The sequence below is a fragment of the Apis cerana genome, linkage group LG15 (genome assembly GCF_029169275.1).
Source record: "Apis cerana isolate GH-2021 linkage group LG15, AcerK_1.0, whole genome shotgun sequence".
NCBI lineage: Eukaryota > Metazoa > Arthropoda > Insecta > Hymenoptera > Apidae > Apis > Apis cerana.
Genome location: NC_083866.1, coordinates 8,956,868 through 9,244,506, shown reverse-complemented (window position 1 = coordinate 9,244,506; position 287,639 = coordinate 8,956,868). Strand labels below are relative to the sequence as shown.

The following is a 287,639-nucleotide window of genomic DNA, read 5'->3' as shown; positions in this document are numbered from 1 at the left end:
TATTTATATGCAAAATATTGCATATATAATTTTATTAAATATTTATTTATTACACTTATATGTTAGTAAATAATATATTATATTATTTGTATAATATTTTATTTTTTTAATAATTTTCATAATTATTTATGAAACATAATAATTGATTTTTTAAAACAATATTAAAAATATTGAAATTTTATAATAAAAAAAAAGAAAAAGAAACAAATTCAGGTAGAACAAATGTTATTTTTGTATGTTGAATTTGTTTGTTAAATTTATGCACAAATTTTATGAAATATTTTTGGTAAATTTTTTTATGCTATATAATATAATATTACTTTTTAAAATTATATTAATTATATTTATACAAGCATTGCACAGTACTAATATTTATAATAATATTTTGAATTTATTATAATATTTAATATTATATTAATGATATCATTCTAAACAATAAATATAGCATTTCTTAATTAATTAAATGACATTAAATATAAGAGGATTGATAATTATTGAGAGGATTCAATTTTAAAGATAAATTGAAAACATTTTATAACTTAATTGTATATAAAAAAAACAAAAAGATAAAACAAATCAATCAAATTGAATCTTTATTAAAAATTTGTATTAAAAAAAATATAATGCATATAAATATTTATAATGTATGTATAAATAATTTGAATATTTGCACTTATTTTTATAAAATCTAATTCATTTTTATTTTCAAAATTAAACAATTTTAATCTGCGTATAATTTGTGTAAATATTTACACAATTAGAAATATGTTTAATTATATTACATGTATATAAAAGTATATATATGTACATATATTATTTAGTTATTAAGATAACTATTTCAATAATATAATTTTAAGTACAGTAATTTCAAGTACAAATTTTATTAATATTAATATGTAATACATTCCATAAAAATATTATTATAATTATTATACTGATATACACAGATTTTTATATATATGCATTTTATTATAATATTTATATTTGTAGCAATATATTTTGTTCATAAAAATATTATAAAATAATATATTTTTTTAAATGATATGCATATAAAAATTTTTTTTGTATGGACATCAGTTTATCTTATAAATTATCTTATATTATTATACATATTTTATATATATAAATTTTTATAAAACATTAGATTCAGTGACAATCATGTATATTAATTTTGATAGGTATAAATTTGTACTTATGTAATATACCTTGTACATAACAAACATAACCATATATTCATATCATAGATCAACATAATTATTAATTTATTTTAATATAAATATTTGATTTCTATGAGATGCTATCTGCTTTAAAAGTTTGTACCAAAAGTTTTAAAATAGAAAATATTAAAAATATGATTGTGTATGTGATTATAAAAAAATTATATGGTTTTATTTTTAACTTATTGGCTAATGTTTTTTAGCTTATTAATGTTTTATTATAAATATTTAAATATCTAAAATATAATTGGAGCAAAATACTCAAATTAAAAATAGAAAAAATATTAAAATTAATTTTGTTTTTTTTTTAATAAAATGGTTATTTTTACTTACCTTTTAATAGAGAATTTTAAGACAAATTTAATAATTTACAATTGAAGATTATACGATGCATCGTAATTTAAAATTAATTATAATAGAAAAAAACTTAAATATTTTAAAACCAATCGAATATTTCAATGATTTCCTTATTTAAATATTTACTAAATATTTTATTTTTTATATTTAAAAAGGTAAAGTATAAAGATATACTATAAATAGAAATTTTTCAATATATAAAAAAAAAATTTCTCTTATCATTTAACAAAATTGATTATAAATAAAAACCATAATTATTCCTTTTGTTTTTGCAAAATGCGTTTTAATAAGAAAATTATAGAATCATATTTTAGTTAAATATCTTAAATTAACTTTGATATTGTTTAGCAAATATGAAATATAAAATATAAATAAATATCATACATACATAATTACAAATATTTATAATTATTAAGAAGAATAGGCTAACAATCGGGAACACATAAAAATATTTAATTGATACCTTGAAATAATTTTATAATTAACCAATTTTAATTTTCAATTATATTTTCTCTACTAAGAAAAATATGCCATCAGAAAAAAATATCATTTTATATTTAATTTTGTGAATAAACAATATAAAAATATTAATTAATTATAAAATAATTATATATAAAAATATATAAAATATATATTTAAATAAATTTAAATAAATTTTCTTATAATATATAAATAATAAAATAACTTTAAAATTAATAAAATTTTTTAAAATAAAAAAAATAGATATATATGTTAATTTTTGTTCTTTTTAAATATTCAAATTACTTCAATAAATATTTTGTATAAAAACTAAATTATGTAAATTTTTTTTTAGTTATTATTTTTATTATTTTTCTTATAAAATTTTTCTAATAAAATATTTACATATTTATATTATATGTTTTATATTTAATAAATACAATTATATGTTATAATTATATATTATATATAATATGCTATAATATAACTTTTAATTAATTATTATATTAATTATTATATATATATAATTAAAATATAAACATTATTTAAAAATTTTATAAACTTCATTAATATTAGTGATGAAATTATACACCCAAAAAAAATAATAAACTTCATCAATTGCAAAAAATGTTTCTTAAAATAACTTATATTTTTTTTAATAGTGATATTAAAAAGATTAAAAATAAATAAATTCTAAATAAAATGTATATATCAAATTAATTTTTTAATTTGTTATATATTATATATTATATATTTATAAATATTTTTAAAGTAATATAAGTTTATTATAAGTTTAAATAAATTTTTATTTCCGAAATTATTAATTAAATTATTAATTACAATAATTAACATCATTATTATTCAGACATTATTCATTTAATTGATATAAATCTGTAAAATATAACATTTCTATATAATTAGAATAAATGTTAAAACTTTATATATTTAATATAGAAACATTGAATTAATTTCTATAATATATGAAATAAATAAACAATCTTTAATGTATAAATGTTGTAAAAAAATAAATTTTCCATTTAATGATTTTGGTAACAATATTTAAAATTATATGAAATTTAAATTATAAAATTTAATTTAATATAACATATATAAATATAAAACTTTTATGATTTTACTTTCCTAAAAATTTAAAATATATATATTTTATGTATTAATTTAATTATGAAATTTTTATATCCAAATAAAAGACCAATAAAGAATATTAAATATGATGAAAGCTACAGGAAATACAATTCTGCTACGTCTATCAATCCACTGAGCAATTTCTTGTGGTGTCATTGTTGTAAAATTATGTAATTGTGCAAGAGTTGCTCTTCGTGGAAAGGGTTTTGATGATGATGTACTGTTAACACTTGTAATGCTTTCAATAGAGCATTTTTGATCTTTATCTTCATCAATTTTAACAGAAGGAATGTTGAGAGTACTTGGAAAACTCTATAAAAAAGCATATTTGTTATGAAAAATAATTATAGAATGTTTTGTTTACATTCTTTAAAATTTTTCTTATGAGATAATATATGTATTTACATGTACAGTAAGATAGTTTTGACTTGAATAATCTTGATCATTTGTATTAGTATTATCAAGTGATGACCAAGATCGTGATCGTTCTAGCCCAGTAGTGTTTTTTTGAAATTGTTTTCGAGCCAGTTTTGGCGTTAACGTCGATTTTAATATATATTTACTATTTACTTTCTTCAAAGGAACAGTTTTTCTGAATATATTTAAAAAAATTAATAATAATTGAATAGAATAAAAAGTAATATTCATAAATGAATAATACATACTTCCGTCGGTAAATTGTATTAACAAAAGCAAATTCAACCATTGCTGCAAATAAAAATATAGTACAACCTAAAAACCATATTTCACTAGCTTTTATATAAGAAACTTTTGGTAGAGAATTTTCTACTTTTGATGCAAGAGTCATAAATGTTAAAATAGTATTTGTTCCTAAATATAACAATTTTAATTAGTTTTTTATTCTATAATATAATTAATTTTTATTGAGTAAATTAATATTTTTTTAAATTTATCACCTAAAACTATTCGCGGTGGACTTGCATCCATATGCAACCAAAAGGATACCCAAGAAATAACTACTATTAATATAGATGGTATATAATAATCCATCATAAAGAATCCCATCTCACGTGCTAATTTAAATGTTATGCTAATTGAACTGAAATTACCAGCTGTAAACATAAAGCATTATTAATTATATATATATATATATATATATAATTATTATATATATATATAATAAACGAAAGATAATTATAATATTTTTGAAATATTTTTTGCTATACGTAAAAAAATACATGCCAAAATGACCATAATGCTGTTGTGATGTAGTATAAAATACTTCTGATGTGTTAACCCATTTTTCAACAAGTTTATATTCAGTTAAATGTAATTCATTTGCAAGTATAATTGGCTCTTGGTCCCAATACAACACCATATCATGCACATTGTGTGTCCCTGTAGGTAAAAATTCCATTCATTCCAAGGAGCATAATAGAATAAAATAGCTGATATTGTAGTAGTACAATAACTATGACATCCTACAGCTCTCAAAAACAAGTGGACATTCTTGTACATCAAATGGAAATTTCTCCAAGCGAAGCCCACAGTTAAGAGTAGCTTGCAACCTATAATAATTTACATTTTACTTTCATTATATAGATAAATTGAGTTCTTAGATTATGTTCTGTTAATTTTTCTTAAATACAATTAAAAAAAATTATAAAAATTCCAATGTTTTAAAATATATATAATTTTTTTTAAATCTTAATATAAATTTTATTTGGAATAAAATATTTCAAATTTTTAATATTTGGGATATCTTTTTACATATTTTTATTAGTAATATATGATATAAATCTCTAATTTTTAATATTGAACATTATAATTCTCATTATATAAAACATATAATATTAATAATCTAATTTAATTGTTAAGTAAATTTAATATTAATTTAATGTTTGATTATTTATTATTTGTGAATTATAGATGTAATGATTAATTTTGTATATAATAAATACATAAAAAAATGTGCATTTATAAACATCAGTTTAATTATGAATTATGATTTTGAATAACTAAAAAAGAATTTTAAAAAAGGATTATATTGATATGATAATAAAAGAATATATAATAAATTAAATATTATACTATTTAAAATTATTTTTTACTATTTGTATTATATTATATTTTATATCATATTATATATATATTATTATATTATATTATATTTTATTAATATTCATTCCAAAAATATTCAATGAATATTATATTTAATAAAACAATATATTTTTGTTATTATAATATATATATATATATATATATATATATAATAAAAATATAAATTAATTAATTAATATAATCTAATGTTTTATTTACAAACCTAGTATTCAATCTAACCATGCCTGATGAATCTATCGAAACAAGTATATCTTTTACATTATTTCCTGAACTTATTGTTGAACTGGGCTCAGAAACATAAACAGTAGGTGTCCATATTAGATCACGTGCAAATTGTCCACCATTTATTTGACTTAAATATGGAGCAATATTCGAAAATTTTAACCTGGTATCCAAATATCTAAATTGTAATATCATATGTACATCAAATTGCTGTAAAAATATTTTTACATATATTTGTAAAGAATATAATATCATTATTTTAAAATATTTGTAAGAAACGATTAGTGAAATTTATATATTAATATATCATATATGAATGAATAAATCAAAATTCATACATATATAATAAATATAAAATATAATTATAATACAAGCTACCAGTGTTTTTGCCATGTTTGATTTAATTGTATAAATATAAGCCTTAGTATACACATTAATTGGATTTGTAGAATTAATTTCTCCTGGTGGTCTAGTCATCTTATTATAACGACAATCATTTGTTAATTCTTGTAAAAGTTCAGTTTGTGCCATAGAACTACTATTGCTTAACATTGGACAATTTTCTAGTCTGTAAGAAATATGTAATTTTATATATATATAAAAAAACTTTTTCAATTTTGTTCAAAATTTTATTAATATTATAATATACCTATAATAAAAATAATAAGAAAAATAAAAAGTAATAATATATAATAAGAATATTTTACAAAAAATTTATAAAAATTATAATAACAATGAAAGAAATAAGAAAATTGATGTATTTTAAAAATATCATTAGTAATATATTTTAATTAATATCATATTTATTGATATTTACTATTATATTAAATTATAAAAAATTATAAAAAAATTAAAAAAAAAAGATATAATTGTGTTAAAAGATAAAACTGTTTTGAAAAGAAGTCCTTGAATTAAAATTCCAGACATTACTAAATAGTAAGAATAGTTAATTATGTTGCTTTGTACCAGAACCAATGACATGATGCAATGCATGTGACTCTATATTATAAGAAGTCTTTTATTATTGGAAATTCAAATATTTCTTAAAAAATGTAAAAAAAGATATATTTATTATAATTAAATAATTTTCATAAAATTAATATAAAAATAGAACTGAAAAAAAGATATAATTTTATAAATTTAATTGTTAATATTTCATAGTTTATAAATATAGATAGAAAATCTACAAATTTAGAAAATTACTTTAATATTTATTGTATCATACTTTAAATATTTATTTTACAATAATTATATAATTTAATTTTGAACATAAAAATATTTGTTAATTTTTATTTGAAACAATAGAATTTTGGAACTCTAATCAGAACATTAATATCAATTTCAATAACAAGTCTTATCTACAATATGAGCATATTAATTTATAGCATCAAACATTTAACTGTTTATATAAGTTATCAATATTTTTCTTCATAAAACTACGTATCATAATTGAAAATAGAATCTTCTTTTCTTTTCTTTTTCTTTTTCCAATATTATATAATTTTCTTTTTAAAAATCATATTTTTATATATCTATATTCTTATAAAAGAGAATTCTTTCAAAATTGTTATATTATGAATTGATAAATATAACTTACAATTAAATTATGATAAATGAAGATTTTATTTATAATAATATTATGTATATTATAAAAAAAATTATTAAGAATAGTAAAATAATATATTATTAAAAATATAATCTTATATAATAAATATAATAGTTGAAAAATTGATACAATTATCTTTGAATGCTAATATTTTCACAATGTTTTAAATTTTAATTATTTACATATTATTTTATATAACATTATATTTCAGATATAAATATAAAATTATAATATATGAAAATGTAAGTATAAAATTCTTATTTTATAATTATAATATTTTATAATATATTTTACTAGAATGAAAATATATGATTTCAAACTATTATAAATCGATGATAATTTTATTTGTTTAAGATAGTAAAAAGTAAGATTAATAACAATAGATTAATAATAAATAAATAAATTCTTATTTATGAGTTCATATAATAATAAAAACATGCATATATGATATTTTTAGTTGTAAAACAAAATTTAGAAAAATTATTATTAAATCTAATAAAAATTTTTAAAAATTAATTTATTATAATTATATAACTTACATAGTAGATGTATTTAAATGTAACATTTGTAGTAGATAAATAAAAAATATGAAATCAAAAATTATTTTTAAAGTCATCTTTGTTTCCTAATGACTTATCTGCTTCACTAATAAACTTGGACTGATTCTTTCTTGCATATACATATATACTCTTGAGTAAATTTGTTAGAAACTAAACATTACCCAACCATTCCTCCCACTAACAGTATTCCTTTATTTAAAGCGAACATTTAGATGTTTATATATGATATTATATATGATATGATTGTAAATTACAATATAGAGTATTTTAAAACTGTGAAATAAATATATATGAAATAGTTGAATAAATATTATAAAAAAAAAATTATTAAAAAATCAAAAAATTTTTTGTTATTTTATTAAATTTTAATTTTTAAAATATAAATTATGATGCATACTTATATATATTAAATTAATGATATTAATTTTTATATTTATTTTTATGATTTTTTAAAATTTATGTAATTTTATTCACTTATCTTTTAATATATTTAAACATTAATATAAATTACTTATATATATATATATATATATAAATCGATATCATATTGATATTCATTATTATTAATATTTGTTTTATATTTTTATTTATATTTATTTATAAATATTATATATTTTACAATGTAAATATCATTATATTTAATTCACTTTTATATTTTTAAGATATTAGTTCACAATGTCTTAAAATTAAAATTAATTATTGATCCAAAATTAAATAAATTTTCATCTTTTAAAAAATTCTATATATATATATCATTGAAATTTATATTGAAAAAGTAAAAATATATTAAAAAATATGTAAAATCTTACAGAACTTTATACAATTCGTTTGTTACATATTTAGCTCATTTCTACAATTGTAATCTGTGGTTTCATACGATTGAGAGTATAATTAAATAAATGCAAATTTTCTAATAATTTTGTTATTCTTATATAATGACGTTTAGTATATGGTATTATAGATTCCAATGTGGAACTTAATTTTGTTTGAAATTCCAAATTTTCTATTTCCATCATTAATGTGTTTATAATTATCTGTTAATCATAAATATTATAATCATAAAAATTTAGAAAAAAAATATTATATATATGAAATTATAAATATAAAATTTTTTCAAAGAATAATATAGTTTGCTAAAAATTTACCTGAGCAACTTGACAATTTTTACTATTAAAATTCCATGTAACAGCACATTTCAGCAGTTCTTCTTTGTAAATTGGTTTTAATTCATGAATTGTTTTTTCAAGATGAAAATTATTTTTTTTTAACATAGCTAAAAAAATTAAAAATTGTAATAATAATAAAAAAATAATTAATTTTATTCAATTATTAATTTATAGGAGATTTATATTATTTATATAAGATGAAGATTAATATATTTTACAAATGCATTTTCTTTTTTGAGAAATGCTTTATATAATGTCATTAAGATAATAATTTTATATATATAATTAATATATAATATATAATATAATTTTATATATATATAATATATAAATTAATTAATAACATTTATTCCAATAAAATATCGTATTATTTAATAATTAAAGTATAATTTTAAGTATAATAAAAATTTTTATTAATACTTACTTTCTACAATTTTGAGAACTTGAAAAGGACGTTCTAATTTTAAAGCTAATTTTAATGCAGAAGTTAACTCATTTGCTTTAAATAAATTTGATAATTTTTGTTCTTCTAATGCAATTTGTTCTAATTCTTTTGCAGCTTTTATTTTTTTTTCCTCAGTTACATCTTTCCAAATTATTAACAATGAATCACTTCCACCGCTAATAATAGTTTTTTCATTTTTACTAACTATAATTAAAATATAAAATTATAATACACATAATACAATTAAAATTAATACAAAAAAAAATTATAATATATAATACAATATGTAAATAATATTATAATAATATTTACCTGCAAGTGACCATACACGGCTTTCATGCTGTTCTAAAATACATGTACATTCTGATGTTTTAATATTCCAAAGTTTCAAAAGACCATCTCCACTTGCTGTAATTATTTGCATTCCACGTGACAAAAATTCTGCTTTTAATACTGATGATTCATGACCTTCAAATGTCTAGCATATATTAATATTAAATAAAATTATTAAACATATTAATAATAATTATCTAATCCTAATAAACAGAATGGAATTATATTATATTATAATTTAGTGAATAAAGTTACTTTTAAACAATGAAGTTCTGTTAATGACCAAAGTTTTATTGTGCAATCTGCTGATGTTGTTAGAAGTACTTGATCTATGGGTGAAAATCGCACACACCAAACTCCTCTACGATGTCCACGAAATACACCAAGTAATTGTAAATCAGCAGACCATAACTATAACACAGTATAAATATATTTAAGAATAAATTATATAAAAAGAATATAAAAGAATATGTATTATATAAATTTATTTAATAAAAATACTATTTTAAATGGTACATCTAATAATTTTTATATAATAATATATAAAAGTTATATGCTTATTTGCTTATTAATCATAATATTTATTTCATAAATTACTTATTTTATTTTAATTCTTGTTATTGTTAAGAAAAAATTAAATACTTAAGAATATCAATAATTGATATTTACAGATAATAAAAATCAATAATCTATTAAGTATAAATGGATTATTTGAAAAAAAATAAATAATAAGTGAATTATAAAGTGAAGAATGTCATATATATTATTTTAAAAACTTAATGCATCATACCTTAGCTGTTTTATCTTGAGATCCAGTAGCAATTAATTTATCATTTGGTGAAATAGTTACACTGTTAATATCTTTTTGATGAGCCAATGTTGTATGAATAACATTTAAAGAGCCTATGATTATTGAATATATAATATCAATTATTAAAAATAATAATTCATAACAAAGAAACACTATATTTACCTTTAAATTCAATATCATTTTGTAAATTCCATAATTTGAGACATAAATCTTGACTAACAGAAACAAAAAACTTGAAAGATGTTTGAGAAATTGCAATAGAACCAATAGGAGCAGTATGTCTAATAGCAGATGCGATGCAAGATACTTTATTTGTTTGTTTATCCATAAGCCATACACGAATACTATTATCCTACAAATTAACAATTTATATATTATACAATTTTTAATTATTGTATCTTATTTCAATTTATAATTAATATTTATTGTGTTTCTATATTTATTTTATCTTATAATAAAAAAAAGTATAATTTTTTTTTCATTCTAGAAATATTATTTTGTAATTTTAATAATTTATTATTATTTTTCTTTTTATTGATTAAAAAACAATTGTATTATGATATATAACACATATAATAATATTATTTCTTAAATAAACCTACATACCTTTGCTGCAGATATAAGTAAATAGACATTAGCATGTGTTGTAGCAAGAGATAACACAATATCTATATGACCACGTAACAATTCACAGTTCATAGTTAAAGTATTGTATAATTTTATGTCACAACTATTAGTAGCAATTGCTATATGGCTCTCATTATCTCCAAGAAATACAATATCCAAAATTTCATCACTGTACCCTATTAACTATAAAAAATAATTATTTATCTATTAATTATTTTTTTATTTATATATTTATCTATTAAATTATAAATTTTATTTTTATTTTAAAAATCGAATTTACCTGTTTTATACACTCAAATGTTTCTAATGAATGAATAATTATATTATGATCAACTGTAACTACAGCAAAGTTGTTACTGATATCATTATAAAGTAAATGTGTAATCGAGAGAGTTTCTGTTTCTTTTGCAGCTGATACAATAGAATTTTTTTGTACATATACTTCTTTACCAGTTTTCATTTCCCAAATTTTTACAATTCCTTAAAAAGAATTTAAATTACAGAATAAATAAGAATAAAAAATTTTTAAATAATTGTATATAAAAACATATATTAAATTTTAAACAATTACAATAAAACATGAAGAACAAAAACAACATTCATTTATTCAAATATAAAGAATAAAACAAATTTGAAATAGAGTATCTTTTATAATATGTAATAAAAAAATTTATAATTAAACCTTTTTCTCCTGCAGTAGCAATATGAATAGCATTTTCATCTTTGTTATAAAAAGATAGTGATAAATTTTTAGGTATAATAAATGTATCTTCTATTTCTTCATAAACTGGTATAACTCGTATTGATGATCCAGAAGTTAGATCCCATAAAATGAGAACTCTATCTCTTCCTGAGCTATATAAGAAAATATTATGAATTATTCACATTAGAAATTTTTAAATCTAAATATATTACCTAATTAAATAATCCTTGTCCTTAATAAAAGATAAAGATGTAACTTTACTAAAATGTCCAGAAAGCGTAATTTCTTCTTCACCAGTTTTAATATTCCATCCATGAATTTTAATATCATCTCCAGCAGCAAAGATAAGTTCTTTATCAATATTTGGATGAAAAACTAAAATGCTATAATTATATTTTAATTTATGAATTTCATAAAAATTTCATAAAAATATTGTAAATAGTTTAATTTAAGATAATATAAATTTTATATAATTTTTTAAAGTTTTATTTTTAAAATATAGAATAAAAAAGTGTTAAGTAAATATTATATACTATAAATATTTAAATAAAAATTGATTTATATATTTGTATGTATGATTAAAAGATTTTTATGTGAATATTTATTTATAAATAGAATAACAGTTATATTTTTAAAATAAATACCTTATAACTCCTTGAACTCCTTTTAAATTATGAGTACAAGTATGATATTGTAAATTCCATAATCTGACAATGCCATCACTACCTCCAGAAGCCATCAAATTTCTTTCCATGGAATGAGCAATATGAACTACGGGACCTTTGTGAATAGACTTCCATAATTTAATTAATTTATTATCTGTAATAATAGTACTCATTACATTGAATAATAATTGCTTATAATTAAGTTAAATAATATTACCTTTCCAATTCCATAATTTGAAAAGACCACTTTTATGATGTGTGATAATATTTAAGTTATCATTACTTGCAATAAATGTATTAATTGTATCTTCTTCATTATTATTACTTTCTCCTAAGTAAGATATTACTATACCTTTCTTTACTGATAATATAGAAACTGTACCATATTTTTGACAAAATATATATTGTCCATCTGTACTCCACTATAAGAAAAATTAATTTAATTATCTAATAAAATAAAAAAAGAGTGAATAATATATATGCTTTAATAAATATACTTGAACTTTTCCTCCTGTATAAAAAGCACCATGTTTAGATTCAACTTCGAAACTGAAATTAAATATGATTAATAAAACATATACATATATATGAAGAATCAAATTTTAAAATTAAAATATAATCCATTACATAATTCAGATATATACTATTTATTTTATTTTATTTTATTTTTTGATATAAAATTTCAAGTATGATATAGAATTTTATTAATTATAGAATATAAAAGAAAAAAAATTAATTAATTACTACTTACGCTTCTTTCAAAACAATACTACTCATGTTTTGTAGATTATTATAAAAATTTTATGTTTTATAAATAATTTTAATAATTAGCACTTATTTATATATTATATTTATGTTAATCGATTATAAACATGTACTAGAAATAAAATAAAAATCTAAAATTAATTAAAAAACAATTATGAACAAATATAATACTTTTCTTCATGGATTATCTAATTTTATGTTTAATATTATTTTATGTATCTTTGCGATCTTGTGGCGACCTCATGAATCTATTTATCCATCACAACATGAAATTCGCGGTAAATACAAATTATACAGCAACATAAGTGAAATATAAAAAAGAAGCAAAAAATTTTCGAAAATAAAGTATTGATTATTTAAAAAATTATATTGATATCATTTATCGCTTATCAATTTATTTAAATTTATTGCTATAAAATTATATTATTGAGGCAAAATTTTTTTTTAATAATAATTTAAATATGTTTATATATATAAAAATTAGATTACAATATAATATTTAATTCATATTACATTAATTAAAAACATATTTAGTTTTATATAATACATATTAGTTTAATAATTATAAATTAAAATGTTATACATTATATATATATATATTACATATATGTGTGTGTGCGCGCGCGCGTGCGTGTGCGTAAATTCTATTAAATTTACTTTAAAATGTACATTAAAATTTTCATTTAAAAAAATTAGTATTATTCTTTTTAATAAATTATAATATGTAATGATTAATTTAAGTAATTACATTCATATACATTCATATATTTGAAAATTCTTTTTATTAACATTATACAAATAGTTTAATCGATAAGTATTTAAAAATATTGAAATTACAATAATAATTAAAACAAAGTAATCAATATTTTATGTATAATATTAAGTAAATTAAATATATTTATATACAAATTATTGACGAAAAGTTTGAAACAAATAAAATTGTTATATATATTATATGTATTATATGTAAGTAATATGAATGAACTTTTATTTTAAGTATCATGGCGTCGCCGATCTTTCCGGCAAGTAGATTTTGCCATCGTGTCCATGGATTCTCTCTCACGTTTTAACGTGTAACCTGTATTAAAAATACAGAATGACGGACGACGTGGTAGTCCTAGAAGATGCTGTTCAAAGAGAAGAAGAAATAGCTCATTTTCAAGCTCCTGCAATACAACATAATCCCGATGGATGGGGTCCTTGTGAATTACCTGATCAATTTAAGGACATACCTTATCAACCATTTTCAAAAGGCGATAGATTGGGAAAGGTTGGTGACAAATGTAGTTTCTGTATTCTTTATTTATAAATATATTTCATATTTTCATTATTTTCTGAAATAGATATCTGATTGGACTACACCGGCTTTTCAAGATAAAAAATTTCCCAGTAAGTATTATTTTTTAAATTTAATTTATATAAACTTTTATTTAATGTTATTTATTTATTTTTATATTATAGTTACAGAGTTTATTTTTAATTGTTTAATTAATATTAATTATATTTTCAATACTTATTAAATTATTATAATATAAATATTTAAAAATATAATATGTATTAAGAAACAAACTTAAAAAAATAAAATTGAAAATTTAATCTATTATTATTATTTTGTATATTTTTTAAATTTAATTTTTAATACAAAAAGAAAAATTTTATGATTATTTTAGTAATAAATATTAATAAGATTTTAAAATAATTATTACAAAATAATATAATTTAGAATTATTAGATTTTGAATTATATTGTTAAAAAAATTTATATAATTTTAATTATTTATATAATTTTTTATTTAAGTGATAATTGATAAAATGCAAATAATATAAATAAATTGTTATTTCTATCTTAAAATTCAATTTTTTTTCATAGTTTACACACAATTAAAATCATTTAAAAAAAAATAGAATTTTTTCCTTTAATTTAAGCGCTATTAAATAATTTATATCTCAATATAAATATATTCAATAATTGTAATAATAATTACAATTTAAAATAAAAGATTATTATTTTGCAAGATAAAAATTTTATTCATTAATTTAAGAAAATTTTTAAGAAAAAAATTTTTTAATTGTTTACAGATAAGTATACATCACAGTTTGGTTCAGGGAGTCAGTATGCATATTATCATGATGAAGATGAAACAACTTTTCATTTAGTTGATACAACTCGTGTACAAAAACCACCTTATCAACGTGGTGGTCGGTTCCGCCACAATCAAAGAAATTTACGTGGTCGAGGAAGTCAACGTGGTTCATTGAGTCAAATGCAACAACTTGGTAAATTAAAACTTCGTGAAAGAGATCGCAAAGGACAAGCAAAACGTTGGGGCAGACAACAAGGATTACGTAATCATAAAAATCAACCCCCAATTAAAATTCGCGATGCATCTGTTACTGTAAGGCCTGATTGGGTAACTATTGAAGAAATGGATTTTCCACGTTTAGCTAAATTGTCTTTACCTGGTGTAAAAGATGGAGAAGATATTTTATGTTGTGGTTCCCTTGAATATTATGATAAAACTTATGATAGGGTGAATGTTAAAAGTGAAAAACCACTACAAAGAATTGACAGAATCTTTCATACAGTTACTACTACTGATGATCCAATAATTCGTAAACTTTCAAAAACAGAAGGAAATGTTTATGCTACAGATGCAATTTTAGCAACAATAATGTGTTGTACTCGTAGCAATTATTCATGGGATATTGTAATTGAAAAAATTGGAGATAAGTTATTCTTTGATAAACGAGATAATACTGAATTTGATCTCCTAACTGTAAATGAAACCAGTGTTGAGCCTCCTCAAGATGATGGAAATTCTTTAAATTCTCCCAGAAATTTAGCTTTAGAAGCTACATTTATTAATCATAATTTTTCTCAACAAGTATTAAAATCAAATGAACCTAGATATAAATTTGAAGAAGGAAATCCATTTATTTCAGAAGAAGAAGAAGGTGATGTTGCCAGTGTTGCATATCGGTATAGAAAATGGGATTTAAATAATGGAATTGTTCTTGTCGCAAGATGTGAACATGATGCTGTGATGCAAGGTCCTAATAATGAAATTCAATTTTTAACAATTAAAGCTCTAAATGAATGGGATTCAAAATTAGCTAATGGAGTTGAATGGAGACAAAAATTAGATACACAGCGTGGTGCAGTATTGGCAAATGAATTGCGCAATAATGCTTGCAAGTTAGCCAAATGGACTGTTCAAGCATTGCTAGCTGGTTCAGATCAATTGAAATTCGGTTATGTCTCTAGAGCAATGGTTAGAGATTCTAGTAAACATGTTATTCTTGGTACACAGCAATATAAACCAAATGAATTTGCAACACAAATCAATCTTAATATGGATAATGCATGGGGTATTTTACGATGCATTATTGATATTTGCATGAAACAAAAAGATGGAAAATATTTAATTATGAAAGATCCAAATAAACCAATGATAAGATTATATGATATTCCAGATAACACATTTGAAAGTGAAGGTGAAGAAGATGAAGATGATGATGAACCTGTTAACGATGCTTTTCAAAGTTAACAGTTTTAAATTTTCTTAAACTTCTTTGAACTATCTTAAAAATCATTGATTTATCATAAACATGTATTTTAAAAAGAAAAAAAAGTGGCATAATAAATAAATCTTAAATCCATTTTTTTTATCATCCAATTCTAGAACCTCTATACACTAATTTTAATTTATACTGATATAAATAAATAACTATATTAATATTAAATAACTGTTTTATAAAAAATGAAAAAACAAGAAATTTAAACTTATATAAATTTTTTTTTTTTAATTATTTTTTTTTTTATTATTAATCATTCGAATATTTTTCTTTTTTCACATTTCTTTTTGTTAAATAATAGAATTTTTATAATTATTGACTTTTTTCATAGTTATAAAAAATTTTTTTATTTTAATATTCTAAATGAACTTTTTATTTTTTTTTTTTATCCAAATTACAGATTTATTATTATTTACTTATTTTCACTTGTTGAATTTTAATTAGAAATTATACATATTTATAAAAAAATGTATATTTTTTTATATTATTTTAAGAAGATTTTAATTCTAAAAAAATTAAATTTAATACTTAATTTAGAAAATTTATATGATATTTTCATCTCTATGATAATGAACATAAAAAAAATTATATATAATAATAATAATGTACCTTTGCCAATAAATAAAAACCTAATAAAAAATTAAGAATTCATATTCGTTACTATATATATTATACAATACTATAAAGTGTTAAAAGATCAATATGGCTTCTTCCATGGTTGCTGCAGCGACAGTTCGTGCTGTCAAAGGTAGAAAAATATTAGCTACGCGCGCTGCGCTTACTTTAGTAAGTAAATAATTAACATATGTATATATATATTTTTAATAGTTTTGAATTATTAATACATAATATTAGTTAATATTATTATGAATTTTCGTGCATTATAAGTATCGAAAAATTGAGGTTAAGTTTTTAATTCACGTTGAAATTTGACGTTCAATTTTTATTTTTAAAAGTAATTTTAATATATATAGTATTTCTTTAATCTTAATAGAAACGTATATTTTATATCTTTTCATGTATTTAATCAATTTTTTTGAGAGTAAATATGATTATATATTATCAAATAATATATTTTAAAATATCTCAAATTATTCTTTACTTATTAAATAATTAAATAATGTAACGATATAAGTTCTTTTTTAAATATACAGTACAGATATAATTATTAATAGCTATTTATAAATCTTAATTTTAATCATCATTGTAAATTAAATATAAAATTACAGAAAACTTTTAGCAATACAATTTTTATTAATACAATTAATAATTTTATAAATATGTATAAAATTAATTATAGAATATATATTAATAAAAAATTCTATTAATATTTATATAAGATTGTTGTTTTTTATTATTGTAAATAAAAATATTTTAGAATTTATGTTTTTATAAGAAATATTTTTTACATTATATTATTTTTATTTATTTATATTTGTAATTTGAATTTTATAATTACAGACACCAAGTGCAGTAAAAAAAATCAAGGAATTATTGAAAGATAAAAGTGAATTTGTAAGTAAATATATTTTAATTATCACTGAAATATTATTTGTTTTGCTATAAAATGATTTAAACATTGCATTTATTAAAAAAAAATATATTAGTTATTATATAGAATATTTTGTCATATCGATGTGTTTTTTCCCAATACCTTGATTTTTGGCTCTCTTTCTCTTGGCATAATTATTAAAGAATTAAATATATGCAATTGATTATAAAATCAAATAATTATTTTCTATTTTAGATTGGTCTAAGAGTAAGTGTGAAACAACGAGGATGTAATGGTCTTAGTTATACTCTTGATTATGCCAAAGAAAAGTCTAAACTTGATGAAGAAGTTGTTCAAGATGGTGTTTGTATTATGATCGACAAAAAGGCACAATTATCTTTATTAGGTACCGAAATGGATTATATAGAAACTAAATTAAGTTCTGAATTTATTTTTAATAATCCAAATATCAAAGGCACGTGTGGATGTGGAGAAAGCTTCTCCGTTTAGTTACTTTATAAAATTGTAGTTAATATAGATCATTTAATTGACAAATTTTAGTAAAATATAAGTTTAGCATATAACTTTATTAAATGACACTTTTTTAATTTTTTCTATAAATATTCACAAATTTGGATATTTAATCTTAAAATTTATAATAATTATAATATTAATGTAATGTAAAAGTAATAGAAAAATCACTATTGTTTATTAAAAGTTTCTTTTGTTATAAAAAAGGAAAAATTGATAATATGACAGATGTAACATTATACAATATTACATTCACACATACACATGCACATAATTATATGATGTTACAAGATATGAAAGAATGTATACAATTATCATAGATGAATTTTTTTGAAATTTGAATTGGTAAAAATTTAGAAAAAAAATTATTTATATATTCTTATAAAATATTTTTATATAAATAATAAATTTGTTAACAGATTCAAATCTAAATTTAAAATATAAATATGATATAGAATTAATTATGTAATATTGTATATTTATTTTGTAATTAAGTGTTACATATAAAATAATTATATATAGATGTATAATAGTTAGCAAAATATTTTGATTGTTACAATAAGTTTATTAAAAATTTATTTATCATTATTATGTACATAAAATTATATTTTGACAATTACTACAATAATATACTATATGTATTTATTAATGATATATATGTAATTGTGTATGTTGGCTATGATATTTTGTGTCATGTGTAATTACTATTTTCTTAAGACTAAATAAACGTGATATATTTTCGTAACATCTTTTTTTCGAAAATTGTATGAATATTTTTTAAAAAATAAATATTTTTTAAAAAATAAAAATAAATCATCCATACCAAAAAGTGTGTAATTTACTCTTTCTAGGTAACAGCTTTTCGTACATTCATAATAATCGTAAAGTATACAAAATTTAATCTTTTGAATAAAATGCGTGAAATTGTTCATGAATATTTATTATATATTTTAAACAAAACTTCAAATTATATATAAAATCAAACATATATTTTTGATGCATTTAAATGATGAATGATAGTAATTGAAATGAAATCACGAAAATTTATTATTTTGATAATAAATTAAACATATATAATACACTTAAATTTCCACTACGGGGAGCCACATAACAGTTGATAAATATTGAGAAGTATTGAAGTGGAAAAATAGATAATATCAACTTAATTTTTAAAAAGTGACTATAAAAAAAAATAATAAAAAAATTTCTAGAATAACACAGTATATTATAATAATTGAAAATGAATACTTCATGGAAAAATACTCGTCATGCTTTAAGAAGTTTTGTAAATGTGTTAAAATGTTACAAATGGTAAAAATTTTAAAATAATTAAGATATTATATAAAATATTATATAATAAATATAATTTTATATAATAAAAATAATTAATATAAAAAATATAAAAAATATAAAAATATAAAAAATAAATAAATAAAAATAATTAAAAAAATATATATTACATATTATTCTTTAAACTTCATATGTTATTTATTTATAATTTAATAATGTTATTTATATATAATTTATCAATTTGAGTTTTATTATTTATTTATCAATTTAAAATTAAAACCTCTTCATAATTTATAAAATATAAAATTCTTTCATTCAGTTTTTATAACAATTTCTTTTTGAAATAAACATAGTTTTTTCTTTTGAATTTTAGCGGAAATGAACCAATAAATGCAACAAGATATACTAATTGTTGTCATTTTTTTTGCAAACAATGCATTGAAAATGATTTAAAATGTGTAATATGTAACATACCTGTACGACCACTCGAAATATGTAATGATCATTTAATTAAAAGTCTTGTTTCTTATTGTAATAATATTGCAGAAATAATACAGGAAAGGTATTATAAATTTAAATCATAAATTTGTGTTTATATATTCATAACATTCATCTTTTATAATATATTTAAATTATTTAAAATATTTAATTAAGTGTAATAGTATATAAAGATTTAATATGATATAAAGATTTTTTTAACATTGAGATATATTTTTGACAATATTAAAATTTTAAAAATTTTATGTGAATTTTAGTTTATTAAAATTTTAATATAATTATATTATATATATAGTAATTATACTTTTTTAAAATTTTAATATAATATATTTTATATTTTATTAATATATAATTGATATAAATTTAATAGAGATTTATGGAATTCAACCACAAATTCAAATGCAATAGAATTGCCTGAAATAACAAACAATTCTATTTGTATAATAAATAATACAAAATGTACTATTCCAAAGAATATAAATAAACCAAATGCTAAAGGAGAAACATATTTACATATTGCATGTGTGAAGGTTAATTTTTATTGTTTATAACACTTGAAATAATTACAAAATATAATTAAACTTTAAACATCAAACAAAATTTAATAATTTTATCATATACTTGCAGAATCAAGAATCCCGTGTAAAAAATTTATTAGCTGCTGGTGCTAATCCAAATACAAAAGATTTCACTGGTTGGACACCTTTAGTAATTATATTGTCCTATAATAATTTTTTTAATTGTTTTTATGCTATTTATATATTATAAATTTTTTTTATAGCAAGAAGTTGTAAATTTTGGATATATAAATATATGCCAGTTATTATTAGAATGTGGAGCATTACCAAATACACCTGGTATATTAAATAGAAGAGCTTTACATGATGCTGCTATAAATAATAGATTGGCAGAAGCAAAAATACTACTAAAATATTCAGCTAATAAAAATGTATATGATGATTATGGTAAAAAACCCATGTATGTGTCAATTAATTATTTTATAATAAATAACTTATTAATATATTAAACATGTATTTTTAATAATAAAATTATTATAATATAATAAAATTTTTATAGAATTGTTGATATATATATATATATATATATATATATAAAATATATGAATATTATGTTATTATTTTATATTATTTTATATTATATTATTTTATATTATTATATTGTATTGTTATAGAGACTATTGTGAACCAAATAGTGAGATGTGGAATATTTTAAAAGATGAAACTGAATTCGATGATATAAGTAAAGAAATTGTAAATTATAATTGTAGTTTTAATAAGTCATTTTCTGCACAACAAACATTTGATACAATTGTTATATATCCATTAAACTTACGAGAAGAAAATAAAAAATATTTGAATGAAATAGCTTTAAAGCATAAAATTAAAATTATGTCTATTTTTCGGTATATTATTTTTTTCTTTTAATTTATATAATATTATATCATTAAATTATATCTTTAAATTCAAGGAATTTTAAATACTGCATGATATATTTTTTATGTTATAGACCATCTGTAACTCATATTATAGTGGAAGCTAATGATAAAAATATCATTCAATTATCATATGAAGTAATGATAGCACTTGTGCGTGGAATTTGGTTACTTAATAGTGAATGTATTTGTGATATATATATATATATATATAATATAAATAAATAATTTACATATAGTTTTAAAATTTAAAAATTAATTTTTATAATATTTTTTTTAAAGGGATTCAGTTAAACATGGATATAAGTGATATATTAAAAGGAGATTTAGAACTATTCGAAGTCAGTGGTGCACCGATTAAAGGTATTCCAAAAAAAGCTAGAGAAAGTGCACAAAATTGGGTAAAGTTAATATATATAATTCAATTATTTGTTATGTAAATAAACAATATTAATAAATATATATCTTTTTATTATGTTTTTAGAATCCAGGTCTTTTTAATCAATGTTATTTTTATTTTGCGTTTCAATCAAAAGATATTTATATAAATGATATACATTTAACAAAAGATGCTTTAATTACACTTGTGCAAGAAGGTGGAGGAATAATTTTGAAAAGAGAACCAAATCCAGAAGATATAAAGACCAAAGAACAATTTGTTCCTTTTCATATTGCTAATGAACCTAATCATTCTTTACATGAATGTACACATTATATCATCTATATACCAGAGAAAGATGAACCACGTATAAAATATAATATGCCACATATAAAAACATTACCACTTATATGGTTAATTGAATGTATAGAAAAATTTACATTAGTTGACCCATTACAATTAGGTTTACTTAAATTTTAATTAATATTTAATTACATATATTTTGTTCATATAATTTTTACATGTAATCTAATAATATTAACAAATATAATGTAATTTTTAATGGAATTATAGATTTCTTATTATATAATTACATATATATATATATATATATATATATATATTAAACTTATATATTTAAACAAAATATAATTTTTATTTTTATAATTTAGTAATGATAATTTAAATATTTAAATTAAATAATTAAATTTCAAAAATATATATTATAAAATATATTTCTTATGTTTAAATTCTTAAAAAGGGCAATATTTATATTAATGCAATATTATCATTATGAAGGATTGATCGTTGCGTAAAGAATGATAAATTCCAAAGGGAAATATCGTACGGTATCCCGTACATTTACGGGTAAAGTACCGCTAGTCGTGCACGTATACATATACATGTGGTAAAAAAGAGGGAACGAAAGAAAGTTAGAAGGGAGTGAGTGAGTGAATGAGAAAGAGAAAGAGAACGTAAAAAATAGGGAAAAAAAGAGATTCAAATATATATAGTATAATATCATATATATAAAATCAAATAAGATATGAAAGAAAAATCTAATATAGAAATAAAAATCAGTAAATTGAGAAAATTTGTAAGATTAAAATAACAAAGTATTTACTTATACTTTGAATATAATGAAACAAAAATGGATATAAATGGGTATTTTAGAGATAATATACATAATAATATTATAATGTGTCTTTTGTTAAGATATCATAACAATCTTAATAATAAAATTTGCAAGTAAATATTTGATTATTAATCATTTATAAATTGAATATTTCAATTGAGAATTATTATTTATTAAATTATCACAAAAATGTTGTAATATAAATAATATTTAACACATAATAACAATTTAATAACAAATAAATAAAATTTTATTGTTAATTTTTAAACTAATGTTAATATATGACTTTAAAGAAATTTAAACTTGTAATCAATTTTATAATTATTATTATCTAAATGATTAGAAATATCATTAATTAGTTATTATTAAATAAATTGTGAAATTTAGTTGTTTAATTTTTGTTAAAATTAATTTATTAAAATTAATTTTGTTAAAATTAATTGATTTATATTAATTTTCTTTTATTTATTATATTATTTTTTTTATCAAAAATTTTTTCATTAATTTATAATCATAATTAATCAAAATTAAAGCTTTTAACAATGATGAAAAGATGAATTTTCAAAAGTATCTGATATTAATGCAACAACCCTTCCCCCTCTTTTTAAGTAATTCTCAGTGAGGTCGTTGACGAATGTTCTCTTTACTTCTCTGCCTTCGTTCTTTTCTCTCCTTTTTCTGACTGGTGTAAAAGAGGGGACCCGCACCCTGACCCACAAGTGGGCCCGATACCTTCTCAGTCAGTCAGTCAGTCAGTCAGTCAAACAAGTCTAACAGGCAATGCGAGCCCGCATAATACCGTGGCTGCCGAACTCGCGGTAAAGCAGTTTGACACGCACGTGTTCGAACCGGGTAACGACACAGTGTGTCTTTCTTTAACTGTTTTTGCGGTTACTTTCTTAAATTGAAGAAAAAGAAGCGAAAAAGAAAGAGAAAGAGGGAGAAAAGAAAGAAAGACAGAGAGAAAATGAAGGAAGCAAAGATGATACTGAGAACATTCCCTGGGGGCATCGCCCTTTTCCTCCTACTTAGCGGATTGATCTCTGCTCAAGACGACGATTCTTTAGCTGGTAGTTTCTTATCAGGTAAACAAGTAAGATTATTTATTTTTATTCTTATTGCACTTTTAATTATTACTATATATTCAAATATTTTTCAAATAGTTTGTTTTTTTTGCCATTTACATATATTTTTCATTTTATTTCTTAATTTTTAATCCTTAATTTTTTATTTTAAACTTATATATTTAAACCACACTTGAAATAAAAAATCATTTAATCTAATAATAATTTATCTAATAATAATTTAAATGTAATATAATATGAAAGAAATCTGAAATATTATTTATATTTATTTATATAGATAATTGATAATATTATTAATATTGATAAAACGATAATACATTTTTAGTATTATAATTAGCATTTTAAATTATATTTAATCTATCTTTCTTGTTTAAATCTTTTTTAATCTATTTACTTTTTTAATTGATAGATATAACAATTTATGGATAATATCTCAAGAGAAGGAACGAGAAAATCAATTTTATAAGTAGTGAATAGAAATATAAAATTTCAAAAAAATTTAAAGAATTTATTGAAATACAATTAAAATTAAAAATTCAAATATTACTCATATTTTTTTTTTCTTGTTAATATTTTTATTAGATATAGAATAATTTTTGATTGAATTTTTATTTTTAATTTAAATCAGCAAATAGTTTATTAAAATATATATAATATAAATAATAGTCGTAAATAAAATTAGTTCATAACAGAAGAGGTTTCGAGAAATAGAAATTCGCGTGCGTGAATGTATGCTGTACACGCTTGTATAGGTAGTATCTGGAAGGATGCGATTGTCCCACTTAAGAGTCTTTCAACGCTATGCGGATAACACTCAATCCTCTGGTTGGTGAGGCCATTCACAAACTTGAAAAAGTATGCGATAATACATATACGTAATTAACAATCGATGTTGAAAATTAATAAAATTTTACAATAGAAAAGATATTATTAGTAAATTAGTAAATTTTGTATATTTAAATGTTTCTTTTTGGATAATATCTTTTGAACTGAGTCAATTCAATTTTTAATAATTATTTTCATAATTTTCATACAAAAAATTATATTGAAGATTTTAATATTTACATATATTTGAAATTATCTTAATTATTTAAATTAACACATAAAACGATCATTTTTATTAATTTTATTTTCATAAATTAAATGACAAAAAAATTAATAGAATAAATAAAATATAACTTTTAATGAAATAGTAATAAATAATTAATTAAACAATAATATAAAAATAAATGTATATTTTTACATGAAAAATAATTTATTTCATATCTTTTTTATAAGTATTCAACATGTTTTTACTAATCTTTAACATGTTAATGTAAAAATTATATTTATTATATTGTTTTAAATTAATTAAAACAATTGGAATTGTAATAATTTTTTTATATAATTTATCATAATTTAAACTATTTAAATTCAGAACATTATATTGAATATATATATATGTATTCTAATTTATTGGATATATTGGATATGTATTCTAATTTATACATAATATAATAGATGAAATAAATCTATAAAATCTACATTCGAATTTTAAATTGAATATATATTTAAACGTATATAATAATTTAGTTTTCGTATAACTTTTATTTAATTTAAATTTTATTACATAAATATAAATATATATTATTTAAGAATATAAATAATTCCGTATTTCATAGAATTTTTCATTTTTTATTTTTTAATTGTTTGTACATATATACAAAGTGTGTATATATAAAACATGTAACATGTAATGTTTAAAATTTCATTATTGAAATTTTTTGTTGATATTTCTTTTTTTATTTTCCAAATATGTTTCCAATTTCAATTCTGTTTGAACGATTATTTTATCCTTTTAATTGCTCATAAAATTAACTTTTCTGAAATGTATAGATACGATGTAATTGATATATATCTATAATATAATATAATATATATATATATATATATATATGTATATTAATATACATGTTAATTGAATATATGTATAAGATGAATTTATTATCAATCTAAGACAATTAAATGAGAAAAAAATGTACATATATATGATATCAAAAACGGTCATGCGATGAAGTCGAGTCGTTTAATTAACTACCGTTATGTTTATTTGGGCCGTTATGCCTGCTAAAGTGAAAACAGCTATGGCAGAAATTTATATTATGAACTATACGAATTTTTTCATTTTATTAAGATTATTTATTTAACTATTATAAAAATGTAATCATAAATTGAAAAATATTTATTATATAAATCAAAATTGTAAATTATATATTCATTCATAACGATATGTGACTCTAATTATACGATTGTATCAAAAGATTTAATACTCTATTAAAAAAATGAAAAAAATAAAAAAAAGAATAATTCCAAGAAGCGAACAAATTGCTCACTTTCAACAGAAGCAAAAAATTTCTATATAATTTTTAAATAATTAATATAATGTATAATTTTGGAAATATTAATTCTTCAATATTTATTAACCAATATTTATTAGGATCCTTATTTTTTCTTTTATTTTTCGTCAAATATTATCTATTCTTAAAATTATGAATCCTTTTATATTATTTGACAATATAAATAAAATAATATAATACACGCAAGATAATAAGTGATTTTGTAGGTGCTTTGTAGTGCTTTTATAAATAGCGTTTATATACAAAACTAGTTTAGATACAAAACTATAATCATCATATTAAGTGTTTTCTATATTTTCGAACCAATTTCGAACTAATATAGATAATAATAAATTTAATAATAAATTATTTAATTTCTTAATTTTCATTCCATTCAATAATATTTTTACAACTTTAATATAATTTACAATCATAATATGATAATGATTTAGGAAAACGGAAAATGGAAAAAACAATAGTTGCAATTTTATTATAAAAATGCGTTAACTTGGATGCTTTTACTTTTTCACAGGTCTATTGGATTCTATAACAAGTACAGCCAATAGTGCAGATTGTCCAGGAGTATGTGTGCACGCATTTGCAACATTAATATGTTACGAAGTTCTTGAACATGTACAATGCCCTACTAGTATGCGATGTTGTATTGAGGCACCTATAAATAGTACCGGAACTTCTGAAAATATTGCCAATGACAATGATTCTACTTCAACAGTTGTCACTACCGTTAAGACAACGATAACTACAAGCACACCAACAACATCTTCAACAGCGCTTACAACCGTGTCCTCGACAGTTTCCTCAAAAACTACTTCTGTATGTTCGTTAAAATAATATTATTATTTTTATTTTATTATATACAGGATGATAAAATATAGAATTCGTAAAATTTATAAGATAAATATACACAGTTTATATAGTATACGAGAAATAAAGAAAAAGATTCTAATAAATGGAAAAAATAAATAATCACTTTAATGAATACTAAAAATTTTTTATAATATATACACACACATATATATATATATATATATATATATATATATATACTTTGAAAATTTATTTATTTTTTTTCTATGAATGTTTATTAAAACTTCTTTTAAAACGTTATTTAATTTTATAAATTATAAATTGTTCTTTTATCATTTTAAATAAGTAAATAAGTAAATAGTACAATGATCGCTTTATTATAATATAGCCATTATCAAAAAATATATTACAACGATCAACAACAAAAAGATTATTATTTTTTCAATAATGATTCGATATATGTCACAACTATTATCGTTATATAATAAAATTATTTTTGTTGAAAAATTATTATAACATACAAAAAATATTTATTCGTTATTATTTCTATTATTTTTCGAATGAATGATATGAATTAGGAATATAAAATTTATTTATTTTTCAGGAAAGCCAAAAGGAGACAGCCAATAAAACGTTATGTATGTATTTTTAATTTTTAATTAAATATTATAAAAAAATGTATGATAAAAAATAAAAAAGAATATATTATATATTACATACGATATGTTTTATTAATATTAGATAAATTTCGTAAATATCAAATTTTAATATAATTAATATAGATTACGATTTCTTTCTTAATTTTTAGAATTTTATAGAACTATAAATTTTTTCTTTTTTTTGTAGATTTGACATTGATATCCAATTAAAACTTATAAAATCGACGATTGAACGGTGTTTATTATAACATTGTTTTTTCTAGCGAAAACGTGTTCAGGAATTTGCATGGCAGAGAGAATTGCTGATTACTGCGATGCGATTTTGGTAATAGACACTCTCTCTCTTTGCAAGCCAGGATACAAATGCTGTGTATCCAGAGACGCGTTCGGAGATTCACCACCACCGGAATTGTTAGTCATCGATCGAACAAATTCAAGTCGCTTCGAAGAGAAGACGGGTGTCAATACATCTTACAAAGGTTCTTCACCAACTGTAAGACCAAATATGGTTTCTCCTACGAGTATTTCTAGCACTACAGTACCAACAACGACCATTACAATGACAAAGCAACCAACAACAACAACGATAAAACCAAAGATCACGATGAGAAAACCGTGTAAAGGTGAATGCGTTAGTGGTTTTTTCGCTCTTCTATGCGATAAAGTGGATGGGGAAGCCGAATGTCCTGACGATGGATCTTGTTGTGTTATCGATGCTTTTTTAAAAACAGTAAGGGGATAAAAGTAACGATAAATTCTAATAAATAAAAATTAATATTTTTTTCAAAAATCAATATTATATTTATGTGATTATGATTATATATATATATATAATAATAATAATAATTAGGAAACAACAACAACAACAACAATGGCAACAACGACAATTGGATCAACTACGAAACCGACACAAGCAAAATTACAACCGTGTCCTGGATTTTGTTTATTAACCATTATGGCAGCCTTCTGTGAACGGCCAAATTTAATAATTGCGAAGACTGCGACCTGTCAATCAGGATATATTTGTTGTGATAACACGAAGAGTTCGCCGCAGGTGATTCTATTTCTTTTTTTCGGTAGAATCCTTTCAATTAAATTGAGGCAAGTAAGATATTAAATAAAAAACCCATAGAAAGAAGAAAATTGAAATTAAACGTTGACGTATAGACAGTAAACGTAGTGACACCGTCTTCTCCGTATCAGACATCAAGGCCAAGGCCAAGGCCCACATCAAGGCCATCGATCACTACAGTACCTCTACCACCAGATCTACGCCCAGAATGTCCTGGATCATGTATTGTTTCTTATTTATCGTTTACTTGTTTCAGTAAGTATTTTATAATTTTTATTTAAAAATTAAATTAAAAATTAATTGTGCGTATATTGAATGATATTCTATTTTCAAAATAATTTTATACATATTGATGATCAAAAAATGATTCTTAATATGACACTAACAATTGACATTGTCGTATTAATACGATTAGTATAAATATTAAAATCTTTTTCAACAAATTTATCATATTTTTTCAATTTTTCGATTTTTTTCGATTTCATGAATTATTCATGAATTATTAAAATATTTCTTTTTTATCTTTCTACTTTCTTCAAAGTTTGATTAGAAAACGCGATGAAATGATTTTCAAATAATTTTCAAATAAATTTATTATATTATATATAAATTTGTATGTAGATCTTTAAAATAAGGAGAAATATTATTCTTTGTTATAATGAACAAAATTTTTTATTGTTTTTTTTTTTCTAGGAAATGCTGAATTAACGAATTTGTTTAAGTGTAAAAAACAAGGGCATCAATGTTGCGCTCCAAAATCATTGATACGAGAATTTAATGGTGGAAATTCTAGTGAACCAATTTTAAGTAATAGAAATGATACCATGTATGTTACCTCAAGACCGTACACAACACCACTTACGACAATTTTATGTAAGTTAAAAAATATATTTCAATTTTTTATATATTATTTTTTATAAATATGAAAATATATATTTAATTTTATTATTGTTGAATTATTTCTATTATATACGGTAATTCCTTGTAATTAATACGATTAATTAATCTATATAAAATACAGTATTAAATGAAATACGTTAATCGAATACAAAAAAATACATATGAAATACAAAATATTACAATTCGTTTAATTATTTTATAAAATTTATTTGTGTGTGTGTGTGTATTATTAAAACTTGTTATATTATTTAGTTATTTTTATATTATATCATTCTATATTTTTAATAAAATATTATACATATGACATATTATTATAATATTTGTAGATGAAACAACAAGTACGACAACTATGAGAAGTCCTGTGTACAGTAAATATGTATGTGGTGTAAAAGGAACTTCCCGTGGACCAATTCAAGTACGTAGTTCTGAAAGAGAAGCACGCGTCGTCGGAGGAGAAGATGCAGATGCTAATGAATGGTGTTGGCACGTTGGTCTTATCAATGCCCACAATCAATATCTTTGCGGTGGTGCATTGATCGGCACGCAATGGGTATTGACAGCTGCACATTGTGTAACAAAGTAAATTTTATTTTTGATTTTCGTCTTATTTTGTTCTATACTATTTCTCTCTTGATCTTATTTAATAATTTCCGTAATAAAATATAAATACATAAATAATACGTTCTATCTTTTTTATTTATTTTCATTTACAGTATTGTAAGATCTGGCGATGCAATTTATGTAAGGGTAGGTGATTACGATTTAACGAGGAAATATGGAAGTCCTGGTGCTCAAACTTTGCGCGTAGCAACTACTTATATTCATCATAATCATAATAGTCAGACCCTTGATAACGACATAGCACTGTTAAAACTTCACGGGCAAGCAGAACTCAAAGATGGTGTTTGTCTAGTATGTTTACCAGCACGAGGAGTTAGTCATACAGCTGGTAAACGATGTACCGTTACTGGCTATGGATATATGGGAGAAGGTAATATTTTTATATTAATTTACTAATTTTCTTTCAAATATTGCATATGATATACAGCAGATTTCAATATAGTACCTCTCTCAATTTCAAACTGAAAATTGATTTGAGAATTGTATGTTATGTTCTCTTATGTTTGAAATTTTCCATATTTTTTCATATAAAAAAATTTATTTGTATCTAGATATTTTTATCGATTTTTAATTTCCATAATTAATAATAATTTTTAATAATTAAAAAGTAAAATTAAAAACGCAATATCTTTATTTTTGATTTTCGATTATTAGAATTCAGCTATTAGAAAAATCATTCCTTAAATTTTTCTTAAATATCTTATATATATTTATATTTGTAATAAAATTATATATATGTATGTATTTGTGTAGCTGGCCCAATTCCGCTTCGAGTACGCGAAGCTGAAATACCAGTTGTAAGTGATGCAGAATGTATACGAAAAGTAAATGCTGTAACTGAAAAAATTTTCATATTACCAGCGAGTAGTTTTTGCGCTGGTGGTGAACAAGGCAATGATGCATGCCAGGTAATAACAATATACAAATATGCTACGTGTCTATCGATAATGATATAGAGATTGAAATGTACATCTAAAGAATCATTTTTGTTATTTTATTTTTTATGAATTGTGCATTATTTTACAATTAATATATCATTCTCGTTTTTATTTTAATTTTTAATTCTGCCAAGGCTTGTAAATTTAAAGTTAGAAGAAAAAAATTGTTCAAAAATAAAATAAAATGTGTTATTATAAAATATTATATAATCAATGTAAATCATTATAATTTTATTTAAATAATTATATACAATAATTGGTAAATTTAAATTAATAAATTTTTTCTCTCTTAATATTTAGGGAGATGGAGGAGGTCCATTGGTATGCCAAGACGATGGATTCTATGAATTAGCTGGACTTGTTTCGTGGGGATTCGGTTGTGGGAGATTGGATGTTCCTGGGGTTTATGTTAAAGTTTCGGCATTCATCGGTTGGATCAACCAAATTATTTCAGTAAATAATGTTTAGCTTTTTCATATTTTATTTATAAAAATTAAAATATTTATTTATTAAAGAATTATTATAGTACCTTTACGCGCTTGATGATGTAACATTTCATGTTACGTATCTAGCAAAATGTTTACGAAAAAATATTAAAAAAAAATTATTTAATCATATAAATTATAATATCTAAAAGAAAAATTTTTTAATGCACAATGGAAATACAATAATATGTGCAAAAGAAATTTCAAGATATTATATAATAATATTTAAGATATTTAAAATACATATCGTAATAATTAATAATTAGTTATTTTTAATAATTGACAGTAACTAATCATTTGTCATTTATCATAGCAATACAAGTTTTTATAAATATAAATGATATAGTAAACTTTCGTTTATCCAATATTTTAAATTACTACTTTTTAATTATTTTTTAGATTTAATTCAGTTTATCATAATGTTATAAAAAAGTATTTATAATTTTTAATGAAGCTTAAATATTAAAAAACTTTGATATATAAATTTTATTCAAAAATTATAATAAAAAAGAGATTAATTAATTAAATATTTAATAAAATTAAATATTTATTTTTTAGTTATATAATTTTTATATTTTAATAAATCTTGCTCCTGTAGTTGCTCAAACATGATATATAATGATATATAATGATATAATATAGAAAAAATGAAAGTTTATTTCATCTTTATCAATTGTATAAAATATTTTAGAATTAAAATTTAAATATCATTGGTAAAATATATTGTGCCATCAAGTGCGTCAATTTTACGTGGAAAAATACTGTCGTATGTGACAATGATTTTTAATTAATAAGAAAAATTTTATGCGTTAAATTATAAAATTATTAGCGAAAATTTAATGAAGAAATATTAATTAAAAAATTGCAAAACAATATAATTTTAATTTTATAAAATATTAAATGCATTAATTATATTAATTAAATTAATAGGATATTAAGCATTAGCGATAAAATTATAAATAATAATTTTTTTAAACATATATGTGAAAAATTTTAACGAATCTTAACGAATCAGAATTTCATTGTTTGTTCCTTTATTTATTTTTTTGGATTGTTAGATTAAAGAAAAAAATAAAATATTGAGAAAAAATGTTTAGCTTTCTATTTTTTATGATAATATATGATATATAAATATACGATATATATTTTTTTATATTTTATTTGCTAATAATTTTATAATTTATTGTGTAATTATATATGTTACATGTCATTTATTTACATAAAATGATAAACTACAAAAGAAAGTCAATTTCATAGAAATTAAAACATTTTTATTAGGGTCAAAATATAGTGATATATAGTTAAATTGAAATTATTATCATAATTGAAAATATATATGTATATTTAAAATAATTTTATAATAATATAGAAAATTGCAATTTAATATATACATATATATACATACATAAGTATATATAGATATATGTACGTATATATGTATGTGTGTATGTATGTATGTATGTATGTATGTATGTATGTATGTATATGTATATGTATATGTATGTATATTTATTTTTATGATTATATATATATATATTTATCAAGTCTTGAAATTGGTTCTTTATTTTATGTGTACGTTGTTCAATAGATTCAGTATATTTGGGAATAATATTATATTATTGCTTTGTAAATTATTGCATCAGTTATGTATTTTTCAAGTTATAATTATAAAAATGTTTCATAGATTTAAAAGCAAATGAAAAATATTGAGTGTGAATATTAAAAAAATTAGTAACTAAGTATTTTAAATCTATAAAACATTATTGTAAAAAATATTTTATAATTCAATATAAATATTATATATCTTTAAAATAGATAAAATTATTTACATAAATATTATTTTATTATTATTATTATTATTATTGTTATTTAATATAAATTTTTTGTTAATAATTAATATAAAACTTGTTAATCAATAATATATATTGTTATGCCTGATATAATATCAGATGAAATCGCAGACGTTTTTTATTAGTTTTCTTTTTCAATAATAGAATTTTTCGAAATATATCCTCAATCTTTAAAATTCAAAAAATAATTATCTTTTCTTTTCTCACATCCCTACTTCTGATTCGATTATTATATTTTGAATAATCTTTTTTTTCCAATATTATTTACAATAATAAAGAACAATAGAACAATAATACAATAAAGAATAATACAATAATAACACAAAAAAAAAATTAGAAGTTTTTATATAGATTTTTATTTTACGACAATATGATTATTCCATAACTAAAAATTTCATATTTTTCCGATCGGCTAAATATTGTGCAGAAAACATAAGCATTGTCTTGCAAAAATTATTTCATAATAATAATTTTTTAACAGTAAGATAATTAGTTTTTTTTAAATTCATTTTTTATATTAATATATACATATAAATAATATTATTAAGAAATTTTTGAAATTATCATGATTTTATTTATGAAATAATAATCATATCATATAGAATTTAAATATACATGGTATTACTTATTTACATTTATAATCAATAATTTAAATTTCATTGTATTACATTTAATAATAAATTAAAACATTTGAAATAAATATTTTTTAATATTTAATATATAATAAATAAAATAATCAATTAAATTAATAATTTTTTTAAGTCTTTGGTAAAAATTTTAAAATATTTTTAATCATTTTATCATTTTATTAAAACAATATATATTAATATATACATATATATATATATATATATGTATATATTATATGTATATACACAAAAATAATTAATAAATAGTTAAATATTTTATTAATGTTTATAAAACCAATTTATATACTATTATTTATAAATTCTGTGTCTTTTTATAGAATTTAAATAGAAATTATATTTTAATAGAAAAACTAGCACCACAACTACAACCTTGTTCAGCTAAAGGATTATTAGTTATTCTAAATGCAGAACGTATCAGTTCTGTATGAAATTCTATTGTTGATCCTTTAATATATTCCAAAGATGTTGAATCTATAACAACTTTTGCACCATCCTTTTGAAACACTCTTATAATACAAAATGTTAAATTTAATATTAAATTTTTATCAATTATACAATTATATAAATATTTTAATTAATATTAATACTTACTTATCATTTTCATTTATATTCGTATCTAAATCAAATTTATATTGAAAACCAGAACAGCCTCCACCTTCTACTGTAACTCTTAAATAAGCATTATCATCTGTAATTTCCTTTAGACGTTTAACACAACTATCTGTAATGATGATATCGTTTTTGTCTTTCACTGTAGAATCTATTAACGTATTATTTAATAACGAGACTGTAGACGTATTATACCACTGAGAACTATAAACAAAAATTATTCTATAGTTTTTTAGAAGCAAAAAAATATTTCAAAGAAATATATAAAATATATTCAGACTTAATATCAAATTTTGGTTAATTTTATGTTTTATACTGAAATAGTTTTATATTAAAAAAAAAAAAATTAAATAAGTATAATATAGATAAATTAAAAATTTTAGCTTAGACTAGATTTATTACTTACGTTAATAAACGTGAAAAATATCGATTTGCAACAAAATTAGAAGAAACATCCCAAATCGCATGTTTCAATTTCGCCATGTTTTTAATGAATATATGATAGTCAAAACGTGTGTGTGTGTGTGTGTGTGTGCATGCGCGCGTATATATGTATATACATAATAAATAATACAAAACAAACATTAATATGATTAAAATGGTGAAATATCATACTAAATAAATAAATAATAATTATTGGTGATAAATTAAATATGATATAAAAAGAAAATATATGTAAAATATTTTATTTAAAAATAATATGAATTAAGATTAATAAATATTTTTTTAATTTTTTATAAACTATTATTATTTTACATATTTTCAAAACAATGTACACTGATCTTATGAAACTATAATATAATGCAATTCAAATTCTTTAATTAAATTAAATAACACATTTTTATAATTTCTAATTTGATGAATCAATTAGTAATCAATATAAATAAAGATATATACAATGATTAATTTATTTTCGCAGAATAAAGCTAAATTTGTAATTTCGAGTGTTATAAAATATTTTTTAAATATTAATTTGTTCAATATACGATATAATTATCTTTTACTAATATAAATGTAAATATTATAAAATAATATAAAAAATGTAAGAAAATATGTAATAAACAAAAAACTATAAACTTTAAATATTTTTTTATTTCGATACAAATTGTTGTATATTTTTTGTTGTAAATTCTTGGACATAGATGATTTATTTTCATCGATGTTTGAATAAACATTTCTATATTTCCATTCGGCCGTCCCATCGAAATAAGTACAACATATGTGCAACATAAATATCTACGTTGAAGTACATTTTCTGTGAAAAAAAAAATTAAAGGAAAAGGAGGGACGCAAGAGAAGGGCAGTAATACAGCAGTGGAATATTTTAGACTTTTTTTGTTAAAAAAAAGAAAAATAAATTTTTTCAGTTGATTTAATAATTTCATTTATTATATTATATTATATTATTAAAGAAGATTTTAATTTTATTATTTAAGATACAAAGAAAAGTTTTAATTTAAAGTATTCAACAAAAAAATTATCCAATTCATGTGTATATTAATAGTAAATTGATCGTGAATATATACATATAAATGATAATGTATATTATGATTTTACATGATATATAATTTTTGTAAATGTTTTATAATATAAGCGTAAATTATAGTAAATAATTTTATTTTTTTATTATAAATAAAATAATGAATCTGATTTAAAAAATTCCTTAATATATTAGTTAATATATATGATAAAAAATAATGATTATTTGAAAAGTGTAAATTTCATATATACACGAAATTAAAATTGTTAATGGTTCAGATTAAAGCATGTTACTGCTGGAATGTCAATAATTGTTAATTCATAACCTGACTTTTGTATCACTTTTGTTTTCCTTTTTTACTATTCTGAAAATTATTAAACCATATACTGAGTATTTAAAATAATAGTACTTATATTTAAAATAAATCATTACCTTATTTACAAGTTGAAATTTTAATTGTTGTATTTCTTCTGTTTGCGAAATAAGTTTTTCATTCATATTGGCAAGATGTTCACTCATAGTACTGAGTTGTGCTTTATAGTTTCCTTCTTGTATTTCTTTATCTTTCTGTAAAATATTAGAATTTAAGAGTGCCTCTGTAAGCGCAGATTCGCATTTTTCTCTCTTTGATTCACTTGTATCCAAATGAACTTGCAGAACTTCGTTCTAAAAAAATTCTAATTAAATATATAATAGAAAAATAATAAATTTTTAAAAAAAATTATGTAAATATATTTAATTACAGTTGCAGCCATAGCTAAATTTTTTACATGATAAATATGTTTCTCCATTATTAATTTATCAATTTCTTGTAGGAAATAATCTTGGATTTTTGCTTCTCGAGCCTCAATTTCTTCTGGTATTGCAAATGGTACTGTTAATCTCCCAATCTATGAAAAATATAATGTAATATAATTAGATTACCTTAAAGAAAAAAAAAAAAAAAAAAAATTATTTAAAATATATATTACCATATGATTTATTTCTGCAAGTTGTAAAGATTCATGTTCAATATTATTTGTATATTCTTTTTTCTGTATTTCATCATATTTTATTTTAAGTATGTGATATTGTGCCCTCCAATGATTAATTTCTTTTTCTAATACTTCACAAGATTTTGAAAAATCAAAATTATTACCCTCTTCTTGTATTTTATGAGATCGGCCTTCACTAATAGATTTTGATGATCTACGCGATGCAGATGGCGATGAGAGTGGAGATGGTTCTATTTGTGGAAGATTCGAATGTCCTATCCTATTATCAGATTCGTATCCATCCCGTTTACCTTCATTACTAGACCATGAAACGTTTTCTTCTTGTTTTTGTTTATCACTTAATTTTTTTTGTAAATCATTCCTTTCTCTTTCCAGTTTATCTACAATATTCTGATATTGACATTCTAATTCAATTTTAGATTTTTCACAATGATCTAATTTAGATTCTAATTGTTGTATTCTTTCATTTAAAGTTTCAATTTCACTATCTTTATCACTAATTTGTGATAATAACTGAGCATTCTCAACTATTTTTTTCTGGAATTCTTCATCTAAGATATGATTCGGCGATGCAAGTACTTGACTATTATTTTCCAACAATTTATTTTTCCCTTTCTTGGATTTATTTTGAGCTTTGTCAAGTTCTTCTTGCAACACAGTTATACGTTTAGTTAATTGTTGATTTCGAAATGATAAACTATCTAATTCTTGTTCAGCTCTCCTAAGTTCTACTTCTTTCTCTTTTAGTTGCTCTCGAATATCTGCATTACGTGCTTGCTCATCAATCACAGCTTTTTTTAACACATTTGCTTGGGCACGAATCTAAAAAATTATAAGATTTTGTCACAAATATTTAATTTATGCAAATATTTAATTACAAAAAACAAAAGTAAGAAATAAATTTTTAAAGCAGATAGAAGTTAATAGTAAGGGTAATTATTATTTAGAAAATAAATTTTATTACAAATAATATTGAAATATGAAATATTTCTCTTACTTTTGAGTATTCTGTAGCAATTTTTTGATATTTTATTTGCAGTTGTCCATTGACACTCTCCATAACGTTTTCCATTCTTTCGATCGTCAATCTGTTATTGTAACTTTCTATAGTAATCATTAAAAATTACTTATTGTTAGAATATCTATTGTAGTATAATATTTTCTAACAAGAAATATATACATATTGGCACTTTTATATAAATGTCAATGTCAACCAGAAAACATTGAAAATTTTTAACGAATTTGTAAAAAAATAAAATTAATTATTTGATAAAAAAATTTTACAAATGAAAAATAAATGAACTTAACGCCCCCAAATAATATACACTTTTATACCAGATTCTGTATGTATTTTTCGATGACTGTCAATTGTTAAGATATTCTACTAGAGAGAAGTTAGTCGTTAATCGAAATTTAAGTATGAAATTTTGTACCCATTATTTTATTATTTTACCAACTGATAATACAAATTTTACATTTATATTTATTATTTTTAGTATGTTTTCTATATTTTTAACACATGATAAATATCTCTTTGTTTAATTTTTATAAGATAAAATAAAATTATCGCTTGATATTATTATTTTATTTCGTAGCATGAAAGAAAAATGTTGGATTGAAATTGTTACAAAATTACATTTATTATTATTATATATTTAAATATATAAAAAAATATTTATACGATACATAAAAATATTATTGAATTAAATTTGTTGGAAATATTTTCAGTTGTTTTTAAATCTATCTATATGTAATCTAATATCTATCGTTTAAATTAGAATATACAAGAAAGTTTGGGAAAATATAATATATAATATATAACATAATATATAACATAATATATAAAACAAAATAATCACATATGAATCAACATATGACACGAACACAGTGATGTAAAATGAAAATAACAAATAATAAATATTAAAGTTAAGAGATTGTAATGTATTTTTTGTAATTTTTTTTTTTTTTTTTTAGTATTTAGCAGGTAGCGTCATCTCTTTGAAAAATCTTCAAACATATTGTATTTCTATGTATACAATTGATGTACGTTATTATATTATATTTTTATTTTTGCGGAGATTTGAAACAAGAAACTTCGACAATCAGAAAGTTGTTAAGATCTAGTTCCAGATGAATCAATGCGTATGAATGGTACGGAATAGAATCAATAATTGAATATCATGGTGACAGATAGCATTTCATCGGTTGAAGTACGTAATTATGTAAAATTTTTATTGAATATTAGTGTATTATGCTACTGTTATTAAGCTTATTTAGATTATTAAGGTTAATCATTATTAAGCCAGAATTGAATATTTCAAATTTTAATCGTTTTTTGTGCACATTTAATCGGGTCTTCGAAGACGGGATGACTTCGAAAATATATAGTAATATATTTTTTTATATATGTAATAATTGAGAGATTTAATTCGGCAACTTTTCGTATTTGCAAAATATAACAATTAAATAGAAATAGAGATAATCTGTTAAAATTTTTTATCAATTTAAGTTTAAAAGAAAAATGAGATAAATTTATTATATAAAAATCAACTGTCTTGAAAATCTTGTCTCTTGAACGTATATATTGTTATACGGAGCAAGTTAAGTAAAAGCATTTAACTTGTTTTTTTATGTACTTGTGTATATAAAAAATTAGGGGCGCCTAATAATAATAAGAGAAAGATAGAGATAGAAATTAATTAACCGCTATCGCCATCTTTCGAATACTAGAAACATCTTTTCAAAGATAGGAGAGTAAGAATCGAAGAATTAGCTCCATCTTTCGAGTAATTTATAAAAGATATCTTTGGTAATCGAAAGATGGTATTGATGATCACTTCTTTATCCTTATCTTTATTTTCATCCTTCTCCCATTATTTCCTCTTTTTGCGTATCGTGTTTTATTCGAGATATTCTGAAGATGGCGCTGATTCTCTAATTTGTATCATATTTCTATCCTTTTCTTATTATCTATTTATTCTCGTCTGTCATATCAGAGAAGGTCGAATATCTTCTTGAATATATACATGTACATATATATATATATATTTTTTACACATAAAAATCATCGCAACAAAAAAGAAAAAGGAATAATTTTTAATTTTATATATCGTATTTTTATATACATGCATACGTGTATAGTACATGTATATATATATATATATATATATATGTATATATATATATATATATACAATTTTTTTTTATTTCACTCATAAAAATTTAAAAGTTAAAAGATTAATTAATCGTTAAGATATTATTTTGTATGTTATTTTAACGAATAAAAATTAATTTTTAGAGAATTAATTCTTAGAAAATTACAAGAGAAGCATTTACAATTTTGGAGATTTTTGTTCGAAAATGAAGTTTGATTTACATGTAATATTAACATTATACGTAGCAAAAAGAACTCGACTATGTAACTCGTGTATATAAAAGTAAGGAAAATAAATAATTAATTTTAACAACAGAGAAATAAATGATGGATATTGGATGGATACCGAAACGCAAGAGTACATTTATATATATTTCATACGTTGAGATGCGCGAAAGGATTGTCGTTGGTCGGAATGGAGAAATATGGAGAAAAGTGAGATGGGTGTACCTGACTCCGCGTTGTTGCGCGTTATTCCTCGATGAACGGTTTGCGGTGAAACGGAAAGGGGAATAGAATCGAGAGGGCTTTTTCTTTCGAAGAAACGTGTCGTATTACGTCGGTGGGATACAAGGGGAGGAATCTCGTGGAGCTGGAGCTGCTCCCTTTTACTCGCTTTTTCTCTATCTATCCAGAGAAACGTATACGTATAACCCCGCATTAGTCACGCTCGTTGGAGCTTCTTTCTTAGCGAATCTCTCCATGGTAGACGCGACCGGCATTAACTAGGTCGGCTACGGCTTCAGGTAAGAAGAGACAGAAGGTTACGCCTCTTTTCGATCTCTCGCCTCTTTTCCACCTTCGGGGATCTCGTCGCCCGACCAACTTACTACTTCCTACCTTCCGCACGGGAAAATGAAAGCATCCAGATTTAACGAGCTCGGTCTCGGTCTCGGTCCCGGTACCGTCACTTACTACCGCCACCTTTTTTTAACGTAAATGTTCTTCCGGATCGAGCCATGCCGACCCACCCATTCTCCCTCTACTCTCGCGAAACGTTCTTCGATGTTGTTGAAACTCGCAACCAACGATTCATCATCGATCGTTCGATCGCGTTTCGATCAATCATAAGCGATTGTTCGATTCGTTTTTCGCTTTCGTTATCTCGTTTCATCGGGACGGGAACAAAAGAGATAAAAAACTTTCGGAAGAAGACCGAACGAGAATGTTAACGACGATGCGAAAAAGAAAGAAAAAAAATTACAAATACGCAACCGTATGAACGATGAAATTAAAGCAGAGGGATGTCGTATACGTATTGTGAATTAACCGGTGAATTTTAAAGCTGTTTGAACGCGCGTTATATAATGCGACGGGAATTGGAATAAATGAGAGTAGCAGATGGTTAGTTGGCGAGACTTTGGCGAAACAATCGCAACGTTTTGAAAGCCCCCATATAACCTTTTGCTTCTCGTGCAACAAGGGTGATCAAAGTTGAAAGTTACGCTTGTATTCGTTTAGTTCGCTAGCACGTACATACCATAATACGTACAATCTCGATCTAGGCCCAGATTCAGATTTCCACTATTTATCGTTCCGCCTGTTTTTCGATCCGTTTGCCGAAGTCGAAAACAGATCGATCTTCCTTTCCCTCCCTTTCCGTTGTTTTATACCTCGTTTTACCACGGCAAGTCTAAGAGTATCGAGTTGATAAACTTTCGTTAGCTCCCCCCTCCCCTCCCCTCCGAAGCGGTTCGAGCGCGGCGTTGATCACCGGCACCACCACCAGCAGCTGGAACGCGGCGTAAGAGAAACGGTCTACGCCCTAATCGGTCGGCCGCATCTCTCGAGTACTTGCGCCACTGTTCTCGAGCACTCGCTCGTTTCCCGCCCCCATTATTTTCGCAAGCACGAGCTTGTTTCTGACGTCCGCCACCTTCTCGCGCTAGACCGCTATTCGCATATATTATACGCGCGTATAAGTCATTAGTCTAGCCTTTTATTTGCAAATCCACATTGGCGATCCACGTTTCGAAATCTGTTTCACTTTTGCGAAAATGGATCTGTCTACGCGGTTCGTTCTTTTTAAAAATATCAAAAAAAAAAAGAAAAAAGAAACGATCGTCAAAACGGTAGAATTATTTTAATAAAACATCATGATTATCCGATTGAAGGATTAGCTTGATTAATTTGAAAGGTTTCTCTTTGAGAAAGGATAATCAATTTTTCTTCGAAATTAATCGATCCTTTCGAATTCCTTCCTTTTCTTTCTCTAAGACGTAAGAATTTTTTCCTTTCTACGTAGATTCGAGACGCAAGAAATACCATAGTTTCCGACAGATGGGTAAAACAAGTTTCTAATGCGACTATATATTGCGCGAATATATCGGATCGAATATCGAACGCGTTTCGTTCCCGTCGAAGCGAATATCGATCAAGAAAAATCTCGACTACGATTCAAAATTCGTAAATAAATTAAACGAATGGAAGGAAAATGCTTGGCAAAACTTCACTTCATTACAGAACGTACGCGTTACGTTTACGAGCAGGTTCTCTCTTCTTTTCTTTTTTTCTTATTTCCACGAGATGATACGTAATTACGATACTCTACGAAATCGCAGGAAAAATATATTCGAAAAATATTAACCACCTCGTATGAATTCAGATCGCATTGAATATGCGCGCGCGCGCTTATATGCGTGTAGATTACAAATAATACGAGCATTGCCGGAGAATATGTGATATAGAAGTTTGTAGTACTTCTATGTGTGTATACATATATATATAGAGACTAACGCATACAGGTAGATATCTTTCTACGATGCGCATATCTGATACTCGATTTCATGGTATGGTAGGTGGTATTTACCATATATGCTTGTGTATCGCGCGTGTGCTACGCGTGTGGTATGTAGTATGTCAATATCATGCTGCACTGCCGAAAATATGCACAGGATATGTGTGCACGTAGAATGTACGTGCATACATATACTGTGTAGCTAAACACAATAAGCGAGAGTATGCGATCCGTACCGTATTTTCGCCTATACGTACTATCTCTATCGTTTCTTTCTCGCCACCGCAAATTCATCGTTTATAACGTAACGTATTTCTCATCGATTTTTATCGTTAATAATGTATAATATATATATATACACATATGTAATAATAAATCTTGAAACGAATGTTACCGATTTTTTATCAGAATTTTACGCGTAGCTAACACGTATTGATAAACTATATTTCTAAATCCCTGGTAGTTGTTAATTTCAATTCGTCGTATCATAATTTCAATTCGACGATATCGGCTCATTTTCGTTATCCGTTTGTTCATCCGTTTGTTATACCCTTCCCTCCATTCTTTTTGTCTTTTATATCTCTTTTGGTTACCTACCATTACTACGTACCATCTACCATCTCCACTGTCCCACGAACGCACTGTTTGCTTCTCGTTACCGGAATATTTGTTTATGATTTGATACCGTGTTCCTAAGTCATGGCAAATAATATAGATGGTATTCGTGGCATGGGACCAGTCCTGCTTTTCCAACTATATGATCGAGGAAATGTTTTTTATTTCCCTGTTCGATATCGGGCATGTTCGTTTTTACAAAAAAGAAAAAAAAATATTTCTAATTCCAGGGGTAATTAAAATACTAAGATATCGGAAGGAAGAATGAGATGATCGGGAGACGCAGCATCAGAGGATCAAGACGATGAAACGAGGTATCGTCACCTTTGTCGATCTCTTTGAAGAGATCTCCTATCCTTCCATCCATCAATTTTCATTTCCATTTTCGTATTGTCCCACTGATTTTCATCTCTCGTTCAAATCGACTACGTACACGCGACACGACTCACCGTTACAATCGAATCGAAATTAAAATTTGCAGAAGGAAAAATATACTAGCAATCTTGTTCGAAACGAAAGTCGGAAATTAGACGAGGATAACACGTAATTATTAATCGCGTAATTAACGAAAGAAGGGAAAGAGGGAAAGAAGGAAAAAGAAGAAAGGTTCGTTCGAATTTTCTTCTCCGCGATGGCGTGGGAGAAGGGAAAACACGGGGAGAGATGGTTCGATTAAACTATCCAACCTCATTTCGCTCGAACGCACGAATGTCGTTAACGAAATTCGTTAACGACTCGTGCGATCCTGTCGTCTCTCGCGAGATTGCTTCCCGGCCCAGTTCCTCGATCTCCCGCCAAAATCAGGGAACCCGCTTCCTCCCCTGACCACCGATCCCGATACCTGCATTTTAAAACGCATTTCGATCGTATCGATTCCTCGATAGGCCACCACGACTCCGCATCGTAACTTTTCGAAAATCTCTCCGAAGCGAAACACCACCTCCTCGTATTAGAAATCGATCGAAGGGAAAAGGAGATAATTTCGCGCCTCGAATATTATTTCTAGGAATCCATCGGTCGCATTGTTGTACGTATCGCGCGTTTCGTATGCCGTGTGCAACAAACGCCCTTTTCCACTCACCGTGAGAAACTATCTTGGAAGAAAATTGCGTTCACCGGGGGGATTTTCAATGAATTTCAATCATATCTTAGCTATGGAAGAGCGAATAGGTGAATTTACATTTTTCTGCAATGCAAACATAAATTTATGCCGCATTACGAAAGACGGACTTATTTCATGAATAGTATCTACCAGAGCTCCCAACGTGTCGAAAATTTATACATATATTCATTGAACGAGAGATATTAATCCCATGTTCTATTTAAAACGCGCACCTTCCTTACTAATAATTTCCATCATTTTTTTATATCCTTCCGTACAAAGATAAATACAAGGATAAATTTTTCCGATGGAAATGCCCAACATCTGTAACCACGCGAACCGATGAGAATTAATCGTAACTGTAGATGCTAGAATCGAGAAACGAATTTTAAAACGAAGATTGGGAACTTACGAAACTTAGAGAAAGAGAGAGGAAAGGAAGAAAAAGGTTCCGATCCCGACAAATTTGCTCGACATGCACCCGTGTATATACCCGTATATATATATATAAATTTCGGTTAAAAATGAAAGTTGGGGAAGGGAAGAAGGGGAAGATTTTTGCGATCGACTGTACGTTCATTCACTCGTACGGATATAACGGATATTCGAGCGTGCGACGAAATTGTTATTCATGGATATTTACCCACCGTTTGACCGCGTATCGTGCGCGATAATTGATAATATTTTTTGCTTCGACGCGTATACACGCGGCCAACGTACTCGTTATTCCACGTATTTATGAGATTACGAGCGATAGCACGTGTGCTTTAATAAGGCAAGGACAGACAGCTGGCCGCTGACTCACTACCGAGACGTTGTCTCGTGCGTTATAAAGCTAGATACGAGTATACTCGAGGGTATACTCGAGCCGCCGATCGAGCCACTCCGCTCTCCTACGAGCCCTCTTATAGATCCATACGCATAATTAAACGCGACTCGCCAACTATAAACCAAGATTGCTCCCCCCTCTTGCGAAGCAAAAACTTTCGCTCGGATTAAACTCGAAATATTTTTATATATTACGCGTGGAGGAAGTTTGATAGCAGGGGGTTGAAGGGGATAATCGACGCAGAAAGGAAAATCTTTTGTCGAACTATTCGTCGATATTCGTTTCGACGAATCGAACGAACGAACGAACGCGTAACTCCTGTGTGTAACGAAGAACGCGAGGAGACGCGAATGAAATTTTCCATTTGCCGTCGAGGATGTTGCGCCACTGTTGGAAATCCAGAGACGAGACAGGAAACGAAGAGAACAAAGATGAAAAGGAGAGGGAGCAGGAACGGTCGATTCCAAGTATATAACTCTTGCGAATATATTCTCCAACTAGGTTCGAAAACTAGGGCGCAAAGTCCTTGGATTGCTAAAATTAAAAGATCTACCGTATACCGATTAACACGGGGATGAATATATATAATAAGGTAAAATAGAATGAAAAAGAGAAATACGAAATATGACTAGGAGGAGGAATCTGCGCGGTTAATCTACTAATAGCGAAGAAATACCCTTCACTTAACTTTTTTCGTCTTCTGATATCGAATGATTCCTTTGGAAAGATTAAAACGGAAGATCTTTTCCTTTCTCTTTCGACCACGATTAATAAAAAAAGAAACTACTCGAACAACAACGATCGCGTTTACGATACGAAAATTTTTCAAACGCGATAAAAAGGATTTATATTCGTTACACGTAATAACGTATAATTAAAAGGAAAAATCGAGAATTTTCTTAAATACGCGTGGTACGTAATTTGATAATAAATTTTTGTAAAAATAAATACGAAAATAGTGTAGCTCGATCGCACGAATGATCGCGAAACGCTCACGCGTTTTATCAGATTTCGACGAAGAGAAAAATAATTTTACTTAGCCCGAGAATGGGTGAATACTGAAGAGCATCGAGCGACATTTGCGCCCTTGCATGATCGGTCATGCCTACCCACGACAAAAGTTCAATTTCCGATCCACCGAACGAATCGTTTAATTTTTTATAATTTTTCCTTCGATCTTCATGCTCGAATGAAATCGGGACTGGATGATATCGTCCGACTCGATTCTTTGTTTTAAAAGATAATAAATATAGATAACGATCGAAAACACGATCGAGATTAGCTTTATCCGAGCAAATTTTGTAATATCTCGACGACATTGTATCCTTATCCTTGATCCTTGAACGAATAATCGATGAAACCGATTTTAAAAAATTTAAAAAAAAGATTTAAGAAAAGAATTACGCTCGATCGATCGCGACAGCTAGGCGCGGGAAAGTACAACGCAAGAAGAAAAGACGATAAAAGATGATAAGCCGAACGATCGAGCGAAGGTTGAGCACGAGGGATTTCTAAGCTTTGATCTTTATCCTTGGCATGACCGGTTTGTTTGACCCGTTGGATCCGAGCCAAATAGGAATTGGCTATTGACCAAACCAATGGTACCTAAATTACCAATGCGACCCGTTGTACGTGGTGGTGGATGCTTGGCCCTTGTTACGTGTCGTGTATTTGATTATCTACGTGCTGGTTTATTACGGTCTAATATCGCGACAGCCGCGCATCTCCCTCTACCGCTACGATAACTATCGTCCTGGAACATGTTCCCCCTCCTCAGTTCCCCTCCTCCTCGTATTTCGACAACCTACGATCTACGTCTCGTATCGATGATCGTTCAAAACGACCGATCAATTTTTTCATCGGTTATCGGTTGAGATCGGTTAAGATAAGTTTTAACGCGATTGTTACGTAACGCGTCGAGGAGATAGAATCAAGGAGGGCGGGGGAGGGGGAGGACAATGTGAAAATGGAGTAAAGTCGCAGGGACGGTGACAAATCTGGAGATAAAGGAACGAAGGTCGGTAAGAAGTAAGGACAAAGAAGGGAAGAACGTTTCCGCGAAGAAGAAAAATAGAGGCGATTTAGTACGGCGACGTGGACCAATTCACCTTCCATTCCGTATCTCCTTTGTATATTCCAAGGATTTCCACTAATGAAATAATTAAAATTACAAACTCCGTGTACCGAGGATGAAGCGGAGGAGAAGAAAGGAAAACGGTGGGGAAGATGGCTTCTCTCTCCCTCGACCCGTGAAACGTTCGTCGCTCTCCTCTTTCCTTTCCTTTCTTCCATCGTTCGTCGTCTCGTTCAACTTTCTTACGTATCTTGAAATCGATTGAAATTAAAACTAATACATCGTATCGTGTGGTGAACGAGATTTTAATCGGATGGAATCTTGTGATAATCTACTTTTATCATTATCGAACGAATGAACGAGAAATCGAAAATCGATTTTTTTCGTCGTTCGACGTTTTCAATGTTTTTTCCTTTTTTTTTACATTTCTTGGAAGTCGAAAACGCATAGGATATCTTACGAGAATACGTATCGATTTTTAAAAAGATTATTTCCCGTACAGATTTACAGATCGACGTCGGATTGCTCGCTCGCAAACATTTCTGATATCGCGTCCCGAACACGGATGCCGGTATGCGGTTTCAACTATGCGTCAATCGCGCGTACTTTACAGCGGAATAACAGCGACGTATCCTGCCTTCTTCGACTGCCGTCTCCGATATTCGACCGAAAACGCCTCTAAGATTTTTCGAGCGGAGGAACACTTGGCTGGTCGCGAGGATAAAAATATCTCTCGTCGTTTAACGAACCGACTCGAATAATCGCGTTACGAAACATTAGATGTTTGCGGTATAGATAGAGTTGACGATAATTTCGCGCGCTAGAAAGAGAAAAAAAGAAAGAAACGTGATATCGAAATATTTTTTGAAACTCGTATCATCTCGATCGACATGTCGCGTCCATTAAAAATCCATTCGCATCAACGAGAAACTTTTCAATTATCGAGTCGATGCTTCGACCGACAAGACAAATACAACTCCATTAAGCTTCTAAGCTCTGGACAATCTCTTCCACTTTACCTAATACCGAATGTTTTCATCCTTTTTTTATTTTCTTTTTTCACGCGTTAACAACGAGAACGAACAGTCTTCGAAATCGCGTCTCCTCCTTTTTTTCTTTCTTTACGTTAAGCCTAATGAATTCCGATGGGATACGAAAAAGTTTGGCTACTTTTTCCCTAATTATCTGCCTCGGTTAGATTTATCCCGTTGGATCGAGATGTCAAGAAGCGGAAAATGTATCGAAACCTGTTCGATCGACGAGGATTCTACAGCTTGCTTTTTGTCTACGCTTTCCAACGCTTTGTTTCCAATTATTCCATACTTTTTTTCTTGTTTTTCTTGTATCGTTCGTAAGCGCACGATGCATCGAGATAATTTCGAAAATCGTAGATGATCACGAACGGTGGTGGGAAACATAGTGGATAAGTGAAACGCGACGGCGAGGAAGAGATTAGATCGCATACGCGTCGTTATTATAGAAAATCGAGAGGAATTTGTGCGAAAGGAAAAACGGGTAATAAAAATATGGTATTTCTAGATGGATTGGGCGAGGGAGTGGAGTTATCGTCTCGACAAATGGACGTTACGTGTTGCTTGGAAACAGGAAGTATTCCGCAGGAAGAAGGTGGACGCGGCGCGATACAGGAAGAAGGAAAAAGCAATGCAGTAAGCGTTCAGACTGGAGAGACGTTTTTATGAGACGACTAAACAGCTGTAAGCTCCGCGTTTCCCCTCTTTTCTTTTTACAACCACTTTTCCGCTTCACACTTTTGTCATCCGTACGTAGGATTTAATTCTACCAACGTTTCGAATTTTCTTATCTCCGTCTCGAACAGCGCTCCGACATTATCGAACGTTCGACTATTATTAAAGATCGCTGTAACTAGAAGGAACGAAAGAATAAAAAAAGGAATAAGTCCTTCGTCTTTCTCCTTGTTCCTCCGTTTCGTTTTCATTTCGAGACAAACTCTTTACACGTCTAAAGATTTGTTCTATCCTAGGAAATCTAGGAAATTTATCGTCCAAGAATATAAACTCGGCTCTCTCTTTCTTTCATTTTTCATTTTTCATTCCGGAAAAAAAAAGAGAGAGGGAGAGAGAGAGATATCTCGCGCAAATCGAATATTTAACGCGCAACGCAATATCCACACCGCTCTCCGTTTTTAATTTATCCGTTTTAATCATAATCAAACTGTATATAATTGCTTTTTCGCGGCTTCGCTTCGCTTTATATACAGAATGCGTGACATTCGTGATTAACATTTTAACCAAAGTTGAAAATTTAGAAATTGAAAACGCTTCGCTGGGAATTTCGCTTATCGAAGAGTGTTGTTATGCAGATTATGCAACAGGTATTCCGTGTTCCCTGTTACTCTTCCTCCCTATATCGTTGATTAATCGTTGATAACGAACAACCGCGCAATTAAACTTCTTCTTCTTCTTCTTTCTCCTCCTCTTCTATACTTTCTCCCGAGCTCAAAGTTTTCCGTTGACGCCGTCGAATCGGTCTTATCCTCTTATCCTCTCCATCTTACCGCCGAATCAAACGACCGCTATTTCCACCGGTTAAACAGGAATGGAGAACGAAGCGCAAACAGTTGTTCGGAATTTTATCAATTCGTACATCGGCAATCTTGATTAAAGCGATCTCTTAGTCGTAATGCGGGGGATTGTCTCTCTTTCGAAAAGTTTCTCTTCCGCGCCAATTTCTTCCTATTCCCCGAGATTCGCTTACTCTCGAATCATGGAATGGAAGTTTGATAATTTGAATAAAAGTATTCATCGATGGAATACGTAATAATACACGTCTATTTCCTAATTTATCCCCCCTTTTATCCTTCCCTCCCGTCTCTCAATCTTTCTCCTTTCCTGTTCCTTCGTCGTTGTTCTTTTTCTTCTTTTTTTCCTTTTTCTTGAATTTTCGACGGAAAATTTTTCAACAATTTTTCAACGCGACGGATCGGTTGAGAAACACTGGTAACAAGGAGAGATATATGCGCGTGGCAAGAAAATATATTCGCGCCCCTATGTCCATTGGGAATGACGATGAATGATTCATCGTAATTATATTTAACCATATAGTAACTCGTATAACGTTTCGTGAAAATTTGTTGGAAAATTTTGTTGGTCCTTTGGGATCTTTGATATCGATCCTCATTCTTCTCCCCACGCGTTAGCGTCAAGTGCGTTAAAAAATAAATTATTGCTTTTCTCTTCTTCTTCTTCTTCTTCTTCTTCTTCTTCCTCTTCTTCTCCTCCCTCTTCTATCGTAAAATCGAATTCGGTGATTTTTTTTCTTTTTTATTAAAAAGAAGAAGAAGGAAAAAAGAGGGATAATTTTTGAGGATCAGTTGGACGGAGAGGAAGAAAGTTTGACAGAGATAGGACTTTCCGGTAACCGGAACGTACGCGCGTCACGATCCGTTTTCACGTCAGGTGGCTCGACATTGGTGGATTTTTATTGGAATACTGCCAAGGTTGGTCTGTCACTTCTCCTGTCCCGAAATCTATATAAGTTCGGAGGTTGAAGTACCTTAAGGTGGAACGACGTATTTATTTACAGGACCGTGGAGAGGTAGGAAGATGTTCGTAGCGCTATAACTCGCCATACAGCTGCGGTAATGGCGATTTTATGTTGCGATGCCGAGCCGTTCTCGAGTCACCACCCACCACCACCACCACCGTCACGAGTAGTACTCGACATCGGTATTACTATACCAGCGCCGACACCCACGCTTCGAACCGTATATACAATTTTATACAGGGTGAGTCATGGAAATACCACCAAATTCCATCCTAATTACCACGCCCACTTTTACCCGCGTGACCGTCCTAACGATCCGTCCTATAGTTATATATACGCGTTTCCACGATTATATCTTTCGATCGAAGAAAAAAGAAAAAACCTCCATTCGTTCATTTACCCCTAATTGTAACGTCGGGGAAATGTTTTATTTGAAAAATTTTTGCTAAAAGGAGGAGTCGAAGTGGCGCATCGATCGAAAAAAAAAAAAGAAAAAAGATATAAGCGAATGGAAATAAAAAGATACAAGGTATTCGTAACTATCGGATATATAGGGATAGAAACGAGAAACGTTTCCTTCCTTTCGACCAGGGAGCTCGGCGCTTCCCTCCGGACCGAACAGTGGCACAAATACGAGTTGTCCCAGTTCCGTGGCTCACCCTATATGCGCCACAATGCGGCCGCCTTTCCGTTTTCCACCACCCCTCCCCTCTCCCCGCGCTTTTTCCGGCCGCGTATTACGCACTGAAAAACTTTTAGAGCGGCAACTCAGCTCATCTGTCCCGTCGTCGCGTCGTTTCGTTTTATCTCCGCTGGGAAAGAGAAAGAACGCATCGTCCATCATGCCCTCTCTCGATTATCCCACGGGAGGCATGTGCTCGCGCGGCATTCAGCTTCCGCGCGGGAACAGCCTCGTCCCCTTTCTCCTCTCCTCTATCTTACTTTCCTTTTTTCCCCCCCCCTTTTTTTACCCCTCCCCCTTCGTTATCCGCCCTATTCGTTACTCGCGAATCAAACCGAACTATCCAAGGAGAGAGCAGGCTCCGTTTATTTATCGTCCAACGATCGCGAAATCCCTTCGACGTGTATCGCGTATATCGAGATTTCGTTCGAGATTTCCAACGCGTTTCTTCGTTTCTTCTTCTTTTCTTTTTTTTATCTATAACCGTTTCGGCCGAAGCGTTGTACGATCCGTAGTCTACGCGTACATTTACAGCGGAAATGCGCAATTATATCGGACGAAGAGACGATTATGAAACGTTGCTCGTCCACACGGTACAATTATTCGTCGTACTCGCTAGGAAAATTAGGTAAACGATCCCGACAATTATCGTTCGAACGTAAATGAACGTTTTGTCGGGAAATTTTATTCACATTTGTACGAATGATTCACACGTACGATGAAATTTTTTTTCTTTCAAAAGATTTGGATAGATAGATATTTTCGTTTCGTTTACAAATTTTATCCACGGACGGAGAAACAAGAATAACGATAAGAAAAGATATAAAAGTTAAAAGTGTCCTATATATTCTTCCCTTTCTCGCCATGTATCGTAATCAAACTCTATATATATATATATATAAAAGTAAAAACTTTGGATGTATGTATACGATACAAAGGTCTTACCCTTGAGTTATTCTTTGGACGTATCTCGCGATCAAGTTTGAGGATTTCTATTTCACCGAGAAATTTTGCAAAGAAGTTGGTTCACCCTTTGGAACTTTAAAATTCAATGCAACGAGCTATTCATTTCAAAAACTCGCGGACTCGTGGTTAAATTTAGTGCAAAGTTCTAAAGAGCGTATTGCGGATTGTCGAAATACAAAACCCGTTGGGGGAGATGATAAGTCGAAAAATTGTTCAACAATCGTTCAGGGGAAAAATTCAGGGACAAAACACCCTTGGACAAATTTTGTTTGTCCAGGGAGCGAACGATATTTATCTCGATCGTGTCTAGCGAAAGCGTAATTGCATAACGAATGCGGATAAAAAGAATTTTCTTTATTAATAAATTATTTCGTATCAAGAATAATCCCACGTTTTAATATCATCGCGAAATGATAAATTTTCCTCTTTGACGTTGCTTTAAATTTAAATTTAATCGAACAAAAGAAAAAAAAAAAGAAAATATATATATATATATAATAAACGGAAGACGATAATTATTTTTTTTTCCTTTTTTCTCAACTCCAAGAGAGTAGAGCAAAAATGATCAAAAGCAAAGCCTTTAACCGATCGAGTACAGTTTTTATGAAAAAGCCTTTGGGTTAGATTATGAAACGCAAAGCTGAAAAGTTACATCGATTTTTCGAGCAAAGATAGAGGGAGGAAATGATAAATTACGAACTTAAAGGCAGATATACAATTTTCACGACGATCTCAACGACGAACACGAATTGTGGTATAAAAGAATAACTCGATAAATAATTTATAGAACAGAAATGTCGAAAATACGTAAGTTTCGTTATTTCCAAAATTATCGACGATAATGTAAAAAGTTGATGATTGAATATTCAAAGAAGAGTATCGATACATCGATATGTACGTGTGTGTGTGTGTGTGTGTGTACGTGCATAAAGTGTCGCGAAGCTATAACACGGCTGTGACGGAAGATGACTCGGCTAAGCCTCGGCTCCGGTTTCCCGTGCGCGAGAGGTTTCGGTTATACGTATATCGATACGTAGCAGGCTTAGTCCATTCCACCCTTGATACTTATACCGTTATATTCAGCCCGCTCGAAGAAAGAGAATACCAAAAATTGGAAGAGAAAGCTGGTATGCATTGCACACAAAAAAAAAATTGGGGGAACAATAGACGGAGGAATTAAATCGGTTCCAAGAAGGGGGAAGAAAAAAACAATTTTTTCGTTCGAGATTCATCTTCGTATAAGATATAAATTGGAAAAACATGTTTATCATTTTTCTTGGATAAATACGCGATAAAATATTATATTGTACGTATTATTCGTTGCGTACGATAAATTTGCAACGTTGTTCCATCCCCCTTGGAATCGTATATTTTTTGGGAAAAAAAAAATCTCCTCGAGAGAATAACCATTTTTTCCCAACATTTATCAATTTTCGGATCTCCAGGTAAGAAAGATATAAAAGGAAGTATTTAAGGTATGGGCGAAGAAAAAGAGATAACGGTGATTTTATTCGTGTAATGACTCGTGGCCGGCCTGCAAAGGAGAGCCTGTAAATTCATATCGGAAGAAAGCAAACGAGATAATTCAATTTCGCGGAAAATAAATGGAAGCCAAGTTTTTCCTTATCGTTCTTCTAAATAACCTTTGATCGCGATCTCTCAGCTATTTATAATCGGCGAAGTGAACGGCGTCACGAATTTTTGTCAACCATTTTTGTTTTGCGATACTTCGCCACGGAGGGATCGTTGATTTTCGTTTCGGAATTCCGTGGCGCGATTAATGTCTGTTGTTAAGCGTCGCAGTTAAAACTTTTTATTTTCTCCCCCTCTCTGTTCAACGGAGATTTATACAACTGTTTATTTATTTCACCCCCCCCCCTCCCGAGAAAAACTAAAAGGGGAAATAAAACGTTAACGATAGTTTCGAAAAATCAGTGATAATTATACGATGGCGGATATTTTTGTTTCGATAATTACCGTACGATTGGTTTGATTGATTGGTTCTCTCGAAATTTATTTTATCCTAAACGGTTCATCGTTCGTGACGAAACGATTCGAATTTCGACTCGACGTTTTAAGATGGAACGTTGTTGCGAACCCAATAAAACGTTTATCTTTCGTTTCGTATTTAACAAGCGGAATGTATCGTTTTTAATTTTTAGCGAATTGAACGAGAAATTGGAATCAGAATGTTTCAGATATCGTATACATATATATATATATAATATCGACAATCTTTCCTTGCGTTCGTAACGAGACGTTCCTTCGTTATTAAACAATCTAATAAATTTCTAATACCCTTGGATATCCGTCCAAAAATTACATCGACACGGGATAGAACATTTCGCTGTGTGAGGAGAGAGAGAGAGAGAGAGATACCTAATGGCGCCTTTCAATTTACCGCATTAATGAATTTTTCAACGGAGCATACCTTCCCTCTGTCTCTCCGTCGATTCATCGAATAAACAGGCATGCTTCGCTCTTGTAATAACAAACCGTCGTTCGCCCGCTGCGTTAACCGGCGTTATAATAAACGTAAACTCGTGCCGGAACACAAATTGCAACCGCACCCACGTTCTCAAAGGTCGAACGTCGAGTTACCACCACGATGCTTCCTCGAGAAAGAGTTTCCTCCAACTCGGAGGAAAATTGTTCCTCTTTCATTCGGATGCTCGCTCTTTCATTGGCCAATACGAACGCGGCGGATCTTCTCCTCCCTTTTATATCGGTTTGCGGACAACGCGTTGGTTGAAATTTATAGGGGATAAACCGAACTATACCGCGGGGGAAAAAAAAGAAAGGAAGAAACTCCGTCATCTTTCTCGCGAATCTTCTTCTCGCCCGTCGATGGAACCATTCGATGGAATGATGATTTTAACGAAAAGAGGGGAAAAAACTGCTGACTTTCCGTTTTCATCGTTCTCGAAAACGTTACGTCGGTTGGAGGCGAGTTACGTAAGAAGACTTGGTTTTTCAATCTTCCAGTTGCTCGAACTTGGCTGCACGCGTACGTATGCAAAGCTGAGCGTCGAAAGTTGGCCGAATACGACGTACGAACGATCGTGCTCGGTCGAGAGTCTCCACCGCAATTAGAACTACGCTGGTTTCGCCGGAGAAAACTTTGAAACTCCAGTTATTTTTAATAAACGAAATGGTCATTGGTGTGACAACACCGCCACCACGCTCCATTGGGATTATAAGTTAACTCGTACAAGTAAGGAACTCGTTCGAAGAAATTCGCCTACGTACGAAAGAAAGAAAGAAAGAGAAATAAGTAAATAAAAATAGCGTATAAATAAATGAAAATCGCTATGTCTTTTCTTTCCGTTTTTCGATAATACACAAATTTTTGCTCGAGACGTCTCGAGCAAAGATGCGGTAGTTGGCTGGTTCGAAAGCGACACTTACGGCATCCGTATAAAGGTCGATTAACCTCGAAGGAATGTTTCCCTCGTACGAGTAGCGAGTAATTATCCGACAACGAGGTATGGAATTCGCTCACGATTCATCCGTTCGTAAGTAAAGTGATAGGGGCAGGGCGGGCGCGTACAACATTCGCAGTTTGCATGGAGAATTACGTAGATGGGGCCGTAACAGGTCTGGTGCGGTAACAGCCGACTGGCTGGTCAAAGGAACGATTTAACCCCTGTTGACCTCGTGGCTCCAACTTTACTTTCGTTCTTTCTTTCTCTCGGTTGTCAGGTTACGACACCTAAATACACACACTACGCACGTGGCACATGCACGTTTGTTCGTACGTGCGCGTACACGTGCACCGCCGCTAATAGAGAGGAGAGAAAACGGTGGTGGTGGTGGCGAGCGTGGGCCGAGGCGATGCCCGGCTATTAATACCGCGTGGTACTTTGGTCAAACGATAATTAGATGGACGTTACCCTTACGAGAATAATCGGGTAATTAGATTTAATTGACGCAAACGGAAATCCCCCGACTTTGCGTGCTCTCTCTTCTCCTCGTTACGATTACCTCTCATCTTGGTGGAAAGAGACGGAATTTGAATGAAGGAGAAGAAGATTGTCGCACGTTTGATAGTTTGGAAGAAGAAAAGGTTCGATATAGGAGATAGATCGGAGCGCGATATATAGATTGGAAGGAAGTAAGGAAGGCGCGGAAGATGGAAGTGGCGAGATTCTCGTTCGTTGTCCGAATATTGGATTTCAGCCGTGTGGCAAGAAACTACCGTCTCTCGCGGAATATCCCCTTTTTACTCCCTTTTTCGTCGCCTTCTTCCATTTCCGTATGTACGTACGTGTACGTGTATAAGCGTAAGCTCCCTCCCCGTTGGAAAGGAGGAAGAAGAAGAAGAAGAAGAAAACGGACGTATCGAGTAAAGGGAAAGATTCCGGTGGCCGAAGGTGAGGTAAGAACTATTTAAATTGAAATTGAAGCTTCCATTTTCTAACTCTCCGCTCTAACCTCTCTCCTCCCTCCTCGTATTCCGTCATGCCATTCGATCTCCTAAAAGGGAGAAACGTCTAAGTACCAGCAACGCCTCGCACTTTCGAAATTGGCTAGTAAATCGCGGATAGGTGGGAAGGGGAAGATGATTCTGATCCACCGAGTTCGTAAATTATCAGCCTCTAAGAATCCCCTTCCTTCCCGCCACTCCATCTTTCCTATCCGCCGTCTCCATTTTTTCCCCTTTTTCCCCTTTAAACAAATCTTATCATCGTTAGATAAGAAGAATTTCTCCTTCTCCATCTCTATCGATTTTTCCACCCCGCCCTCGCCTACGTTCGCCCGATATTTACACCTGTACATCCGCATCGTCATCCTTCCTCGATTTTTTCATATTTTTGAAATTTCTTCTTTCTCTCGTTCCGACTTCTTCGAATAAATTTAGCTGGAAATTCGAGATGATCGCGGTTGAGTAATAGACGCGTTACTGTGACGAGAGATAGCGAACGTGGCTATCAACGCAATGCCCTCGAGAGTGGCCGGGAGGGCGGTAAGTGAAATTCTGTCCACTTTGGAGGGAGGGAGGGAGAGAGAGAGAGATCCAATAAGCCAGGGATTGGGCCAGGCACGGTCTATTTAATTCACTAGGAAGGGGATTGATACATTTACCTGTATCCACCTCACGCATCCTCTCGGTTTTCCTTGCAACGCGGTGACTCCCAACGGGGAAACAGTCGATACCGCGTTACACGCGCATATACACGCCACTCCTCCAGTACGATTCGCGATATCTCTCTTAACGCTTTTTATCTCGGATTGAATGATACATCACCTCCCTCCCGCTAGGATGCGTCTCGAATATTTCACGCAACCCCTCCCCGAAATTTCGGACTCCGTCGAAATTTTCGATTATCCTCGTCACGTTCTTCGTTTCGATTCGATCGAGAATTAAAACAGCCGGGATATCGTTATATACGATCCCACTGCACGTTTATACGGGCAGGTATTTTTCCTAGCTATTTAAGTAGTTGGAAGCGAAAGAACATTCCGGTATTTTCCGATGGAATTTCGAATCTAGAATGCGTGAATCTAGAATGAATTCGAGGTATGGGACAAAGCGGGCGAGGTACGGCGAAGTGTTAATTTCTTCCCCCTCGGGGAGGAATCGGGATCGATCGAAATTTCTTACTCTTCGAAAATAAAATTTGTTTAATCTGGATCGACGAGTACGTACGGGTATATCGAGTTAGGGGAGAGGGGAGGGGGAGGACGAGGAGTTTCGAAATGGCGGACTTAAAGTCAATAAGGGAGGGAGGGCGAAGCAGAAGTGATGAGCCGAGGAAAAGACCTCTCGCAAAAGTTTGGAAAGAGTTTCGATAAGTCGCACTCTTGCTCGTCCACCGCTGGGAGAGACTCGGGTGTGCTTATGGGCAATTTCATCCGACCATTCCCAAGATCAAATCCGAGTAGTAAAGTTTTGCTTCTTAAGGAAACCGCGACAGATTGTACGCTCACCGATTTCTCTTTTTAGAACTTTGATACATTCACCGCTGTTTCATTTAGCGGTATTTTTCTTGCAAACTCGGAATACTCGGCTCGCAGCTGACGGCTCTCTCTCTCTTTTTCTCTCGTCAGTTACTTACCTCGAGTACATCGCGCGCTATCGATCCGGACTACATGCCACCTCCATGCATGAAAATTACTCTTTTTTTCTCTTACCTCGATACGCGTCCTATAATCTTACGTGGATAGATGGATCGTACGATTATATCCTTATTATTTCACCACGTGTTTTTCAACTTCAATAGCGCGAGGATCAAGTTAACGCGAAGGTAGAAGGGATCGAGGTTAATTTTTTCAATTAATCTCGAATATTCGCGCGATTTGGATACTTGGAGGGAAGGAAGAAATGGAGGGAGAAAATTTGATTCGGGGTAAAAATTATCCAAAGGGGGAAAAAATGGGTTGACGCGGTAGAAAAAGGAAGGAGAGGCGTGGAACCGCGACGGGAACGCGGCGTGAAAAAACAATGGCGAGTCCGAGTCCGGTGGATTATAAGTTATAGCTGCATGTAAATGATTGGCGCGATCGCCAAGCCGGGTTTTCAGGGAGCAAAAAGTTGTTCCTTCTCAACGAGGCAAAATGAGGCAAACTCGAGTGGGGAAAAGACGGGGTAGGAAGCAAGGGGAGCGATAATTGGAGAACGAGGGGACGGACGTGGGTGACGAGAGAGAGAGAGAGGGAGGGAGGGAAGGGTGGCTCGAGTGGAGAACGCGTAGCAATCGACGCCGCAAATTATCTGCAATTATCCCATCTATATTGCTCGTTGGTCTGGGTCCTCGACTCCAGACAGACAGACAGACCGAATGTCAGGTACCCACGTGCCACCCTTATTTCTCGTCCAAGGAAGACACCGTATCCCCTCGTATTATACCTCGCTCGTTATATCCTACCTACCTGCGAATAATTCCTTTTTTCTTCCTCTCTCTCTCTTTCCCTCTCCCCTTTTTTCCACTCTGGTCATCCGGTTTACGGATTTAACGCTCGTACGTGATGTCTCGTATCTCTCCTCGAGTAAGACATATTAAACTATTAAACGTTGGCGTGTAACTTTCCCTCACCATCTCGGGGGATGGTAGTTGAACCGAGTTGATATATCATGGTATAACAAAGTTAAACACCGGGCGGGGAACAATGCGAAACCGAATATTCCGGAATATCGAGTTACGCGATATCTCGATAAAAATACGATATATATCTAACGATTTTTCGAATAAAAATCTATATAAACTGACGCGATCGTTTACGTTTTACGTTATTCGTTGAAACGTTACGATAAGTCGAGCGATTATCACAGATCGATACGTCATAACGTGATTGATAGGTTAAACGTTCGAGCAACGTTCTCTCTTTTTCTTCTTCTTCTTCTTCCTCTCGCTTTGGTCGAAGCTGCTTTTTTTTCTTTCCTTCGAATCGATGTTTAAACTTCTTTTTTCCCCCTCTTCTCTTTTCTCTCTTTCCTCTTTTTAAATAACCGATATCATCGCGACAATTATTAACGGAATCGTTTCGTCGTTTCGGATCTCGCTAATCCGATTGTTCGTAAAATTTTTCATTTCGCAACATCTGCGACCAAACTGGCTCGCCGTGGTTACTCGCCGCAGGAAATAAGACTTTCCGTGAGCCGGGGCCAATTCCTTGGAACAACCGGCGTCATATCACCCAGATAACCTTTGTTCTTTCGTCGCGTTTGAATTCAAAGCCGATCCACCGCTTCAATTTTCGTTTCGGACGTATTTTTCAATCCCTCTCCCTGCCTCGTTTCTCTGCAACCGCTGTATTTTCTCTCCCCCCTCCTCCTCCCCCGATGCCTGTCTTTATCGTATTTCTTCACCGTTGAATTAATCAACCGTTCGGGCGAATTTAAAAACGTTCTCGCAATCTCGTTTCCCTTCTTTGGGGAAGCAAGCGATCAAAGGCGAAGAGGGATGATTTCGAGACGCGCGTATTTAATTATTACTCGGGTCGCAAAGTGGCGAGTAGTAAAGCAGGAAGGGACGAGTCGCGACGCGACGGAATCTCCGCGCGAATATACGATGAAAGTACGTTTACGAGATCTTTATCTATCTTTTTCTCCTCGAAAAAGAGAGAGAGAGAGGGAGGGAGAGAGAGACGAATTGCTGCGGGATCGATCGTTATTAATTATGGGGGATGTTTACGAGAGTTATCGGGAAAAGTAGGCGTTTGTCAGGAACGAAATAAATAATTCAGATTTACGCATAAGCGATGAACGTGTTCGAAAGATAATTTGGACTCATTCTCATCGGGTTAACCGCAACGATCCATTGGAAATAGTTGCACGGCGAGAATTTAATTCAGGGCCGTCTATTGGTAGAATTCCTCGTGTTACGTAACCACCGCTATTCGTAGTAAAACTAAAGATTACTCATTAGCGTCGAAATGAGAGAAACTATTTAATCGACGTTGTTCATACGCGTTGATCAGTGCTTTCCCAACCGTCCAATAATTATGATAGAATAATTCGCCAACGATCTCGTTTCGATCGAACGAAAATGAATGCGTTACGAACTCTTCTTCTTCTTCTTCTTCTTCTTTTTCAAATTTATCCAATGCAACGTATCGTTATTAACTTTGAACGAGATGTTCGATCTATTTCCGAGAAAATAGCGTTGTTGCGGGAAATTATATCGAACAGAAATATTCGAGACGAGCGTAATTCGAGGGCGAGCAAAGCGACGTTTTCGAGAATCGTTTGTTCGAGAAGCCTAAATTATAAATAGATAAAATCTCTCGTGACGAGTGGAACGATGTTTTCGAATCGTTATCGGGCAATTTTAAGTGGAAAAGTTTGGGAACAAAGTTGCTCGGTGACAAGTTTCAACCAGATATCTGTCTTCGAGAGAAATACCGTACAATCGAAACACTGACAAACGACTGTTTCAAAAATACCAGTTTTATACTTTGTCCTTAGCGAAAACGCAGCTGTGTGCTTATAACCACTTTTAGATATCCTCGAAATTACTTGTAACATTCGAAAAAGTTGGAATCTTTTCGGCAAGATGTTGCACGATATATATAACTTTATTATTAGATGACGGTATTGGAAAAAAATAATTCGATCGATTAAATCGCACAAGTTGAAAACTCTGCTCGATCGATAATACTTTTTTTTTTCCTTAGGTAACGCGATATTTTCGATGCTCGTTGAATTACAAAATTTAGTGGAGTCGGATCGAGCGGTGGTTGGTTTGGGGGAGAGATCGCATCGGTCGTTGAAAGATGAATCGTGGAAAAAGGTACAACTTTATATTATAAGAGAAAACAAATAGAGAGACGAGATAACGTTTATTAAAGCCGTGACGCGTAATCCCCCGCCTGGGATGTTATATTTACTTTTCGCGGTGTAAGTTCGAAGGATATCAGAGGTAAAGCAGGATAATAAAAATGAATGATAACGATGATGATAAACGAATATATGTGTCGTGAAAATGGATATAACGCGAGAGATACGAAACGTTGCGCAGCCAGCCAGCCTCGCGATGAAGTTAGAGTAGCTTTCGCGATATAACCGCGATCCTTAAATTAACCCGTAAAATAGCGCCATGATATTTATAAATATACGTATACCTTTCTTTTTTTTTTCCTTTTTCTTCTCTTTCAGGGGCTTTCTAAAGATTTAACGAGAACTAAGAACACCTCGCAAGAGAGGAAGAGCGGAGTAAATTTTTGCCGAAAGATGGATAGAGAAGGGAAACGCGTTCGTTAAAATCTTGATCCCGATATCGTTGTGTCACTTTTCGACGCGTTTTATTTCGCAAAGCCGGAATGCGGACGGGAGATCGGGCGTTGTATTAGTTTTTTTTCGGTTGATTAAAGGGAAGCAGACGGAGAGGAGAAGGAAAGGATGGTGGAAAATCAGAGACGGAGGAAGACGAAGCGGGGTGAAGCGTGGCGCGGAGAAGAGGCGACGATTACTCGAGAAAATTACCGTGCGGTTTCGCCATTTGGTAAACTTGCGACCCTGAGTTCGGAGCTGTGTACGCTCGTTAGACCGATCGTGGCTTAAACCCCTCGCGAATTTATATCACGTTTCGACCTCTTATCGCCGCGAGAAAGCCTCCGACCACCGACCATCCCTCCCGCAAAATTTAACTCGTCTCCCCTCTTCCTTCCCTTTCCATTTCCATTTCGTCCCACTTCGTTCCCTCCTCCCTTTTTTCTCTCACCTCCCAACCAACCAACTTTTCCTCGCTTTCCAAAACACCTTTCGACCAACTGACTCGAGATGCGATTTTTAAACGCTTCTCTTTTCCTTCCCCGCCCCAATTATTCGCATCAATTTCGATCCCAACGAAATTGATTCGGGATCCTTCCTATTCCGCGTTTCAAACGTTTCGAAAATGCCTCTGAATCCGATTCTGATTAATCGCGAAACAAGATTAAGATCGTGATTCGATCTCGATTGTTTCCATCTCTCTGCGATCTCTCCCTAACGACTTCTTTCCCTCCGTTTATTCGCACGCTTCGATTATCGAGATTTGTTGTTCGACCAGCGACTCGGAGGGAAAAAGAAGGGATTTCTATCTTTTCGCGAATCCGTGTGTCGAGCGGTCGATATCCAGAGGCGCTTCTCTCGGAGTCTCCTCCCTTGGAAAGTGCAGCTGCAACTAAACCGAACGGACTCTCCTCCTGCGGTCGTTTCTGCTGGTTGCTTTAATCGGAACAAATTACTCGGTGTACGTGAGTAGCGATCGAACGAGCTCGTCAGCTCGCAAATGACCGAATATCTTTGGATTAACCTGCCAACCTACCGACTCGAGACGTTTTTTCCCCTCCTCCTCCTCGCGTCGAATCACGTGATAATCGCAACTTTCGCTCCGGGGAATAGCTTCTCTCTCTCTCTCATCTTTTATAAATATCGCAATAAGTATCGTCGTTAAATATTATTCATCGAATAATTGGCAAAAATATTCCAATTTCCATTTTCGAGAAAAAGGAAAGAAGGAATATAGAAGAATCAAAGAATCGAAGGATTAATAAGTTTCCTTGTAAGAATTATCGCGATATAATAAGATAAATATTTGTTTAAGGAAATGCTACTTCCATTTTTATACGAGATTATACGAGATAAGTAAGATAAAGTAACTATATCCGAGCGAATAAGGTCGTAACGGGCGGGGAAAGTATTTATTCCATTTCATTGGTTCTATTTCATTTCTGTAAGAATACCTTCCGAAGAGTTCACCTCGCAAAGGAAACCGTCAAATGAAACCGTTTCCCTTTCTTAAACTGTATAGCGTGGAATAAAATAACGTAGTTTCGTTTATTTAACCTCGGTTTTATATTCGCTCGTTATCTTTCTGGAACTGTTTAGAAAAAATATAACCACGGTACGTGGTTACACCTGTGTATTTGTCTACTATTTTATGCCTTTGTCGCTTTTCGCTCAATTTTTTCCCCTTCCTCCTTTTATGAAAAAAATGTCGTTTCGCAAAAACATGGGCGTAATTTCAATCGATCGAAACCGATCGAATTTGATTAGCGAAATTTAGATTTAGATTTTCGTTACGCGCGAGAAGATAGATATCCTCCGCGTTAATTTGGAATATAAAAGCGGTTCGGATTTCGATAAGCAGCGAGAAGAACGATCGGTCGTATTCCGCGCGAAAGGCGAGACGAGACGAAAGAGATCTCTCGAGTCTTTTAGCGGAGTCAGTAGCGTCTATACTCGCTATATACCCCCTCCGTTATAAATCGATACGATTCTTAATATCCTAGCGGGAGTGGAGTCGGCGGTGCGTGCCACCACTGACTCGAAAGATCGATCATTTTTTACCAGAGGAACGCGAGACGGGTATATACGTGTATATATATATATATATATATCTGGTACCGCGACAAATCCACCGCTGCTTTTCCTTTCCTTTTCCCCTTCCTCTTCCACACCTTCCCCCTCCTCTTCCTCTTTCTGTTCGAGCGAGCTTCTGATCCGCAAAAGACCCCATAACTCCTATCCCGCCGCTGATCTTCTCGACGTGACCATCGATATTATCCCGGATATTTGGAGAAAGGTGATATTATACGGGACCCGATCCTCGTGTCCTTTATTTTCATCGAGTCTCACGATCGGGACGCGCACACTTTTCACCTCCGAACTCGATGAATTTCGCATTTCGTTGACTCGACGCGGTCAACGAGCGATAAAAAAAAAAGAATGTCTCGCTCCCTCCCCTTCGTTGCCCAACTTTGTAAACCAGACGGAAAAATTAACAATGGAAAATCGATGACCCACTTGTGAACTTGCGCGCGAAATTAGACCCCTCCCCGATCCATCTCTATCGGGGATAATTCCGTGTAATTTCGAATAGGATTGTTTCGTAAAAGATTCCTATTGATTAACCGTGCAAACTAATCTTCCCTAATTGCTTATCGCGAAATTGCTGTCATAATGATAGCAATAATAATAATAATAATAATAATAATGATGATAATAATTAAACGACAATTGGAGACAGGTAATATGGCGAAGGGAGGGAGGGGAAAGAAAAGGAAATTTGCACGGATATTATTAATTAATCGGCTCGGTAAACGAACGGTAAACGTAAAGGTTGAAGCGCGAAAGTGAACGATTCAATTTTGGGAATTTGAACGGTAAAAGCCGACCGTGACATCGGTAAAAGCCTTGAACTACGCTGTACACACCTCCATCGAGTGGCGCGGTTGAATCCTGAACGCGAAATTCAATTTCCAAAGAGAATCCTCGCGGAATTGGAACGGTTCATCCATGCGAATTGGCGAAGCGCCGACGAATACCATTCCCTCTTCCCTTCTCCGTACGTTTCAACAAAGTTGAACACGCACATAATGAACACCTAGTCTCCCTCGCCGTATTATCGTCCTTCTCCTCTAACACTCCTCTAACTTCGTCTTTCTTTTAACGCGCCGTCCCGAAATACACGTGTATATATATATATAGAGCGTTGGATGAGCAAAATAATTCCGTGGATCGTCGTGGCGAGATCGAATTTGGAAGGTGTATCAAAGGGGAGGAGGGGTCGTTGGCGAATGAAAACGAGAAATAAAATAAATTCTTGGGCGAAACGTTGGAATTCATTATCGTAAATTCGTGGAAACGAGAAGGAATGCGCGAATTCCGGGTTTCGAGCACGTTGAAACTGAAACGGTTAATGGGCTACTGCTGATTGGTTCGCTCGATTCACGAGTTAGCTGCTTCACGAATACACACATCTCACCTTGTTACGCATTGATGGTGTAACGATCGTTGAACACGAAACCAAAACAAACGTTGGCAAATTATTGTGGCTAGATTGCCGCCCGTTTACCTTGTTACCCGCGGATAATACGATGCATTGAAAAATTTGTAACGAATAGCGGGACATTGAGGGAAACGCGTGTCCGTGTCTCGTCCGTTCGAAACCGAACACGCGAATCTGTTCGTATCGCCGTTTCGCTCTTTCTCGGGTAAAAGTCCAAAAAAAATAAAAAAATACCCATCGATTATCGATAACCGATCATTTTGAAAGATGGTTCGAGTCGAACGTTCGCGACATCTTTATCAATTATTGCAACTTCTCATCTGAAATTCTATCAGCCAATGCGTGGCAATTTACAATACGCTTTACAATCGAATAATTCTCTCCAGCGTCTAATCTTCAAAATTATTAAAAATTATCACTTGTTCGATCTTTACTTTCCACCCTTTTGCATTCTTTCCCCCTCCCTCTCGTGAGATCGATCATTTCACTTTTCATCTGTTTACAAAAGTCGTGTTGCGCGCGATTAACGTGTTCCTCTAGATTACTTCTCTCACGACGAAGGAAACGTAATACAAAGCTGGTGGATATAAAACTGGCGGAGATAGTGTTAGCCCAGAACTGGATGGCGACCGGAATTTTATTCCGGAATAAAACCAAAGTTACCTTCATTTTGCCTTGGTCGTGGAGAAAATCAACGCGTTACTCGAATCCTCCACGGCGTCGTGGATCTCGCAAGAGTTTCGAGAGCGCTGTAATCGCTCGAAAAAACAAGAGACGTCGTTGTTTCGTTTCAAAGTGTTTAAAAAAGGGAGAAATATCTCTACGTAACGAATCGATGGAACGCAACGCGCGAATATTTTAACGAATTGAATCGAGGGGAACGATGTATAATTAAAGTAAACTCGTCTTTTCTTCCTTACGTTTTTGCCACCTTACGGGGCACACAACCAGATTCGATCAGGTAGAGATGAAATTTATTTTAGTCTTCGAACGTGTGTCTAACTGGAGTGGAGAAAAATATTTATTATTGAAAGCAAGAGAGGAGAATACGATCCACATGTATTTTACATATCGGTTAAAAGCGTAAAATCAATCGTTCCGTCCGAATTTCGTTATTATATTTCCTCCCATTTAACGAATAAATCGAATTTGCACGAAAATAGTCGGAAATATACAACGGTATTATTAGATAAATTGAATGGATTAAATAAGAACGGAATATTCGAATCTACATTTCGTTTCACACGTTTTAATTTTAACGTTGGATCACGATATATTATCCGCGAAGAAAAATTTGCAGGGACGGTCTCCATTATAAATTTCGTGGACGAGTTTAATCGGGAAATAAGTCGAGCGCCCTGTCTATCTTTACGGGTGAATAATAGGAGTGGAAAGCAATTAAGGGTTATAACGTGGCAAATTAGCGCACAGAAGGCATTGCCGCTAAAATTTTGGCGATAACATTTCATTAGCAGTTTGTGTATAATAGGGCATCGCGTACATTACGTGTGTTTACGACAACAGAAACACTTGGGTATTTTCCCGCGTTCTAGAAGTTGCCTACCTCTCCGGTACGTCATCGCATCTGCATATCTCCCAACCCACTATTTGCCACGTTCAAATTTGCATTAATTAAATCTTGGAACCTAGTTTCCTTTATTTAGAAATAGACGTCTATCGACGACACGATAAATTACGCACGAGTTTCTCCGGAGTATCCCGTTTCTCCGACCGAGTTCGCCGAGTTTCAAGTTTGGAGAAAAAGATGGAAGAAGGAACAACGAAACGTTAGCTCGTTTCGGAAGAAATTCGATTTCAAAATTCGTTCTCGTCGAAAATTAACCCGATTCTCCCCGTTTTAAGGGATGAAACGACAGACGTTGCTCCTTGTTGTTGCGATAAATCGTAGCAAGTTGATCGTACGGTCTCTCCAGCTTCGTAACAATGGTCGAAAACAACCACAAATTTCCTATCGGGGGGGCATTAATTCGAGAAATGTTTGTCGATTGCAAATTCATATCGATCTCGAATTCAACGATAATTGTTATTGGAATGCGCTAATTATTGTTTGCACTTCTATAGTGGTACGCGTGTCGCTGTTTAACGATATTTCCAATGCTTATTCTCTGTGTAAACCATTCCGGACATACGTGTAAACACATTAAAAGGGTACGGATGCCAGTCAAATCGAACCTACGAATCTACCCCCCATTTCTCCCCCGAAATAAAAGGATAAAATCAAACCTTTCTCTATTGAATCGATCATAATCACGAAACGATGTGTATCGACACGGACGGATTCGGCTTGTACGTCGGATCACAACGTTCCGTTATCGGTATAAATCGTTCTAATTACGCGCGCGAAGATCGTTTTTAAAACTAAGCGAAGCAGAGGCAGGTCGGCTCGTCATCGTTCGAAATCGAACGCGATGCACGGATATCACTGTACCCGTTTCATTTCTATGAATCGATAATTACGCGATCGAGTAGGATAAAATGGTAACGGGACTAACAGTACGATCATTTAATTATGTAACTTGAATTTCAATTGATAGAAGCTTTGTTACCATACACGCGTATCGAAATGAAATTGCATCGATCGATACGATAAAATATATACGCTCGTGTTTATATCGCGTAAATATCATTTTCGTTTGATCGTTTGTTCTTCGAATATTTTTCCCCCGTATATTTAAATAAATGACAAAACACGACACATATATGCATCGTCGTTTCAAATCGATACAAATTTTCATCCCGACGATTAAGAAGAAATAATAACGTCAACGATCGTCTCTCCCCGAATGGAGGGATCGTTGTAAAGCTTTTCACAGTGAACGTTATTCTGTTCCAAATGGCATGGCCACACATAATACCGCTCTTTCTTTTCCGATAGAATGCAGATAGAATAGATTTCAAAGGCCTATATCGTTCCGCGATGTAAATAATGGAGCGAAACGTGGATATTTTGAAAGATGTTGGAGAAACGTTGGAGCGTCGGTTCCAATCTATCTGTTCTGTTTCGCGTCGCGACACATCCGTACGCAAATACGCGCTGTCGATAATTGTTTAATTCGAAAGAATCGCGCGTGGATCACGGTTGCTCGCCTCGGTGGTTTGGTTAGCGTTACGTGCGTGAGTTTAGAAAAAAAAAAAAAAAAAAATTCGTTCCACCAAGCTCGTTCCACGCCTCGGAGAAAATAACAACGACGCGTTAACATTAACATAACGCGTTAAAACACTTTGCGCGTAACGTTGTGTACGTTAATCGCTTTTGACGGAACAATACCCTTCACCTCTTATTGTTCGTCGCGTCGAAAGAGATTTTCGACCCGCTTTGCAACCCTTCTTTCGACGCGCCAATATTGTTATTACGCCGATTAAGGGCGTGTAGGGTACGAAATCTATTTTAAAACTGTACCGGCGGCGCGTTACAAAAGGTGCTCCCCGTTCTTATTTACCTGTTTAATTCGAGAGGCGTTTGAAAGCACGTAATAACTTGATCAAAGAAGAAGAGGAAAGTAAAAAGAATTTTTTGAATGACGCTACTGTATTACAAGTATAAGTAGGTAAGGAAAAAAAGGGGGGAGGGCGAATGGTGGAGAAACGATAGGCGTAAAGGGAGGAAGATCGGTGTCGGAGGTGGCGAAAAGAAGGAAGAAGGAAGGGGGGCGGAGACACAGGAGAAGGGACGAGGCGAGTCAAACAGAGGGTTGAAAAATTACGGAGGAACGGAGACGGGGAGCGTATTTTCCTTTCCGGCGGCGGCCTCGTCGCCGTCGTCGTCGTCGTCGTCGTCGTCGTGAGAAACGAAAGAAGCGAGGGAGCGAGACGGAAACGGAGAGAAAGAGAAAAGTCCGTGAAAAGAAGCGGTAGAATGACGTTGAGCCCAACTCGCCGCTCTCTTGCCACATTTTTTCCGTTTAAAGTCATTTTTCTCCCCCCTTTGCCCAAACCTTTCCGTTCCCTTCTCCACGCCGCGGCTATCGTTCCGCTATTTCCGACCTTACCCCCTTCGCGTTAATTGTTTCACATTTTTTTTTCTCTTCTTCCCACCACCGCCTCCCTCTCCTTTTTAAACGGATCCTCCCTCCTCGTTCTTCCCTTTTCCTCTTTCTCTCCTTCTGTCGTCGAACGTTGAATGTAAATCGTTTCGTATCGCAGAGAGAAGCGAAGATAAAACGTGTATCGTGGTCGAGTATATATATATACATAAAGGATAAACATGGAAGGAGAAAGGTCGAGAATAATACGTGACGTTTCTAACTAGCCTATCGGCCGGTATTTTCCTCGTCACGTTTCCTCGTCATCCAGTTCGATGGATCACCATTTTTCTTTAAACTCTTTGTTATTCGGTGGACGCGAGCAATATAAACGATCGTGATGTTCAACCCTTGTAACAAATATAAGGCCTGCTCGAACCTTTCGAATAAGTCGAGTTTTACGTAAAGGAGATTTGATCGTTCCATTTTTTTTTTAACGCATTATTATTATTACATTTATCAAAGACAGATACGTTTCAAAAATAGGCCATTTTTAATTTTCAATGGGAGATTGCGCAAGTTTGGCGCGCGATCGTGGCGTGAAAATTGGAATCGCAAGAGTAGTTGGAATAATTTAATAGAAATAGATGGAGAGAGTCGTCGGTCGATCCTCGGCGAATATTACACGTTTCTCGAGAGATTTACTTCCTTCGGTGACTAAGTACGCGAAATAGAATCACGGTATAGGATTCTAATTAATGGAATGCGGTTTGTTAATTCTGAAATCTGAAACGCCACCGTCTTTCCTCTTTTTTAGAACCGAGTGCAAAGATAATTTTTATACGTGAAAATGTTTACGCGTAATAAAAAGAAGGAAGGAGGGAAAAGTGCGTAAAGAGGAATTTCGTATCTCTTCTTATTAATTAATTAAGAAAGAGAAAACAAAAATTTCGAAACAACCGAAACCTTGCTTGTTTCACGCGTTAAATTTATTATACGGGAAATAAAAAAGGAAAGGAAACTCTGGTTACGGTCCAAATTTTTTTTCCACGCGAAAATAAATGGTTCCTTCGACGAACGATTTTATTATTTAATGATAGAAAGAGAGGGAAAAAAAGAGAGAAAAGAAAAAAAGAAAACGTATTTCTCGCGAAAAATTAGCATTATCGTGTCGTGTCGTATCGAGGGACGTTTTCAGCGTGCAGGAAACGTAGGGGAAACGCACGAACGGTCATGATAATTCGCCAACGTGATCGATTTGAACACGGAATATTTCTATTCGGGATGGGAGAGATAAAAAAAAAAAACAAAAAAAAAAGAAAAGAAGGAAGCGTTATATCGGCGAACGAGCGGTTTTATTCTTGGAATTATCCTAATATCGAGTAGCCGGGCAAAAAGGGGTTTGGTTGAAATAATATCAATCGCGGATGACGCGGGAAAAAATTAATGAGCGGTGGATTCTCCATCTCCCTTCCCTCTCGAAGAAGGAGAGAGAGAAAGAGAGAGAGAAAAAAAAAGGAAAGACGAGCCGAGAAGCAGCGGGTAGGGATGGTGGAAGGCAATGCTGGTAGGTCGTTAGCGTTAATGAATAAGTAAGGTTAATTTGCGAATGGGTTTCACACTACGCGCTGCTTCGCCCGTTTGCACCCGAGGGCATCCATTTCATTATCGAGTCTAGAGCACCCCTTGATCCATCCCCTCTTTCTCATTGCCAGCCATCCACGATCTCGAGATCGCGTCTCGACCCCTACGTTTCGCTACGACCTTTTAGATTTTCTACTTTAAGTTCCCGGGAGCGAGTGTCTGCTTTTTGTAAAGGGGCGAGAAAAAAAAAAAAAGAAAGAAAGAAAGAAAAAAGAAAAGAAGAAAAAAAAGAAGGAAAAAAAAAAGGAAAGGAAGGAAGAGAGAACGAGAAGAAGAAGAAGGAGAGGAAGGAGAAGGAAAAGGAGAAGGAGAAGAAAAAGGGGGGGAAAAAGCAGAGGTAATCCCTCGGTTGACGCGCGCACTTGTCATTTGCCAGGGAGCGTCTGTCTTTGCACGAAGATGGAATCAACTGTTATGAATGCTGCTCGTTTGTGGATGTTTAGAGAGTTTGCAGAGTGCACGGTGTATCAGGGAGAAGAATACCCCGTAATGGTTGCATTATTCAGTCGGATTCGACGAGAAAAGTACACAGTAACAGCGACGAAGTGAAATGGAAACGTTTGAAAAGGAAGTCTAAAAGAATTTTTAAAGCGAGACGTATAGTAGTAATGTAGACGGTGGTGGATACGATTCGTTCTAACTTGCTATCCGTTTTTACCTTTTCTCCCTACATTTTTATCATACGTTCTCGGCTATTTTAATTAAAAGTAATTCAACGATATTAGATAGAAACGTGTGCATACAAATTACATTTCTCTTGTTAAGAATGATTAAACGAGAGGAGGGAGGGGGAGAAAAAAAAGAAAGAAAATACATCTTTACAAAATTGATCGATATTTCTCTATATTTAAATATCGTGGATCGAGAGTTATCGATGATAACAAGATTAGTATCGACGAGTGATTTTTTTTTTAGTTCGACGAGATAAATATTTTTTTATTTATTCACGATCAGGACAAAATGCGAAATGAAAATATTTGAAATACGATGCAAAATGTAAAGTTTGAATACGAAGCGTCACTCGGTGACGACTGAAAATTCGCGATGCGGATAATTCGAGGGCGGAGTTGTACTTCTACCTCAAACGGTGCTTAAGTAGAGAGTGCAGAAAATTAGTGGTGGAGGAACGAGGTTTAAAAAGTTACATAATTAGATAAATATTTTTCAAATGTCCTCTCCGTCGTATTTTTACGCGCGCGCTTAAAGTTGGTGACGTTTTATCGATATGGAAATCGTGAAACGTATAAAATTGAATTACCGTGCATCTATCCGTTTATCGTATTAAATCGTATCATCTCCTAAATGATGATTTTTTCGTAAAATTGACACGCTATTTTTTTTCCTTCTCTCTCTTTTTTTTTCTTTTCCTTCTTTTTTCATCGATATTACGTATTACGTACATTCGGCCAGGTTTCCGACTCTCGAACGTCGTTTCTTTTCTCGTAAAGTATTCTGCTTTCTTTCCCACCGACTTGAAACACGAATGATAAAATATGAAAGCATTCACGGCATGCGATCCTCTACGTTGCTTTTTTAAAAAGCGTTGGTGATAGCGATGTTGGACGCGCAACATAGCCGATAAATATAAGAAAGTTGCAAAGATTCTTGTCCGAAAAATTTAAACGTTTTGGTTTATTTATCATTTCCTTCTTTTTTCCAGCACAAACGATACGAAATAATATTCTCATCGCAATTTTTCTATCCGGTTCTACGCTCGAGTCGAGTTTCGAGTATCGTCCTTCTACTTTTATCGTCGACTCGCTTATCGGATTTTCTTGCATACTATTCGCTTCAACGATAATTTCCAGAATTTATTTTGCTTCTGTGATAGTATACTTGATTCTTTGCTTTCAGTTTGCTCTCTCTCTCTCTCTCTTTCATTCGAGGAACTTTCTCCTTTGCGAAAAATTTTTCACTGTTACAATTTACGATAATTGCAATTCGCATTTACGAATATAATCATATATATATATATATATATATCTCGCTCTCTTTCAAGAATCGAACTCGTTCAGAGAGATAAGGAGTGGTTCAATTGGTAGTCGTTAACAAGTATAGTCGTGCTATTTTCGTTTCGCAAAGGTTGAATTAACGCGGGAACAAAGTACGGAAGAGAAAGGGAAATGTAGAAAAACGCGAACGCGAAGAATTTTTTTGCGGGACGAAAAAACTTCTTTTGCGAATGTGTATACGCACACACACACGCGCATATGCACGTATAAACATTTAATTAACGTAGTAACCGTGGTTTTGCGCCTCGACGAGACTTTTCTCGATCGAGGAAAAGAGCAGCGCGCGATGATCGAGCAAACAAGCACGTTTCGATTCGAAAAAAAGTTTCCTTAACGAAACTTCATCCAGAATCGTACACGTAAACTTGGAGATGAACGATACATTGGGGATTTTTTCGCTCGGCCGGGAAAAATATTGTTTTCTAACAACGAATTTCATGGCGAATAAAAATTAATTTCCGTTTGATATATACGGTAATGATTCTCCGATATCAAGTGTCACGGATCGTTAACATCTATTCGAGAGGTGAAACTCTCAACGTCAATCGACCGCTACCATATTTCAACACTGATATACCTACTCTCGTTTAACGACTCGTCCAATTTACCACGATCGATCTCATCTCATCGAAAAATGAAAACGTTTTTTCCTCTCTTTATTAATGTTATTAAAAGTCGTTCGATTTATCGTGAATTTTTCGTGGATGCGTTACAACGATACGAGAAATTTTCTAATTTTTCCACGTCCCGTATAATTTGATCTAAATCTATCGAGCCAACAGTTTTAATCATCCCGGTAATGAATCACATGGCGGAATGGTTTGAAATAAATAAACTGGAGACATATAATCAATAGACGATAAATAGAAATAATAATAGAAAATTCGTAGATAAATGGGAGATGAATGGATTCATACCTCGTCGTATTAAGGATATTGCCAAGACGATTTTTCGACTCAATTGTAACAAAAAAATTGCAAAAAAACACAACACTCGCTCGCTCGTATCGCTATTCGTTCAACAATTTCGAAATCTTTGAAGTAGAATCTAAATCGATCTATAAAAAAAAAAAAAAAAAAAAAAATAGCGAAAGTGGATGGATACTTGGTCGATGGAATAATTCTAAAAAAAAACAAATAAATAAATAAGTTAAAAAAAAGAAAAGCGAGATCAAAAGGAGATAAAAAAGTAAAAATGAGAAGGAAGTTTGGTTCGAGACGACTTTGGGAGCACGGGCGCAAAGCCCGTAAATGAAATTTTCGTAGGTGTAAGCTAGGGAGAAAGAGAGTTTCCAAGTCCTCGAGGAATATTAATATAGACATTAGTACCCCTCTGACCGAGGATGAGGCGACTACTTTCGCGTAAGTGTATTTACACGCACACGTGTAAGTTTGCAACGTGTACCGAGTTCGATCATACCGGCCGACATCACCACCAACCGAGTCTACGTATGGATCTTTGCTGTTGCCAATATGCAGTCTCGCGCTTCTCGCATAAATCATTTCTCGCAATATCTATCCGACCCCTTCGGCGTTCCTATTCCTTAAGGAGCCTAACTTTCCTATATATTCTCTAGTTAGGAACCATCTTAGGAATATATTATCCGAACCGGTAACGAAATTTTATTTTTTTTTTTTTTCTTTTCCCCCGTTAATCCGTGTCTCTCGTTACGATACTTTTTTTCTTTTCTTTTTAATCGATATTATAGACGTACGATCGATAAAGATCGAAGAGCGCTTTGTACTCGAGAATCACGTAATTCTTAGATTACATTCGATAACGAGGATGCGAACAAAAAGTGATATCGGAGCCAAGTTTTTTTAAACCGTCGTGGAAATATTCCCAGATTTCCCCCCCTCCCTCTCGACGCAAACTTCGACGTCATCGCGATAAAGAACGAAACGTACGAAGAATGCACAAGGTAAATTCGCAACGGTTTGTTAAAGAGAGTTATAGGCGTTCTCCCCGTAGCTGCATTACGTACGCTTCGAACGATCGAAAAACATTTATGACGCGAATCGATAAATACGATCTTTTTTGCCACCCAACAAACGTGGAGAATTGCATAGATGAATGCACGCGGGATGAAAAATGACATTGGACGCGTATAGTCGAAGGATACGTGATCGAAATATTTTTCTGGTTCATAAAAAAACAACAAGAAACGCGAGATTGCACGCGCGAAAGGCACGAAATTCGCGTTAAACCAGTGGATTTTCCTCTATATCTCGGTAGATGTCACGAGTTAAGCATAGGCCTGTTTCCTTATTTCGCCTCTCAGTGTCGTGTCGCTAGGAGAGAAGGGAGACGCGTTATCTCGACGACTCGAGGTAAATATAACGCGTTATAACCGCGACAGGTCGAGCCTTTAAGAGGTTAATCGCATTTCTCTAATTCTGTCCTCTTTCCGTGTCGTTCGCTGTAAACGTCTCGTTCGTTGTTCGTTTCTTTTCACGAGGAAAAGTTCTTGCTCGGTGTGTCGAGTCCATCGCGTCCAATCCTAGCGATTTCAAAATTTTCTCTCGAGATTGTTTCGGATGTAACGTTCGCGTTACGTCGCAATATCCTCGAGTCGCGTAAAAGCATTCGTTTTCCAGATATATATCGAAGAACCATTACTTTTCGCGCGAAGTAAATAACGTTTCATCGTTCTTTTTGCGCATTGTTTGTTTTGAAACGTTCGAAATTAAGGAGAGAATTTTGCCGTAATCGTTTCTCCCGTATATTTGCTTGGCGTGCTTAACTCATTCCCACCATTTTCACGAAAAGTTTTGCATAGATGGAGACCTATACGCTCGCGCGTATCCTTTGTGGATTCGAATCCTTTCCTTTGTAACTTGATTCGTTGACTCATCCACGTTCAGATCCAATATACCCTAAACTCCGCGTATCTTTCTTTATTTACTTTATTTCGAGAATTGATTCGTAATTTTGAAACGGTTAACGTTACCACTTTGTAAAGGCGTTCGAACGATGGTCGATATATATATATATATATATATATACGTTGCACTATTATTCTTCACGAAAAATGGTATAATAAAATATTAACCAATGGCGATATCGGACGAGGCCGTCGATATTCTCGGTATGTTTGGCCGTTAAATTGAGATCAGCCGATTATATAGATGGCACGTGGTTATAGAAACCGAGATATCCGTGAGTCGATCAGATCATTTGAATGTAATTCGGAAATTTGGAATATCGGAAAGGATAATTGAAGATAATTCACGATTAAAGGGAATTGTTTGAAAACAATAATAATAACATCACGATATTAAACTATTAATGAATCAGTATCGATTCGTAATGATCGATTATGATATTAAATTCGAACTCGCATTTTTTAATTTCCATTTCTATTTTAATTCCATTGATCTTAAGGTGGTTCGAGCGGTTATTAGGATCGGGCAATAAAGGAGGATGGAGAAGGATGATCGATTGGTCTAATTTTAAAGAAAGAGGGAGCGTTCTCGAAACGACTTGTGCAACAGCGAGTGTTTAGAACGAGGGACACAAAAGAGGGAGAGATCCTAAATTTTGGGCAAGCGGGTGTCGTAATTAGGGTGCGCGGTGGTGGTGCATTGTACGGGATTGTCCCATTATACGGGAAAATTAAGACGAGGGCTTTATTATCGTGTTTTGACAAGCGTGGGAAAGGACTGGCCAAATTAAATACTCACTCCGTGTCGTTAATTTGTCGTTGCGTCTGCAAAATTGTCAAGTGTTATTCCACCAGTGAAATAATACGAATGAGATACTTTTTTTTTTTTTCATCTCTTCTTCTTTCCAACGTAAAATAAAGAGCGTAATAAAATTGTATATACGTTATATGTATAGAAATTAACGAGTCATATTTTATCACGGGAAGCATCGCGTGCCCTAATCATTCCTATTAATACTCTCTCGCTGGTTTTTCGACCGTTTGCGAAAATCCATCCTTGCTTGCATTTCTATCGCGTTTAACTGGTCTACTTACGGTTACCGGCAAGGGTTTAAATCCAAAGCGACCACCATCGAATCGTACGTAATTGCGAACCGACTAATCCTCCTTCAACTTTGCGCTTTGTGCTACGTGGAATATCCATATGTAACATACCATGGATTAAGAATTAAAAAGGGCAAGTGCGTATCGATCGCGTTTATTTTTCCATTCTTAATCAAGTCGCGGATTATTTTCGAAATCGGCGTATCGGCGAAAGAGGATCGATCGATCGACGGGAACGAACGCGACTTTGTCGAATGGATAAAAATCGATTTCGCGTAAATTGGGGCGAGAATATAGATATACAGTCGCACGTTGAAAAATCACTTTCCGTGGAAACGTTTCGTTTCGAGCGTATACACCGTATTTGTTGCACCAATTAAAATAGATTTGTTACACGTCCGTTTTGCGAATCAATTGCCTTTTCCTCCACCGATCAACTTGTAAATAGCAACGATTAATCGATGCGGTGGCGGCGAATGCGATATTTCCGAACGTCGACACCTCGGCCGACACGATTACTCGCTTTTTCCATCGACCGATTTCCCCCTGCCCCCCCCCCTTTTTCGATCCATGTATCCTCGAACGACATCCACCCGAGAAATTGGCCGAGTCCGTGAACCAGCGATATCGTATCGTAGGAACAGGCGAATCCACGGATAGGACGCATCCACCACAACCCTGTGTGGGAAATACCGCGTATATTTCCAGCGTAATCGATCTTTCCGCATCGCGAATCGCGGCATCAACGCATAGAAACGCTCCGAGTAGATATTCAAACCAGTTTCGCCTTTCCCCGGCTACATGTTTCTTATGTATTGTTATTCGCAACTACATATATACCTTGTACGTATACGAATCTCAATCTCGATGCACCTACTAAACGGCACATCGTTTCCTAATTCTTCGTCTTGCGTTTCAACCACCATTTCGATCAAAATCGATTCGTATCGAGTCGAAACGCGCGTACAAGATAGGGACGATGATTTTTCCGCAAGAGAGAGAGAGAGAGAGAGAGAGATTTCGGCCATGTTTCGGATAACACGATCCAATCTTTGGCTATCGCTGTTCGTTACCAGACAGGGAGGAGAGAAGCCGTATTCGCGTAACTATATATATATATATATAGAGAGAGAGAGAGAGAGGAAGGGAGTTGGCCCTAAGTCTTGCGGTTACACCGAAATACGTGTAATCTTGCGATGTCGGGGAACGGGGTGTACCGATGGAAGCGGGTGAAATCAATGAAGGTGTAGAAAGCGGCACGCCACCCGATGAGATCCAAGATGGAACGAGATTCCTCGAGTCGTCCTCGTTCACCAAAGGGGATTCGATTAAAAGCCCCGTTACGATCCACGAACGTAATTTTATTATTATATTTATTTATTTTTTTACCTACTACTTTTCGCAATATGTCGCGAGTAAGAAAAGTATAGAGGCGAGAAAAGAGCGATGCGAAAGTAAGGTTTTCCACGAAGCGGAGGTTGCGCTTCTGGCTTTCGAAGGAAAGAAAAAGTCTGAGGACTGTGTGTGTACATACGTCGTGCCGTGTGATTTAACGTGGGACGTAATTTAGGAGCGTACAGGCAAACAGCCTCGATGCTTCATCGTACGTTTCCGCTACGTCTACTTCTGTCAAATTTTCCACGCGTCGCGAATGGAAAACGAGGGAAATGCAACATCTTTATGAACCTCTGTTCCGCTGTATATCGTTATTTATATTCGCGAGACAGCGAATGCAGAGCGATAACCAACCAACGAGGAGAATAGAATAGCTACTTTCTTTCGAAATTTATCATCGATCGCGATTCCGATAATTTCCCCGACAAAATCTAATGTACAGTTGAGTTGGTTAAATTTTAAGGGGCGTAGAAAAGTTTGCACGTTCGTGAAAGTTAGGTGAAATATTTAGATTGTAAAGGACCGAGTAAGGAAGAAAATAGGGATCGTAAAAGTATATGGAATTATACGCGTATAGAGATCGGTGGAACGAATAGCGTATCTATTACTCTACTGTACTAAAATACAATCATTGACAGATTCAATGGTGTACATAGAAATATCGTGTAACGAGTTTCGTAGCAGCTTAATTATGTTTTACCGTGAATAATATTATTTCGTATAATGAAGATGAGTTTGAAAATCGGTAACACAAACGAGCGAGGGGAAATTAATATTAAACATGCACGGAAATGGAGAATTATGTATACAGATATGTATAGAGAGAGAAGGAGAGAGAGAGAGAGAGAGAGAGAAAGATGTGCTGCACCTATGCTACGTTATATCGCTAATAAGCAAAAAGCGAGGGATCGGTGACAAATAATAGGCAAAACGTAACGGTTAAATTGTTGCGAGAGGAGGATAGCGTTTTTTACCCGGACCCGAGCGAGTGGCACCGAAGTGGCGGAGAAGGAAGGAGGGGGGCATCGCCTTTTTTGTCACCGTCCACGTAGACGCTATGAAACTGTCGCGACGAGCGTGTAACGAGGCTCATTTATTTACCGTGTATAGAGAGACAACGATATTATTTTTTCTCAGCCTCGAGTGCTTACGAAGAATTCATCGATATTTATAATTTTTGAAATTTCGTTCGTTCGATGATATAAATCGTACGAGATGGATATCGTGAGGCGTACATAATATATATATATATATATGTGTGTAATATATAATACATCGTTCGATACGATTCACATCGAAACGTGGTATTTCAATAACCGAATCTATCCGTCGTGCTAGTCTCCGAAGATTTTTCTTCGCGAATCGAGGAATGTTTCATATTTGTAGCTCGTACAGGATTGTTGCTCGCCTTGTATCGGTCGTCGCAATATTTACCTCGCTCGCCGTTTTCATCGTGTTAGTTTTATTTTTGTCACGCGCGCGTCATTTTTTACCGACGCTTTTTATCGGCGTTTGAAAAGATACGCTTGACCGTGATCTCGAGGGAACAGATGAAAGATAATCGCGTTCGAATTATACAGCTTTCTCGTTTCTTCTCGAGTGGAAACAAGACGACTCGAACGAAAGGTGAAAAGGAGAATGAAAAGGAGATGGTCGATAGATGGCGTAATAATTATCTCGATATTTAGAGGGGACGGCGTTAAAAGTTTGGCTTGTAGTGAATTTCGACTCGTAGAGAGGTCGGGGCTGTTCCGAATTCGAGGTAAAATAACACATCTAAATACGTGATTAATAATTCGAGTTAAAGTAAGTTTACGTTTCAATTTGTAGAGGTTTCGTTGAAGGGAATTCAGCGGTGAGTAACGTATATTTGCTAGCAAGAAATAACAAATAACGTAATGGCATAATTTATTATCTTTCTCTCGGCGAGAAGAAGACAAAAGTGTTTTTAACGTTTCGTAATATTTCGTTTCTAAATATTTTCACTCGTAGCTTAATAACACCGAGGAAAGAAGAGGCGAATATATTACGTAATAAAATAATACGTAGATTCTCGTTACGTCGAAATCTTGAATCTTTCGTCCCACGCAACTCACGATCCCAACCTTTCTCTTATGCGATTATGCACGAAAGAGGAATTTTTTTTTCTTCTCCGCGCGTCACATCGTCGCATCGAACTCGTTTGGAGGAAGAAAAAGTTTTTTTATACGTATATACGTGCATCCACGTGTATCTATATCGGGTTTAATTTGTGGAACGCGTCATAAACACACAAGTTTCCGAAAGGAAAGTTTGGTTATAACGGTTCGATAACCGTGAGAGACAGATCCGAAGGAAATTTCGCATCCTTGTGAAACTTGGCTTAGCACTTTCTTCCCCTCTCCTTTCTTTACCCTCTCTTGGTAGGAGCGCGTTAAAGGATACGAGAGAGAGGGAAAGAGAGAGAGACACCGCGCCGTTAATTGGATACGCCAGCGGGTTTGGTAATTGGTATTTTTTTTCAGCTAATCAAAGCCGAATGTTCGAACTTGGTCCTCTCCTTAAATATAAATAACAAATAAATAAATTTCTTTCTTTTCTTCGTCGTCGCGCTCTTTTCCTTCTTGATCGTTCGTATCTAAAATTCTCTACTTCTTATATTTTTTTCACCGATTTTTAGCCGTTTCGCGGCAAGCCGACAATCGACCGTTTTTTCCATTTCAGATTCAGCGTGAACGCATCTATGTTTTATCCACGATCACGCCTCACGCGTCGCGTACGATTTATTTTAGATATTTATATTCATTTTTATCCGATTCGCGGGAAATGGTGGGATCGAGCGTTCGTCTCCGACCGTCCCGTCGATAAAAATAACATATTTATGATTAAAAATTGGGATTAATTTTTTTAAACGTGACACGTGATAGCAAGCTAGCGCGGGAAAATTTATAATAGGATCGTAGAGGGGCGCGGTTCGAGAAGTTAGAGATAAACGAGATTGTTTCGTTTGATTTATTATAGGAAAAGACGTTGCCGTCCGACGCGATAATGATTAATTGATTTCGAATGAAACGCGGATGAAACGCGGATATCCCAATGGTCCTCCAACGTATTAGACTGCTTTCAAACTCTATGCATCCTTAAGGCCTTCACGAATTATTCCGTACTCGACGACTTCTCCTCCCCCCTTCTTGCCATTCAATCTCAAGAGGAAAATTCGATAAATCGATTTCTTATAATACGAGGCGCGTCAAACGATCCGATTTTCCCATCCGTACGTTTTCCAAAAACGCGCACCGTTTATTCCCGATAAATTTACGTGTTTACTTTTAAGAAGAATAATTCCTCCCTACATACATATATATATATATATATAACAATATTATATGATAATACGTCAGTTTGGTATTTCGATTAAAATTTAGGAAATTGATGAAAAAACATTACCGTAATTATCGTAATTCATCGATATCGTTTAAACATTTTTTTTAAACGAGTCAACGATTTATACACGTATAAAGTTTGATTAGAAAAGACGTCGAGTGGAAAACTCGTATATATTTGTATCGAATATATATATATATACGCATCAGTCGAGTTCCCGTAGCATGGTAACGAAGATAAAGTACGGAAAGCTGGGTAAGCTCGGTTGCGAGCAACGGACAACGCTGATTTAGGGAGTGAGGCTTAATCTCGGACGTTAATGGACAGCGATTGATATTAAATATCACGGATCGCGTTATCCACGAGTAAATAAGTTTGATTCGGGCGTACATAAGTCACGATAACGAAGGAAACGCGGTCGAACTGGTTCCGTTGCGAAACAATTTATACTTTTCGAACAATGAAAGGATTGTGTATATACGCGCGTGCGTATATATATATATATATGTATATATTGAAAATCAGTGACGTTTGAAACGGCGGAGGGAAGGATAGATGCGTTACAATTACAATCGGCGAATTACGAGATGATTGGCAATCGTAGACCGGCGACTGATTGCCGATAAACAATCGGCGGTTGATTACAGTCTGCGCATCGTCCGCCCTCGTAAATACGGAACGTATTAACAAGCGACCTCGGGGTCGGTGCAGTAATCATATCAATTATGATCTATCGGCTATCGATCAAGTCATTAAGATCGCAATCAACCCGGACGATGAAGCAGCCCAATTTCTTTCCCGCCGCCACTTTTCCAAACATCCCTCTCTTCCCCTTCTTCTTCTTCCCCTGAAAGCGATCCTGCATCTCGGCCTTTAACTTTACTCTGCCTTCTGCCGCGAGCAACACAGTGTCGTGCGAAAAAAATTTTCAAAATTTGTAAAAAAGCGCCTGGTTCAACAAAGGGATCAAGATCGGAGGACGTTTTAACGTTCTCACGACTCGATCGAAAATTTGATGAATTGTCGCGAATCGAACCGAGTATAACGCTGCGTTAATAATAAATTCAAAGATACCGCGATTTTATTAAACGAGTGGAAATACTCGAGTTAAAAGCGAGCGTTGAGTACTTTGAATTTAAATTCTCGATCGAAATCGATGTTCGATATTATCGACCCGTGACACCGGAATATAGTTTGTTTCCCAACCGATAACGTTCTACCGTATCGTGCTTTATGGCAGTCATTTTCCTATCTGTTTTACTATCTATATACGTAGAGTATGATTAAGGGATAGCTTTATGGATAATGTACCAAACGCTTGCTACTTTTTATTCGCTTAAATTACGCGCGATTAAGCGGTAAACGGGTTATAACCATCCTGCCAATCTTACTTTTTCGTAACTCATCGCTGATTTTTTTCGAGTATAAATCGATCGATGATATTTATCCGATTTTAAAAATGTTTTTTTTTTTACCGATCGACATGGCTGGTCAGCTATTCGTCCAATGCTTCGAGAAAGGCGTAAAGTATCGTACGAGTATTTTTTTAATAATAAAAATGTCTCTCCTCCTCCTCCTCCCCTTCATAAAGTGTTTCGAATACGCGATACGAGAACGTAATAATAATCTTTCGGTTCGATATGCGATTCTATTATGCGAATAAATACGGTCGTTAGGAAAAAAGTTAGTTAGTTAGTGGAATAAACGGCTCGTGTTTTCCATATCGCGCGAGAGCAACGCGATATTTAAATAGATGTACGAATACCGAGCGAGTGTGTAACAATGCCCGAATATTAATCGTACGCGTAATATATAGAATATGTTATAGAAATGTGTACGTAGCGATCGAAGAGGAGGGGGATGAGAATGCCGTTTAAAGTCGATCGTTCGTGCGAAATTTCAAATAAAATTCGCAAGAAAATTTTCAACTATTTACAAATGAGGACTCGTTAATTACCAAGAATCGTTCCATCATCCTCCGTGTAATATTAAAAATTACGTGTATATATACTTTTACGAAATTTTTCTTTATCTTTTCTCTAAAATAACACACCGTTCATTGAATAATAATTGAAAAATTGAAAAATTCTACCGATTCTCTTTTAAGAACAAGAATTTCTTTTAATTCTGTTTATTCGCGTTTCTCGTTCGATGCGTTTATTTTACACGTATTTCCGCAAGCCGCAAATTCCGCCAATCGAAACTTCGTAATGGAATTGTTAATCCTTGCGAAGAAGGAAGCAAGGATTAAAATATATCTGGAAATTACGAGCAAAGGTAATAAAGGATAAAACGATGTAAGAATAAAGCGAGGATAAAATTGTAGATAAAGGGATTTAACGATTTGTTCGATTTCGTTGTGTGTGGAAATATGCATTCACATTTAAATACATCTTCTACGATTAGCCGCTAGCGTTGTTATAACGTATACTTAGAAACTATTATGGTAATTGATACAATGTAAACTGAAATTTTATAATCGCAACGTCACATGTATATATATATATATATAAAGGCGTAATTTTTCACGAATAACATGGTTAATGATATCGGAAAGTTGGAAATATGGAAATAAGATTAATTAGAAATAAAGATGAAATCTTAACGATAGCATATTACGGACCCAATTGCACGAAGAACAATCGATCGAAAACTATACAAAGTTCGTCGAATTAAAGTGCTTACAGCTAATTAGACTTTGTCGGTAGTTATTATTAAGCTTTTACCTTTTACCAATTACCAATGTAGTGAGAAATATTAAAGCGGACGACGACAATGGTATACACGGTAATACTTTGTTCCGCTTTGTTCTCATTATCTTTCTCTCCCGTACCATCCATTTCTTTTCTCTTCTGTATATATATATATATATATATATATATATATGTACATAAGTTAATTACGACGAAATTGTTCGCCGAATCGAATTAAATATTTTCCTAAATTTTCCAAAAAAGAGAAAATCTATTCGCAAATGTTTAACCAGAGGATACGTATGAATAGAAAATTTGTATAAAACGGAATCGATGAAAGGTAAAAAGGTAAAAATATTGGACAACAAAGTCAAAGTTCTTAATTTAAAGTCGCTTCGTTGTAAGATTGTAATTAAATTTTTTGTTTTCGACAGAAAGATGGAGAATATGACGCGTGTCACGGTTTCGTCGGAGAGGAAAAAGTTTTGCCACGAATCAGGACGCGAGAATGGTGTTTAAACGTTAAAAGATTGGTCGGTCGATACGCGTGTAACGTATCGTAAGTAAACAAGTTTTCTCTTTGTTTATGGAAATATCGTCACGTTGAATCACGGGAAAGATTAAAGAAACGGAAAGGAAAATGACGATAATGCAGATATAACGAGTGTGGAGCCGAGCAGTGGAAAAAGCTTTAAACGGAAGTAATATTCTCCTCTAGATAATGCACGTACCTCGCTCGACGATCTTCTATTTCGAATTCGCCTTTGTTTTTTTGCCAACGGTGCATAATTAGTATCGTAACAACGATTACCATTCTTTCCTCCTTTCTCTGGGAGAATGCATCGAAGCTTAATTACGTAATAAGTACGTTCATCGCGTATCATCGACTCCCCCTCCCCTCCCCTTCCTCTTCCCACTCTACTTTTCGCCCGCATTTCCTCAATATTTCCATTCAATGGAGTTATAATACGGTTCGGTTTAAAACGTGGAACCGCTAGTCTCCATGAAAATTAAAATGGCCCAAGCGCTTAGCTTCCCGTTAATTATCCGCCGTAGATAAAAATCGGATATATATATATACCACCATGTCTCGATTAATATCCGAACGTCTTTCCTTCTTTTCACCCGTTTCAAAGGACTGGTCGCATAATTTAAGCGCCATGGTAAATTTGCTCCATAGCCAGGGCGAGAGGGACGCTTAATTTTTAAGCGAATCTTGCGCTCGCGTGGAAGGGTGCGTTGATTCGCAACTGCATTTCGTAATTCGATTTCTACACTTTTCCTTTTACCATTATGAGCGCCATATAAATTTAAGCTGCGTATTCGTTTTAGCGGGAGCATTAGAAATTGAATGAAGCGTATTATCGGCAAAGTGCTCGGATCCGTTTTGCTGCAAAGCGGACGAGAACGGTAGGCGCGATCCTGTCGAAAATTCGATTAAAAACGTGTTTATAACGCCAGTGTGTGGAGGCGCGAAACTAAAGCCGAAACAGGACGTTTCGAAACCGGGTTTCGCGATTTTTGGAAAAATACGCGGCTGAAAGGAACGCGATTAATTTCGGTGATTTCGTTCGTTTCGAACGCACGCGGTCGATTTCGATTAAAACGATAATGGTCGGGCGACGAGACGAGTAAGATGTAGCGAAACTCGATCTCGTATTTGGATCGAATACGTTTGAACGATGGCGGCTACGGTAAGAGATACCCATCTGTCGGCGCGTTCGTTACATACGCTCGTGACGTACATATGTACATCAACGTCTCGCTCTGTCGTTTCTAATAACTATCCGATCTTTGTTGAAACGTTATCATCCGATTTTTTATCGAAAAAAATTTCCACCGATACCTTATGTGTCTCCTATCGATCGATGTAAAAATAGCCGACCGATAAATCAAACACTTCCCCTCCCCCAAACATCCGAATTTACATCTTGCGTAGATATTTATACGTTTCTATGTTGATGTATGATTGAAAATTGCGGGATAAAATTATGGATGAAATGCGCGTCTTGAGAATGGATCTAAGACAAATGCATTGGCTAATCATCTCTATCTTGCCGTTAATTTAATTTTTTTAAAAGTAAGGAGAAAGCAAGAAGGAGGAGGAAAGGAAGGCAAAGAAACAATCGGGAATAGGGAAAAAAGGATTGTTGGAATAAACGGCGGTATGCATGCTACGTCGTTGAATTGGTTAAAATCGGACTGTGCGCCGGGCACGATTCAAAAGAATTGCAAATTGCTTACCAAGTTGAACTTTTTACCGTTCACCTTTTAAGAATACGAACTGGATTTTAACTCGGAGAGGAACTGTTCCGCGCGTTTGTATTTAAATAAGCTTTCGAAATGCTCTCCGTTTTCGCTGTCCTGCGTACGTACGTTTCGCGCTTACGTGTAATATCATTACGAAACAAATTTATATTAGTCGATTCCCTTATCTTGTTAGAATTCTTCCAACAAGTCTTCCTTTTTGCAATCGTTTCTTCCTTCCCCCTCCTCCCTTTCCAACGAATCGCATCTCGCAACCGGCACGTGACGCGAGCAACGAATCTTGCTTGAATATATCGTCGCGAACATGCTGAAGGATTCGAGTCGATATAATTCGGTCGACTCGTTTCGTACCTAACTTTTGCTAACGATCCGTCTCCTTTTCGTATATCCGAGTGGCGGAATGCTTGCGCGCCACGATTGTTCGAATGCACGATTCAAAGAAGAATATGCTTGGAAATATGCATATACCGATTTTCATCGAGGGAGGAAACGCGTGGAGTCAGCGTGTTTGGCAAAAGTATCGCGAATACACGCTTCTCGCCACGCGAGGAGAACGAGAAAAAAGAAGAGAAAAAGAAGGAGGGATTGTTTGAAAAATTAGGATGATAAAGAATGTGGAAATTTCAGAGATTTCGGCGGATAAATAAAACGAGACGAATTTTTACAATTATCCCTCTGCCCGTTTTTTCCATCATCCTTCGACGATTAACGGCTTTTCGATTCGATTCTTTCGTTCATTGGGCGATCACGTCGGTCATTAGAGCCGGCAAACGGGAATTCGATCAATCTGCGTGGAATTTTCACATTGCGATTGTCGGTATTAATTTTGATTGGCCCGAAAAAAGCCGAATTTTTCGTCCTTTTTTCTCTTTCCCTTTTTTTTTTTGTTACTTTTTCACCCAACGCGAGTAATATCTATCGGTTGGCGATGTTGGTTAACTAAAAATTAAAGAAAGAAAGAAAATGATAATACGTTATTATAGCAGGTGGATTGTATTTGTTAGGATTGGAAACACGAGCAATTGGAGTTTGCATGCAGCTAGTGGAGCAAGTACGCTCGAAATATCGGAAATATTCTTTCGTGGACATTCGCATCGAGGAAATATCAATGCGAAGGGGCTTACTACAGACACCGGCGCGGTACTGCCGTTTAAATGGGAGAAATAATAAAGGAAGGCGGGCACACTGTTGGCAAAATAACGTCGTTCAGCTAGGGAAATCGACGATAGATTTATTACGCGCCATTAATCGAGCTTGCTTGCATTTGACTGTTCCCCGCTTTTGTCCCCGGGTTCATATACAAATAGCGGGGCGACAAAAGATGTTCCCTGTCGTCCCGTTAAAAAATAAATAACGGACGCCTCGACGCTCGAATTTGACGAGGGCAGATTTTTTCTCGTCGCTTTATTCGGGCTGTACGTTACTGTACGCGCCAATATTTCTACGCAGTTCCAAGTACACGTCGCATTTACGTTTCTTTTTTTTTTTTTTCGCTTCGTCGTTTCTCGAAAAGTCGAAAACGATAACAATCGAATAAAGTGGTTTTCGTTTGTCTTAAAAGCGGTTGAAAAGAAAACGCGAAAGGTGTTCACTTGGATTCGATCATTAAAATAAGATCGACGAGAGAGATCCGATTTGTCTCGGTATCGAGATGACGAAATTTTTTACGAAAAATTCTTAGCCACCGCGGTTCTATCGAATTCTGGGGAAATTTCCGAAGAGGAAAAATATATCGAAACGGTTTTTAATTCGGACAGGTTGAAAAAATAGCCAACGGCAACGCGTGCTCGCCACTTTAACCGCTACGAAATAATTTTGATACCGTTACTATAAATTTGCTCTTTCTTTTAATCCTAATATCGCCTCGTTCGGGATAAAAAAGAGAGAGAGAGAGAGAGAGAGAGAGGGGAGGGGAAAAAACACATTTTTATCCGTTGGTTACACGATCAAAAAAATATGGATCCATCGAGAGAAAATACAGTCGGCACTTCTCTTTTTTAGATCCCATTTTTGAAATACTAAAATTTGACGAGTGGGACGAAGCATCGCATCGAAATTGATACTCGACACGTTGGACGAAACGTTGGAAGGGAGGGAAAGTGGGGATTAAAAACCGAATAATTGTCAACAACTTTTAGAATTACGATATTTCATTGCTCGCGATAACGCGAATCGGACTTTATATTAATGTTCGTAAATACACAAATATAAATGTAAAAAAGTTTTCATAGCGACAGCTTCGATTCCGTGCACACGTGTATACACGTACATACGAATGTATTTACGCGCGTTCTCTGTTTATCCTGTAAGATTATGGTATTAAGTATTCGTGCGGGAAGGCACGGCGGGGTATTCACGAACGCGCACGTATGAACTACGCTGAAGTTTGTGCCAGCTAAACTAGCGTGACTATGCCGACAGCAACAGTGGCAACCGAGTTGGATATATAGAACGCGCGACAAATCAGGTGTAAATATACGTGTAGCTAAACCTATTGTTCGATGCGTTATGCATTAACGTACACGCGACTGAAAAAACGAGCGGAAACAGCGACGAATAATTTCGTTTTAAAACGATTTATCTTCGAAACCGTTCCAACGAGTCTTATTAAAATTAGCGAAACTTTGGAATCGCTGCAACTTGGAAAATACTGGTTTCCGCTCGACGAACGAAGATCGTTAGAAGCGCGGAACTTTCCCCTTTAAAACGCTTCTCGATTTATCCCGATACGAGTTCGGCTCGTCGAGATATCGTCGCGCAAAGCGAAACGTAATTTTTCATCGTTTACCATCGTCACTGTCCTCGCTGTTCGCTTACCTATCGTCCCAAACTCTACGAGACGAGCGACAGCCGCGATTCCTGCAAGGAAAAAAAATGTAGGCAGGAGTGGGTGACGAGTTCGATTCTTCTTGGAAATCGGTACGCGATCGGTAATGCGAAAGAACGGAAAGAAACATTAAGAGATAACACGCCGCTTTTCCCTTTGACGGGTAGGAAAATGGTGGGGTCGGCGAAACGAGCGTTTATTCGTGGCGCGATATTGAAATCAACGAGCGGAAAACAAAAGTTGCGCCGCATCTGACCCTTAAACGCGTTCGTAAGCGACGTGGAACGAAACGGACAGACCTTAAAACCGAGCAACGAGCATGGAATTGTGCGCGTTCTTGCTTGTACGCAACAGCCTCTATGCGCGCATACATTCTCCTCCGTATCCATCTCCGCTTCTATGCACCGGTACATGCCCGCCCTATGTACCGCTAGAATTCGTACATACCGAATAAAAGTACCGGGATTCGTTCATTTTCCGTTGGAGAGAAACGTTTGCGAACCCGCCCGATAAAAAGGGACGCTCGTTCGATCTCGTTATTATATCGAGAGAGACACCTATACTCGAGTCCATTATGCGCATCGTATATACCTACGCGTAAAGGAATGGAAGAGGAGTGGGGGAAGGCGAACGGTTCCGTTAACAACTATCCGTCCATCGTCCACGCCCGTTTGATTAATAGTCCGTTCCTCCTTTGCCTAAATTTTACGCCCCTGATTCTCGCAATCGCCAATTCCAGAATTACGCGAATCTCTCCCACCATTTTACCGACGTTTCCTTCCGACCGAGATCCGAGAGTAATTTCGTTCGAGTAAAATCGAGCTCAGAGGACGGAGCAAAAGAAGAATATCACGCGATTATAGATATAACCGGGGGATGGATTGGATACGGTATCATTATTAGCGTTGTTAGAGTGACGCAAGCGATCGGGGAATCGGTAGCGGCCCGTTGGCGCCTGGTTGTTCCACATCGAGCCGATATGTAGTCACCGAGTTGGTCTGAGCACCGGGGATTCTCACCAGGTTCACCGACTAACCTATCGGTTTCTGCCCGGCTGCCTCGCTTAATGGGAATTGAGAACTTTCGACTCGGTTACCAGGCGCGATAATTCATCCCTCTCGTGGTGGGTAGCGGGCGGCGTATGCTCCCCCAGCCCTCGTGCCACCCCCTCCGTCCCCTCCACTCGTACGTGCTATTATGATGAAAACAGCAGGCGCGCGCGTGTTGCGAGATATCGCCTTCGCAACGATAACCGATCGCGCCAATCCTCCTCCGCCCACGTCCTTTCTAAAATTATAAAAATTAGCCCTCTTCCTTCCACGCTGGATCTACGAACGTGTGTAGCTATTCCACCGAGGATGGACAATACGATCGTAACAATGAGAAGGACGATTTATCTCGGGGGAAATGACAAGTCCCGTACGATTCTTTCATGAAAACACGCCGTCTATCGATCGTGCGTTCGTCGATGCGACGCGAGGAGTCGTTAAACACCGGCAACCTCGCAAACTTTGAGGAGGAATTCAATTTTCGTTCATCGGCGTAATAATAATAACGGAACGTAATTTTTACGGAACGAAAACATATTTTCTCTCCAAACAGGATTCTTTCATCAAAGGACGAAAGTTTTTTTAAGTGGAGCGGACGAAACGAATGAGGGCGAAACGAGCCGATACAAAAATCCGTCCAACACTCAAAGCGATCGTTTTCTCGGGTCGTGTGCCGAGAAGCAGAACGAAGATCGCTCGTTAAAATATTCGACTTATTATTTTTTATAAACATCCCAGTGATTATTTCCGATGCGAGTCTTCTTTCACCGGGACGTATTTCCGCCCACTATTTCGCAGTTATCACTTTGCCTGCTTCGAACGCGCTTTCATGCTTTGATGCTTCGATGCTTTTTACACCAGGCCAGGCTCTCCTCCTGCTAATACAGACGCATCATTTCGCGAAATTAATGCATCAATTCGGGCCGCGTACCTTTTTTTTTTTTCTCCTCAGTTTTTGCACTGCTCGTTTCAAACATCGCGTGTGTACGTCCTTCCATTCGCGTATGACGTATCGGTGATCGAGTCGAGCGCGGACGGTGTTCGACTACAAAAATAATTAAATCGTGGCGGCACGTAGAGCCGATACAGGGATAAGAAATATAGCCATGATCCATCTAACCGTATCCTTGGATCGATCATACTGGATAGTAAGCGCCAGGAGGGGATTGCGTTTGTTCCTCCTAGCACGATAAAAACATTGCTCTTGGAAAATCGCGCTTGGTCACTCGCAATTTTTCAATTTCTAATTCAACCGCGTTACGATCCACGAAATCTAATAAATCAAGTTGTTAAGTTTGAGAAAAGACGAGCGGATCTATCCGGATTATTTTTTACGATTCGGTTGCACGTTCGATAAAAATTTATAAACCGGGTTGGAGAGGATAAGAAAGAAAGAGAGAGGGGTGGAATACTTTTTTCGTGGATAAAGCTTTATTAAAAGAACGTAAGAAAGAATGTTGCGAGTTTGACGGGTTGGTTAGTTGGTCTCGAAGTTGTTGGATCTAGCGAAACCTAGGAGGTTATACCGACTTTACTCGTTAAACAGGGCCGCGGGCTCTTTCGTGCTTCTCCTCCACTCGCTATATTCATCCCCTGTTTTCGAGCCCGCGCTCTCCATCGCATCATCGTTCGTCGCGTAATACTTGACGTAATATTTAAGCTTTTTTACCTTCTTCTTCGATCGAAACGCGCGAAATAAACTTGTATCGCTTCGACTTTGAGAAAACAAAAATATTCCAAGGAATCCGTTTAAGGAGAGAGGCTTAACCGTTTAAAGATTAGGAAAAGGATGGGAGGGGAGGAGGAGGAAGATCATTTCGACGAATCTGCGAACTATCTTTGGATAATGAACAGTCAGGGATAAAGCTGCTAATTCGAGCGAGTCGATTTATCCGCCTGATCCGTCAGACGACGCAATGGTGACTGGCGTAACGGGGATCAACGTACCTCCACGCCGATTAACGGATCCCTTTATGCGTATCTCGCGACGTATCCCCACGTTGCTTTCGTTTACGGTTAAACACTCGCCGTTTAATAGCGATCGAACGAGAATTCATTGAATTCTAATCAATTGTCCGACCTTTCGATAGAGGATGGAGATGCGACGCATTAATTATGGAAATACGTCGAGAACGGCGGCAGGGATACCATTTATAGAATGGAATAATTTTAGTTTCTGTCCCGTTGGTGTAGCGCGGATGGGAAGGAAAGTTGTCGCAAACTCCGTTCGACCAGAGGAGATCTTTGCTTTTTCCACCTCGACGCGCTCTCTAATGCGCGCTCCAAGTAGCGTAACCTCAAAGGGCAAAGCGAAACGGAGAGATTCGAGTTGATACAAAGGACGCGCTACGTCCTTCCACGCATCTGTCCTCGCGCTCTTCCCGCTAGTTATTCCAGTTTCGCGGGATACCCAGAAAACTGACCGAGGTAAACGCGTTCAACCGATATTCGGATACGTGTTTGCATTTGTCTTTTCCATTCTCGTGTTTGCGTATCGATGAAACTTTTTACCGTTGAAATTTCTATTCCATTATTTATTACCGCATCCTCCAAGAATTTTGGGTTACTTTCATCGAAGAGATATTGAAAAATATAGGAAATCTTCACGATAGAAGGGATAAAATTCGATCGATCGTTACGCTAGTTTTTATATCGTAAATTCATTCGGTTGTCGTTTAATTATAATTCGCAACGTTGCGTGGGAAAATTTCTCTCCGATTTATTTCGATAAATTGCGCATCGGTCGAAACATTTAACGAAACCATATTTCCCCGTTGTACACGTTTCGGGCGCGATCGTTGTACCTCGTTGTTGCTCCCTTAAAAACACGATAATTAGCACGATTGTTCGCCCCGGGTTCTTCTCTTTTTCCCTTCTCTTTTTCTTTCGTTAAACCTATTCGTTCAGACCTCGTTTTCCCGTTCCATTTTACACGAGGTAAGAAAGGGTAAACCCAAGAGGAACGTAACTCGCGTGATTGAGAATTTGTGGCGTGGCGTTTGTTCCTCCGCATCTGCGTTCCTCTCTTCTTTCCTTCCTTCCTTCCTTCCTTCCTTCCTTCCTTCCTATATTCTCTCGAATGTACAGATTCGATCGAAACGCAAACCGAGGAGTGGAAAGGGGACGTGTGGGTGACTGCATGTAATTATTCTAATGCGACGCACGGGCTTGGAAACTGCATTTGAATAGGTTTTCCCACACTTTCTTTTTTTCCCCCCTCCTTTTTTTCTACTCTCTCTCTCTCGTAGTACTCGCGGCATCGCTCCTTCCAAATTACTAATCGATACGGCGCATTTGAATAATACCGCTCGGACTAATTGTTCGTTAATTCGATAATTTTTCGTTTCGAAAATGAGAGAGAGAGAAAAGGATCAGAGGAGAAGTATCAGATTCGGGGGAAATATTTATAATTGCGCGCTAATCCACGCACTCGGATAATTACTTTCTATTATTTTTCCTACAACGGTTGAATCGTATTTCAACGAGCGAGGGAGGGGGGGAGGGAAACATTTCGCCCGAATATCCGCTTGTTTCGTGCATGCACGCAATTTTCCATGAATTCGTAAACGTACGTGGGGGATGTAGTTCCGCTCGATGATATTGTACATATTTAACCAACATAAGTGATTATACCGTTTGTGCCTCTGCGCTGATTATATCGACGTTAATTCGTGTCTTACGCTATTTTAAACACGAAACGAAAACTCCTCCTCCTTCCACTCGTATTATTGTCCTCTCGCATTGCGATCATTCTGTTGGAAATGATAAAAATTGGAAGGAAAAAATTCGAATCAAAGTACGTACAATGGTAAAGGTCGAAGGAGCGAGAATAATTGGAGGGGTATCGCGGTAGGAGGAGGAGATAGATGCGAGTGTATTCGAGAAAAAGTGGTGGCAAGCGTCGAGCGGGAAAATGTTCCCATTTTCATTTCGATAGCAGATGTGTCAGTAGCGGACTAATGGACTTGCTTTCTACGTGAAATTGAATTATAACGCAGTAGCAGTTTGCGGCTTTACCGCGTAACAAGATTTAATAAAGCAGTCCGCGTAATAATACGGTATAGTAATAACACGTGCAGTGCATTACTGCGTTATACGTCGAACAAACCGTATTACCATTGCGAAATTACGATATCGGTCTACTCGAAATTAGACGAGCGTTGTTCTATCGAGAGGAGGAGGAGGAGAGGAGTCACTTTCGATTCATTGCTTTTCGTCTCCGATATCGATCCCGCGATATGCATTAAAAATGTCGAAGCGAATCGTTTCAAAGCTTCCCTCCACCTTTTTCCTCCTTTCTTTTTATATCCGAACCGTCAGATTTTCACAGGCGGAAATTCGGAGGAAAAGAAGCGATCCGATCTCGATGCTCGGCACGTAGCTGTGTCTGTACAAAGACGATGCCTTTATCTCCGTCGCTTCGAATAAATCTTGTTCCGAGCTTTATTAGTTTCGCGAGAATTAACCGATCGGCAGAAAAATATGAAACGATTACAGAGAAACGTCCGTGTACGGATGAAAGCGAGCGAGTAAAGTCGAAGATCGCGATAACAGAGGCTTAATTTTCGGCCCGGTAAATTCCAATAACGTCCGTTAAACTTTTCGTACGTCACGTCCCGCCAACCGATTCATAAGGGATCATCGATATCCATCGACCTTTCCAACCGTTATACTCCCTTTTTATTTCCCTATTCCTTGCATCTACTCCACGAATACGAAACGACATCTCCGACGAATCCTTGCACGGCCATATCTCGAATAGAGAGAGAGAGAGAGAGAGGGGGGGATTGAGAAATCGCGATGGCGAATGCTGCGGTTTCACGATGCACGCACGAGCCGATACGCGGCGGACCTCACGTGAACAAGGCACGAACCAATAACTTGCGCAACGCTTTGAACAGTCCTTTGGTTTGCGGTTTCGCGACTAAATAGTAATATCGGGAATAGCTTAGCGCTACCGTTCGCTATCGTATTTGTAACGGGAGGAAAGCGCGTGCGCACAGAGATACACGGACGAGTATATCTTTGAACGCTTTCACCGCGATACGATCGATCGCGCCAAGATTCCCCGATAAATCGATTCCGAATCTCTCCGAATCTTTGTCAATTTACGACTGCCGGAGATACGTTCGAGCCGAGGAAAATATCGAATGTTGAGCGTCGAACGAGACCCCGGAGTGGGGGCAGAGCTCGAATCATTCGCAAGGGGCGAAGGATAGAATTATAAATATAGGATATATCGAATTACAAATGGGCCATAATTCGATTTCGACCGTCTGAAAATTCAAAGCGAAATCGTTCTTTATTCGTTTTTCCATCTCCCTCCCTCTCGAAATTAATGCTTTAACAAGGCGTAATTCGGTTTTATGAAAATTGGAATGCTTTGAAGTGTGTATGTATCTACGAAACGTCGTTTGAACGCGGTTAATGATATAAGCGTTTTACGCGTAACGTAACTTCAATTACTTCGCTTCCTTCGAGTATATAAAATTTCAACATGGCGGCGATAAAACGAACGCTAAACGTTTCCTTTTTTTTCTTTCCTTTCGAAAGGATATTACGAATTCTTTTGAGAAATTTGCTCCACGAATTGTAGCGGATAATTTTTTTCCAATTTTCGAATACGAACGATCATCGTTTTCGCGAGTATCGATACCGCGAAAGGTTTAAAATGGGGAATAGGGATCCGTATAATGATCGTTTGTTAATTTCGATACGTTTTATAAAGAAACGAAGAGGAAACGAAGCTAGCTTGTTCTTATTTCGAATTTAATACTTTTAACCTCTGGCAAGAAAGTTTCTTCATTATAAACTTATATTCTGGCCTTTATTGGCTCAGACAGCAAAGCATACCTTCAAGAAGCTAAAACTAAAATCTTGTAAACTTCTTAAAGATTCAAAAGTAAAAACTTTATATACGATCCTTTTACTTTTCCGATTTTCTTCTTCTTTTTTTCTTTTCTTTTTTTTTATTTAATAATAAAATAATTCGTTATTCTCATCGCGATATCCACACCGCGAGAAAGATCAATCGAAACGGCGTTATTATTTATTTCGAATTCGAATGGGAAAAAGGAGAATGGAAGGAGAAGAAGAAGAAGAATTTCGATTCACTTTCCACAGATTTTCCCAACTTCGTATACGTGTCGTTAATAAACAGATACCTGTTTATTTCGTTGATAAATTCAATCCGTTTTCTCTCTCTCTCGTTCCAACTACGACAAAAGGCCGAACACGCAAACGAATAAACTAATAAACGCTTTAACGCTGTGAAATTCATTAAACGAAATAAATTTGAAATTGGGTATTTCTCGACGCGAGGTAAAAATTTGATTTGGACGCAACGATGAAAAAAAAAAAGACGAAAGAATAATAATAAACCGATAGTTGTCCTCTCGCGAATACGAGGCGAATACGGATTGATCGTGTAACGGAGAATCAGCGACAAGCAAAGGGATTGGCGGTTAAAATATTTGTTGGACGGAAGACACGCGTCGGGTCGAAAATCGAGCGTTTTACGAGCGTTTCGTAAATCGTCGGATGCTCGGCGCAAAGATCGATTAAATTTCGAAATGTTGGTCCATCGAATTTGAATAAGCTGGTCGCGCAGGCGGAAACAATCGGCAGAATTCGGACAACTCGGACGAGACGGGGGTGTAATCGGGCGAGATTAAAACGATGCAATTTCGGCCGGTGGTATAATTAGACGGCGCATTATTCTCGGCGCGACGTTCACCGCTCAATTATTCCCGCGGTGAACAACAATGCTCGCCATCCGGAATGATAATTGGACGTCGACCTTGTACACCGATCGCGAATGTCGCCCCTAAGATTGCCAAAACTTGAACGAGCTTGAACGAGGAATGGACGAGTGACGAACAAACGCTCGGAGGGAACGAGGCGATCCGATTTTGCTCGATTAACGCGCCAACTACTTTCTCGGGAAAGTGTTCGGTGGTGGAATTTCCTCTCCTTCTCGGAGCTGTCGGCCCTACGAAAATTACGTTTAATTTTATAACTTGCTCTCCGCCGAGTAACTCTCCATCCACTTTATCACGCGTGTTCCAACTTTAAACGCTCCTTGGGACAAAGTTAGGAGCAGCTTAAGATATCGGAACAGTCCTAATATTTACCTTTTAAACCGCGAATCTTTTCGCTCGTGCTGTTCGCCTATTTGACGAGAGAACGAAACGAACTTCTCGAAAGAAGGGAGAGAATAGATGGTCTTGCACGGACGGCAACGGCCATTAGATGCGCCCACCTCGATCACCGACGCGCCCGTAAATTCTTCTCCCCTTAATAGAGAGAAAGGTGGAGATGGATAGAGACGTAACGCTCTCTCGGAACGTACGATTTCCGTCTGTAGCGAATTCCTCGAATTCCCGGATAGGGGAGATAAAAATTGGATGACGACGACGATGATATTTCGAAAGGGGATGAAAAACGAGCGTTTTCTGTAGGCGAGGCCGCGTGCATTTTCTCCGCAACCTCCTCCGACCGATCTCCTCCCCCAACGTACTTGTGCCGCGTATTTGGCCGCGTATTATCGCGCACGACGACGAAAAATTGCAACGGTCGACGGTTAACGAGACGCGGCGGCCCCTTTCGCCCGTGTGACGGGCGCCGACAAAAATTTGAAAGGGAGAACCGGGAAAATTCGTCGAGGCAGGGGATGAATGCCGTGCCGCGCTCTCTCCTCCGCTACCTTCCCCTGTTTACAGAGGACGGAGCGACGCGAGGACAAGGTGAATGCCTGTTTTCCTACGCGGCGTTCTCCGCGGAGGGAAGCGAAGGGGATGGAAAAAATAAGGGGTTTGTCGGGCGCGATCTCGAGGTCGGAGGGATCGAGGCCGAGTCGGGGAACTAGAGGTTAGTTAAAAGGTGGAAAGTTGTAGCTGCGGCGGGTGGGTAGGCAGTGATCGAGCGGTTGCGACTTAATGAAACTCTTAAGTGGCGACTATTAATATGGCTTTCAACCTGGTAAGACTCGTTTCATCTTCCTCCCCTCCCTTCTTTCTCCTCCTCGCGCTTTCTTACGCGGCAGGGATAGCAAGAAAATGGGCGGGGAGCGCGGGGGAGTGGGAGGAAATAGGACGCGCGGCTAATGGAATTCTCCGATATTCGCGCTATTATCAGCTATGCATACAATTTACATAAAGGAAACTACTTGGAAACGACGTCGTTCCGTCCATCCCAACTCGAATTTATACGTGTATATATACACACACACATATTTTTGAGGAAAGAGAAGAAGAGTAAAACGAAAGGATCGCTCGTCAAAGTTTCGCGATTCCGAAAACGACTCGATCCGCTGCGATCCTTTCGAGTATCGACGTATATCAAAGGCCGGATATACGTTTTCGATATTGTTTCGGCGATGAATGATAGCGCGGAGAAATATTTTCTTAATCCACGCGTGTCTTCCATGTAAATTTTCGCCAAACAAATTTTCTCCCAAAGTTGGCCACCGTGCTGAACTTTGTACGCGCGCACACACCTCTTACCTCTCGTTTCCGTCCTCGACGAGGTCTAAACTAGACGCGAATATCTAGCCAGAGTTGTTAAATCGAGTTATCCCTCCGGTGTTTCTCCGTCCGTAGACTCGTCGTCGCGAGCGAATATGGAATTAAACGCGTAAGACGTCGGATGGTAGATACCGTTGGATCGATCCGTAACCGTATCTTATTTGGGATCGAAGGACGATCGAGTCGAGTCTCGGTCCGGTGGATAGATAAGCAAGACGAAAGGACGGAGCGAAAAGTCGATACGAAAAGTAAGAAAAGCGTGAAATTCGTCTAGCGATGGCTGTATAAGCAAACGTTTCTCCGGCTCTCTCGCGTTTCCATTATTCCAATTCTGTGTTGTCTTCGGCGTAACGATGGCCGAAAACTGCTTCGAATTTACATCTGAAAACGTCGAATAAACGGGACCGCCTTTAACTTGGAAGAATCAGCGCACAATTTTCAAACTTCCGACAATCGAATGAAACAATCGAGAATACTCTACAACTTTCAGAATTTCGCGAGAAGTGTTCGAACGGTAAATTTTATATATATATATATATATAGATGTACGTAAGAGGAGACTTAAATTTCCACGATGGAAGTATCAAAATATTTTCAAAATTGTTTTGGAAAAAAGAGAAGGAAAAGGGGAATACGTAACGCACGATTGGGACGCGGTTTAGCGGGAAATTGCGTTAACGTCGGAGCATCTGGCTCATTTTGCGGTGGACACACGCACGCCGGATTTTCGCGTTTCACCGAGAAAGAGAGAGGAGGGGTTGGAAAAAATGGGGGTCGTTTAGCCAGCCGCGCAACCTCCGACTCTTCCCTTCTTCCCGCCATTTTCATCTATCCACCGGCGTTCCGCTCGTTTTTCGATTCGGTGCCGAGACAATGAAGTCCTTATCGCCACTGGCGATCGCTTCGAAAGCCAATGCACCACCGCCATCCGTGTATTTCGTCCCCCGCTTTTTCCCCATTTTTCAATACGTCCTTTTTATTCCGTTCCAACCGCTGTACTCCGCGTCCACCGCGATCCAAAGTGGTATCAACGATTTTTCCGCTAACCGATTCCTCTCTCTCTCTCTCTCTCGAGCTACCTAATTTTATCCACTTTTTATCCTTTCGTATATTTCGCGCGTAAGAATAGGCAAGTAGGAGGGAGAGGAAAAAGGCATTTCGCTGGACGAAAGCCTCGTTATATCGAAAATTCTTCTCGAACGAAACGAATTCCTCGACCTTGGAGGAGGATGTCAGAACGGTCGTTCAGAAATCGATTCGTTCGAGGGTATCGAGAGGGCGATGCGACCGAGAACAAGGAGGAAGATGGGAAGGTAATAAGGTGGCCGTTTGTCGTTCCAAGTGTCAAATAAGCGTAGCGGTGTCACCCTTTAGAGCATCCTGATCTTTTTCCCAACGTTCCACTTCACTTTACTGCCGTCACATTCCAACGACCAATTTCTTCTCCTTCTTCTTCTTCTTCTTCTTCTTCCACCGATCTTTACGAATAACGAAATCGGCTTCGCTCGGTATCTTCGAATTTTCCATAACTGATGCTCTCTTTCTCTACGTGTCGAGAAAAGATTGTGTCGTAAAGAAAAAAGAGAGAGAGAAAGAAAGAAAGGAAAACAATCTCGAGCGGTTAAACGAGGAGAAAGAAATTAGCGATTATCGCGCGAGAGCGTAGAGAAAATTGGAATTTCCTAGAGCCAGTCCCCTCCCCTCCTTCCTCCTCCTTCTCTTTTCTCAATTAACGTTTTAATTCACTACTCGAAATTAATAGTCGTTTCAGTAGCGATACTCGCCTCCAGTTAAACCGTGTTATCGCTATTGCCGATTAAACCGATCGAGAAATCTATTACCTTCTGGTATCGGCAATTACGCGCAATATCTCGACTATCTCTGGGTCAACTCTGTAATCAGCGATCGTCGTTCGATTCGATTTGGTTCGTCGTTGATCGATCGACGCTCGATTTAACCATTGATTAATTAATGGCCGCGGTTTTAGTCCTTTCTGCTCGAGCCGTTCCTCCGCCGAAAACAACATCGCGAGAAAGATATCCGCGGATACGTTTGATCCGAGTTTCCAAATTACCGGAGCGGATTGAACGAGACGGCGGGATGAAAATTCTACGAATTCTTGAGCGCGTCGACGCTCGAAAGAAAGGAAGGAAGAAAGAAAGGAAGGAAGGAAGGAAGGAAGGAAGGAAGTTTCGAGATAAAGTTTAAAAACGTGCCGAGTTCAAAGTTGCGTTTCGAAACATTTGCCCAAACGAATTTTACGTAAATTGGAAGGAAATTGTTTATTTATCGCGCACTTTGCTCGCCGTTCGCTTTGAGAAATTCGTTTATTCCCCTGCGTGCCGATCGTTCGAATTAATTAAAAAACTTTTCATAAATTTCTTCCCTTTAATTAAGCAGTCAACGACGAATATCGATCGATTTTATATACCGTTAATCGTTAACGGTTAAAAGGTGACTCGTTTGCTTCTTCTTTTCCCTTTCTTTTCTTTTTCTCGTTACGTTATTTCAACTTTTCCCCAACTCGACGTCGTCGCACTTTTATCTTTCTCGAGCTCGCAATTAGGTCGGTGAATCTATTAAAAGTTGAAAACTCAGCTTCGTCGAGTGTATCGTACATTTAACGCACAATAACGCGTAGATCGTTGTTTTTTTCTTCCTTCCTTCGATCATTTTCCCAAATACACCGATCGCCGTGCAAATACTTTGGGGATCATGGCGAAGAGGGCGCGACGATAGTCAGCAAAGGGAGTTGTGCAGAGACGGTGGGGTGCATTAAACGGCGCGAGTCGAAGCATCGAGTTCCCGAGAGTTCTTCTATCTCGCGACCAAGTTCGCCGAGTGTTGCCGCTCGATAAAAGTGTTTCTCTTCCCTGGCTGGTTTATAGCGAAGCCACGGGCGAAACTTTGGGCCTCCTCGCCGCTTTCTTCCGTTCCTGCCACGGGGATGGATCGTCGATAACGATGGAATCGTCTCGGAGCCAATCGTGGTAATAATTCGGTTTTTTAACGGGATCGAGCTTTTCCTTTCCCTTTTCATTTTTCTCCCGTTCCGAACGACGGCCATCTCCATGGATTCGGTGTAGCGAAAAATTAGGCCAAGTCTGTCGTTAGCGACGAGAATGTAGCCAAGTTTCCATCGTTTCATCTTATCGAGTTACGTGGTCATTATTTCCCCAAGACAAACTTCTTCCCGTTATTACCGCGTCGAGGAAGAAGAAGAAATTTAAAAATTAGCGGCGAATTTTTAAACGGGAGAGGAAAAGTTCTCAAAAATCGACAATTTTTCCTTCCTTGCTTTTTTTTAATATTTTTAAATGAGCGTGCAGGATGTTACCTCGTAATCGGTATCATCCCGTGATATATATGTATAGAAGGATACGTACGCTGGAATAACGGAAGCGGGGCGAAGGGGATGTAAAAATATGGAACGGATCGACGGGATTTGGACAAATGGAAAACGTAGGGATTTTGCGGAGGTCGATTGGCGGGGTCCTCTCTAGGCCGACGCGCATTCAGAACGGTTGGGAAGGCGCGTGAGAACGGTAAATTAACCGTGGCGCGTCAAGCGGGACTTTATAATCCGGAAATTAAAGGTGTATTATATCCGGAGGAGGAGGAGGAGGAAGAGTGGATACGCTCGCGACGAAAGATAGAGCGTTGGTGGGTGGTAAAAAGAAGGTGCTCGCTCGGAGGTCGAAGCTCGGAAGGAGCAAAAGGAAACGGAGGAGGAAGAGGAGGAAGCTCGGTATATACGGGAAATAGAAGAACTGTGCGAGGCCGAACTACTAACTTTTCTTATAAGATCTAAAGTTTCCGCGTGCTAAGACCCTTCTTCCTTCCCCTCCCTCCTCCTCCTCCTATTCTTCTCCCTTCTCTCCCCCCCCTATATCTTCTCTTCGCCCATCGTCCTTTCACCCTTTAGCGGCTTAGCCAACCCGTAACGAGATAGAGAGACGCGGCGGCAAATATCACACCTTTTAAACGTCGTTATTATCAGTTTACGCTTTGATTGCGAAACGTAACTTTTTCTCCTTTCTCCCGATCCAATATTTTTTCTTTTCCTCGTTTTTCTTTCTTTCTTTCTCTGTCCGTCTTCTTCTGTTCTATTGCACGCATCGCGAGGACGGTCGCTTTATCGCCGGTTAAACATTTTTTTTTCGCGTAAAATAAATAAAAGAGGGAAGAAAAAAGGGAAAAAGGAGGATGATGTACTTTTCATCGATTCTCTTTCGCGTAGGTCTCGAAGATGAAATAAAGCGGCGAAGATGCAAAATGGTAAAGGTTAATGAAGGTTAATAAGATACGGTAGCTCGAGGGGAACGAGTAATTATAATACAAGATCCGGTGGTGAATATCGCTTGACCGAGATAGACGAGTTTCCGTAATTAGATTTCGGGGCGAATGATTCGACTTAGGCGGTAATTTTGAGAGTATCGATTATATTTTCGATCGAGTCATATACCTATATTCTACTTCTCCTTCGCACGCATTTACTCGACCCTAGATTCATCTTTGCGTCGAATCGCTCTGGCCAAACTTCTCGTCCAAACTCTCGACCGCGTTCGAGGCTGGCTGTCGCTTCTACGAGAACCAGTTGTTATGGTCGAAATCACTTCCCCCCCTCCTTTCTCTCTTCTCATCTCTCTCTCTCTCTCTCTCTATTTCGCTATCTTCGCGAGCTAGTGCCTCGATTACACGTAGCTCCAACGTACGAGTACCAGCTTCCTATGGGGTTACCCTCCAGGGCTTACGTGCTGCTACCCAATATCCCGAATACTCTACCGATAATCCTTCCTTCCTCCGATTTAACCTCTTTCGCGCGTCTTCGCCTGTAATCCTATATACGCATGTGTATATACGTGTATATATGTATATATAAATCAAAATTTCTCGAACGAGAACGACGAAAAGATTCGTATTATCGTAGGAAGGAAAAATATACAGCGTAATTTAGCGAGGAGGGGGAAGGCTGGAGGAAGGGAGAGTAGAGTAGCGCGGCAGGTTCGTTTGGAGAGAGAGGGGAAAAACAAAGGAAGATGAAAGGACCAAGGACGACGAGCGTTGCAACGTGCTCGTAAAAGTCGTAAGTCGGAAGCACTCTCCTACTCTCGACAGATATATCGCCTGCATGCTCGAGTTTAATGGCGGTTACTTATTCACATGGCCGAAAGAGCCAGTTACTTTCACGGGATGATAAATAATTAGCCGATGCGATGAGGCGGCGCTGTTGACACGACGGGACCGCGATACGTGGCAACATTGTCGAAAGACGCCTCGCTTCTCCCAAGAAAAGTTGAACGTCCAACTCGCGAGAAAGTGTCGTGAACGCATCGATTGGCCATCGAATTATAATTTTTCTCTCTCGTTTCTTCCGTGGAGAAATATTTCGGGGGTTCAGAATTTCAGTTGGTTCAGAGGGGCAGGAAAATTGTTCAACGGTTGCTTTTCATTCGAGAATCCTCCACGAGGAATGTTTTCGTAAGAACGTTTCCGCGATGTGCTCTCTTCGATAGTCTCCGTGAGCTGCTTTATCGATAGATCGCCAGGTAATATTTGTTCTTACGCGTATTACAAAGTACTTATGTATCTCGACGAAAAGCAATTATTACTCTCGATAATTATTCCATAAGCAAAAGTACAATAATCGACTGGATGTTTGGCGTAGTCGAGCACGTATAATATTTCAAAGCCGCGACGATAATACGCGCGGGGATAATAAGCGGCTTAAGCGCGATCGATACGATCGACCAGACGTCGTCCGACCGCGGAGAAAAAGAGAGAGAGAGAGACGAGTCGCGTCGGATTTCTATCTCCGATTCTCGGTAAAAGACGTTTCGCGGGCTTCTTCCCCATTTCCATACGCGTTCCTGGTGGAAAGGAAAAAAAGAAAAAGTAAAAAAGTTTATCTCGACGAGACGTCCACCCTCGATCGTCACGCTCGACGAATCTTTTCGCTCGATATCGAGTCGATCCGAGAGGTGTAGGAAGATTTACTTAAAATCTTAAAAGTATAACGAGTTTCGGGCAAACAAAGACGTAGGAGGTGTAACCCTTCCTACGCCGCTTAACTATCTCGGCGCTTCCTTTCCCAACTTGGCGTATCGAGCCGAGAAGCGTATACCCTTATTATATCGCACGGCGAACGAACGAGCAGCTCCCGCAAGCATCAGACTGAAAAGGTAGGGGAGGTCGATTTCCTCTCGATCGCTGCTCGAGAAGTGAGCGGCAAAAGCTCGCCAACTCTATTATAACTAAGCTATCCGTGTTACAAAGCCATTCGTATTAAACTTGCAATTACCGCTTAATAATTGCCGTAATGATAAATTTAACTTAACGCGGGGCATCGTAAACCGTATCGTATTACGGTGGAACGCGTCTGCGGCTGGAGGAGAGGAAATTAATCCGTCGTATATTTATGATTATTTACATATGTTCGGAAAGACGAGCAAACTCGAATAATTACTCGTCTCGTTTACGGGCAAACGGTCGGAAATAACGTTTCGATCTCTCTTCTCGTTGCGATAGAGAAGAGGTGGGTAATAGAAAAAGTTGATGGTTGGAATTTATGTTAGTGACAACTGTTGAATTCGCGAGTAGGTGTGCGCGCGCGCGTGTGTGGATGAAAAAGTCGATGAATACAGGTACGTAGCGTGGAAACGATTTACCTTTATACTCGTCCAGCACACGTATTCCACGGCTATTAAAGTTCGACTGCAGGCGAATCGATACTCGCTGGAATTCCGCACCGAATTCCAAAAGCATTCGATGCGAAGGGCTGCGCTCACCCCCTCGATATTTCGCGTCTCTTCCGCCAAGACGCTAGGTGATAAACCGTAATTAGTCGTGGTAAGAGAAGAATGCTCGACGAGCACGTTGTTACCCAACATTCCGCCGATAATTTCCCGAAAATCGAATTCTCCTCCCCCCACCTTGCCCCGCCACGATCGTTCGTCCGCGATCGGGCCGATCCGTCGCGAATTCGCGAATCGAATCGTTACCCTCTTCTCGTTTCCTCGTTGATCTCGTCGATTTTCCACTTAAATTATTTTCACGAGCGACGAAAAGCTAGGAAAATGTATCGTGAATTAATTGGACATTCGGAAATTTCGATAAAGTTGGATTTATTTTCGAGCGAAAAACTACCCTCCTCGCGCGTCATATTCGCCTTTTCACGGAACGAGTTGTTCGAATTAGAGATAAGATATTCGAGTTGATTAAAAAGAAATAGTGCTCGATCGGAAAAAAGAGTTCTCGAGGGAGAGGTTGGGGGAACGTCGGCAGCTATAACTCGGCGGATATTTTAGATTTTCTCTGCTCGTAAAACCGAGAAGCAGCGTCTAGGAGGAGGAACGACAGGGGTGAAAATTGCGCGTCAAGCAGAGCGCTCGGTAATTATTACTTTCATTTTTGCAGGGAGTAAACGCCCCGGGGAGAAGAGAGAGAGGGAGAGAGAGAGAGGAGGGCGAAAAAAGCGAGGAAACGTACAACGAAACTACGCTCCCTACTTATATATATATATCTATGTATATTACTCGGCTCGTGGTCGTTATGGAATCCCATAACCGCGAGTGCTTCTTACGCCCAACTCCTCGTCCCCGCCGCTAATGCTGGCGGCGTAACCTGGAGTTTACCTGTCCTCCGCCGCGTCCATCCAGCTCCTCCCTTTCGACGCGAGATCGAAACGTGGATCGATCGCGGAGGTCGCAGAGAGGAGAAAGGTAAAAAGTTGGGAAAATAAATAGAGGAAGAAGGAATGTACATCGGCGGCAAGTGTAAGGGGGCTGCAAGTTGGGGGTAAGACACGGTGTAGCGGCATGCATCATCCTCGGCATTTTCTACCGTGTTATTCCATTCCGGCGGCGTAATCTGCATTCTCCGTTTTTACCGGCGGTAGAAATATCGGGAGAACGTGGCCTCGCTGCCAAACTCTTTCGGACGTCGTGCCAACCCGTGTGTGCCTACATATGTATGAAATTCCCCTCCATATAAATCTCCATTATAAATATCATCATCGATCGTATCGCGTCTCGTTCCGAAATCTTTCGTCAAACTCGCTCTACTCTACTCTCGGGATAACGACGAATAGCGGAAGAAGGAGAGAAATAAAGCTCGTTTCGCGTTTCTCTTTTCCTTCCCCCTTTGCCAATATCTACGGAATAAAATAAATTGGGAGGAAGAAGGAAAGAAGCGGGCGGGTCGCTTTTCTCCTTGATCGGTCGTAGAGGGGTTGAAACGCAAGGTTTCTACCAGCTTGCAACCGTCCATTTAAATTGGTGTGCATATTTGGAGCGCACGCGACTGCCTAATAAGCTTTATTTGCTTCCGTCAGCATAGCGGCGCGCCGAGGAGAGAATAGCGCGGTTGGCGACGCCGGCGCGACGCCGAGTAGCGTAAATATCAGCCAGCATTATTAATAACCCGAGGTAATTTCGCGTAATTGAAAATGCCTAAGAACGGTCGTGTCGGTATGACTACTCCTCCCTTCATACCGATCTCTTCTCCGCCCTTTCTCCCCGCTGCTCCCCCTGGATACACACCGTTCGATGATCCTCGATACTCGAGATTAATCCCGATCGTCCCTAACCGGGTTATTGCATCTTAGAAAAGAATAGCAACGATACCATTGCGTAAAGTTTTCCAAAGTTTTTCGAAACTGGGTGCGCTCGGTTACGCTAATTATAAAAAATTGGAAAATTATTGGATTATCGAGTGGCGTCGATACAAATTATCGATATTTTCCAGTTTCGCGTCGAAATCAACGGTTAAGCGATTAAATGTATACTTTTTGCATAGCTGTGGGTAACAAGTCGATATTAATTGGACACAACCTTTGCGATAAAAATTGTGTACTTTCCGCTTTACAATCCCGCCAAATGAATCGATACGCGAACGCAACGTCGCTTTTTCGCTCTTGATTGCGGTTAACGTTCTGTAAACTCCACGTATGATGTACGTAATTAATAAGTCAAATAAAACGCGTACATTTCGTTCGTTCGAACGCGCAACGTACGTAAAAATTCAAGCTTACGAATCGTAACGCGGTGTATTAAAACCTGGCAATAATCGATCGATCGAACAAATTTTCCAAACATTTCGATTACCGATATAATGACTCGATATCCGTCATTTTTTTCATCTCGTGTCTATTTTCCATATACACGATTCTCGCCACTTATATATTTCCTCGTCGCTTTCAAATTATATCTCCATTTACGTTCCATTTTCATCCAGTTGTAAAAAGAGAAAAATAGAAGACAGAAATTATACGTATATATATATATATATTAACTATGTTCATCGATAACGAATAGAAAGGAGAAATAAGAGCGGAGAAAGAAAGTGCTCGATTGAAGTATCGATTAAACGAAGCAAAAAAGAAAAAAAGGGGGGAAAAAACTTTGAAAGTCATAAAGCAAGAATGGAGCGAGCCGAATGGGATTCGACGCGATATATCCCAAAGGTAAATACCTTGCAAGATGGGAATGGATAGCGTACGACTTATTACCCTTGCTATTCCTGATTGACCACCACCACCGACTATTTCGCCGTACTTACTCGACCGGCCGATATCGTAGCGGCGACTCTGCCTGCTTCCTCTCCCCCCTTTGCTCCCTCCTTCCTTCCGCTATATACAGATGCCCGCTTTCATAGATATTATCTCGGTCCCGGTCTGAATTTCAGTCCTTGCCACCGCAATTTTCCACTTTATCCGGAACCATCCTCTCTCCGACTGTCCGATGCGTAACGGAACCCGTACGTTAAATATTCCGCGCGCCGTTCTAGGGAAAAATTGCGGGGCGAAAAAGCGAACGATCGAAATTTTAAATTGGAAAAGTGGTAGCAGCAGGTTTGCCGGTGACGAGTGTAATTCGAATTCAAATATCGGTCTGTACATCCCAAGATATCGGCGCCCCTAAACGCGCGATAAATCGTGATACCCTTCTCGTACGCGAGAATTCTATATACGTGAAAAAAACTCGTCACCCGATGATCGACTCACGGAATATCGATTTCTACTCCCCTCTCGTCCAAATTTTCTATTTTCTTCCGTTTCGCGCCTACTCGCCCGGATTCAAACGAATTTTTCTTATCGGCGGAGTTTATTCGAAAGTCGGTCGAAGGTCAATACGTGTGTGTGTACGGTTTATGACGGCGCAACAAAGGAGAAGAGAACGATGGGTTCGTTTCTTCCATCCATTCTTTGCTTCTTCCCGGTTCACATTCCGCGCGCAAATGTCTCGGACGCGTGAAAACGAATTCGCTGTTTCGTGCTCCCCCGCGAAATTTCGCTACAAGCTCGAGCGCAATTTGACCAATAGCCATCCACGGGGTATCGCGAGTTATAATCGAGCCTTCGAAATTATTTAAATTGCCGTCCATTGTACACGCGACTCCCTTAAACTCCGATCTTTAATATTCCGCGCGGACGGCCAGCTTTATTTAGATCCGATAATGGATCCGTGTCGCGTCACGGGGAAGAAAGCGGCTTTTCGAAAGGGACGCTCTTACCTCTCGGCAAGGAAACTTGATCGATGCCCTGCCATTTTCCTCGTGAAAACCGAACGAGTACGGATTCGATCGGCATTCGATCCGTTTCCCGTATCGCTGCGCGCGGCCCACGTTTTTCGATAAGCGATCGAAGAGGAAAGAGGAAGAAGCGGAGAAAAATGCGGACGAGTGAAGTAAATAGCGAAATTTCGCGCCCCGAATATATTCGAAATTCCTCGAATTCTTCTAATCCGTTAATTCGATGGCCGAGTATAATGAAAATTTGGGAGTCGGTCTATCGTAGTTGAACGGGAGGGATAACAGGGGGAGCGCGATAACAGATTGAAAATCGAATGTTGCGAGGCGAGAGCGATTCGAGATCAGTGGTTCGAGCAATCTATCATCGATCGAAATTAAACGGTCGGTTATTATTGAGATGATCGGAACGCGCTATGCTCGCCTACTTGATTGGATTCTCGATGACAATCATGCTGACAGCATTCTCATCCGAGTGGATAACCCCTCTCTCTCTCCCCTCTCTCCAACCTATCGTTGCTCGTAACATCCTCTCGTGAAAAAAAAACCACCGTTTGTCCGTTGAATAATTTCCGATAACGAACCCCGCCGCTCCGAATCTTTCCCAAAAATTTGTCAAAAGTTTCCTCTCCTCTGCGTTTTCCCTGCTTCGAGGGAAATAAAAAAGAAGATATAAGCAACTCTTGCTATTATTCTCTCATTCTATTCTCCCAGAGTTAAGGGTTTCGATAATTAAGATGTTTTAATGAAATCGTTAAAGCGGTTGTCTCCTACTTCTTCGTTGTTCGCCGTATCACGGTTACCCGGTTGATGGTGTAATATTTTAGACGTTGCGTACCTTAGGATTAATACCTTGCTACGTCCCAACTTGCAGCGTTGGTAAGTTAGTTTCACTTAATATTGCAGTAATCGGACTGGTGAAATAAGATCCCGTCATCGCTCTTGTCCCTGCATTATTACGAGCATCCCTCGTCGCCGAGGGATAGGGCCGGAACAGGGGGGAACTCGACTTTTGTTTTTAACGCGGATTCCCCCTCCCTCCCCTTTCTTTGCCGAGAAGAGAGAGATTCGCCAATATCGGATCCTTGCCGAGGATCGAGAAACTCGTAGATTTGGTTGCGAGCGTTTAAGCGATTCGACACCACCGTTCGAACCAATTTGTCTTCGAAACGCTCTTCGCCTCGATCCGACGAGTCGTCCTCCCCCCTCGCCCGACCGTAATTATCTCGATCGCTCGATCCTCCATCTAAATTTAACGACAACAACGATGACGAGATTATTATATGTAATCTTTTTCTTTCCTTTCCGTCCGTCCACGATTCTTCAATTTCGATTTAATTTTCGTCCGTGAATTGTCTCTCCGTCGCGCGTGACGAGTCCTCGAATAAGATCAACCACGCTTTCGTAGCGCGTTCAATTCGTTACTTTCTTCTCGGCCCATTAACCTCAAAGAAATGCAGATTCTCGCTTTTTCCTTCCCGTCTCCTTCTTCCCTTCCTATGCAAATTCTCTCGATTTTAACATCCCGGCCCGCCATTCTTACGTATTTCAAAACTATTGTTTATCTTTCGTTCCGTTCGTTCATTTCGCGGGATAAACGTAAATGGCATAAATTAAATTAACGACGCGATTTTTATAACGGACAAACTTTGCTTTCGCGTCCCTTTCCTCTTTCCTCCTTTCCTCCCTTTCGCGCCTTTTCCTCGCCAAGTCGACGTTATTCGTTTGCGATGGGCGAGGCGAGGAATAGAAAAAGGTAAGAGGACTTTGCGCCGAGAGAAATATGTTAATGTAAATAGGAAAAGCGGTTTGCAGTAGTTGGCTAAAGTCTCTCTCTCTCTCTCTCTGTCGGGCCGCATAGTGGTAGTTTAATTAGGAAACAGGCGAAAGCGAGCGGCGGACGTTTACACGGTTTCGAGATCGACAAAGCCGAAAACAATCGTTGCCAATGTCCTTGGAGCCCGCAGGCTTTGCCGGAGAAATTAATCGGACGCCGTGGCGGAGCAAACGGCAAGCTTCGCATTTGCTCGCGCCCGCCCGACCAAGTCCAGTCCAGTCCGGTCCAGTCCCCTGTTTTCCTCTATTGCTCCGTCCACGACCGCGACACAATGCACTCTCGACACCGCTCTAATTTGCTCCCGAGATACCAATTATCGATTCGTTCGATCGATGAAAACTACGCTCCGAATTATCCCGCGTGTATACGTTACGGCCATGTTTTTCCAGCATCGATCCAACGAACGAGCATCCGTCCCGTTATTTATCGGCCGTGTATCACGCGATTTATCCGCGAAAATCGCAATTTAATTACACGATCGATCGATTTTTGCCGAAAGTTTGGTCAAAGTTATTTGGAAACGGTGACGGCCGAATCCTCGGTGAGAGCGCACCTTTGCCTCCGCGATCCGTGTTTCAATGCCGAGTCTAGGAACAATGCGCTCCAATAACCGAATGTATCGGTATTCCAATTGGGTTTCGAGATACCAATTCGTTTAACCATTCACTTCGGTAAATTGTCGGCCGTCAACCTACGAATTAAAAAAATACAAAACGATACTTTCAACAAGATTCGCGTTTCATCGATTATTTATTCACTTTTGTACTTTGGAAATTGGGTTTACCGCGTTTTACACTCGTCGCTCGTGCATAAACGATCGTGAAAAATGTCGCGCGAATTAAATCGAACGATGCTTAATTTAATTTCGTCATCGTTGATCGATTATATCGATTTTTTCCTTCTTCTCTCTCTCTCTCTCTCTTTCTCTCTCCAAATTTTTACTTACTCGTCGTATGCGATGCAACGTCCGCGATAATATTTTGACCCGTTCCGACGAAAGATAAATGTCGTTATACGTGTCGTAAAATTCAAATTTAAATTGTCCCGTACAAGATTAAAAGAGATTCGGATTTATTCTAGAAATAATGAAATGAAATATACAAAACGTTAATACCGGTCGTGATCATCGATTTATCGTCTGTTATTTCGTCTCCAATCTGTATATACATATATACGTGTATGTGTATACGAACGCGCAAAGTAATTTACAGCTCGATCGATTATATATTCTCCACTCAATTTTTTATCGCGCACTCTCGATGGATCGCACTCGATAGTTGTACGACCAACCACGCGTGCGAGAAGAATGTTTCATATATATATATAAAATTGGAATAATTTCGCGAGGAACGAAAATTAGTGGAAAACTTGGCTTTTTTTTTTTTTCAAACTTGTTTCGATTCGTTGCGATAATAAACCGTATGAATCGCGTACCGTGGAAAGCGCGTAGAGCGCGTCATAAACGCGTCGTTAAAAAAGTTATAACGAAAAATATAGGGAACAAAAGGACAATTATATATATAGAAAAAAATAACAAATTTTAGAACGACGCTTGTGCGACTTTCGATCGTGCGCGGCGATATATATGACGCGGCGAACGGGATAACGCGTTCCCCTCCCACCACGGAGAGAGTTGTCGCTTTTTTTCCTAAAAACTGATTTAACGTCAAACTCTGAATCGTAACTTTTTTTTGTCGGATTATACGAAAGGGCGACGGACGAGGGAGGCGAGAAGGTGAGAACAGCGCGGAGAGTGGTTTCCTGAATTTTGCATACACTCGACGCAAGCAGCTGTACAGGGTATGCAGACACGCGATGCGGGAATGTTGCATACGACCTTAATTTGGGAAACAGGTCTGCAATCTCGCAGTTCCCGTTTCGAATCCACCACCACCATCACCACCATCATCGCCGTTGTCGAAGGTTTCAGGGTACATCGATCATCGTCCACCACCCTCCCGAAGGAATCATCCCCGCCAACGAATTACGTTATCCACCTTATTAGTAAATTTCGTGGCGCTGAACAATGTTGGACGAGACTCGCTTCGCTTGGCTACTCTTCCCCTTTGATCGTCGACCGCGGTGAAATTCGGGATAGGCGCGAAAGAAGAAGCGAAGGAGGCGCACCTCCCCCGGACCGAGTTAATTACCTTTCGGTGTATAATCTCCACGGCTTTGGACCACACGCGCACGTTTATTGCACGCAGCTGGATGCATCCTCGGCTTCTCCATCCCCTTTCGCTTCCGGACCTGCCCTTTCACCCGTATCCCTTCCGACCGACAACCTAACCAGAGAGGATTGGAGATCCTCTCTTTGTTCTCCGATTTCATGACCGACCATTAATTCATAACCCATTTGTCTCCGCCATTCGATCCTCCTCCTTTCTTCTCTTCCTCTTGCGCTTAAAACGCATCCTATCGATAAACCTTTCCTTCCTTCCTTCCTTCCTTCCTCCCTTCCTTCCTTCCTCCCTCGTTGCCCCCGTTTTCGCCGAGGTTAACTCGAGCCGTCTCTCAGAGAAGAATACGAGGAAGGTAGGAGGTCAGTCTGTGCCCCGTCCCAGTTATCTCGATGCGCGGGATCAGGATTCGCGAAACAGTCCCTCGGCGTTAACTAACCGTCTCGAAACACGCGTACGAGGAAACGAGAACGTGCAAACGTCTTTCCCTTCCTCCCTCGAGACGCGACAGTTTATTTCGTAACGACTTCGAGTGTTTTTTCTCCTCCACGCCCTAATTATCTCTCCTTTCTTTTTTTCTTTCTTCATTACAGTTGGCGAGCAAGCGAGTTAAGTAGATACAATTAACGACATTTTCACGTATCTTCATCCAGGCCGATCATTTGTAACAACGAAAGATTCGATAATACGAGTTTATTCTGATTCGTAAGATTCATCTGGGATCGATTGTAGTAGGTCGTGTACGAGCAAGAAAGTACGTAAAAGTTTTGGAACAATTCTTAAAGGAACGTAGTTTTGTTGTGATTCTTTTTTAGTAATTTAGTTTTGCTTCAAAAATAAATCGGGATTTTTTTTCTTCGGAGCGCGTCGCTTTTTCCGTTTCGTATCAAAAGGAAGGTTTCTGTCGCATAGTTTGAATAGAAATATCTCGTTGAAATTTTGCATTATATTTTTTAAAATTTATTTCGCGTTTTAAATTTTATCGTATAACATTTTTTTCGCCCCGGAACGATACAAGCATCGTCCAAAACGATAAGTACTTTAACGTTTTAAAACAACTTATTTACATTACATTTAAATATTTCGATATTCGGATCGGGGAGAGAGTCGGGTGAAATTTTCCATAATTATGAACCTGGTCGGAAAATGAGTCTTTACAAAGTAGAATGGGCTCGCCGTGAAAGTGCAGGGCGAAACTTACGATAAACAGTTGAGATCGCTCGGCCGATTAGGCTTTCGAAAGATTAAGTTTTCGGAAAGATGAGCAAAGTCGTTTCGAGAAATGACAAAATCAGTTGGCTGGCGAAGAATATTTTTGGGAGAAACGAAAGACGAGTCGTCCTCTAATTTTTTCCTCCTTCTTCGATCGAAGAAAACGATTCGGAGCGAGAAGCATTCGCAACCTACGATTAACGCGAACTTTTAGAGATATAAATAAATCTTCGAGCGCGTATCGAGTTATATCGAAGACTTAAGACGTTTCCATTATTCGATAATTCAATAACACCCAATACGTTCAATTTTTGCTAAATTTTTCGGAACATACGTATATTTACGCATGGAAAGGATCGGGAGGGAAATCACAGTATTTGAAAGTGAGAAAGAAAATTAAAGAGGTGATAGAGACGAAAGTCGTGACCGTTTGCACGATTAGGTGGGAAAGAACGCGAAGAAGAAGAAGACAAAGGAAATGTATATGGAGTTAAACGCGGTATCGAAGGGAGAGTCGTCATCGAAAGATGGGATACGTTGGAAATAGGAGAGGAGATGGATGGATGGGCGAGAGGGCGCGAGGGGCGAGGCTAGGCTTGGCTAGTCTGGGCGAGGTGAGGCGAAGCTTGATAGGGTGGGTCGTGGGGATAGCGTGAAACGTGGCGGACGATTTGAGAGGGCCGGCGGCCGGCTGACGCTGAACCCAAGGGCTGAACCGTGGAGTGGGGGGCGCGAAAAGCGTCGCGACGCTCCTCGGTAGCGGCACGAACTAAAAGTCCGGGCGGCACGACGCGCCAGTATTCAGCCCGCGACCATCGCGAGTGTACGCGTAACGCTTGGTATTTCGCCTCGCCTCGCCTCGCCTCGCCTCCTTTCTCGTTTCGTTCGTCCAAAAGTGAATTTTTATATTACGTGCATACACGTACACGTACACGTACACACACACATATATATATACATCGGTGAGAAGAGCGAATTCATCGATCCTCCCTCCGATCTTTCCTTTTCGATTCTTATCCTCCCTTCCCCCTTCCTCTTGCCTTCTATCTTCTTTATTTACGTCCGACCGACGCAAACCGACACATTGCTCTATCCAACGCTCGTGAAAACAATTCGACCCCTCGTTAATCTTCTCCCTCGTTTTTCTCCGCATATTCGTCTAACGGGTAAAAACGGGGGGAAGGAAAGAGAAGGACGGGAATCTTCGATCTTCCGTCCGATCTCGTTCGACTTTCGAATCGATCTCGTCCCAATTTCTTACGTCTTTTCTACGCCCGATATCGATCGAAAATTCGGCCCTCGTTTATCAATATCGTAACGTAAGTACCGTTATCCCGATTTTCGTCCTTCCCCTCTCTCGTGTATCTCTCCTCGCGTCTTCTTCCCGTAACTTTTTCTCTTCTCTTTCTAAATCGGCCCAACGTATCTGAAATTCTCATTTTACCCTAATAAAGTGTATTTTCTTTTACACTCTTCTGGACTCACTTTCCGAGCGGGAGGGAGAAAGGAAAAAGAAAGATCGATTCGATATCGCGGATCGGTTCGATCCACGCTCGCACGCCGGGATATCGTCATAATATTTTGACGCGATACGACGAGGGAAAGTGGCGCGTTACGATGTTTCGTTTCATCGTCCCGTGACCTGTGGTGAATTTTTATTTTCATTCGTTCCATTTATCGAAATCGAACAAGTACGCACATACGTGACTCGGATACCACACGTACACCCTTACCGTGATTTCGTCCTCGTACGAATCTTACTCCACGTTGAATCGTTGCGTTGGGATCGGGTAACAGGACCGCCGCTGCGGCTTAACGAGTTCAACGAGTTTTTCTCGGTCGACCGTTCGGTAATTGGGGATCTGGTGGCACACGGAATTTCCACCGATACGATACTTTTATCGACGAATTAATTCGTATTGATTCGCTGTGGCGGAGCACGCGAAAAAAAGAGAGGGAGAGGGGGGAAAAACCCTCGTGTTTTTTCGCCACACGAGTCGATGACATTGACGAGTGTTTTCGAGATATATATTCGAGGTACGGATCGTAAGAGATCGCCACTCATTTTCGTTACTCATCTTCGTAAACAACGCTCGTGATTCGCGAATTTAACCAACAAAATGGCGAAGGCGTTGAAATTCGCACGATGATCGAAAGAACACGGCGACCGAGCATTACGGAATTCTAGAGGGCGTTGAGTCTCGCGTGTCGGTGAATAAATATTAACGACTATCCGACGAGTTGGAAAGTTGAAAAACGATATTTCTGTTATTCGAATGGAGAGAGAGAGAGAGAAAAAAAGATGCGTGTTTAATAGCTTGGACGATTACAACTCGAGCACTCTCTTCCTCGAACGAAGAATTCAAAGTCGAATCGTCATCGAAGTTTTAGCGAGTTTCGAGTGAATCGGATAAAATTTATTTTCCGTCGCTTTGCTTTCAATTATTAAACAGAATTATTGATACCGAGCGTGAACATTAGCGAGCATCGCGAAAGGTGTTATCGCGAATTGGAAAAAAAGATCCACTTTCCATTAAACAAATTGCTTCCCCCGATGTGCAAATATTTAAAAGTATCCACCTTCGAGCGAGGTGTCGAGGAAGGTAAGGGATCCGTTTAATTTTCGGTTCAAAATTATCGTTGATTAAATTTCGTATCCGACTAATTAATTAATACGTCGATCCCACTTTTGTCAATTTTATATAACGAAAAGCGTCGTTATACGAAGATTACTCGATTATACATGTTGAAACATGTACGTAGATCGGAAGGCAATAACCACGCACGAGCATTGCAAGAATTCGCGTTAATGGGCGGTGGGAGAATGAAAATTGTCGGATGTTTCCCCGGTTGTTAAACAACCCGGCAGGACGCGCAACGTTTCCTACGTTAGGCGACGAGCAAAGTCCCTCCGGGCTGGTGGGCGTATTAGCAAATTCGATTCGATGTGGTAACTTGGCCCAACCAGCAGGGAGGGAGGGGGATAATGCGAGCGACGACCGCGTTTAATAAACTTTTTTTCGCGCACGTGGGAGGATGAGCCCTTTGCGTCGGAAAAAAAAGGAAGGAGGGAAGAAAAATATCACGCGTGCGGGATAAAAGAGAAGAGGGAAGGAACTCGTGTTTCTTCCCAAAGATCGGAAACTTTCTCGAGATCCGGTAAATTCATTGATTCCTACTTTCCGACCAATCAAAACCTCTTCTATTCGTGCCAAGTTTTAAAACTGTTGTAAAACTCGATCCAAAGACGCGAGGAGGGAAGCGAACTCGATTCGATGGAGTAACTCGAGTCGTTACAACGTAGTCTAAGATTATTCTCAAAGGAGGAGAGAGAGAGAGAGAGGGATTCGGGAATCAAAGGTATCGATCTCCAGATATGCCTCCTTCCACCTTATTTATCCACGAATAACGAACGACGAAACGGATAAAAATTGCTCGATCGCGTTTGATCGTTGCTTATCCGCCGCTAACCGTACGAGAGGACGGATAATAAGCGTATTCGGGACGAAGATTGGAATGGAAAAAGCGAAACGCTGCGGTAAATGTCGTTTAAAGCCGGGGGATGGGAAGTTGGACAGGGAGGAGGTTCATGCGATTAATCACTTAGCAGTTTTATTCGATTACCCGCGTTCCTACCGGGTCCAGGATGGCAGCAAGGGGGCGACTAGGAGGAGGAGGAGGAGGATTTGGGGTGGCTAGCGACAATGGCGCAGGTTGAAAGGAAAGTTAGAGTGGAAAAGGAGTGGAGGGAGCGCAGAAGCCTCGCTAGTGGTATTTGATTTGTAAGCACAACATCGGCGTTAGAGTCGCGCTATAAGGTTGCACGTCGAGAGAGAGAGAGAGAGAGATACGCGCCGTGTTCATCAATCATCGGCGATAAAATCCATGGAAAGAGTCGATGCTGCCTTCTCGATATGCCAACGGCGTATATTCGTATCCGTGTATCCGTGATAGAAAGAAAGTGGATAAGGAAAGGGGGGAGGGGGAAGCGAAGGAGCAGCGCGCGACGAGAGAGAAGAAGGAAAGGGGGAGGGCGATGTTCGTGGAGCGATCGGTCCGATAATTAGAGTCGATATCGATGTATTACCAATTTTTCCTCGCCTCTTCTTCTTCGTCCCACGTGATTCGCTCGATTATTATCATCATTCTTATATTCGTACATACATTCCTGTCCAAAATATTTGTTTTCGCCGAGGATAGAGTAACGCGCGAGGTTGGTGATGGATTACAGGATTAATGGTAAATATGGTTTGGTATTGCAGACTAGAAGAAGAAGAAGAAGAAGAAGAAGAAGAAGAAGAAGAGTGAGTGTTGATGATCGTAATATCGATGTGAGGGAAGAAAAGTGAGGATAAAAGAAGAATCGATAAGGGAGAGAGAGAGGCGGAAATCTGGCGAAACGTGAACGGGCGGGTGATATGAGTGAATGCAGGATCTTTCGTGACGTTAAATGATCGAGTTACGGCTCGGTCGAAACGAATCCCGTCGATTAACCGGCACGCGATACCGCCACGATTAAAACGTGCCCGCTTCGTCCTCTTCCTTGCTTGGTGCGAGAAACCCTCCTCCGCCCGGGATCGCGTGAAAAGTGAAACAAAGTTGAATACGAAAAGAAGGGAAAACGGTGTGGCCGAGCAGGAAAGGAAAGTTGGAAAAAGGAAGAGATGCGGTGTCACCTTCTTTTCCCCCTTGTCGCCGCTTTCTTCCACGCTCTCGTCCACGCTCAAGGTTAGTCCTACTAGTCATTCGTATTCCCCTATACGTATATATATGTATATATACTCTTTTGTCTCGCCTTTCAGTCTTCTCGGTCGCCATCCATAAAATCATCGCGCGATCTTCCTTCAAATTCTACTTCTTTCGCCAATATTTGTCTACGTTTTATACGTACATGTATATGTATACGCGTTAAGAAGAGCAGCGACCGAAAAGTCTAAAACTTTAACGCTGCTTTGAATCCATACCACCAGTTTTACCACTTTTACGTGTTATTCGTCCGATCGATCCCTACGAACGTTTCGATTTTGACCTATGCTCGCATTACGTTCCTCGAAAGCATTTTTATTCCCGCGTACACGTTGCCGGCCCTCGTAAAACCCGATCAAACCTACGCTTTTATACGTTTCGCGTGCGTACGCGCTCGTGACGGAAAGATAAAAACATTGACCGTCGACCGGAAGAATTTTTTCCAACTTGGATCGATACGCTTCCAGACTCTTTCAGATTCTACTTACCAAGTGCAAAAATTTTCGATTATTTATTGTTATCGTTGTACGCAGCGAAATAAAAAAAAAAGGGTGGAATTTCAATTTTCGAGCAGAAAAAGATGGATGGAAAAATTTTAGTTTGGAATATTCCTTACCCGGCAATTTTTTATGTTTCATTTTTACGGTAATTACAATTAATTTGATTCGAGAAATAAAATAACGGAGACACCGCCCCTCTTTGGTATTAATTTATTAACTATGCGAAATTGTACTTTGAAAATAAACAAATGCTGTGAAATTGATTCGATATTATCACTCGATATTGCATTCGTCTGTGTGAATTGATATATGCGTACGTGTAAGTACGTATCTACATCTATCGCATAATACGAATTAATAGAGTATTAATTCAAATTAAATTTCAATACGCACTTGCATACACTTCGTTTCAATTTTGTCTTATACGTATATATATATATATACAAATTTGTCCTATGTCCATCAAATTATCAACAGACATCTTGTACGATTTATTCGAACGTATCGTTTCGTTTAGAACAACACGGGCAATGTTTTAATTACGTAAAATTATACGTGCATGTATAAAGAAAAGAAAGAAAAAGGAAAACGATCTTTGATATCGATTCTTTATTGAGACAAAAAAAAGAAAAAAGATACATTCTTCGAATAATAATTCATCTTTGTACAGAGATTCAACGAAATTCGGTGATTTTTCTCGTATCAGGTGGCACGTATCTATTGTTACGTGCTATCATTTATCATACTTCGACGATGCACTTGCTAAAAACAACAACATAATTTTTTTGTCTCCTCTTCGTCTTCTTCTTCTTCTTCTTCTTTTTCTTCTTTTTCTGCCCCCTCCCCCCTTTTTTTAGAAAAACTACGTTTCGAAACAAAACGAAGTTTCCGTGCCACTCAACGTGACGAGCAATAATGCGAGAAATTCTCTTTTTCTTATTCTCCGTTTCATAGCCGAGAATTTAGTGCTCCAGTTAAAACGGAAGGACAGGAAATAATTAACGACACGAATATTCTTTTAGCGATAGGAGCTTAAATATGTTTTCATTCGAATATGCATATCAGATTTTCGTCCTAAATAATAACAATGCTTTCCGATATCTGCGTAGAAACGCGAGCTTCTTTTGTTTCCCTCGTGAAATGCTCTTTTTTTTATTGAAATGACATTCGTAAATGGCAGATTCGTTTCGAATACACGTATATCTTTAGGAATCTTCATTCTCGATTGAAATTAGCCCGCGTTATTATTTTTTTCGAAATACAGAAAAATACGAAAACTCCATTCGCCGACATTCGTAACAATAGATCCTGAAATAATGAAATTCTTACCGCGTCGTCTCGTATTTGTCTCGTAAGATACATTTTTTCTTCTCTTTTCTTTTCTCTTTTTCGCTAATTATTTTTTCTAAGCTGCACGCACACATTTATCCGTATTTTAAACACTCGTAGACCGAATATCGAGTCTCTTAAAATATTTCATCGTTTAAAAGTGCACTTAAGATGAAATGTTTCGCTGTTCATTTTGAAACGCTTTTACTTCGCTGCTTCGTGCGTTAAACGATGAAATATTATTAAAACAAAAAAAAATGGATAACCGAAAAAAACCGTTATAACAAATAAACGTACGCTGCACGATGGTTAACGATCGTTAAGATAGTCGTGGCGATCGATTTTTGATACGCCTCCGTTTATAAATCGTCGACGATCTTAAATAAATAAAAAATCTTTCCTAAAAAAAAAAAAAAAAAAAGAACAAAGAGTATCGGCTGTTCAACGTTCAGGATTGGCTTATAATACGCGTATCGAAATATATAGAAGTCGAAACGTTGATTAAAACGATACACGGTGAATCATTGAAACACGTTGATCGAATGCTATATGAATAATACATTAACCGATAATTCATTTTAAAGAAAACAACTCGTCGTGTTTTATCATGCTTTATCGCTCGTGTACATCTCTCCCTCTCTCTCTAAAAAATAAAAATATCTCTTTGTGAAATTTTTCTATAAATTTGAACGGAGCATCGTTCCTTATTTCACCATTCACTTTTACTGTATACTCACGTATACACTATATAGAGTGACAAACTGTTGCACGTTGCACAAAGGAAAGGTGTAAATGATTAACTAAATATATATTTTATACAAAAGGTAGTAAAGTGAAACGATGCTATTCACGCGTTTCTCTCCTTTTTTTTAACTCTAGCTTCCCGACTGGCGAAAAAACAAAAAAAAAAAAGACGCCATCGTAAATCTCCATGAATAAATATTAATGATCCTCGTTACTGAAGGATTTTCGTAACGAAATGAATTCTTAATACATACAACAAATAACGCGTTATTTTTGTATCGCGTGTGGATGTGCGCTTCGTTTTACATTTTGTTTACACGGGAGAGGAAAAAGCGAAGGAGCAGTTCGCGACGCCTATTCTTCTTCTGGATGACTGGATGACGGTGCGGTGGAGATGCGACCCTAGGCTGTTGCGCGTCGCGAGACCCTTATGCAATCGAATCGGGGTCGTGTTTGCATCGACGAGTACGCACGCACGCACGTACACCCGAGTTACAAGCATCGAGGCGTGGTCCACGAATTACTACGTGTCCCTAGTTTCTACCGACCTTTTTTTTTTTCCACGCACCCTCTTCTTCCTTTCGTACACCCCAATGGATCGTACAGTTTACGGTTCCCATATGGCCGTGGATAACGCTCCTACCTTCGTATACGTACACGTGGAAACAGCTTTTATTGAAGTTGTCGAGAGCTTTCCGATGCTTCTTCAGCCCGATGACATGGCTTTGAACAATACTACCGTATTCAACCTTGCATTCTCCTGTCTTTATTTATTTTTCTTTCTTCCTTCCCTTCCTTCCTCTCTTCCTTTCTTTTTTCCTCGCAAAACTAACTCTATATTCGACTATATTTGTTCCGGATACGTGGTTACGCGATATAACCATCTAACCGCGAGAAGTAAACCATTTTTACGAGGAATTTAAAAATTCTTTAAATTTTATATCACGTACACGCGAAAATACAAACTTTTCACTTTGACTTATTAAAATATAATAAATGTATATAACGAACGATGACATTTTCAACGGCATAATCGCGACGATTCTTAATTTCGTCGAATCAACGAGAAAACGTAGAGACGTGTTGAAACGATATTTCGCACAGCCTAGGATTATTATTCGACAATATTTTTTGAAAAAGTAACGCGCACATGTACATATATATATATATATACGTGCGTGTATGAGCGAGATTGCAAGCCCAATGCTAGAACATTTTTGTTTCGATGCTTTTAACGTTTGTGTCATTTTACTTTGAAAACAAGTTGCGCGCATGATATTCGTGCCGCGAAGTGGAATACATCGCGCTCAATGCACGAGACCAGTGTTTACTAAAATTGACATTTACCGCGATATTGTTATATCTTTGTCTACTCCTCCGCTTAAATGTAAATTTGTACGGAGACAAAACTAGGAGCTGGTGATTTAACGCTCGCCAGACGGAACACTTGCCGTGGAAATTCATAAATGTTCGGATACGCAACGCTTTGCAATAATAACGTTCCATCCGATACGCGTCCGATCGATACGGGCCATTTAATTAATTTGGATGACGCGTGGCGTGATCTTAATCGATCGCCGTACGCTCTTACTGTCAGCTGCTATTCAATTCGCGAGTCCCCCAGATAACGCGATTTATCGAGTCAACTTTCTCCCTCTTCTTTCGTTTCACCGTTGCCAATTTTAGAATAATTCACGATCATTTGCTCCGTTAACTTAACGTTATAAGTTGTTTTTTTCTTTTACATTGATTTGAGTCGGAATATCAGATTTCTAGGGAGAGATTCTATCGAGAGGAGCGTTTCGGTGGTTTGAAAAATTCAGGTGTGGAAACGAGAATCTTGGGAGTCGAAGCTAATCCGCGGAGTTAGACGTATCTCGAATGACAGTTTCGCAACGGGCAAAGATTTTTGCGAAATGAAAAGATGGGAAAAGTTGGGTATCAACCGAGGATCAAAAGTTTCCAAACTCGTGCTCCCTCGTGAACGAAACGAAAGCCCATTTTTGAGTAGAATTGTAACCCGTGACGAGATACTACACGATCGTACACGATCCGAATAACGGATGGTAATGAAAATTGGCTAAACGAGAGCATCGGCGAAAAGGAAGGAATAATTGGTTATTCTTTCGAGAGAGCATCCTACACGAGAAGAAATTGATCGTGAAAGCCGCTGTACAAAAATTAGCCGAATCGAGGATATTTCGCCGATTATCGTTTCGTTGTTTCTTAAGAAATAAAATACTCGACGAGAATGGAAAAATTGGGATTGAAATATTTTGATCGAACAAAGATCTTCGTTTCGATCTCACTCGATTGTGAAAGATAAATTGTGATAATAGTAAAAAGAATACTCGGCTTAATATAAATTTTCAAAGATGCTCAAAGTATCGAGATTAATCGTTGAAGAAAAGGATATTTCTTTTCAATGCTTAATATAGAATCTAGCCTTACTGAAATTACAGCAGGATTTAAAGATTTATAAAAGGACTCGTGTTATTTATTACGTTACATTACCTATCGTCCGAGCTGGTATTAATTTTGTCTTCGTGTATGGTAACACTTAATCCCCGTAGGATTTATGTTATCGAATCACGTGGTGGCCTGCAACGTTTATTAGCGGAAAGATAGCGTTAGATTATCGCATAAAGCCACAATAACGTTTCTTTATCTTCGCCAAGTCTTCCCATTCGTGGCGCTACGCGGTGCGCCCGTTTCAAAAATTGAACGCATCGATCTCGTAGATCTTACGTTGCCGCGCATTTATGCCGGATAATACCCGTTCCTTAACGAAGGAATTACGGAAATTTAAACCGTCGTTGTTTTTCCTTTTTTTTTTTTTTCCAAGATTGGAGTTTAATAAGGAAGAAGCTGGCGACGATAACGTTTAACGGATGCGTAAAAATTTTTTATACGACGAAATTACCAGGCCTTCCCTTTAAAGTTAGTTCCCTTTTCTCTAAGTCGATTCTTCGTGTTCGTTCGATTTAAAGTTTTGGACGAGGAGATAATGAAGGTTTCGTTTCGTTTGGAGAAAGGAAAACGCGATAAATATTCTTTCGAGGCAATTCGGATTAAGATAATTACGTTTCCTCTACTTACAATTAGAACGGACCACCGCTCCAAACACACGCGCGGTCTCGTTGCGGTCTCTCGAGTTAATTCTGTCGATTCGATATATGTAGCTCGATGTACCATGAATTTCGACTGCCATACGTTACTTGGTGTTATCTCGATTACTAGGGATTCGAATCGATTACTAACAATTTGTAGCCAACCGATAGATACGCGTACACCCACTTAATCTCGTAAACGACGATTCGTATACGTACGCGCGTCATATTTTGATTAACAGCAAACTGCCTTTTTTCCCCAACCATTATCGGCCAATTAAAACTCTCCGCGCCAAATCTTTTCTCAAACCAAACTTTCCCTCTCGGCCGAAATCTCGACCGTTCTTTCGTTCCACGAGTTTCCCCTCAACATCTTGACAATCGACTCTCGACTCGTCGGTCAATCCATCTTCGAGTGCCGCTACATCGATACTCTTCGCGTGCCTCTTCCTTCCAGACCTTTGATTCCCTCCGTGTATCTTCTCCATCGAACGAAAGAAAACCTCCAACTCCTCCTCGAGCTAAACGATCGTCGCGGCTCGGATCCTTGGCTGGTCACCTTGGGACGAAAGAAAAGTAGAAACGTATCGAAATCCTTATCTCGCTTCAATTTTTATTCTCCCTTCGACGAACCAATTACCTTTCTTTTCCCTTCTCTCTTTTCGAGGAACGCGACCTCAACAACAATCGACGACAACGAAAAATTATTTTCCCCGCTCGAAACGAATTCGTGCAAATTGAATTTTCATCCTCTCGAACCGAGCTCCACTCCGAATCACGCTCCTATTGTTTCGTTGTACGAGATTTGCGAAAGGATATCTTGATCTTCTCGCGTTACAAAATTTCCTAACACCGTGAAAAATTCGAGCAGCCATTTAAACCTCTGTTCGAAAATTATTCATAATTCAATCAAGCGTGGACGTTTCCTCGAAAGATCGAAATTCAAGCGTTTGTGCGTTTGTTATTCGCCCCTCTCTCCAGTTTCGTAATTATCTCTCCTCCAGCTCGCGATCGAACGCAAATACCGCTTATCTTTCCCCGCATTTTTCTCTTCGCTTATCCCCGAGATTCGGACGTATATTCGGCAATAATTTCGCGTCGCAAACTCCCGCAATGCAGGACGTTAACCAACGAATTTCCGCGTTGTTGGCACTCATTGCGCCCGGAAAAATTACACAGGAAAGTGGCAACCATTTTATTACACGAGCGCGGCAATTCCAACTGCTAAACTATTTTTCCACGCGACTACATCACCCTTCTCTTTCCTTTTTATGCCGACGTTACGGATCGTATCTTTTCTTTCTCCTTCTTCAATCGCACGTAAATACAACGCGTCTCTATCCCTGCACCTCTCCTGACGCGCGCCTCGAGCGTGGTATATCGTATTTGGGGCAAAAGCATAAGTATCGTGTGTGTATATATATATATAGAGAGAGAGTAGATAGGAGTGGTATACACGGTTAACACAATTGTCACGTCCGAAAACGCAGCCGAGGTTCTTGCTCCTATTCTTACTCGTATTCCGAATGTAGGCGCGGAGGGGCGAGAGTGGAGGAGAAGGGTCGGGAAGACAAAGCCGCGTAAGTACACACGCTCGTCTCGGGATCGTGAGCCGTGAGACTCATCGGCGGCTCTCCCTCTCTCGACGAGGGCTGACAGGCGTTGCGCTCGAGGCTGGTGGGAGGGGTGAACATCTAGAAGAAACGAGAGCGGAATCGAAGTCGTATCGAGGGTGTGCAAGAAGAGGTGTATCCTTCCTTTTCTCTTCGCGATTCTCTCGTTACGTTATAGGACGGTTAAAATTCCCTCCCTCTTGGAAAACACGAGCGAAGACGAGCTCGTTCTATCGCGTTGGAGAAACCCTCCTCGCGAGAGTAAAGCTCGACAACTTTTCGTTTCAGCATTGCAAATTGTTTGCCACGAGTTCCCTCGGAGGAGGCTACTTACCGAGTTCCACCACCCTATACGCGGTTACTTGGACTATCGCGTTTCGATTTATTCCTTTCTTCCTTTCCTCCGCTTTTTCCAAAATGTCGTCGTCGCTCTTTGCGTATTCCTCGATTTTTATATATTCTCCTCGCTGGTGGACGAGAAATCGAGTCGGGGGTGGCAAATATCGCGCACGAAATCGTTTAAAACGTTGATCGCGCTATCTTCCCGGATCGTAATCCTATTATTAATCGCGTATATTTCCATTCTCTCGGTTTCTTTGCTCGACGTGCTACTCGAGGAGAATTTGACGCGAGTCGTAGACCGATCCTCCAAATCCGATCGAGATTGACGAAACGAGTGACGGGTAATTCGATTTGCCGAGTCGTCGAATGGAAAGAGCGGGGAAGAAGGAAAAGTATGTAAAATGGCGGGGGGATGGCGGGCGGGTGGAGTAAGTTTTAATTAAGAAGACGGTGGGGCGAGGACAGAGGCAAAAAGCGATAGCATTGGGTCTTGTAGTAGGCGTGAGCGAGCAGAGTTTCGCTATTAATCAGCCATCTCGCTGCTAACTTTCCCGTGACAACCGCATGGTTTTCTCGAGTACAAACAATTTTAATCGATCAACTTTCGCGCTCGATTCGATTAGTTAGTTTCGGGAGGGAAGGAATTTTAATATTCGAGGGAGAATCGTTTCAAATCGTGAAAATTTAATCGAATAAAATTGCGTTCCTCGCGATTTCGCGATTAAGAAAAGACTTAAGGGGAGAGAGGGGAAGAAAAAAGAAAGATCGATCCCCAGGAAGAGAGAGAGAGAGTTTGTTAAAGGGGAACCGTCATTTTCCCTTTATTTATCCAATTAAATTACGCGTTTGAACCCTCCCCCACCTCGATATCTTTCGTCGATAAAGCTCGTTATACTCTTACCAGGACGTTACGAGGGAAAGATCGGATCGGACCACCGTGAAACCACCTTCCCTAGTCTCATTCTTCGCTTATACGACAGCCGTACGTGGATCCTTCGACGGCGATTGCGACGTCGAAAATCTTGAATTAAAATTGGTGGAGGAAAATTTAGGCTTTACGATACGTGGATTACACGCGAAGGCAAGTTAACACTCGTATCGCTTTATCTTAAAATGTCGTATATAATATAACGTCGTATGTATATATATATATAGCGCAACGACAAGGTTGCTTTGTTCGACATTTGCTCGTTTCCCTAAGTGGGTCGCGAGTAAAACTTTGAATTTCGCGAGCTTGTAAACTTGGGTTACGTTAAATGGAAACGATACTCATGGATATATTATCCCCGATTAATATCACGTAAAATCTCGTAAAATTGAGTCGGGAGTTAGTTAAAGTTGGCTCGCAGTTAATCGCGAGTCGGATTATAAATAGAGATTCGTTCGACTATTTTTTACCACGGACAAAATTTTTCGAGAAGGGAATTCGTTGTTTCGTTTCTCGTAAGAAATTTCGACGAAATGAAAATTTTATTTTCCGGTGCGAGAGTTTTCTTTTTTTTCTCCTTCTTCGAACTTTGAAAAAGAATTTCATTCGAGAACTTTCCTCCGCGGATATCGAGATATTCTTACGGACTTTGAAAAAACTTTATTCCAACTTTGTAACGTCCAATATTTATTTGTGCGTAAATTAACTCGTCCAGATATAAATAATTATTTTTACCTTTGTATATATATAAAATGCAAACTTTTCGCAAACACGGATTCGATATTATCGAAATATCAAGATCCCTTGATAAAACAATTTCTCTGGAATGAAGACTTCGAGACGAAGTTGATACTATGTATTAAGTACGCGAGGAAACTTTTAACGTTAATTTTATATTCGATTGAATATTTCTCAAACGAATTAACAACATTTTTTTTAACTCGATGTACACATAGGCGGGTATTGTCGTCGATTTATCACCGAATTTCTTCCTCCGAACGTACCAAGTTTTAATTTCCAAATGGTTAAGGTAGAACCGTTGAATTTCTCCCCCCGCTTTACACCAATTTTATAAATTGTTCCATACTGGTCTCTCGTTGAGTCGGTTGAATGGAAAAAAAAAAAGTAGAGGAAAGGAAGGGAAGCTTTTCTCGCGCGACGTAATACTAATATATATATATATATACTATATACACGCACAAAGGTTGGTATTTTTTCGCGAGCGGAAGAACAAGGAGCTTCTTTCGAGTCGAATTCCCCCGGTGTGCTGGCTCGGTTCTCTCTCCGTCGAGGTCCACGAGGTTGGCCGATGCGGAGAGAAAAGTGGAAGAAAAATCGAAGGCTTTCCTCGCTAATTAAAGAACGATGTAAGCGGTCGAGTGGTCTTTATGGAAGGGAAACGAGAGCACGGCGGGGGTGGAGTTGGCGAAGTTCCGCGGCAGTTGGCGTCTGCGAGCCGGAATCTATCGTGTACAGGTAGAGCGGCCTCGAGTATGCAACTAATTAAATTCCGTATGTACGTATGTCGCGCACTTGGGTCGAAACGTGTACCGCCGAGAAAACTCGTTCTTGGTTCAACGCCGCCTTCGTCTTTCCGCCACGCTCGGGAACAACGCGCGCAAACGGCGGGAAACGCGTCCGACCGATTCGCCCGACCCCTTTCGTTCCTTCCGTGTGTAACTTCTCTTTTTTCATTTTTGATATTTAACGTATTACGGTGAAACTCGATTCGGACCCGAATTGCTACCATTTGCCCGTAACGCGACCATTGGAATAACTCGTAAATTTCAAGAATTGCGGGGATATTTATAAACCTCGATGTTATCAATTTCCCTATGCTCGGGAATTTTCCTCCACGTCGAAGAAGAAGAAGAAGAGGAAGAGGAATAATAAAGGTCGGAAGGTTCGATATTTTCGTTTAACGGAATATAAGGTTGAAACGAGGAGAAGAATACGAGAAATGTAAATACGATTAAAGTTAACTACCGTGGCTTAGGTGGAATTTTTCCGTCAAAGGTTGGATCGTTATCGATTCAAAAAGTTTCCAACTCGAGCATTGTGCCTCCCTCCTTCTCCGAGGAAACGAAATTTTCTTTGGGGGGAAAATCGGTAAAAATGGGAAAATATTTTAACGCGACCGTAAATTTCGGACCAAAGATCGGTCTTCTCTTTTCGATTCGTAGGCGGCAACGTTCGTACGAAACGGTTATCGATCGAAGACGATCCTTTGAGTGCAAAGTAATCCGGTATTCGGGACAATCGCGTTTATAGTCCATCATTCGGGTAACCACGTTTCCCCACGCTCGTTTTCTGGATCAAACAATCGTTCCACGATCGTTAATGTCGCGGTAATTTTTCCAAAAGCGTTACGCATTTGAATAAATGGTCACGCTATGCGTTATATATATACGTTATATGTGTACACGAAATACGTATGTATGTATACATATCGTAATATTAATTATTAATTGGTGTAGAAAAAGATGAAAAATAATTGGAATGGGAACAGGAGTTGTTTGGAAATCGGTTGATGCGTGTAGATTCGCTTTTAAAATATAAAATATACGTGTATACACGAATAAAGTTTATACATGTTCGGACGAACAGTTTGCTCGTTGAATTTCAGTTTCATGCTATACGTAACTTATTTTGCTGCAACTGTTTCGATCCATGGCCCACGTTATAAATTTTATAACGCGTTTGTGCCTGTTTTATCGCTTTATATTTTATTTAGTATTTTTAATTGCGATATTTTCAATCTCCGCGTTGCGTTATTTGATAATTCTTTTTATCAATATCGTCCCACTGTCGATTACGACGATCGATTCGCCGAAACGATACGTCTCTTTTCTTGCACGAGAATTCCTACGAATCGGCTCGCCAAGCGAACGATAACGGAGGCGAGCGTGAGCGCAAGAAGCGTGGTAAAAATCGTTATTATAACATGGACACTCGAGAGGAAATTTTTCGAGAAACTTTTCGAGAAAGAGAGAGAGAGAGAGAGATCGATAGACAGATATTTCATCACTCGAAATCGATAGGAAAGCGCGTTTCATAAATATCGTTATTGGTCCGCGGTAATTCGAATGTCGTACGCAGAAGTCGTACGTTTCATTTCTGTACAGCCATTTCCGTTGCAGCGCCACCACCTCTCTCTCTCTCTCTCTCTCCATTTTTCTCGTATCCGCTCGTTTGCTTCTCCAATCTTTTCCTGTCCTACTCGCTTAACCCTCCCCCTCTCTCCATCCCTCCATCTTTTTTCCCTTATTTCATATCCTCGGCCCTTCCGTGCTTTTTCATCCAGTTTCCGCTCTTTTCACCACCCTTTTCTCCCCATCTTCTTTTCTCCGACTCCGAAAATTGCACTCTCCTTTCGTCCTTTCGGCCACGCTCATTTTTCGAGAACGATCGAGCGAAACATCGCTATTTCTGCCCAACTTCCCTCTTCCGATGGAATTTTCGATGCACCACCGGCTTAAGATAAAATGTGCTTACTCTCTCTTGGCGCGCGCCAATCTCTCCAATATTAAAGCGGATTTTTCATTCGCATCTTAAAATTTGATAGAAGAGAGGAGAAAGTCGATTCCTATATATATTATATATATATATAATAAATATAGGAGAGAGGGGCAAAGTACGATCGCTCTCCCTCCTCGTTAAAAACTGCTCTCTAATTACACATCATCTCGATTACACAATCGGTAGCGAGCTCGCTATCTTTCGTATCTCCTCGTATCCTCGCCTATTGCGCGTCCTATTACAGGGGATAATATTTCGAAGGTTGAGGGAGAGGGGAAAAATTGGAGGCACTTTCCACGGAGAAAATTTATCCTAACAATCGAATATCATCGATTCCGCGTTATTAAATATTTTCTCGTATTCGACGTGAACTGGAGAGTGAAGAGGAAGGAAGGAAAGTGGAGAACTCCTGAGAGAGACCGAAAGAAAAAGGAATCCGTTCGAATCGATGATGGAAATGTCGTCGCGAACTCGAAATTTCAAAAAAGAGGTTTAACAGGAATAAAGTATCGCAAGATGAGACGCGGGCGCAAAAGATGATCGCGTCGGTTGTTGCCGTTCCACGGGATAAGTTGTATACGATCTTGGCTCGATATATAGATGGGGAATTGTGAAATCACGATGCACAGAGGAAGATGCATGCATACCAAGAATTCAGCCGAGCGTGCACGTGGATTCGTGCGGAAAGCCACGAAAACGAGTGAAAGCTTTCGGAGTGGAACGCGATGTTTGTCGTCAAAGACGGAGTCTTCCCTCCCTCTCTCTCTCTCTCTCTCTCTCCCTGTTCCTCTCTCCTCTTCTCTAATGTAAGAGACGATTCATAGAGAGGGAGAGAGAGACGAGGGAGCTCGACAAAAGCAGCGGGATTCTTCAGCTTTTCGGAAGAGCAGAAATATTTCAACGCGAAGAATCGCGAATGTTGCGAATCCTTTCTTCGCGATCCCTCCCCTCCCCGCTCCTGCTTTGCCCGAGAAAATAACGTTGACCGTTATCAACTTTTCAACCATTCGCTCCTCGGATTACGGATATCTCGCCATTTCTACGTGTATATTTGATGAGGATCGATGCTGCCCTCTCCTACTACTCGCTTCGAATTCCGCGGTGCAGATTATTATTTAAATTAACTCGCCTTTCTTCGGAATTATACGGATTTCGTTTGATTAAAAGTTTAATCGATTATTACTCCCCGATTTCGGTCTTAATTACAATTACGATATTGTTGTTATTATTATTATTGATATCACGGTGGAACCACCGGTGTTAAATCCACCCCCTCTCCTTAGGAAACGTTTCCTAATTACGTTATACCGTTGCATTTATCGTCCCTTCGGGTATATATATGTATATATATATATACGTGTATAGCGACCTGTTTTCCGTGATATACATATCTAATTATCTTGAAAAAAACAACTATTTACACGAAAGAGAATTAATTCAGCATATTTTCGAAAATAGAAATAACGCGGATGTAATAAAGATAACACATTTTTGTTCTTTCTTTCTTTCTTTCTTCTTTTTTTTTCATGTAGAAAAAAGAAATACGAATTTACCACGTTAGAATAACGAAAGTGTATTTTAAAAATATACCCTTTTTTCTCCCCCTCCCTCTCTCTCCCGTGGTTCAAAATATGCGAGTTTTTCTCGTTATCGAAACACAGAAATTAAATTTAAATAACGTTTTCTTTAAAAACAATGGAAAATGGAACGTAACGTCACACCATTTGTGATTAATTCGCTTCGCGTAATTACATTCGTCTTCCGAATAAATAAGGGATATTTTCTCGTTCTATATCCCCCCCTCCCTCCCTATTCTTTCCATTTTCCTTCCTTCAACTCTGCTTTATACCTCGGATACTTACTCGAATTACATCCTTTTTTCTGCCCTCGATGGAGAGAAGAAAAAAGAAAGGAAAGCCGTACGGATAAACAGAAAACTACGAAACTTCGTTTCGTTTTTCCTCAAGTATCCTCCTCCTCGTTTCCACCCTCGCCTCTTCGTTTCAATCGCGTATACGAGATTAAAATGATGTCGCGACGTCATTTTCCACCACCGTTCTCCTTCCCCGTTATTTCCCTATTATTATCATCCGCAACGATCGAAATGATGCTCCACACTCGGATTACGAAGAATCGCGAACGGCGACGAATCACGAAAAACGCGAATAATTGATAAAGAAATTATAATATTTCACGGGCGATACGTGACCGCGACTTCGTTTCGCGCATTAGACACGTCGCGAAACGTCGAAACGGGGAAGGAGGGAGAGAGAAAGGAAAAAAGATTTAAAAAGCATCTTCGTTTTAAAAGAAAAAGGAAAAAAAGGAGTTGTATCTCATTGTGAAGGAAAGCCACAGGTGCTACACACGCACGCGTACATATTGCGCTTATATTTAAATGAAATTATTTCGATGAAATATTAAATACGTCTGCAAACGCGAGTTGAACGTCTCCCCCGTTTCCTCTTCCCTTATATCAAAATTAATAAGTTTCGATACGTTTCTACGCTTCGTAATTTTTAATCGATGATTTAACGATTTTTAATTATCAATCCATCTCGCTTTGATAGTTGCCCTCTAATGGAATAAATGGCTTTAATAACCGAAAGACGTAACGCAACGCGACGCTGTTATTAAAAATCGCGTCGTTAAAAACCGTAAATACTTTTCTTCCAGCTTTCCACCTTTTTAAATTTCACATGCAATTTAAATGCATGGATATGCGAATAAACGATTCGAATTAACGTCGCGTTTAAGAAGGAAATTGGTATTGAAATTGCAAACTTACATGCGTTACGTTTCGATACGTTGGAACTCTGAATAAACGTCTGCCATCTTCACCTTTTAACACAAATACAGTTTTACGGAAGGAAGGAAGGAAAGATCGAAACGCGCGTAAAATTTCCACGTCCAATTTGCGTTCGTATTTTTTCGAGTTTACTTTACCTTTGCGCGAATAAATAACTCGAGTAAAAGACAATCGTGATTTGAGAAAAAAAGGAAGGAGAACGAAACTCTGGTCAAGATCAGAGAAGGACGGGACGACTTGGAGAGGAAGCGAGGAAGAGAGAGATTAATAGACTCGAAAGCTTGCCGAGGGACGAAATAATCGTTACGAAATGCAGAGTTTGCGGTGGTAAGGTACACGTCATTGCTCGATACAAAAGTGGGTGACCAGAAATCCTTTAAATTTGTGGTCTGGCACGAATTCAAGTCGCAGTTTAACCGATACGTTCGATATAAAAATGGGAAATGGTGCAACGGAAGGACGGGGGGAAAGCACGACTCGAAATACGTAAAATTTTATCCCAATCGAGAGGATTAAGCGTAGACTCGTTGGGAAGAAATATTAACGATATCGATCGTGTCCGCCATTAGGATATTATCCTCGAAGAATATCGGTTCATTAATTCCAGCGTCTTGTCTCGTTCTTGCGTTAACGCGTACGCTAACTAACCCTTCATTTATCATATCGCTACGTCGAGCTACGTCTGAAATAATTTCGGTAAATAAGTTAACTGATAAATTTCAATCAAAGAGCTAGACATTGAGGATATATTCGTCGAAAGAAGATTATATATATATATATGTATACGTGTATAATCTTCCTCCAAAGTTTTGGTAAGAAAAGATAAGACGCTTTTTTTTTCCTCCTTTTAATTTCATTCTTTCTCTCCCGTTCTTTTCGCATAACGTCGTATTCGTTTAACGAAGTTTGACTGGGAAAAGTTGGAACATCCTGTATAAAAGTATGGTAACTGTTTTAATTTGCACGAGGCCAACTTGTTCTTCGCTTCTTTTGTCTTTTTTTTTTTTTTTAAATAACAAACAAAACAATATATGTACCATATATCGTAAGTTTATGTACATATGTATGCGAGGAAAGTTTGCAGTTAGGACATATTACATGAATATTTCATTGGAATGGATTAATCGATATGAAAATACAGTTTCGTAAAGGAAAATTAAAAGGGGGCTTATGGGATATGGATAAAAGGGGGAATCTTTGCTGGTGAAAATCAAAAAAGAAAAAAAAAAGAAAACCAGTATCGCCTGTATAACAATATGTATGTACAAACGTATGGATCATATAACGGAATAATTTGTATGTAACAAAAGACGGAAATTCTTTTTCTTTAAGCAAAATTTAAAGGCGAACGAGAATTTAATAAATTTGAAAGATTTCTCTCTTCTGGAGAGAATTTTTTTTCCTCCTTTCTTTCCTTTTTATATCTACATTTATTTTAGATACAGAGATATCGAAATCGAACGTTAGACCAGTGTCCAAATATTTTCATTACTCTCCGCGTTTGAACGAGCGACGAATGAAAAACCGAGTTCGAGCAGAATCGTTGGAAGGTTGAACGTCGAAGAAAAAGTTCATCGACGTTCGAAAAGAACAAATATAATATACGCGTACGTACCCGTTCGAATCGAGAATTTGATCGTCGTTGAAATTAGACCGCGTTCCTTTCTCACGGAATATCGCGCAATAATTATATACGTTCCGTTCGAACGTACAGATTTTTCTTCTTTTCCTCTCTTCTCTTTTCCCCCCCTAAGAATTCGATCCAATTTTTCCATTTCTTTCCTCTCCCTCTCTAACCTCGTTTCTATACAAAAAAAGAAAAAAAAAATTATCGATTTATTAGAAACTCGACTCGCCGAGTTTCGCGACTGGTCGCGAGTTTTGTTTATTTTCGCGTTAAATCGAACGGAACAAGGAGATGTATTTTTTTAACTTATTGACCGGTTATTAACTTATTTGTACTGTATTCGTTAAATGAGAAATTGAGAGGAAAGCAAACGATGGTATTGATATAACGTACGTGTAAACAACGGAATGCAAATAAATGCGGCAAATACGGCTCCTCCCGTATTCATTCGTAGGAATCGAAGCCGCGGGCAAGACCGCATAATGTTCAACGTTACAAACCGGTCTCCTACCTAGGCAATGAGAAATTATAAATGTTTCGATATCATCGTATAATTAAGCTATTTCTATATGTACGCATACCGTATATATATAATAACGAGGGTGTAGAGATATCGTTTTCCGATCCGCGTACACTCGTATATCTGGTTTTCATTGCCGCGTACGAATTATACACACGATCAAGTTCCGATTAAACAACGGCTAACCGACGGCTTCGCCTCGTTTCCGTATACGAGCGGTGGAATTTTCAAAACTCTCCCCTCCTCCTCCTCCTGCCCCCCGTGTCTTCGTTTTCGCTGGGTCGAGGGAAAGGAAAGGAAGAAAAATTTAAAGTAGGCAAGTAAAAAGTATACGCCGCGGGCGCATAAATTGTCGAGTATAGACCGGAGAGGGGGGAGACGAGTTTTCAAGATTTATCTCCCCGCGCCGAGGACTAACTACTTAATCGAGTTAGGCCAAGGATACAGCGAGATTTTCATCGTGGCCCGGCCACGTTCGAATCAACCTTAATTACAATCCCTTTCTTCCCTCCTCTCCCGCCCCCTCTTGGTATCCGACCGGTAAAGACGGCCATAGCTTTTGGATCGTTGGAATGTTAGATTAGGTGTTAGTTTCCTCCCCTGCTTAACATCCTCCTAACTCTGTTCCTCGTGTTTCCCTCCCCTCAGTTTCTTCCCCTCCTTCGGGTAAAATGTAAACCCGTTGATAGAAACACGAAGACCGATCTCTCCGGCCTTTACGCCGGGATATTGTTTCAACTACTAGAGATCCCCTATTCGTAACCATCCACCTGTATACGTAAACTCCCCTCCCCTCCCCTCGCTGCTCGAAACTTTGTGAAATCGTGCGAGCTTCGTCAACCGGGGTCGATAATTCGCTCATCCGTCTTTTTATATCGATATCCTTATGGCGAAATGATGCAAGCGGGACGAAATAAATATTTTTCCTTGCTTCTCGACGAATATGCACATTTCTTTTTCCTTTTTTTCTTTGTGCGAAGCCGGTAAAATTGTCTGTCCACCATCTTTTTTAATAATACTCGCCGCTGTAAAAAGGGGGGAAAAAGAGAAAGAAAAGGAAGAAGCAAACCTTCGAAACGCGTAATTATAGAGGAAATAAATACATTTTTAGATTTTTAATATATCCGTTTCTGCCCGTCCACGGGATGAACAGTGGCTCCTCCACGGAATTACTTTTTCAATCTATATAATCGCGGATAAACACGTCTTCCCCCGTGCTAATTAAAACTGAAGATGAACGTGTGTTTCTAGTTCGTTGTTTCGTTGAGACGTACTCTTTCGTCAATTTTACGTTAACGAAGACAGAGAGAGAGAGAGAGGAAGACATTATTAATTAAGATATTTCCTTTTTCATTTATAAAAAAGGCTACGCAATCGTTCGAAAAACTCTGCTGTATTTTTAAAAATTACCTTTCATCGAAATCAATTTACCAAAGGCGTTTTAACCGTAACGTTCGGGTCGGGTGAATTTCACGGGAAGCGATCCTTGGTCGAGCGATCTTCGAAGAAATCCAGATTTCCGTTATTTATATCGGTGAAACGATAATTAGACCCGACCCACGAAATTTTTACCCACGAAATTGATTTCCCCTCGCACACGCACGAACCTCTCCAACCTTTCATTTCACCTTTTTCCTCCGTTTTGGGCAAGATCGGTCGATCGGTGGGGTCTGGCAGTCGCGGATCAATGGCGATTTAATTAAAGATTATAGCTGGACGAAAATTAAGATTAATCTCACCCAGCTGCGGAAGAGACGAATAAAAGGAGGGGGGCGGGGAGGGGATGTGACGTCGAAGCGGTTTGCTCGTCGACCTCGCGGCCAACGGCCTTAATTATTCGATGGAGACAGATGGAGAGCGAGGGGGAAAGAGAGAGATGGAGGAGGGAGGAACGTGTACCATAAGGAAAGTGGGAACACGGGTGGAAGCGTTTTTTTAAAAATACCACCAACCTTTACGGGAATAAGAAGAAAGGGAGAGAATTATAAAGAGAATCGCGAAAAAACATATACACACACACACACACATATATATATATATATCTACACAGAGATGCACAAAAGAGACGATGTAAAAATTTGAGAAAAGGAAAGGGATAAGGGGGAGGGAGGAGCAAAGGAAGCGCGCAAAAGAAGGAGGAGGGAAAGATAGGGGAGGGGAGAAGGAAGAGATTACCAAAGGGGGTGATACTGTGGGCAACGACGTCGACGACTCTGCACTCCGTCGAGACTCATGACATCCGGAAAACGAGGTCGAGGACAACGACGAAGATCTTAGCACCCTCCGGGTAACCGGAGATATATGTATGTACGCTGTGTACGTACGTAGCTGGAATAAGAGTATATATCGCCGCTGCTCTTACGAAACGGCATACCAGCGTATAGTTTTAACGTGTATACGAGTGAAAGATAAAGGCGCGCGGGCAAATACAGCGTACACATGGTATACGCGTTCACCAGGGGGGAAAAGTTACGACGAAATTACTCGCGTTTATCCCGGGTCGCATCGAGCAAAAGAAAAAGCATTTTCTTCCACTTCCATATCTAGCAACAAGTATTTGCCGCCGCTGGAAACGATTCTTTTCGAAAAGTTTCGATCGTTCGAGTTCCCTTTCAACTCGGTTCGGAAATTTAGCCCGGAGAAAGGGAGCGAATTAGCAGATTTGGAGAGTGTTTTTGCTGCGATGCGTGGAAATTTTTACAACGAGTCAACGGTTCAAAGTTGCAACCGAAGGGACAAAAGCAATTAGGCTCGTGTGTATACGCTTTGAAGAAAAATTGCAAAGTTTCGCGAGAGAAAAATTAATCGGGTTCTTGGAAGCTGTTTTAATCTTATTTTATAATCGCGTTACAAACTCATTAGCGAGTGAAAATAATTATCGTATAATTACTGTAATTACACGTGAATTATTGCGCGATATAATAATAACAAGAGGCGCGTTACGCGTCCGTCGAAAGTTATTTTAAAACAAAGCCCGGTCGGCGAACTCTGAATCGGTTTTCGCGGGTCGATAAATTATATTAATACACGTGGGCAGGATGGCTCGGCAATCGAGATTAAACTTACAATTAGCGAGCAACTTGGTATCTTTAGCTCGTTTCTCTTGTCTTTCGATCGATGGAGAGGCAGCCCGTGTTTTGCCACGGGTAACAATCGTCGAATGGTACTTTGAGTAAAATACGTGGTCGACGAAAGATTTCGAATAATCTTGGTTTCGTGAAATATCGAGAGAATCGATGTAACGTTAAGTCGTTTAATTAACCATAATAACGTCACGGATACACGTGTGCATCGAACGATAACAATACGCGAATCCACTATTAGTGTCAACTGCACGTATATTAACCCTATTATCAGAATTTCAGAATATCGAACCGATAGTTTACCAATTTAACTGACATAAGTAATTAATATCACTGGGAGAATCAGGTCATTATGTTATGTACGTGGTTATATACGTAGTCCCACTAATTCGATTATTTGTTCCATAGAATACGAAATTCGAAGCTATCGATGCAGCATTGATAAAGCAAGCGTATTACGGCTAAATTATCTAATTTCTCGTTTTCTCTTCGGTGCTTGCAAAACACCGAATAAAAAGAATAAATTTCTTGAAATCCGTACCTGTTGCGGACATAAACAACGTCTCTCTCTCTCTCTCTCTCAATAACGTCGAAAATGACCGAATCCTCGAGACCTCTCTTGCCCGCTCGATCTTTCAAATTAACGTATCTTCCGATTATGATCAACGGAATAATCGACGTATATTATTACACGTTGAAAGAGACAGAATTCGAACGGTGCAAAATATATATATATATATATATACGAAGTAATCGAGTAATCGAGGCAAAGTTGGAGGGAAATTTGTACACAGAGACATTTATAGAGGGAACAGTCGGTAGGATAGAAACTCCGAAACTCTGGCTACTTAAGCGTGCCGCGTCTCTCGGTACGCGTCTAAAATCTGCAACGGTACTGCAGTACGTTCGTACTACTTTTACTTGTATCTCTTTCTCCCGTGTGGCTGAAACCTTGGTTGCGTGTATATGAAGCAACCTGTGCGCTCCGCGCTAAATCGAAAAACTTTACCACTCGACGCTCGAGTCAAGAGTAGAACGAATCGAAATAAAATGATAGTCGATGGTACGAGGGGGAGGGGGTTGGGATTAGGGCCAACTTCGGTTGCGGGTGCTTCGGAACGATAACGATGGCTGGAGAGAGAGTACATTTGCACGAAATACCGTAGAGATACCATCTCTCGCTCTTTTTCTCTCTCAGAAGAATACACTCTCTCAAGATTCCATCGATCTTTTTCCTTCTCTTTCTCTCTTTATTCCCATCTATTATTTCCCACCTTATGAATTTCTTATTTTATAATATCCGGCGAAAGATGAAGCAGCTCGATTTGTTAATACGATTATATAATAACCAACTTTTTTTCGACGAAATGACAGCAGAAGTTTTATATACATATCGGGACGTCCTAATTATATATTTTATACATCGGTGTATATGCGTCTGGAATATTAGAATAAAAATAAATAATAAGTTGGGAAAAACACGAGAAACGAAGATTAATATTGAAATTTAACGAATGGTATCGATTGTAAATAATCACGGTTACCGATATGTCGTTTCTTTTTTTATTATCGTAAAAAAAGGGGGGGAGGGATAAAATAGGATTAAATTGTTTCGCGTCTAGAATTTTAATCGAGTGAATTTTTATTCGGGACTCGGGAAAAACTCGATAAACGTCAATTAGGATGAAATTATATCATGGCAGAAAGGTGTGACGTATGTAGCAAGTGACGTGCTCATTGACGTATCATTAATCAAAGTTCAAAGCAAGTATAGGTTTAACCGGTAAACCGTTTAAATTATCGAAGTTTCTAGGAAAGTAGAATGCCCCGTTATGGTATTGACACGTTGATCGATCGTGCAACTTTGAAGAAATAAATACTTTAAATGAAGTCGCGTAAGAGATTATTCTTTAAATGTTTGCGTTTTTTTCGAACGACCAGTCGAACACGCGACCGTTTCGAGCAACAAAGAGAGAATAAATATTCACGCAAAAGAGATATAAACCGCGCCCTTTAAGATTATCGCATCGTTTTCAATGGAAAACATCGCGTTACCTCGCCACCTTAATTCCCTCCTCTTCGTACATAGCGATCGACCGTTGGCTGAATCAGTCGAGGCAATAACACGAGAGAACGCCACCTGTTTCCAAGTGTTATGGAACCTTTCTCCACCGCCGTCCCTCGCTACAGTTTCGTTAACACCCTTCCCTCCCTCCATATCAACATCATTACCGCTAAGCCGACTCTTTACGGCTCCACGAGATTTCATCGCCAAATATTACGCGCCGCGCTTCCAACAATGGATACTTTTCTTCCGCCTTTTCTCTTCGACGGCAAACGGAGAGAATTCGTTCGGAGAAAAATCGAACTTTGGCGCGAAATAAAAAGATTCACTCATCGCGATTTTCAAACGTCGACGAGTTTCGCTCGCGAAATAATTATCCCGAACGATTGGAAATTTTTCTTCTTTTCTTTTCTCTTTTCGATCGCGCTGCCAGATTATCGGGAAGAATCGTTTTTGGTTTCCGGGCAACCGATATCGATGACGAGAATTTTATTTTAGTTAACCATTATCGAAGTCGGAAACTTTATTTTGATATCCATTAACCAATATCGAGAATAGAATAGAGAGAAAAAAAAAAAAAAAAAAATTTTCCGGTTATTTTCACGACCGTCGTGAATTTTTATCAATATTAATATCGATGTTAATATTTACGGGCAGATATACGTGTACGTAGAACTTATATATTTTGATCCTCATCCGGTTCGATGGCCGGTGTTATTTTTCCTTTTTTTTTTTTTTCTTTTTGACTCGACGATCGGCAATAACGCCGATTAATCAGATAAACGAAGAACGAATAAATTTTGATTCTATTTAATCCCGTAATTTTATATACGTTTCGACTCGCTTCCAACGAATAATCAATTTCTCCCCCCATTTTTCCGCCCCTTTCCTTCGCCATCTTTTCAACACTAGTTTTAGTTTAGCAGTAGCAGTAATAATTATATGAAACGCATATCTCGTTTTCATTTCTCGTATAATTTCTTATGATTTATATATGTTTTTGTTACAGGAGGCCCGCGAACATTTTCTGCTAGGCCTTACCGAGGAGGTTGGTTGGTTCGCTCGTTTGGTTTGCAATCATTAGGATTAGTAGAATTTTTCTTTCTCCGATTTTCTCGATGTACATCTATATATATATACATCTATATTTTTACATCTCGAACGTCCACACGTACACGTAATGCGTACACGCGTTATATTTTTCTTTTTTTTTTACTTTTCTTTTTGCTTTTCGATCGTGTCGAAACGATATTGCAGACGACGTTTCACTGTCCCTTTTTATTTTTTCGCGCGCGTATAATCGCGTAATAGATGGAGGGAGCGTCGAGAAGCACAGGTCGGTATTCGGTCAAATTGGAACAAGGAGAAACAAGGGTAAAAGTTGTTGAAACGTTTCGTTCGGTTTCTTTCGGTTGTCAAAAGGATGATGGATCCCTGGTTGTCTTTCGATATTGAGAAATATGACGAAAGTTAAAGAAAAAGCCCCAACATTTGTATACCCCGTGTCGTTTAAAAAGTTTCTATACCCCGCGGGATCCGATAGTTTTTTCGGTCGACGAAAAACAACGAACCCGTCAAAGTATTCTCGCCGAGCGTCTCGAATACGCGTTATATTTTTGTAATTTATTATATATATATATTTTATATATATATATATGGAATATATATATTAAACATATTTGGGAAAGAGGCGGTGAAAAATTGGTTGACGAAGCGATTCTCGACGAGAACGGTAGCAACGATGACGACGACAAGATTGTCGCTCGACTGACGCCTCGAGTACCGAGTCTCGTTGCTCGGGGCGGCAAACATTCGCGACATTCTCGACATCCATTGTCGGTACCGCCGACGACGACGTCCGGCGATGTGCACTCGACGACGCTCCTCACGTTCCTGATCGTCGTTCTTCCAGGACGCCCGCTCAACCGTGAAATTTCTGCGCGAGTAGAAAGCAAACGAGATATCGTTTTAAGAAGAAATTCGAACGGTTGTAACCCGTGGAAAAAGGAGATCCATCGCCGTGAATTCATTACGTTCTCTTCCCCCTTTCGACCGATTCGTTATCGAATTTACGTGATCGAATCGAATCGTCCGAGCCTTCGCTTCCAAACCCCCCCCCCCCTCTCCTATTTTTCCCTTCGATTATAAATTATATTCCATCCAAATCCATCCATCTTTTTCGAAAAGATTCCCTTTTAATAATATCGGGATAGATCTCGTCCTCGGATTTTTCCGACATTTTTCCACGATTATTATCCGCTTTGAATGTCACAATGCTCGTGAATATTTGAAAGACGCACAAAAGACTCATGACGGTCAATCTTTGGCCACGATCCTAAAGTAGAGCTTGGAACGCGCATGTGCAAGCAAATAAGGAGGAAAGAGATGGATAGACCCCTCCCCATCTCCCATCTTTTTGCCATCCCCTAATATCTACCGCTTCTCTTCTTTCCCCCCATTTTCCCTCATTGACCTAATTGAAATAGTTGATGTTTCATTCTACGATTAACGATTATCGATCCAATATCTTTTCCCAATTTTTTCCCTTCCTGCTGCTCCAACTTTGTCTAGAAATTTCGTCCCGTACCGATCAATCTCGCAATTGTTCGTATCATCTTCCAAGTTATTCCTCCTCCTTAACGTCGCGTCGCGCGAAATTTTTTCCCCCTTCGCCCAACCGTCTCGCCTATCTCGCTGTATATCCTAAAATATTTCGCCGAGTCGATTTCATCGAATTTTTATATAGAACGGGGCCGGATCGCGCGATATAATATTAAATGCAATTTAATCTCGTTCCTTCGGATTATCGATCTTGCTCCGGAATTAAAATTAATTTAAGCGCGAACGATCGAAAACCGTAGGGGGGAGGGGGGGAAAATACGGAGGGGTCGCGTTGCAAAAAAATCGGACCTTTGGGATAAATCTTGGGATTATAAGGTAATAATTTGTACGATTTACAGGCGCGAAAAAAAGGGTTTCGCTCGCGAAAAGATTAAGAGCGGGGTGTAGGAGTGTGCGGGGGGAAAAAACGTGGATGGAGAGTAGATTTATTCATTCGTACGAGAAATGAAATTTCAACGACAACGCAACACCTGTGCCCCGGAGTTTAAGTTCTCACGAAACGTTAGGAAACTCTATCCGACGCTCCAGCTGATATATATATATATATCGGACCTAACCAAATTTCTTCCCGTTCCATCCTATCGTTTCAACTTTTTCGATAGAAACTACATTACCGAATTGGGCAAACGTACTCCGGCCAAGTTTTCCCTCCCACACACGGTGGATACACGGTTACACGGTATATCGGGCGGAATCGGGTAAAAGGAAAACGGGTTAATTTGTAAATTCGCGGATATCGATCGGAAACCGAAGAAGTAATCGCGACGTTACGATCGATGGACGATAAATCTATTAATGCGTGTCGCGAGGATACGAGAGGAGGAAGACAGATTTGGAGCTGGTGGGGGGATAAGGTTTGACAGGTGGCGTAAAAAGGTAAGTTTCTCGATGGTTTGGAGCAATATCCGTTCGGAACGGTGTCGTGTCGTGGTTCACGTACGCAATGGATATTGTTTCCTCGTGGCCGAAAGTTGAAAAGATACGAGAGAAGTTTCCCCCCCGCGTTCCATCGAGGCGACGGCCCTCCTTCTGCCTCTCGCGAGGTAATGGGCTTTGGAGAGCGGTGACAGCTGCGGAAGGAGGCGGGGACAAAAGCGAGGAAGACGCTATGTCGAGCTTCCTAAAGCGTACTGGTAACAAATCATTGGAGAGGAAGCGACCCGCTATACACTTCCTGATTTCTATCCCCCTTCCCCAACCCTTTGATTTATACGTTCATCTTGATTACAATTGATTCTAGTCCGACGATATCTCCACCTCCTGTCCGGGCTATCGCCGTTCCCCATCCTATTTATATTCTCGTATCGCCCCAACATCCCAAATTTCGATCGAAATTAATTATTTTATCCTCGAGCCCGCTCTCCTCCCCAAGAGTCTTACTCTCAAACTTTCAAACTTGGATACCCAAATCCATATCTAGCTTCTATACGTGTATTCCAGTCGAATGTTCTTTTTTTGTATTCGCGTATCGAATCAAAGATCCGAAATTTCGATCGAAATTAATTATTTTTGAAACTTGGATACCCAAATCCCAATCTCCTATACACGTTTTCTAGATAATATATTCGTTCCAATCGAATATTCTTTTTTGTATTCGCGTATCGAATCAAAGATCCGAAATTTCGATCGAAAATAATTATTCTTGAAACTTTGGATACCCAAATCCCAATCTCCTATACACGTTTTCTAGATAATATATTCGTTCCAATCGAATATTCTTTTTTGTATTCGCGTATCGAATCAAAGATCCGAAATTTCGATCGAAATTAGTTATTCTTGAAACTTGGATACCCAAATCCCAATCTCCTATACGCGTTTTCCAGATAATATATTCGTTCCAATCGAATATTCTTTTTTGTATTCGCGTATCGAATCAAAGATCCGAAATTTCGATCGAAATTAATTATTTTTGAAACTTGGATATCCAAATCCCAATCTCCTATATATTTTTCAGATAATTGTGTTCCAGTCGAATGTTCTTTTTTTGTATTCGCGTATCGTTCGAAAATCGAATCCGAAATTTCGATCGAAAATAATTATTCTTGAAACTTGGATACCTAAATCCCAATCTCCTACACGCGTTTTCCAGATAATATATTCGTTCCAATCGAATATTCTTTTTTGTATTCGCGTATCGAATCAAAGATCCGAAATTTCGATCGAAATTAGTTATTCTTGAAACTTGGATACCCAAATCCAAATCTGTACGCGTTTTGCAGATAATCGTTCCAGTCGAATGTTTTTTCTTTTTGGACGTCGAATCGAACGTCTTGTCCTGTTGTGCGATATGCGCGTAATTTCATGCGCGTTCGCGCGATAAATCGCAAATGCAAAGCGTGCGTACGGATTGGTACAAGTTTGCGACCACTTTCCGTCGTTCGTCGTCGCGTGTGGACCGAAGGGTAGTTATTGTTGAATTTACACGTGCACGCGTTCGTAGAAATAACCCCCTCCTCGATCGGGGCGCGCGTATGCAGCGGCGCGTATTCGCAGGCAGACGGAATCGTTTACGTAGAATACGTTTCCGTGTTAAACGGTCGGGCTACGTGATTTCATTCGCGATACGAAGTCACGATCGCTCCACATCCGTTGCAAATATGGCGCCTCACGTTCGTCCCTACGTCCAGTGATGCACGGTCCCGCGCTCCATAAACCACGCGAAACCGGATCAACTAGGCATTTAGTACGTAGGAACCTGCATCGACCCCGCTTCCGGGATTCATGTGTCGCCTCGAGATTCATGTTTCGCTCTCCTCCGTTTTTCCTATCTCCTTTCTGCTTAGTCCTCATCAAAGACGCGTACTTTCTTCCGTCCGATGGTCGAGCGAGTACGAAGGAAAGAAGGAAAGAGAAAGAAAAGAAACGCGCGTGAAATATCTTTGGAAAAGACACATCGTGATTATATTTACACTGGGAGGAGGATCGATCGTTTTCCTCGAGTTACGTTACGTTAGAGAGGGGTACGTACTCGTCGAGTACGGAAAGAGGTTGGGGCTGGAGGGGGGATAAAGTGGCGGCACGGTCGAAGAATCGCCAAATAGCCAACCGGTCATTGTGCTTGGCTAAAAAGTAAAAGAGATCAATCGACCCGCCAAGTCTTTCGCTTTTCACCTTTTACCTCTTTCCTTTCTTGAAACTTGTGTGCGTGTATCCGTTGTGTGTACCACGTGGTCGATCTTTGATTTTTCAACGACCAAATTTCTTCGCGTGCCACCTTCCATCGATCTCCCTCCTATGCCTTTTCGCCCCCTTCCCCTCTTCTTTTTCTCTTTTTCCCTCTCTCTCTCTCTCCTTTCAATCTTCTTTCCTCTTTCCGCCCTTTCTTCCCTTCTCTCTCTCTTCTCAGCGCCTCGCCCCTAGCCTCCTCTAGCATTTCACTTTTATTCCTGTTTCCCCGTGTCTCTGCCGGACAACCTCTTTTGCCGCTATCCCTGTGTCGCCCCGAATCGCCGACCCTCCTTCCCTCCCCTTCTCATTCTTTTGTCCTGGCCACCAGGCAAGGTTTTACGGCTGATCGTACATCGACCGGTCGAACACGCCCGCTTCCACGATTGATTTCTCTGATTTACTACCTTTCCATCGTGATTCAGCTCCGCCAACTTTTCGACCGTTCTCCAACGGTGCGCTCTCCACTAGTAATTAATTTATAACCTGTTGTTCGATATTCGAGGGCGAATCGGAGGTGTCGAAAATCGATGGAAAAATATGATAAATAATATATAATCTCCGTGAGTTAGGAACCGTATTGTTAGGAGATAACTTTGGAAACTATCGTGCAAATATCGTGGGATATTCCGTTCGTAACGGGAACGAAGTCATTTCCCGGGCTTAGGTTGCAGATTTAGTTAACAACAATGTAAACTTAACCGGGGAGAAGAGAACTGTCTTATGTTTGTACCGTGAGGGAGGAGCGAGGTAATCGAGATATATGGGTATTAAGGAGGGAACGTTGGTACGATTGTCCGGTAAGATCCGCGGATCCTTGTAAATCGCCACAAGCCTCTGACAGTATTCTCAGCCGTATTAACTCCGACTAATACCCACGTTTCTTCCCGGCTATTCTCGCTTGTTTATATCCGCCTAAGCGAAACGCTTTATTTCGCGTAATCTTCCCACTTTGATTCACTCGTCCCACTCGTTTCGACCGCTACGTTGAAGCGAAATTCCCCTCGCCTCCTTTCGAGAGAGAGAGAAATTTTTTTTAAGAAATTCGCCTCCTCGAATTATACACGCGATGTTATATTTACACGTCGTGATTACCGAAATAATAGCTATTACATGGTTAATTATAAAAAAGAAAAGAATGGAGAAAAACGAGGTCGCGCATTGATCGTGTGACCCGATGTAGATAGTGTAAAAAAAAGGAAAAGTTTATGCGCGGAATTTAATAATTTTCAATAAATATGCATCAAGATTAATTAAGATTCGTCGAAATTCTTCTTCCGTTTCTACCTCAATGTGAATTTCTATCTTTGATTCCATTTCTTTTCTTAATTTCTTTCTTTTTTTTATGGAATCGCATCTCCAAAATTTCTTTATTTAAGTGTCATATTTGCGGCGGTCTGATACTTTCTCTTTTTTTTTTTTTTTTTTTTATTTTGCGTGATCTCAATGAAAGCGGCTTTTACGGTTTCGTCGATATTCGACACGCGATCTAGAAACAAAACCATACACGCGTATCACTTTTATGATTTGCGCGAAATTTCAAAACTAGAGAATAGAAGCTAACTATAAAAAAAAAAAAAAAAAATAAAGATACGTATGGAAATGTATTAGTAGAATATTAAAGAAAATTACTATTCACGCTCGGCGAGAACGCGTTCGTAACAAAATCGCGTTGGATAACAAAAATTATTTTCAACTTTTGAAATTATTGCGAATAAACGTTGATTTAATACGAAATTGGCGATAGTTGGATGGCGTGTATACGTATTGTGCTTCTGGTTGATAAGCAAGCGCAAGTAGCGAAGTTATATAAATTTAAATCTTTTTATATTTTTTTTTCTTTTTTTTTTTTTTTTGCATCGCGACGAGGTTTACAGCACGCAAAGTCACGAGTGAAACTTTGATTTTTCAGTGAAGAGAGACGTCAGGGAGAATGGGAGAGAAATTTTAATAACAAAACCCGTTCGAAAAATAGAGGAATCCATTCCATTGAAGTTGCTTTTTGTTTTATCCCGATATCTCGATCCGTTGCCGAGATATAAGGATTCAAAAAGTGTCCATAACTCTTAACGCGACGCGGAGATTATGAATGGACTCGCGACCCGCTAACCCACATTTTTTTCTTCGAAATGCATACTACACGTTTCCTAGAATTCCCATACTACGTCCTCGCAAGAATCGCGGCTGTCACTCGTCTCGAGTTTCGAATAGAGTCGGTCGAGACGAGATGCGAGCGAGAGATCAAAAATTACCTTTCTCTTTGCACCACGATATCTCGGCAACCCGAAGTCGTATCGGGATGAATGAAAAGGCATTTTAAAGGGGAAGATTCCTCGGTTCCGATCCTCGTTCGCTCGATCGACCGAAACTCCCCATCTTCGAGTCACAGCGATTCAAAATTTTTTCAATTTTAATAGCGTTCGGCCGAAGATGAGTGACGCGGAGAGCCGTCTATTTCTGAATAAATATCCGTACTGGGAGCAAAGTAAGGATAAAGAGAGGAATAGATGAAATCCGAAAGAATGGAAAGATAGAGTAGGAAGGAGGATGCGGGGATTGGGAAAGTTGCGGTCGTAGAATGCCAATGGCTGCACGTTCATCGCTCCGATTGTAAATCAATTAGTTCGCATTGTAAATAAATCACCGTTTTACACCTCTACTGTGCCGCGCCATGCGACATTCGTATGAAATTTATTGCCCATTTTCGTGGGTGTCACTTCGATTCTGCGCCGTGCCTACGCCACGATATCGCGATTATAAAAAAATATCGCAAAAATCGCGATTTAATATTAATAATCTCTTGCCATCGATGATTCCAGATCTTTTTCCACATCTTTTTTCTTTTCTCGCTTTTCTCTCTTTATATATATATTTTTTAGAACAGACGAAACAAATATATCCATTCCCTTCCTTTATTAAGTTTTAATGTCAAAGTCGAGCGATGGTAGGAAATAGCAACGTGTCAAAACGTTAATTACGTGTATCGTTGAAAATTCAAAGCGATCCCTTTTAAAAGAATTAGAAAATAGAACGTGTATTTTGAAAAAAATAAATATGTTCCACCGTAAGAGCGACAATTATTGATTATCGTTTACTACCGTGAGAAAAGACAAACCTTATCTCCGATGAACTCTCTAAATTCAAGAATAGGAATACCGGCTATTATTATGCGAATAGAATCGAATCTACTAGTTCTTTCTTAAAGAAAAGATAAATATTGGGAGGAGGAACAGGAAAAGGCTCTAAACTATTTCCGGTTAAATTAAATATACGTATCGTTCGAAAAGTCAGAAATTCATGGGAAATACAGATTGTATACAGATTTTTCGTGATATCATACGTATTCTTTCCATCTTTGTATACGGAATTGTCGTTGTCGTCTGTCCTCGGATACACCTATAAGATGCGTATAAATGATATTTGTTTTTAACGCTGTGATACATCGAAATAAATTATTCGTGGGCAATATAAGCGAACAATGGATCGAATTGAATTTCGATATGTTGCGCAATACGTAATGCTATATATTACGAGCGTGGAAATTATTATTATTTCTTTTTGTTTTTAGATATTGTCGAACGCAAATTTTATCGCGAACTTGATATGGAAACGTTTAAAATTTTATACCTTCTATTGATTTTGTTGTTGCGTCGTTGTGTATAATAATTGAATAAAAATCTCAAATAATTTCAATAAATAAAATACAAATAAAAAATAGATAAATATGATAATAAAAAAAAAAATAAAACGATGAGATAAATAAACGTAAGAAATAAATAAATGTAAATAGAGGAAAAAAATTTAATTCCGCGAAATTTACTCGTAATTATTCCATTAACCGTTTGGAATGGAAATAATAATGATGTTCTTTCCTTTTTTTAAAAGGAACAATAACGTTTTAAATTTTAAAAACACATCAACTTAGAAAGATGAAAATGCAAAATGACCTTATTTTCGTTTATCTTTCCCCTCGCACGTATATTACAAACTTTAGCTTTTATTTTTCGTCAACTGCGTGAAACGTAATTGTTATTTTCCACCGTTGCTGCACTCGTTTATCGAACAATAAACTCCCCTCGAATATATTTATATTCCGTAATCGATTTGGAAAATCGCGTTCCTCCGATTAGAAAAGCGTTTGTAGAAAAGAGAAAAGAGGAAAGGAAAAGGATCGTTCGATTGGAAATTCGGGCGGAGAAGATTTCGCGGTCTGAAATGGGGATCGGATCGGATGCACGGGTCGAGACACGATATTAGACGTGTTGGGTGTAAATCAGAGAAGATCCGCCTAAACGAGGAACGAACGGTTTTGCATGGGTGCATGTAGGTGGCAACGGGCGGACAGGGAGGACAAGCCGGGGACGACGTTCCTGCCAGCACTGGCGTTAATGCTAATGCTAATGCTAATGTCGATGTTAATGGCGTTGACGTTGTCCTCCGCCGATCTGTGCTCGCGAATACACCCACCACATCTCGACACAAACCAAATTCGTTATTACCACCGATTCATATATAACCGTTCCGTTACAAGTAACTTCCAATTTCCCCCTCCTTCCTTACCTTCCACTCGTGTCCTCCAAAAATAAATCTCGCGTCCTTAAAATGATAATGATAAGTATGCGATAGCGGAGGAAATCGAATTCTTATTTTTCGTCGAGGAAGAAAGGAAGGAAGGAGGGAGGGAGGGAGGGAGGAAGGATAGACTGGAAATCGATTGGATTTTCTTAGGTCGAAATGACGTCATCGCCGTTGACGACGTAGACGTCAATTACCGCTACTACCTTTACTACCGTACCACATTTGCATAAACAGCCACGACTCAATCTCTATGCTAATCGACTTGTTCGAGTCCGAAAAGTACCCGTGTTAGATGCGCGTGTCTGAATTCGTGCATCCATATATACCATCCATCCATTCGTGCATGAATATAAGTTGTACATATTTCTCCTTTTTCCTTTTTTCTTTTTTTTTTTTTTTTTTTCTTTTCGTCTTATTCACCTCGAGGGAACGAGGAGAAACGAGTATCGTCGTTCGTTCGTTCGTTCGTTTTTTTAATTGAAATTTCGCACGCAGTTTCGAATATTTCGGCGTTTACGTGTTTCGATTACGTGTAATAACAATAATAATAATATATATATATATACGCAAAGTTTTTCTATTATAGATAATGTAAATACGAATACTGGTTGGTTGATGCGAATCTCTCCCCACGGTACACCTGTAATGCAGATATTTCTGCAACACAAGCAATATTGACATCCAATGATGCAAGCATTATTCCTGAATCCGGATATTGGAATTTTATCCCATATAAATACGAATACTTTATAGAGAAAATATTTGCGCAAAATGTTGCACATTATATTTGCGCATTCGGCACGATAATTTGTCAGTTTAATTTGACATTTGACGTAGATATTCATAGAGCTCGATATTATTTCTTTTTCCTTTTCTTCTTTCTTCTTTCTTCTTTTTTTTTCCTCCCATTCTCGATAAATAACATCGAACAAATCGATATCGATATCAATATCAATATTAAGGGTGTCGTCAAATTTTCGTTACAGAGATTAACGAATCGACTTCCTTCCTCCCCCTTTTTTCGATTCTCCATCCGGCTTTTCCTTCAATTTAATCCTTAAATTATAATAGTCTCGACGAATTGCACCATTACGTACAATACTATTTGCCGAGATGAATGGGAATAAATGTATACAACGTAACCCCCGAGCGGGGAACAATGGTAGATAATGATAAGTCTGACGAAACAAAGTTTCCTAGCGGGAGGAAAGAAAAATATCGTTTAGTTCATTTTTGTGTTCCTAAATTGGATGCTGGACGAACAAGCGAACTCATTTTCTGGAGTGAAAAAATCCGATTTACCGAAATTAAATTAAACCTCCGCGGTAACCTTTGAAATTAAATTTTTTTAAATAGCACTTCTGCCAGTCAACTCGCACGCGAATAACGCACACGTCGAGTGCGGTTTAAGGGGAAATTTCGTCGTGAAAGAAAAAATTCTTCCTTCCCTCCTCCCCCCTCTTCGATTTCCTCCCGAAATGTACGTATACGTTCGAAGATTTCTCGATCCATCGCGAAACTGTTACACGCGGACTGTAAACTGGGATCGACTCGGATATGGAAGAATGGCGACGGTGGCTAAGCTAGGATTCGCGATTTATATTTGATCGAACTGGTCCTAACGCGGTCAATCCTTGCGAGAGTACATCTGCGAAGCCAGGTCTCCGGCAATAATTCGAGAAAGATCTTCCTGACGACGTTGACGGCTCCTTCGGGAATGGATCCCCGAGATAAATGGAAACTCGGAGCATTCAGACCTGCCCCCTCCCCTCGTGAACGCGATGAAACGTCGCATAACTATAACCGCATCGTCCTCCCTTCCTCCTTCGTATTTCGAGGCAACGTCTTTTTCTTCTCTCTCTCTATATACATGTATATGTATATATATTTCGCCAAGTTATCGCGAAAAAGAATCGAGACGAGAAGAGTGACGCGTAAGACGCGCTGTAGTTGTCCGTTCGTGGTTGGAACATGAACGAGCGAGATCCAATGAAACGAACGTTTCTTATCATAACGCCATCTCGGGGGATAAACTCGAAATGAACGAGTTACGACGGCGGAGAGAACAGAATCGTTTCCGTTGTCGGAGGGGGTTAGTTAATCCGGTTAGTCCAGAAGTTACTGGTCGAATCAGCGGAAGAGAAAGAGACGGACGGACAGTTAAGGAAAATGGACGACGGAGGCGAGAGAGTTAGTCGCGTCTACCTTTAGTTACTATTATTCGAGCTGAAGTTAGCGAGCTTTATCAACAGAAATTCGATCGATTCTTATTCATCGCTCGTCATCCTGGCTCGCAACTTTGTCGTCAGCTTTCGCAGCGCTTTCTTCCGTTTACGTCTGTTTCGCGAGAACTTTTTCCAAATTTGCTCCATCTTCGAAATAATTTTTAAGGGTCTTAATTTTTAGGAGAAAAATTGCAATCAACTTTGAAATAAAGATCGAGGTTTGGATGAAGCGAGGGTTGCATATCGCGCGGGAGGAAATGCAGGAATGATCGATGAAAACGTTATCGCTTGATTGGTGATTTCGGAAAATTGGTATTCGAGCAAAACGAAAGTAGGACATTTGCATGGGAAAAACAAAGTTTGAAAATTCGTTGGTTGGAACGAGAAGGGGGAAAATATCACAGTTACCGGTTGGCTGGAAAGTTGGGGGAGAAGGGTTGCCGCGAAGAATACCCATTTTTAATCCGGTAGCTCTCATCTAATATTAACTGGAATTTAAAGGGACTGGGGTGAGAGATTGCGGGTCAAGAATAAAAGGGAAAAGAAAAGACACGGTTGAAATGGAAGAGAGAGAGAATGCATGAACGATTTCGCGCGACTACGAAAGAAGCATATTTTTATTGCTTAAACCATCTATTTCGCGTATATATTCCACTTGTGCCACTTTTCAACGCCACTCTCTCGCGCGTAATATCTCAAAGAATCTCCGACGACGTTTTAAAAACTCTACGACTTTATTCTTTCCCAACGTTCGAGCGATCGGATAAGCGCAATTACGATAACGCGTTTCCGGAATACAGGCATTTAATTATTCGCAAGAGAAAGTATAAGAAAGACGGACGGTCGATGGTGGTGTTACGACTCGATGTTACGAAAGATATTATATTCGAAGCCAAGTTTTGTTTTCTTTTTTCTTTTTTTCCGATTCGGCAATAATATAATTTAACTTTTACAACATCGGTCGGATCTTTGCTCTCTCCAGTATTTTCTCGAGAAATCCTATCCCGGTTCATCCCTTTTATTATTTCCCCTACTCTTTCGGAACATTAGTACCGGCACAAAAGAAAAATAAGAAGCGGAAATGGTTGAATGCATCGCATATTGCGCTGTGAAAACTTTTCTCATTTCGGTTCGTTTAACCCGAGAATGTGAAGGACGCCTATTGACCGACGTGTATGACGTAGAATAAATTAATTCAAAAAAACTATCGTACGATACACGTGGAAAAGAAATATAATATTTAATTCTTATGGTCGTGATTTTTTCTCTTTTTTAAAGAAAATTATTTACTTTGTCCATTAGCGAGGACATCCGATCTGTTTGTCGATCGTTTCATCGTTAATATAGGGTCGTCATTATGTACTTTGCGTGTTGCGTTCCCCATAATTCGTCGTGGTATGCGTATTTGTAGCACGATTGTACGGTACACGAGTGCGATACGTATTACCTTCTCGTCGTCTCTGTTAGCGTACACTCTACTGGAGCTAACGGTTTACATACCGAGCTAACACGCTCTGTTGTTCTTGCGTAGATATTACATTTTCCGCATTTATATACGGTTATTGCGTCGTTCCTCGTGATATATTTTTTTCCCCCGTTACTCCTTCCTCCCGTCTCCGGGCTATTCCGAATCCTCCCATTTCTCGGTAAATGAAACTTTGTTAAGTTCGTTCTCAACGTGCACAATATACGTCGAGTACTTCAAAACCCGTCCATGCATCTCATTGATAATCCTTTTATCCCGCGGTTCTCCTTCTCGGTCCCGGCCCACAGATAAAACAAAAATTTATTCGAGTGTATTTATATATCCGGTTGTAATAAAAAGTAGCGAGTAGGGTTTTTTTACGGAGAAAGTCCTAATAGGTACGTAAAACGAAAATAAAAAATTTGTGGCCGACAATGAAACATGTCGGTGATGGAAGTGTTCGGTGTAATGTCGTACGGGCACGAACGAGGTCAAAGAAGTGGTTTTTATCGATGCTTGCGTTATCCTCGATCTGAACATAATGTTTAAACAAAATGTTTATCGAAATATTTTCACGACAGTGGTTATTACGGACGTGATTACCACGGCTCTTCCGTATATTTACGACTCCTCGCAACTATCATCGTTATTACCTCGAGGCGTGGATCTTCGTCCCTTTGCCTCTGTTAGTCCTATGAACGGAAATATAGATGATCGGTCGCCTCGTACAGAGTATAGAGTGTAGAGTATAGATGGCGACTCGCACGCGACGCGACATTTTTTCGCATTCGCTCGTTAAAAAGCAAGTTTCGAAGCGCGCTCTCTTATTGGAATCGGTTTAAAAATCGAACGTTGCCTGATACGTCGTATGATAATTTACGTTGGTGATAAGAGATTGTACGAGAGATTGCGGAATGTGTCCAGCTGGGCTTATTACTCGCACCTGCACGAGCACGTGAAAGACCGTACATGTGGCTTTGCAACACGATACATATGTTGTACATAGTACGTTCACCTATTACTACCACTATCGCATCGACGATGTGCGGTCAGTTATATACGTCATTGTTATCGGAATGAGCGACTTTACGACCGAGCATTCGGCCCTTTGCACGAGTAAAAAATAATCGATAAATTGTGTTCCGCCTTCGAGAGAGAGAGAGAGAATTCGTACCAAGTTTTCGTAACGAAGAAAATCAAAGTCGAGAGAATATTCCGTACCGTTGAAGATTATCAATTTTGGAAGATAGATGATTGTTTGTTGTTAGAATCTTTGTTCGGAGTGCACTCGATCGGGCGCTCAACCTAGTTTATAACTCGATGATCGCGAGCGGAAAAGCCAAAGTTGGACAATTTGACTGTGCCCTGGTTGAGCGATGGTGCCCCTCTTAGCCGCTGTTCGCGAGAGAAGCGATATAGAATAACGGATGGAAATGTGTTTCGTTAATGATAAAGAAAAGTTAGAGGACGCGTTTCGTTTGTTTCGCTGTATCTCTGAGCCGATCTTGTTTGAAAACGCGCGTGTCTCCTCCTGTTTCTCGACGATATCGCTTCAATTTAAAATTTCGTCCTTTTACGTTTCTCCTTCTTTAGTTCTTTTCGCTTCCGTTCCATTTCGTTCGCGCCTTTTCACTCGTGACGAAGCTGAAATGCGAGGGTATACGGAAGAAGGAGAGAAAGAGAGGATTAGAAGTTATTACGTAGGAATCGAGTAGGCGAGGAAGGTGCGCGTGTCCCCTTCTGCCGCAGATTAATTGTACGTCACGATGGTAAATTAATTTCGGCCAACTGTGATACAAACATTCTTCATCTCTTATGCCACGTAATGGCAACAGTGCATTAAGCTTCTAGTAATTTAATTGGGTTGTGAGGTTGACAATTGCTAAGAATAAAATTCTTCTTCTATATAAATATATATATAAGGAACGAAAAGAAAAGGTATACACGTGTATACAGATTGATTTGGTGTTCAATTTATAAAATTTACGATTTTACTCAAGATTATTATTTTTTTTTCAGACTTTTAAAATACGATCACATCGGTATCAATCGGTGAAAAACATTATAGTAGAATAGGTTGAAAGATGATGTCGGATGAACGCATCTGGATGCTCGCGTACAAGTGAGCAGTAGTTTGCATTGATACCGGTATTCCTCGGGCTCGAGCCTAACCAACAGAATTCACATTCCATTTGGCATTCTCAGGAGACAACGGCAGCTGTCGGAATGCAGCCGAACCATCTCCTCACTGTATAAACACGTACAAACAGAAACACTCAGAATTGCATAATCTCTATCTTCTTTCCCCATCTCTCTCTTTCCCTTTGTCTCTCTCCCTATCTCTATTTTCCTTCTCCTATACGTAACATGTCTCTGCATCTATAAATGCGCAACTTGATATTTAGCGAGAATAACGGTAAACCACTGTTTTGCCCGTGTGTGTGTATATATATATAGTATATAGTATATAAGATATCCACGTTCTCGATCATCGAACAAACACGATTACACCGTATTCCCATTTCGATCTCTCCTTCTTCGTCCGTTCTTGTCGCGAGTGAAACTCTAAAATTATTAAATCGATCGATAGTTATCGTGACGATAATATTTGGTGTTGCAGGGCCGATCGTGACGGCGAGGGCTGTTCTTCAAGGTACGGCGGAATTACCATGCGACATTCGCCCCCCTCGACAAAATGATTCTGCGATATTAGTCGTTTGGTACAAAAGCGATATCACGCCTATATACAGGTGAGCATCGATAATATCGATTATTTGCCCTTATAAATGATTCGTCGATTTAAATTCTCGCGCGATGAAATTGTTACAGTTACGATATGAGGGGTAAACAGTCTGAAAAAGATTCACACTGGAACGATAAGAATCATTTAAACGATCGTGCCTTCTTCAGAACGGTTACCGAACCGGCCACGTTAAACATCAATCACATCGAAGAAAGAGACGGGGGTGAATACAGGTGTCGAGTAGACTTTGCCAAGAGCCCCACCAGAAATTCCAGGATTCATCTGACGGTTATAGGTTTGTAACAAAAGAGAAGGAAAATAAAAAAAGGAAAAAGAAAGGTTTCGATCCGCTACGTTTTATCTAAATTTTCGTGGAAAAACAGAAGAAAGGAAAAAAATTTGATCGATCCCTTACTTGATGTTTTCGTGTGTATATTTCAGTGCCGCCGCATAAACCGAATATCATCGACGAGCATGGAACGATTGTACAAACGATAACAGGTCCGTACGAAGAGAACGAGGATATGAAATTGCAGTGTCTCGTGTCAGGGGGTGAGTTTTCTCGTACCAATTTTGCCAAAGTTCCTTCAAACTTTTCCTTTTCTTCTTTTTCTTTTACACGAGAGAACGATCAATTAATTAATTCGCGTTAATTCACGAGAATTTATTAATCAAACTACTCTAACTCGTTTTTAGTTCGAATCCACTCACTTCGATTCGTTTAATCGTCTCGTCACGTTAACGACAATCGAGTTTCGTCTAAAGCGAATGGACAGACACGATAATCGTTGCGGAAACGTACGCAGCAACGTAAAGAAATTGTTTGATCGAATTACGATTATCGAACGTGTTTATAGATACGTGTATGTAACGTTACCTCTTTTATCTCTGTTTACATCCATTTGCAAAGCATCGTAACACGAACGATATCGCACGATATGTATCTTTTTTAATATTAAGTATCTCGAACAGTATCAATTTCATCTTGAAATTATCCATTCAGAATTACAAATAGTTTCACGTGTAAATAATACGCGCAAATTAAAAAGTATAAGCCACGTTTTAAACGTTGTTTCTATATTTTCGTACGTGGTTTTCAGGTCGGCCAGAGCCAAAAGTAAAATGGTGGCGTGGAGAAATGCTTCTCGACTCGTCGGACGAACCAGGAGAATTCCCATCCCTTCGTAGAAACACTTTAATAGTAAAGCAACTTTCAAGGGCTGATCTCCACGCTGTGTTTATTTGTCAAGCATCCAACAACAATATCAGTCAACCTGTTTCAGCGTCCGTTACCATTGAAATGCATCGTAAGTTTAATTCTAATTAATATTCGATACTTCGTCCAAGAGAACGATCGTATGATCAGAAACATTGTGCATCGATTGCGAAAATACGAAAATGGATTTTTTGGAGTCGAGTTAAAAATCGTACTGAATAAATTCAATAATAACGAGAAGAAAGGAATGCTGCTTTACTCTGTCGAGCAAATTTCGACATAATTACGCGTTAAGAAGTATTTGGAACACTTTTCAAGTATGCGCAAATTTTTAGGGAATGTTCACATTGTCGATACGCATACGCTCGATATTGTCAGTGTGTAATCAGTAATTATAACGCTAAAATTAACTCTTTGATACGAAATGCAGTAATCGTTAATTAACCGAAATAGCAAATATATTTGCGACGTTCTTGTCCACAAAATTAAATCGCTCGTAATTTGAAAAATAAGCGACATTTTCGTATTTATCTCGCCTTGGTGTCTAGAATTCGATTCTCAAAAGGTGTCCCGCTCGTTTCTTAACACCTGTAAACACGCGCACACACACACGCATATACGCGTAACGAGTAAAATATTCCTTTCTCACGTCGTTCGAGCATTTTTTTGTTTCTGTCAACACACGATTAACGTTAAAATTACATTCAGATCATATGTTTCTTATTTTTCAGTGAAGCCAATGTCTGTAACGATATTGAGCAATGAGCACACACCACTTAGCGCTGGTCGAAAGTATGACATAAATTGTATAACCGTCGGATCGAGGCCACCAGCCAAGTTATCTTGGTACATGAACGGAAAGAAATTGAATAATCACACGGAGAAGGTACGTTGTTTTTCTTTTTTTTATTAAAAATCTATAATTTCATCTCGTACAAAATAATGAAAACCAGCCTAACGCTTTAATATAAAGTTGAAAGCTACTCGAAATATATATGGGGTTAAAAAATACGTGGGATACCTTTGCAGGATCGATGCAACGAGACGGAAACAAAACTCGATGCTCGAAAATACATGGAACGAGATTTATTCATCGATCATATAATTTAATTTTGAGAGAAGGGAACGAACAAACGCTGATTTTTACGGAATTGTCGCACATTGATTACGAGACGCAAGAGAAAATTGTACAATTGTATCGAAAAGAAAATTCGATCGTAGAATGAATGGTGCAATTGTTGAATTTTCCAATTTTTAAGCGCGCAATTAATCGTCTGTTTTCTGGAATTACATTTACGTTTATTTCACGCGTATTATCGTATTTCATTCGAGATGGAGAAAAGCTATCTTTCAAGCATCCCTTATTAGTCTATCCAAATAGTTCAAGTTTAATTTAAATAATTACAAGTTAACGTAAGTTAACGTAACACTTCTCGAAGGTGTAATTAGTAGCCTCTCTCTTTTAAACTAATAGCCTCTCGTTATCCGAAAGTGTTATTCCAAAGTAACTTTTAAAACTTGATATTTATTTATTATTATTTTTTTTTTTTTAAAGGTGTCTCAAGATGGAAACACGACCAGTTCCACGTTAATCCTGAAACCAACTTTATCCGATCACGATAAAATGATAACTTGCCGAGCTGAAAACTCTAAGATTCAACGAAGTATAATGGAAGATACGTGGAAATTAAACGTATTTTGTAAGTAAAGCTGTTTTTTTCTTTTTTCTTTACGCAAAATATTTTATCTCGGATTTCTACGATCTGCAAAAATTATTCTCAAATTGTTTAAAGCAATAGGGGAAAAAATACGCGTACATAGACAATCGATTCGTTCGTTATTAACTGTCTATCACTTTTTTTTTATTCCTTTCCAGTCGTTCCAATTTTACATCTCAAGTTAGGATCGAATATGAATCCGGACGACATCGAAGAAGGCGATGACGTATATTTCGAATGCAAGGTCCATGCAAATCCTAATGCTTACAAGGTCATATGGAAACATAACGTAAGCGATACATATATAATTCACCTTACCGAATTGTGAAAATGGCAAACAAAGCAGAGCGATTTACAATTTGATCGAGAAAATTGATATCATCGAAAATAATATATCAAGTGTGCAACGATCATACATCATACATCTTGTACAGAAAACGTTTTCGCGTGCGTGTTTATTCCTCGTTAAATTCCCTGAACGCTGCTGTGTTGCATCTTTTTTTTTTTTTTGTATTAGTTTCCAACAAAATCCCATCCATATTAATGATATTAGCTTCGTTTTACAAGCTTTTTCGAAATGGAACGAACGACAAGAGACAAACGCATCTCCGAACGACGATACAATCGCCATAACGATCGAGATTGTTTTATAAGCAATTTGACCTTGCATTAGGAACGACTGTACGCCAGCAGGGAATGTTCGATACCGTATCGCAATGTCGTGTTGCGTGACGAGAGAACTGTTGACAAAAAAACTTTCAAGGGTACGTCCTCGCCACGAACGATCACTTTCTGTGTTTCGAACGCACATGTGTGTCCACTTTACACGCCGCTCGGCCGTGTACATCGATATCGCATAATATAACGAAACAACTTCATTATCCGGAATTTTCACGCAGATAATTATGTAAGAAACTCGTATCAACGATGGGTGCGATCATCCATTCGCTTAAATACTTTCTTCTTTGCTTTCTAGAGTTATTTTTTTTTTCTTTTTTTTTAGATCGACTTCCTGCGTTCGCGCGTTTCGCTTCTCTTCCGCTTTAACCCTCCAGCTGCGGATGTTTTTCTCTTTTTTCTTTCTCTCTCTCTCTTCAATTTCGCTTTCGTTTCGAACGAGACGAACGAACGAACGAACGAACGAACGAACGAACGAACGAACGATAGAAAAATTGGAAGACGATTGATCCACGGCTGGAGGGTCCGATTGGCCTCATACTCCTCTCAACAGGCTTTTTCTTTTTTTCCACGAATTCATGATGACCCTGTGTCTGTTAAGGTTTTTTCGTCAACCACGTGCAGACTTTCTCCATCCCTAACGGCGTTTCCAGAACACGGCATGCGATTCCGCTTGCGATTATTCGAATAACATTTGAATGCGACTTGGGTCCGCGGCGCGACGATGAAGCGATTACAGAAATGCCTTGCTAACGACCGAATGCTGAGATCGAGACCTGAGATCTGGCACGTTAGAAACCGAGACTTCCACGCACCACCGATATTCTGCCTGGCTCCTAAATAGATAGGAGGATAAGGTGAGATAGCGTTATTCGAAACCCAATCTTACTCTTTTCCGTTATGAATACAGTTGGAGATAGCCCGTTGTCGCCAAGTAAGTCGCCAGTTCGTCGAGCTCAAACGTGAGAGAAACGTAAAGCTGCGCCCACGTCTGATAAGCGCATCGATAAAGACGCGCTATACGTCGATATCGATACGCGGCGGGATGACGAGGATGGCAAGGATAGGACGAGCGACGCGATTCGTAGACGCAACTCGACGAGTTAGCAAGGAATTATTGCTTTGTCCTCGGTCCGTTGCGCGAATGGGTTGAAGAGAAAGGAAAAAGAGAAAAATTAATAACGATTAACGTCCGTAACACACACATTTACGACACTGTGATACGATGATAAATGTAAAAACCTTCCCTGGTGCCGCTCCATCGATCGTGTGCGTACGATCGAAGCAAGATTTGCGTGCGGGTGTTCCTGGTACAAAATTAAGTCGCTTATAACCTATTATTTATAACCGCGATACGATACGATACGTACGAATTGGAAAATTCACAAGTTTTAAATTTTCTTTTGTTTTTTTTTTCTTCTTATGGATATCGATGTGAATTTGAATCGATACACATCACGTGTATACGTTATTGTTGCAGGGAAACGTTATTCAGAACAATGCGAAAAACGGTGTGATAGTGCAGGAGTACAGCTTGGCTCTGAGGAAAGTGAATCGTTCTCAAGCAGGCAATTACACTTGTATCGCTAGCAACGTAGAGGGAGACGGTTACAGCAATACGGTCGAACTTAAAATTATGTGTAAGTATCATCTCTAGAGCGGAATTTAATTCTTTGGTCTTTATTTAAAAACAAAAAAAAATCTATCTCCAATTTCGTTCAGACAAACCTATATGCTTGCCGGATCAAAAACGGATTTACGGCGTAGCGCGTCACGAAGACGCCCGGATAAGTTGCAACGTTGAAGCGTATCCACCGCCGGACAGTTTTCGTTGGACGTTCAATAACACGGAAGAAATGGTGGACGTGTCCGAATCGAAGTACAAGAACTCGACGCGCCGTAGTCAGAGCATCCTTGTTTATCGGCCGATGACGGAGATGGATTACGGCACGGTCTCGTGTTGGGCGAGTAACACCGCCGGCCAACAGAACAACGCATGCGTGTTTCACATCATTCCAGCCGGTACGTTGCTACGACACGACGCGCTCTGTGGTAGAAAAGTATAACGCAACGATTTTGCAGGAAAACCCGAGTCTCTGTACAATTGCACGTTGTCCAATCAAACGACCGAGTCTCTCTCGGTGGAGTGTTGCGTCGGTTTCGACGGTGGCCAACCGCAACACTTCCTTCTCGAGGTGTTCGACCAGCAAACGGGAATATTGCAAGCAAATATCACGTCGAAAAGGAACGCCGCTTTCACCGTTCGCGATTTAGAGGCTGGAAAAATTCTCAATATGGTTTTGTACGCTGTAAATGCAAAAGGGAGAAGCGAGCCGACCTCGTTGGAAGGATTCACGTTAAAGGTCGCTGAGAAACAGACTGGTGAGTAATAAATAATGAATAACGATTCGTCGCGTCTCGTCACGTATTCTTTCTCTCTCTCGAAAATCCGGACCCGATTGTCGCTTTCTTTGAATTTGTTTCTCTGAATCTGAACACGATCCCAACGTCTAGGGCAGGGTTTGTCAGTCGTAGCCCTACTGATGAGTCTGGCTGACAATCCCGAGACGAAACGTGTTTTTCGTGCACCATCGCATCTCGAGTGAACGGTAAAGGATTAAGAGCAAGAGAAACCTAGTTCTCGAACCCGTGTTCCCCGGGATCCGGACGTGACGCGACGAATTGGTGACAACGAGACGTCGATGAGAGGAAATTCGTCTCTCCTTCCTCGTCGTCTCTCTTCTCTGCCAACGAATGCGAATTTAACGAATTTCTTTAACGAATTCGATCGGACAATTTTCCGTCAACGTCTAGGGCAGGGGTTGTCAGTCGTAGCCCTACTGATGAGTCTGGCTGGCAATCCCGAGACGAAACGTACGTGTTCGCTTCTCTCGTCCCCAATTTCCTCATATTTTTCCCCTTCGACCGTCGCTTTGTACACGCAATTATACGAATTGATGTGTCTTGGTTTGGTTACAGGTATACCGGTACCGTTTGAGATCACTCCGTTATTAGGAGGACTGATCGGTGTAGTGACCGCGTTACTTTTCGTTACCGTAGCTACTCTGGTAGCTATGAAGATAAGAAACGAGAGGAGGGCTCAGAGACCGAGCGATCTACCGTTAAAGAAGAGTGCCGTTCCTAGTTCCGAGGATTTGTACGATACCGACGACAGAAATCCGGACGTTGTCCCCATAAACAAAGGTATAAATCGACCAAAAAAAAAAAATTGTCACTAAGAATCGATGAAAACAAATAATGTATCCATTCCAATTCCAAGGATTAATTTTTCGTTTCGAGGTGGAATCAATGGAATGGATGATTAGAGACTTGCAAGAGAGACATATATGTAGATATAAATATGAATGGCACGCTTAAATCGTAACGATAATAACAATGATTCGTATTTAAAAGGTGGTGTTAAATTTAAAGGTTCGGATTATCAATTGACGGGATCGATATCCGGCACTCCGTTGGCAACGCAGAGCACGCCGGATAGACTTCCATCGACTTCGCTCTCTATACAACAAGTGACTCATCTGCAAGGTTTATCGCCGTATTCGCAAGAGTATAACAATTATCCAACATTGTCGGTGAGTTTCGCTTTAAGAAAGATTTAAAAAGTATTTAAATAACCCGAGAAGTAAGTGTTTCTCTTTTCTTTTCTTTTTTTTTTCTTTTCTTTCTTTCCTTCTTTCTTTCTTTCAGTTGTCGAACGAGGTTACGTACGCCGAACTGTGCCTGTCACGGCCAACGGCATTGTCGACTTTGGCAACCGACACCAAGTTGACGGGTATCGTAAGCGGAATCGGGAGTTTAAGCACCCTGGAGGGTTACGGAAAACCGTGCACCAGAGAAACGACGATTTACGCTTGTATAGATCACAACACGAGGTCGTTGAAAGGCGATCCCTCGCCGCCTCCTTTGCCGTTCACATTGGCGCCACTGTCGACGAGAAGTACGTTTCAAGACTGTAACGTTTCGACCATGAGTGGCAAACATCCGACCAGAGAGGTTGTCACCGTTCGTACACCGTTGATATCGACCCAAGAGAGTTGCGTATAGGGATGCGATTCCGACGCGCTAAATATCAACGAGTACTACGTTTGATCGTGTGATCAATCTGCGCGTCTAGTTTACGAAATTTATGGTTATTTCTTTAACCATTTGTCCTACCATGATGAAAATCTACCACGCACACGCACACACGTATACACATATACAGACGGATACATGCATCATACATACATACATACATACATACGTACATACATGCGTACTCGTGTATATATGCTATTTAATACCTATAGGATAAGCGTGTAAAGTAGTTAACAAAATCAATGTCGAGTGGACTGATCAATCGTTAATTGTCGAATATTAATTGTGAAACAAAGTAGAGAATAAATACGAAGGAACAATGAATCGTCTTAATCGTATTTAATGATAAGAGCGTGATATTATTGTTAATCCACAAATTGTTCAAGGATATTGATCGGTTACATTGAAATTTGTTCAATAAGACTGATTTGAAATTTGCGAGCGCTCCACTTATTCCACTAAAGAACTAAAAAAAAACTGTTTTTTGCTGCTATTAAAAATGCGAGAAAAAGGGAAAAAAAAGAAAAAAAAAGAAGAAAGGAAAAGGAAGAAAAAGTGTCAAATAAGTTGCGGCCGCACGATTTCAGGATATGTATTTAATAAAAGAATGACGATCGTTTCGTACGTACGTAAAATCTTTTTTCACGGTGTTATTGTAAGTTTTACAAGCGCAAAAGTTGCGTAAGGAACGTGTCGTGATTTAGAAATTATTTTTCAACTTAATTGTGCGTGATATATTTTGAACTACGGAACGCGTAGATAATCCAACATCACAATCTTTTTTTCGATACCCCACAAACTCAAACACGCGCAACACGATCGATAATATTCGTTTCGCTTCCAATGATTTTACTCGATAAAATTTCTCGTATGAAACTCTCTCTGTTACTCTTAAAGGAGACTGTGATGTTGAGATAAACGACCAGAGGATTAGGACCAGTTTAATTTTTCTCTCTTATATATATATTTGTTAATTAATAAATCGATTAGAACTAGTCTATCGGTAATCGAAGATGAGTAAAGTTTCTTCTTTATTTCTTATAGAGAACATAGGAATTCCAAGTTGTTCGGTCTAACAAATGTGTAAATATTTTATACCTAATAAAACTTTCTTCCCCATTTTTTGATAACTTGATGATTTCGTAAATATCTATTCCTTCCATTACACAATTATAATCGTATATATCCACAGTTTTTTTAATAATTTTCCTTGCATTTTAATCAATTTAACTATAAATTCGTAAAATCGTAGAATCAAATTCTATCTTTCTCGTCTTTCCATTTAAAATTGTACAACTTTTTCTTCTTGGAAAACTTACTTTCGGATTTTTCTACGGATTATCGATATTAAAATTGATATGAAATTTTATTTTTACGTTCTGATTTTATCCCTGCATGCAAAAAACGTAGAGAATAAAATATCAGGATTCTGTCGATACGGGTAATGCAGGTAACCGTGTATTCGATACAAAAATTATTATTCACATCGTTCTTATTGTTATTTTTTCTCTTGGAAAATACATTACATTAATCTCGTAAATAAATATTGTGTACGAAAACAAGTATTACGGGAATGTTTTTATTTGATGCAATATACTTAAGTGTACATAACACAATTATCGATTAAATTCATTTTATAAAACTTAAAATATTAAATATCAAATTGCAAATATATTTGTATAATTTGAATTTATTTCGAGCTCGCGTGGAAAAACGAGGTGCCGTTATAAAGATAAATTACACGTACCTTCGAGAAGTATCTCTATTTCGAATGTAGAAACTTAAAACAGGAAAAAAAAAAATTTATTTACAAATAATATTATTAAAATATATTAAAATCCACGATAGATATATATATATATGTATATATATATATATGTATATAAGTTATACAATGGAAGTTTCGCGTCTTCGTCAATAACTCGTTGTCTTTAATAAAACATCCATATGCAAAGTATTTACTATTCTTTGGTGTATTCCTACATTTCACTTACAATCCATACAAAGTGATTCTTAATAGTTACGATCGTTTCGGTGCATAATTATTAAAATCACGTGCATATTTTTTTATGAACACTATACTATAATATACTTACTTACTCGATAATATCCTTTCTTTCTAATAAATTAAGGACAAAAAGAACGAGACGTCGATAAAGATACGAGACGTATTGTACAATTATTTTATAAAATATTGCAAACGATATCTGGACGGAAATTAACTTCTACGTCTACGTTACGTAACAAATATATCAATTAATCGTTTTTTACTTAAGTTAAAAAAATTCATTCGTATTTTTCATTTATATAAATCATCGCCGCAACCATCGTTGCGGGTATAATACTTTTTTTTGGAAAAAAAAAATTCAATTTGTCAACGATTAATTCACATATTAGCCTTCTATGACGACACACATACATATGTAAATATATATAATCTTGCACAATTACGAAAACTCATCGTTTCAGAAAAGTATTACAAATTGCAAACAATTTTCCGACATCTTTTTTTTCTTTTTTTTTTTTTTTTTCCTTTTCATATCATTTATTGAAATCTATTACATAATTTCTCACTGTTTTATCGATTTAACAATTATTTGTTGTCTTTCGTTTGATTATTTCACGTTTATAATATTATTATCTTATTTCATCGATCGACAAAACATTGGTAAATAAATTGTAAATTGTCGGAGAGTGGCGTCGAATCGTATTTTATTATTGTCTGCAACGTATGACAATTTTCCGGAATAATATTAAGAATTAAAGTAATAATAACTTTTTTGCGGATAATACTTATAAGGCACTTTGTATTTTATTATTTTAAAGCAGGAATACGAAATATACTCTGCACGAATTAATGGAGTTGGCAAATGTACGATATCATAAATATTTATTTTTTTTTATTATTATTTCGAAGGCACACTGCAAATTACTGTGTCACAAATATTATAATTACTTTTCAGTACACAGTATTTTATTAACTTATCGATTTATTAAAATTTTTGTCTCTATATATATATATGTATATATGTATACATATATAATATGTTCAGTCAAGTAATAAGCGAAAATCATGTCTCCGTATTAACAAATATTTCAACAGTAATAATTATTGCTGAATAAGTAAATATCATTTTTTTTTAAATTAATTTAAAATAATTGAAACATTTTATATACATTTCGATTAATATCTTTTTTCAATTTTTCTGCTCTCCTCTAAAATTTATTATCGATCAACGTGCAAATTAATTTAAATGAATTGGAGAAAATAATAGATTTCTTCATTTTTTCACATTTTTTAAAAAAATCGACATATTTACCATTGTTTTAATTGAGTAACGTAATGTTAAAAGTCTAGGTATCAAATTAAATCGAAACTGAACTTTTATAACTAAAATTTAATTATTTATCCAGAAAAAGGGCACTACCGGTTATCCTGTGTATTTAATGATTTAAATATTTCGTGTACACGATTTATATTCCTCTAACTCTTAACGAATAAAGTATCTCTAGATAGAATTTTTTACGACAAATAACGATAAATCCCATAAATAAATTCGACGATCGTTGGAAAGATAAAAAGCCGAACAAAATTCAAAAAAAAAAATCTAACTCATTTTGCAGAAAGCTAGAAAAATTATTAGGGAAGGAAATTCGAAATCTAATTGATTATTCTCCGCAACTGCGACGATCGATTAAAAAATAAACACGGAAAAATAAACACGTTGGTCGAAAGATCGTGCAGCATTGTTCGATTAAAATAACGGATTATTCCGTTGCCCCGGTTCGCTGTATCATTTTTAAAATATATATAGCGCTACGCTATGCACAGTAGCCAAGTTTTATTTCGGTCAGCCGTCGATACGTTTCGCAACGATATTTACTTTGAACTTTAAACCAAACTTCTCGAGATGACGTATTAGAAATTAATTCTAATATCGGATTGCAAATATTGTAAATCATTGAATACACAGACTCTTGTAAAGTTGGCTCCAGTTTTCTATATATTTTATATATATGTATTTAAATTCGTTTCACATCGAGGAAAAGCTTTGGAAATGTACGTGAGTCGGTCAGTAAGTAAATTTCCCCCTTCTCCTTTTAATACAATAGAAAAGAAAAATGTCACTAACAAAAAACTTACATTCGAATTATTAATTCTCAAGGAATTAATTTATGTATCGCATCTTTAAACAATTTTGCGTCCCGATATTGTCTCAACCTTGCGTTCTGAGGTGCATAAAACGGTGAGAACGATTTGTTTTCCTCTTGTAGAATCTATGTATCGAATTTTGGAACGTTGCATCTATTCAAGAAAAATTTTTCTATCTTTATTTTTTAGAGCGCGGTACGTTGGAGGAGAAGGAATAACTTACTTATCGACCGAGCTGCGTACAATTTGTTCCGGGTGAACGAGAAGTCGCGGAAATTAAACGTAAGTAAACGTGTTTGAGTTCGCATAAATAGGAGAGAGGGTCGTTTTTACAGAGTGTCGAGAAGGGAATCTAAGAGATCCAATTGATTCTCGTCCCAACCCGCGGTAGCGATCAACAAACCGGTTAGATCGTCCTCGCTTAAACTGACTTGCGTAGAGTCAGGAATTTCTGAGAGACAATCCGGAATCGGAGGAGATACGCTACTGGGCGGAGTCTCGTACAAGGTGGAGGGACAATTGATCGATGGAGCACAATTGCTTTGTGCATCGTTCGTTACCATTGTTTTTCCAGACGTTAATTTCTTCGATCCACGAATTCGTTGGGACATGGTTGCCCGCCGTTTCGATTTTCTACCTTCCTCCATTCTCTCCAAATCTAATTTCCAGAAACCACCCTTGCCTGGCTCATCTTTCGAACGTGGTAACTTGACGAAACATTTATTCAACGATAGATTGTGTCGAATTGAATTCTGTTCGAAATAAAAGGAAGGGTTAAGAAAAAAAAGGGGGGAGGGGATCGTTAATCTAATCGTAAGAAAAAAAAAAAAAAGAAAAAGAAAAACAATTACGAAAAAGATTTCGTTCGTAAGATATTTTAACGATATTGCAGCGGCGCGTTATAAATGATAATGGAAAATGTTTATACACACCTGCCAAGCAGGATCGGCATATTTGTAAAATAAGAAATTTTCTCGAATCCATGCGTATATGTTTGAGAGAGACACTTTGTTATTATTCGCACGCATCGCCAGGCAAATGATGGTGGCGTATGAAAATGGCGGTTTTGCGTCAGGATCAGTTCGATACTTGTCGGCATTTGCAGCTAGATCTAAACAAAAATCAACGAAACGTTCATTTACATGGGATATTTTCACGATATTTTTACGATTTAAGGATGGATATATGTAGACGAATAAAAGAGACCGATTTTATTTTCCTTTTATATATATATGTGTATATATATATATATATTTTTTTAATAATAAAAAAAAGATAAATTAGTGAATAATAATCGAAAGAATATTAAATTGATATAAATGAATATATTTGATGTATATTTTGTTTTTAATCGTGGTTATACGATCATGTTATAACGAAGAAGTAAGAAACGACGACTCGAAATTTATTAATTATAATATTGAAAAATACATGATTGATATAACAATCGATGCAGGAATGAATGAGCTTCTGATCATCGAATTTGAATTGGAAAGAAACGATATTTTGTGCGCATTAACCTAATATCATTTAAGATTATTAGATGCATTTAAGATTCTTTTAATGATGGAAGAATCGAAAGAAAATGAAAAAATGATTCGAAGGAAATGGTTTACCTAATTCGGCCTTGATCAAGGGTGAAAGCTTTTTCCTTGGTTGTCGCGTCACTGGTGGTGGAGATGGAGAACAAGGAGGCGTTGGCAAACTAGAAGCACTCGTAATGTCGAGCGATTGTAACCACGAAAGACTGGTCAATTCAGCTTCGACATCGCAATCGTCATTATGCATATTTTCCTTCATACTCGGTGAGTCACGATTCATTCGTTTCTCAACATCGATCGATTCTCCCTTCATTTTCACCATTTTTCATCGCATAAGTATCGAACGAACAATGCTACGTATCTAGATAAAAACAACGAAAATTGTTACGTTATCTTCAACAAATTATTAGTTGGATTATCTTATTACGCATGGAAGAAGGTGTTCAAAGCTGTTTATTCGAATTAAAATGCATTCCTATATTCTAAATCGTAATCGCACGCATGTATTTACCTATATGATAATAGATAGAAATGGATTATATCATTATATAGATTTTTCAAAAATTAATTGCAGTTTTGAACGATCTAATGTTTAGAGTTTATAAATTTTTTAAATTTCTAATTGTTGCTGCGTCTTATGATATTTATCACTCGCTCGAATATCAAAAGTACTGTACATGTGATATATACGTAATTGTAAGAATTCGGTTAATAATTACAATTGTAAATGTTAAAAGTATAAATATTTATGTAAAAATTTAATAACAGATACATGTGTAAGAATATGGAATATTTTAATTATCGTAACGATCGTAACAATTGCACAATTAATGATAGGATATTCCAAACAACTTTTGCAAATGGAATTAATCATTTTTTATAATATCGTTGGAATAACAGTCACAAATATTGACATTTTGTTCATTATAATAGAACGAAATTTTGTCTTCCTTTTCTTTTTTAACGAATTCTATCGACAGAGGCAATTCTGGTGCATCGAAATTCTACCTATTCTGATATTGCGACTGAGAACAATTAATCGATAATTGGGAAATTTAAACGAAATCGAGAGACAGAGAGAGGGGGCGGAGGAATACGTCGAACGAATCACAACACACACCTCAAAACATTTTTAATATCGTCACATCCGAAGGTAAAGGTACGAGATCGTTCACTTTCGGCAGAACATTTAACATCCGGTTAATAGAAAAACTTGAAAATGGGAGCACGATTACGATTCGTTACATCACGTATGCACATTTTCATCGGTGTGTAATAAAAAACATGTAAACCGCATGATCGTTCGAATGAAACTAGTACCAAGGGGTAACGAAAGCTCTGATAATCCCCCCACTTTGAATCTACCTGGTTGCCGTAAACCATTGGCCGTGGTTTGTGTGCGTGACAGGTGTTGGACTCCCTCTTGCAGGTGGACCGTATGTACACGCTGCTCGAACCTGCTGCGTGCAAACCTTTCCTTTTTTTTCTTTTTTCCCTTCTCTTCTTTTCGTTTCTCTAACGGAACAGAAATTCGCCCTCGATACTTACCTTCCAATTTTGTTTTTTTTTTTTTTAACTGACACGTTCGATCTTTCATACGAGCACAAAGAAGATATACATTGGTGGACAATCATTTTTCGTGTATTATATATAATATACGGTTCTTTTTTCTTTCTTTTTTTTTTTTTTCTCTCTCTCCAACACGTTTCTTCAAATTCAAACGAACTTTATTCGACACGGTCCCATACACCTCGTTGGCAGAAATTTGTTGCACGATTTTAAAAATAGATTTTTCGACCTCCTTCGAAAAAGAAGAGAGAGGAAAATTAAAATCAGAATTAAATGAATTTCCGAGTTAACGAATTAATTAAGATAATGAATATTTTCGTGATTTATTGTATATTGTAGATATACAAGTGGATTCAATTTTGTACTATTGGATAAATTTTGAAACAATTTTTATGCATGAAAAAAGTCGAAAGAGATAATATTACGAAATATGTACAAGTGTGTATCATGTTGCTAAATTTTTCACTGCTCGAGTATTTAATCGGAAATGTAACATTCAACAACGACCAAATGGATAAAGGATCGTCTAAAAATTTTGTGAAATTAAATTGAAACGTGGAATCTAGAATAGAGTAACTATTTTTTTTCTTTTTTTTTTCTTTCTATTAGGAGCGAGTTCTAAAGAAGAAAAGTCAAATTTGTGAAATATTTATTAGGAAAAAATCATTTTTTTATCGAGAGATTCGTGTAAGAAAAATAAGATAAAATTAATTTCGACGTTCACGATTTAAAGACGACTGATATATTTATTTCTTTCGAATTGCATTGAAAAAGAATGATCATGATTGATCGAAAGAAAAATATTAATATTTCGAATATTGTATCGAAAAAAGAAATAAAAATCAGGTGTTCGTACGGTTTATTGTCAGTAGGGGTGGTCGCATAGCCTGAACATTCTGGTACAGGTACTTTCATTGATCGAATCAGAAAGGCAGTGACCGTCACTTGCGATATCCCAGCGTAAAAGAGAGGGGAAAGAACCACGGCTATTCGACGACGTTCAGAATGGCGTGTAAAATTTCTGAAGCTTGCTTATTATTGGTCGATGTCTGTTAAGATCGTTAGAACGAAAATTTCATCGTAAATTTGCACGAGATGTTGAAACCATTTTACCCCGGGGTAGGATCATCGAGTGGGCGTTATCGAATGGTTGACCAACCCTCTAATCGCGATATCGAGAAAAAAATTTAAAATAAGTATCCATTAAGAAAGATCGCACATTCGGCAATCACCTTCGTAATGTTGAATCGAACGGATCTTGCATTTTGTTATTTATTTTTTCGAAAAAATGTGAAATATTCATGCGATGTACGATGAATGAATTTGAAATATTGTATACTATTATCGGCATGTTTTATATATCATAAATTATTAAATTGAAAAATATATAAATGCAATGATCGTCGTACGCATTATTAGTGCTCAAAACCTAAAAAGAATGTTTCTCTCTCTTCTCTCTCTCTCTCGGTAATACATCTCAAAGTAATTTCTATAAGGATTATACGTAGAATAATTACAATTTTTCCGATATTATCGAGAAATAGAATTCGAAATGAGATTCTACATCCCATTTCGAAAATTAAATACAGCTTATATTTTGCTCTATGCTATTGAAATATTGGACGCGCGCGTGTGCGTGCATTGATTGTCGAAAGAAAAATCCATCTCGATTTTTTATCTCTTCGAAACTATACATAAGTATTCTTTTCGAGCGAGGATACAAATTGAATTTTATCCATTTTAGATGAACGAAAATAAAGGATGGAAAATACAAGTTCGATAGATTGTTCGAGCAAAATTCCATACCGTCGTCTACGTAGTTGAAGTGGAAATATCTACATACACGATCAATAATCTCCTGGGAACATCCGTTCCCCTGCTGGCCTATCCAGCTGGTCACCCCTGCAATAATGGTAACACCAGCAGCACCAACAGTACCAGCACCAACAACAGTAGTAGCACCTGCTACCCTCCCTGTGCTGTGTGTCAGGTTGTGACTCACCATCACTTTCCGTTTTACCGCTATCTATTATCATTACCAATTGTTGCTAAAATTTTCCTTTTGGAATTATCCCTATATTTTACTATTTTATAATCGATACTTTTTCATTATCCTTCATTTCCTTTTCATTTTCATTTATTATATTATCGTTCTCATATTTTCCATGCAAAACGTACAATATCTTTATAATATCATAAAATTATATCTTACAAATATATATATATATGTATATATGAAAAATTATAAGCAGAATTAATATTAACACATAAAACAAAATGGAAATTTTATATGTATAAGATTTAAATTAATTTTTTCTGTGATGTAAGACTACGATTAATATGTAATATATTCAAAATGTTTATATTATTTCTATCGGAATTAAAAAATTGTTTAGATTTTGATAAGAAATATATTTTAATGTATAATCATTTTTTTTTAAATAATTTTTTTTAATAAATATATACGTATATGAGACATGTTACAAAAAGAAAAATTAATTTAATAAAATAAACAAATATTTTTTCAAAAATGTTCAAAATATGTTTCAAAGGCACTCTATATTTATTTAATTATAAGAATATATAAAATATATAAAATATATTTGTTTAAATTTAAATTGATTGAAATAAATTAGACGGAATAAAAAGCGAAACGCTAAAAATTTCCAAAAACTATCTATTATAAATATTAATTTGAAATAATTTAAATGAAAAACAATGTTTCTTTCGAAAGTATAGATCGATTTAAAATCAATAGATTTTAATATATTCCCTTAGGAAATGTTTATAGGTCATCACATAAGAGATGATGTGGACGTATTTCAATGGTTAATTTAAAAGAATAGATATTACTTTGCGAAGTTTCAAATATAGACGCGAATGTGAGTAGGTATAGATTTCAGGAGAATGATGGTGCTTTAATAAAATATTCAAAAGAATTGATTTCAACTACCACAGTGACAATCGCAAAGAACAAGAATAATGGTTATCAATAATATAAATTTAGCAAAGCTTTTAATTATATATCAAGTATCAATTATTTTTTATAATTTTTCACAATTTTTTAATAAGGAATCTTTACTAAAACATATATTTTTTACAGAAAGAGAAGATAAAGAGCGCCATCAGAGAATTATTATATATATCATTATCGTTATATTTTGTTACACATGTGTGTTTATACGTACTATTTATACGTACTATATAGCAACATCTTATAAAATTGAAAAATTTAGATATTTAGATAATCAGTTTCTAAACTAAAATATTATGAAGCAAAATGAAATATAATTATAATAATATTATTTTATATCTTTATCATATATCTTTCCATCATTTTTTTTTTATTTTCTCGAATCAAATATATTTTTCTTTTTAAATGCAATTACGATCACTCATAATTTATGCTTAATTTAATACTTATCTAAATAATTACTTCATATCCATTCGTTAGAAAAAAAAATTCAATTATTGATTTAATTTGATCATAAATTCAAAAAATATAACAAAAAAAAAACATAAAATAACGTTAAATTAGTATTAATTGAAGTTAATTGATTATTAATATTATACATTTATTGATAAATTTAAAATCTAAAAATTTATATATTTTTGATTCTTATTCATTGATTTTAATTAATTCTCAATGATATCGATTTAATTCGAAATAAGATTGCAACTTAACTTAATAATAATTAATAATAATAATAATTAATTAAACTTATTTAACTTAATAATAAATATTTCATTACAGAATATTGTAAGCGTATATATTGCAAGTATTTTACAAATATATGATTATATTTGTATAAATTGTTGTGAAATAGATAACTAGAATAACAATTTTATATTAAAGATTAATATATTAAATTACAATTTTAATGTTGAAAGTGTTCAATTGATATCCCGTGTCTCGTCTATTATCATGCACATAATATAGATAAAAAAAGGAAATAGTAAGAAAAGATAGAATAAAGACAGATAGAATAAAAATTCAAGAACCAGCGCCACCTTTAAAATGCCGCAAATGAAACTCAATATATAAGGTTACATAAGTAAGTAAAAAAGATACGAGATAGAATAAGAATTGATTATTATCGCCATCTCTTAAATGCCAAAGACATTTTTTTTTAAAATCATATTTCTAAAAATCTTTCAAAGATTTGACACTAATTTGTTATTCTATTTTATTCCGCTTTTGGAGAAATATCTCCAAGATATTGCTCAAAAGATAGCGATGACGATCCTATCCTATCTCTATCTTTCTTCCAGTATTTGTTTTCTTTATAGATTATTAGTATTTCATTTGTGATATTTTAGAAATAAAACTGATTTCCTAATTTTTATCCATATATCTGTCCTCTCCTCGCTATTTCTTCTCTTTGTCTATCCTTTGTAAAATTTATGTCAAAAAAATGGCTTCAATATCTAATTAATTTATTTTTTAAAGTATATAATTTTTTTCCTTTTTTAAAGTATTTCAAAATATTGAATATCCCATTAAATGTTATATCTATGTCTATCAGATTCTATCCATTTCTATTGTTTTATTCAAATATATGAAAAAAATGACATTCTTATTTATAAAATTACTATATTTTCCTATTGCAAAATTTGAAATTTTTCAAAATAATATATTTTTATAAAGCGTTTTTCGTTATAAAATTTATAAAAACAAAACAATTTTGAAATATTAGTTATTTTATATGCGTGTATGATAAATATATATATATATATATCATACATGTATAATTATTATGTTTGCTATATATTTTATACATTATTTATTATGATTAATTTTTATTTATTCATGCATACATATTTAATTCAATTTCAGAGGAACTATTTAAAATCAAAATAATTTCTATTAAATATTTTTAATTTTTAATTGTTATTCTTTTTAAAAATCTTTTTCTTTCAATATTATAAAAGAACAAAGTTATTATGCAATCTATACTTATAGTATTTCTTTCATAGCATTAAATTAAGGAAAATTTAATTATTTTTTATAATTTATATATAACTATATAATAAAAAGGTATATAACAAAAAAAAAGAATAAGAAAAATTAAATTCATATTATGAAAAGTAAATTTTCTTATTTTACTTGTGAATAATTATACATCAAAGAAATATACTAAACTTTTAATATATATCCTTTTCACTTATTCCAACAAGAATAATTATATTCTTTTATTTTCTTTGAATTGAATTCTTGTTTTGAATTGATTAAATCAATAATTATTATATCACGAAGTTACAAAAGCTTAAAACAGCGATTATTTTAACTTGTTGCTTTCAATATTATTACATATTGTACAAGTTTCTAATTATTGACAAAATTTTACTGTGTCATTATTACAAATTGTTATCGTCGTTGAAACAATTGTAAAGATAAAGATATGAAACAAATATTTCTTTCGTAATTTTTTTAAACATATTTCATTGAAACCATATTACAATTTCAATGAAAAAGCTGATTTAAAACTTTTCTTCTATATACTATTCAATAATGTCAACTTGTTATTTAAACACTTCTAATTACTATGTATATAAGAATTTTATGACACGATAATATGATTCTACACAAAATGATTTATTATCGACAATGATCGACGGTTGATTAATTTTACTATCTATACTAAATTGAAGTGCAAATAATCTATTCATTTACAATACTCAAATTTAGGATTTGAAAAATTATAGAAATTAAGGTACAAATATGTATTATTTTATATTTTTTACTTAATGCCGATTAGTAGTAAAAGGCGTCAATCCCCTGAGAACCATGTTATCGAGAACACCACTTATATAAGCTGAAACATCAACAGTGTCTTCTTCTGCTTTTCTGATAAAAGGATGTTCTAATAATTTATTGTATTTCGGCCGCTGTGTCTCTTCCTTGATTAAACTAAAACAAAAAATAAATAATCATTATTTTTTTTATTAAAATTTATCATAACTAAAATTATCAGATAATTTACCATGTATTCACAAAATTCACAAAATCCATTGTAAAATGATTCCCATTTTCATTAGGAGATAAACGTGGTGGATCACCTTGAACTACTTGATAAAGTTGCTCAAAAACTGAATTCCACTTTGGATATGGAAAATAACCAGTTGCAATTTCCATTAATGTAATTCCTAATGACCATACATCACTTCTAACATCATAACCCTTTGCACGTTGAGGATCTATCCTTTCTGGCTGAAAAATTACAATAAATTTAAATACTTCTGATCGTATATAAATCTTGTTAAATATTAATTATGTGCTTTATTATTGTACATACAGCCATATATGGCCTACATCCAGCATCTCGAGTTCGTGCAATTGAATCTACCAATTGTCCTGATATACCAAAATCACAAAGTTTTATATTACCATGTCGATCTAATAGAATATTACTAGGTTTTACATCTCTATGAATTATTCTTAATTTTTCCTTGAGGTAATTCAACGCCTTTACTGTGGCAACAGTAATTTTTCCTAAAATACGTTCTGGTATTCTTTCTTTTAATACCTCATGAATAAATTTATAAAATATATCTAATGAAGTATCCATAAGTTCCATGCAAATCCAACAGTCACCCTAAATAGAGATATAATAATTATAATAATGAAATATTAATATTAAATAATTTATTATAGATTATTAAATAAACTTTATTATATAGATTAATTATTATGTAGAATTAATAGAATAGAAAATAATAATTATTATTAAATATTTATTATAGATTTACTTCTTTGAATAAAGCTCCATAAAATTGTACAATGCATGGACATTCGTTAGATTTCATTACAACTTCTAAATCCATTAATAATTGTTTTTGCTCCCTTTCATCCACTGTAGAACGAATTCTCTATAATTAAATATAATATTATGAACTGATTGATAGCTTTGATAATAAAAATAATAAATTACATACCTTCACAGCCATAACAGTATCACTTATCCTATGAATCATTTTATTTACAGTGCCAAATCCTCCTCGTCCTATTTCTCCTAGATCTTGAAGATCTTCACTTGTAAAATCATATACTGCATTTGGTGATAGCTGTAATTTTCCAGTACTTTGCATTGATTGACACATTCGTAATTTATCCCTATAATAATCCATTAAATTACATCAAAATATCATTAAACAATTATTTGATTATTTCAAAAATATACCTTGCTTTATCGGGTAATTCTTGTGGAACTGCAGTACAAGATCTTACTGGTAATTTAGGCAAAGATAAAGGCAAATTTGGACGAGAAGATCTATAATTATTAAATAAAATTATAAATATATCAAATATATACAATTACAATTCAAAAATTTATGATTTAAATATAAATATTTTACTTATTATATAACTTACATCGGTAAACAGGCTGCAGTTCCAGTTGAATTAGAAAGAGAAGTATTCGTTGAATTATTAAGTGGTATATTACTTCCTTGTGTTTGAAAATTAAGTTTAAATTGTCTCCTTTTTTCTATTATAAATTAAATATAAATGTTATTATATCATTACAATGTTATGATGCATAAATACAGATACTATACCTGACATTTCATTTTGAACATCATTAATAGATGCAAAATCCAAATGTTGGAAATTAAATTGTCTACTAGAACCTAAATATTAATAATATCATTATATAAATAATTTAATATAATATAATAATTTAACATATATTATATATATATCCAATAAAATTATTATTTTTTATCAATAACGAAATTAATGTTTAGGTTATGTATATAAAATCTTTCATATATTTATCATTAATTTTATGACATTATAACTTACTTTGAGTAGTTGGTGTTGAAAAATTTCCCCGATTTTCCGTCATTTTTTAATATTCTTGATAGATGACTATCAGAAGAAAAATCTCTTATTAAAGGCACTCCTTTTAGGAGACCTTTCCGCAAGATTTTAACAATCTAGCATATGTATTCCGCAATGAGTGCACCATTTGTGCAATTTCGTTTCTTTGCAATCACTATATAAAAAAATCTTACTCTCTCTTTTTGCGAAACGCTTGATTTTAATTGTAATATAACACTGTTTCTATTAAAAAAAATATACTTTGTTATAAGTTTATCACGTTCACTTAATTGACGAAACCGAAACAACAATGATATACGTACCATTCAATATAACATCTGAGTGTAAGTGAAAAAGAAATATATAATGGTAAGTTTACATTGATCTATACTAGAATTAATAATTTATTTAAAAAAATTCTTGTATTAAAAAAAATTTTTATAAATTCTTTATATAAATTGTTTCTTCTTGCTCACTTATTTTCGTTTTCTATACATGTTTTTAGAAGTCTAGAGACTCTATGAAGGAATTCTCGAACTATTATAGTTCTACGCTTCATCATTGTAGGCGCTAGTATCAACTTTATCAAGAAAATTACTTTCTTAAATTAAAATATTAAGGTACATTTTACATATTTAAGTATTTACGAATCATGATATTTTCCTCTCATTATATTTTTTTTAATTAGGAATATTAAAATAATAATATTGATTTTAATAAAATTTTTTATTTCATACATTAAATTATTTATTACATTATAAATTTTAATATTTTATATAACCTATTAAAAATATTGTCATCATATTGAACTTGACAAGACAATTAAATGTAAATAAAATTATTAAAATAGATATAAAAATTAAAAATGGTCCTTGGAAGAATATTTTATTCAAGAATACTATCTAATTTAAGGTAATATTATTCGAATTTTATCAATTGATGCATGTTATTATATATTTGTAATATATCATTATATATGAAAATTAATCATATAACCTTTATCGAAAATAAATTTTATAATTATAATGCATATGATGTGAGTATTATATAAATAATATTTTTTTTTTTTTATAGATATAATTTAGGAAATGATATTCAATTTTATAGTGTATTCCCACCAAATTATATAAAACCAATTTATAAAAAAGATGAACAAGAATTAATGTATAGTAACGCAAAAATAAAACAATTAATACATGCACCTATAAAACCAGCTTCTGGATTTGAGACATGCTCTGAATTTCATGATATAGTAATTAGGTAAATTTTTTTAATTTAAAACTTATATCATTCTCTTTTTCTTTAAATAATTATATATATTTTATGTTAGAAAGTTCACAAACCATCTTATGAGAAAAGGTAAAAGACAATTAGCTAGAAAATTAATAGAAGAAACTTTTGAAAATATTAAAATAATAAAATTAAATGAATATTATAATACTTCACCTGAATATAGAGAAAATATAATATTGGATCCAAAGACACTTTTGCATCATGCTGTAAAAAATTGTACACCTATTTTAGAATTAAAGAAAATAAAAAGAGGTGGAATTTATTATCAGGTACACATATAATTTAATTTTCTTTATATAAATAGATAAATAAATTGATATTAATTGATAAATTGATAAATTGATATTATAAATATATAGGTTCCAATACCAATGAATGATAGTAGAGCTCAATTTTTATCTATAAACTGGCTAATTAAAACTGCACAAGAAAAAGGAAATATTGAAAAATTTTCTAATGTATTAGCAAGAGAAATTATTGATGCTGCAAAAAATCAAGTATATTTATATTTTTTTAATTTATTATGCATTTAAATAATACATAATATAATGATATAAGTTATTTTTTTTATATAAACAAAATTTTTAAAATATAAAATTGCATTTAATTATTATTAACTTATATTTTAGGGTCGAGTTGTTAAAAAGAAACAAGAATTACATAAATTATGTGAAGCAAATCGAGCTTATGCACATTATAGATGGTTGTAAAAAAAATATTAAAAACAATATTAAAATATATATTATAATATAAAATATATAAAATAATAAAAAAAAAATTAAATAAAAAGAAAATTATTTTTTATTATAATGAAAATATTTATATATATATATGTATATATATATAAATATTTATTTATTATTAATCAAATTAATAAATATTATGATAAATCATTAAAAATATTATAAAAATAATTTTTTTCTACAATTTTTCCATATTTCATAAATATCTTCAAATCATTTTTACATGATGTAATACAGAATTTGTTATATAATTTACCAGATTTTTTCATAAAAATAATATTCTTAACAACAGTCTCGAAATTTATTCTTTTACCCCAATAATTTACATATGATATTATAACTTTTTGATCTTTGAAATTTTTTTTATCTTCTTTGAGATATATTGATCCAACTGAATAATTATATGGATAAGTAATAATATGTGATATGAGAGTTATCAAAAAAGCTAAAATATGTAATAAATACAAAACATTAATAAAACTTCACATTTAATTGTAAAATTATATTAAATGTTATTCAAACTTACTATAAGATAAAATATTTATATTTTCATTCAATGTTATAAAATTCCACATTTGTAAAGATACAGTTATTGGTATATTTACACAGAAAGAAATTGTGCAATTACGCTTCATTTTATTTAATATATAAGGAATTTTAATATAAGGAAATATATAAATTATTTTATAATCTGGATACAATACTGATTTCATTGATGACGATACATTATATTTTTTACTACTTGATACATAATTATTAATCATAATATTAGTATTATTATGAAAATATTTTAATCGTTTAAAAAAATTAACTTTAAGTAAATTCATAGAAAACATTTTTCAATTCTTTAGCACGCGACAAATTAATTAATTAATTCAATGTTGTAAGATTTCTTTCTCTCGTATTCAATTATAATATAATTAAAACACAAATTAATTATAATATATAAAAATGTATTACACATATATATATTAAATATAATATATAAAACTTTATTTAAATAATAAACAATTTTAAATCAATATTTTTAGCAATAACACAAACGCACACTATTGCCATAGACAATTAATGAGCTAGAAAACTTCGTCATTATAAATTATAAATATCGCTTTTATGTTTTTTTATTATATAAAATATAAAACTCATTCGAAAAGAACTATTTTTATTATTTATATTATATAAAAAAGAATAAGAAAAAATTTTAGTTATTTTCTTTAAAAATAACATACAACTACATATATTGATTATTTGAAAATGAAATCGTATAATATTGAGTATTTGTAAATGAAATCATATAATATTTTATATCTATTAATAATATTTCTATTAATCAATAAAAAAGGAAAATTATTTTTATTGTCCCGCCAATGAGTTTCACTTACTCATTTTATACGTAGTGTTATATAATTTTATCTGTGATATAATATATTCGGCCAATCTTATTTTGTAATTCTATTATATCTATCATTAAAATAACTAATCAAATTTGCTACCTTCTCAAATTTATTCAGATAGTTATGTTGTCGGTCTATGAATTTGCTTCATTATTTAAATCATATTTAAATAAAAATTGTTCAAATTTAAAATTGTTCATAATCAATAATAAAACTAGAATTTCTTAAAAGAATTTTTAATTAATTTACCAATATTAATCGAATAATTTTGAAAGGCGATTGATTTTTAAATTGATTTTTCAATACATCTATTCTATATATATATATATATATATATAGAAGAATAATAAATGAATATGAACTGATGATATAATTTTCATGTGAATATATTTCTATATAAATATATATTTCATGAAACTATATATGTTCATGAAACATTCAAATAAGCTTTAACCTCATAAGTAAAAATTCCGTGAGAAAAAAAAAAGATTATTAATATATTGAAAGCACTTAAATATAAATATCCATATAAATTATTTATAGTTTACATAAAAATACAGATTTTTAATTTTTTAATTATATTTTTTATTTATATTGTGTTTCATGAATATATATATATATATTAATATACATTCAAAATAATGACTTCTATTTTACTTCTATTCATTTGGTTATAAAGTTTTAATTTTTTATTTGTATATACATATATATCAAGTATTTTATTAATTTACAATATTAGTAACATACATTATAATCATATTTCTTTGTTGTGTAATAAAATCAACAGGAAAAGAACAAAATAATAATTATACATATCATCAATATATTTTTACGATTACAACTTTTTTTTAAAAAAAAAATTAAAAATATTTATTAATAACTATAGAATATATTTTTTTATATAGCATTTTGTATTCTGTATAAAATTAATAACGGATATTATTTTGTTATAGAAATTGTATAATTTGAATATAAATATAAATTTTGGCACATTATTGTTGCAAATACAGAAAATGAATTAAACTTTAATTAAACAATTACAATAATTTTCTCATTCATTATTAGATAAATATCATTAATTACAAAATTATATTTTAGTCCCACAATAGAAACAGATGTTTATAAAATATAATGTTATAAAAAGTCTATCTATTATTAAAAAATAACTACTATACATTATTTTAAATGGATAATATAATATGTAATGCAATATATTATGCATTTATTCAAATGTCATTATTACTGTAAAACTTCATTTATCCGAATAAATTTTATTATAATATTTAATTTAATTTTCATAATATTATCTATATCAATATGTCTTTCATATATGTACTTACATATGTATATAAAGCAATATCATTACAAAAAATACAAATATTCATTACAAATTGCAAATTAATGATCATTCATATTTTGTTTTGAATAATATTCAAATCATATTATTTACAATATTTTTTCTAGAAAAAATATTTTCTAGAATTATTTCTAGAAAATGGAATGTATCAGAATATAGTTGATAAAAACGATATTTTATATAAATTTAATATAGTATAAATGTAGATAATCACATTCTTGTTTAGTAATATTATTAATTATTATTATTAATAACATTTATTATAAATAATAAATTGAAAATCTCTAACAAAATAAAAAATCAAAGAATAACCACTTATTATTCTATTATTTAAATTATCTATTATTCTATTATTAAATCTTATCTTTCAATATATTTGGATAAATATAATATACTATTCCATTTTAGTATATTTTTATTTTTTTATAGTATTATAGTATTTATATTTTTCTATCATTATTGATTTATAAAAAGTATTAAGTGTATAAGTTACTTTTCTTGTATAAATACATAGAAAATTATATCTTAAATTATAATCTTGTAATAGCTAAGTTATATTTTTTTATCTCTATCTTTTTTATTTATATTTTGACAAGTATCCATAATTTATGAATAACATTTTTTTATGTATATTTCAGGTACATAATATAGTTACTTTCTAAAAGTAAATTTTTCATACATGATGATAATTTCTACTTTTTAAAATTTTATAAATAATTAATTATTAAAAACTTTATTTTATTTTAAATCTTACCTTAAATTTGCAAATTGATATTTTATAAATTTTATATTAAAACTTCCAATTTGTAAAACTTTGATATAATGAAAAACAAAACTAGAAGATTTTATAATTCTTCAATATTAGATTTTAATAATTTTGGTAATGATGATACATCTGGTGTCATAAAATTATCTGATGGACAAACTATAGGAAAGACATGATTTAATATAGCATAATAATGCAATCCAGCTCCTACAGCAACAAAAAGATGCCAAATTGCATGTGCACATGGTATCCTTCCATCAGATTTAAAAAACAATAACCCAGAAATATAAAGCAGTCCTCCCAATTTTAATTCAATAATATTATAATAACTATACTGTAAACATTAAAATATATAATTTCAAATAATATTTGATCATATTAATAATTTTAATAATAATGGTCTTTTAAAATCTTTTAATTTATAATTGTATACTTACATTAATAATTGCAATACTAGGACCAATTCCTATAATTAAATAAAAGATTGTTTCTAACATTTTATATTGTTCATGAAAAATTTGTTGATACAATATGCCCAGTGTTGCCATAATCCAAATAGCATAACGCATTGCAAATAATATTTCATCATCTGGGAAATGATCTACATTGAACCAAGGAAAATAACTTGCAGCAATAAAAATGTAAATCATAGCACGATCACAACGATGTAATGTTTCTTTAAGTTGTCTGTAATATATAATATATTAAAAATTTTATTTATTATTTTTAATTTTTGCTTCATAAATAGAAAGTTATAAATATTTATATCAAATTAACTTAAAATATATTAGATTGATGGAAAAGTTATATCATTTTTAAATCTACATAAGATAATAATAAATTATCAATAAATAAATTTCAAATATTTGTTTATTATTAATTTATTTTGTTAGAATTATATTTTATGTTCATAAAATACTTGATTTTTGTTCAAATTTAAAAATTATAGATTGAATAATTATAGTTATATTATGTAATGTAAAATATAATGTTTGTTTTTAATCAATCATGTTAAATTAATTTTAAAAAAATATTTAATATGTTTATTAATAAAAGTATTATTAAATAAATATTTACTATATTTTTAAAACAAATGTGAATTAAAATTAACAGTTTTCCAAATTTCATGATCGAAATTTCAAAGTACATCATATGTAAGTATATATGCATAAGATAAATTTCGATCAAATAGATTCATTACTAATGAAGAATTACATCTTAATAAAATATTAAATAAAAAGATATTAAATAAAAAATATTTATTAATAAATTATACATATTTTTAAAATATTTATGCAAATAAAAATTATTAAAATGAAAATTTTAAAACTAGATGTACTATAGTAAACCGATTTATTTTTTGCATTTATAAAACCGACATTATTTTCCATCAATCGAATATAATTACAAGTACCTGTTATTATTGCAGTAATGTACACTGTGAAAAAATGTTGAGACTGTGAAAACAAGGATCAAAGATGTACCATATACATAAGCTGATATTAATTGAGTCCATGTTATAGAACGACGAACCAGTTCCAAGCTACCTATGACAGATGGTACAACCCAAATTCCATGAGTAGTTACATTTGCTATATGTTCTACAGAGGTAGGTGTATATGCTTCATTAGTACATGCTGGAGGATTCATCCATTTTATTCTGCAAAAGTTTTATTAAAGTTTTATATATCAATTGATAGAATTTTTTTGTTTTATTTCTTTTTAATATTAATAATTATTTATATGTATATATTTAAAATTATAAAATATTTAATATATAATTTTATATATATTTATGATAGAAATTTAATTTTAATTAGTTTTAAAATAATTGAATAAATACAAATTTTTAAAAATAGTTTTAATATTCTCAAGCTGACATAAGCTAACCTTTTAATTATATATTGGTTAAATTTATTATATTTCTGTCTATGTTAATATCAGATGCTAATATTATTTATGATATCAATTAATTAATCAATTAATTAATTTTTTAACAAAGGTAGATTGAATACATAACAAATTTAGTTTTAATTTTTCAGATCAAACATCGTCAAATGAAATTATGTATAATGTAAAAATTTGTGTGTCATATGATTACAAAATGATTGATAATAATTATTTAGAAAGTTAATAAAATTAAAGAATCATTATCATTTTTTTAAGCGAAAGAATATTTGTAAAAATATAAAAACTTTATTATTATATGTGGTTCATCGTTACATCATCATTATATTCATTGTCTTATGATAGTTATGATAGTTTGCAAATAATTTATAATACTCGAGCTTATTCTTCAACAGTATTATATTTCAGTGGTAAACTTGGTTAGCTTAAGAAAAAGTAATTATATAGGATATCGTTATTTTATCGTATTTCATTTTCGTTGTTCCATATCAAGATACAATTATTCTTTCTTGACTTATATTCTTATTATTAAATATATTCATTATATATTATCTTCTAATATTAATAAATTTGATATATTTTTTTTATTTTTAATTAAATTTAAGAATATATTTATATTATAGGAAAAATAAAATGTATTGATATTTTAATATGTTTAATTATATATTTTCAAATTTTTTATGTATAAAATATTCATTTAATCCAAATTTTAATGAATTATTCAATTTTGATTAGAAATATCTACATATATTGCATATACAATATTTACATATATCTGATTATATATTTTTTTAAATTTAGAATTTTAAAAAATTTATAACTTATAAATTAGAACTTAATACAATAGTAAAATTTATTACCTAACCTAACGATTTCAATAACTGAAATCTTATTAGATTGAATTTTTTGATTAAATTGATGTATAAATATAAATATATAATGTCATATTTTTATTTTTTAATTTGCGAAATATAAACAAAAGAATTTTGAACTGTATATGCAATAAATATTGATAATCTTGTACTTATCATATGTAGCAATTAAAAATTTAAAAAAATCGGGTAAATGAAGATAGAATAATAAATGTAAATAAGATATCAATATTGAACATAAATATAATGTATAAGTATTAATAATAATTCAAATATCGATAGATTTTTACTATATTACTTTAATTTTTATTTTAATAATATTATATTATATTCTATTGAAAATTTAAATTGCCTTTAGTTCAATGTCCTTATTATTAAAATAAAAGGCAAATTAATTGAAAGTAAAATAGAAAAAAAAAATTTATTAAATGATTTTCTGATTTATGCAATTATCTACATAATCCAAATTGATCAATTATTTATATAATCAAAATATCATGCATTTGTTATCATTTTCAACAGAAAAATCTCAATAAAATACAAAAAATAAACTTTTGTAGTTTTTATTAAAAAATTACGATGTATGAAGTTTTATGATACTTCAAATAAATATAACATACAAAGAAAGATGATTAGCGAGACAGCATAGGAATAAGGGGAATATTCTCTTCCGTCACTCACCAACACATGATGCTGGTCGAGTACTTTATTTATGGATGTAATACATACAATCAATTGCGTGCCCATATATGTACGTTTCTAACATGCCTTAAATTATTTATAATTTAATAAATCAAATATTTAAATGTATTTTAACTATTTCCGTTATCTTGATATCTAGAATTAATTTAAGAGTGTATTATATTCTTATATTATATTATTTTTATATACATGAATAAAATTATAGTTAGAATATTAACCTATAATAATACCTAGAATATAATCTATATATTTTAAAATTGAAATATTATCAAAAATATTTCAAAATTGTAAATATTATCAAAAAAAATTCAAAAAAATATTAATGAATAAAAATGAAATAAAATTTATTTTTAGGAAAATATTTTGACGCGCGAATAAAAATTTAAAAATTAGTTATGAATATATTTAACTATATTTAATTGACTTATTAATTTAAGTTAAATTTTATTTTATTTAAAAACATGAAATCAAAATAATTAAAAGTAAATAAAATAATAATTTTATTACAATTTACAATTATATAATAAATTAACATTTTTTTTTATAATTTTGAAGTACTCAATAAATGTTGATTAATATTATGGTACAAATAGTTATACGTTCATCGAACTCTAGGTAATTTGATATATAACAGTATATGTTAGATTGAATTTTAAAACTGTTTAAAATTGATTGTTATTTTTTTCAAAAATAAAACTTTATAATATATGTATAAAATTATATATATATATATATAATATATAATATATAATGAAATTTTAAATTAAAAATTTAAATAATTTTTTTTGTTTAGCATATTTTAAAAATTGTAATAGTTATGAAATATTGACACAGGATGACATAAAATATACTAGAATACTTACATATGTACTTAAAATGTAAATTATATGACTGATAAAATGTAATATATATGACTAATTATTATTAAGGTAAATATCACATATAAACTTATTAAATTTTTTGTATATTCTGTAATAATATGTAAATAATAAAAATCATGTAGCATTTTCTTAGATTCTCTTTCTTCAAAAGATTTTACTTTCATCAAATTACTTTATGAATAAATGATAATAAGTTATATGATAATAAGAATGTGTAACATGAAATATTATACTTACAATGAATAGTAATTACAGTTATTGTGTGATTAACTATCGTAGAATTAGGATTAAATTACATCTTTATTGTTCCGAGAATCGTTAGAATAGTACATATCTTTGATTTACGCATCTCAAAAAACACTGAACACAAAAGTACAAAATAACAAAATAATTAAATTATATATATGTATATATATATTGTAATTATTTTTACAAAATTACTTCAAAATTAAAAATCTAAGAGTATACAATATATATATAAGATTATGCAATATAAGATAATTTTTTGATTTTATTACCAAGCAAAAAATATACAGATTAGTTCATTATTATTGAACTATTAAAACATTATTAAAACATATTTCTTAATGGAAAATAAATATAATTAAATAAAAAAATTTAGAATAAAATTTTTATATAATTGAAATTTTCTTTTCAGAATCTTTAAAGAATCACATTACATACAATACAATATATAATAAATTATACATATAATTATATAAATATATATATATATACCAACAAGTAAAATAATTTAAATTATATTTTGTATCATTTTTATTCTAAAATTTACAATTGCAAATTTTAAGAAAACGCTCAAAATAAATAATAATTCTAAAGAAAGTTTTATTTTTTATTTTTTTTCTAATAAACAAATATAATAGATTCATTTTTTAATATAAAAATTTATTAATTATTTACAAATATATTATAAGAATGATGATTTAATATGTATTAGGTTATATATATATATAATATATTAAGTCTATACATAATTATTTTTAAATAAATATATAGAAAAAGCAAAAAATATGTACATAAAATATTTCCTATGAATAAAAATGAAATCTGAATATGTTGAACACATAAAATATTCGTTTAATTATTCTTATTTTTTTAAAATTTTCATTATTTACATATTTATTTATTGAATATAAATTTTCATATATATATATATATATTATATGAAAAATTGTTCTTGAAAAAATATATTAAATATGTATTTATATATTTTATTAAATTTTTAATATAAATTTGTACTTTTTGAATATAATTGAATAAAATTGAAATATAAAAACATTTTTTTATTTATCATTATATTAAATCCACCATTACATCATTCTTTTAAATAAAATTCTCTTAAGTAAAATTAAAAATTTTTATTAAATTTTTTATATATTTTTTTTGTATTTTAAAGAAAATATTTTATATTAATTTTATTAAATTTTATTAAATGTTACTAAATAATTTATATAAATTATATTTATACTACTTATATTTATTTTATTTTTTTATATATTATTAAAATTTGCATATATGCATTATATATATCAAATGTGCATAGAAACATTTTGTATATGTAATTCAAAGAGAGGAATAAAATCCATATCAACCTTTTTATACATATTTATATCTGCTTATATATTATTTAGTAACAATAAGCAAAAATTTAATTAAAAAAATTTTAGAAATTGTTAAAGGAAATTTAAAGAAATTTTAGAAAAGTTAAAGGAATTTCAAATATAAATTAAATTATTTATTTTTATTATTATTTCATTATTAATTTTTTTAAAAAATGTTTTCTTAGATCATAAATATATTTTGATTAAAAAAATAATTGAAATTGAATTCATTATGCTATTTTATTTCTTTTAAGTTTAATAAAAAAATTGAGTATTGTTGATTATTAATTTTTAAATTCATTGTTATTTTAATTAAAAATATTTTCATTAATGATTTTAATAATTATTATAAAAATAATTTTTTAAAATAATAAAATATAAAAATCAAAATAAAAAAAATTTTGAGAAATAGCTATCTGATGAGTTATTTATAATTTATGAAGACTATAAAAGATATTTTGAAAATTTTTTTTATTATTTTTTAATATATTATTTCTTAAATTTTATTATATGTATTATACATATAAAATATAATTATTTCTAAAATAAAAGTTAAAATGATATATTTAAAAAAAAGAATAGGATAAAAATAGTGAACATATAAAATATTACAAAATATAACAAACTTAAAGATCATTTATAATATTAAAATATTATACTTTTAATATTGTATTTAATAAAACAATAATATTATTTTTTTTATTTAAAATATACTTAATATATTATTTGATTTAATCATATGTAAAGATATAATTGCATGTATTTTATTAATATAATAATTAAATGTATTTTAAATATAAATATGTCATATGTACATAATATATTAAAAATTTGTATAATAATTACGATATGAACTGTATGAGAAAACATCAATAATTCTTAAAAATATAAAATAAATATTAATTTTTAATATTTTTATAATTTAATATAATATATTTACTTGAATTGCATTATTATAAGTATAATAGTATTATATTGAATATATTATTATAAATGAATAATATAAAAACTGTTTAATAAACAATTTTATAAATTTACAATAATAAATACATTAAAAATCTTTAAATTATTTTATAAATGAAAAAAATTAGAATTAAGTAAATGTTAATATATTTTTATAATATTTGACAATTTATATTTGATGATAATAAACATTTTTGAAAATATAATAAAGTTGATTTGAAAATATAATATTCTATATGATATTTAGATGTTACATAAATAATATTAATTAAAAAAAATTTTTTATGTCCATCCACTTATAAGCACATTGCATTCTATTTATGTAAATATGCCCAATTAAAGTACTTAATACATGCAATGCTTTGATTTTACTAACACATAATATGAAATTGGAAAATATAATACAGGAAATTTATTTGAAGAGAATAAAAATAAAAATGCATAAATGTAACTTTTCTTTTTTTATTGAACAAAAATACTTTTCTGTTATACAACAGTTATGCACATTCTTAGGTTTCTTATATAAAAGTGTTAAATTCAGTTATATTATGAAAATAAACTTCTAAGGTTTCATTCAGATACAAGAATAATACTATATAACATAATATAACATACTACATTAAAGTATTATTTTTTATAGCATTCTAATAAAAATAAAAATCAAATAAAAATAAAAGCCAAAATTTACAATTAAAAATATATAAGATATCATGCAAAAATGAAACATTATTAATTATTTTTCTAATAATGTTATACATTAATTCAAATAGCAATTATTTCACTAGTTGCATAAGTTAAGCGAATTAAAAAGATATTAGAAAGATATGTAGACAGGTTAACATTTGTTAATTGATATAAATTGTTACATCTTACTCTTTAATACGTTGGAATTGTAAAAGATTTTTTATTGGTGCTGCAACAAATTGATGAAGACCAAATATATCCATATTTTCCAGGATTACAGTAAATTTAAATATGTAAAATCTTAATATAACCAATTTGAGGATTAGTATTAAAATATTAATTTACACGATAAGTATTTATTTTTTATCTCATGCTTCATACTTTCACATTATACACACAAAATAAATATTGATGGAACTAATAAATCTTTCATACCAAATAAATTAAACATTCACATTTAACACTACCGCTACTATTGCTGTAGCACTACTGAACGCTTTTTAAGTATTATAACGAAGATAAAAGTATACAACTACAAAGCATATGTGTGATATGTGCTTATATGTGTGCACATTTATATATATATTATCCATATATTATATTTACATACATATGTAAATATACATATACATATATATATGTACATTAGATATAACTAACAAAAAAACTACGATAAAATTCATTATTTTTTAAGAATTCTTCTAATTTACAATTACTGTAGAATTATAGAATAATAATTTTGTTTATTTAAATAAATTTTAAGAAATCAACTTTTATTAATTTATAAATTTATTAATTTATAAAATTATATTGATACAAATAATATTGATATAAGGTTAATGAAAAGTTGAATGTTTAATATTTTTACAAAATAATAGAAATATATATATATATATATATATATATATATATATATATATATATAAATAATTGAAATTTTCAACTTTTCAATAAATAGTATATACTTTACATAATATATTAATATAAATTATAAATTTCTTTATTTATTTCTTTTTAGTAATATATTATAACTTATGAATATCTATTAAAAAATAAAACTTTAATATCCGTTATTCTGAAATATTTTTTTCATATTTTACTTAATTAAATTAAATAAAATATAATTAAAAAAAAATAATTTTTACAAATATATTTTATTAATATATAAGATAATTAATTATATAATTAATTTTTTATAATATTTACTAAATTTGACAAAATATAAATCTCAAAATAACAAAAAATAAATTTTATAAATAATAAATACAATCACATATTTTAAATTGAAATTTTAATTAAATAGCATAATAAAAAATATTATAGTATTTCTTGATTAATTGTAATAATAATTTTTAATTGTGTGATAATAAATGTATTATATAGAATTTGATGTTTCAGTTTCATCATTCCGTGAATTCACATAGACTGTCAGCTGTTCGATACATGGAACGATGGATATGTATTAAGCAATACAGTATACTGCATCATATAGTCACTTGTAGGAATCGTCGACATTGAGTTCGACATCTGTTCACAAATCTTGTATAAGCGTGCGCGTGCGTGTATTTGTATAGCGTATGTGCAAGAAAGAAGAGAAACAGATAAAAAAAAAAGCAATAAAAATAAAGAGAGAAAAAGATATAAAAAGAAATTAAGAAAGAAACGGATAAAGTGTTCTTACGCAGATCGTCTGTGCGATTTATGCAAAATCTCGTGCATAACGTGGATGTATTGACACAGGGACTAAAATACAGTATATCAGGACTAATGAACCTCGCAAATCAAACTACTGATCCTCAAAGTCGTGTTTTCTTTGTTAACTTCAATCAGGATTGCACGTAAGTTGCATTTTTGTTTGTGAAGACATTGTCCTTTGTTCACTAACCTTACTTTTACTTCATTATTCAAATGAAATATTTTTTAAGAAATAAATTATAAATATTTATCTTACAAATTAATTTATCTTTATTTTTTTTATTATATATAATATTATGTTTGCATTTCTTGTAATGTTTCCGTTGCGTATGTTATTCCTTTATCTATTAATTACGTATTATTGATGTAATTGTGATTCAAATTTAATATTATACATCAGAAAAATTTCTATATGCATTGTTTTTATCTTGTTATTTCTTTAGTTGTTCTATTTCTAAGTTATCTTAAAATAAAAAATTACTATTTTTTTCTTAATTTAAATTTCTATTATAATCATTGATTAATACATAATGTTTTATATTTTAGTATTGATCAATTTTAAATAATAATTATCAATATACAATAATTATTAATATATTTATTTTTTTTATATTATTTGATATTATTCATTTAATAATAGTAATTTTATATAAAATTTATTTTAGATCTTTGGCAGTAGGATCAAAGTCAGGCTACAAACTTTTTTCTTTAGTCTCTGTTGATCATCTTGAAAAAATATATGAAAATGGTAACAAATTTCTATAAATTTATATAAATATTGAAATATAATAATATAAGATAAATATTGAAACAGTTATTATAGCTAAACTTTTTTCATATTTTAAAAATTTCATAATTTAGTATTTATATTATCATTTTTCTTTAATGTATCTTTTATATTTTTTATTATATTTTTTGTATAGATAATTTTCTTAATTATACATAATTATATAAACTATAGATACTGAAGACATATACATTGTTGAACGACTATTCAGCAGCAGTCTTGTGGCAGTAGTTAGTTTAAGATCACCTCGTAAACTTAAAGTTTGTCACTTTAGAAAGGGCACTGAAATTTGCCATTATAGTTATTCTAATACTATCTTAGCTGTGAAACTCAATAGAGCAGTAAGTTTTTTTATATTTTAATAAGATAATTAACAAATAATAAACTAATAATATAATAATAGAAACTAGTTTGTATTTTTGTTTTTTGGAATAATAGTTAAAATAAATTACAAAAGAAATTAGATAAAAAATATGATAATTTAATTATAAGATATAGCAGTTTTTCAATGATTGATTCAATATAATGATTTTGGATATAGATTAGTTATGATAAAAAGTTCAATAAATAAAAAAAAGTTTAGTAATATTATGTAAATTTTATGTAAATTACAAAGATAAAGATTTTATGTATAAAATTTTCATGCAAATAAGTTTCTATTAATAATTATTATAATAATAATGTATATTTTTCTTTAACATAATTTAATTAAATATAAATATTTACATTATAAAATAATATAAATTTACAGAGATTAGTGGTATGTTTGGAAGAATCATTATATATTCATAATATAAGGGATATGAAAGTATTACATACAATTCGAGATACTCCACCTAATTTAGCAGGTCTGTGTACGCTATCAATAAATAGTGATAATTGCTACTTAGCTTATCCAGGCTCAAATACAATTGGTGAAGTTCAAATATTTGATGCAATTAATCTTGTAAGTATTATAAAAAAATCTTAAAAAAAAATATATAATATTAATACATTTAATTGTTTTGTTTTTAGCAAGCTAAAACTATGATTCCTGCTCATGATAGTCCATTAGCAGCACTTGCATTTAGTCCTAATGGTACCAAAGTAGCTACTGCTTCTGAAAAGGGTACTGTAATCAGAGTTTTTCATGTAAGTTTAATTATTTATATAGCATTAATTATTTCTTCAATAAATTTAAATATATTGTTAAAAATGTTTTATATCTCTAAAGGTTCATGATGGTACAAAACTATTTGAATTCCGACGTGGAGTTAAACGATGTGTATCTATAAGCAGTCTTGCTTTTAGTGTGGATTCTATGTTCCTTTGTTGTTCGAGTAATACAGAAACAGTACATATTTTCAAATTGGAAGAACCAAAGGAGGCGTATGTAATAGAACATTATTTGATGTTTTGAAATTATTATTATATTAAAATTTTATATTCGTAATTATAGATTACGACAAACAGCAGAAGAATCTCAAACTTGGATGGGATATTTAACAAAAGCTGTATCTGCATCAGCTAATTATTTGCCATCACAAGTAACTGATGTTTTTAATCAAGGACGTGCCTTTGCTAGTGTCCACTTGCCATTTCAAGGATTAAAAAATGTTTGTGCCATCACAGTGTAAGTTCAATCAAATTAATATTTATTAGAAATATATGAATACATATATTTTTTTTAAATGTATATATATATTTTTTTTATTATGTAGAGTACATAAAGTACTTAGGTTGTTGGTGGCTAGTGCTGAGGGGTATTTGTATGTTTATAATTTGGATTCAACAGAAGGTGGAGATTGTACATTGCTAAAACAACATAGGTTTGTATTTTTAATACTTAAAAATAAAGTTTATTTAAAATTTAAATTTAAATTTAAAATTTTTAATCTAATCAATATTTAATTAAATTCTGAAAATTGATTAATATTATGACATAATAATATTAGATACTGTTATAATTAATTAATTATAATAATTATTATATATGACAATTATGCCATTCGGTATATTCTTTAACATACTTGTATAATATAATGTAAAACATTCAAATGATTAAATAATTTTCAATTCCTTTTTTCTTGCCAAATTAATTTCTAAGATTAAGAGTTAATCATTAAAATTAAATAGAAAATTCATATTTATAATGAATTAAAATGAATTATCCTACATTCTTTTATAGTTGAAAGATTAATTTAAAAAAAAAGAATAGAATTATATATTTGTATATATTGTATACAATTATATATTATATATTTTAATTAATAATTATATATTATATATTTTATTACTTTTAACAAATTTTAATTGTAAAAAACATTTTAAATAATTAAATAATTCCACAGGATAAAAATGAAATTTTTATAAACTATGTTAAATTAGATTACTTTAATCTATTTTATTTAATTAATTTCCTAAGTTTTTTAATTACAAATAATAAGATATTAAATAATAAATTACATTTTTTATTTAAAATTAGATTAGATGGTAAACGAGATGAAGTAGACTGTGCTAGTGTATCTACAGCAGGATTAGGATCTGGAGAACCTCCTTCAGGAACGACTGTACAAATAGTACAAAATACAGGTATGATATAAATATTTTATATCATATTAAAAATAATATTGATTTTACAATAGAGCGAGTTGACGATAAAGATATATCATTCACGTGAAATTGACATATGCTTATATTATTTGTATGTGTATGTATGTATATTTGTGGGCGTATGTACGTATGTGTATGAATGAAAATTGTTACAATTTAATACTATTTACATACCTCACAATTTTTATTTTAAAATAAAATAATTTTCATACATCTTTATTTTTTAAAATATAGATTATATATTCTTTTTTGTCACAATTTTAATTGTATATATAGTATTTGCATAAACTATGATTGTATATTTTAATATAAATATTTTAATGAATATGTTCATCTATTTTTACATGACATATGTTATAATTATAATAACATAAATTTATTAATGAAATTCATACAAAAATTCATAGAAAATATTGTTTCATATTACATAACATAAAACATTTACATAATTTCATTATATATATTATAATGAAATTAAAAAATATATATAAATTATAGACTTAATTTTTTAATTTTAATTTTACAAATTAATCATATATTAAAATTAATTTTTCTACACACACACACACATATATATATATATATAATGAATACAAATTATATTGAAATATTGAAAGATAATTTTAATAATATAAAAATTTTAATAATAATAAGAAAAATAAAATACTTTAATAAATGAATAAATTTTTAATGAAATAATGGATGATGTTTTTGATAATAGCATATTTTTTCTAATTTTGCATAAAATTTCTTATTTCTTTGTATCAAAATATATCTTTGTATATTATACAAATCATAAATATCTATTTAAAGCAATAGAAATAAAAATATGAATGAGACTTTGAGTTTTTAATTTTTATTTCAAAAATTTCTTTTTTATTTATTTCTAATAACCAAGATACTTTGTACATGCAAAAGTATAAAATATTATACACATGATGAATGATTTTTCGATTATAATCCATATATTATACAAAATAATGTTTCAAAAAATTTTATTATTAGTTTAATTATGCTTTTTTACTACATAATTTAATTGATTTTGAGATATTGTTTCAAATAATCTAATATATGGTATAATAAAATATATAAATATTAAAAGATATTTAAAAATGTATCAAATTTTAATTTGAAATTTGAAAACAATGTTTCTAGTTTTAATGAAATTTAATTATTTTTGTATTTAATTTTTTTCAATTTCTGAGATTTAATAAAATTGACAATAAGATATTATAATTAAATAAATACTACTTATCTAAAATCCTTTGTTCTCATACTATTTATCATTTTACTTACTTTATATTTTCTCTTTCCTTGCTTTTAAACCCTCTCAAATTAAACAACTTCTTTAGGGGCTAAAGGGGGGGCCCCAATAATTGACTTTACTTGATGTAATTTTTTTCTTTTTATTATCCACTGAAGCCTGCATAAATAGCTACGCGGGTGTGTTGCGCGGCCGTTCGCCAGACTCCATGTCAGGTACTAGTATATTCTCTATTCTGTCCCTTGCTTTTTTTCACTCTCATTTTCCATATACATTCTATTTAATAATTCTTCTGTAGTATTTTTATTATAATATTTGTTACAAATACTTTATTCCAAATAGTTTTTTTGTATATATTTATATATATAGTAACGATTTAAAATCGCTTAACACATCCATTTAAGAGTAAAACTTGTATTTTTTTTGCAAGTGGAAACCGTGTTGAGATTCACTATTATATCATTTTCAATGCATTATCCACTAGTAAGAAATAATTCTGACGAATTTTATTCTTAAATAAATATGTATTTTAAAAAAAAGAGTGAAAATTTAACACTTTTTACATGGTTTGGGTACTAAATCTTTAATGTATATTTACTAAAATCTAATGATTAATCAAATTTTATTATTTACTATATCAGAGTTGAAAAACTCTTAATGAGTAATTATTTGAAAACAATAATTAAAATGTACTTTTGCACATAAAGTACTAAATTTTATTTTTTTTCAAATTAAACAAAAATGAAGATTTGCACATCCAAATTTCATATTTATTATTATAATTTTATTTCAGAAAAAATAAATTTTTTTTAATTATTGAAATATTTTAAAATATAAATAAATACAAATAAGATATTTAAAAATATGAAACTAATAATTAATATAAAAATAATTTTAATAAATTAAATATAGTTAATTTTATTAGCTAAATTTTATTGAATAATTTATATTTATTATTTTGGTTGATGTATAATTAAATAAACTATAATGATATAAAATAATTGCAAATAAAATAGTTTACTAATCAAATTTATATTTTAAATATAATATTATATTATAAAATATAATATTATAAAACTATAATATCATAAAACATTAATAGTTTTAGAGAATTAATTTTTTAAATTTATTTTAATAGATATTTTTTGTAAATTAATGTTAAAAAGTATTGAATATTAACAATTATTAATAAATATTTTAATTGTAAAAGGATGATAAAAATAATAATAATAAAAATATTTTTCAAATTTTTTAATTAAAACTTTTAAATAAATATGTCATGTATTTCATTGAATTTCAATCATACATCTTTATCGTTACATCCGCTAAAATGATTATTAATTTAAATAATTATGACTGAAGTACATAAATGGATTTATAGAGTCAGAGAAGTATCACGAGATGATAGCAGCAACTGAGAGTCCACCAGGATTTTCGGGTTCCTTCCGTTTAAAAGATGATGCTGAATTTCCACCTGTTACACAAAGGACGGATTGAGTGTAATAATTCAGGCATATCAATAATGAACGAAAATAAATTATATCTAACAGTGATTGAAATTAGGACACTGATACAGGTCAAACTATGAATCTATGATCATAGCTAATGTTGCGAATTCAAAAAAGCAACAAATTCTTTTTTAATGAAATATAAAAAAAAACAGTGATGACTTTGTATGAGTTATATAAATATTAAAGCTATCATATAACTAGATGTTCACATCATATCAGAAGTTAATAACTTGAAAGAATTATGATATTTTTGGTTACAATTTTTCAAGTCAGTATTTTATATTAGAACTTTATTATCATCAATAGCATGCAATTGATTTTAGAAAGTCTAGTAATTTAATGATATGGTTATGGTTATGGTAATGCTTAAAAAAAATTATGAAAATTCAAGCTAAATATGCTTGATAACATATAGTAAGAATGTTTAACATAACTTATGTGAAACCATATGTTCACATTTAAGTATTTTTACTGTGAATTATTAATACAATGATTATAGTAAAATACTATATACATTAGACATGATATAAAAAAAAATTTTTTTCAATATATAATATTCTTATTGTGAATATCTTGTATTTCTTTTTACTAGATTATTGTATTTTATAATTATATATTGTCATCTTCTGTGTTCACTGATAATAAAACTTATTCTTTTAAGAAATAGTGAAGAAAATGAAAAAATTATAAAATTAATATTTTATAAACAGTATAATACTTACATGTTTTAAAAAAATTTTTCACTGATATTTTTCAAAAATGAAATATTCTGAAATATTTGTGATAAAAAATATTTCATGTTTTGTTTATATATGAAATAGTTCATATAATGTATAAACTAAAAAAATAGATTTATATAAATAGTTATAATATATAATATAATGAATTTCATTATATTTGATTTTTATTAAATTCAAATTATTTTAAATATAAAATATATGATTGCATATATATAAAACTACTTTTTAAAAAATAATGGTTAAATGCCATTTGTTAAAAGTACTAAAAAAAATTTTCTTTTTTATTATTTTACTTTATTCAATGTATAATAACATAATTATTAGAGTGCGTTTTCAGTACTATCGTTTATTAAAAAATTGAGCATATTCCATTATTATTCATGTTTCTTTGGGAACATTTGATTTAAAATATAACATTTACCAATTTCTTCATATATTGATTATATGATTTAAAATTTTCCTATATTAGTATCAATTAATTTAAAAATTTATTATATCCTTACATGTATTATGTATAATGAGATTATGGCATTTCTGAAAGTATATCATAAAATCTAAATAATTTCCTATATTCTGTTAATTTTATTTTTTCTTTAGTGTTATTTTTTATTTAAATATTCATTTTGCTTGCTCTCTTTATATTTATTGTAAACTTAATATTTGTCTTTATTTTTTAACATTACAGAAAGGATAAAAGAAAAATTCAGAATACCATATTTACATAATATTTGTAATTAAATATCTTTATACGTTACAATTGATGTGTTGTCTGTAACCCTTATTATTTTATGTTGACTAAAATTGCATTAAAATATTTTTATATATCTTTTAATATGAAATGTTTTAATAATTAATATATATTTAAGATAGAAACTGAATTTGTTATTTCTTTGATTTTACATATCTTTATGTAATTTTGAATGTTTCGTTATAATAAAATTTTGTCCTCATTCTATAATGAATGCTTTAACTTAAGGGTGCGGGCAACATATATTAATTAGAATAATAATATTTTTATTTTTAAAAAATAAGTAATTATGTAATTTTTGCGAATACTGCAAATATTATAGACCCATAATGTCTTTCGGTGCTTTTGTATGAATGTAATGTCTTGTTTAGTAATTAATTTTACTTTTATAAAAAATAAGTAATATTAAAAATGTAAATACGCATATATATAATAAATTTTTAAGTACTGATATTGCATATAAAATTTCTTATGAATATATGTGTAATTATGATGATGCATCAAACAAAGAAATAATTTTTAATGATATGAAACATTTAATCTTAAAATTTTGTGATGAAATAATTATGTTATTGAATATGATATTAAATTTTTATATAATAAAATATTATTCTATTATGATAATCTTTATTTATTTTATAATTTAATGCAATTCTAAGTTTCATGTTTTTTAAAACTGTGTCATTATAATTCCACTGAAAGTATTATTAAATAAAGTTAAGAAATTTTACAACATTAGTATATACTTTTAAGAAAATAAAAACAAACGATTAAATGAAATTAAATAAAAAAAAAAATATAAATTAATCTAAGTTGCAAATGCAAAATATAACAACATGTTACTTAAAAAAATTATTTAGTTCCACTTGTTCTTTACATTTGTTTTCAGTATCTATGTAAATATTAATAAATTTTCAAAAAGAATGTATAGAAGAAAACGTAAGTTAATTATAGTTAAAAATATGATATTTCATAATTTGTATTAAAGTTTGCAAGAAAATAAATAATAAATAATTTTATCTAATACAAATAATTTGACAATGCATCATTATAAATGTAAAAATAAGTAACATATTTCCAAAATAATTAATAAAATTTATCCGAAAATTTAAATTGTTTGATTTAAGATTTCATTTTTTATATATAATTATATATAATTATAGAAATACGATAAAAATGAATAATTTTAACACTTTATTCTAAAATGAAAGGTTTTAAGAGATTCTTTGGTAATTTGTAAATAAATTTACTACTACAAGCAGACTGCAAATTCACCAATACACATCACCATTTTCCAACAATTTCACTGACATTGCATAAACTCTCACATTAATCTGTAATCTCAGAGTATGAACAATGAAATGTAATTAAATACAGTGACAACGTAGCAAAAGAGTCTATCTCTAAATCAGTTGAAAAAATTATAACACTGTTACAGAATCAGAATTACATTTTTATGTGAATAACTCAAATATAAAATTACATAGAAAAACTTATGAACAACAAAAAAATTCATATATAATTCTATGTAATGTATATACAAAATAACGTATCAGATTAGGGCAGTTATGCACATATAAATTAATAATCAACGAATTATATTTCATTTTATCTATACATATAAAATGAAATTAAATATTCATGTAATCTTATTAATACAACTTTCACAATTATATATTTTCCTTGTTTAATTTTAATATTAAAAAATGTCGTTTCATTATTACATTTTTGTATATTTAGTTTTGCTTAGTTAAAATTTACCCTAATTATATACGTAAAATTGCATATACTTACACAGAATATCAGTATTGAATTAGATTTATGTATTTTTGTATTATCAATTTCTTAGAATTATTTTTCTGTAAAATTTGTGTTTATAAACACAAAGTATTTTCTGCAGAATAGACAGGCCCTTTTGTCGTATGCTCACTGTAATGAGGTACACAGACATGAAGACTTAGCTGTAAAGATCATCATCTCCATCATCTTGGAAGGCTTGATCACCTTGTGTTGTGTCTTGAGTACCACTTGTTCCACTTTGCGGAAATCTATGAATTTTATTTAAATATTGATTTATGTACAAAGATAGTATATATTATGAAATTTTTAAGAAACATTTAAATAATTTATATATTTTACCTGAAATTGCTGCCAAATCCACGAGATTGTTGAAGTGTCTGTGCGAACATTTCATATTTTCTAATATCATTATCAGATACAGAACGTCGTGCAAATCTCATTGCTTCTTCAAAATGAGCTCTAGTTATTTCTGGTACAGGATCATCCTCATCCATCTTTAATATGTAAAATAGAAAATATTAAATAAATTATATTTTCTTAAAAGCAAAATACAATATTAATTTAAAACTTCATATAAATAATAAAATATTTTTAAGTGTAAAAGTTATTTTATTTTATTCCTTTCATAACTAATTACATAGTTTTATATTTTAAATATTTATATGCATAAAATAATTATTAAAATTTATTAATTATAAAAAGCTAAAAAAATATTTTTTTGATATATTTTCAAAAATTTTGATAATAGATAATTTTATTTTTTAAGTTGTCTATTTTTTATAATTTTATCATATCATATTATATTATTTAATTTATATTATTAATTTATTATATCATAAAGAACAAAAAATGTTAACTATTATGTTATTCTCTATATGTACATATGATATTCTATATTTGTAATATATAAAATATTATTATCTTGAACAAAAATTAAACATTTTATAATTATTGAAAACATTTAATATAAGACTTATTTTTTTTATATTATATGAAAAATACATTTTACATTTAAAATTAGTATTGTAATAATTATTAATCTCAACATTTTTTTTTTGTAAATTTCAATATAACATTTATTTTAACATAACAACAATTAAAATAATTATCTAAATTCATATAAATAAAATATATCAAACATTACTTACATCCATAGATACAGATGGATTACTAGCACGTTCTTTTTCTCTTCGAATTTCAGTTTCAATACTTTGTCTAATAGCAAGTTTACATGCACGTTGACAAATTTCTGTTATATCAGCACCCGAGAAACCATGTGTTACTTTAGCTATATAGCTTAAATCTACATCCTATAATATTAAATATTAAAAATATAATTAAGTGACAGTTAAAATAAAATATAAAATCTTATTAAAAATATGAATTTATTTAATTTCTTTTACCTTTGCTACAGGTGATTTTCGAAGGTTAGCTCTAAAAATCGCTTCTCGAGATTTTTCATCTGGTAATGGTATATAAATCAACTGATCTAATCTACCAGGTCGTAGAATAGCGGGATCAATAATATCAGGACGGTTAGTAGCTCCTATGATAAATACATTTTTTTTGGCTCCCATACCATCCATTTCTGTTAAAATTTGATTTATTACGCGATCTGCTGCTCCACCAGCATCTCCTAATGTGCCACCACGAGATTTAGCAATAGAATCAAGTTCATCAAAAAATAATACACAAGGAGCTGCAGCTCTTGCCTATAAGTTTAATAACGATAAATGAAATAATTCTTTATTTTTTTGAATTTAAAATACTTACTTTATCAAAAACATCTCTAACATTCGCCTCAGATTCACCAAACCACATAGTCAATAATTCTGGACCTTTTACAGAAATAAAATTTGCTTGACATTCATTTGCTATTGCTTTAGCAAGTAATGTTTTACCGCAACCAGGAGGTCCATAGAATAATACTCCTCTGGAAGGTTGCATACCAAATTTCAAGAATTTATCTGGGTGTTCAACAGGATACTATATAATAAAAAAAAACATAATTATTTTATTTTATAATTTAAATAGATATAACATATTATATATATATTATATACAGTTATATTTTTTTATAATATATATTTAATAATTGTCTTACCTGTACCAGTTCCTGCAATTCCATTTTAACATTTTGTAAACCTCCAATATCGTCCCATGTAACAGTTGGAACTTCCACAATAGTTTCTCGTAGGGCACTTGGACTACTTTTAGTCATAGCATACTAAATTAAAGAGAAACATAATATTATTTATAAAAATTAATATATATTTGTGAAAATATTTCGAGATTTAATATATATAAATTAATTACTTTGAAATTATCCATAGTGACAGCAAGAGAAGATAAAACTTCAGCATCTATATGTTCTTCTTCCAAGTCAATAAGATCCATTTTTTCTCGAATTTGTTGTAATGCTGCTTCAGAGCACAACGAAGCCAAATCTGCTCCTACATGCCCATGTGTTTCAGCTGCAATCTAAACAAATGTGTTAATTTAAAAAAATATTATATAAAAATTAATAATTTAAGAATTTTAAACTTAATAATATAGACCTCTTCTAATTCAACATCATCTGCAAGTTTCATATTTTTTGTATGAATTCGTAAAATTTCTAAACGACCAGTAGCATCAGGTATTCCAATATCAATTTCCTTATCAAAACGACCAAAACGACGTAATGCTGGATCAATGCTGTTAGGTCGATTGGTAGCAGCCATAACAATAACGTGAGAACTTTGTTTCATGCCATCCATTAAAGTTAATAGCTGAGATACTATACGTCTTTCTACTTCTCCATGAGTCTAAATTTAACAGTATTATTATAATATCATATTAATTATACAATAAATTTGTGAATTATATATTAAAACAATATATATTAACAAAATAATTCATAGAAACCTTTTCTCTTTTTGGAGCGATTGCATCAAGTTCATCAATGAAAATTATAGCTGGTGAATTTTTTTCAGCTTCTTCAAATGCTTTTCTTAAATTACTTTCCGACTCTCCCGCAAGTTTACTCATAATTTCAGGACCTTTTAACAGAATAAATATTAATATTCTATGAAAAAAAAATTTTTTTTGAAATTAACATACCATTAATAAGAAAGAAGAATGCGCCTGTTTCATTTGCAACAGCACGAGCAATAAGAGTTTTTCCAGTGCCTGGTGGTCCATATAAAAGAATACCACGAGGTGGTTTAACTCCAATAACTTTAAATAAAGATGGATGCCTTAAAGGTAATTCTACCATTTCCTTGATTTGAGCTAATTGTTTACGAACTCCACCAATATCATCATAACCTACAGCATTTAATGCCTCTTCTTCTTCCTACAATGTTTTTGGATATTTGTATTATAATAAAAATAAATAAACAATCATTAAAAAATTATTTAACTAACCTCCCTTTTAATAGCATCACCTTCACAGTGAATAATTGTGTCAGGAGCTACAATACAAAATGGTCCAGGATCTGTTTCTACTACTTTAAATTCTACAACACGCATACCACCACGTACAATAAAATTATCATCTTTATGAACAGGACGATAAGCTTCCAAGAAGTATGGTTTTAAATATACTTCAAATAAGTTTCTACAATAAAAAATAAGATATATGTTATATTATAAATAACCCTAAATTAAAAAATTAAAAAATGTTAAATAAATAAATTACTAATAATGAATAGTAAATTATTTATTTTCTTTTTTTATATACAAAATACATTAAATTTTATGTTTCATATAATTATTATTATTTATAGTTATTATTTCTATATCATTTAATAAATTTGTAATATTAATTATATTTTTATAATTGTTATGAAATGTTAAAAATATATGTATCATCTTATTTGTATATTAAAGTGAAAAAGATATTTAAAAATATTCATGATTTAATTTTATTATTATGATTTAAAATTATAAATGATATAATGATGAATAAAATAATTATAATTATATGGATGATAAGATAAAGATAATTATTAAAATAAGAGATAGTAAAAAATAATAATAAATAATTAAAAATAATTAAATCTTGATTTTAAGTTAATTTATTAATTTATTAAAAATATAATCAAATAAAAATTATTATTGCAAAAAGTCATATGTTTAAACATAAAAATATCAAAAGTCATAAATGCTAATAATTAATAATAATATTTAAATATAAAAAATAATTATTATAAATATAAAATAATTACTATATTTCTTTAAGAATTATTAATTTACCCTGTAAGACCAGTTACTGTATCATCCATTGGTAGTACATGAATACGTTTTCCATATTTAACTTCTGGACATGCTTGTACAGAGACAACATCACTTAAACGTACACGTAAGTTATTTCTTATAACACGGTTCATACGAATTTTTTCATCAGGACAAGTATCATCAGAAAGAACAATGCATACAGTTTCTTTGCGTCTTTTTCCTTTCAACAATACTGTATCTCCTCGAAAAAGTTGTAATTCATCCATTTTTGCTTGAGACAGAGCCACAACAGAATTATCATCTGCAATAGCTTCATCCACTAATAATCTATTTGGCTTGTCCTTCTTTCGAAGGATTGCTGTTGCCAAATCTTCACTGTTATAACATAATATATTTTATTAATTTAAATATAATACTAATATAATAATTAATATAATAATTAAATAAAATTTATATAATATTTATACAAATAAAAAATTTAAATTTAATTTATTAGTATTTATATTACATAAACATTTAGATTATAATCAACATAATAATCTTAAAGTTTGAATTGTTTTATTTATTAATAGGATTAACTTCTTTTTTTTCTTTTTATAATTATTATTTTTATAATTCATATCTGATTATTATTTTAGATATATTATAATAAATAATTATAATACAAATTATTATCATTAAATATCATATTATATATATATATTTAACATTTAATATAAATTATTATGTATTTATTATTTAATAATAAAAACTAATTGAATTTTCTAATCTGTTATGTAAATTATAATAATTTATAAATATGCACATACACATATGTATACACATATACATTTTAATGAAAATATTTGATTTTTTATACTTTATTATTATAAAAATGAAAATATAGAATATATTCATTAAGTCATAAAAAAGTATTTTTAAAACATTTAATTATAATAATGTCACGTGATAAATATACAATATAAATTCATATCAATAATTATTATCAAATAGTAAAGTTAATAATTAATTTTAAAACAAACATTCAATTTCATACATGTGACATTATATATATATGTGTATATATATATGTGTGTATGTATGTGTATGTGTATGTGTATATATATATATATATATATATCATATATATATACATATATATATATATACACATGTATATATATATATATATATCTTAAAATGTAAATAATTTTTACTTTTATCAAAAATTTATTATGGAATCAACAAATGTCATAGTAAAAAAATAAATCAGTATTAATACAAATTTCTTTGTCATATTCGATATAGTATTCGCCATGAACAGTCGGCACACAAAAGTGATAAGCACGATTTGTATATTATAAATTATTCTTTAAAAAAAAAAATAATAGTTTACAAGATATAATCACTTTTAACAATATAAAATTTAATAAATGTTATTTACTTTTATAAGAATCTATAAAAAGACGCGTTGCGTCGACATGATGACAACGTAAAATTGGAAGCCAGCATGGATGGATATTATTTGCATATTTCACGTTTGAAAATTGAAGTATAAGAATTAAATTATTGTAAATATTACCTAATTAAACGCTTTTTCTGTTAAATTAACTTACCTTTTTGGTTCGCCCATTATTCACTTGATTTAACGCAAAAGAAAATGCACAGACAACGATCAGAACTCAGTATCGTAACACGTACGAGTCAGCAACACCTATAGTCAGTCCAATGAACATTCTCATTTGAACTTTCATGGCTTGCATTAAACTCCCCATTGTTAAATCAAAATTTAAAGGCAGATTTACAAAAAAAACTCATCATTTTATGTTTATTAATGTTATACATATAATTTTAATAATTTTATTGATTACAAAGATAATTAAAATACTTTGAATAACTTTTATTTATTTTTTATTTTTATTTTTTAATCTGAATACATAAAGATTATTATATATTCAAATAAAGTTTAAATGAAATATTTGTACTAAATCCATGTGTAGAACTTTTTAAATAAATATAAACTTATATTTAAAATTTTTCTTTTTGTTAATTTTAAATTTATGTTACATTCATTAGATAATCTTAATACTATCTAGTAAAAGTGTGTTTCAAACTAAACTTTAGATCACGTCACGACATTCTCGAAGTGAGAATACGATAAATATACTTGTCAAATCGGTCTAAAATGGCTGGAATTAAAGGTTATTCGGCATATTTTTAATTACATAAATATATAAAATTTTTTTATAAAATCAAAAAATATGATATTGCCGATAAAAATTTAATAATAAGAAGCATAAATTAAAAAAAATAATATGTTCAAACATAACCTACTATTTTTATTATCATTGCTGTCAAATTTTTTCATATTTATTAATTTATTTTATAATTTTTTATAATGTAAATTTATTATTCTTTTTACTTATTTCTCTTTATAAACAATTATTTTCAGATATTATAAATATTTATTATATTCAGATATTTAAATATTATATTAAAAGATGAGAAAGGTTGAATATTTTTTTTTAATATTTATATACAGATTATTAAAAATGTAAGAAATATTATCTCATATAAAATGTGAAATTGAAAAATATTCATTATGATAAATAGATTATAATATATATAAAATGATCTATATTTTTATATTTATATTTTTTCAATTAAGTTTTTTTATTAATTATTTGATTTTTATATGTATTTTATATTAGTTATTTTATAAATAAATCATTTATTATACAAACTTTTTATAAAGTTTTTCATTAAATAAATATAAAAAACAAGTATATAAATTATTTTTTAATTAGTTTTTATAATTTTAATTTTATAATATACAATTATAATTTAAAATTATATTGTATAATATAAAAGTTATATATTTATATATAATATAATTTCTTCATTTTGTTACATGCTTTTAATGATCTTCATTAATAAACAGCGTAAGTAATTCAAAATAATTCATATAGAATATTTTTTTATAATAAATATATAATAAGTGTAACAAAAATTTTATAGATTAGTACTTTTGGCATTTGGTGGATCTATTGGTATGACATTTGTCATACTTGGTTGTGCTTTACCTACATATAAGTAAGTATATATTATAAATAAATTAATGTTGTATATTAATATTATTTATTTTTTATTTAATACTATTATATTATAATATTACTTATGTTTTATTTTGACAATATCAAAATATATTCTGATATTAAATTATATTCTGATATTAATATGAGATAGTATGATTTTAATTTTATTATCATTAAATATGAAAATATAAATTATTGACAAAATGTATATACATATATATATATATTGTTTTTAGAGTATGGTGGCCATTTTTTGTTGTGTTATTCTATATATTAGCACCAGTCCCAACTATAATTGCACGTCGTTATACAACAAATGATTTTGAAAATAATCCTAATCCATGTTTGGAATTGGCAATATTTATTACTATGGGCTTTGTGGTATCATCTTTTGCTCTTCCTATTGTCTTAGCTCGGTCTCCAATCAATGATCCAGTGGTATATTAAAATTATACATATTTTTTTAAATCTTAAAAAAAATATTAAATATTACATTATATTTTTATATTATTATGAACATAAAAAAATTTAATAATGTAAGTAATATTATTTTTCATTATGTTTTCAGATACAATGGGGTGCTTGTTATTTGACTTTAGCAGGTAATATTATTATATATCTAACTCTAGTCGGATTTTTTGTAACCTTTGATCAAGACGAACTCGAATATAACACATGTTGAAATACTGTACTTCATTGTACTTATTTATTAATACTACATGGTAATATCTTAGATCACATTTTATTATTTCTAATTAATTTTATATTCTTTTTAAGTATAATTTGAATACTTTCAGGTTTTTGCAAAATAAAAGGAATGTAAATCATATACTGCACTGACTGACAGTTATGTGTTGATTCTAAGTCATCGCAAAATTTATAGTATATTATTTACACGATATATATATTATCACAAGTCATTTATAGTAGATATTAATACTATAACAAATAGTATTACAATAACTAATACTAAAGTCAATAATGATTTATTTTGCTATTTCTATGCAGTAACTAAAATTTCAAATTGTAAAGGATTAAAATTTTTATAAACTTTTTTGGATAAAATTAGAAGTATAACTATGCTAAAACATGTAAAATTTAATATACTATTTATTGAATTTAAGTTCTTGAAAGCAATATTAATAAATACAATTTTTTATATTATGTATTTCATATTTCCTATTATTTTTACAAATTAATAATTATGAATTAAATAAATTAAATTGTAAGTTTTTATATAATGTTTTGCAAATGTATTATATCATATTGATATAGTAGTTCCTATAAAAAAAGTGCATATAAAATTTTTATATTTAATAATTTTAGAGAAATATATTAAAAAAAAAATAGTAATAATAATGCTTCTTTACAAAATTTAAAATAAAACTGCATATTTTATATGATATAATTTTATTATAATTGATGTTATACAAATTAATTATAAAAGTTAATAATTATAAAAGTTTAACAAATATAATCATATTTCCGTATATAGCAGAAAATTCAATTCTCAATTATATGATATAACTAAAAGTAAATTTAAAATAAGTACAATAATAATAAAACATTTTTTGTTTATATTGTTAATATTCCTTTTTTATTTTAAATATTTTTTAAATTAATCAATTTTTAACATAAGTGATTTAATATTTTTTCGTGATATCTATATAAAATTATAAAAGAACAAAAATAATGACAAAAACATGATATAAAAAATATAAACATTTCAGATTTATATAGAATTATATTATATAGATATTATACAAAATATTATTGTTGATTATAATATATTAAAACTTTTGCTAAATCAAAACTCTATAATTTAATAAAATCAAATTGTGAATTAGTTTAAATTTCCAAATTATGAAATATATGGTCAATTTCTTTTTTCTCTATTGAACAACAAATTGAATTCGTTTTTTTTTTTTGTAACTTTTTCAATTCTTTTTTATATGTTGAAGCCCATTCCGATATTTTTTTCAGAAATAATATTTTCTTTAAATTATTTTGGTTCTTTGATAGTAATTTCAGAATTCTGCTGATTTAAAAGTTTTTTCCATGAATGTACAACATCCACTGTTATTTCGTCTCATGTTTCGCTAATTAAATCGATACAATTTTTTAAATCGAAATAATATATAAAACTTTTTAATTCCATTATGATATTGACATATTTAATGGAGTAATTTCTGTTGAAATAATTTTTTAAAATTTATAATTATATTCTTATCTATCGATCGAATAATTGAAAATATATTAAATATAATGGTAAGATCATTAATTTGAAATAAGAATCTTGTTCTTTTTCTAAAAATATATCATTTTTAAAATTATCAACAAGTAATAATACTTTTGCAATGTTTCTATTGTTTTGCCATATATTGGATTTAAAGTGATTGATATACATCATCAATCATTGAAAATAATTTTGTCAATAGAATTATTATTTTGATTCTTATATAGTACTACGAATGTGTGTTTTAATAATTGAGAAGTAACACATTCAGTAACAAAAAGTGGCAGTAATTTATGCATACTTAGAGCATTAACACAAAATACTACAATAATATAATCTTCGTTTTTCTCATTTTATATTGATTCTTCTTCATTCGATAATATAATTTGTGGAAAAATTTTCCACATTAAAGTTGTCTCATATATATTATATACATTTTCTTCATTTAATCATTTTTCATTTAGTTTTGTTAATTTTTCTATTGTAAATTCATCTGATTCGGTTTTTTTTTCATGAATATCTGAACCATTTAAATTATATCTTTTTTTAAAACGCCATAACCAATCACGACTAACCGTAAAATTTGTTTTGTTTTAAAATTTGGTTAACTACCAAATTTTTTATGCAATTCTTTTGTTTTTTCTTATAAAAGACTGTCGCTAAAAATATCTTCTTTCATTTGTCTTTCCAAAATCCATTCAAATAATCGGATATAATATTATATATTTTTTTGTATCTTCATGTATAGATACACGATATCTTTTTTTAATCAAATTTCTTGGATTTTTCGAAACTTCTACATTTTTTCGATATCGTTGTTGGTTCTTCTATGAAGACCATATTCCATAACAAGTTTATCAATTGTCATACCTTTTTCTAATTTCTGAATAATTTCTAAACGTTTTGCTACTGTAGTCACAGTAGTATAGTAATGTTCTTTTTGAGAAGTAGATGCTATTTCGACAATTGGTTCAATTAATTTTCTTGTATCTATAAATTGTAAAATATTTTTTAATCTAGTTTAGATATTAGTTTAGATATTAATTTGTGTCCAAATAATAATGATATGATTAAAAAGATAATATTATTTATTTATTAATACATATTCATGTATAATATATCATCCGTCAATTTTTTGTAAAAAAATCTAAATTCATTTTAGATTCAAAAATCACGAGTCAGTCATAAATAATTGATACATAATTGATACATATATACATATAATTTTGTAATAAATAAATAAATAATTTTGTAATAAATTATATGATTATAAAAAAAGTTCTACATATGTTTAGAAATATATAATTTTATATCAAAATCTTCTTTCATTTATTAAATTTTAATATTTAAAATTGCATCTACACATTTGTATCATAAATTTAATGATTATATAATTTTAATTATTTTTCTAAATCTATTTTATAATATAATAAAATATTTAGTTTATATTAAATTTCAAATTGATTTTAAACTAATTTTTTAAAGCTAATAACATAAGTTTAAAATACTATCTTATATATATATATATTATCATAATATTTCACTTTATTAGTCTTACTTTATTATTATTATTTCACAAATTTACAAGCAAGTTGGAGATAGATAACAATAAATAATTCCTGGAATACATAAGTACATCGAATGTGACAGCTAAGGGAGCACCACTTTAGTTATAATTCATTATATATACAAGTATATACATTAATATGCAAAAAACTTTTATTTAGTTTTGGAATTCTAAATTTTTATATCAAAATTTTATAATGATGTATTATATTAATTTATATATATATATACATATATATATATATATATATACATATATATATATATATTTAATTTTCAATATTAGATTTTTATAGTAGATAGATACAAATATAATAATGTATATATATATATATATATATATATATATATGTAAAATAATATATATGTAATTTATACATAACTATATGTTTATTTCATGTTATAAATTTTATCTTAAAAGACTTTATTCATTATAAAAATTATTATTAAGTATTATAAGATTTATCGATAAATTAATTTTATTTTTTATAAAATAAAACAAATGATTTCTTTAATATCTACATGCACATATCTACGAATAAAAGGATGAAAATATCATTTTGTAGAAAATATCTATTTAAATATTTTCAGAATATATATAATGTATAATGAAACGAAATATCATTTTGGAATTATTTAATATCAATATAAATCTTTACGTAAATAGATATTATTTTATTTATTTATTTATAAATAAAATCTATATTTATATAAATATTCAAAATGTAATACATACACTTTTATTAATTATTATTTCAATAATGCTTAGTTTTTCATTTTTCTATTATTATTATCCTCTTTTTTTTTTGGAAATTATTTGTTTTATATTATATATATAAAATAATATATATGTATATTATAATTTCAAAGTAATATTAATACAAATTTTAATATTTATTATGGTTACCATAGTTACATTCTTATTTACAATTCAGACACATTCCTCATACAAGATATACATTTAACATACATTTATTTCAATGAAGGTAATGTACTTAAAAAATAATAGTTTTTTTTCATATATTTCATAAAAAAATTAATATAAATATGTTTACAAATAAATATCAATTAATGAATAATATAAGTGACAAATTTTATATAAGTTATATAAGTTTGTATAAGTATATTATTTTTTTTTAATTCTATGCATATTATTTTAATATTTTTATAAATTTAAATATATTGATGAAATATTCAATATATGTATAATTTTTATTTATGTATTATATATTTATAATATCTCTATAAATCTTTAATTACGATCTTAATAATAATAAATATATATTATATATTTATAGTATCTTATTTAAAAATGTATCATATCATTTAGAAACAAATGATTTTTATCCGATATCAAATTAATAAAATTTAATGTTTTTTTAGAATTAAATGATTATTAATATGAAATAAAGTAGAATTAAATAATTATATTTTATGAAAATTAAAATTTATGAAATAATTAAAAATTGAAATTTATTATTTTTGCATAAATTTTATATTAAACTATAAACTTATAGTAGTAAATTTTATGTATTTATGGATAAAAAAATCATTTATAAAATAATGAGAAAACAAAATGATGACTTTTTAATATCATTGAAATCTAATAATCAATAATTATATATATAAATTATATTAAATTATATATATATATATGAACAAAAATTATATTTAAATAAAAATAAACATTTTATTATTATATCAATAATATAATATATAAAAATAAAATATTAAAAAATAATAATAATACAATTTATTTATTTTTGAACAGAAGTTTACTAATTCATCAACAGAATATATTGAAAAATATAAAAATGTGCAAAAAGAAACAGTTGTTACAATTGCAAAGCCTTCATCAAATATCATTAGTTTAAAAGAATTGGCAGATGATACATGGTTGTGGAAAAAAAGTCAAAAGGACTATACTAAAACACTTAAAAAATGTAAGATCAAAAAAATAAAAAAGAATAAGATATTAGCAGAAGAAAAGGTAACGCAATTTCAATTTTTACTTATATATGAATCAACTTTAAAAAATCTATATTGTAATCATATTTATCATAATATATTATACAATTACAGAAATAACATTCATACATATATCATTAGCAGAAAATCTTAAATAATTGTTTATGTATATAAAGATTGATAATATAAATAAAGCAATCATTTCTGCTCTTATAACTTTTAAATTATATAATACATAAGGATTATAGATTATATTTCATAGACTTTTTTCTAGTTATACAAAATATTCATATTCATATTATATTTACTATAATATTATAAAAACTATTGTCCTCATTCGTATCTTCGTAATATTCGAAAACTAAATGATAAGAATTAAAAGAAAGAATTATCTCACCAATCTCTTCCTTCAAATTCAAAATCCAGGCACATCCGCCAAATATTTTGTACTATATATAAATACAAATCCGAAAAAAGAAACGAATCAATGTAAATCAGTTATTTTTAACATTTTAAACTTGTATTCAAAGTTTATAAAAGTAAAATAAAGGAAATTACATAAAATTAAATTAACAATCTAATATTCAATCTTTAGAAAACTACTTATAATTCATTCGGTATAACAATAGTAAGATATATATACATTTTAAGTAAGATATAAATACAAAATTTTTAACAACGAGAAATTATTTTATTTCTTTTCCAATAGACTGTAAAACAAGAATAGCATAATTTATTTTATTTTGTTTTTACAAATAAATAACATGATTAAGCGAATAGTTTTAAAAATATTATGTTTAATAATATTTTTAATATTAAAAAAACGGGAAAAAAGGATTATGTTTTTATAATTAAACATATTAGTATTATAGAATGATATTATAGAATTATATTTGCAGATATTTCAAATAATTGAAGCCGAAATTCCAAAATCTGTGGAAGAACGAATAGAAGAAATATTAAAAGAAATTAAAAAGAAAAAAATGGAATTTGTAGAAGAATATCGAATCGATGAACCAATACATTTTAAAAACTATTGTATTAGTGATAGTGATTTAGATTATTATGATAATATTCATTTTGTAGAAGCAAGAAAATATATTACCGGTAGATTACGAAAATTAGCAAAGTTTGTTTATCAAAATTTTAATTATTTTTATTTTTATACATAATGATAAATTTTGATGAAAATTTTTTTTACAGATTTGATAATTTAATGACTGATTTAGAAATAGAAATTATTGATACTTATAAACAATTTCTTATAAAATCTATACAAGAAGATTATCCAATAGTCATACGAGCACCTGTTCCGTGGCATCAATCTAAAGTGATGGCAAGTCATTTAATGTATTATAATTTATTTATTGGAAATGAAATATTGAGAAATGTTCAAAATTTATATTTTATCAAGTAAGCATTGCAAGTATTTCATTGAATAATATAAAAAATAGCGCGAAAATTAATATAAAGAAAAATATAATAAAACGTAAAAAAAATATAATAGAACAATACTTAGATGTTAAAGGCATAATATAATAATAATCCAATATTTTTGGTTAATTTTTTTGTTTACACATAATTATCATAAATTAATGATAGTTTGTATTACATTTATAATGTTGATATTTTCAAAATCCGTTTCGGGAAAAAGAGTAAGTATCGATTTACATACAAACATAAAAATGATAATATTATAATTATTTTAATGAAAATATTTAAATAATTATTAGCTTGAAAATCAATATGTGAAATATTTAATTTTTAAAACATATATTAAAAATTTATTTTTTCAGATATTATGAATTAACGATAGTAGATCTTCAAGATCTGGGAACTTTTCCTATTCCAGCAAATGAAATATTACCGAAAATAAGTTTATTATGTGATAAAACTACAGATTATCTCATTAGATATTGGTTAGCCGATGTTGCTGAACTTTTTTTAGAAAAAAAATACGCTTGGTCTTGTTTTTTTGAAAAACATTATAATGCATCTACAGTATTGATAGAAAAATATTTTAGAAGTGTAAATTCTCTTTTATCTATACAATTACGAATGATGATAATGAAAACATTAAATAATATTAGAGATTTTTTCATGGAATATAAAAGTGGAAATTATTTTGAGGGTGATTACAAAGATCTTATGTTTTACAAGTATGTAATTTATTATCGTAATATATATTAATAATGTATGTACGTGTAATGTTCATTACAGTTACATTTTAGAATTCCTTTTATAACAATATCAGTAGTACCAAAACTTGGTACTTTTTTATTAAACTGTAAACCGAGTGTTTTAGAAGTACTTGTAATAATATCACATTGTTTTGATAAAATTTTAAATGTTGGAACATTGATTCCAAAAATTGAAAGTATTTTATTTCCTGAATTGGGAAAAAAGGAATTTTTATTCTCCGTATCACGATATGAAGAATCGGTAAATGAAATGTTATTAACTTTAATATTTTTATATTAATTAATTATTAAAAGATTATATGAATAAAGATTATATTTTTTTATAAAATGTATGAAACATAAATATTAATTCCGATAAGTTTTTGATTTTTTTTCTCTATTAAGATAGAAAGATAAAATGATCAAGAATACACGTGAACTTTTTCGTATTAAAATAAAATTGTTTAAAACATCGTTTAAATTGATTTGATTTGATATATAAATAAAATTTTTTTTCACAATAAATATATACAATAATAAAAAAAACTTTTAAACTAACAAAGATAATATTCACAAATAAAGAATAAAAATCTAAATGACTCGAAAAACTATTTTAAAAAGTTATAAACAATTTTTTACAAGTTTTGATCAAAGTGACTGACATTAATATTAAATATCACAGGTTTTAAAAATAATTACTGATGTACTAGATGTTATTACTGCTCATATTAGCGGTCCTGACATTTATCTAAAATGTTATAAAAATTTATTATATTTAGTTGCTGGTCATGCTAAAATGGCTTTAGATAATTTTTTTATGATCGAACCCATTCCATATCTACATGAATTTGAACAAAAAATAAAAGGATACGATGAACTTAGACAAGAAATTTGTATTTTTCGAAACAAGGTAAACGTGCAAAGCATTAATACAAATGATAGATATATTTTATGATAATATGTCGACTTTTTTCCATTTATGCATTTCATTTTAGATTCCTTTGAACATGATAGAGATTGACTGTATCATCGTAAATGATACTTTAAGACAAATTCTTTACGATCTTCGTATGCAAATCTGTGATTACTTTGCAAATGAATTACGATCCAATAATCGTGAATTGTGTTCCGCTTTTGATGTAATAGCGGAAAATATTTCACAAATGCCTGAAAAAACAAGAGATGTCGTTGAGTTGTACAATTATTTGTGCGAAAGTCGAGATACAACCATGTTCAATTTGAAAAGAAAATTATTACGTTCCATAGAATTAATATTATTCCTTTTTGATTATCATCCACTCACGGATGATGATATTTATTTGAATTCCCGAACTATCACATGGCCGAAAGAGATGGATATCGTAATGGAATTAGCGAGTACGAGATTAACTATGAGAAAGGATTATCTGGAAGAAGTGTTGCGTATAAGGCGGGATAATTTTGATCAAAAAATACGCGAGATGCAATTGGCGATTGACCAATTTAAAAGAAAGGATCCGCCTGTATTGACTATAGATGAAATGGAAATCGCAGTGGAAGAAGTTGAACGTCTTTCCAAAGGAATGGAAGAAATTAGGAAGGAAGTTGAAGAGATCAACGAAGAGGAAGGGCTTTTAGATATGGAATTAAGTCCATATTTGGTAATTCCAATAATGTCAATGTTAGTTAATGCACTCGATACTCTTTGGCACATTGCATTAAATTTTCACAAGAACTACGATCAATGGTTCTATGGACCATTTTTCAATCTCGACGCGGATGACATTAAAGACGAAGTTGACAACATTTGGCGCATATTATATAAATTGATTCGTGTTCTTGCTGATATTCCCGGTGCACGAAAAATTGCCGAAATGGTCCGTGCAAAAGTGGATAAATTCAAGCAATTTATCCCACTTTTGCAAATTATATGTACTCCTGGGTTACAAGATCGACATTGGAATTTAATAAGTCAAATAATACATGTAGATATAATATTGACAGCTACGAGCAGTCTTTCGGACATGGTAGACTTGGGATTGTTACTTCATATAGCTAAACTTGAAGAAATAGCTTCAGCTGCTATCAAAGAGTATACACTTCAACAAAGTTTGAAAAAGATGAAGGAAGAATGGGCAGAAATTGAATTTAAATTTGTACCGTATCGTGAAACTGGTGTTTTTATATTAACTGCTATTGATGATATTCATCAATTATTGGACGATCATATTTTGAAAGCTCAAACTATGAGAAGTTCCCCCTTCATAAAAGCTTTCGAAGAGGAAATGCAAGTTTGGGAAAATAAATTGTTGTTGATGCAAGACATTATCGATCAATGGTTGACGTGTCAAGCAACTTGGATGTACTTAGAGCCTATATTTAGCAGTGAAGATATTGTACGCCAAATGCCGACGGAATCTAAGAATTTTCGTAGAATGGATAAGATTTGGCGTAAAATTACAGCGTACGCTTACGAACATACTTATGTACTGAAAGTTACCGATATGCCAAATATATTACAAGAATTAACATTATGCAATTCATTATTGGACGAGATACAGAAAGGTTTGAATGAATATCTCGAGAAGAAACGTTTATTCTTTCCAAGATTTTTCTTCCTATCGAACGATGAACTTTTGGAGATATTGTCTGAGACTAAAGATCCTCAGAGAGTGCAGCCTCATTTGAGGAAATGTTTCGAAGGTATTAGTAAATTACGATTCACCAAAGATGAAGAAATTATTGGAATGTTATCGGCTGAGGATGAATATGTCCCTCTTAGTGGAAAGATTTATCCAGCAGATGCTAAAGGCATGGTCGAGAGATGGTTGTGTCAAGTCGAAGAACAAATGATAGCCTCTCTTCGAGATATTGCCGAGGAAAGTATCATCGCGTATTTCGATACTGCTAGAGAGGAATGGATATTCGGTTGGCCTGGTCAAATTGTCATTTGTTGCAGTCAAATACATTGGACTAGCGAAGTTTGCGAATCATTCGAAAATCGTACTACCGAGGAATATTTGGAGCAATGCAATCATCAAATTGAGAAAACAGTTACTATAGTTAGAGGTAGACTGGACGCGGGCTCGAGGATAACGATAAACGCTTTAATCGTGATAGATGTTCATGCACGAGATGTAGTGCATCTGCTCATTCAAAAAAAAGTAAACAACATTATGGATTTTGATTGGATATCACAGTTAAGATATTATTGGGTAGAAGACAGCATCATCGTTTCGATGATTACAACCACAGTAGAGTATGCGTTTGAATATCTTGGAAACACATCAAGACTGGTGATAACGCCATTAACCGATCGATGTTACAGAACTTTAATGAGTGCTTTAAAATTAAATCTAGGCGGTTCGCCCGAAGGCCCGGCAGGAACCGGTAAAACAGAAACGGCAAAAGATCTCGCTAAAGCCGTTGCTAAGCAATGTGTTGTTTTTAATTGTTCCGAGGGGCTTGATTTTCAAGCAATGGGTAAATTTTTTAAGGGACTCGCACAATCGGGAGCGTGGTCCTGTTTCGATGAATTTAATAGAATAGACTTGGAAGTTCTGTCGGTAATTGCTCAACAAATTTTAACCATTCAGATGGCTATAAGTGCAAAATTGGAGAAATTTGTATTCGAAGGTACGGAATTAAAGCTAAACCCTACCTGTTACGTTATCATAACGATGAATCCCGGTTATGCCGGCCGTCAAGAACTGCCTGACAATTTAAAAGTTCTTTTCCGCACAGTTGCGATGATGGTCCCAGATTACGCTATGATAGGAGAGATCACCTTGTACTCTTTTGGTTTTATAGATGCAAAAAATCTGGCAGAGAAGATTGTTCACACGTACAAATTATGCTCTGAACAATTAAGTTCGCAAAATCATTACGATTATGGTATGCGAGCTGTGAAGACTGTGCTTATCGCGGCTGGAAACTTAAAGTTAAAGTACCCGCTGCAAAATGAGTCTATTTTGGTTCTTCAAGCGATTATCGACGTCAATCTACCGAAATTTTTGGCCCAAGATATTCCTTTGTTCAACGGAATATACACGGATCTATTTCCGGATACCATTTTACCACCTCCGCATCGTGAAGAATTAATAGAGATAATTTTAATTATTTTAAACAAACGTAACCTTCAGCCCACGCCTTGGTATATAGAAAAAATACTTCAAATTTACGAGATGCTATTGGTACGTCATGGCTTGATGATCGTAGGCCACACATTAAGCGGAAAGACGCAAGCATATCAAGTTTTAGCCGAATCGTTGGGCGAATTATCCGGTAGAAGGCGCGTTACTATGAGAGAATTTCCAACGATTTACAAGATAATTAATCCAAAATCCATTACTTTGGATCAGCTTTATGGCAGTTTTGATCCGATATCGCACGAGTGGAGTGATGGTGTTTTAGCCAATATTTTTAGAGAGTTTGCTCAATCTATAACGGTAGACCGGAAGTGGATAGTTTTCGATGGTCCCGTTGATGCTGTATGGATCGAAAGTATGAATACAGTTCTCGATGACAACAGGAAACTTTGTTTGATGTCCGGAGAGATTATTCAAATGTCACTTAAGATGAATATGATGTTTGAACCAGCTGATTTGGAGCATGCCTCGCCAGCTACCGTAAGCAGATGCGGCATGATTTACATGGAACCATCCGAGCTTGGCTGGCATGCCCTATTTAATTCGTATAAAACATATCTTAGGAATAAGTTACTTATCGAACAGTACGAATTGATTGTAGAATTGATCGAGTGGTTAACCAAACCAGTCCTATTTTTTATACATTTATATTGCAAAATATTTGTAGAGGTGTCAGAACTTCATATGTTTCTGGTAAATAGAAATATATTATTAATTTATTATTATTAATTGTTAATTATATCAATATTAGATTCGATTAAAGTTTCATTTAAAATATACATTGTCATAAATTTCTATTTTACAGTCTTTTACAAAACTTTTCACCGCAATGTTGGATGGAGAAGTACAAGTTAGTACAGTTTGGCTTCAATGCGTTTTATTATTCAGCTTGGTTTGGGGAATGTGTTCAACATTAACAAGCGATAGTAGAAAAATGTTCGACGTTTATTTAAGAAAATTATTACTTGGAAACGACGAAGAACATCCTAAACCAAAAGCGTTTAAATTAACGAAACAACAGATCTTTCCTGACAAAGGAACCGTTTACGATTGGATATATGATAAAAGAAATAATGGAACCTGGATACCGTGGATGGACACGATATTACAGGTATTAAACGTATTTTAACGTATAAAATTCGTTCGTATAATAACAAAATAATTTCATACGATAACGAACCAATACTCGGACAGACTTCTTTTCTACTCGAATACTTTTCGTAATACCGATATTACGAATTTAACAATAAAATTAAATTTATATGCATTTTTTTAGGAGTCTTTGTTACCAGATGTGAAATCTGAATTAATCGTACCCACAAGCGAGGTAGTGATCCAATATTTCTTCATGAAAAATCTTCTCCATAGATCAATACCTATTTTATTTGTTGGACCAACTGGCACCGGGAAATCCGTAATTGTATTAAATTATTTAGAATTTCTACCCAGAGATAAATACATTGAAAATATTATAAATTTGAGTGCTCGTACAACTGCAAATCAAACTCAAGAGATAGTAATGTCAAAATTAGACCGTAGAAGAAAGGGTGTGTACGGGCCGCAAATGGGGAAGAAATGCGTTTTGTTCGTCGATGATCTAAGTATGCCAATGAAAGAAATATATGGGGCTCAGCCACCGATCGAGCTCATTCGCCAATGGATAGATCATGGCCATTGGTACAATCTAAAAGATACAACGACGTTGTATTTAGTGGACATGTTTTTGATTTCTGCCATGCTACCACCTGGAGGAGGTTCGAACGTAGTCACGCCTCGATTACTTCGACATATGCAAATAATTGGTATCGATTTTTTCGAAGAGGTGACAATGAGCAAAATATTCTTTTCGATTCTCGAGTCACATTTCTCGAAAGGATTTTTACCCGAAGTCTCAAGATTGGGGAGAATGATTGTGAGTGCGACAATGGACATATATCTTGGCGCGATACGAACGTTTCTACCAACCCCGGCAAAGAGTCATTATACTTTTAATTTGCGGGATTTTAGCCGCGTTATCAAGGGTATACTTTTGGTACCAGGCCCTAGAATAAAGGATCCGGATAAATTGATTAGACTTTGGGTCCACGAAATATACAGGGTTTTTCATGATAGACTAATAGATTCGGCCGATCGGGAAAAATTGTTCACAATGGTTCACTTTACTTGTTACGATCAGTTGCGTCAACCGTTGGCAAAAGTACTCAGTAGACTGTTAAAAAAAGAAGAGAAAGATGTTAAAAGTTCCCACATACAAGATCTGTTGTTCGGTAATTACATAGATCCTGACGCTGTTCCCAAACTGTACGACGAGGTGGAAGACTTGTACGATTTGCAACAAAAAATGGAATATTATTTAACGGAATACAACATGCTTTCTAAAACGCCAATGCCGTTGGTTTTATTCAGATACGCTATTGACCACGTTTCTCGAGTTTCTCGAATATTGCAGCAAGAAAATGGCCATGCTCTTCTAATAGGAATAGGTGGATCGGGCAGAAGTTCTTGCGCTAAATTAGCGACTTATATGAGCGAATACGTGTTGTATAATATAGAAATTACCACGACTTACGAATTTTCGGAATGGAGAGAAGACGTGAAGAATTTGTTGTTACGCGTGGGATGCGATGGAAAATCTACCTCTTTCCTTTTCGGCGACCATCAAATCAAAGACGAATTGTTCGTCGAAGATATAAATATGATTTTAAACACGTCCGACGTGCCGAATTTATACGATACCGAGGAAAAAGCTGAAATTTTGGATAAAATGTCGACCATAATGCACGCTATAGGAGGGAGAAAAGTCGAAGTCACTCCTATGATCCTTTATAACTTATTTCTCGAAAGGATAAAGAAATGCCTCCACTTGATCTTAACAATGTCTCCGATAGGAGATAAATTTCGGAATCGTTTGAGAATGTTCCCTTCGCTGATAAATTGCTGCACCATCGATTGGTTTACCATTTGGCCCGAGGATGCCCTGGAAAAGGTAGCACGAGTTTCGTTACAAAATATCGATATTGGTATGGATTTACGAGAAAAATGCGTTAGTATGTCTCAAAAGTTCCATACAAGTATCTCGTTGGCTAGCGAAGATTACTTTAACACGCAAGGTAGAAGGTATTACGTAACACCGACGAGTTTCTTACAGCTTATCAAATCGTTTTGTCAGTTGTACGATCGGAAAATAGAAGAGATCACCGCGCAACAAAGGCGGTACGAGATGGGATTGGAAAGGTTGGATTTCGCAGCGAAGGAAATAGCATTAATGAAGGAAGAACTTCAAGCGTTGCAGCCAAAATTACTAGCGCAGTCGGAATTGAGCAACCAGCTCATGATTAAAATCGAACAGGACACTATCAACATCGAGGCGAGAAAAGAAGTCGTAGCCGCCGAGGAAGCTTTGGCGAACGAGGCTGCTGCCGCTGCGCAAGCTATAAAAGACGATTGCGAAAGCGATTTGGCCGAAGCAACGCCCGCATTGGAGGCTGCATTGGCCGCGCTGGATACTTTGAAACCAGCGGATATCAGTATCGTACGAGCTATGAAAGCTCCACCGGCAGGTGTAAGATTGGTAATGGAAGCTATTTGCGTTTTAAAAGGGGTTAAACCTGAAAAAGTTACTGACCCGGCGACCGGCAAAGTTGTGGAAGATTACTGGCCAGCTTCCATAAGGATATTGGGCGACTTGAAGTTTCTCGACAGCTTGAAGAACTTCGACAAAGATAATATACCACCGGCGTATATGAAAATAATTCGCGAGAAATTTATAAACGACAGAAGTTTTCAACCGGAGGCTATCAAGAAAGTTTCGACAGCTTGCGAGGGTCTTTGCAAATGGGTGCGAGCGATCGAGGTTTACGATCGGGTGATTAAAGTCGTTAAGCCGAAACAAGTGATGCTGGCAGAGGCTGAAGCTGCTCTTGCTAAACAAATGGAAGCTTTGAACGCTAAAAGAGCCTTGCTTCTGGAAGTTACTCAGAAGTTGCAAGCGTTGAACGATGAATTTGTCGAATGCATGAAAGAAAAAAAGAAGCTCGAGGATCAAATTGATTACTGCATGAAAAAGTTGGAAAGGGCTGAAAAATTGTTAGGCGGTTTAAGCGGAGAGAAACAGAGATGGCAAGAAACAGCTATTATGCTAGGCGCAAGTCTGTATAACGTCATTGGAGATGTTTTGTTATCGTCGGGTGTGATTGCTTATTTCGGAGCTTTCACTATAGAATATCGAAATAAATTAATCGAGGAATGGCATAAATCTTGCGTGGAAATGAAAATCCCGTGCAGAGACAAGTTCAATTTAGTCGATATTTTGGGTAAATCGGTGGAGATCAGAGCGTGGATAATTTTTGGTTTGCCAGCGGATCATTTTTCCGTGGAGAACGCTATAATCGTGAAAAACGCGGATCGATGGCCGCTTATGATCGATCCGCAAAACCAAGCAAATAAATGGGTAAAAAATATGGAGAAAGAAAATAATTTGATGGTGATTAAACTGTCTGATCCAAACTACGTGAAAATAGTAGACACCGCTATACAGATTGGCATACCTGTTTTGTTGGAAAATATTTTTGAAGAGATAGACGCGATATTAGAACCTGTGCTTCTCAAAAACATTTATAAAGAACGTGGTGTTTTATATATAAAATTTGGAGAACATGTTATCGAATATGATCCTAATTTCCGATTTTATATTACAACGCGTTTAAGAAATCCACATTATTTGCCGGAAATAGTTGTGAAAGTTACGTTGTTAAATTTTATGATTACACCTCAAGGACTTAAGGATCAATTGTTAGGTATCGTCGTAGCCAGAGAATTGCCTATTCTCGAAGAACGAAAGAACCAATTAATCGTGGAGGAAGCAAATAACAAAAGAATATTGGAGGAAATAGAGAATAAAATTTTAGAAGTTTTGTCTGTATCGGAAGGCAATATTCTGGAGGATGAAACGGCTATTACGATCTTGTCAACTTCGAAGAGACTGGCGGAAGAGATCGAAGCTAAGCAAAAAATAGCTGCCAATACGGCATTAGAAATTGATTTCGCTCGTGGTAAATATAAACCCGCTTCTGAGCATGGCTCTGTTTTATTTTTTTGTATTTCCGAATTGGCGAATATCGATCCTATGTACCAGTACTCTTTACCGTGGTTCATTCACTTGTATGAAATGTCGATAGCTAAAAGTGAACATAGCGATGATCTCGAGATCCGAATAAAAAGCTTAAATACGTATTTTACAGCTAGTATTTACAGAAACGTGTGTCGTTCTTTATTCGAAAAGGATAAATTGATATTTTCTTTCGTTTTATGTATCGGTCTTTTACGCGCTGATAATAAACTCGAAGAAGATCTTTGCACATTTTTATTAGCGGGTGATGTAATTCTGGATAATCCTTATCCTAATCCTGATCCTTCTTGGTTAAGCGATAAATCTTGGGCCGATGTAGTTAGAGCTACAAATTTGCCTAACGTTGAAAAATTAAAAGAATCTTTCGAGAAGCAAACATCGAAATGGAAACTTTATTTCGACTCGGTTAATCCCCAAGAGGAGATTATGCCATATCCGTATCAGGATGAGACCGAGACTTTGAGAAAATTGGTCATACTTAAATGCGTAAGGCCAGATAAAATTGTGGTCGCTGTGCGAATGTTTGTCGCGCATAATATGGATCGTTCTTTCATAGAACCCCCACCTTTTAATCTTCAAGCATGTTACAACGATTCTACCAACGTGACCCCTCTTATTTTTATTCTTTCTCCTGGATCTGATCCAATGGCGAGTTTAATCAAATTTGCAGAAGATTATGGGATATCAAAAGAGCATTTAATGACTATATCATTGGGCCAAGGTCAGGGTCCTATAGCTGTAAATATGATAAATAAAGGGATACAAACCGGAGAATGGGTAGTTCTTCAAAATTGTCACTTGGCAATTTCTTGGATGAAAGAATTGGACGCAATTTGCGATGAAGTTATTACACCAGAGAATACGCATAATAAATTTCGATTATGGTTAACCAGCTATCCATCGAAGGATTTTCCAATTTCTATTTTGCAAAATGCAGTCAAAATGACTAACGAACCACCAAAAGGATTGAAGAGTAATTTATTGAGGAGTTATATGAACGATCCAATATCGGATACAGTTTTCTTTAATCTTTGTACTAAAATAACTCATTGGAGGAGCTTACTTTTTGCTCTATGCGTTTTTCACGCAGTTATTCAAGAAAGACGTAATTTTGGACCATTGGGTTGGAACATTCCTTATGAATTCAATGAATCAGATCTTCGTATTAGTATTTTACAATTGCAAGTAAGTTTACACGAGAGTTTATCTTTGTATAGTATCATAATAGTACAAGTATTAACTTTTTTATATAGAAAATAATTAAAAATAATTAATTAATAAATAATCAAGAAATATTATTTTATACATCAAATGTCTTTTTAAAATTATTCCATAATATATTTTTTGTCTTTTGTCATATTAGCTATTTTTAGACGATTATGAAGATGTACCATTTGACGCACTTCTTTATTTAACTGGTGAATGCAATTACGGTGGTCGTGTGACTGATGATAAAGATAGACGTTTGTTAAATACGTTATTGCGAGAATATTACAATGAGGAAGTTCTTATCAATCCACAGTAAATTATGCGCTTTAAATATATATTTTTTATACATTCGAGAATATATTTTAAATGAACTTTAATATATACTTTAATACATAATGAACTTTTTATATTTTTAATACAGATATTGTTTTTCACCAAGTTGTATATACCGTTTACCAGAAAATACTGATCATCACGGATGTTTAGATTATATTAGTAATCTACCTATTACTCAACAACCAGAAGTATTTGGTTTACATGAAAATGCAGATATAACAAAAGATAATCACGAATCATTGCAATTACTTAGAGGAGCTTTGTTGACACAACCGCATATTATTGGTGTGGGAGTTGAAAGAGATATCGACGAAATGGTTTATAATTTATGCGATGATATTTCATCGAAATTAAAGATAAAATTTGATATTATAGCAGTAGCTAAAAAATATCCAGTACTTTATATAAATAGTATGAACACGGTTCTGCGTCAAGAACTTATTAAATTCAATCATCTTGTTGATACGATTAAAATAACATTAGCTGATGTACAAAAAGCCATTAAAGGATTAACTTTGATGTCCTTTGAATTAGAAGAAATTTTTTCGAGTATGAGTATCGGTAAAGTGCCGCTTACTTGGAATAAAGTGTCTTATCCTTCTCTAAAACCGTTAGGAAGTTATATCAATGATTTAATAGACAGATTAAACTTTTTTCAAAATTGGATTGATTATGATGCACCAATTGTATTTTGGATATCTGGATTTTTTTTCACGCAATCTTTTCTTACGGGTGCTTTACAAAATTATGCCCGCAGACATAAAATTCCAATTGATAAATTAGATTTTGAATTTGAAGTAACCGAGTTTGAGACTGATATCGACATAGCACCATCTTATGGCGTTTACATAAAAGTAAGATTTCTATTATTATAATTTAATAAAAAAAAATTTAAAATTGTAACGGATAAAGAAAAAAGAAAAGATGAGATATCAGAGATGAACTTATGGCGCTATTATTTATTCGAAAATTCGAATAATATATTAATAATGAAAAATGAATGCGTTACTTTGACGAATACTTTGAGATCGATATACTTTTATATCTATACTAAAATTAATAACGTATATAAAGAAACTTATATATTAAATTTTCTTAAGAAATAATATAAGAATCAAATAATATATATAATTTTTATAGTATTATTGTATATTAAAGGAAATTAATTTATTCATAATATATAAAACTATCTTTAAAAAATTTATTTAAATTTTTAGGGTCTATATATGGAAGGAGCAAGATGGAATAGAGAGATAAAAGAAATCGATGAATCTAAACCGAAAGTAATGTTTGATCTTCTTCCTATAATATGGTTGAAACCTGGTATAAAAGCTGAATTTATTATTGAATTCATGTATCATTGTCCTGTATATAAAACAAGTGAAAGGCGTGGTGTTTTAGCTACTACTGGTCATTCTTCTAATTTTGTACTATATATTTTGCTCCCGACGAAAGTCAAAGAATCTCATTGGATTAAAAGAGGAGTAGCTTGCTTATGTCAATTAGACGATTGAATTATCAAGAAAAAAAAACATAATTTACAATCAATTTTATCGATATATATGTCAAAATAATATTAAATTAAAAAATTATACATATAGAAAGATATATAATATAAAAAAATATTTTTGTTTTAATTATTTTTCTAAAATTGATCTGCTATTTTATATATTTATAAATATTTTATATGATTCTTTTATCTCTTTTTATATCCGATGGATATATGATATAATAATGTACTAACACAGTTTATTTGAAATAAAAAATTTATACACTGTTTCTCAAATGGATTATAAAATAAATATAAGGATAAATGTCATAAGAATAAAATATATTCATGCAACATATATATTTTCAATAGATATTATTAAATATAATCTGTATATATATATATTATTGTTATTATATAAAAATTTTTAAGTTTTAATGTGTTTCTTATCGAACATATTAAATCAGATAAATAATTTTTTCAAAGTAATTTAATCTTCAAGATATGTAACTCCAATCTGTTTTCGAATCTCATCTTCTAATTGTGCAATTAATAAAGAGAGATTATGTGGTACTTTAGGACTTTCGATCATACCTAGAATGAAGAAAGATTATTAAACAAACAATTTTTAATATTATATTTTTAATATTTAATTTAATATACAGAATTATTACACTTAAATTTCATTAACTAGTTATTTGAGTGATTCGAAAATGATATTATGTATTATCGTGCAAATAAAATTTTTTTAAAATATTAAAAAAATATATTTTAATTTTACTTCTTTATTTGAATTATTCAAAATAAAAATAATTTACTTTTTCATTTGAATAATATTTTTTTATTAATTTAAAATAAATCGAAAAAAAAACAATACCTTTTAGAATACAATTGCGAACTTCATTGGCTTCGTAACTCAATCCAACGCTATTAATAAAATTAAACTTAGATTTAGTTTCAGGAAGGGAAACATTTACTATTTCATTCGGCAATTCTAAGGTCGTCGGACACCAAAACTTTGGCACTTTTATCATTCCTTTCGTACCAATAATATAAGCCTCATTGGGCAAATCAACTCGGGAATGAGTAAGAATAGTTGCAGTATGATTTCCTTTATAAAGAAAACTAATAGATGTAGATTGGTCAACTCCTTCTTCGTTCAAACAACCAGTAGCTTGTACAGTATGAGGCATTTCATTATCAAATATTAAACAAGCAAATTGTATTCCATATACTCCTAAATCTAATATAGTTCCTCCTCCCAGATTTTTTATACTAAACAAAAAAAAATATATTTTTCAATATAATATAATAAATTCGAAAGTTACGATATATTTTCTATTAGCAGAATATTCAAAAATAAATTAAATTATGTTTATTAATACATAAATTTATTTTTTCATGAAATTTTAATTATTTAAATACATAGAAATTTATAGAAATTTTTAGACTTTTTATTTTTAATATAAGAAACAAAAAAATAATCGTACGTACTTCAATCGTTCAACATCAGGCATTTTAAATCCAAAAGATACTAAAACTTGATAAATTTCTCCAATACTTCCAGATTCAATTTCTTTTTTAAGTATTTCATAAATAGGAAAACACCTACTCCAAATACCTTCCATTAAAAATAATTTCTTTTCTTTTGCTAAATTTATTAATTCTGTTGTTTGCTTTAAATTCATAGTTAAAGGCTTCTCACATAAAACATGTTTTCCATGATTTAACATTAATTTGGCAATTTCAAAATGTTGAGGATGCAACGTTCCGATATATACAACATCTGTAAATTTGAAAAGAAATATTAAAAATAAATACTAATATAAATAAAATATTATAAAAAATATATCAATATTAAAATAAAATTATGAACTGTAAAATTTTTGTAAAATTTATATTAAGTAAATTGTTGAACCTGTAGTCTTTTACCTAATAATGGTTAATTTTAAATAATTTAGAACATAACTTTTTTTTATATTAAATTTAATATCTACGATTCAGTTGATTTTGGTAAGCGGTCGAGCGATCATAAAAAAATAAATTCAAATTCTATAATATTAATTTTGATTTAGAATAGATATAATATACAATTAAGATTTTTTATTAGTATGAATATATAATTTTCTGACCTATAGAAGACAAACACGTCCAAAATGTTGAATTTTTTTCAAAGCAATAATACTTTTTTTTTAAATCTGTCATTAATTAATAGATAATATATCATTTTAAATGATTCATAACAATATTTTCAAAGATTATCTAAATCATTTTTAAAATCTTCGCGCCATTTTTTTTAAATATATAACAAAATTTAACATCGCTAGTATTATTACATCATAATAATTATAACTAAATAATTACAATAACTAAAACAGTAAATAATTCAATTATTTGAAAAATTAAATAATTAAAATATAAATAATTCTCTCTAAAAAAAATAATATCCAAAAATTTATATCTTTTTATAAATGAATATTTTATAAATGAATAAAACTTTTTAATTAGATTTTATATAATTTTAAAAAAAAAATTATGATTTTTAATGTATAACAGACCAATATCATTATCCTCCGCTAATTTTGTATAACTGTCAAATGCTTTTTTAATTTTATGCAAACTAGAAAAATTTTGTGCTCTTGATAATTCACGTGCTGCTACTGCAACTACTATATGCTCAGATTCTGGTAATGTTTGTAAAGATGATACAAAATCATGTGATATTTTTCCAGCACCTGCTATACCCCAATGAATCGCCATCTGTAATAGCATAATTAATAAATAATTTAATTATTTAATATTAAAGATATATAATTACGTAATATTTTAAATTTATAATTATTATTTAAAATTATATACAAATATATGCTGTCGCGCGCGCGCACGCGCATATGTGTGTGTATACAAGCGCAAAGTGCACATAAATATATTTTTAAATAAAAAATATAAATTATAATCAATAAAAAAATAATTTTATATATATATAAGTAAGTATAAAAATAAAAGTATAAAAAATAAAAATATTTTGATTATGCTTTTTTTATTCCAAAGAAAAATAATGTTGAATATATAAATTATAAAATAAAATTTAAATAAAAATCGAATCATTAAACAAATACATATATGTATAACATTTCAGTAACATTTAATAGATATAATATTATAATCATATATTATATTATAATATTATATATTATATTTAATAATAAGTTTCTGAAAATGATATATATATAATATAAAGCATTTTTAAATTATTTTTTTATATTTTACTGAATATATATAAAAGAAAAAATTTAAATATTTTCAAAATTATGATTGATTTTCATTATTTTCACATCCATTGGAATTTAAAAATAATATTGAAAAAAATTTTAATTAAAATTGAATGTTAAATAAAAGGATAAATAAAAGAAAATAAATTTACAAATAAATGTCATTTATTATTTTGCATATATTATTAATATTAAATAACTTTTTCATTAAAAAATTTAATATGATAATAATAAATGAAATTAATACATTTATTTAAATATTGTTTTTAAAATATAAAAAAAAATTAATTTTAAAAATATTATATATACTTATATATATATATATATATATTAAATATTAATGATATAAATAAAGTCAACAATTTTTTTATTTGATAAAAATAAATTAAAGATATTATTAATTTTATTTAAATAAATTAATAAAATTAATTTAAATAAATTATAACTTACAATGATTAAAAAATGAATACAAAATTATATTACTTTATAACTTTATATGTTACAAGAAAAACTTATATATAAAAATCATTGACTTTCAAATAACCTTCTTATAAGATAATTTATAAACGTCATAGATTAGGAGATATATAATCAAATATGTATCATACAATATACAAAAACTCTTTAATACATAATTATTTTTTTTTAAATAAAAATGTTGTAAAAATATATATATATTAAAAATATTTAAAAAATTAAAATAATTATCCTATTTTAATCTTAACAATAATAATAATAATAATAATAAATTAAAAATAAACAAAATAACGTATAGAAAAAATAAAAATATAAAATAATTTTATAATAATAAATATCTGCTAATTGATTATAAAAATAATTGTAATAAAAATATAAATTTTAGAAAAATAAATATATTATATATTATGTTTTTTTATTTATTCTTATTTTTAATGTGCATAAATATTCAAGAAAAAAATATGTATATGATGTATAAATATAAATATATGTATAAAAATATTGTGTTTATAATTCTTTTTTTTCATTAAAATTACCTTAAATTATCATAATTCAGAGATTTTGTTTAATTTTTTTAATACTTTTTAATAGTAAAAAATAGCGTTATTTTTTTTGTGCTCAAATTTGTCATATATTTTTGAAAAAGTAATAAAGTGAACTTTAATCAATGATTTAAAAAATAGCAAATTGTACATGTATTACATTAATATAATATAATATTATATTATATTATATTATATTATATTATATACAGTTAATTATGATTCTTGCTAACCTAAATAAGAAGTAAATTCAATATTAAATATAGGAATAAATAAAAAAATATTTTTTTTATAAAGAAATGAAAGAAATATCACGTACTTTGTTTAGTAATCACACACCGAGAATAAATATAAACAAGAACAAATAATAAAAGAAGAACAAAAATAAAATAAAAATATTGAAATCAGCGCCATCTCTAGAATATCGCAAATAAAATATATAAAGAAAGCATAAGAAAGAGTGGAAGAAGGATAAAGATCTGATAAGATTGACTGTCAACATCATCTTTCATGTATGAAAAATATTTTTTAATATCTTAAAAACAAAATAAAAGAAAAATTTAGGGATAATGCTATCTTTTAAATACTTTTTAAAATGATAGTAAAAAGATTTTATCTTTAATTTAAGAGATGGCGCTAACGATTAATTCTTATTTTATCTTTATTTTTCTACTTTTCGATTTTATATATTGAATTTCATTTGTAGATATTGATACTGTAAAATGATCTGTAAAAATGGCGTTAGTATTTTTTTTATTATTTTCTTTATGTTATATATATTTTACACATTATTATTGTCTTTCTAATAAAGATTTTAATTATTATTTCAATACAATATCAATTATAAATAATATATTTATTATAAGTATATATATATATAAATATAAATATATATATATTTATTATAAATAGGAAATAAACTCAAATATAATTAATAATAATAAAAAGAAGTAAAATACTTCTTTTTAAAATTATATTATTTTTGAATAGAATAAAATCTAACAGAATTTATAAAATTTAGGATATTAATGACATAGATAATAAAAAGCAATTAAAATTTTTTATTAACTTTAATAATCATAAAATATAGCGTGTATATTACTTTATTGAATTTTTATAATAACATTGTAACGCGCCGCAGATTGTGTTACAGAGGTAGATATTTGATAATACGATTATAACTTAGACAACAGGTGTATTAACATGAGAATGTGGAAGTTGGACGGAGTGATGTGAAGCAGGCAGTGATAATAAATGTCCACGTTCCATTTCATTTACTTCTTGTTGTTCGGTTCCTCCTATAGAACCAGTGGAACGCGCAAGACTGTTACGTTGTCTACACATGTATGGTGTTTCTCCTGGTGAAGGCGTTTCACGACCCTGTAAAATGTATATGTTATATATATATGATAAATTTAGTTAAAAAAACATTACTACATATAATGTTTAATTTAGGGATTAAATTTAATTAGAACATATATAAAATTAATATTTGTTCATAAAAATTAAGATGTCTGTAGGACTATTGTTAATGTATATTCAAATTTATATTATATTTTTCAAAAATGTTCATATTAGATAGATAATATAGAATAAGATAGATCTATTTAACAAGAAAAAGTACATAATAAAAATTTCTTACAATCAAAAAAAAATAATATTTTCTAAACTTGGAACTACCAGAAATAGAATAGAATATATGTATGACTTATTTAGTATCATCTTATATAATATTGCTAATTCTTGAATTTAATTTCATTAATATCTCATAGAAAAAATTTCTTAATACATAAAATTTATAAATGTAAATAAATAGAATAAAAAAAATTAAAAGAGATAATATATTTTCATCACTAAAATGATTATATATTATAATTATATTACTTTTATATGGTATAAATATCAATATATATGTAGTAAAAATATAAAAAAAAAAATTCAATAGACAAAAACACTTTTTATTTCCTGAATGATATAAATAATACTTATCTATTTTAATATAATCTATTTAATATATCTATTTAATATAATATAATCAATTATTGTAAATATTATATTTTTGTTAAAGCAAATATTTTATATTATTATAAAAAATGCAATATTCAAAATGAAACTTTTTATATTAATTATTGTTTTTGAAAAAGTTTCAATTTTGCAAGTGTTTGTATATAAAATCTTATTAATCAATATTTGAATTATTTCTTTAATTTCTTTTTTATTCATTTATTAATTTGCTTTCACTATTTCTAATCAATGAGGAATGAGTATTTCTATTTTTTATGAAAAAAAATTATGAATTTTATAAAAAGTATTAATAAAGTTGATATTAAATCTGCACAAATATATATATATATATATATTTTAATAATTATTTTGAAATTGTATGTATAAGAGAATAATGCATTAATAATTATTTCAGACATGTACTATAATAAACTAAGTAAATTGAAAGAGAATTATATTACAAGAAATATAAAAATATATTTGGATTGTTAAATTAAAAGGAAATAATTTTTCGAATATTAATTATCAGAAATAACTATGCGCAAATATAACTTGCAATATAGAATATATAAAAAAATTATATCCTTTTGATAAAGAAAAAGATTATGTTTTTTTATGGCATGTTTTTTTTTTAATTATAAATTAAAATATATATTAACTCATTTCTTATTGTTACAAATAGATGCTAAATTCTCGGATGACAAATAGAAGCAGATAAAGAAAGAATTATAAAAAAAAAAAAAAAAAATACTAATAATAAGTTTGATTTTATATAAAAAAAAATTATCTTTAAAAATTTATGAATAATTTTACATTTTATATTATTATGTTTTCAAAATGTCTTTGCTCAATTTCAATAAGAAACGATTTAATAATTTATTATAAACAGCTGATTGTGAATATTTATTGTAGAATAGAATTGAAACAATGAAGTATAAACAACAAATAACAGTTACCTATAACTGTATTTGAATCTGATTTAATAGCTTCTAAACATCGTCCAAGACACTTTGATTTAGGACAGGCAGAATAGGTAGAATTTGTATCTGTGTTCCAATTAGACTGCAGGAGCGAAGGGGCAAATTTTAACTCAATCAAACTACATCTATTTAAATAAAAAATATATACCTGTTTAGAAGGACCACAGCATGTTGCATGATTGCAAGGTTTGTCAGTCTTTGGACAATCCAATACACAATCTTCAGTTGGTGTTTCTTTTACTTCACTATTAGAATGATACTAGAACATTAATAATATGAAATTAACATATTATTATATAACAATGTTATATAAAATATATAAGATATACATTATATAAATAATGTTTCATATAAAATTTTTGCAAAATATTTTCTTCAAAATATTGACAATTTTTTTTCAATTAAATATTTAATTTCTCATTACATTTAATTTCTCATAATAGAGAGAAAAAATTTAGGAAAAAAATCTCTAAGGAAGAAATTATTAATGGAAACAGTATATTATTTTTTTGTATTTAAATGAATATTATCAAATCTAACAACATTTTATTGATATAATTTACTTACATCAATAAATTCTGGTTGAATTGTTGTAGAATGTATACCTTCGTTATGAAAAAATTCTTTTACTTGTTCCGCAATTTTCATGTATTCTGATAAATTTCTGCATCTTATATGAGCTGAAGCAATAATACGATCACCAGCTAACTGCCATACATGAAATTCATGCACAGCTAAAACTCCATCAACATTTTCCAGCAAACGTTGTTGAATAGCATCAACCTAAAATAAAATATTTTAATTGTTGATTAATATTATTTATACAAATAATATATTTAAAATATAAAAATTAAAATCAAAATATGAAAAATATATAAAAATATGAATATGAAAAAATGTATATGATATTTCAAATAATTGTTGCATATAAAGGATATATATAATAACAAATATAATAATATAATATAATAATATAATAATAATAATTTATTATATTATTTCAAATGATTGAAATTACCTGGATATGTGTTGGTACAGTCTGTAGTAAAATTAATGCAGATTCTTGCAATAATGGCCATACTGAACGTAAGATAAGAATAACTAACAAAAGCGAGAGAGCTGGATCAATATAAAATCTGTGAAAAAAAAAAAAGAAAATATAAAAAAAAAAGAAATTGTCATGAAAATTGAAAATTCTATCAATAATATATATATAATCAATGTTATTTTTATTGACAATTTTCAAACGAATTATTTCTATGAATAATTTTCTATTTTTAAAGCTATCTTTAAAGCTTTATTAATTGTAATAGAATTATATTGTAGGAATTTTAGTAAAATTGTTTATTGCAAATAATTAAGATAATTAAGATTTGAATTCTGCATGGAAAAATCGAATGCTTGACGGACTGTATCATAGAAATGAAGAAACGTGTACATTTGATGTGAAAAAAGTGCGAAGAGAAAGAAAAAAAAATGTGAATGTTAAAATATATAGTGTGAAGATACATGCTCAGTTTAGTCAAAATTTAGTAAAATGTTTTTAAGATTATTTATTTTTTTAGCATAAAGTTACATAACAAAAGTTATGTATTGTCAGAATCATTAACATTACAAGAATCATTGGTAAAGTATTTTAATTTTAAGAAAATACATCTAATTATTTATAATTGTATATATTCATTTTAAACTGCATAAGATCACTTGCCCCAATCTGCAGATCCTACAATACTTTTTTAATTATAGTCGATCTTTTAAAGGAATAATTTTCTTTGGTTGAATAGTCGTTTTTTAAGGTACTACTTGCCGTGATTTAGATAGGAAACTGTATCCAAATTCTCCTGTTTAAGATCATGCCATTCTTAAACTATATTTAAATAAGTATTCCCATAAAAAATCTGAAAATTATTCTATTCTATTGTTATGTTTAAATGAATTTCTTTCAACATTTTCAGTTTTTCAGCAACATTTGTTGTAAATCTCATGAATATTTTTTTTTTTAGTACAGAAAATTATTTTGATTATGATTTTTTCCATATGAAATAATTTATATATAATAAAATTTATGTATAATATTTAATTACCTGTATTCCCATTTCGTCAACCATACAATTAAAGCAGACACTATTACAATTACAGATCCTAATGCATCTGAGAGTACATGAAGAAATACACCACGCATATTCATTTGACTCGCATCATGTGTATGACCATGTGTTCTTTTTACTTGCGGCGTCGCTGGCCTATAAGATTCATCATTTTCATTGTCATCTGTTCCAACTAGCGTACTTAATCGATTGTGACTTCGAGATATGCCATGTGAATGTGCATGAGAACTTCTATGTTCTAAAATCAAAATTGTATATTAGTAATATTTTAAAATATGTATATCATTATTAATTTCCGCTGAGATAAAAATCTTAACAATCAAATCATCAATTTCAATATTAACCATTATAATGTTCGAATATCGAAAATTCTTAACTTAAATTTGAAATTTAATTTAATTAACAATTAATTAATTAATTAATTAAATTAAATTTTCAAATTTTGATTAATAATCAAAGATTTTATTAATTATTTATGAGAAAAACTACATGTGAATATTTACACGGATTAGAAATATTAATAATATTATTATAATGAATAAAAGAATTATTCATTAAAATTTATTCAATAAATATGCTTGAAAATTATTGAAAATTATGATAAAAATAAGTTTTATTGTACACAAAAACATTTTTACTAAAAAATTAACAAAATATATTTATTAATATGAATTTCACTCTTTTTATTTAAAATTCTGCGTTATGTTATATATTTTTCAATTGTCTATATACAAATTCGATTTATTTAAATAAAAAAATCGAATTTGTTTCTCTTTTCTTTACTATTTTTATTTAAAATTCCTTATATTATATTCGATTATCTATATGCAGATTTGATTTATTTAAATAAGAATATCAAATTTATCTCTTTCAAGTTTTTTATTTGAAAACAAATAAATAAATAATAAATAAAATAATTGTCAATCTATATATATTATTATAACATGATATTTTTTTTATTAACTCACCATGAAACAAGCACAATCCAATAATATTTACTAATAAACCAAGAGCTCCAACTGCCACAAGCAATTTAGCTTCATGTATTTCTTCTACTTCGATAAATCTTTTACATGCTTCCACTGTAATACTGAAACACAATGCGACTAAAAAAACGGCGTTTACTAAAGCTCCTAAAACTTCAGCTCTGGCCCAACCAAATGTATTCTTAGACCATTTCTTTGGTGACATCTGTAAACAAAAAAAATATATATAAAAATAATTAGAAAGAATTTATTGTTGAAAAATTCATAATGTTTTTTATCACAATTGAATTTAAGTGTAATCAATATCTATTCTTAATATCAATGAATATTAAATTACGTTTCGGACAAATATTTTTTTTTTGAATTCATTGAAAATAATTAAAAATAATTAAAAAAAAAACATATTAATCTAAAAAAATCTCTATTAATGCTATTCTTCAATGAAGAATGAAGAATCAGCTATTGTAATATAATTACACTTCATTTATTGAATATATTAATCATCATTTAAATATCATTAAATATATGTAACTTCTTTAAAAAAAAGATTAAAATAAATAAAATATTAAAAAAAATAAATAAAAGAAAAAAAAAAGTATTAAATGATGAATAATCATTAAAATAAGCTTTAATATATAAATTTAATAAAAATAAAATTCAATGTAAAAATTTCATCTTTAAATTCTTCTTAATTTTATTGCAAACTTTCTAAATAATTCAATATAAACATATAAAACATTAATATAAAATATTAATATTTTAATACGAAATATGAAAGCATATGAAACATCTTTAAAAGATCGATCTTAAATTAGAAACCGAAATAAAATTTAATATATATTAAAATTAATATATTTATATTAATTAATATACATTATATATAGTAGTTCATATACGATAATCAATAAAATATTATAATTATTTTATAATATAGAATTTATTGTATTTTTTAATACAATTATTGTAATTTTTATTAGATGTCAATTTATCATTATCTCCCAGATTCAATAAAATGATAAATAGCATAGTTATCACTTTATGAGATAAAAAATATTAAAAGCTTTTTTTTTTATAATAGTAAAGAAATTATTCGATCTTCGATTATTTGATTCCCGGATTATTCAACCTCTTGATCGTAAAACAAAAAGAAATCGTATTATCAATTATATATTTCCATAAGTGATAATATCTTCGGGACTATTCAATCATACAAAGTATACATTTGTTTATATAAATTTCTTATTATTCATATCGCGCTACTTACCTTTACAGAAAGAAATGCAACGACCAAAGCTGCTACATCAGATAACATATGAAAACTGTCAGCTATTAAAGCCATACAGTTAGTCACATATCCCACGACTATTTCTACTAAGAAAAATAGAGCAGTGAGCCATAACATCGTTAACAAACGACATTTTTTTCCAGTGTAACGACCCATGTTTGTACCTAAAAATAATATTTAAATATTGTATAAAAGCCAAAAATAATATAAAATATTTTATGATTCAAATTATTAACTTTAATGAACTTATTCATTTAATTTTTATATAAAATTTAATATGTAATGTATAAAAAAATATATAATAAATGTAGTAAAACAGAAAATGCAAAATATTAAAAAAATATACAAAATATTAAATGTAAAATATTAAAAAATGTAAAACTAGTTTTTTTATAGAACTTCAAAAATAATCAAAAATAAATGAATCTATTTTTTTTTTTGTGAATAGATATGTATACATAAGTGAGATGATCATTCATTAATTAATTATTAATTAATTCAAAAAAATATTTTTATAAATATTAATTCATTAAATTCAAAAATTTTTGATTATCAATAAATTACGCAATGTTTATGCAAATGCATATTTTTATAGAAAACAATGGGATCTGGACAAAAATATATTTTGTACATTTTTATTTAAAAATATGTAAATTATGTGTCATGTATTTGTATATATCATTATATCATTATATGTATATATCATTATTATATAGAATTATTTCGTTATAAATTAATTTAATCAATCAAAAATTTTCTTATTATACTTATAATTAATATTGATAATTAATATTAATAAATTGATGACTTAATATTGATATTTCAAATATATATATATATATATATATATTTTCAATTTTGATTAATAATCAAACATTAAATATAGTAGTTTATCTTGAATTCGAATAATTTAGCGTAATTATCATAGCAAACAAACAACAAACATAGACGAATTTTATAAAAATACTTCTCGAGAAATTTTAAAAAATCCGAAAATTTAAAAAAATAAAATAATATTACTTAAAAAGTTGAATTGATTTCAATATTATTATTGGAAAATAATAAAAAATATATGAAAATAATAAAAAATAATAAAAAATATATTTTATGATTCAAATTATTAACTTTAGAATTATAAAATGTGAAAAAAATTATAATTAAATATATATAATAATATCATCAATTATATGATATCAAATTTAAAAAAAATGATAATAATTTATTATAATTCAACCACATATAAATCAAACCACAATCACTATAAAATATATTATTAATATTAATTGTTAATATTTATATTTATAAATATAATATAATTATTATATGTTTTTTGCATTTTTATCATGCATCTGCAGTTTATTGTCATATAAATGACAAATGTCATTATTATTTTAAATTATTTTAAATTACATCTTTATATATGTATTTTTTTAAGATCATCATAAAAAAATGACTGAAAAGAAGACTTTATATAAAAACAGTATTATTTAATTCTATTTAAATAATATTAAATATACAAATTTGTCACAAATTAAATATTCCAAAAAATTATTTTATTTATATTTATATATTACAAAAAGAAAATAAAATATTTACTTATTAAATATCTGCATTTAATGCTATCTTAGATAAATTTTAGATTTATTTAAATAATTCTCTTATTATGTTATTTAAAAACATAAAATTTTATTTGATTCATAATTCATCTATGAAATAATTTATATAATTTATTTTAATGAAATCACTTAATATTTTTTTTTATTCTTAAAAAAAAATTATATTAAAATATGATGAAGATTTATTATTAATGATAAATATTAGTTACTATTTAAAAAATTTGTTAAATAATTAATGATATTAAAATTTTATAAAACAATAGTTATTAGTTTAGTTCTATATATTATTTATTAATAATTAATAATCAATAGAAAATATATTATTTAATTTTAAAATATTTTAAATATTCAATTTAATAATAATTATTCTAATATATGTTGATTATTTCTATAACATATATGTATTATGTATTCTCTAACATATTCATACCATATATTGTATATAAATAAGATATATGAATTATCATAAAATATTAAATATAATATTATTAAAACATTTATTTTTAATATAAGATTTAAAATTTTATTTCACAAGAAGAATTTTAAGATTGAAACTTCTACAAAAAATATATAATTTATATTTCTTTTTATATATGTATTTGTATATATAAAATATTTAACCTTATTTAATAAAAAGAATAATTGTTATACATATATATATAGTTTTATATATATATATATATATATATAAAACTAATATATAAATATATTAAAAATATTTCGTATAAATAAAAATATTGCATGAATAATAATAACATTATTTATTCCATTTTCATAAAATTAAATAAGATATCATGAACACAATGACATATACTTACAATTATAATAAAGTATTACAATTCTTGCTATAATGTATCAAAATTGTATCAAGTAACACCAACAAGAACTGTTTATAGACATGTTACACAGTATTGATGTGTATTCACAAGCACAAGAACTAATAAAAACTGACATTAGATTTTTTTAAAAACTTCAAAACATTAACTATATTAATTCATTTCTGAAAAACTATAATGAAACTTTCACACTAAATTTTATACTTAAATAAAAAACTTGTACAACATTACATTACAAAACCACTGACAAAGTAACAATAAAGATAGATACCCACATACCATTATCTTTTTAAAACTACCAACAGTTATCGTATCGATATATCATGATTGAAATTGACTAGCAAAAATGAAGTAAGTTTTAATCTATGCTTATACACTATATATAGAAAGTAAACTTCTCTTATTTTACTATATATAGTCTTTACATACTTCAATTTTTTATTTATAATACATATACCATGAAAATTTGCAATACAAATATCAGAGAGATAGTAATGTTTAAAATAAAATAAAATAAGAATAAAAATATTATATTAAAGTTTTAATTCTTGAAATCGTAACAAATAAATAATTTTGATAATTTTGATAAATAATTTGATAATTATATTACGAAGTAAACAAATCAAATAACATAACAGAATTACAATTTTAATTATTAGTTGATAAAATGTTGGTATTATTGTCGGTAATTGATTTATATTGTTACATTTATAAATTATGCTAGATTTAATTCGATTATTTATTTTTATGCAAATAAGCTATATTTTTATCTTAAAAACAATTAATATTTATTATAAAATCAACCAATCAATTATTGCACTTATTCCCTATATTTCTTCTTATATCTTTTAATTTTACTGTATGTATCTATATCTTACTATTATACTTATGACTAAATAAATTAGTTGTTAATATGTATATAGTTCATTTCTGAATTAGGAATAGTGTAGTGTACGGAAGTACACACATTTTGCAAACAATAGTGTTTATATTTATAAAGTATATGTTTTCTATATTTTATAATAAATGAAAATTACATATTATTATTATTAAATTTATAAAATGTAATTAATGTAATTATAAAGTTAAACAAAAACGACAAAATGAATTTAATAACTGCTTTAAAGTTTTATGTTACTCGAATGACAGAAGAAAGTGGTCCTGGTATGAAAGTTCTTTTGATGGATAAACAGACGGTAAATACAACATATTTTAAATAATATTTAAAACTAAAATATAATTATGCAAAACAATTAGAATTATAAATTTTTAATGTATTTATTAACTTATATATGTGAATAATAAAATTGTATCAGTATTATAAAAAATAGAAAATGAAAATATAATCTATTGAAATTTAAAAAATTTTACTAAATTTTTTATTATACATTGAATTTTATAATATTTTAACAAATTTATTTACAAATAATAATAACATATTTTTATAAATATATTTATAGAAATATATTTTTCTATAGGATAAATCTTTATATCATAATATAATATAAAATTATTCTTAGATTAATATTTAAATATTATTGCATATTATATATATATATATATATATATATATAATTTAAAGGAAAATTTATATATCTTTTCAGACAAGTATAGTAAGTTTACTTTATAGTCAATCAGAAATATTCCTCAAAGAAGTTTATTTATTTGAAAGAATTGACACAAATGTTCGTAATGAAGGATTAAAACATTTGAAATGTATAGTTTTTATAAGACCAACCAAAGAAAATGTTGAATATCTTTGTAATGAATTAAAATATCCTAAGTATGGAACATATTATATTTGTAAGTATAATATATTTTTTATTTTTATATTCACTTATTTATTTTTAAGATATAAAATTGTAAATTGTAATCAATAAAAAACATCACAGTTTTTATATTATGACAAGAAATAAAAGTGAAATAAATATTAGTACAAAAATTATTTGTTTTTAAATTACTAGAAAATTTTTTTTTTCTTTAATACTTTTGAATTAATTTGTTCTAAAATATAAAATATAAAATGTTATGTTTTTTGTTTTTTATATTTTATATAAATTTTTATTTTCAACATAATAGTATTTATTAATATGAATTCAATTATGAATTAATATGACTTAATAATGAAATCATTTCATTTTATGTATTCAAAAAATATAATATATATTATAGAACATAATATAATATATATTATATTATATTATATTATTCTATTATAATATATTTATAAAAATTTGATAATCAAAAAATATCCACCAAAAGCTTTGTGAATTTTATAAAATTAATAAATTAAATTAATAAGTTTATTACTTTTAGTCTTTTTCTTTTTTTAAAAGAATATATAATAAAATCTAAAACTATCTAGAATAACTTATTAATTAAATCAAAAAATATTTTAATGAATGTTGCATTTTAAATGTATTGAATGAATATTATTTAATTTTTTATTTCATTTTTTTTAAAGATATCTTAAATTTTCTTCAATATTAATTTTTTTTTACTATTATTTTGTTGCTAATAGAAAAATTAATTCAATAATACGATATTCTTGAATTAATCTTTACTATTAAAAAAACTACATTAATTTTTTTATTAATATATTATTTATAATTTATAAATAATATATAAATAAATTTTTACATTATGTTAAATATTTATAATAATATATTATAAACAAATAATATATTCTATTCTATTTAATTTATTATATTATTATTTAGATTTCAGTAATATCATTGCAAAAGCTGATATTAAACTTTTGGCAGAAAGTGATGAACAGGAAGTAGTAAGAGAAATTCATGAATATTATGCAGATTATTTAGCAATTAGTCCTCATTTATTTTCACTTGGAATTAATGCATGTTCACAAGGTAATAAATTTTATATTAATGATTTATTTATATAATTGAAAAATTTATAAATATGTATTTTTAATAATCCATCTCTATTATGCAATGTAAACGAAAAAGATCCTTCTGGTTCATGCTGTTAATTTTTCTTCGTGTTTCTTATCCACACGCTCCTTATTTCATTGCATTTCCTATATTCAAAAATAAAATTTTATATAGAAAAATATTATTTTACATTTATAATTAATTTTTTATGTTTCAAATTAGAGCATTAATTCGATAATATATTCAATAAATAATTTAAATATAAATAATAATATTTTTTGTTTTTCTATTATGTTATATTAAGGTTTGTTATGGAATCCAATACATCTACATAGAACTGTCTTAGGCTTAATTTCAGTATTATTGTCAATTAAAAGATGCCCCTATATACGATATCAAAACAGTTCTGAAATGGCAAAAAGATTAGCAGAAAAAATTCGTGAAGTACTAAGTAAAGAATCAAATTCATTTGAATTCAGACAAGATTCCACACCAGTTTTATTAATACTTGACAGAAGAGATGATCCTGTTACACCTTTATTAAATCAATGGACTTATCAAGCAATGGTTCATGAATTGTTAACTATTAACAATAATCGTGTTAATTTATCACATGTAAAAGGTATTTCAAAGGAATTGAAAGAAGTTGTTCTTAGCGCAGAACATGATGAATTTTATGCAAATGTAAGAGTATATTTATCATTTTATTTCCATGTATATGTATTTTATATACTTTGGCTCACACTGAAAATTGTTCATGAGCTTTATTTTTTTAAAATTTGCATAAAATACACAAGTATGAACTTTTTTTTTTGAAAAAATGGTTTAATTAAATATTGAATATAAAATTAGAATTAAATATTAAATATTAATAAAAAAATTTTAAATATTAATAATTTTAAATATTAATAAAAAAAATTATTTCTATTTCCATACAATATGAAAAAATGATGGATTAATCATTTTATAAGAATGCATAGCACGAGTCAATAATTTACACATTTTATCAAAGAAAACATAAATAAATAGATATTTAGATATTTTTAAAAAATTTTAAATAAAATGTTGAAAAATTTTAAACATATTTTAATATTTATATAAAATATATATTTTTTAATTTTATATATTAAGAAAATAATTCAAAAAAAAAAATACGAAATCATAGTAATAAAAAAATGCTTGTGTATTTTATATATTTATCCAAAGATCATGGAAGCTTTAGCATTTCAGATTTGAATATAAATATATATATTGTAATTATAGATATAAATTATATATTCATAATATGAACTATAAATTATAAACTACTATAAATTAGAATTATTCAATATAAGTGAGATATAAAAAATATTCCAATAATATTTCTAATAAATATAAAATTTTGTAAAATCAATATATAATAAATTAAAAATTATAGAAAATAATACAAAATATTTTATAAAATATTAAGTTTTTATAAACTGCAGATTAATATTTAAATTTTATAAATAAAACAAATGGACGACTCTTAGTGTGACCTTACTTGTAATTTCTTATGTATTTTTACATATTTTTATATATTACAAGATGATTCATATAATATTCATATAATATCATCAAATTATATCTTCTTTTTTTTAATTGAAATTCAAAAAAATATAAGAAAAAACATAAATAACTTAAGATGGAATATTTATATTTTTTTCTCAAATATAATCTATCTATATTTATAGTTGTATTATATTTTTAAAAATAGATTAGATATTTTCTTTTTTTTTTTTTTGCTCATATTGAATTTTCTTATTATTCTATGTAAAAAAAAATTAACATGATTGAAAAATTAGTTTGAGATATTTAAAAAAAAATGCTTTTATTAAAGATGAATAAATGCTTTTGCATTTCGTTGTAGCATTTGTAAAAAAAAAAAAATAATCATTGGTTTATATAATATATAAATTTTGAATCATTCACTTAATTTGATATTTTTTTTTAATTTCTTAATCAAATATATATATATATATATGTGTGTGTGTGTGTATAAAATTTACATTATACTTGTATGAATCATCTTGTATATTGTTTTTTCATTATTACTCTATAAAACTTTATATTTCTAAGTCATTTTATAATAATCAGAATATTTCTTAGAATATTTCTATATTGATTATGAACATATTTTATTTATGTTTAGTGGATTTTATAGAGACATATAAATAAACAAGAATAGTGGATGATTTTCAATATGAGCCACTATAAATATAATTTTTTTATTTCTTTCATTTTTAAAACAAGAATATGTTTGATAGAATTTATATCTGAACTTTGGAGAAATTGGACAAACTATAAAAGAATTGATGGAAGAATTTCAAAAAAAAGCCAAGAAGCATCAAAAAGTAGAAAGTATAGCTGATATGAAAAATTTTGTAGAAACCTACCCATTATTTAAAAAGTTATCAGGTACTGTTTCAAAACATGTTACGGTAGTTGGAGAACTTTCTTCACTTGTTGAAAAACATCATTTATTGCAAGTATCAGAATTAGAACAAGAACTTAGTTGTCAAAGTGACCATTCTATGCAGGTGTAGTAAATTTAACAAATTATGTTTGTCATTATTATATTTTTCAATGTTATTTAATAATAAATTATACTTTTTCTTTATTATTAAAGTTACAAAAAATAAAGGAACTTATTAATAATCAACAAATACGAGATATTGATGCTGTAAGATTGGTCATGCTTTATGCACTTCATTATGAAAAATATACAAATAATGATATTAATGGTTTATTGAATTTATTAAAGAGCAGAGCTGTTTCAGAAAAGTATATTAAGGTATATAAAAATTATTTTGATCTTACATTTGATAAGTTTGATATAGTTGATAAATTTCAAGATTAATAATTCCAAGATCATGATCTAGCTTATATATAGCATATTAGAATATAGTGGAATTAATGCAAGACAAAGTAATTTATTTGATCGAGAATCAGTAGCTAAGATTACTAAAAAATTATTCAAAGGTTTAAGTGGAGTAGATAATATTTATACCCAACATACTCCCTTATTAAATGAAACTCTTGAAGACTTAATAAAAGGAAAATTAAGTTTACAAACATTTCCATATCTTGGAAATACAGTGATGTCAAAAAGGTAAATTGTAATATATTGTTTTATTTAAATTAAATATAGAAAATACATTTTTAATATATATATATATTTATTTATTTATTTATTAAAATATATATATTTATTATATATATATATATATATATATATATTATTATTTTAGACCACAAGATATTATTGTTTTTATGATTGGAGGAACAACATATGAAGAAAGTTTAACTGTTTATAATTTAAATAAACAAAATCCTGGAATAAAAATTATTTTAGGTGGTACTATTATCCATAATTCTGCAAGTTTTCTTGAGGAAATTCAGCAAGCTACATCAGGCATTTTATTAAAATACAAAATTAATAACAATTGAATTATTACATATATATTTTTGTTTTAAATATTTATTTCTACAACTTGGAATTAGTTTGAATTGTTACATATAATATTTAATAATAATTACACTCTATTGGTAATAATATTAAAAGAAAATTGTAGTAACAAAAAATAAAAAATTATATTAATGTTAAATAAAACTTATCTTTTCAATGTGGTAATTTTCATTTGAATGATTTTTATTTTTGTAATGTTTTTATTTTATTTATCATTGATAGATATAACTTCTGTAAATACATCTGGAATTTGACTATCCTTTACCGATACCTTTAACAAATATTTATAATTTTAACCTTTATATATTGATCATGATTTATATATAATTATAATATAAATATAAAATATTTTGCTGGAGAGAATGTCTCTGATTTTTCTATATCTAATTGTATAAATATAATAAGATTAAATAAAAAAATTAAAGTACTATTTCATTTTACATACTTATAATTTCTTCTTATCTCAAACATAAATCCATAGTTGAATAAAAAAGTCTTGATTTTTTTATCTCCTATGTCTCAGAGGAATTCTTACCAGTTTCCATTTCTAAAATCATTTTCATAATAAAATAAATTTATTTTTAATAAATACTGTATGTATTAAATAATTTTTAAATAAAGTAATATTTATTATTATAATCTTACTTTGATTAATATTTTATTCTAATACCATTTATTTAACAAAAATAAGATATTAAATTATAAATAATTAATTGAAAAATGTTTACCTCTAATATTCCAGTTGAAAATATGTAAGTTGCCATTATCAAAGTAGTGACTAAACCAGCAAGAAGTTGGTTGCGTCTTTTATTAGGAAACTCATTCTGTGAGTATTTTCTTATATTTTGAGCATTTTCTTTGGCTTTATATTCACAACATTCATTTGCAAAATATTTTTCTGATATGCGTGAAATGAATGTTACTAAATTTGTACATGCTTTTAAATGATTTTGAAGTGCTGGATTTGGTAAAGGAGCTTTGAGCAAAGGTGCCAAATAGGAATATACAATAGCATCTAATATTGTAGGTTTTTGACCCAAAAAATATTGTGAATCTCCAAGACTTGTAGATAATAATGTCAAACATTTTTGCGCTTCAGAGTAGACCTATATTCCATATATTATTTATTATTAAAATTTAAAAAATAAAAAATATTTATAAGTAGTTCTCAAGTTGATTAATTTTATTGATCACACCATATTGAATATATTTATATTATTATAAAATTAATAAAAAAAATAAATAAATTAAAATTAAAATATTTTTGAAAAATCAATATTCTATCATTACCTTATTTTCTATAGCAGTTATATTATCTTCTAATGGATATAAAGTTACAAACATAGTATGAGCTTGTCGTTCGAATTTTCCTGGATAATAAAAATTAAATGGAAAAGGCAATGCTTTACAATACCATGGTCTTATTAATTCATTTACATTTTTTTCATCTATCCACCTAAAAAAATTAACATTTTAATTTCAATTTTGTAAACAAAAATCAATATTTACATATTGATTTATATTGATTTATAAAAAAATTATAATTATTTTTTTAGATAATATTATTATGATGACTTTAGAAATAATAATAAAATTAATATAATATAATAATAAATATTTTTGAAAAATCTTACTATTATGTTAAATAAATTTTCAGATTAAAAAAATTAAAATTAAAAAAATTTTATTATTGATTATAAACTAAATATCAAACAATCAATTTCTTTTAAAAAAAACATTGCATTATTTAATTATTAGTTATTTACTATTGTTATTTTCTTAATTCTATTATATTCTTTCTCTATTATATTATTTCTTATTGAAAATAATATAGACATAAAAATCAAACGTATGGATATTGTTAAGGAAGATCAATAATATCTAATAAGGACAATAAAATTAAAATTAAATGCTATATTTTTTTTTATATTTATTATATTACCGATTTCACTAATAAAATAAAGTGTTAAAATATTTTATAGAAAAAATTGTACTAAAAGTATAGAATAGAATAGACTATAGAATAGAAGGATAAGTGCGTGTGCGCAAAAGCGAATGCTGAGTGATAACTGTTTCGTATGAAGTGCATGTATATTAATAAATAAATAAATTGTAATAATTAATAAATAAATAATTATGATTAATAAATAAATACTATAAAAAACATATATAATATACATACCAAATGAACTGTAATGCCGGAAATAATTTTTCTTTTAACATTGTACCATAAGCCATAACCTTTGCACATTGTTTTCGACTTAATTCGTATTCTGTATTATAACGTTCTTTTCTGAAAAATTCTATTATATCTTTGACTGCATTGAATGTTCCATTTCTAGTCTTTAATACAGGTAAGCTGCCATTGGGTGTTGTGAATGGATTACCAGCTGAATTGATTTTCAAAGGTATACCATTGAATTTGGCATAAACCTAGAAAAAACAATGTAAAATATTAACTAATATTAATTAATTTATTTGCAACAATGCTTGGTTAATATCAAAGTATTTAAATTCACAAATTTAATATTAATAATAATATTAATTTATTAATTTGAAATTAGAATTATAGCAATTTTCATTTTAAATTGTGATATATACATATATATATATATATATATATATATTATAAAGTAATTTTAATGAATTACATTTTTACTTGTAATTTTAATAATAAATAGACCATGGTTAATTAAAAAAATGTAATAAATTGATAGCGATTAAAAATATATAAAATGTATGAAATTTAATTATATAAAATTATATAAAATCTTTTGAATTATTCTAATTCAATTAATTGATTTCTAACTTTTTTCATAATATACAATTTATATAATTTCTTATAAAGATATAAAAATTTGTATAATATTTAATATTATATATACTATGTTTTAGAATTTATCATATACAAAATATTCATCAAACATTTTTAATGATTTTATAATATTAATACAATAACTATAAAAGCTTTTATTCTTAATTAATATTTAAATGTATATGATTCTATAATATATTATAACAATTAATTTATTTAAATACACGAATTATTTATTCTTCTTATATATTATTTTTATATATATTATATAAATCAAATTTTTTAATAATAAAAATAATATTTATAAATTACTATTATAATTTTAAAATTTTATATTTAAAAATTATATATTTTTAAATATAAATATATAATAAATATATTAGAATATATTTTAAACAATGTTATCATAAATTTATAATATTGAAAATTTGAGAATTAATCTTAATTAAAAATATATTAAATGTAAAATTATTTTAAATTTTATAAATAAAATTTCAAAAATAAGTTAAATTTAAATATATCATGATTACATATATACATACATGTATATATTTATTTATTTATAAATATTTAAATTGTTCACAATTAAAAATATATTTTATATAATATTAATAAATAATTATATTTTATATTTATAAATTATAATTATTATTTTTATTTTTACAAAATCTAAAAATGATCAAAGCATTTAATAATGTTTATGTCAATAAAATTATTATATTAAAAATATAACCTATATAAATTACATACCAGAACCTGTAAACATTCCGTGTCAACTGATGGTAAGCCCCAATCACCTTTCCAAATACTTAATTCAAACATGTCCATATTATCAAAAAATAAAAAAAAATATATATCATTTAATTCTTTCATACATTAAATATACAATATTCCCACGTGATACTTTTCACCATACAGTAAACAAAGATTTTTCTCGCTATTAAACCGGATATATGGTTTTGTGTTCAGCTGAGAAAATAATCAATAAATTAAATTGCTAAATTCAAAAAAAAATTTTGTATTGCATATTAAAATTATATATTATATATTATATATACATGTATATACATACGTGTATTTATATATTATATGAATATAATAATTATACATATATTATTGATTGTGATTTATGAATTAAATATCTTTAATTAGAAATTGAAATTTATAAGAAATATATATGATTATATTTATATTAAAAATTTTTAATTTAATAATTAATATGAATTTAATATAGTTAAAAAATATTAATTTATTATATTTAGTTTTATTCGTTGTATTTTAAAATTTTTTTATATTTTTTTTTTGTATTGACTAAATATATAAAAATTATAGATATATAACAAAAGTTTTACGTTATATTAATATTAAGAAACAAATTTTAGGTTAATGATATTTTATATATATATTTTTTTACGAAAAATTATTTATTTCAGTTATGATATTCTTTAATATTACAAGTGATTTCTTAGTAGGTTATGTGAAACAATTCGATTGAAATGACAGATTTGATGAATTTATAAATTTATTTTAAGATTCGATATATTCATTTTAATATTTTTTATAAAAATTTCAAATATAAGTTTAAAAAAATATATATATAATTCTTGATATATGTTGGGATGTTTTCCATTCTTGTTTTAATTAAATATAAATTGTAATATTTAAAATTATTAAATTGTATAAATATTTAAAATTATTAAATTTTTGTGAGTTTTGAAATGTTAATGAAAAAAGTTAAAAAAAAATTAATAAACTAGAAATAAATGGAAAATAAAAATTAATTTTTTATCAATATTTGATTTATTTATTAATTACAAAATCACATACTATATATACATCAAATCTCTACTTGCATTATATGTTTATAGCTATAGAGATAGATAATATGTAAATTAAAAATAAAATATTTCACATTTTCTAAATAAAAAAAAATTTATAAATTTAAAATCTAAATAACATATAAATATAAATTCAAAATAAATATATTTATAATAATAATTTTTTGTTTATTCATTTCACTTTAATTCTAAAGTATAAATTAATAATTGTACCATTAATAATTAAATTATTAATTGAATTTCCTAATATTTTAGTTTTAATATTATTTATTACATCATAAATATTTTTTTTTCAACTTAGATTTGCCTAGCTTTTTATAACGTATTTGATTCATACGAGACATTAGCATATACATAAAAGGTAAACAAAATATCAGTAAATATATCTTTAAAAATGATGGGAAATGAAATGCAAAATTCCAAGAATTTGGTAAAGAGATAGTAAATTTTTGTGTCTCTTCAAAGTAAGGAATATTTCTTAATATTATAATTCCTTCGCAAAGAAAACCTAATGGATATAAAGGCATCCATATTGTATATCTTAACCATTTTAAAAATGAAATTTCTATTTTAAGTAACTGTGTGATGTAATAAGGATATCTCACTATTTCCACTGTACTCCAAATAAGAAAGAGATAAAAAATAACTGGTTTTGTTTGCATACGTGGTTCAGCTTCAATCATAGTAAATAAAATAAATGCTCTGCCTCCAATTTGTATAAATGTTACAAGTGTACTACTTTTAGTATAACCAAATAATGCATGCATAACTTCTAAGAATTGTATAAGTTGTATAAATTTCATTGCATTTCCAACAGCTATATATGTTTCTTTCATAGAAGCTACAATTCAATAATGAGATACTTTAGAAATTATGAAATTTAAAATAAGTAAATCATATAATTACTAACCTGGCCCATCTCGTGAATACATAATTCCTATTACAGTAAGGATATATATAAAACCAACAAATTGACAAAGATTATAAATAATTAGATATACTTTTTTGAAATCTTCTGTATAAAATAAATAATTATAAATTAATATTAAAATTTATTTTATATGTATTAAATCATTTTATTAATAAATCATACCTTTTCTATAACCAAACTCTTCTTTATGAAGTTTATCATACATGTCAGGATAATCACTACATACATCTCTCTTTTCTTCTTCGTTATCATCTAAATCTTCACTTGTCCATTTATCAAAATCGATTTTTAACCATGATGGTTTTTGTGGTTGACTGGTTAATCTTGGCCACCAAGCAGGACATTTTTTTCCCAATATAAAGTCAACTTGACGAGCTGTTACTTTATAATTACTTTCCTGTAATAATTTACTTGTATTATTTATATTTAAAATATAAAAAATTCTATTTTTATTAAAAACAACTAAAAATAAACAAATTAAAAAAAATAATGATAATAATTATATTTAATAAATTTTAATATTTAATATTAAATTTATAATATTTAATATTTAAAATCATTGCAGATAATTTCATTATTTCTTAAATTAAATGAGATAAAAATTTATTTCTTTTTTTTTTAGAATGACTATTAATTTTTTTTTATTTTCATTATTTAGTTAGATTTTGTTGAATTTAATAATATTTATTTCAAAAATATTTGATTTTATTTTATATAATTAAAAAAATATGAAAATGAATTTTTAATAATTGTGATAATGGTAATGATGATTATTAACTTTTTAAATGATAAAACATTAAAATATTATATTAATTTTTATAATAAATTACAACTAAAAATATAAATCAATGTGGATATGTATAACTAAAAATATAAAAAATATAAATATATTTTGTATACTATATACTTTGATATAAAATATAAATTCATAATGATCAATAACAAAAATAAATAAATAAATAATTAAATTGTAGGTGTATTTATGGGCATGAATCCTAAAGGAACTTTATTGTTAACGAACATTTTAATATTTTAATTCAAATAATTTAAAATTTTAAAAAATAATTCCATAAATCAAAATAAACAAAGAAAAATGAAAATTAAATCCCACAATTAATATATCTATATATCTACATATCTATATATATTTCAAAAATATATTCATTTATCTATCACAACTTTTTTATTTTTGTTTTTATTTTTATTATTGTCTAATTTATTTTATTTTTTTCAAATTATATTATTTCAAATTATATTATTATGTTTTTATTATAATTTTTCATAACTGATAAATATTTAACTGATAAATCTTAAAATAATTTTAAAAATTATTTTTAAAATATCAAAGATCTTAATCCTAATTTAATTATACCAATTTGCCTCATTATTTAATGAATATAGAATTTTGGTTATTTATTTTTAAAATATTTTTTAAAATCAAATCAATAATAATTCCAATTTTATAATATGTATTTTACAACTTAATTTTTTTTATTTATATTTTTTTTATATTTATAAAAAATGTTTATTAAAATTTAATATGAAATATATTTAATAATATCTTTTATCATTTTTAGAATTTGTAAGTTTGTATATTATTTCATTTATTATATATTATTATAAATAAAATAAATAATAATGCACAAAAAAATTTAGAACAAAAAGTATAATAAAATTTACTAAAACATACATTAAATAAATTTATATGTTAAGCAATAGATGCTTCAATAATATCCAATAGTTTTAATGAAATTTAAGCCATTGATATATATATATAATCATAACCAAAATCTTGATTATAGATATCCAATCAATTATAAATAAAACTCATATAAAATTTGTAAAATAGCAGGAGCATTGACTTTCAAATAAAATAAGTAAGAAAATAACTCATTTTAATATTTAATAATATAATTTAAATCTTACATAAAAAACAAAAAATCAAATACTTTTATTATTTCATTATAACATACATTGTTCTTGTAATTTTTTCAAACTTTATATATATTTTATTAACTGATTAGCCATAGTAATTATGATTATAATTAATATATATATGAATCTATTAATGTACTGAATTTTATTGAAATCAGAGAAAAACAGTTTTTGTGAAATTTATGTACTACACTGTTACTAATATAAATCATAATCATATAATTTATCTAAACAATATACATGTTACCTCAACATTAATAGATGAATGTAAATCCAAGCTAAATCCATATTTATTAAGACCTCTAGCACCTTGCCCATAAACAGTAACCTTTAATTTGTTCTCATTCATAGAAACTTTAACACGCTACAAAGTATAGTTTGATCTATACAAACCTATAAATAATAGAATGCACATACTAGAAATTACATACCCAAGTATCAGTCAATTCTACCTTTAATGTAATTTGATGTTCTGTTTGAGCCCAATATACAAATGGTGTTAAAATATCTGCCATTTTTTCATTGTATATTTTTATAAATACAAATTTTGACTCTTATTTATATAATAAATTAATAACTCGTTTTAAACCAATAAAAAATTAATTATTTTAACTTTCAAATAATCTTCATTATTATATATATATATATAGATTATTATAAATATATATATATATATATAAATATATATATATATATATATAAAATATATAAAACTGTTAATTGACTGATATAAATAAAGAAAATAATATATACTAACGAATATTAATATCAACAGTCAATAATGTTTAATATTTAACTTGAACTATATAAAGATGCAAGAACTGCATATCTCAATCTTAAAATCATCTACTAATTTCATACCAACATAAATAAATATTGTTTTTCTACTGTCTTAAATTTGAATTTTTATTTTTATAGTTATTATGAACTTTATATTTACATATAAATATTTTTTATTTTATTAAGATAAAATATAAAAGATAAAAATTCTTATATTTTATTTAAAAATTATTCATTTAATAAAATTTATATATTTGTAATTTCTTGAAGGAACATTGATTGGTTAATATCTAGTTGACTATTATATATGTATAAAATATAAAATATTAAATATATCGTTAGTATTATATAGGGGAATAAATTTTAATGATGTAATGAAAAACTTTGCATATCTTTATTATTTAACAAGCTAATGATTAGACATTTTTATAGATGTAGTTTGTACGTATTCACATTTATCAGTATATATAGAAAGTTCTATAGGTTATAGTTCTATATGTATATAAATGTAAACGTGTTACTGTAGTCGAATTGACAATTTGATTAAATTGATTAAAAATATCAACTTTTTTTAAGTGCACATGCTAATTATCGATCGTTTAAGATATTACAAAGCAATTAATTTTTTATTCAAATGTATGTTTTATGATGATTTGAATAAGACATTTTCTTTTGACTCAGCACTTAGTCACATTCATATTTTAAGGTTAAAAGGTAATTCAATTATAATTTATTCTATTTTATTATATTATATTATATTGTATTCAATTTTTCATTAAAAAGAATTGTATTTTAAAAATATATGTCTTTTGCACGTATTTATTCAAATAATATTATATAAAATAAATTTTCAATATTGAAATATGTTTTCATGGTTTAGTTTCACGTGCGATTTATTGATATGTATTTATTAATTATATATATTTTAAAGATTTTAAATAATATAATTTTCATAATTTTTTACATTAAAATCTTGTATATATTTTAAAAAAAAATGTTAAAACAAAATTTATAAAGAACAATTTTAATGAATATGAAATAAGATTAAGTTGATATTAAATTGGATTGCAAATATATTTAGAAGAAATCTTGATTATTTCTTATATTGTTTGTATATTTTTTAAAAAAATATATTATTTGAGATATAAGTAATTTATAAAATCAACAAACTGTTGATTTTATAACTGTGTGTAGATAAAAAATATAAAATCTGTTTTGATACTAAAAAAAATTAATAATAATCAAAATAATTAAAAAAAATAAATATTTTTAATTATTTTATAAAAAATTAATTTTTTTTATTATTTCAAATATATATAAATATATATTTTGGAATAAATTATTTTAATATTATAATAATATTTTGATTTCAAGTTATGTGAATCTCTTGAGATATATTCCTATATATTAATATATTTTTCTTATATATTAATAATATATAAGATGATCCATATAAAATGTTAACCAGTTTTTTTATAAATGAAAATAACAACTTTTCTAAATCAAATGAGAGATTAAACTTTTGAAGAGTTTTTATCAAATTGAATAAATTTTATATTTATTTTAATTTTAATGACAAATCATTTTTTTTTATTATGCATAATTTATATCAAATTTAATGACAAATTTAATGATAAGTAAAATTCAAAGTATTATATTTGTGGTTCATTACATTATAATTACGTTATAATTTTAATTTATTGCATATATATTTATAATTTTTATCAATTTTTAGATATAAGTATAATATATATATTTTTATAAATATATATATATTTTTATATATATTTTTTACTGTAATTTATTTTAAGTAAGTATATTATTTTATATAAATATAATATAAATATAATGATGTCATTGTTTAATATTTATATATACATGTTATTTTGTGAATTATATGGTATGTATGGCTTATAATATATATCTAAAAAAATAAACTAAACTATATAGTACTATAGTATATCTAAAATATTGAGATCATTTATAATTTATAATAGTTGTAATAAATAGTTATTTGTATTTTTATTACTATGTAAATTATATTCAAATGAAGTATATTGCAAATAATTATTTTGTATTTAAATTGTTTTTCAAAATGATATAATGTCAAATAAATTTTATTTGAATAAAAGCAATAATATTAAAGATAATTATATATATTGAGTATATATACATATCTATAGTGTGTTATATTTGTATTTATATTTATTTCATATAGTATATGTTTATGTTGTTTTAGAAATATGTTAATATTTGGATAAATATTTAATATATATTTAATTTTTTAATAATAGAATAGAAAAAATATAGAAAATATAAAAAAAATTGTTTTATTGTATAATTTTACTTAATTATTAAAATTATGTACTTTTTTTATATGTGATACAAATTATAGAATTCACCATATATATTTGATACATTTTTATTATTTTAAAATTAATATTTATAGTTTATATTATAAAAATGATTAATAATCTATATTGAAATAGAAATGATTATTAAAATTTTTTTATGTTTATAACAGTATTAGTAATTAATGATATAAAATGATTGATACAGTTTAACAGCTTTTTATAAAGGAAAGTAGATCGAAAGATGAGTATTATCTTCAATGTAATTGTTACCAGTTTTGTACAGAATTTTTTATATGGATAACAGAAGCTTAATGAGTTCTACAATGATGCCACTTTTATGAATTATCACAAACAATTTAAAGGCTTACTAAAACATCACCTGCAAATTTCAGGAAACAGAGCAAATATGGTATAGAATGTATTCATATACAGTATGCTGTTTATTATTACACAAATTTAAATTGTATTTAATTTATGTGTAAAATTATTAATACTATATAATTAAATTAACTTCTTATACATAATAAATGTTTTGGAAAAATTATATACATAGTATGAATCATAATAAGTAAATAACTATACTAATCTATTAATAATAAAAATCAATTTTAATATTATATATAAATATCAATTTTAATGTTTTTATAAAGAATCTTCTTAAATTATAGAATGAAGATTTTATATGAAAAGTTTTTTTTTTGTTGAAATTAATTTATGTGAAGAAGTTTTTAGAATTATATTTTATAATAAGAATTCTTTTTTAAGCATATATTTTTGTATTTATAATTTTTTATAATTTTTTTATAAATTATTTTTTATTTTTTACATATGAAATTCAATTACAAATCTATATATGATAAAAATAATAATTATAAAAAATAATCATTAATTATTATTTTGTATATTATTTATCATTTAATTGATTATTAAAAATTATGTTAATGTTAATGACATTTTTATTAATTTTATTATTATAATTCATTAATATAATTAGATTTAATGTTATTAATTTTATTTAATTTATATTTAAAATATATTTTATCAATATCTTACTTATGTTTTTTTTAAATTTATAGTTGTTTTAATATAATATTATTTTAGATTATTGTATATTAATTAATTTGATATTTTTTATTTTTATATTAATTCAAATTTATTAACATTGTGCATCAATTGATAAAATGTTTTATTAAATTAATATCAAGTAATAAGGATTGTAACATCATATGTGATATAACTATATATATATTTATTTATTTATTTATTTATTTTTAATATATTGTATATATTTCTTATTGTTTTATTTATTAAATAAGTGAAAATTTAAAAAATTTTTGCAGAATAATCAGTGAGGAAGTATCATGTTGGAAAATACCACTGCCATTCGACGTGTGAAAGATTCAAAACCTGTTAATGGTGCTCAACAGAATGTGGAAGAAAAAAAATCTGCACCATTTTCAGGAGATTTAAATAATTTGAATACTGAATTATATGTAGATTCTGAACATTTAACATTATGGCAACATCCAATTACTACATTGAATTATTTTTTCCGAGAACTTTTTAGTAATATAGTTAGACTAGGAAAAAAGGCATTACATTATAAAAAGACAGTATGGAGCATAATTTCAATAATAATATTATTTCTGATATTAAGCAGAATTTCTGGTCCACATCAACAGGTAAATTTTGAAATATCAATATACATATAAATAAGATTGTACATATACATATAAATAAGATTATTGGGAGATATAAATTTTTATATAATTATATTTAACTATTATACAATTAAAGTTGTGAAAATATAAAAGCAAGTTAAAATTGTGTATCTTTTTGTTTTTGTTATTTAATGTTTGTATAATGTTATATATAATAATGTTTGTCTCTCTAAAGGATTAAAGAACGATATTTTTATATTTACAGATATTAAAAGCATGGGAAACAAAAGTGATTTGGTGGTTATATTGGATAGGTTTAGGTGTTCTTTCCAGTGTAGGTCTTGGAACAGGCTTACATACTTTTGTACTTTATTTAGGACCACATATAGCAGCTGTTACTATGGCTGCATATGAATGCGGTGCTCTTAATTTTCCTGAACCACCATATCCTGATCAAATAATATGTCCCACAACAATTGATCCAATGTGGACAGCAGGTATATTAAATATTATGAGAAAAGTACGGGTAGAGGCTATGCTTTGGGGTGCTGGTACTGCACTTGGTGAACTACCACCATATTTTATGGCTAGAGCTGCTCGGACCAGTAGACAAAATAATAGGACTGAAGAATTTGATCAAGAAGATTTAAAAGAATTAGAAGCTTTAGAAGCTTTAGAAAATGGTGAAAATATATCATTATTAATTCGGCTAAAATTAACTATGAAACACTTTGTACAAAAAGCAGGATTTTGGGGAATTCTTGCCTGTGCTTCAGTAAGTAAATTATTTTCTAATATATAATATATTATCATTAATATATAAAGTCAATAATAAATATATGTTCACACTATTTTTTATAATTAAATATTTACAAAAAATATTTTTTAGATTCCTAATCCATTATTTGATCTTGCTGGTTTGACATGTGGTCATTATTTAATTCCTTTCTGGACATTTTTTGGAGCTACACTTATAGGAAAGGCGATTATAAAAATGCATATTCAACAACTTGCAGTGATTATAGCTTTTAATGAAGAACTTCTAGATAAATTTATAAAATTGCTTGCAATTGTACCATTTATAGGTTCTAAATTTCAAGAACCATTGAAAAAATACCTTATTGAACAAAAAAAAAAGTTGCATGACAAGACATCAATGGTATGATCTTAAATGTCTCTTTGTATATAATGCATGTATATATTTCTAAATTTCTATTTTGTTTTTAGGATGGAGCAACAACAATTTCATGGTTATTTGACAAATTTGTAATATTGATGGTATGTTACTTTTTAGTAACAATTATTCATGAATTAGCAAGAAATTATCATCGTAAGCGAAATAAACGATGTACTGATTAAAATTCAATGAATATAGGATGTATAATGAAATGTCAAATCAATTATAAAATTACGAACAGGTGAATTGCTATTACAGTGCAGTCTAAGTAAGGTACTACTAATAATGATGATGGTGATGATGATGATGATGATGATGATAATAATAATAATAATAATAATAATAATAATAATAATAATAATAATAACAACATTAATAATAATTATTGTGGTCGAATTTTTAAATGCACAATTTCACTTTTGCAATATAAATAAATTGTGAAGAATGAAATATGAAAAAAATATAATTTTTTTTTAAATTTTAGTTTTCTAGGATTTCAAAAATGTTAAAAATATCTTTACAATAACATATATGTATATATTTAGAATTATACATATATATATATATACTTTAGAAAAAATTTTTATACATATATATGTAGTTTGCATATTTTATTTTCGCTATTAAAATTATAATTTTTAATTTCAGAAGTTTTTATAGAATTTATAATGTTAATAATATTAATGATTATGTAATGCGTTAAAAAAACGGCACAAATCTGTTTAAGATATATGTTGTTTTATAAAATCTCAAAAATTTAATTATTTTAGATATTCATAATAATTGAGTAAATACATTTTATTAATGCTCTTTAATATTATCTATTGAATTTGATAGATAAGTAGTATAAATTATGTTTAAATATTGATTAAAATAATTTCTTTTTTCTTGTTGTTGTTTTCTTTATATATAAAGCTATAAAAAATATCAATTTTAAGATATTTTTTTAAGTGTTATAAATATATACATACATATTGTTAATTATACAGTGTTAATTTCAAAATTTATTTACAAAACAAACTTAAAATCTTTATTTGCATATATAGCTTTTTAATAAATAGCTTTTAATATTAAAGTGATTTTTCGTGATTTCATAAAAATTATTTGCTTTTTACATAAGAGCGTAATGGCGTTTATCTTTTAATTATACGCATTTCCATATTTCATTATAATGCATTTATATTTACAAAATGTATGTAATATTATTTGCAATTTAAAAATTTTTCGAAAATGATAAAGATATAAATGAAAATTAAAATCTTTTTAAATTTAATCTTTTTATTACTTTGAAAATATTTCAGAATAGAATAAAATTTCCTGGTTAAATATTTATATAGAATAATTTATTTTAATACATCATATTTGATTGATATTAATTATTTATATTATATTTTATAATTTGTTTTCAACGATATAAATAATTTTATCATTATATGATTCTTAGTAAAAAAGTTATTTTAAAATATTTTGATGGAAAAAATAAGTACAAATATTCTTTTTAAATAAATATTAACTTTTCATATAATAAAATATCAAGAATAAAAATGGAATGTTATAAAAATTATATATTTAGAAATAATGTGTGTAAACTTACATATTTGTATTCTATATGTGAATAATAATTTGTAATTTATATTATATAATATATAATAACTACTATCGACTATTATTCAAGGATATTTTTTTGCAAATAGAATATTATAAATACAAAAATATATATATAAGAATTTATTAAAATATATTTGTAAATGTATAAAAATTAAATTAGTATTAATATAAATAATATAAACAATTTTTATTAATTTAATAATTAATAAGGAATGCTCAATTTTATATGAAAACATGAAAAATCATTTCATTTTAAATCAAATTGTTAATCATTATAATTTTATAATATAAATTAGTAATATATATTTAGTTTCTTTATATACATGCAAATTAAAATAAACAATAAGAAATTAATTTAAATAGAACTACAAATGTATAATATGCATTAAATTTAAATTTATTTTAAGTAAATATCAAGATGTAAAAGGTAAGATCATTTCATAATAAATATAATATTAAATATGATAATTATTTATAATTATAAAAGAAACTTTTCACTTCTGATATCACAATATTTTTAACCTTTTCTTTCGTATGGCATTCATCTGCCACGTATACTATGTTCAACTCGACGATAGATCATTTGTTTTCATTCAAATATCAATTAAAACAGATGATTGTCTTGTGTATTCATTCGATGAGAAATGATTAAAATCGACAATTATATTGAAGAGGTTAAAAATAAAATTAATTTCGTATTAAATGATTTTTTACAAAAATAACGGTTGAACGATTGAATAATAGATCGATTTTGATATTTCAAAATCTAATTATTACTGGTAAATATTATACAATAAATATTTTTTATTACTAATAATATATGTAATATTTGACTACATTATATAATTTATTAAATTTATCGATAGAGATAATCAGCATGAATATTGCTAGCAATTTCTGATTCCCATTTATCTCCATTATTTAATAGTTTTTCTTTATTATATAATAACTCTTCATGTGTCTCTGTGGAAAATTCGAAGTTGGGACCCTAAAATAATTCATAAAATTAATATTTTAAATTACACAAAATTTCCTTAAATTAAATTTAAATAGGAAGTTAGAAACAATAATATTAATTTTAATAATAACTATTTTTCTATAAATGATCTATGGATGAAGAAATTAATGCTATTATTTTATTACAATAATTATTATAGAAATAGCTGTTTTATAATTGTAATATTTATAAACATTACAGCAGATCATATAAATATGAGATTGAAATATTTAGACATTAGTTTTATCAAAAAATTCTGTAATTGTGCATATTTGTTATTACCTCTACAATTGCATCCACTGGACAAGCTTCTTGACAAAATCCACAATATATACATTTTGTCATATCTATATCATATCTTGTTGTACGACGAGATCCATCGGCTCTCTCCTCTGCTTCAATAGTAATTGCTTGTGCTGGACAAATAGCTTCACATAATTTACATGCAATACATCTTTCTTCTCCTGATGGATATCTACCAAAATAAATTATGTTTTATATATTATTTTGCATATAAAATGTTTTGCTTTGAAAAATCATAATTTTAAAACGTCAAGAATTTCAAAATGAAGCATAAATATAATTTTAAATAAAATAAATAATATTAATGTATTAAAATTTAATCTAATTATCAATTTTTAATTATTCTTCTCATTATATACGTAAGCAATATTATAATTTATAGTATATTATATCATAATATATTAAGCATTTAAAAATTTTATTTAAATCCACAAACATTTTGATAAATCATTTAGTTTTAAAAGAGAATAACATTCATTAATTTTTTATTTAATAAAGATTTAATATTTATTTGTAATTTAATAATATTATTTTATATAATTTTCAATACCTTCTTAATGCATGTTCACCTCTAAATCTTGGACTCAAAGGGCCTTTTTCAAAAGGATAGTTTATTGTTGCAGGTTCAGTAAAGAAATGTGACATTGTAATTCCTAAACCTCGTATGATTTCTAAGAAGAATGATCTATTTACCGCATTATCAAGAAAATTTTCTTTATTTTCCTCTGTGTAAACGGTATAATATTTAGTTCGACGTAAAGGTACATTTAAAATTTTTGGATATGTTTGAAATAATTTTAAACCTGTAATAATATCTTAATAAAGTTATATATGTAAGTAAAATAAAATATTTTATAGGTTATATGTATTACATTATATATAACATTTTATATAAAAAATTAATTAATATGCAATTAAAAATAAAATAATTTTTTGTATTCACCTGGTTGTACAGTTTTTAAAAATGTCATGTTAAAATTTTAAAAATAATTTTATTTGGCGCAATCAGTTTTCACAATGTACCTATGTTTTTACATTCATCAATTAAGACTGAAAATAAATCAAGCCAAGAATAAAATTGCCCAACAGAATTACTAGATACTGGGACAAAATGGTTGTCAGTGATATGACAGAGAAGGAGAATCGCAGAATACATCATTTCATATAGTATCATTAGTCTAGGGATAATAACCAATAATATCATGTTATTTTCATTCTTTCACCCAATGAAACATCGTTCATTACTTTTATATAGCTTTATTACTTTTATTCTTTAATGTCAATTGGCAATCATTTTGTTCTAATATCTGATTATAATTAGATTATTTCACATTATTATTCAATTTATAATAATTATTTTAAATATATTTATTAGACTAATATAGGGACTTTATTCGTATATTTTATTACTGACATCTATATTACGTTATGAAATTAAATGAATGGAAATAAACAAATCAAATTGTGTGATATATAATACAATAAATCATTTCAATTAATCCATAATGATCAAAATGTTGATAAGAAATTAAATAATAAAAATGGCAGAATTAATAGCGAATTTAAAAGTGGTAAAAAATAAAATTACTGTTGCTTCTGGTAGAAGACCAGCAGTATGTATTATTAAATATTTTATAAATTTCATATATTATAATTAATTTAAAAATATATAAATTAATAATAATTTTTAATATTTTACTAACAGGAGTATAAATATTTTGAACCACGTTTAGTAGCTGTGAGTAAATTAAAACCAGTTGAATTAATTGTTGATGCTTATAAAGCTGGTCAAAGACATTTTGGAGAAAATTATGTTAATGAATTATTAGAAAAAGGAAACGATCCAAGTATTTTGGAAACATGTACAAATATACATTGGCATTTTATTGGCCATCTTCAACGTAATAAAGTAAATAAGTTATTAAGTGTTCCCAATTTATATGTGATTGAAACAATAGACAATGAAAAACTTGCATCAGCAGTAAATACTTCTTGGATTAATTATAGGAAAGATGAAAATTTAAAATTAAAAGTGATGGTACAAGTTAATACTAGTAAAGAACAAGGTAATATATATTATGATTTTAATGATTTGTTCAGATTATATATTTTACTTGAAAATAAAAAATATCAAGAACAAAAAATTTACGCAAATATTATGGTCAAAAATATGAAAGAAAAGTTATATAAATTTATATAAATTAAAAAAAAAATATATAATATTATAATTGTATTATAAAAAAGAATTTATATAAAGTTTATATCAAAATTTTATATAAATTTTGTTTCATTTTTAAGTAAATAAATTAAAGTAAGTTACAATTATCAGAATCAATTTCTAATTTTAAATATGAAATAATTTTAAATAATTATTTTTTAATAGAATAATTATATAAAATTAAATATTAAAAATATTAATATATATAAATTATATATATTAATATATAATATAAATATAAATAATAATATATAAAATATATAAAATATATAAAATATATATATTAATATATAAGAATAATTAAATATTAAAATTAATAAAAATTATATATTTATATTTTCAGAAAAGAATGGTTGTGAAATTACAAATGTTTGTTCTCTTGTTCAGCATATTATTGCTAATTGTAAGAATTTAGAATTTATAGGTCTTATGACAATAGGCATGTTTGGATATGATTACAGTAAAGAACCAAATCCTGATTTTTTATGTTTGAAAGAATGCAGAGAAAATGTTTCAAAACAATTAAATATTGATTTAAAACAAATTGAATTATCAATGGGAATGTCAAATGATTATGAACATGCGGTAATTTCAATTAGAATATATATATATATATATTTTTAAAAATATAAATAAAATATAAATGAAATTAATATTATATAGGTGGAATTAGGAAGTACTAATGTTAGAGTTGGTACTGCCATATTTGGAGAAAGACCAAAAAAGAATATTTAATGAAATTATATTTTCATTATATATTACAACATATAGATATACAAAAATATATATAAACTATGTCTTAAATCAATAGAAAGTTTTCTATAATGATAAAGAATGAGGGAAGACAAATATAGATTGCTATATTCATTTAGTTTCCAATCATGAGACTATGTGACCGCTCATACGATTTGCATATTTATTCATCGGAAAATTATCAAGAAATCGAAATTCTTATCTCAAAATTGACAAAAAAGAAACTGTATTTGATTGCAATGTAACTATAATCGTTATTACCACGATTTTCTATATGAAAATCTTAATAATCTTTTCGATAGCACTAAATTCAAATCAATAATATTTCTGCGCTAAATTATTCAAGAATTATTCGTAGACGAGGTATAGAATAGATTTAACATTTAATAATATTTTGTGTCTCATATTTTGAAATAGTGATTGCACAAAAAAACAGAAATATGTTTGATATGATCTTTATGATTTAAAGCGATGAATATGAGAATTATATTCAATTCAATCATAAAAATTGATAAAATAAATATTTTAAAATATTTCAAAATATTTATAAAATATTTTAAAAATAATTTCTTTAACACATTTTTTCATAAATTTTTTTATAGTAATTATTCGATAGGGAGGTCCTTATCTATTTTGTTAATTTTTATTAATACGTTATAAATATTTTGAACATGTTAGAAATCAATATTTTGAACAACTTTTTTTTTTACATGTTAATACCGCTTGGTTTTAGTTTTCTAGATATTTGCAAGAAACTTGATATTGCATTGCAATTTTGTCTAAAATATATATAATGTATATATAAATATTATAATATATATATATATATATATATAAATATATATATAAATCTATTGCGATATTTTTAAAATCTATATACCTGCGATATATAAAAATAAATAAATAAATATAATATATAAATAAAATATATAAATATAATATATATATATGTATAATATATATGAAATATGTATATAATATAAATATATACAAATAAAATATATAAGATATATGAAAATTAGATTGAATAGATTTTCTTTATATAATTTTTAATCAATAATTTAATCAATAATTGATAAAAACGACAATAAAGTTAATCAGATATCAAAATTGATATCTCTTAAGCGAATAAGTTTTACAAAATGGATATAAACGAGGGAAATAAAATAATAAGAGAAAGATAGAAATAGAGTAAAAATTTGGAAATTAAATCATCTTCTGAATGCCGCAAATGAAACTCAATATACAAGAACAGAAAAAAAAATAAAAAAAGAGATAAAAATTGAGTATCAGCGTCATTGACGTCTCGAATATAACAATATATATTTAAAAAACAAAAAAATTTCTAAAAATGTTTAAAAATAGTGCTGATCTTTTCTTTATCTTATTCTGCATTTAAAATGATATCTTGGGCAAATCAAGAGATGGCGTTGAAGATCAATTCTTATTCTATCTTTATCCTTCTTTTATTATTTTCTTTGTATATTGAGTTTCACTTGCGGCACTCTAAAGATGGCGTTGATTCCGAATTTTTAATCTATCTTTATCCTTCCCCCACTTTTTTTCTCACATTTGCTCTTGGTATGTAATCATATTCGCACGCAAAAAAAAAGACAATTTATTATTGAATTTTAATTATTAAGTTCAGTTTATTCTATACAAATTAATACATAAATATTTATATATATTAGTTCTTTTTAAAATCTTCAATCAATTTCTTTAACATTTCTAATCCTTCGCCATTAGCTTTACGATAACCCGGTGCGAGTGATTTTATTCTGTTCATCCATTTATCAACATTAGTATATCTCTCCACTTCGAAACCGAAAATCTATGATCAATAGCCATTATTTATTATTTAATTTTAAAATTATAAAAAAATAATTTAATTTTCAAATTAATACTTAGTTTTTAAACATTGCTTTCTGATACCTCTGCTGTCGATACAGTGGCAGCTAAAGCGAGATCAGCGATAGTTAAATTGCGTCCAGCGGCATAATCTTGCCCATCCAGAAATATATTCAGAACGTCAAACGCGCCTTCGAGTATCTTATAACATTCAGGATTATAATCCTTTGTCTTTCCAAACGCGACTGGATACTGAAATAAATTTGTTCCATTTCAGACAGAAAGCAAGCATTTTTTATATAATAATTTTATTTAGAAATATTCTAAATCGAAAATAACGGAAAATCAATTATTATAAATATATATACATTTTTTCTTTTGAATACTTACGTAATAATCCTTCATGCCTCTATACAGAGTACCGATATCAAAATGTAATCTGTGATTGACTAAAGCTCGACCAATTGGTGTTTGTGGATATAGGCGAACGTTTTTACCATATTGATCGGCTAAATACGACATAATAGCTCGACTACGAATTGCGAAACGAAACGATGACATAAGAAATGAAAATGGAATTATATAATATTAATTATCATGATCTATGATTCATTAATAACAACAAACCTTTCCGTTAATTTGTAATCACCGTCTACGAGAAATGGAACAGTTTTCTGCGGATTTAACTGTAACAGAATATAGTAATCGCATAATCATATCACTTTAAATTTGAGATTTATCGTGGATAAAAAAAAAACGAATGGAAGCATTGTCTAATATCGGTTTTTCACATCCAAATTGCACGAATCATATATATATATATATCTAACGATATTTAAGATTTCTATATACTTTCATCGTACCTGTTCATATTCCGGTTTCAAATGTTCGTTTGCAAATATATCGATTTCCTTCAAATTTAAGGAGATACCGATAGCTTCCGCAGCCAAGAGGACTGCCCTGCAAGGTGAACTTACAGGCGTGTAATACAAATCCAACGACATGATCACACTTGTCCAACCGAAAAGAAAATATTACGTTTCAATACACGATAAACAAGCGATATTTAAGGTTGACGTAACACAAATACAACACAAAAATTATATTCCCTTTTCCCAGCTACTAGTTTTTCAACTAGAAGATTTTCAAGAAAATCGATATCCATACACGCAGAAAGTTATGGAATTATCTTGTGTAAATAATTTCGCGTGTAATTGCGCGTGTAATTCGCGTTGAATTTCGTTTGTTCGTTCGTTCGTTCATTATTCAAACAATGCCAAGAATCGTCATCCTAATTTCACTCTGCAAGAGTGAATTTTATATATCCCTCGTTATGGAATTTTATATATTCCGTGTATATTTTTTTTTTTTTTTTTTAATCGAACGATAATCGACGAAGCATTATTTTTCAATCGTGCCCGAATTACGTGTACTTGAATCGAGCTAGTGTATCGTACGACTATTCGCCATTAACGAATAATCGATACGTGCAAGCGAGATGGTTCAAGGTGTACGTACGAACAACGAAAAGAAGAGAAACGAATTTGAAAAGAAGAAATAATTAAACGAATTGAACTTGATTAAAAAACGACAACTCGATATACGCGTGATGTGATCAATCTTCTTCTGTTTCTTACCTGAAATCTTTTTAATTTAGACGTTGCTTTGATGGAAATTCGGTGTAACGAATCTTGTTGTCTCTTACTGTTTATATAACAACGATCAACAACATGCAAAGAGATGACCAAAAAATTTGTTTCGTAACAAGTTTATAACGGATTCTCAAATGATTATCTCAAATGATTATCATTTGTTTTATTAAGAAAAATTTCATACGAATGAGGAAGAAGAGGAGGAAAATACGCGCTGTTTTATTGGAGAATCGAGAGTGTAGAGTTTGCGAGCGAGCTTGTTCGATCTATAGCTATATTCCAGTACAATATGTGTATATAGTATATATATATATATATATACGTAATTTTAAACAGGTTTGGAACGATGTTAAAATTTATTGCAAAATTTATTCTTATATATTTTGTTTCAAAGATTTGAAAGTTTTTTTTCTTTTTTAACCTTGTCGGCTAATCATGGGAAAAAGTAGGAAGGAAATATCGATTAAAGAGTTTTACCAACCATTGTACTGTAATTAAAACGTAGCTGAAACCGAGATCGAGGGTAATTAGCAAATGAACATCGAAACAAAAGGATGGCCACTACCGAAGTAAATTGGCCGCATTGCGAACACCAAGTGGCTTCTATAATTACAAGGTTCATTAATTTGCTGTTCGATGCTGATTCCACTATTTATCGTATGGTAAACGGGATAATGTTAATAATCTTTTAAATGATCGAACGTCGCATCGATTAGAAATTATATAAAAATGCTCGTGATATTCTTTCGAATTTTAATACAATTTTTTTAAAAAACTGTTTAAAAAAAATATATACGATGACACGTGTGATTTATTTCTCCTAAATTTGTCGTATTTTATTTACATTATCTCGATCCATCCTGGTGAAATTTTTCGCTCTCGGCAAATTATCGGAGAAATGGAATCGACATGATGGATATTTTTCGATCGAGATATCAAGAATTACAACGTACGTCTCGTGGATACATAACACAAGAAGACGAATAAATTTGATTGGAAAATTGAAATTAAAACTGGGGTTCGATCCCCAAAAAAAAAAACGATAATGAACGCTTTATTCGTGTAAAATCATTTTTCATACGATAATAAAGAGCGAACAATTTTATCTCATCTCGTTCACTTTATTTTCTCGACAACTTTTCGTTCACGAAGTCTTTGAACATTTTCAATCCAACGTCGTTGTACTCTTCGTATTTCGGTATCTCAGATTTTACCTTTGCAAACCATCTCGCAACGTTCTCATATTTGCCGAGATCGTAATCCACCACCTGTTATAAGAACGATCATACAATTATTATTATTAACCGTAAAAGTTTTTAAAAGAAATGCAATCTCGAAGTAAATAAAACTATCGTAATTTTTTTATTTAGGGGAAAGCGAACAAATGCTTACGAAAAAATATGATATTTCCCAAATCCGCGATCGAATGTTGGGAAGGCACATAACGTAGAGCGACGCGTTTGCAATGTATTTACGTGTACGCTTGTAATCAGGGAAATGGGGAAAATTTAATAGTCGAAGTTACGAATAAAGTTACCTCGATAATTTTATCGTTCGAAGCGATGATCGCGAATAATTGTAATGGGAAACGGGGGAGATTATATAAGTTACGGATCGACAATACAGCTACGATTAGCTATAAACGATTATTTTTTAATAAGTAATCATTTAAAGCAACTTTATTCGAGATTTCGTAATTAGTTTAATTACTTTTTCAACTCTGCTCGCACTACTCGTCGAGATAAATATATTACGTATGAACACTTAACGGGTAACAATCGAGTTAGAAGAATTAAAAACTCGGTTTTAAAAACGTTTACTCAAACGAAGGAAAGATTTCGATAAGATAATATTATTTACCTCTATCGTGGAGACAGTGGTTACGATACTTAAATCGGCAAGAGTCATGTTCTTTCCTGCCACATAGTTTTCTCCTTCGAGGAATTTGTCGAGAAACGACAGCGCCCTGTCGATGCTTTCGTATTTTGTTGGATCTTTAGGCATTTTCATGAAAACGACAGGATACTGAGAATGAAATTATTTCCGATTATTATTATTAATTATTTCATTTCATTTCACGAATAATCTCGCGAATAATCAAATGGTTTAATGATAATGATAATTTTAAAAATAATCGAATAATTTGTACAGCTTACTATAACATAATCCATGAACGATTTATACAAATTGCACATGTCGAAGTACAATCTTTGATTAACGATCGCCCGTTTCTTCACATCCTTTGGGTACAGAGAGTCATTTTTGCCGTATTGGTCCGCCAAATACATCATAATTGCTCGACTGGAAGGAAAAGGGAAAATATAAAACATTTTTTTCATCGAAAACGAAAAAGAAACAAAGATGGATATGTTACCTTTCCCATAAGTAGAAACCATTATCATCAATTGTAGGTATCGTGTGTTGTGGGTTCATCTACGATTTAATTTGTTTTTATTCTCGTTTTTCTCCAATCAAAACAATCGAACGATATTCGCATTTTTCGTACCTTTAAAAATTCAGGCTTCAACTGTTCCTTATTCAACAAATTAACTGGTTTGAAGTTCATTTCGATACCAAGAGCAGCAGCCGTCAATGCAACCGCACGGCATGGCGGACTTCCGAGAAATTGATAAAAATCGATCGGCATTTTAATTTCTGCAACACGGGATGTAACATCCGATGATCAATTATTTGAATGATTTCTTCTTTATGCAAATACTATTAACCGTTGATTAGTTTTCCATTTTTTTCTAAACACTTTTTTGCTTAAAACGAATATAAATGCGAGTTCTTTTTAAAAATATATATGCATTTTAATTATCGTGCAGCTATTACATTCAAAAATTGCAAGATAACGCGATAATTATGTTTCAATACTAGCAAAGAAAATGATCAAAGTACAAATTTGTAAGTGCAGTTATTGTATAACTCCGTTGAAACGTTTTTAACGATTAACATTAATTTTAAAAGTTAATATCGCATCATTTTATTCGATAAATTCTTTTAAATTCTACAATTATTTTGTAAGATTTTGTGCCAACTATTAACCGTTGATTAGTTTTCCATTTTTTTCTAAACACTTTTTTGCTTAAAACGAATATAAATGCGAGTTCTTTTTAAAAATATATATGCATTTTAATTATCGTGCAGCTATTACATTCAAAAATTGCAAGATAACGCGATAATTATGTTTCAATACTAGCAAAGAAAATGATCAAAGTACAAATTTGTAAGTGCAGTTATTGTATAACTCCGTTGAAACGTTTTTAACGATTAACATTAATTTTAAAAGTTAATATCGCATCATTTTATTCGATAAATTCTTTTGTAAGATTATTAATAATCTTTTGTAAAATTATTTTGTAAGATTTCGTGCCAAAATTTTTTTTTCTCGCCAAAATTCGACTCGACACAATGTCGAACCTTTTCACGATATTTTCACAATTTATTAAATTACATCACAGCCTTTTTTCTATTCGAGAAAAGAATAATTTTACCAACTCCTGATCCGCCGTCGCCGCTATGCATCAACTCGATAACTTTGTTCGAGAACAACATGTCTGTGTCTATGTCTAAATTGTTAAAACAAAAAAAAAAACAAAAAAAGAAAAACGAAGAGAACAAATTGTATATTTCGCTCGTAAACGTGGTCACGAGTGAAACGTAGACGTAAATGGCGATTAACACGTTAAATTAGAAACTGAACACGGCGGCAACAAAACGGTTGAAAACATTTAAAATTGCGTACCAGGCTCGAAGCGGCGAAAACAAGATGATTTGTGACCGAGAGAATAAATGAAGAGTGGCGCGCAAAGTAAATTTATATTACGAGCACGCTACGAGATAACTATTTAAAGATATAAGCTGTTCAATCTTTTTATATATGACATCCTCCTTTTGAAGCGACGAATATCTTTGCACGCTTGACTGATTTCAACTGTCGATCGAAGTATGTGACACGACTCACCTTGCTTCCCTTTTCATCCCTTTCGAACGTATCAGGGCCGATTCAGCGATTTGCGCTCGAGAAGAATGCGCCTCTGATTGGCGCATTGCCCTGCTTCTAATGGCGTCTAGTGGAATCAACCTCTGCGTCCGGATTCGTTTTCCAACAAAAGCAAAACTATTGCGTTTTAATCGTTGCTTGCAATATAATATTTATTAGGTACATTGCATAAACGATGCGCGATAAAACTTGAACAACCATTTGAAGTAAAGTTGAAACTATTTATACAGCAAATATATTATCGTGTATCAACGATGCACCGGCAGTCTTTCGTACGTTATTTCACCAAGGAGATTCGTTTGATTTTTTTTTTTTCTTTTTAATAAAAATTCGTGGACAGAGCATCGTTGAATAAGAGAGAAAATTTTTTTTTTCACGATAGAAAAGGATAGATGATCGAACTCGAAAAATTTGTTTTATTTTTCTAGAAGAAGAAGATTCTTTTATCATTGACTGTACGCGTTAGATTTCTCTTTTTTTTTTTCAGATGATTTGATCTCGTTTGAAAACAATTTATCGCGAATTTATTACATTTTTGATTGAACGTAAATATCAATACGTGTTATATATTTCCAAGCGAAGAATTATTATCACAAGAAATCATTTTTATGATAATAAACAACTTTTATGCATGTATGCAAATAGAAAAGTTGCACGTTCTTTTCCTTATACGATAAAAAATAATGCTATTCGTATGAGATATAATTAAATTAATTGTACATTAGATGCATGTTTCTCGTGTATCGAATAATTTCCAATAACGATGGATAGATAGACAATTTTTCGATATTTTCGATTTTTCGTGAAAACTTTTTTTTTCTTCTTCTTTTTTAAACGAATTCTATTCCACTTTGTTTAATTGCATTAGTTAACAACATTTATTTTTATTTTTAAGCGAGAAAAATATTGGAATTCCATTGGCGAATACGGTCACGTTTTTTTAAAGAGACGCTGAGCCGAAGTCGCTCGAACAACAGAAAGCAGCGATCTTTTGTTCAACCTTGATTGAAATCTTCAAGATCTCGGCAACGAGAATTGTCGTTTCGTTGTATTTATCTATTATTATCTCGATAATAGAATCCGATCGGAGAATCGGGAAATTTCGTAATTATTTCCGTAAAATTTGTTTAAAAATTCGAATATTTATTTAATACATATAATAATATTTGCTGACGTACATATAACAATATTTGATGATTATTATCTCAGAGATATCATTTTTCTGAGAATTGTTTTTTTCCACTCTAATTTTTTCAACATATCATATACATATATATATACGAGAGTGAAGTACGAAATATTTAAAGCAAAAGATACGTTCGTAACGATGAAAACGTTGTAACATTTATTTTAAACTTTATTAATCCTAACATTGTAATTCTCATGTAATTATTAAAACAATTTTACTTTACACGATTCGTAGATCGAAAATAACTCATTCCTCTCTCGATAACATCAACACATCTTTTCCGTTGCAACGATTTTCCATTTTATTTTTCTTAAACGAGAAGCTCGTTAAACGGAACAACAATGATTCGCGATATACGATCTCCATGCCTAATCTCGATCATCGGTTCATTCTAACTGGATTCTTGTAAATTCGCCCGATACAAGTCGGCAAACAATTTCGTTCCGGAAGCGTGCACGGCATCGAAACCAAATTTATCCAAAAGTTTCCTGCAACTATTGTACCAAGTTGCTAAATTGTCGTATCGGTCGATATCGAAGTCGAGACACTGATAACATACATACATACATATATATATATACACACATATATTTGATACTTTTAATAGATATATCATACTTGCAATTATCTCATATTTATAATTATACATAATAATTACACATTACACGATTATATAACAACAGAATATTAAATAATTGGAAAAGGGAGTCACGTAAGGTAGATAGGATGAAGCAAGGTAATTATATCGCGTGTATCGGACGAGAATACTTGCCAACAGGACGCAGATGGTGGTGTGGATGGCAAAATCGGCAATGGTGAGCGTATCGCCGGCAACGTACTCGCGCTCGCCGAGATACGCGTTCAACACCTCGCACGATCTCTCCACGGCTCGTACGTTTTCCTCGTCCAAGGAGTGCGCCCCCAAAAATATCGTCGAGTACTGTAGAAAAATCACGATGGTTCCGAGAAATGGCCCTCGAACGCATAGAATGGAAATGAGAAGATACGTACGTAACATTTGACCACGTTCTCGTTAAGGGTACCGATATCGAAATACAGCATTTGATCCACGATACCTCTCCTCTTTGGGTCTTTCGGATACAGAGAATCGTTTTTGGCGTATTTGCTCACCAAGTATCCCATAATCGGCCGGCTGGGAACACGCGAATGAGTTATTATCGAAGAGCGAATCCAAAGATACATACATATATATATACGTGTGTGCGTACCTTTCGCACAAAACGAAGCCATTATCGTCTATCGTCGGTATTACGTGTTGCGGATTCAACTGAGATCAAAATTGTTTTTATGAATTAAAAAAAAAAATAGGTTTTACTATAAATATATATGCTTCGAATAAAACGAGGGAATTACCTTCACGAATTCGGATTTCATGTGCTCCCCTTTCATAGGAGAGATCGTTTTCAAGTTCAAATGAACGCCGATCGCTTTTGCCAGCAATAAAACCGACCGACACGGCGGGCTGAACTCCAAGTAATAAAAATCAATCGGCATCTTTTCGTATTCTCTTTATTTTTTTTCCCGAATTTCTTTTGCCTCCCTTTTTCTTTTTTTACTTTGTGTCTCTTCAACGTCACTGCGCACGATTTTTGTAGAGGTAGATCAAGAATAGAGGAAATTTCTCGAATTTCTACGCTTCGTATTTGCATGCGTATCCCGCATACAAATTTACTCGTCTCTCTTCTCTTGTGTCTCGAATTCTATGGATGAGAAGGATTATCAACCAAATTGCATATGGAATTTTATGGAGATCCTCTCGAAAAGAGTATAAAGAGTTACGGTGCAAAGTACGAGCGATTTCGAATAAATGCCATTTTACGATACACGCGTTTATATATATATATATATATCGAAGACGTTATTTCCAATTTTTCTTATCGAAATCGATCGTTCTTTTCCTTTCTTTCTATCAATTATCTCGATACACGTTGATTCAATTTTCATTGGACGAGATGCAACGAAGTTGAAGTTTATCATTACGTATTCTTACACCGAATTCGAATTGGAAAACTTAGTAAATTTCGTATCGTTGGTATTCATCGCAAAATGCGGGGAAGCAAGCATTTCGAAATAGAAGAAAATGCGGGGAGAAAATCAGCGAAATGGAATACCGCGGGAATTATTTAACTTCCGTTTCCAACGTTCCCCCAAAATATTAAACGTATCGCCAACTTAATAAAACGGAATTAATTATCATTTTCGTGGCAAGACGACAGACACCTTTCTCTCTCTCTCTCCTTCCCTCGATTTTTCCAAACGAAAAGTTCCGTTATTCGACTCACCCCGATTTAATCCGAGATCACCGCGAATTCCACACGCGTTCACGCGTCAACGATTCTCTAATTAATTAGCCGATTGGCCGGCCATCGAAGATAACGAAGCACCGGCCCGAGTCGATTAAAGCTCGTTTCGCGAGTAATACGGGTAGGGAAGGGAAGGCAAATAACACGGTCGAATGGTAGATCGAGTTGCCATAGCGATGTCGTAAAGCGCACGGCAAACATAAGCGTGAAAGTGTGACGGCGACGATATCGTGGGACGCGATCGAAGGTTGTAACGCATCTGCTGGATCGATATGAAAACAAGGCGGGCGGGCGGCGATTCGGTCGGTTTGGGTCGCGATTGAAACTGAAAAGTAATCGCGTCGGATGGGTTATCGAATGCCGAGGGTGGAGGAACGGGATGGAGCGTTGGCCAACGTTGACGGCCAGGACAGGGGAAATCGTATTAATCCGTGAACAACGTTTCGCCTGGATGCGGCCGGTTACTATTGAAACCGAAAACAACCACGATGTTTTACAACAAACGAGCCGTCCCGTAACAACAAATCGTAGCCGAATCGTCCGCGGTAAATTGTTCCATAGTTTTATACACATCGAGCTTAATCCAATTGGATATTACGTATTTACGGCGATGCTCGTTTTAGGGCGATCCCATAAATCGGCAGTCGTTCTCGCATTGCGCGATTCATATTCGTCCCATCCCGAATTTATAAAAATCCTTTTTAAACAGATTCTCCGTCCCTCGTAAACGTTTGATAATTTTCTCTGGCCTCTGCTTTTTCAATTTTAAGAACGAGGTATTTGCACTTCTCCCCCTCCCTTATTCCATCGATTTCGAAGCGAGGAAAAAAAAGCACGAGTGAATTATATTCTCGACCGCCATTGATGATATTGAGGTGAGAGAAAGAGAGAGAGAGAGAGAGAAGAACGAGGAGGAGAGCGAAAAATAATCAAGATGCAATTTGGTCGTAATAGATATCATTGCGGTTTATCAGAGGAAAGTGAATATTAAAAGGACAATGGTCGGGAGGTGGGTGGTCAGCACGCGATACATTGCCGTGGTACGGTCATGAATTCGCGCGGTCGTTCATCTCAATAAATTTTCTTTCATTACCGTCGTCACCTGGGAGGCCGGACCGCGATCTCATTTTACCGGACAATTACACGTGACTTGTTACCGCGATATAATTTTAATTGGCTGTGAAAACGCGTCGTGTCTGCGCGTAAGAATAACCACGCGCCATTGCAACGCATATCGCGTTATAGGTGTTGTTCATAAATTCATAGGAGGGTCCGTTGGTCCGTTCTCACGCGCCAATTATTCCACCGTCGGAGCATCAGCAAAACGTGTCGTTTTAACGATGTCACGGACAACTAGAAACATCGATTATTCGACGAACGAGCGTGTAATTTGCCCGCGAATGAATGCGTCTGCGTGCGACCGCGCCCACCTTCAATTTATTCGCCTACCATTTCCCGCGACGAGTTTTCGTTTAATCGGCATTTAAACGATTATCAACCGGACAGCCCGATCGTAAATAAAAGTTACATTAATCAATCCCACGATATTTTCTATTAACGAAAACACTCGCACCTTCGTTATCTTTCTTTTCGATAGATCCGAATTATTTAGATCGATTACGCATTCACAGGAGTGGAAATTTTAACATTTTTTTCCCCTTTCTTTTCCCTTTTGAATCGATTCGATTCGAAACTTATCGCTCAGTTTCCTTTTTTTCTTCTCTTTTCTTCTCGCATCTTTCTCGCTCGGTTAGCTTTTACCTTTGAACGACTAATAAATCCGATGAATCATCGTCTATAACGTATCTCAATTGGCGAATATTATCAATTATTTGCGCGTTGTTGTTCGAACGCTGCTCTGTTCGTCGGAAGCGTAACGAGACGGAACGAACGATAAACCGACTAGTGCGCCACCGA

At 30.9% G+C, this 287,639-nt stretch overlaps 28 protein-coding genes across 79 annotated transcripts in view; 13 read left to right on the top strand and 15 right to left on the bottom strand.

Moving 5' to 3' along the window:
- The window catches only part of LOC107997442 (mitochondrial dicarboxylate carrier), a 23,682-nt gene extending 22,330 nt beyond the window's left edge, over positions 1-1,352 (top strand). For all 3 annotated transcript variants that reach the window (XM_062086146.1, XM_062086144.1, XM_062086145.1), the window contains one exon: positions 1-1,352. This exon is cut by the window's left edge and continues 253 nt beyond it. The gene's annotated coding sequence lies outside the window, so the exon portion shown is untranslated.
- Positions 1,353-2,814: 1,462 nt separating this feature from the next.
- On the bottom strand, positions 2,815-7,894 carry LOC107997441 (pH-sensitive chloride channel 2). Of its 4 annotated transcripts, none has more exons than XM_062086136.1 (9): positions 7,626-7,894; positions 5,856-6,048; positions 5,461-5,690; positions 4,623-4,705; positions 4,380-4,535; positions 4,094-4,249; positions 3,842-4,007; positions 3,582-3,768; positions 2,815-3,488 (listed from the first exon to the last, which is right to left on the bottom strand). In XM_062086136.1, the coding sequence occupies exons 1-9, from the start codon at positions 7,700-7,702 to the stop codon at positions 3,225-3,227; spliced, it is 1,512 nt and encodes a 503-aa protein (XP_061942120.1). In that variant the 5' UTR covers positions 7,703-7,894; the 3' UTR covers positions 2,815-3,224. The 4 variants fall into 4 exon arrangements, with proteins under 4 accessions (XP_061942120.1, XP_061942122.1, XP_061942121.1 ...); XM_062086138.1 differs by having other exon boundaries at positions 3,842-3,884; XM_062086137.1 differs by having other exon boundaries at positions 5,859-6,048.
- Positions 7,895-7,970: 76 nt separating this feature from the next.
- LOC107997440 (transducin beta-like protein 3) lies at positions 7,971-13,396 on the bottom strand. The gene is made up of 15 exons (XM_017056041.3): positions 13,148-13,396; positions 12,894-12,945; positions 12,614-12,818; positions 12,376-12,550; positions 11,944-12,114; positions 11,711-11,883; positions 11,309-11,508; positions 11,008-11,211; positions 10,564-10,753; positions 10,381-10,493; positions 9,846-10,001; positions 9,570-9,735; positions 9,237-9,461; positions 8,792-8,919; positions 7,971-8,680 (listed from the first exon to the last, which is right to left on the bottom strand). The coding sequence occupies exons 1-15, from the start codon at positions 13,171-13,173 to the stop codon at positions 8,486-8,488; spliced, it is 2,379 nt and encodes a 792-aa protein (XP_016911530.2). The 5' UTR covers positions 13,174-13,396; the 3' UTR covers positions 7,971-8,485.
- A 395-nt stretch (positions 13,397-13,791) lies between these two features.
- Positions 13,792-16,820, top strand: LOC107997453 (eukaryotic translation initiation factor 3 subunit D). The gene is made up of 4 exons (XM_017056059.3): positions 13,792-13,826; positions 14,159-14,431; positions 14,505-14,550; positions 15,240-16,820. Exons 2-4 carry the CDS (start codon positions 14,258-14,260, stop codon positions 16,706-16,708), a joined length of 1,689 nt encoding a protein of 562 aa, XP_016911548.1. The 5' UTR covers positions 13,792-13,826; positions 14,159-14,257; the 3' UTR covers positions 16,709-16,820.
- A 552-nt stretch (positions 16,821-17,372) lies between these two features.
- LOC108000907 (iron-sulfur cluster assembly 1 homolog, mitochondrial) lies at positions 17,373-19,504 on the top strand. Its single transcript, XM_017061598.3, has 3 exons — positions 17,373-17,522; positions 18,198-18,251; positions 18,484-19,504. Exons 1-3 carry the CDS (start codon positions 17,439-17,441, stop codon positions 18,736-18,738), a joined length of 393 nt encoding a protein of 130 aa, XP_016917087.1. The 5' UTR covers positions 17,373-17,438; the 3' UTR covers positions 18,739-19,504.
- Positions 19,505-19,836: 332 nt separating this feature from the next.
- On the top strand, positions 19,837-22,946 carry LOC108000906 (BRCA1-associated RING domain protein 1). Its single transcript, XM_062086129.1, has 9 exons — positions 19,837-20,070; positions 20,423-20,611; positions 20,918-21,077; positions 21,175-21,255; positions 21,329-21,525; positions 21,740-21,970; positions 22,075-22,184; positions 22,283-22,401; positions 22,485-22,946. The coding sequence occupies exons 1-9, from the start codon at positions 20,000-20,002 to the stop codon at positions 22,857-22,859; spliced, it is 1,533 nt and encodes a 510-aa protein (XP_061942113.1). The 5' UTR covers positions 19,837-19,999; the 3' UTR covers positions 22,860-22,946.
- Positions 22,947-24,096: 1,150 nt separating this feature from the next.
- On the top strand, positions 24,097-32,739 carry LOC107997389 (protein masquerade). Of its 3 annotated transcripts, none has more exons than XM_062086126.1 (11): positions 24,097-24,599; positions 27,507-27,808; positions 28,407-28,440; positions 28,725-29,191; positions 29,312-29,515; positions 29,665-29,788; positions 30,227-30,406; positions 30,760-31,012; positions 31,147-31,424; positions 31,808-31,962; positions 32,293-32,739. In XM_062086126.1, exons 1-11 carry the CDS (start codon positions 24,482-24,484, stop codon positions 32,458-32,460), a joined length of 2,283 nt encoding a protein of 760 aa, XP_061942110.1. In that variant the 5' UTR covers positions 24,097-24,481; the 3' UTR covers positions 32,461-32,739. The 3 variants fall into 3 exon arrangements, with proteins under 3 accessions (XP_061942110.1, XP_061942109.1, XP_061942111.1); XM_062086125.1 differs by having other exon boundaries at positions 24,098-24,599; positions 29,629-29,788; XM_062086127.1 differs by lacking the exon at positions 24,097-24,599 and adding an exon at positions 25,177-25,454 and having other exon boundaries at positions 29,629-29,788.
- A 1,921-nt stretch (positions 32,740-34,660) lies between these two features.
- LOC107997399 (iron-sulfur cluster assembly 2 homolog, mitochondrial) lies at positions 34,661-36,140 on the bottom strand. Its single transcript, XM_017055960.3, has 3 exons — positions 35,993-36,140; positions 35,569-35,790; positions 34,661-35,483 (listed from the first exon to the last, which is right to left on the bottom strand). The coding sequence occupies exons 1-3, from the start codon at positions 36,067-36,069 to the stop codon at positions 35,309-35,311; spliced, it is 474 nt and encodes a 157-aa protein (XP_016911449.3). The 5' UTR covers positions 36,070-36,140; the 3' UTR covers positions 34,661-35,308.
- A 518-nt stretch (positions 36,141-36,658) lies between these two features.
- On the bottom strand, positions 36,659-39,464 carry LOC107997387 (protein phosphatase 1 regulatory subunit 21). Of its 3 annotated transcripts, none has more exons than XM_017055935.3 (5): positions 39,059-39,464; positions 38,038-38,883; positions 37,810-37,956; positions 37,499-37,732; positions 36,659-37,430 (listed from the first exon to the last, which is right to left on the bottom strand). In XM_017055935.3, the coding sequence occupies exons 1-5, from the start codon at positions 39,176-39,178 to the stop codon at positions 37,404-37,406; spliced, it is 1,374 nt and encodes a 457-aa protein (XP_016911424.1). In that variant the 5' UTR covers positions 39,179-39,464; the 3' UTR covers positions 36,659-37,403. The 3 variants fall into 3 exon arrangements, with proteins under 3 accessions (XP_016911424.1, XP_016911423.1, XP_061942112.1); XM_017055934.3 differs by having other exon boundaries at positions 36,659-36,841; XM_062086128.1 differs by having other exon boundaries at positions 36,659-37,732.
- Positions 39,465-117,255: 77,791 nt separating this feature from the next.
- On the top strand, positions 117,256-169,035 carry LOC107997378 (synaptogenesis protein syg-2). 7 transcript variants are annotated; one of them, XM_062086111.1, is made up of 16 exons: positions 117,256-117,424; positions 120,725-121,190; positions 144,407-144,445; positions 160,073-160,202; positions 160,282-160,490; positions 160,637-160,747; positions 161,296-161,502; positions 162,143-162,297; positions 162,967-163,111; positions 163,288-163,418; positions 165,288-165,447; positions 165,530-165,829; positions 165,890-166,189; positions 166,787-167,011; positions 167,240-167,400; positions 167,516-169,035. In XM_062086111.1, the coding sequence occupies exons 2-16, from the start codon at positions 121,127-121,129 to the stop codon at positions 167,870-167,872; spliced, it is 2,694 nt and encodes an 897-aa protein (XP_061942095.1). In that variant the 5' UTR covers positions 117,256-117,424; positions 120,725-121,126; the 3' UTR covers positions 167,873-169,035. The 7 variants fall into 7 exon arrangements, with proteins under 7 accessions (XP_061942095.1, XP_061942093.1, XP_061942092.1 ...); XM_062086109.1 differs by having other exon boundaries at positions 167,222-167,400; XM_062086110.1 differs by having other exon boundaries at positions 117,267-117,357; positions 167,222-167,400.
- LOC107997396 (forkhead box protein J1-B-like) lies at positions 167,515-175,744 on the bottom strand. Its single transcript, XM_017055957.3, has 4 exons — positions 174,720-175,744; positions 173,675-173,960; positions 172,991-173,169; positions 167,515-172,810 (listed from the first exon to the last, which is right to left on the bottom strand). The coding sequence occupies exons 2-4, from the start codon at positions 173,919-173,921 to the stop codon at positions 172,388-172,390; spliced, it is 849 nt and encodes a 282-aa protein (XP_016911446.1). The 5' UTR covers positions 173,922-173,960; positions 174,720-175,744; the 3' UTR covers positions 167,515-172,387.
- A 4,497-nt stretch (positions 175,745-180,241) lies between these two features.
- Positions 180,242-183,529, bottom strand: LOC107997451 (dual specificity mitogen-activated protein kinase kinase 4). Its single transcript, XM_017056057.3, has 10 exons — positions 183,314-183,529; positions 182,973-183,233; positions 182,726-182,797; positions 182,541-182,655; positions 182,350-182,439; positions 182,105-182,282; positions 181,919-182,038; positions 181,465-181,764; positions 181,153-181,379; positions 180,242-181,079 (listed from the first exon to the last, which is right to left on the bottom strand). The coding sequence occupies exons 2-10, from the start codon at positions 183,013-183,015 to the stop codon at positions 180,914-180,916; spliced, it is 1,311 nt and encodes a 436-aa protein (XP_016911546.1). The 5' UTR covers positions 183,016-183,233; positions 183,314-183,529; the 3' UTR covers positions 180,242-180,913.
- Positions 183,498-185,077, top strand: LOC107997452 (small ribosomal subunit protein uS7m). 2 transcript variants are annotated; one of them, XM_017056058.3, is made up of 6 exons: positions 183,498-183,610; positions 183,679-183,902; positions 184,065-184,250; positions 184,321-184,552; positions 184,643-184,780; positions 184,913-185,077. In XM_017056058.3, the coding sequence occupies exons 2-6, from the start codon at positions 183,856-183,858 to the stop codon at positions 184,991-184,993; spliced, it is 684 nt and encodes a 227-aa protein (XP_016911547.1). In that variant the 5' UTR covers positions 183,498-183,610; positions 183,679-183,855; the 3' UTR covers positions 184,994-185,077. The 2 variants fall into 2 exon arrangements, with proteins under 2 accessions (XP_016911547.1, XP_061942107.1); XM_062086123.1 differs by having other exon boundaries at positions 183,535-183,610; positions 183,841-183,902.
- A 2,009-nt stretch (positions 185,078-187,086) lies between these two features.
- Positions 187,087-196,706, bottom strand: LOC107997446 (monocyte to macrophage differentiation factor 2). Of its 4 annotated transcripts, XR_009832925.1 has the most exons (5): positions 196,365-196,704; positions 189,958-190,203; positions 188,981-189,230; positions 188,532-188,877; positions 187,087-188,435 (listed from the first exon to the last, which is right to left on the bottom strand). XR_009832925.1 is itself a non-coding variant. In XM_062086120.1 (4 exons), the coding sequence occupies exons 1-4, from the start codon at positions 196,436-196,438 to the stop codon at positions 188,623-188,625; spliced, it is 825 nt and encodes a 274-aa protein (XP_061942104.1). In that variant the 5' UTR covers positions 196,439-196,706; the 3' UTR covers positions 187,087-188,622. The 4 variants fall into 4 exon arrangements, 3 of the variants coding, with proteins under 3 accessions (XP_061942104.1, XP_061942105.1, XP_016911539.1); XM_062086120.1 differs by having other exon boundaries at positions 187,087-188,877; positions 196,365-196,706; XM_062086121.1 differs by lacking the exon at positions 196,365-196,704 and adding an exon at positions 191,944-192,035 and having other exon boundaries at positions 187,087-188,877.
- Positions 190,014-206,542, top strand: LOC107997445 (WD repeat domain phosphoinositide-interacting protein 2). Of its 2 annotated transcripts, XM_017056048.3 has the most exons (12): positions 190,014-190,152; positions 197,574-198,013; positions 198,536-198,618; positions 198,832-198,998; positions 199,409-199,603; positions 199,672-199,788; positions 199,871-200,025; positions 200,096-200,269; positions 200,358-200,465; positions 201,122-201,228; positions 202,672-202,728; positions 203,895-206,542. In XM_017056048.3, exons 2-12 carry the CDS (start codon positions 197,877-197,879, stop codon positions 204,008-204,010), a joined length of 1,416 nt encoding a protein of 471 aa, XP_016911537.1. In that variant the 5' UTR covers positions 190,014-190,152; positions 197,574-197,876; the 3' UTR covers positions 204,011-206,542. The 2 variants fall into 2 exon arrangements, with proteins under 2 accessions (XP_016911537.1, XP_016911538.1); XM_017056049.3 differs by lacking the exon at positions 202,672-202,728.
- Positions 206,543-206,693: 151 nt separating this feature from the next.
- LOC107997434 (transitional endoplasmic reticulum ATPase TER94) lies at positions 206,694-213,286 on the bottom strand. The gene is made up of 13 exons (XM_017056037.3): positions 213,129-213,286; positions 211,552-211,908; positions 210,721-210,913; positions 210,415-210,649; positions 210,220-210,353; positions 209,871-210,119; positions 209,629-209,793; positions 209,417-209,539; positions 209,086-209,298; positions 208,716-209,024; positions 208,461-208,622; positions 207,652-207,806; positions 206,694-207,560 (listed from the first exon to the last, which is right to left on the bottom strand). Exons 1-13 carry the CDS (start codon positions 213,143-213,145, stop codon positions 207,470-207,472), a joined length of 2,403 nt encoding a protein of 800 aa, XP_016911526.1. The 5' UTR covers positions 213,146-213,286; the 3' UTR covers positions 206,694-207,469.
- Positions 213,278-215,771, top strand: LOC107997394 (leptin receptor gene-related protein). 2 transcript variants are annotated; one of them, XM_062086124.1, is made up of 4 exons: positions 213,278-214,454; positions 214,531-214,605; positions 214,844-215,045; positions 215,176-215,771. In XM_062086124.1, the coding sequence occupies exons 2-4, from the start codon at positions 214,565-214,567 to the stop codon at positions 215,287-215,289; spliced, it is 357 nt and encodes a 118-aa protein (XP_061942108.1). In that variant the 5' UTR covers positions 213,278-214,454; positions 214,531-214,564; the 3' UTR covers positions 215,290-215,771. The 2 variants fall into 2 exon arrangements, with proteins under 2 accessions (XP_061942108.1, XP_016911442.1); XM_017055953.3 differs by lacking the exon at positions 213,278-214,454 and having other exon boundaries at positions 215,176-215,329; positions 215,405-215,771.
- Positions 215,772-216,407: 636 nt separating this feature from the next.
- Positions 216,408-235,420, top strand: LOC107997429 (dynein axonemal heavy chain 3). Of its 8 annotated transcripts, XM_062086100.1 has the most exons (14): positions 216,408-218,535; positions 219,322-219,395; positions 220,181-220,399; positions 221,277-221,506; positions 221,581-221,790; positions 222,174-222,536; positions 222,609-222,819; positions 223,240-223,467; positions 223,553-227,377; positions 227,490-227,795; positions 227,961-232,997; positions 233,176-233,333; positions 233,443-234,211; positions 234,575-235,420. In XM_062086100.1, the coding sequence occupies exons 2-14, from the start codon at positions 219,390-219,392 to the stop codon at positions 234,869-234,871; spliced, it is 11,859 nt and encodes a 3,952-aa protein (XP_061942084.1). In that variant the 5' UTR covers positions 216,408-218,535; positions 219,322-219,389; the 3' UTR covers positions 234,872-235,420. The 8 variants fall into 8 exon arrangements, with proteins under 8 accessions (XP_061942084.1, XP_061942087.1, XP_061942086.1 ...); XM_062086103.1 differs by lacking the exon at positions 219,322-219,395 and having other exon boundaries at positions 216,408-217,829; XM_062086102.1 differs by lacking the exon at positions 219,322-219,395 and having other exon boundaries at positions 216,408-217,842.
- LOC107997386 (trans-1,2-dihydrobenzene-1,2-diol dehydrogenase) lies at positions 235,190-239,613 on the bottom strand. 4 transcript variants are annotated; one of them, XM_017055933.3, is made up of 5 exons: positions 239,457-239,613; positions 237,405-237,606; positions 236,341-236,632; positions 235,724-236,121; positions 235,190-235,440 (listed from the first exon to the last, which is right to left on the bottom strand). In XM_017055933.3, the coding sequence occupies exons 2-5, from the start codon at positions 237,604-237,606 to the stop codon at positions 235,337-235,339; spliced, it is 996 nt and encodes a 331-aa protein (XP_016911422.1). In that variant the 5' UTR covers positions 239,457-239,613; the 3' UTR covers positions 235,190-235,336. The 4 variants fall into 4 exon arrangements, with proteins under 4 accessions (XP_016911422.1, XP_061942102.1, XP_061942101.1 ...); XM_062086118.1 differs by having other exon boundaries at positions 239,371-239,549; XM_062086117.1 differs by having other exon boundaries at positions 239,132-239,538.
- A 565-nt stretch (positions 239,614-240,178) lies between these two features.
- On the bottom strand, positions 240,179-249,363 carry LOC107997458 (proton-coupled zinc antiporter SLC30A1). 4 transcript variants are annotated; one of them, XM_017056065.3, is made up of 8 exons: positions 249,232-249,356; positions 246,480-246,664; positions 245,198-245,420; positions 244,206-244,467; positions 243,140-243,257; positions 242,689-242,904; positions 242,270-242,380; positions 240,179-240,517 (listed from the first exon to the last, which is right to left on the bottom strand). In XM_017056065.3, exons 2-8 carry the CDS (start codon positions 246,654-246,656, stop codon positions 240,320-240,322), a joined length of 1,305 nt encoding a protein of 434 aa, XP_016911554.1. In that variant the 5' UTR covers positions 246,657-246,664; positions 249,232-249,356; the 3' UTR covers positions 240,179-240,319. The 4 variants fall into 4 exon arrangements, with proteins under 4 accessions (XP_016911554.1, XP_016911553.1, XP_061942099.1 ...); XM_017056064.3 differs by having other exon boundaries at positions 248,935-249,318; XM_062086115.1 differs by lacking the exon at positions 240,179-240,517 and adding an exon at positions 242,030-242,203 and having other exon boundaries at positions 249,232-249,363.
- Positions 249,364-249,631: 268 nt separating this feature from the next.
- On the top strand, positions 249,632-255,498 carry LOC107997449 (vacuolar protein sorting-associated protein 45). Of its 2 annotated transcripts, XM_062086114.1 has the most exons (9): positions 249,632-249,811; positions 249,892-250,148; positions 250,557-250,755; positions 251,673-251,822; positions 252,151-252,530; positions 254,132-254,404; positions 254,494-254,658; positions 254,747-254,976; positions 255,116-255,498. In XM_062086114.1, exons 2-9 carry the CDS (start codon positions 250,056-250,058, stop codon positions 255,312-255,314), a joined length of 1,689 nt encoding a protein of 562 aa, XP_061942098.1. In that variant the 5' UTR covers positions 249,632-249,811; positions 249,892-250,055; the 3' UTR covers positions 255,315-255,498. The 2 variants fall into 2 exon arrangements, with proteins under 2 accessions (XP_061942098.1, XP_061942097.1); XM_062086113.1 differs by having other exon boundaries at positions 249,791-250,148.
- LOC107997377 (metaxin-1) lies at positions 255,330-259,356 on the bottom strand. Of its 2 annotated transcripts, none has more exons than XR_009832924.1 (6): positions 258,899-259,117; positions 257,516-257,766; positions 256,624-256,789; positions 256,062-256,439; positions 255,779-255,880; positions 255,330-255,604 (listed from the first exon to the last, which is right to left on the bottom strand). XR_009832924.1 is itself a non-coding variant. In XM_062086119.1 (6 exons), exons 2-6 carry the CDS (start codon positions 259,019-259,021, stop codon positions 255,539-255,541), a joined length of 984 nt encoding a protein of 327 aa, XP_061942103.1. In that variant the 5' UTR covers positions 259,022-259,117; positions 259,221-259,356; the 3' UTR covers positions 255,514-255,538. The 2 variants fall into 2 exon arrangements, 1 of the variants encoding a protein (XP_061942103.1); XM_062086119.1 differs by lacking the exon at positions 255,779-255,880 and adding an exon at positions 259,221-259,356 and having other exon boundaries at positions 255,514-255,604.
- Positions 259,357-259,925: 569 nt separating this feature from the next.
- LOC107997390 (very-long-chain (3R)-3-hydroxyacyl-CoA dehydratase) lies at positions 259,926-263,711 on the bottom strand. 8 transcript variants are annotated; one of them, XM_017055943.3, is made up of 5 exons: positions 263,610-263,711; positions 263,100-263,245; positions 261,080-261,314; positions 260,897-261,001; positions 259,926-260,827 (listed from the first exon to the last, which is right to left on the bottom strand). In XM_017055943.3, the coding sequence occupies exons 2-5, from the start codon at positions 263,199-263,201 to the stop codon at positions 260,262-260,264; spliced, it is 1,008 nt and encodes a 335-aa protein (XP_016911432.1). In that variant the 5' UTR covers positions 263,202-263,245; positions 263,610-263,711; the 3' UTR covers positions 259,926-260,261. The 8 variants fall into 8 exon arrangements, with proteins under 8 accessions (XP_016911432.1, XP_016911435.1, XP_016911431.1 ...); XM_017055946.3 differs by having other exon boundaries at positions 263,100-263,216; positions 263,610-263,624; XM_017055942.3 differs by lacking the exon at positions 263,610-263,711 and adding an exon at positions 263,305-263,529 and having other exon boundaries at positions 263,100-263,216.
- Positions 263,712-263,995: 284 nt separating this feature from the next.
- On the top strand, positions 263,996-269,206 carry LOC107997385 (vacuole membrane protein 1). 4 transcript variants are annotated; one of them, XM_062086097.1, is made up of 6 exons: positions 264,041-264,346; positions 266,192-266,417; positions 267,327-267,668; positions 267,913-268,422; positions 268,537-268,806; positions 268,875-269,206. In XM_062086097.1, the coding sequence occupies exons 3-6, from the start codon at positions 267,348-267,350 to the stop codon at positions 269,004-269,006; spliced, it is 1,233 nt and encodes a 410-aa protein (XP_061942081.1). In that variant the 5' UTR covers positions 264,041-264,346; positions 266,192-266,417; positions 267,327-267,347; the 3' UTR covers positions 269,007-269,206. The 4 variants fall into 4 exon arrangements, with proteins under 4 accessions (XP_016911419.1, XP_061942081.1, XP_061942080.1 ...); XM_062086096.1 differs by having other exon boundaries at positions 264,042-264,346; positions 266,260-266,395; XM_017055932.3 differs by having other exon boundaries at positions 264,042-264,346; positions 266,192-266,395.
- A 1,975-nt stretch (positions 269,207-271,181) lies between these two features.
- On the bottom strand, positions 271,182-272,884 carry LOC107997457 (NADH-ubiquinone oxidoreductase subunit 8). 2 transcript variants are annotated; one of them, XM_017056063.3, is made up of 4 exons: positions 272,676-272,884; positions 272,283-272,535; positions 271,712-271,904; positions 271,182-271,420 (listed from the first exon to the last, which is right to left on the bottom strand). In XM_017056063.3, the coding sequence occupies exons 1-4, from the start codon at positions 272,701-272,703 to the stop codon at positions 271,289-271,291; spliced, it is 606 nt and encodes a 201-aa protein (XP_016911552.1). In that variant the 5' UTR covers positions 272,704-272,884; the 3' UTR covers positions 271,182-271,288. The 2 variants fall into 2 exon arrangements, with proteins under 2 accessions (XP_016911552.1, XP_028522335.1); XM_028666534.2 differs by having other exon boundaries at positions 272,283-272,547; positions 272,676-272,858.
- A 57-nt stretch (positions 272,885-272,941) lies between these two features.
- LOC107997455 (pyridoxal phosphate homeostasis protein) lies at positions 272,942-275,724 on the top strand. The gene is made up of 4 exons (XM_062086098.1): positions 272,942-273,345; positions 273,438-273,798; positions 274,294-274,535; positions 274,614-275,724. Exons 1-4 carry the CDS (start codon positions 273,274-273,276, stop codon positions 274,683-274,685), a joined length of 747 nt encoding a protein of 248 aa, XP_061942082.1. The 5' UTR covers positions 272,942-273,273; the 3' UTR covers positions 274,686-275,724.
- A 596-nt stretch (positions 275,725-276,320) lies between these two features.
- LOC107997424 (glutathione S-transferase 1-1-like) lies at positions 276,321-279,099 on the bottom strand. Of its 3 annotated transcripts, none has more exons than XM_062086099.1 (6): positions 278,189-279,099; positions 277,415-277,562; positions 277,179-277,237; positions 276,942-277,083; positions 276,608-276,803; positions 276,321-276,534 (listed from the first exon to the last, which is right to left on the bottom strand). In XM_062086099.1, exons 2-5 carry the CDS (start codon positions 277,553-277,555, stop codon positions 276,615-276,617), a joined length of 531 nt encoding a protein of 176 aa, XP_061942083.1. In that variant the 5' UTR covers positions 277,556-277,562; positions 278,189-279,099; the 3' UTR covers positions 276,321-276,534; positions 276,608-276,614. The 3 variants fall into 3 exon arrangements, with proteins under 3 accessions (XP_061942083.1, XP_016911505.1, XP_016911506.1); XM_017056016.3 differs by having other exon boundaries at positions 276,636-276,803; XM_017056017.3 differs by lacking the exon at positions 278,189-279,099 and having other exon boundaries at positions 276,636-276,803; positions 277,415-278,146.
- Positions 279,100-279,239: 140 nt separating this feature from the next.
- LOC107997421 (glutathione S-transferase 1-1) lies at positions 279,240-285,831 on the bottom strand. 3 transcript variants are annotated; one of them, XM_028666486.2, is made up of 10 exons: positions 285,702-285,831; positions 284,773-285,119; positions 284,628-284,686; positions 284,410-284,551; positions 284,167-284,338; positions 280,710-280,858; positions 280,578-280,636; positions 280,360-280,504; positions 280,064-280,228; positions 279,240-279,471 (listed from the first exon to the last, which is right to left on the bottom strand). In XM_028666486.2, exons 2-10 carry the CDS (start codon positions 284,911-284,913, stop codon positions 279,325-279,327), a joined length of 1,179 nt encoding a protein of 392 aa, XP_028522287.2. In that variant the 5' UTR covers positions 284,914-285,119; positions 285,702-285,831; the 3' UTR covers positions 279,240-279,324. The 3 variants fall into 3 exon arrangements, with proteins under 3 accessions (XP_028522287.2, XP_016911498.2, XP_016911497.2); XM_017056009.3 differs by lacking the exons at positions 284,167-284,338; positions 284,410-284,551; positions 284,628-284,686; positions 284,773-285,119; positions 285,702-285,831 and adding an exon at positions 281,952-282,109; XM_017056008.3 differs by lacking the exons at positions 284,167-284,338; positions 284,410-284,551; positions 284,628-284,686; positions 284,773-285,119; positions 285,702-285,831 and adding an exon at positions 281,701-282,051.
- Positions 285,832-287,639: the final 1,808 nt, after the last annotated feature.

Excerpts from the sequence above, each read along its gene's own strand:
- LOC107997441 (XM_062086136.1), bottom strand. The coding sequence starts at position 7,702 with ATGACTTTAAAAATAATTTTTGATTTCATATTTTTTATTTATCTACTA. Across the intron at positions 5,691-5,855 it reads ACATGGCAAAAACACTGGTA|CAATTTGATGTACATATGAT; the intron begins GCTTGTATTATA and ends ATATTTTTACAG. Across the intron at positions 4,536-4,622 it reads TCCACTTGTTTTTGAGAGCT|GGACACACAATGTGCATGAT; the intron begins GTAGGATGTCAT and ends TTTTACCTACAG.
- LOC107997440 (XM_017056041.3), bottom strand. The coding sequence starts at position 13,173 with ATGAGTAGTATTGTTTTGAAAGAAGC. Across the intron at positions 12,551-12,613 it reads CAAATTATGGAATTGGAAAG|ATAATAAATTAATTAAATTA; the intron begins GTAATATTATTT and ends CTATTATTACAG. Across the intron at positions 11,212-11,308 it reads CATTTGAGTGTATAAAACAG|TTAATAGGGTACAGTGATGA; the intron begins GTAAATTCGATT and ends TATTTTTTATAG.
- LOC107997453 (XM_017056059.3), top strand. The coding sequence starts at position 14,258 with ATGACGGACGACGTGGTAGTCCTAGAAGATGCTGTTCAAAGAGAAGAA. Across the intron at positions 14,432-14,504 it reads AAGGCGATAGATTGGGAAAG|ATATCTGATTGGACTACACC; the intron begins GTTGGTGACAAA and ends TTTCTGAAATAG. Across the intron at positions 14,551-15,239 it reads TCAAGATAAAAAATTTCCCA|ATAAGTATACATCACAGTTT; the intron begins GTAAGTATTATT and ends AATTGTTTACAG.
- LOC108000907 (XM_017061598.3), top strand. The coding sequence starts at position 17,439 with ATGGCTTCTTCCATGGTTGCTGCAGCGACAGTTCGTGCTGTCAAAGGT. Across the intron at positions 17,523-18,197 it reads CGCGCGCTGCGCTTACTTTA|ACACCAAGTGCAGTAAAAAA; the intron begins GTAAGTAAATAA and ends TTATAATTACAG. Across the intron at positions 18,252-18,483 it reads TGAAAGATAAAAGTGAATTT|ATTGGTCTAAGAGTAAGTGT; the intron begins GTAAGTAAATAT and ends TTTCTATTTTAG.
- LOC108000906 (XM_062086129.1), top strand. The coding sequence starts at position 20,000 with ATGAATACTTCATGGAAAAATACTCGTCATGCTTTAAGAAGTTTTGTA. Across the intron at positions 20,612-20,917 it reads GCAGAAATAATACAGGAAAG|AGATTTATGGAATTCAACCA; the intron begins GTATTATAAATT and ends TAAATTTAATAG. Across the intron at positions 22,185-22,282 it reads TTGGTTACTTAATAGTGAAT|GGATTCAGTTAAACATGGAT; the intron begins GTATTTGTGATA and ends TTTTTTTTAAAG.
- LOC107997389 (XM_062086125.1), top strand. The coding sequence starts at position 24,482 with ATGAAGGAAGCAAAGATGATACTGAGAACATTCCCTGGGGGCATCGCC. Across the intron at positions 29,192-29,311 it reads TCGATGCTTTTTTAAAAACA|GAAACAACAACAACAACAAC; the intron begins GTAAGGGGATAA and ends AATAATAATTAG. Across the intron at positions 31,963-32,292 it reads AAGGCAATGATGCATGCCAG|GGAGATGGAGGAGGTCCATT; the intron begins GTAATAACAATA and ends CTTAATATTTAG.
- LOC107997399 (XM_017055960.3), bottom strand. The coding sequence starts at position 36,069 with ATGGCGAAATTGAAACATGCGATTTGGGATGTTTCTTCTAATTTTGTT. Across the intron at positions 35,791-35,992 it reads TATTTTTCACGTTTATTAAC|TTCTCAGTGGTATAATACGT; the intron begins GTAAGTAATAAA and ends TTTTGTTTATAG. Across the intron at positions 35,484-35,568 it reads AATATAAATGAAAATGATAA|AGTGTTTCAAAAGGATGGTG; the intron begins GTAAGTATTAAT and ends TTGTATTATAAG.
- LOC107997387 (XM_062086128.1), bottom strand. The coding sequence starts at position 39,178 with ATGATTACTATAGAAAGTTACAATAACAGATTGACGATCGAAAGAATG. Across the intron at positions 38,884-39,058 it reads TTGCTACAGAATACTCAAAA|ATTCGTGCCCAAGCAAATGT; the intron begins GTAAGAGAAATA and ends ATAATTTTTTAG. Across the intron at positions 37,957-38,037 it reads TTGCAGAAATAAATCATATG|ATTGGGAGATTAACAGTACC; the intron begins GTAATATATATT and ends TATTTTTCATAG.
- LOC107997378 (XM_062086109.1), top strand. The coding sequence starts at position 121,127 with ATGCGGTGTCACCTTCTTTTCCCCCTTGTCGCCGCTTTCTTCCACGCT. Across the intron at positions 144,446-160,072 it reads TGCTAGGCCTTACCGAGGAG|GGCCGATCGTGACGGCGAGG; the intron begins GTTGGTTGGTTC and ends TTGGTGTTGCAG. Across the intron at positions 165,448-165,529 it reads GGTCGAACTTAAAATTATGT|ACAAACCTATATGCTTGCCG; the intron begins GTAAGTATCATC and ends AATTTCGTTCAG.
- LOC107997396 (XM_017055957.3), bottom strand. The coding sequence starts at position 173,921 with ATGGTGAAAATGAAGGGAGAATCGATCGATGTTGAGAAACGAATGAAT. Across the intron at positions 173,170-173,674 it reads CTTGATCAAGGCCGAATTAG|ATCTAGCTGCAAATGCCGAC; the intron begins GTAAACCATTTC and ends ATTTTTGTTTAG. Across the intron at positions 172,811-172,990 it reads ATGCCGATCCTGCTTGGCAG|AATTCAATTCGACACAATCT; the intron begins GTGTGTATAAAC and ends TATTTCGAACAG.
- LOC107997451 (XM_017056057.3), bottom strand. The coding sequence starts at position 183,015 with ATGACGGAAAATCGGGGAAATTTTTCAACACCAACTACTCAAA. Across the intron at positions 182,440-182,540 it reads ACTGCAGCCTGTTTACCGAT|ATCTTCTCGTCCAAATTTGC; the intron begins GTAAGTTATATA and ends TAATAATTATAG. Across the intron at positions 181,380-181,464 it reads GATGTAGGCCATATATGGCT|CCAGAAAGGATAGATCCTCA; the intron begins GTATGTACAATA and ends GTAATTTTTCAG.
- LOC107997452 (XM_017056058.3), top strand. The coding sequence starts at position 183,856 with ATGGTCCTTGGAAGAATATTTTATTCAAGAATACTATCTAATTTAAG. Across the intron at positions 184,251-184,320 it reads TTTCATGATATAGTAATTAG|AAAGTTCACAAACCATCTTA; the intron begins GTAAATTTTTTT and ends ATTTTATGTTAG. Across the intron at positions 184,553-184,642 it reads GAGGTGGAATTTATTATCAG|GTTCCAATACCAATGAATGA; the intron begins GTACACATATAA and ends ATAAATATATAG.
- LOC107997446 (XM_062086120.1), bottom strand. The coding sequence starts at position 196,438 with ATGGATATATTTGGTCTTCATCAATTTGTTGCAGCACCAATAAAAAAT. Across the intron at positions 190,204-196,364 it reads CAATTCCAACGTATTAAAGA|AATAAAATGGATGAATCCTC; the intron begins GTAAGATGTAAC and ends AAACTTTTGCAG. Across the intron at positions 189,231-189,957 it reads CATTACTGCAATAATAACAG|ACAACTTAAAGAAACATTAC; the intron begins GTACTTGTAATT and ends TATATATTACAG.
- LOC107997445 (XM_017056048.3), top strand. The coding sequence starts at position 197,877 with ATGCAAAATCTCGTGCATAACGTGGATGTATTGACACAGGGACTAAAA. Across the intron at positions 199,789-199,870 it reads CTGTAATCAGAGTTTTTCAT|GTTCATGATGGTACAAAACT; the intron begins GTAAGTTTAATT and ends ATATCTCTAAAG. Across the intron at positions 200,270-200,357 it reads AATGTTTGTGCCATCACAGT|AGTACATAAAGTACTTAGGT; the intron begins GTAAGTTCAATC and ends TTTATTATGTAG.
- LOC107997434 (XM_017056037.3), bottom strand. Across the intron at positions 209,794-209,870 it reads ATGATGTTGAATTAGAAGAG|ATTGCAGCTGAAACACATGG; the intron begins GTCTATATTATT and ends ACATTTGTTTAG. Across the intron at positions 207,807-208,460 it reads ATCCATCTGTATCTATGGAT|ATGGATGAGGATGATCCTGT; the intron begins GTAAGTAATGTT and ends TACATATTAAAG.
- LOC107997394 (XM_062086124.1), top strand. The coding sequence starts at position 214,565 with ATGACATTTGTCATACTTGGTTGTGCTTTACCTACATATAA. Across the intron at positions 214,606-214,843 it reads TGTGCTTTACCTACATATAA|AGTATGGTGGCCATTTTTTG; the intron begins GTAAGTATATAT and ends TATTGTTTTTAG. Across the intron at positions 215,046-215,175 it reads CTCCAATCAATGATCCAGTG|ATACAATGGGGTGCTTGTTA; the intron begins GTATATTAAAAT and ends TTATGTTTTCAG.
- LOC107997429 (XM_062086100.1), top strand. Across the intron at positions 223,468-223,552 it reads TTTGTATTTTTCGAAACAAG|ATTCCTTTGAACATGATAGA; the intron begins GTAAACGTGCAA and ends ATTTCATTTTAG. Across the intron at positions 227,378-227,489 it reads CAGAACTTCATATGTTTCTG|TCTTTTACAAAACTTTTCAC; the intron begins GTAAATAGAAAT and ends TCTATTTTACAG.
- LOC107997386 (XM_017055933.3), bottom strand. The coding sequence starts at position 237,606 with ATGGCGATTCATTGGGGTATAGCAGGTGCTGGAAAAATATCACATGAT. Across the intron at positions 236,122-236,340 it reads CCTGATGTTGAACGATTGAA|TATAAAAAATCTGGGAGGAG; the intron begins GTACGTACGATT and ends TTTTTTGTTTAG. Across the intron at positions 235,441-235,723 it reads TCGCAATTGTATTCTAAAAG|GTATGATCGAAAGTCCTAAA; the intron begins GTATTGTTTTTT and ends TCTTCATTCTAG.
- LOC107997458 (XM_017056065.3), bottom strand. The coding sequence starts at position 246,656 with ATGGGTCGTTACACTGGAAAAAAATGTCGTTTGTTAACGATGTTATGG. Across the intron at positions 244,468-245,197 it reads TGGATTGTGCTTGTTTCATG|AACATAGAAGTTCTCATGCA; the intron begins GTGAGTTAATAA and ends TTTTGATTTTAG. Across the intron at positions 243,258-244,205 it reads TTGACGAAATGGGAATACAG|ATTTTATATTGATCCAGCTC; the intron begins GTAATTAAATAT and ends TTTTTTTCACAG.
- LOC107997449 (XM_062086114.1), top strand. The coding sequence starts at position 250,056 with ATGAATTTAATAACTGCTTTAAAGTTTTATGTTACTCGAATGACAGAA. Across the intron at positions 254,405-254,493 it reads AAAGTGACCATTCTATGCAG|TTACAAAAAATAAAGGAACT; the intron begins GTGTAGTAAATT and ends TTATTATTAAAG. Across the intron at positions 254,977-255,115 it reads AATACAGTGATGTCAAAAAG|ACCACAAGATATTATTGTTT; the intron begins GTAAATTGTAAT and ends TTATTATTTTAG.
- LOC107997377 (XM_062086119.1), bottom strand. The coding sequence starts at position 259,021 with ATGAAAGAATTAAATGATATATATTTTTTTTTATTTTTTGATAATATG. Across the intron at positions 257,767-258,898 it reads CGGAATGTTTACAGGTTCTG|GTTTATGCCAAATTCAATGG; the intron begins GTATGTAATTTA and ends TGTTTTTTCTAG. Across the intron at positions 256,440-256,623 it reads TAACTGCTATAGAAAATAAG|GTCTACTCTGAAGCGCAAAA; the intron begins GTAATGATAGAA and ends TATGGAATATAG.
- LOC107997390 (XM_017055941.3), bottom strand. The coding sequence starts at position 263,367 with ATGGCAGATATTTTAACACCATTTGTATATTGGGCTCAAACAGAACAT. Across the intron at positions 263,217-263,283 it reads TAGAATTGACTGATACTTGG|CGTGTTAAAGTTTCTATGAA; the intron begins GTATGTAATTTC and ends TATACTTTGTAG. Across the intron at positions 261,002-261,079 it reads AGAGTTTGGTTATAGAAAAG|AAGATTTCAAAAAAGTATAT; the intron begins GTATGATTTATT and ends TATTTTATACAG.
- LOC107997385 (XM_017055930.3), top strand. The coding sequence starts at position 267,348 with ATGTTGGAAAATACCACTGCCATTCGACGTGTGAAAGATTCAAAACCT. Across the intron at positions 268,423-268,536 it reads GAATTCTTGCCTGTGCTTCA|ATTCCTAATCCATTATTTGA; the intron begins GTAAGTAAATTA and ends AATATTTTTTAG. Across the intron at positions 268,807-268,874 it reads TGCATGACAAGACATCAATG|GATGGAGCAACAACAATTTC; the intron begins GTATGATCTTAA and ends TTTTGTTTTTAG.
- LOC107997457 (XM_028666534.2), bottom strand. The coding sequence starts at position 272,703 with ATGACATTTTTAAAAACTGTACAACCAG. Across the intron at positions 271,905-272,282 it reads GGTGAACATGCATTAAGAAG|ATATCCATCAGGAGAAGAAA; the intron begins GTATTGAAAATT and ends TTATTTTGGTAG. Across the intron at positions 271,421-271,711 it reads CAGTGGATGCAATTGTAGAG|GGTCCCAACTTCGAATTTTC; the intron begins GTAATAACAAAT and ends GAATTATTTTAG.
- LOC107997455 (XM_062086098.1), top strand. The coding sequence starts at position 273,274 with ATGGCAGAATTAATAGCGAATTTAAAAGTGGTAAAAAATAAAATTACT. Across the intron at positions 273,346-273,437 it reads CTTCTGGTAGAAGACCAGCA|GAGTATAAATATTTTGAACC; the intron begins GTATGTATTATT and ends TTTTACTAACAG. Across the intron at positions 274,536-274,613 it reads CAAATGATTATGAACATGCG|GTGGAATTAGGAAGTACTAA; the intron begins GTAATTTCAATT and ends AATATTATATAG.
- LOC107997424 (XM_017056016.3), bottom strand. The coding sequence starts at position 277,555 with ATGTCGTTGGATTTGTATTACACGCCTGTAAGTTCACCTTGCAGGGCA. Across the intron at positions 277,084-277,178 it reads GATTACAAATTAACGGAAAG|TCGAGCTATTATGTCGTATT; the intron begins GTTTGTTGTTAT and ends CGCAATTCGTAG. Across the intron at positions 276,804-276,941 it reads GAGGCATGAAGGATTATTAC|TATCCAGTCGCGTTTGGAAA; the intron begins GTAAGTATTCAA and ends AATTTATTTCAG.
- LOC107997421 (XM_028666486.2), bottom strand. The coding sequence starts at position 284,913 with ATGCCGATTGATTTTTATTACTTGGAGTTCAGCCCGCCGTGTCGGTCG. Across the intron at positions 284,687-284,772 it reads TGAAATCCGAATTCGTGAAG|TTGAATCCGCAACACGTAAT; the intron begins GTAATTCCCTCG and ends TTTTGATCTCAG. Across the intron at positions 280,229-280,359 it reads CGTTCATGGATTATGTTATA|TATCCTGTCGTTTTCATGAA; the intron begins GTAAGCTGTACA and ends TTTCATTCTCAG.